The 288,358-nt window shown below is 45.1% G+C and overlaps 2 protein-coding genes across 3 annotated transcripts; one reads left to right on the top strand and one right to left on the bottom strand.

Moving 5' to 3' along the window:
• Positions 1–16,461: 16,461 nt before the first annotated feature.
• GFRA4 (GDNF family receptor alpha 4) lies at positions 16,462–41,032 on the top strand. The gene is made up of 8 exons (XM_009489591.2): positions 16,462–16,750; positions 26,947–27,225; positions 29,911–29,991; positions 33,629–33,974; positions 37,119–37,228; positions 38,174–38,308; positions 38,569–38,726; positions 40,886–41,032. The coding sequence occupies exons 1-8, from the start codon at positions 16,462–16,464 to the stop codon at positions 41,030–41,032; spliced, it is 1,545 nt and encodes a 514-aa protein (XP_009487866.2).
• A 14,881-nt stretch (positions 41,033–55,913) lies between these two features.
• Positions 55,914–212,881, bottom strand: ATRN (attractin). Of its 2 annotated transcripts, XM_075708899.1 has the most exons (30): positions 212,840–212,881; positions 212,508–212,794; positions 177,694–177,777; positions 173,736–173,849; positions 163,954–164,082; positions 161,713–161,918; positions 159,469–159,637; positions 158,013–158,103; positions 154,765–155,008; positions 153,071–153,254; positions 151,015–151,169; positions 145,853–145,937; positions 144,017–144,237; positions 142,741–142,862; positions 142,088–142,226; positions 140,451–140,632; positions 137,908–138,124; positions 136,448–136,633; positions 133,481–133,714; positions 132,627–132,764; positions 127,519–127,612; positions 126,576–126,628; positions 124,829–124,923; positions 124,225–124,303; positions 123,667–123,824; positions 98,057–98,118; positions 86,758–86,836; positions 71,356–71,463; positions 57,165–57,279; positions 55,914–56,124 (listed from the first exon to the last, which is right to left on the bottom strand). In XM_075708899.1, exons 1-30 carry the CDS (start codon positions 212,879–212,881, stop codon positions 56,000–56,002), a joined length of 4,197 nt encoding a protein of 1,398 aa, XP_075565014.1. In that variant the 3' UTR covers positions 55,914–55,999. The 2 variants fall into 2 exon arrangements, with proteins under 2 accessions (XP_075565014.1, XP_075565013.1); XM_075708898.1 differs by having other exon boundaries at positions 212,508–212,881.
• Positions 212,882–288,358: the final 75,477 nt, after the last annotated feature.

Below are 288,358 nucleotides of genomic sequence, written 5' to 3'. Positions count from 1 at the left end.
AGAAATATCCTTCCAACATACCAGGGATTTGATAAACAAATGGCATCTGGATAGAGCCTGTGACCAGCCACTGCAGCCACTGAACGCACCAAGGGCTCTATTGCATCTGCCATATTGCATCTGCTGTATTGCACGTGTTGTGTTGCATATGGGTATTGCACACGTTGTATCGCATATGTTGTGTAATGCATTTGCATTGTTACATATGAACGACCAAAGAGCACTTTGACTGTGGCCCTGTGTGGTTGGTCTGATAAAAGAGCCCTTTGCAGGCTGCATCCAAAGGCCACACAGGCAGCTTACGGCTCACTTCAAAAACAAGGCAAGAGCTTGCTGTGGGGTAGTCCAGACACTGGCCACAGGGCAGCCTCAGCCTTAAAACAAAACCCACTGAGCAGGCGGTTATTCTAACCGAGCAGAGCAGGTTGCAAAACCTTTGGAGTTTGTTTCCCCTCTGTGGGAAATATTGACAAAACCAGAGGCAAGAAAAACAGTCCCAGCAGCCTGCTGAATTTTTGGCAAAAGTGAAAACATCTTTGGCTGAAAAGGAGGTGATTTGGATCCTGACCTGCATCCATAGTGCATGCTGGGAGATGAACTCCAGCTGCAAAACTCGGAGCAGAAGTGAGCCAGATTGCAGGGCTTACCACAGCCACAGTTCAGAGGCCACATTTGTCTTAGCTTGGGGACATTCAGGGTTTTGATTTAAAGGCAAAAATATCTACCATGTTCTGTTTGTCTGTGCATCTCCATTTGCTCTGTGCAAGACCAGAGCTTTGGGTGGGTAAAAAGAAATGTTTGATCCCACAGCACTGCTTGGAAAGATTATTTTTGCACCAGTTTTACTTCTACATGCCTCTCCCCAAAACTGGAAAAAGCAGCAGCTTAAATCAGCCAGACAAAAAGCTGTGTTGCAAACAAGCAGCAACAGCCACTGAGTTTCCCACGTGTCATAGCAAGGCTGATGTGGAGCCTGAGGTTGGTATGTGTCCCACTGCTGCTTTGGCATCCCCCGAGCTCAGGCACTCCCTCTGCCAAAATCCCTGTGCTGCCCTTGGGTTTGAGTTTGTGCAACGAGGCTGGGCTGGCGAAGGGGGACACCTTTGAAGTGACAGGCAGCCCTCGCTCCCCGGTAAACAGCTGGCTGTTTCTCTTGGCATCCCACTGTCTCCAGTTTTCCTTAAATCACCACCTGAATGAGTCTTGTTATGTCCAGAGTACCTCCATTAAAAGGTATTTTTTGACCCTAGACTATCCCAATCCATGCTTAGGAATGAATTCAGTGGTCAGAGCTACTGTTAATACATGAATTAACTTGTTATTAATGATAACAGATTTTCTTTAAAAAATTGCCATTTGGGACAATTTTTTCCCCTCAAAATGGGCCTTGCCCAAAGTAAAATGTAGCGAAGAGGTTGTTTCATTTGGGGGAGGGAAGGGTTGGTTAGATAATTTGAAGAAACCCCCTCCTTTTTGGTCTAAATGAGGTTTCTAGCCAGTTCTGCTTTGTAGAGTGACTCCGCAGCTCTCTCCATGGCACGAGCAACAAGCTTTCTCCTGCTAACAGGGGGTTTCTTATCCTCTCCATGGGTAGCATTGAGACAGTGCCTTTACCCAGCTATCCACATATAATGTCAATACAGTATTTTCCTTAATTTACGAAAAGTGACATTGATTTCCTGCTTGATCTATTGTTCTTCCGGACCTGAGCACCACTGTGTTTTTCACATAATGAGCTCTGTATTCAGAAGCACTTAGGCGATGTGGGAACCTCATTTCCAGAAGTGTTTTACAATTTTAGGAGTGTGTCTCCTGGACTACAGGATCAGGAGAAATCTCTCATTCCTGTGCCCATTGGTGTGCACCCAACACTGCATCAAGAGTTCAGCACACACCAGGCTCTACTTTGACCTCTGCTTTTGTCTCTATAGGAAGAAAATCTAGGTACAGAGCTTGGAAGGACCCAGGGGGTATGCAGGCCAGGACTGGTCATGTCTGTGACTCTTCTCTCTTAGAATCATAGAATCATAGAATGCTTTGGGTTGGAAGGGACCTTTAGAGGTCATCCAGCCCAACCCCTGCAGTGACAGGGACAGCTTTAACCAGAGCAGGGTACTCAGAGCCCCGTCCAACCTGACCTTGAATGTTGCCAGGGATGGGGCCTCCACCACCTCTCTGGGCAACCTGTGCCAGTGCTTCACCACCCTCATTGTAAAAAATTTCTTCCTTATATCCAGTCTAAATCTATTCTTCTTTAGTTTAAATCTGTTATTCCTTGTCCTGTCACAACAGGCCTTGCCAAAAAGATTGTCCCCATCTTTTCTGTAGGCCCCCTTTAAGTATTGGAAGGTTGCAATAAGGTCTCCTCGCAGCCTTCCCTTCTCCAGGCTGAACAATCCCAACTCTCTCAGCCTGGTCTCATAGCAGAGGTGCTGCATCCCTCTGATCATTTTCATGTCCCTCCTCCGGACCCGCTCCAGCAGGTCCATGTCCTTCTTGTGCTGAGGGCCCCAGAGCTGGGCGCAGGGCTCCAGATGAGGTCTCATCAGAGCAGAGTAGAGGGGCAGAATCCCCTCCCTCGACCTGCTGGCCATGCTTCTTTTGATGCAGCCCAGGATACGGTTGGCTTTCTGGGCTGCAAGCGCACATTGCCGGCTCATGTCCAGCTTTTCATCTACCAGTACCCCCAAGTCCTTCTCCGCAGGGCTGCTCTCAATCTCTTCATCCCCCAGCCTGTACTGACACCTGGGGTTGCCCTATCCCAGGTGCAGGACCTTGCACTTGGCCTTGTTGAACCTCATAAGGTTCACAGAGGCCCACCTCTCCAGCTTGTCCAGGTCCCTCTGGATGACATCTCGTCCTCCTGGTGTGTCAACCGCACCGCTCAGCTTGGTGTCATCTGCAAACTTGCTGAGGGTGCACTTCATCCCGCTGTCTATGTCATTGATGAAGATGTTAAATAGCACCGGTCCCAGTACAGACCCCTGAGGGACTCCACTTGTCACTGGTCTCCATGTGGACATCGAGCCATTGACCATGACCCTCTGGATGCGACCATCCAGCCAATTCCTTATCCATCGAACAGTCCACCCATCAAACCCATATCTCCCCAATTTAGAGAGAAGGATGTTGTGGGGGACTGTGTCGAACGCTTTACAGAAATCCAAGTAGATGACATCCATTGCTTTTCCCTTGTCCACTGATGCAGTTCCTCCTTCATAGAAAGCCACTAGGTTGGTTGGGCAGGACTTGCCCTTGGTGAAGCCATGCTGGCTGTCTCAAATCACCTCCTTGTCCTCCATGTGCTTGAGCATAGCTTCTAGGAGGATCTGCTCCATGATCTTCCCAGGCACAGAGGTGAGGCTGACAGGTCAATAGTTCCCAGGGTCCTCCTTTCTTCCCTTTTTAAAGATGGGCACAACATTCCCCTTTTTCCAGTCAGCAGGGACTTCACCGGACTGTAATGACTTTTCAAATATCATGGAGAGTGGCTTGGCAACTACATCAGCCAATTCCCTCAGGACTCTGGGATGCATCTCATCAGGTCCCATAGACTTGATGAAGTATAAATTAGTCAGCAATGTAGAGGTGTATGAGCCTGTCTTCAGCAGGGCAACCTTGAATGGCGGCTGCTGGGATTAGTCATGGGTGTGAGCAACCACGGTACAAAGTCACTCCTGGTGTGTGTGCACATCTGGGTATCATTAGGACTCCAGCAAGAGGCAAAGTGGACGTGGGATGTCCCTACATTATCAGCCAGAGATGAGCAGGGTAGATCAAGTTCAAGCTGCTTCTTCTTCTACTCCCAAGCCATAATGCATGATCCCACACGCAACCCGGTGTCCTTACTGTGGTGACACCAGGGAAGAGTCTGGCCTGCAGCTTGTGGATCCCATGTAACTTGTACATGTGCTTGTCCTGGAAATTGTGCCACAAGACATGGGATGTGACAGAAACATTCCTCACATGATTTTCTCCTGCTGAACATGGCTTGGAGGGCTTCGCTCTGCTCTCAGAGCAGCCAAATACCTGTAGTGCTCAGCAGGAGGTCAGTCCATGGTACTCCATTGGATACAGTCCTACGTAAACAAGTGACAGATGAAAACCAAGTGTCCTGATTTTCATTTTCATACCTTTTACTCCTGATTTGCACCAAAAATAAGACATCACTGAATATTCAGAGCAGATACTCTGCAACAACCTTGCTGACTACTGGCAGTTTAGGTATTTGTGTGTCCGGAAGAGGAAGCAGAGATGACCAGTCACAGCAGCAAATTATCCAACCCATGCAACTTACCTTTAATCTCATACTTTTATACACCACTGACTTCACTGTGGAACTGGCACCATCAAAAATTAGACCTAGGTCTGTTCTTTGTGCACTAGAAGCACCTGTGATATTAGCAAAAATCCAGATTCACCAGACTGAGCTCCGTGGAATTATTGTGACTTTAAAGTTCTGTAACTGTGATTAAAACCTTGTCTTTACATTAATTCATATTTCACAGGCCTTTTTTTTTGGATGTTTCACATTGTGAGTCTGCCAGGGAAATTCCAGCTGCATGTTCTAGATTCATGATCTGTTTTATTTTGTCATCTATTCAGTCTCTTGTCACTGTGGCTACTCAGTCAAAGGAGAGAAAAATCATTGTGGCTTTCCCCCAGGCTGGTGTAAATCAGCATAGCTTCAGTACAGTCATCTGAGTCAGACATGTCTTCACTCGGTCGTGCCAGCTTCTGATTTCGTGAAATTGGGGATTTCTCCATAAAGAATGGCATTGCAATGAGCTGGGAATATGCAGCACAAGTGTAGTACAAAATTCCCAGCTCACAAAAGCAACCTAAAGAGGGACTGTCTGAAGCAGGGGTGGATGGAGAGGAACAGTAGCTGGTTCATGACTTAGAGCCGGTAGACAACTAAGTTTGCAACGTGCATCACTAGCAAGAGGATCGTCCAGTTCAATACCTGGCACCCAACCATCAGCCTGGATGTGTAGGAGATACAGGAGGCTTGAGGGCACAATGCTTGCTGAACCCATCTGAGCTTCACAGGCCAGAAAGTTCAACTCACCTCAAATCTTTTCCCATTAAGTCTGTCCCTGAAAAGTGCCCCACGAGAGCTTCAAGAAAACTGGAATTGGGTAAAGTACAAAACAAGCACTTCAAGGGGGATGGCTGTGGTCACTAGTGACACAGAGGCAACTTGAAAGAAAGTGGATCCAGCTCCAGAAAACAGCCAAAACCAGGCTGAAATGATCAAAACCCTCTCAAGGATTTAGGAGCGTCATCCTTATTTAATCAGACACTTCTGAATTAGCTCCTTCTTCAACACTGGAGGCTCTCTGTGCCCCAGTGAGCATTGGGTGCCATCAGTGGTACTGCCCTTTCTCTGTTCCTGGGCACAGTCAGGACATATGAACAAATCACCTTGGCCAGGTAAACCAGCCATGCATAGACACCTCTGTACTGTGCCTGGACCTAGCTCTGGAGTGCTCCAGGTGCACTCCAAACCCACTAGAAATAAACACCCTATGGCTATCACTTACTGGCAGTAAACCTGGGGTCTCAAAGCTCCCTGTGCAGAAGCCAGCATCTCCAAATCCAGCTCCCAGCTGGGGAAACCAAGGCATGGAAAGGTTGATGGACTTCCAGTGTCATTGCTAGGATCTAGACCAGGAGCCCTCTTCTGAGGCTCGTGTTGCATGCAGGCCACACCATCCCACCTGGCATATGTGCCACGTCTCCAAACAGGCTACGTGTCCTCTCACGAGGCATAAAGCACACAACACAGTGTTCACTACTGATCTTATGTTCGTTCTTCAGAGGATTTGGGGAAGGAGGGGGTTCAGCAGTGCCTGGAGATGAGATGCCAGTGCCCCTCTCTGGGGCAATTTGCAAAGCTGTGAAGTGTTTCTTTTGGAGATACTCAGGACAGTGAGAGGTCAGCACAGGTACATCACACCTGTTAATATCTTGTGGGGCAGGAGAGGGAGAATGGTCTGATCTTATCAGAGAAGGTTAAGGGAGAAAAGCCAAGCAGTCAAAAGGTAGGCAATGACAGATCCAAGGCCATCTGTGCAATTTAATTCCTTTCCCCTGGTACATATCCATTCTGATATGGTCTTTAATTGCATGATTAAAAATATTGATACTGTTCTTGGACAAGATAATAATCTGTAGTGTGGAGATATTGAGTAACAGAAGACAAATGCTCATCATATGTACATAAGCGAGGCAGATGCAACAAGCCTTTTCTTTAGCTGAATGCAGGGTCCAGGCTTCTAGGATGGGAAGAAAACCACAATCTCTTGTCACAGAATGATGATATTTTGGCAGAGAGAGAAGGAGTCAGGGGCTATGGTGGACAGGCAGTCCTCATGATTTGCTGAGAAGATGCTGTATGCAGGACTCAAACCCTTCATGGACACAGAAATGAAAACTCCACGCTGGAGCAGACCGGCACAGCTGGGGTGCATGCCAAAAAAGTGGGGACGGCCCCCCTCCCCATGCCTGGGAGGGCAGATTTTGAACTATTGGATCGGTGGAGTAAAGAGCTGCAGAAATTCTTTGTAATTCTGCAAAGACCTTCCAGGGACAGAGGTTTTAAGGAATGAAGTTGTTGCAGAAGGGAGATGCGTGGTGCAGTGATTATGTTATTAAAGTGGTTTCAGTAGGAGGGGGAAAAAAAATTAAATCTCACAGGGAAAGCAGTAACAAGAGATGGGGGAAGAAGTTGGGACAGATACAACCCAAGGAGCCAAAAGAAGCACATTTTGGCAAGAAGGGTGACAAACCATTGGAACAAACTACCCAGGACGATAACAGATTTCTTTCTCTCTTGAGGTCTTGTAATCAATGGGGGCTCTTCTCTGGAAAATACACTTGAGCCAAAGACAAATTATAGGGGCCATTACCACCGTAAGTGGATGCAATCCTTTGGCCTGTGTAAGGGAGGAGGTCAGCTCTGACCTCCTGGCCTCTGAACTTGTGAATCCTAGTCCTTTTGCTTTCTGAAGGGCCCCTGCCTCGCTCATGCAGGCAGCACTGAAGGATTTAATCAACTACTTGCTGACCGTAGCAGAACGGCGATGCTCACACACCCTGGCTGTAATGCAGATCCTGATAGGGGAGCAGCCAGGCGCATCAGACCTTTCCCCTCTTCCACCCATGGGTTTTTTTTATTCCAAATAACCTTACACTGACCCAATTCTAGACTATGCATATTAGCTCTCTTCTGATCCATGGCCACATCCGCCCTCTGTTCATTCAACACAGACCTTTCATTCCTACAATCCCAATGCCTACCTTAATTTGCTGCCTCTCCTTGGCCCCGTTTGCTCCATAACAGCTGCTGACTCAATATGAGACCACACACGCACGGGAGGTGGCACTCACACCGACATCCTAAACGTGCCCATCTTCTGCACTTCCAGCAGGATCCTCCTCTGAGGTTGTACCAGCTCTTCATGGGTGGGTCTGGTCTGGAGACAGGCTCATGCCCGTTCCCTCCTGGCTGTCATCTCTCCCTTGTGGTTTCTGTGGTTTTAAGTGGATGTAGCAAACTTCCTTCCCCAAGGGCACTCTGGTCACTACCTTGTTTGGTGATTCCCAATCTTCTTCTGCATGGGGACCTTTCTGCTATCAAGCAGGGCACCGTGGGGAAACACTGTAGGAGCTTAATTCTTCCTCGGGCACTGGGAACCTTGAGTTCATCCACAGCTGAAAAAACACTTTGAAGATGAAAAGCAGACACTGCAGCCCTTTGCCTTATTGTTTATCCCCGCACACAGCCAGGAATGCTGGCCCCTGACTGCAACAGCACTTGCCAACAGAAGAATGACTCTATAAGGTGAAAGGCAGCAGAGGAACTGGACCTGACTGGTAGTGCTGTCCCTGGCCAGGTCCCAAACAGCTCTGAACTACTTTTCATCATGTGATGGAGGAAGGGGGTCCTCACAGTCAGATGCTGGCACAATTTTGTGTTGTCTTCAGTAGAGCAGCATGGGGTGAGAGCAGCCTCAATGTGCCATATGGGGGGAAAAAGGGTTATTGAAATAACAAATGCCATTCAAGGAGAGCTATGATTAGCTGGGCTTTATACAGACAGTTAGGAGGAAAGCTGAGCTCTATTGCTTCTGGCTTTTTCAGCTGCCTCTGGTCTATTCAAACTTCATGACACTTAATATCAGATTAAACATTAAACTTCTTTAAACCGGCCAACTGAAGTCAATAGAGAGCAGAGAAAAGAGACCAAAACCACTGCTACCTACATTGATTAGATGATAGAAAATGTGATTTCCCTTTAAAGGTCCTGTCGATTTAAGGGTCTGAAATTCACTGATGTGCAATAGAGTTTTTAATAGTCCACATGTTCCTGGTAAACCTTCACAACCAATTTCCCTTATGCTCTTCTCTTGTATTATCCATCATAATCATCTTCCCCCAGCTCTCCTCAGCAAGCAATTCTGAATTTCAGGCTTGTTTGCAACCTGGTGACCTCCCCCCTCCCCCAGTATGAAACCTATGAATAATCATTGAAAGTGTGCTATAAATAATTGCAGCCAGTAATTAAATTTTAGGATTCTGCTCCTGTTCATGGGTGGACTCTTGCTTTTACAAGGGTAAGAGAAGCCTTCGAGCAAGTTACTAGACCTTTGTATGGATCAAGTTGTTTTGGATTACAAGATCATTTCTTACAGCAAAATTCTTTGGTTATTTGAGCTGAGACTGAAAACAGATTTCCAGGACAGAAATAGGGAGGGCATAAGGAGAAAGTTCATCATGAAGGTTCAAACCTTGCTTAATAACTTCTTATTATTTAATTTCCTTCCATCCCCTGGGATCTCCAGGATGGAAGGAACAAGTAATTGCCATAAATGCAGGTCTAACTCAGGTGAAGACATCATGACTTTAGGATACTGTTCCTTCCTCGGTGTTTCAGAAGTGTTGCTTTCCAGGGGACCCAGTGTTTATAGCAGATGACACTGCTGACACTTTGCTGCTGTGTTACATTATGAAAGCCCATCCCACCGTAAGCAAGCTCTGATTCTATCTGGCTGGCTTCAGATGTTTTATTTAATTTCTGACACAAGCCAGAGGTCTTCTCTTTAATCAGCTTGCTACTTCCCCCAGCAATGAAGTTAATGATCCCTGCTTTGGCCACATTTGACACCTGGGACTTAAATTTTCATTGCCATCTCTCTTTGTTTCAGTGCACCTCCAGCGAACATCCTGTTCCTACGTGACCAGGATTAAGCTCCAAGGGTCGTATCCCTCTAATTTCCTATAAATGTCTACCTACAGCTGAGTTGGTTGCCCTGCCTAATGCTGTGCTTGGTTTCCAGTTCCGGCTCCAGAAATGTGCAGAATTCCCAGGTGTCACATCTGCAGTCCCATTTGTGTCTCAGATACCCTAGAGCATCTCAAATGGCGCTAAGTGCCCACATGTGGGCAATCAGCTCCTCTAGCAATATAGAAACGTAGACGCCTAGCTCAGATGGGAGCTACTAAATGAATGCCAGACAATTCCCATCTTTTTTCCTCTGTACAGCCCCAAAATAATTAAATATTTGCATTTTGTTCTGTATTTTCTATTTTATTTTTTAACACACTGCCCCCACGGTTCATTATCTGCCCATTTCTGCCTGCCTCCTGCCCAGTGCCTCAACCCAGCATCCGTAGGGGAAGCCAATCTGTCATCTCGTTTTTGGAACAACCCCAAGACATGGTCCGTTTTTCTTCTCTCTTTCTCTCTCTCTCTCATATTGTTTCCATTGTGTTTCCTTGTTCTGCGGCCTCTACATTGGTTTTATGCCTTTTATTACTAACAGTTAGCTGGATGAAATATCTCTTTCGCTCTCCTTTTCATGAGATGTATTTGAAAAGACTTGCCAAAGCTGCTTAGGTCTCTGCAATACTGCTTCTTACTGCTCTCTGCAGCACTAAATATTACATGAGGTACAAATATGATGCTTGCACTGCTTCCAAAGGTATATTTTAACCTGAGTTTGACGATTAAAATAGCACCTATCGGTCTAGCTTGCAGTCGGCCCCCGATGTTCTGGGCAATGTAGATATACATAATAAGAAACACTCCTGTGTGTAAAGTTGTATTAGTGCACAGACTGGAGTTACTGTGTGACTGTATTGGTATAGACTATACCATCATGCTGGTTTGGGGTGAGACAGGTGGATTTCAGCTCCTTCTGGATTACTCATGGCATGTCCCAACTTGTGAATTCTTGCATTTACAGCCTCAATGTCCTTTTAATGTGGAGTTTTGTTTATTTCAGTGTAAGTTCTCATGGGTTTGTCTTTTTGCTCTTCCAATACAGCCTGCCTTTTCCCTTCTGTGACGTCCCACCCCATGTTTGTTGTCTGTCTCCCCCATCAACCTTGTTGGCGATGGGGGTGATCACAGCTAAGTGAGGCTCCCTAGTCTCTCCTGTAGTTGAGGAAGGCATGGAAGTGTTTCTAGAGAGTAACTACAAGCACTTAATTTAGGTTCCTCTATGGATTGCCTAACTCTTAATCAGCTCTGTGTTGACTACTTCTCTGTAGCGATGCTGTAATATATATTATCTACCTACATACATACTTACATTTAAATACATACTTATATATATGTAAATACATATACTTAGCTGCATATCTAAATTCCAGCTGTCTTGCATCAGTGCCCATTTCTCATTGCCTTTTCTCTTCCTCTCCTCTTCAGCAAGAACCTTCTCCAGTTTTTCCAACTTGGCTTTCTCCTCTAATCTCAGTTTCTGCCTTATTTGTCCTCGCTTATGCTTTGGGCTTGCAAACTCCAGCCTTCATATTTAATATCGAGTGTCAGAAGCAAAAAAAATGTTGGCATGAGAAGAAGGGATGATAGATAGATGCAATGACCTGGGCTGGTACAGGCATGTACACAGTTTTGTCTTTGAACCCAATGTTGCCTGGAAAAGTGCCACTGGAGAACAAATATTGGAACCCTGTGGTTTTGTAAAGTCAGTAGAAGGATCTCTGTTCTTTGATTTTTACCATCATTCATCTTCATAAAACTTCAGGGGGGGAGGTTAGCTCCTGTTTGAATGAATTTTGTGACTTCCAGAGAAAACAGAGGCGGGGGAGTATAATTGAGAGCTTGTTTAGTGCCAAATTCATCTTAAAGCAGGGAATGCAAATCGCATAGCAAGTGTTGAATTATATGATTAAAACTGCTTCAGCCCTTGCAAAGAAAAATAAAAAAGAGCCTTTTTATTCACCAGTTAATCATGAACAAAAAAAAGTGGATGGAACAAAAATGAACTTAATCACAGAAAAAGGGGTCACAGTTCCTGCTTGACATATGGCTGGGTTCTCTATCATAACAGTGCAGCGCAGAATGCGCTGTCATTTAAATGTTTTAAAGAGGTACATTAAGGAGAGAGTTCATTGATAAATGACCCTTTAAAAATGGGTGAGATTGTCTCCTTACCAATGAATGCTCAAGTTCTGCACAGTTGTCTTGGCCCATCTTGGCTGTTCTTGTGTTTTGCAAGCCAGGCAGAGCCAGAAGGTTTTTCAGTGCTTAGTTATATATAACAATGCATAGAAAAGATAAGAGTGTGTTGAAACCACTGAAGGCACAATCCCAATACTGTCCATTTTTGCTAACAATTGTTAGTCTGGCAATAGTTCAAACTCAACACCTGTGGAATTTCCTGATCCAGAAAGTGCCAGAGATCAAACAAAGAAAATGTAATTTTCTCCTTGCTTCTCTACAGTGAGAATGGTAACCTGAAAATGAGCCCTGGCCCCTGCTGAACCAACAACGCTGACATGCTCTTAGGACTGTTTGATGCAGTGGGCAGCATGGCTCCCTCAGAGAGCTTGCTGAATTTCATGTACCAAGCCCTCTGTCTTTGAAGGCATTGCGCTTATTTTGCTATTGGCAGGAGTGGACAAGGGGATGCTACATGCTCTGCCTTAACATCAAGCCTGCAGAGATGGTGTTGAGTTGAAGGAGGGTAGGGAGTGAACAAATGGGCTCAGCTTGCCCTCGATCAGCAGTTCCCTCAGCTCTCTGTGAAGGACAGCAAAGGAGGACACAGACCTCCAGCAGGTACTGAAATGTGCTTTCAAAAACCAGCTGCCTTTCTGCTGCTTTGGTGGCAGAGTGTCAGCGTTCGGTGGTAGGCAATGGATAGCTGCAGAGCTTCAGTAGCTGTGGTAGAGCCTGGTGAAGCAGGGAAGAGCTACTCTCTTCATTACAAAGATGGGCATCTGATATATAGGGAGTGTTGGCTGGATCTATTTGCTGAACAAGGCAGAGGCACTTATGGATCTGAAAGTTAAATACAAATGGGAAAACATCCTACCATCTCTCCTGGGACCTGGATGTTCTCTGGGACTTGGTCAACTTGCCCAACGCTGGGCTTTCCACTACAGAATCATAGAATGCTTTGGATTGGAAGGGACCTTTGGAAGTCATCCAGCCCAACCCCCCTGCAGTGAGCAGGGACAGCTTTAACCACATCAGGGTGCTCAGAGCCCCGTCCAACCTGACCTTGAATGTTTCTAGGGATAGGGCCTCTACTACTTCTCTGGGCAACCCGTTCCAGTGCTTGACCACCCTCAGTGTAAAAAATTTCTTTCTTATGTGTAGTCTAAATCTATTCTTCTTTAGTTTAAATCCATTATTCCTTGTCCTGTCACAACAGGCCTTGCTAAAAAGATTGCATCCATCCTTCTTATCGGCCCCCTTTAAGTACTGAAAGGTACCATCTCCAGCAGAGCACTGCACTGAGCCAGTAGGCACCTACTTTCTCTATATTTCATTTACAGGATAATCCAAATGGTTAAATTCCCCCATTGCCATCCTCAGCACATGCCCAACCCTGCATTCAGTCTCAAACAGCTTGTCTTTCATGGGTTAGTGTGGTGGTTGCAGCTCTTCCCTGATGAGAGAGCTTCTGAACCCATTTCTTTTGCTTCCCAAGAGAGTCCCTAACCACCAACCTGAATAATTATTCTCAGAGGAGGAAATGCTGCTTTTTTTTTTCACAACAGTCATACCAGGTATCCTTCTTCTCAGCTTTGGTTTTACACACCTTCATCTTCAATACTTCAATGAAGCCACGGCTGATTAACACCAGCTTAACTGTGAAAAGAGGGAGATGCCTTGTTCTGGAAGAGCGAGACTTCACATGGACTTTATTCACCTTTCATTTGGGTCCGACTCTAGCACGGTTTTTTTGATTTTGAGGCAGTTGTTCTCACTTTACAAGTCCACACCAGCTACAAGGTCTTCAATAATTGCAACTGGACAGTGTTGTAGGGACAGAGAGTGGGAAGAGACCACACGTACACAGCCTGCTGCTCCGGAGAAGGGAGGATGCAAGAGCCATTTCTGACAGATGCTTCTGTAAATGATTCCACTGCTGGGGATTAAACAGACCCTCTGTAATCTGTTCCACTTTTTAACTTTCCATATAACATTTTTCTTAATATCTAACTAAATCTCCCTTGCTGCACATTTACTCAAAATTACTTCTCATCTTACATCCCATGACGGTGGAGGGCTATCTATCACTGTCCGCTTCTGAACTGACTTGTTTACATATTCGAGTGCTCTGATATTGTTTCTTCACTGCCTTTGTCCTAAACTAAACAAATCCTGTTCTTTCAGCCTTTCCTCAGCCTGCAAAACCACTTATAATTTGAATAAAATTCTTCTGGGATCTTGTCATCTTCCTTAGCACGTGTCATCCCACCAAAAAGGTGGACCCAAACTCCAGCTAAAGTCTCACTGGAGCTGAGAAGTGCAGGATAATTGCTTCCTGTGATAAATACACACCACTCATGTCCCAGACCTCGTGTTTTCTGGTTTGAATCCTGTTGCTTTTTCTTGTTCAGCCTGTGACAACCTCCCACCCCATGGTCATGTCTCCCATACTGCTGGCAAGCCACTCATTTCGTAGGTTTATTCCTCCCTCCTGTCCTCTTGCACTCACATCACCCAGTGCCACTTTTGCTTCTCTTCAGTGTCATCCTCCTGATTTCAGACACTGCCTTTAACAGTTCAAGATAATTTTGAATTCCAGTCTTGTCCTACACATTGCTTGTGACCCTCTCCTCATCTTCTGCCAGCCACAAATTACATAAATCTATTCTCTATTCCATCATCCGAGTCATTATGAGAATATTGAACAGTACCAGACTCAGGACAGACCCTTGGAGACCTTCTTAGTCTGAAAATGTGCCATTGCTACTCTTCTTGGGGCACAGTATTCATGAGCACCCATTTTACCATGATTGCTCAGAGGCCTTTCTCATGGGCGCAGCATATGGACCTGTGCCAAATAGCTTGCAAAAGTAAAATCATACCATGTCACCCCTTATCCAGGGGGCCAGTCTTATCCACATGATTGGTCTATAATTCATCTGGTTCCTTCTTCTGCTTCTTTAAAAAGGGCATTTCTTTGTCTTTGTCCACTCCTTTGGGATCTCATTCTTGATGAGGATTAGGAAGATAAAGATGTTACTTTTCTGCCATTTCTTGTAGTTGGTATACATAGACTTTCAGACAGGTACCAACAACCCTGGGAGAACATATCTCTGTGTAAGCAGTTGTGCAGCATTGGGGGGATTTTAAAACACTATTTGAAAGGAAAATTTCTTATTGTATGGAGAGTGTGGTGGGACATGACAGGAAGCAGCCTGGATGTCATTCTGAAGGTCTTGCCCAAAAACGTCCTCAAAGTGCTTTATCTCCTTGGAACTGCTGCCCATCTCGTCACTCACTACATGTCCCGGCTTGGGCAACAGCAGAAGTTGAGGGTCTTGCACTTCATTTTCTCAGAGAAGGAGAAAACCATGACATTCACACCAGATACCTTACTGTTCCGAATTTATGAGTATGTACGTGTCCATCAATGGATCACCAGCACAAACATCCCTCTCCACAATCTCAGCCTTGCTCCATCAACTGCTTCCCAGTTAACAGCTCTTCCTTAGGAATTGACTGCAGTCAGAGACCAAGACAGATGGAAAGCTTTTTTACTGTTTTCATTTTTTCCCCCAGTGTAAACCCTTTTTCAGGTTTACATCTTTAAAGAATTTGAAACACCGGATGGTACTAGGAGCAGGAAAGTGATACACTGAAAACAAACATAGACCAGGAAAGAGGAGTGCTGGGATGAAACGGGGTTAGTTAAGCTAAAACGTTAATAAACTGAAAAATGAAATTCATTAGCAGTGGGGGTGGATCACAGTCAAGAGATAGATGAAGTTCTGACTCATGAGTAAGGTCATTAAAAGAAGGAATCTGGTTTAACAAAAGGAGAAAAAGAAAGATAAAACAGTATTAAGATGTCTTTAATGGCATTGGTGAACAAGGCAGAGAAATCTGTGCTGTCAGATCCCAAGCGTTCAGTGCTTCAGCCTCCAGAAATGCTCCTCTGTTCATGAGACAGAAATTAAGGGAAGGATTTGGACTATCTACTAGCACTGAAAATAATTTTTAAAAATAGAAGCCACTGCATTGTGCCTGCCCCCAGGAACAGCAGGAAAGAAGGACAAGTCCCTCGGACTGAGATTAGATCCCAAAGAACTCAATAGGAATATTCAGAGAAAATATTTTCCTTTGCCTGCCAAGGGAGATGTTTTCAAGACAATGGCTAGAGATGTGTTTTCTTTTATGCTGTTAGCTGCCCCTCTTGGGTCCTTGCAAATTGCCCCAACCAAGAAGACTTTATGAGTCTGCATTTTCAATGCCCTGATGGGACATGTTACTTGTACAAATTTCCCTCTGGGTTTTAACTTGCTCCTAAGACTTTTGACAGGAAAGTGCAGGAATTATTTGAAGTAAATGAGGGCATTGCAATACACAGAGATGATATCCTGAAAGATTGGCAGGGGGCGGGGGGGGGGGGGGGGGGCATGCAGCAAAAGGGGAATACAACAAAAGGTTGCAGAAATGGGTCAGGAAATGGGACGTGGCAAGAGAAATCTAATTTAAAATCAGAAACGTGAGATATTTGGGAGAAAGTGCCAGTGAATTGACATACACACAGACTCTGGTCAAAGCCAGACGATTACAGAAATGCTGCTTTGACAGATAAGAAAGATTTGCAGAGTTTGGGTCCTGAAATGAAATGAGGTGACAATTCTTCTTTCTGGGATGTTATGCAGATGGACTCAAAATGAATCAGGACTGCCAACCTGGATAGGGAGTTTTGGAAGTCAAAGAGAGAAGAAAGCAAGCCCCTGAGTTTTGGCAAGCTGTGTCACCCAAGGATGAACCACCTGGCCATTAAATCCCTCTGTAAATGACTCAGGACAGTGTGACAAAACTCTTGTGCACTTTGCAGACTGGTGGCATTGGTTTTCAGAAATACTCTGGAAACAGCATCTTAATGTATAGAGGGATGTCTTTGCTGCAAAAGACATTAAAGAAAAATATCCAGGTAGGGAAGATGGATCCCTAAAGAAATGGACCCCGAACTCGTTGTTCCAAATGCAAAAAGCTTATTCACCTGCCAGAAAGCAGAAGGGTGGTTAGCTTTCATTTTCCAGCTGCATCCATGCAGTTTGTGCAAACCAGAAAAACAAGAGCTGAGAGCAGGCACAGCCCTGAGAGTGTTTGTGGAGTCTGTTCTTGAAGACTATGTAGAGAACAGCGTAAAGCATGCAAATCTGTTGGAAGAGATTTCTGTTGTCTCAAATGCAGTCGGGAATAAACTTCTGGAGGCCATGGCCAAAGACAAGACATTGCAGAAAGGTATTAACACTGCCACTGAAAGAAGGCTTGGGAATTACATATCAATTCAAAACAGAGCTTTCTGTAATTGATAGTGTAGAGTACAGATGCAAAAATTAGTAGTGCCAAAAACACTACAGCCCTGAGGTATTCTATAGAATCTGTGAGATCTTGAAAAATGTATTGCAGTGGTCACAAATGAACAGAGAGATGAAGAAAATGGATAAATGGATATGTGTGAAATGTGCCAATAATTTCTACTTTAGAGAGAAAAAACAATGATGATTGGTCAGTTATGGTAGACATGTTGGATTATCCAGGGTACTCTGAGACTACATTATTAGAGACTCTTCTATTAAGGTATCTTGTAGGAAACAGTAAACCTTTATTTGACAGATACAGACAAGATGACATGAAATGGTCATGTTTTACAACAGTCCTTACTTAATTGACAGGACTTTGCAAGATTTTGAAGAGTTGGTGAATGCCAAAATTCTTGAGACAAATGATTTGAAGTAAAGTGGAGTTAAGGGAGTTAAAAAATTACATATATATATATATTTATATAAGTGTATAAAACCATCTCTGCAAAAGATCTGTATCTCACTCTGCTGGTCTTAAGAAGACTGCCTTTAAGGCACTGATCATTGCTAGCTGAAATTTTGCTCAGAAAGTCTGAGAATCAGACTGCCTTGCTTATTCAAATCTGGGCTGGGAAGCTGAGCAGATAGATAGATAGATAGACAGATGTATAAAAATACATGGACAAAATGAAATTATAATTGAGGAGCTCAGTTACTCCAGGCTCTGTGGCTGATGACCCCTGAATGCTGTTTTAGTGGCAGTTGAGCATAAGCTGCAATGCGAGAAGAATTTCTGTTTGCAGAAGGGGGAGATGTAAAGGGCTTACGCTTAGGTTAATCTAGGAAATAGAGGCCAAGAGAACATATTAAAATCACGTTCTCCAATCTCCAAACTCAATATAGGCCTGTGAAATATTTATTTTAAATATAAATCTTCCTACAGGTCTGGACTGTTGGGGAACCCCAAACACTGCAGTACTAAGCTCTTTGGCGATCTCTCAGCTCAGTGACTGTGGTTAAGGAGTATCACTTATCACTGCTCTGCCTTGAGAAGAGTAAATGTAGCCATTAGAAGCATCAGAGAAATGCCTGTACTAACAGTTGGAGTACGTAGCATGCAGCACGCACTTCCCTCTAAAGACTGGAAAATCAGTCCCATGGCAATTGGTGATAATGAACTTGAGCATGTAATCCAAGTAGGGGAGACTGCTGTAAATGTCTAGCATGTTGCTGATGTCATGAATACTGCTTTGATTAAATTATTCTTCAGTTCTCCCCGTTCCCCCATATATAGACCTCCATTTGTCTTTGCATGTCTCTACATAGGATTGTGCCACCCTTGCCCCATGCTTCCTGCACCTCTTTGCAGAATGTTCTGCTTGTTCCTTACCTTAGACTTTTACGTGGGACAGGGACTTTTTATTTCCTTTCTGTGTGTCAAACCCAGCTGACGACCAAGTTCATTGCCACCTTGATGGTGGCACAAAGCAAGTCATCAACATTGCAATTGTAATTGGTTGCCCAGAGAGGTGGTTGATGCCCCATCCCTGGAAACATTCAAGGTCAGGTTGGACGGGGCTCTGAGCAACCTGATCGAGTTGAAGATATCCCTGCTCTTTGCAGGGTGCTTGGACTAGGTGACCTTTAAAGGTCCCTTCCAACCGAAACCATCCTATGGTTCTATGATTCGATGATTTTTTAAAGTCTCCAGCTTCCCATCTAAAATTGCCCCTTTTTGCCACCTTTCAGGGTGGCCACATGCTTAAATACAAGATCTCACTTATAAAAAGACTGCATCAAGACTGTTGCTTTCACCATTGCAGTGGAGAGCTCTGATGGTCACACACTTTTCTCAAGGACATTGAAGAGGAAGAGAAAATGTCGCAGCGCTGGACAGGGCAAATGGAAGTCACCCGTGTGTGGGAGCATTACCAACGATTGCTATCCTTTTTAGATCCCTCTCAGTTCATCCGAATGCAGCGACAATTGAAGTGATAATGACTCCTCTTTCAGTGGCAGCTTTCATTGGAAGTATTTTGATATGCCAGTAAGAGTTGCTTTAAAATGCCAGCAATAAATACACATTCAAAGCAATACACTTAGTGCCTCGGCTATAAAGTCCGTATATGTTGCCATCAGCTGCATTTTTGACTGAATAAATGCTAGGAATGAACAATACTCACTGCATTTTCCACAACCCTCCCTCCATACACACACTCACACATGCACCTGCACGCACATTTTCTCTCTTCCCTGCTTTCTGGAGAGATCAGACTGAGCTTTTCCAAGAGATATAGGAAACCTGTATGCTTCCCACTTTGTGGCCATGGCCGGTTATGCTGCCTTATTGTGCCACGACTGTCCAAGAAAATGCAAAATGGATTCCTCTCTTAGGGTCAGGATGTCCATAATGTCTTCTTGGGATCAATCTAACAGGAAGAATAAAGATCATTCTGAATGCCAAGAATCCTCAATATTCTTATTGAGTCACCTTCCTTGGGATGTGCTTTCTACAGCATATGAAGGTCAAATACCAGACTTGAAGCCACCAGAAGGCATGCAATCAAAGTTCTTGCTCACCATCATCTTTCAGGTGAATAGGGGTATGCCTAAGCCCTGTCCAGCACCTAGGAGATCTCTGGACAAGGAACATGAGCGGTCAGAAAGGGGACAGAAGACAAGCTGGTATGATCAAGCAGACCCAGCGAGAGTTAGACCTAAAAAGGAGCAGGTTTGGGTCTAAATTTGCTTTGGGATGCAGAGAATCTTTACGTCTCTACCATGTGGCCAGGACGTTTTAAAGCCAAACTTAGGTGGAACTTGTGGTCTTATATGTATTTCCTTTAAGTACTTAGAGATCTCCTTTTGCCCTTGAGACTTCACAGTCTTTAATACAGTTGTCCTTACATCTCTCTGCTAGATGCACTCATCTTCACAGACAAGGACCTGATATCCAGAGACCCTCAGGTATCCCACAGAATGGGATGCTTATTTTTAGGCACCCGTGTTACAGCCCTAGTGATCACAGTCCCCACTAACCGCTGCCTCTGTTGATGGTATAACTGGTTAGCTTTGGGACAGGGGAAGCACCTCTGTAACACCAGAAATCAGGGACTGAAGCCCCCTGATATACCAATATCATGGTGTCCCCAAATTCTGGCAAGCAACAAATGTGACATGGATCATGGTCACTGCCAAAACTTGTATCTTGTTGTATGATACGGGTTTCAGAGTACACATTTCAGAATAGCGTGCACCCAATTCGGGGCTTCATGGATGCCCAAAAGTTTTAAGCCTTCTTTCTGGTCGGATGGATTAATCTTATTCGGAATACGTACACAACTATTTGCAAACAGGTCATGCACTGAGCATGATGGTCTGATTTGCATCTTCCTTTCATAAGAATATTGTTTATAGCTGATTCAGTGGTTAGTCTGGCTCAGTCAGTTCAGCAAGAAGGGGCATTCCAGAGGCATATTTAGAAAACAAAGGCTGAAGCCTTGTCAAAAAGGATGTGTTAGTGTAGGAGAGTAATGATATCTGGGGAGACTTCACCCTGAGTTATCATGAGAGTTTTCATGAAGAATTCTTTTGTCCTTAAGGGTAATGGAGGCATGATGTAACTTCACCAGACCACAGACACCCAGAGGGCTCTGGATTTTCTTCCAACTTGAAAGTTTGCAAACACAATCCAGCATCTGATGCCCCAGCCCATGATTTTTTTTTTTTTTTCCAGACAGGTTCTAGTCATTGACTTGGTGGGGGACAAATAAATTGCTTCATCTTTTCAGGCTTCATCAAAGTCAGAGTGACACTTGCCTCCTTGGCAAATGGCTAAGAGAGCTACAGATGAGAAGGGCTGTCAAAGACGAACTGGGAATTACTGAGTTCATCTCAGAAGATGTCTCAAACCCCAACCCACCAAGCCCTCTTTGGCTTCCATTTAACACTTGCGGCCATCACACTTCACTCTCACTTTGCATTTTAAGTCCTCACAGGGCAGAGAATAGACCACTAAAAATGTTTGTGCATCATCTGACTTGCGCAGATCCAGCATGCCAAAGGACAGGTGGGATGGCTTGCTTAATAATATTCCTGCCACAGCAGGTGTCTTGACCTACAGGACATTTCAAGTTTTCAGGCTTCTCTGAAGGTATCTAGGTGTCATGGATTAGTCTATGATAAGCAGCAAGACAGATCAGAGGAATGTGGTCTCTTCCGGTTTTGATTCCACACAATGAGTAAATTATCTTCTGTGTGGATCAGCTATTAGAGGAGAAGGAAAAAGGAAACACTTAGTGAATGTTATTTTATTTATTTGTATTTCCTCAGTGCCTGTAAAGTCCTGTTTGAAGGCACTGAGAAAATACAGACAAAAGATTGCTTATAACCTGAAAGTAAGGGGAGAAAGGTCAGAGCTGTAGGTACAAAGAGTCAGGCATCATGTTTTTGATGCCTGCTCGAGACATGCAGCATGTTGTTGGCCTGAACTTCCCGGCACTGCTTTGACACCCTCAGACATTACATTCCTGAGCTGTGCTCAGCAAATTCCGCCACCCTAGTGCTGACTGGGAAGACTCACTGGTAAAAGATGACCATTTTGCACTGTGGATTTCATTATGTATGTGTTATGTTTGTAAGCCCATCTAAATCCACAGAGGGCTGATAGCAATGAATGGTGTCATCCACCCCACATGAGCTGCTCTGATCTAATCCAGCAAAACAGTAAGCCAGCCCTCGAAGTGTTCATGGTGTTGGAGCATTGAGCATGCACTAAGCCCAGGGCAGGACAGAAGGAAGGGAAGGAAACTTTCCCTTGCCTGGGGAACAGCATCCTGAGGGGATTGCTGGGCACTAGGAAATCCAGATGATAGCTATGAGTTCTGGACAAGGTGTTTGGGATCTCCTGGGAGGGTTGTTCTCAGGCAGGTTTGAGGAAGGACCATCAGTATGGCAGAGGCGTTTACTGGTGAAGCTCTGTTACGCTTTGTATGCTTCTCCCCAGACCAGGCAGGGTGCAGGGCTTTTGTCCAGTGATATGAACCCATGTGAGTACATGTTAGTGCAATGCAGACAACGAATTCCCAGTGTAGGATTGCCACTCTTGCATGCCTCAAGCACTCCTGAGTGCCTCAATCCCATTGCAAAAGAGAACCCTGAAGAGGAGGACACCTGTGAGCCACAGCTTCTTGCACTCCTGGAAAAAAATCTAAAGTATGCATGCGGAGGCATATCCAAAGTATGCACTTGGAGGAAAGGCAGTCCACTGCACACTCTGCAGCTATTTCAACAGTAAATGGGAAATTAAGTTTGAGCTGTATACAAGGGCTTGTTCCTTAGGTGATCCTGAGCACTTGACTGTAAAATCATGCTGTGAAAACGTAGTCTAAACAAGGTTTAGCAGTGACCCCTGCATTAGCCACCTGGGCCTATTCATGCATCACTATTGGGTTATGCATATTTGGGAAACACTAGGAATATTTCTACCAGACTCCCTTTCCCATCATTTTTCACTCCAGGACAACTGTGTGTAACATATTTTTGACAGTTCTGGGTAAGCTGAAAGTTTGTGGATATCAGGTAGTTGCCCATTAGCAAGCACTAACATCTGTCCCACAGATTAAATTTGACTCAGTCTATTAGGGTTGCCCAGTGATGGTCATTTCTCCCAGCTGAACATAGAGGGATGGTCTGGTGCCCACCTCAGGTTTAGACCCTGGTTCTGCAGGTGTCTGTCATGTTAGAGAGGATGCAAGTACACTTTGCAATATCCTCTCCCAGCCATTTACATGGCCTACGTGCTGGCTGGCAGACTGACTCTGGCATGAGGAGACCCATCCAGCTTCCCAAGCAAACCAAGGCTTGTAGACAGACAGCCTCTCACACACCATGACATGTTGCATGTGATGTGTCTGGTCAGCAGAAGACCTCTGAAGTGCAGGAGGTGCATGAGGTGGCAGAGCAGAAGGGATCCCACAGCATGGAGGATGCATGAGCACAGGAAATCCAGCCTGAGCAGGCGGGGAGTGAGGGGCAGGAGCTTTCTGCATCATACTTGTATTCATTGTGCAAGATTTGGCAGGTCTGATTTAGGAAGAATTATGGAAAAGATGTCCAACCAACCTAAAGGGGTAATAAACCACTCCTGTTGCTTTGTTGGACCTTTTGGATAGTTACTCTCTTCTTAGCAGCAAATATCGTAACAGCAAACACCAAATGTTCTGGAGTCAACAGCTTGTCATAGAAATAACAACAGCGTTCATCACTCCCTAGGACTGTGAGTGAATCATGGGTGCAAAAGGATTCACACCTAATAAATACAAAAACTGGAGGGAAGGGGGACATACCCCAAAGCCCCACGTTGAACAGCACCATGAGAAACAGTGTGGTTCCTCCTAAAACATCTGAAGCCCAAGTGCTGGTTGGATCAGAAAGGCAGAGTGGCAGGGCATAGTGCTGGTGCTCTCCAGGCATTTTGTTTGCCATTTCCCAACAGGCACATGGGGTCACCTTGGCACTCCTCTACCCCAGACACAGCTGCATTTCCTTGGTGAAGGAAATGGTCTCCTGGGAGGAGAGTCAGACCTCCTTGTTCAACAAAATGCACTTTGCGACACCCCTATAAGAAGAACGAAGGATCTGTTAAGGTAACAGGAAGAGCCAGGTTTTTCTCTTACTCCTGCACACTAGGAGGAACTTTATGTAAGTGTCACTGAGGTAAGCAAGAGCAGAAACAGATGTGCAGCACAGCTACAAACAGGATGTGAAAATAAACTCATTACTCCATCTGCCCACCGTAAACAGCGTGAAATTAGCAGCAAGCGAGGAATAAAAATCCAGACAAATGGCCTTTTAAAGAGAGCAGAGGGAGCTGGAAGGGCTGCTGTTAGAAAAGCAGAGGCACGCAAAGCTCAAGGCATGCACAACCCAGTGCATATCCTGAGCCCCTTGGTCAGTCAGGGGCAGAGGTGAAGGAAAATCCCGTGGTGGAGAGTCCGCAAGGTGCTGGTTTTGAAGGCAAAACCGGAAAGGCCGCTTCATCTTGGAGAGAAGACTTGATTTTGCTTTTGTCCCTGCCTGTTAGGAAGCACCATCTATTTTATAGGTCACAGAAATTTTTTTTTCCCTAAGAGGCGCTCTCTTAATGTTGCATAAAATTACTCTCTCAGGGGTAGTGAGAGGAGGAAAACGTGGTGTTATGTTGTCTCAGTTGCAAAGACATCGCTAACAATAAAAGCCCCTGAATGATTTGGTTTTTAAGTGACATGATTATGGAACAGGTCATTCGTGACGCTCCACTTCAAGTTGCTTCAAGCACCTCTGTCATAAAGCCTGAATGGGGTTGTTTTATGCTTTGGGCTTGGGCTGTAAATATTCACCCCTGGCCTTTGTTCTATGAAGCAAGTCTCAGCTTGAGGATATATTTACTTAAAATTTTGCAGGAAAATTTCTCAAATGGTCAATCTGTTTGATTTATTTAAAGTGGGATCCCAAAGTGTTTTACAGCTTTTACAGGCTGGCTGTGTTTATAACCATCCTGGGGAGTATCTTCTGCAATTCATGTAGCGGAGAGGGAGAAAGAGGGTCATAATTTCTATTTTAACCTACTTTTCTAGCAGCTGACATGACACTGACAAAGTCATCTCTTCCAGAATAAAACCTGCCATGCTTTATCCTTGTCCAGAGGAGATCCTTTGGAGAAAGTCAGGGCAAAATAAGTCAAGAACTTCCCTTCCCCCCCCCCACCCCCACCCCCCCAAAGGCTCTGTTCACATATGTGCATGGAAAATTCAGTGGTGTCTGAAAGCAGAGACTACGAGCAGCTCCGTCTCATTTTATAGATCTCAGTGAAATTGCAGACCAAATGGTATTTCAAGGAAACTGGTTCCTTGTGTTCAGAGTTCTTCAAGATATGACAGCCCAAGGCAGAGTTTCCTACATGTTGGAAATAATTTCTCTCTCCGCATTTGGCAGATCCAAACAAGCCCTGAGTGCTAAATAAACCAGGTCTATGAATAAATCAGGGGTAGGAGAACTCAAATTTGAGGTGTTGCGAGATTTGAGATAACTGAAAGCTTGACGTTGGCCATGAGGCACTTCGAAATAGTCTGGAGTTTGATGAAAGGTTTTGCATTTGAGATGCCATTGGGATATTTCAGGAGGAAACCTCCTGGTGGGTTCACCCGAAGTTTGTAATAAACATAATTGAAATATCTGAACTCCAGCTGCTACCTTCTACTCTAATCAACAGCAACAGAAGCAGTTCCTTCTTAGCAAACACCCTGTGACTGCCGAGGGAAGAGAAATGGATATACTGGGCTCAAGTGGTGAACTGGGAGGGCAGCAGAGGCAGATGCAGAAATTCAGGGCAGGAGAGGTAGCAGGTGGAAGGAGGGGCTTTATGGAGAGATCAATAGACTCTTGGAGAGGCGGGAGATCTGATGAAACCCTCAGAGATGGAAATCAGGGCCCCACATTTTTTCCAGGAGAGAGGATTTTCTAATGTTGTCCAAGCTGGGTATTACCAGGAGCAGACCTTGGAGGGGCTCAAAAACCAGAAGGTGCCCGCACCTTATCTACCCCATGAAGGGTAAAGTATCCTTACCCTTCTGGTTCCTACTCAAAGGGAAGACAAGTTCTGTTAGGGACAAGGAGTTCCTCTGGGAAGCATTTGAGAAGTCCTCCTTTAAGGTCATGACAGCAGTTTCTGGTTTTATAGTGCAGCAGAATCCAAAATAACATTATAGGCTCCGGCACTGATTCTCCCCTTCCATAAAGCAGGTTTCCCTCTTCATCACTCCCCCAAGCCATGGTGCAGTCATGCCTGACCTATGTCAACATGCTCCAGAGGATCACACCAACTCGAAAGCATGCAATTTGCCTTGTCCTCGACCCCTGTCTCCTCTCCTCCGCCTGAGTGCCACCATGCCTCGCTGAGCACGGCTGAACCTCTGGCCCTGCCACTGCTGAGGTGCAGCCATGCAGCTGTGAGCCTTGGAGCGAGCGTAGGCCAGGACCCATCCCCAGGAGTCAGTCTGTGTGTGGCCAGCCTGCTTTAGAGAGGGAGAGCATGGCAATGATCTGCTCCAGGCCATGGGCGCACAGCAGCACTGTGCCCTGCTGAGCACGTTTAATTCACTGGTGTACACATAGCAATAATGTCTTCCTCCCATGCTTTCCTCTATCCTTTCAGCATGGGGAATGGAATGCTTTTGGCATTTTTACAAGTAACTGAGGAGAATTTACAGAAGCTTGGAAAAAGCCAAGACAAAACGGTAGGAGTCCTGGGGAGGTGATGACAGTGAACAAGGGCCAACTCCTGGGACAGATGTGGGCTGACTCCATGTCAAAACACCCCACATGGAGCCATTCATAGCTTCAGGAAAGCATAGGCAGAGTTAAAGCGTGTGCAAGGAGGAGAGGCTGGGGTCTCCATAGCATTGGGCTGCTGCTAACTTTGGAGGGCAAAAATGAGATAGAGAACTTGGGGAGAAAAGTGCTTGGAGAGATTTTCGTGCTCCAAGTAGGAAAGAGCAAGCACCATGAACTGGTCAAGTCTCTGCCGCGTATAATCCTGCTTCCAGGCTGACCCCATCTAGGGTCCTCTCTGAAATCAAGAAGAACCTGGTCTCCAGGAGAGAGGTGACCTCTCCTTCTGGCTCCTCAGCTGGAGGCCACATGGATCTCACTGCTGCTGGTGGCCCAGCAATATGGGCGAGAGGCCTGGGTTGAGGTGTTGCATCTCAGGTTGTGTCTTGTCTCCTTAACATCCCTCCAACTTCCTTTCATCCACTTCCTTTCACCCACTCCTGTTCCTCTGCAACACTGCTGAGTAGTGCTGCAGCACACGTGAGCAGCCAGTGTATTTCAGCCCCATCATGGGGGCAAGCCATGAGTAGGAGCGGCAAGCCCAGGCATTTAAACCCTCCAGCTGAACTGTTGGAGAGGGATCTGCCCACTTAAAGACTTCAGAAGCAGGGTTGTTTCTTGTAGAGTGGATGGTGATGTGAGGGATTTCCATCTCTGCATGTGAAGATGGACATCCCAGCCTGGTCCAGCTCATGGGAAATACAATTCATTTCCCACCTGGGTTTGCTCCACCACCCTCACACCTCTTCTCTGGTTTTCTTGCAGAAGGTATGGCGGAAGCTGTCAGCTCGAGCAGGGACTGCCTTCAAGCAGGCGAGTCCTGCACCAATGACCCCATCTGCAGCGCCAAATTCAGAACCCTCCGGCAATGCATCGCAGGCAATGGAGCCAATAAGCTGGGCCCTGACGCCAAAAACCAGTGCCGGAGCACCGTGACGGCCCTGCTCTCCAGCCAGCTGTATGGCTGCAAGTGCAAGCGAGGCATGAAAAAGGAGAAACACTGCTTGAGTGTCTACTGGAGCATCCACCACACGTTGATGGAAGGTCAGTCGAGCAGGGTACTCGTTTCTGATGATCTTAAAAAGGAATTACTGCTGGGGCTTTCTACAGAGCTCCCCAGCACCAAAGTGGTTGCAAAAAGGTCACCCCTGTAGTATCCCATTCCCTCTCAAGACCTTCTGACCCCCAAGGTAATGATATTTTGGGGAAAGCAATCCTGAAAACCTGAGACACCTCCTGGTTTTTAACCTGGCCTCTTTGTTATGACATTCCCACTATATCTTGAGATCTTTTGCTGGGGAAATGCATGGTATGTTTTGCATCTAAGTATGCTAACCAAGACCATGAAAGCTGTGGATTTTAAAGAAACACTATACAACGCTTGGGCATTGAGGAAAAAACAACATGAACTTAAAAATGTCACTCTTGGAGGCTCTCAAATGCACCAGTGTCTTTGGGTTAGTGAAGATTTGGGGCTGGTGACATCAAGTTGGAATTTAAAGTGTTCCCAAGTGTTCCAAGTGTTGGATTTTGACTTTTTTTAAGAGCCGTCATAAAAGTGCACCTCAGTGGCCATAACTCTTCCTTGTCAGGCTGGTGAGTATTTTATGCACCATGAAAATTAAAATGGGGAATAAAACAGAACCTTCCAGCCATGGGCTGTGAAATAGATTAATAAAACACCTCTGGCTGAAAACTGAAAGGAAAGGTGCAGGGGTGATAACACAGGCCAAAAGGCCAAGCAAAACAAAGAGGATGGAGACTATAATGCACAGGCTTGCCAGAAAAGGAACTGATTGATCAAGTTCCCGGAAAGCTTTCAGGTGCCACAGCTTGCAGGGTGCAGAGCATGGTGATATGAACTGACTGGGGAAACAGGAGACCTCAGCACCCTCCAGGATCCAGTCTTTCCCAGAATTACTTGCCAGGTGAGCCTGTTTGCATTGAAGTGAAGCTTGGGGAAGAGGTGGCAATCCAGCCTCTCCATCCATCTTAACAGGCTGCGTCGCAACCCCTTCCCTGCTGACCTTCATGGCCTGAATTTTTGGACACAGTTCATCTTTGATGTGGTTGTGCAGAACAACGGTATCAGGAGAACTTCCAGCTCCAGGACCACTGCTGGAAGAGCAGGGAGAGGATGGCAGGGAGCGTTGGGAGCAGGCAGGGGCCAGGCGTGGGTCTCCAGATGCAGAGTAGGAGATGGGTGCTGGATGGCCAGGCTGGATGGGCTTCCTGCTCAGCGGCTTCGGACCTCCGTCTTGGGGATGACTGCGAGAGGGCTGTTATCGGAGAGTGCCAAGACTCTGCCCTATTTCTCCTCTGCTGTCGTGTCCTGAGTCCTGCATTTTTTCAAGCACCAAGTTCACTTGCAATGCAGATTCACACTCCCAAACCTTTGATTTCCTTGCCTTAATTTCCTTGGGGAAATATATTTCATAATAGTCACATGTTTCAAAGTCCTTACACGTGTTTAATTGACTGAGAAAGGAAGCCAATCCACATGCTCCGTGCAGGCCTTCATCTCTCAGTCATACGTACCCAGGAGGCCGTAAAAAGCTTTCTAGAAGCCCTCTTATAAAATCAATTGTGGAAGTGTGTGCTTAGGGAATTTACAAAGCATACTATTTACTCAGCTTCTCTCGAGCGTGCCTGTGTTTAGCCACCTTCCCATTTGGAGACACAATAACATGATGACAACCCGATAACAATTCTCTGATAAGGTGCTATATCATCAGGACATAAAACTGCTATGCTGGAACATACAAATAGGCCCCTCTCCAGTCAGTAACGATGCAAGATATTTCAATGAAGGTGTAAAGCTGCCTTGTAATGCACCTGTGGTAATTGCAGAGGGCTGTGTACCCTGGGAGCCATTTCTTCCTGACCGCAGCTGGTGATCAGCATATGCCCGGAGCATGAGGTTTGATAGTCCTTTTATCCCAGCCAGTACATCTGCTGCTGCTGTCCATATCCATCTAAATGTCTAATAAAAAAAAAAATGATACTGAGCTGTTTGCTTCAATAATATTCTGTGGTATCCATCAGGATGACGGGGCATTACAGACCATTGAGCGGATGAAAGGGAAGCACCAATTGAATAAAATTAGCTTCCCAGCAACTTAAAAATGAAGAGGGAAAGTTTCTGCGGGAGCTTTGGGTCATTACCTCCATGCCAAGTGAGAAAGGGCTGTTGGCAAGGAGAAAGGGAGAGGTGTTAATAAATACGAAGGTGCGTGTTGCCACACACACAACCCTGTGCACAGACCTGGCCATGTCCTAGAAACAGGTGAGGACCATTGACCCAGACAGGGACATATAGGAAATAGCAAGAATAGTGATGGAAACCCCACTTATGCAGGTAGCTGGTGGTTTAACTCCGCCCATGAGCAAGAGCCTGCGCTACATTCTGGTCTTCTCAGTGGCGATCCCTACAAAGGGGCCCAAGACTTGGGCTATAGATGGTTGCAACTCAACAGTTCCCTGAGAGGCCATCCTACTCCAAAGCTGTGATATATTTTTAAAAGCCAGTTACATCCTATTCCCTTCTCTAAGGATATGGCCACACATCAGTTCCTGTGACTCTGAGTATCCATTTACTTACGGCCTTTAGAGCACACGTCCCCTTGGATCCACTGAGCACACCTGCACTGCAGCTGTTGAACCTTGTACATCTTGGACATCCCTCAGGAGCCTCAGCTGCCTTCTCACCAACTTCTCTTTTCACCGCAGGCATGAATGTACTGGAGAGTTCCCCTTACGAGCCGTTCATCAGGGGCTTTGATTATGTCCGGCTGGCATCCATCACCGCAGGTAGGTGGGTGGGAAGGTGCTCTTACACTTACTGGTTCAAACTGGGGGCAACTGGCTGTGGGATCAAGCGCTATGTTCAGGGCAGTCCTTTGTGCTCTCTTGTGGTCTTCACAAAGCATTGCATGGTTCAGGTCTACCAATCATTTTTCCAAGGAGCGGCTTATGATACCTGTGTTAAACTGTTACACGTCCTAGGAAGAAGCACTTGTGATTTTCATCCTTTGGCTCTTTCATGTCCATACTGTGAAGGGCTGGGGCTGAGGGATGCAGTAGGAAGACCTCTCCCCATGAGCCATCACAGGTGGGCTGATTCTCCATAGCAGGTGGATGACCTGTGCCATAGAATCATCGAATCGTTTAGGTTGGAAAAGACCTTTAAGATCATCCAGTCCAACCATTAACCTACACTACCAAGTCCACACTAAACCAATTGAGGGTAGACTAGACTAAACCATGTCCCCAAGTGCCACATCTACCCATTTTTTGCAGACACCCTGCCAAGCAGGGGCTGCTTGGGTATCATTAGGTATGAGAAGGTGCTTCCACATCAGTCACAGGGTCAAAATCTGCAGACAAAAAGGTCAATAACCTGACCTACCAGTTGATCCCAGCCACAGCCTTTAACCCCATGCCCTGAGGGCAACCTCAAGGCTCAGACCCATGTTCTGTTCTGCAGCATGTAATCCACTTAACCTGAGCAGAGCTGCCTGACACCTTTTAACCCCCTTGAGGGCATGAACCCTTGGCTCAGCAGTTAAAAGGTCAGTCTGGTAGCTATTAAGCCATCCATCACCAACATCACAGCTGCCACCACAACCAGCATTCGACTCTGCTTATGCACCACAGCTATGGGGAAGCTTTACCAATGGTGATTTTTGTTACCAAACTCCCCATCTGGGAGCAGGTAATGTACTCCTCATGTGTCTCTGGCAGACGTACCAAAACAGCAGCCCTGTTGCAACTCTTCTCAATTGTGCACCTGACTCTGGGGTGGCATCCACAGCTGGAGTGCATCCAAGCAAGTAAGGAGCAATGGGTCCTTACAGCCGATGGAGGTCCATGGTCCCCGCAATGGTGAGACACTTGTTAGGCGAAAATGTCCGGGAGCAAATAAACTCATCAGCCCTTGACAGTCTGAGCAGCAAGGGGAAGGGCGGTGCTCCCTGACCTCACATCTTATTGACTCCACTTGACTGATTTGAGCATGGGAAGTGAAGCATGCACAAAGCTGTTTGCCAGGTCATGGCCTTCTTTACTAGAGTCTTTCCCCTTTCACTGAAAGTTCTACAGGGCTCTTCAGAGCACGGCGAAATCTAGGGATGGGGATTTTTATGCATGGTTAACACATTGTCAGGTTTTTAAAGCAGACTGAAATCGGTTGGGCAGCAAAGCGAATGGGCCCAGAGCAGCAGGGATATGTACCAAAGGACTCAGCATCCACTTAGGGACATGACATTTGTTGGTTTAACCATTTTTTCCCTGTTTATACTCATCAACATTTTCTGTAACATAACTATGACCTGCCTCCCTGTGCCTGTCCAGTGCCCAGGATCATATGGTCAGCGTTGCCAAAGGACCTTGTTTCAAACCTACCAAGAAAAAAAAATTCCCAAGAACTTGTTGAAGCATAAGACATCCCCATGACCTTATGCCAAGTCAGAGCAAATGACATTTTTAACCCAATTTTACATAAACAATATATGGCCACTATTAAAACTGTACAAATGGAATTATATCCCTCCACTCTAATTGTAGTGGTGATTTAAAAAAAGCACATCCTCTGTTGTTGCGTGGGAAGAGGAGAAAAGCTAGCATGTTCCCTGCGATTCATTAGCTGAATGGTTAATGAAACACTTCCAAGTAACTGTTTCCTACATGTTTGCTGACAGCTCCCCAGCGTAAACCGATGTTCTAACAATATTCCTCTCCGGGCATTTTAAAAGGGAAGTATCTATGTGGTGGGAAGACACCGGGCAAAAGTTTCACCCGTCATAAAATAACTGCAAAACTTGGAATTTGACTTCCAGCTGACTGTAAGCAGCGGGGACAACAGGAAGGGAAAGAGAAAAGCTGGGAGAAGGAGCATCTGGTAATGTCAGTGAAAATGAAGGAGGGCAGCCAGTTTTGAAGTGCTCAGAGAGACTGACAATGTTTTAACACTTGTCAGCAGTGACTGGCTGGTTTTAACTCGCGGCCAAAGATAGGGCTTGACTCTGCACTGGAAATTTATTATTCTGGGGATTTTTCCTTTGTGAAAAAAATCCTTTTCTGCTGGGGAGAAAGTCCTTCTACTGTGCTTCAGGTCATGGGCTTAATTCAAAGAGGTGAAAAATGGCTTCAAATTCATTTTCTCTCTCACGCTTGGAGGACCCTCATCTTATCTGTCCAATCAGACAGAGCCTAATATCTCGACTGACTCCTACCAGGGACTCGGTAGCATTTCCCCCCCTCTATAAAACAGAGTCCCATCCATGTTTGAAGGAGCCCTAAACCCAGTGTTATATAAATATCTTTCCCTCTTACCTGTTGCCCACATTTACAGTGGAGGTCATTGGCATATAAACCTGTGAGGCCCCTATTTGCCTACCAAAGACACTGAGTTTCTCATCTGTCACCACAGTTTTTGCTTTATTTTACTGATTGTTGCCCCTGCTGCAAGTTTTCCTCCACCTTCCCTGCATCCCCGCAGCACACCCCTGCTCTCCCAGCCAGACTGCTATTCTGGGACCTTCTTTCCCCTCTGGTTTAAGAGGGTGGAAATGCAGAGCAATTTCACTGAAGCCAGTGAAGGGGTGACCTTGCAAAGGGTGTGGGGAGAGACCCTAGACCCTCATGTGCTCACATGCAGGCAGCATCAGGGTCCCAGGGGCATCACATTGGATGGTAGCTCTGATCCCCATCCCACGAAGGCACTTGTCGCTGCTTCAGATGTGGGCATACTGGGCAGGACTGGTCTGGATGGGGGAAGCTAGAGCACTGTTGTAGTGCTTTGAGACCCAGACAGCTCTCACTTAGTCAGGCAGGTCCTGGGATGAACATAGCACAACTGCTGCCAAAGCCAGACTTGACCCTCCGGAGGCCTGAGGAAACTCATTGCAGAGGGTAGAGAGTCTGGCATGCAAGGGTTAGTGCAGAGGACCCGTGTATCAGGAGACCCAGTTTTGCCACTGACTCAGTGTTTGGTCTTGAGCAACGTTTTGGAAAAAGAAGGTCCATTAGAAGAGATCCCATCACACCGGTGGATCCAGTCATGGCCATAAGTAGATGGTCTTTCTAATGACTGCTGTCTTCCTAGGTTAATTCACGTTGGTAAAGTGTTATGAAATGCCCAGGGTAGGGAAAAGATTAATTTTATTAAATGTAGGAGCTTGGTGGAGGAGGCTCTGGGGTGTGAGGTTTGTTGTGTGGCCATGGTACCTCTTGAGAAAGGTGAATAATGAAAGGGGATTTTGTCCTGCCGGGACACAGATGTAAAATGTGGACTTCACCCTGACCACTGCCTTGCTGGAGTGGGTGGTGGTCTCACTGAGGTGGCCATGGATGGGAGCAGGATGGGGATGAAGATCTCGGCATAGGGCGGTGCTGCTGGCGGGGAGGCCAGTGCAAAACCCCATCACCACCTTAACCCACCCCACAGGGTCTGAGAACGAGGTGACCCAGGTGAACCGGTGTCTCGATGCTGCCAAAGCCTGCAACATAGATGAGATGTGCCAGCGGCTGCGGACGGAGTACGTCTCCTTCTGCATCCGGCGCTTGGCCCGGGCTGACACCTGCAACCGCTCCAAGTGCCACAAGGCTCTGCGCAAGTTCTTTGACCGCGTGCCACCCGAGTACACCCACGAGCTGCTCTTCTGCCCCTGCGATGACACAGCCTGTGCCGAACGCCGGCGGCAGACCATCGTTCCTGCCTGCTCCTATGAGTCCAAGGAGAAGCCCAACTGCCTGGCGCCTCTGGACTCCTGCCGGGAAAACTACGTCTGCAGGTAACGTTCGCGAACCAGCGTGGCTGACATGGAGGGCTGGCCCTTGGACAAGCCTGGGGTTCAGCCACCGGTGACAGCCCAGTGACCAGAGCCAATGCACCCACCTGAAGGATCCTGTCTGGAGGCACCCATCCCACCACAAGCCACCAACACAGGCCATTGCCTGAGTGGCTCCTTCCCATCACCCACGTCCTTGTCTCGTACTCTATACAGAAAGTGTTAACAGACAGGAGAAGGTTTGAGAAGTTTGTGCTGGAGCTTTTTTAGACCTTTTCTATGGGTTTTTGGCTTTGGTCCTAAAGAAAGACCTGCTATGGAAATAGCTCCAGGAAGGTGCAAGCTAAGCAGGGCTGTGGTGTGGGGGTGCTTGCGGCCACTTTTACCAATCTGTCTCCTCGCTGTCTATCTCCCCTAGCCCAGAGCATCGTACAGGAGCACCCAAGCTATCCTAACAGTCACAGACACTTGTAGATACCTTAAAACCATGGCTTTCTTTTTTTATATTAGAAAAAATAATCATATATATAAAAAATATACCCTTCTGTGGCAAGGCTGGATGTTCTAGTGATTGCAATAAGATACTCAGTCACAGTTCTCACTCCAGATCCACCACGTAGTAAGTGGCCAGGGTGGTTTGCTCCTCTGTTTCCATTTAAACCCCATGCATGCACACATGCACAGACCCATCCCAATGTGCACACTCACAAGCATACCCCTTAAGTGTTTTTCCCTCGGCTACACTATTTTCACCCCTCTGTTTCTCAAAAAGTCTTTGAAATTCCAGAAGGTCAATCCACATACAGCCCTCAGGAGCAGAGCCCATTAGTCAGTAAGAGATGTAAGACCATAACAGCAGCTGTACTGCACCAAACATGGTGGTTCCAGCTCAGTGTTCTGCGTGCAGCTGTGGCTGGGAGCAGACACCTGCAGAAGACCACAAGAGCAAGTATAGGACACATCTCCCAGTATTGGCCCAGTCTCTAATTACTGTGGGCTTTGGGACTTCCTGAGGTGAACTTCCAGCAACCATCCCCTGCTAGTGCATCATCTTTAAATTGCAATAAAAAAAATCATGTCTTTTCACAAAGCGAGGTGAGAGCAGCAGCATCCTCTTGGGAGGATGGACAGGCACTAATACCCTCACCCCCCTGCACCCCAGAAACATGGATGAAGGAGAACAACTGAGCTAGACATCTGAAGCTGACTCTGAAAGATGCAAAGCCCCTGAGCCGCACCAGCTCTTGCTCAGATTTCCCCCAGCTACCCAGGGAATCCAAAATGGATGGGTACTGTCCTCTGCCTAACAAGACAGGCAGGCCCAGCGGGGAAGAAGAGGTCCAAAGGGGAGAGTGTTTCTTCCCAGGAGGCTGGAAACCATTTCCTGCAAGCAGCACAGCTGTTAATTATCTGGTTCCTTGGTCTCTGAATATATAATATAAAACATCCTCTAGAGACATGGAGGGAGCAAAGGGTTGACATGTGACCTGGTCAAAGCTAGCAGTGCAGAAACCACAAGGAGAGCCAGGAACAAATCATGGCACTTTAAAGAAATAGAATGAAATACTCCAGGGCTAACCCTGCCTGCACTGCTTAGTCCTCCTGCTGCTTCTTCACAGCTGTAACCCCTTGGATTTCCCAGCTTGGAGGGGCGGGCTCTACTAACATGAATAATACAAACTCTGCAATCAGTACCTCCCTCCCCTAAATAATGCAGCAAAAGAGTTGTCCTGGCCATGGCACAGGAGAAAGGCATCGGTATGGGGCAAACATAGGAACAAAGAAGAGGAAAAAAAAGGAGAAGACTGGGGAAGAAGAAAGAAGTGGGCAGGAAAGTGCAAGTTAGAGTGCTGACACTGACCAGGAGCACTGACAAAATGTCTGGAAGAGAGAGGCTATCTGGGAGGAGCAACATACTCAGTTTTTCTGAGAATGTCCAGGCAGAGCAAACATTTGAGGTACCCAGCTCACAGTTCAGACACTGCAGGTTGTCGTCTAAAGCGCCCTACCTTCAAGTGTCGGCAGTGCTAGAGCTTGCTTGAGTTTCTTAAGCAGCTCGAGTTTCCTAAGCAGCTCAAATGTCACGGGAGACGCCTTCTTACCTGGCCACAGGATGCCTGTTTAGATGGATCTGAATCTCCAGTAGATCCTATGTCCTATCCGAAAGCCCTATGTGGATGTCTTAGACATCCTACAATGTCCAAACACCCCTAGGTGCATATTTGCCAACAACTGCCTCATCCCTAAAGAATTAGGTGGCATGTATCTGGTTGGCAGCATGGTTTACAGAGTTTATCCAACCAAGCTAGCAGGGGAGCCACATGCAAAGAGCAATCCGGCAATCTGAATGATGCACCTACTTCCCTGCGCGGCCCAGATAGTCCCAACAAGCCCAGAGCGCGACTCAAAGCTGCTTTGTGCCGAGTGGTTTGGTTTGGTGCTTTGACCTAGACATTGTGAAAATGGAGGCACGGTGGTGGTTGGTCAGAGCTGTAGGTCATACACGTCTCACTCCACAGGCTCCAGAGGGTCCAACCTTCTCCTGAGAATGGGTGCCTGCAGCAGAGATTGTGGCAGCAGCCCTGATGACGGGTAGAGCATTTCATATCTGAGCCTTTGGGCATTTCCCTTAATCTGAGGATGACCTCAGCTACATTTAGAGCACAGTCTTTGAAGAGAGAGAAACTGGACCAGAGTGATTCTCTCTTCAGCAAATCAGCCTAAAAATGAAGGCTTAGGTCTCTAGGGGAAGTTATTACCCAAGAGTCAGATAATGGCAATACAGAATGAATTCCCTCGCTGTCTGCAACAGCTCTTCCCTCAAAAACCAGTTTCACACACCAGAAAACAAACATTTCTTCCAAGACTGGACCTTTCTTGCAGTCCCAGAGGAAGCCTGTAAAATATTAACTATAGCATCTATTCATGTCTCATCTCAAAGGGACAAAACCTACTTCTGGGTTTGCTGGGGGGGTGGGGGGGAGAGTATAAAACGAGATTCATTTGAACCAGTTTAGCAACACCTACAGCAGCAAAGGATTTTGCAAATGTGTTCCCTTCTGTAAACACCACCAGCATGCTATTATGTCCCTTTTTGCCCCGAATATCTGTGCTAATATGTCCCATTTGGTGCTCTTGCTCCATCAGGTCACGCTATGCAGAATTCCAGTTTAATTGCCAGCCGTCCCTGCAGGCTGCGAGCGGCTGCCGGAGGGACAGCTATGCTGCCTGTCTGCTGGCCTATACGGGGATCATAGGTAAGAGGCTCCATCCTTCGGCTGGTCTCTCTCTGGGTGGAAAATATCTCCTCTGGGTGGGAAACATCTCTTACTCCAGACAGGTAAAAGCTACGAGGATGGTCAGGTAGAGAGCTGAGACTGGGATCGCAGGGAGATGCTGGGCTTTCTCTCTGCAGTGATTAGAGAAGGAGCCTGAGCCACGAGCATGGGGTAGCTTCAGGATGGCTGCAGCGGAGGGAGAAAAACCATGCAGCATGGGCTGCTGCAAGATCCCAGCTTCTCTCTCAGGTGGAAATAGATGGGCCATCCCAGGGCATCTGCTCCATCAGGGGCTCCCTGATGCCATCGCCAGTGATGACACTGGAAATCACCATCCACTGCCATCTTGCTGACTTCAGAGGATGTCATATTGGGTTTTCAGATGCTGCAGAGACCCAGCTGGCAGCAGTTAGCACAAGCACAGCCAGAGACCAAAGAGAAGTGCCAATGGCCATTGGACTCAATCCACCCTGACGGATGGGATAGATTGACAGCTTTTTGGGTCAAGATTTCATTCTAGTTTAAACCTTCCTTTGTTGTATCTGGCCATTCTGGAGATTGACTTTGGCTCTTTCAATGACAGCGTGGAAACCGTTACGCACGTTCACATACAGTTTTTGAATGTTATTGGGGAACCTGAGTTCCCAGGAGCTGCCCATTCCTTGGACTGATAGCACATTTTCATTGACTGAAGGCTTTGGTGGTGGTGGGGTGAAAAAAAGAGTTGCAACTGCCACTATTCTCCTCCCTGGGAGCAAACAGACCTGTGACACCAGCACTTGAAGAGTTTTCTTGTGCTGCCATCATGGAGGGGCTCAGCTGAGGCTGTAAGCAGAGCAACCCAAGAGAGCAGCAAGGAGGGAAATCATTGTCCCTTCTTGACGTACCAGCTTTGTGGTAACACTTCTCCATCCTTCCTGGCAGGCAGCCCCATCACACCCAACTACATTGACAACTCAACTTCCAGCATAGCTCCCTGGTGCACATGCAATGCGAGTGGCAACCGGCAGGAAGAGTGTGAGAGCTTTCTGCATCTCTTCACCGACAACATCTGTCTCCGTAAGTATCGCTCAGCACATTGCTGCTCCGGCAGCATGCCCCGCAAGCCGGTGAGGCTTCTTGTGAATGAGGGTATGAAGATGCCCTGGTCCTCAAGAGTTTATAGGTGTCCAGCTCCCTGTGCTTTCAACAAAGGAGCTCTGAAGACCCTCGGGCATGCATTTGGGTGATGCAGTCAAAGGAGGCTGGAGAAGGGATGCGTGTGCTTTCCCTTGGAAACGTTGCCCTGACACTTTTCTCCATCTCTTTCCCACACAAAGAAAACGCCATTCTGGCCTTTGGCAATGGGACCTACCTGAATGCAGCTGTGGCCCCATCCATCCCCCCCACCACACAGATGTACAAGCAGGAGCGAAATGCCAACAGAGCCGTGGCGACCCTCAGAGAGAACATCTTTGAGCACCTCCAGCCCACCAAGGTAGGAGAGGGCTGACCTGGCCCTAAGAGGTGCTTGGCCATGTCTGTACCTCCTCTATGCCCTCCAGCCCTCCTCACCTCAGCTCCCTCTTCCACCTGCGTCATTTTGGCTACGTGCAGACATCCAACCTCCCCTCCACCTCCTGGAGTCCCTGCTTCACCCTCTTCTTCATGCCCTGACATATTCTTCCCCGGCATCAAACACAGGGCTACATGCTCCTATCCCTGCCTCTGCCCTCCTCCCTGTTGGTCACCTTCTCTTTTCTTTTGTGGGTGCTACAGAGAAATATGTTTTTTTTAGAAGTGCTGGGAAATCCATGGGCTTTTCAGGAGTGTAGAAGGGGAGCCAGGACCACTGGCTTGGCTCCTCACCCTTCTGCAGGGCAGCCACACAGCTTCAAACAAGCATTTCAGCTGCTTGGGACACAGGTTCCTCCCTTGTTAGATGAGGATGCTGGAGGTCATAACGTTGAGGCTTAACTGACTGAGGTTTGCTAAGCACTGGAAAATTTCAGATGAAAGGTTCTGCTGATGAAAGGTCATCAGCAAATTGTTAGCATCAAAATAATATTAAATTGAAATTATGCTAAAACAAATAACATTAATTTACTGATGATGGCAGTAGTAGGCATTAAATATTTTATTTTTAAATAAAAAGCAATGACCTTGATTTGCCACCCACCAGAGTAATTTTCAGATTGAATTATTTTACTGTTGAATAATTAACAGTGGCCCTGATTTGCTGAACGTTCAGGTAACAGAAGCTGTCAGTTAACGAGACTCCAAGGACTGAGTGTGGGCTTTGCACCGGGCTAGCCAGTGCCTTCAGAGAGCTTCCACACATGGGTTTTTTCAAGCCTTTTCCCTGTTTCTTTTGCTGGGAAAACACGTGATTCACCTCCCTCCAGTCTTTTTTCACAGAGCAGCAGGTTGGGAGGTGCAGAAATGTGGCCTCAGCTTTTCTCACTGCTTTTCAGGGCACTGATGGCCATGCACAGCACAGGCATACTTTTATCAGGCCATAAACTTTGCACCCAGGAGATGTGGAGGATTTGCTTCTTGCCGGTGCTCCCCAGACCTTAGTGCAATCCCAGCAGTGGCCTGAGGTCCAGACCTTGTACTGAGAACTTGATCCTGGAAGTGATGGAGAAGCCGTGAACCTCCTTCATCACTGTCAGTCCAGCCCAGATAGCCAGCTGCTGTTGCCACCAGCAAGTGGGAAGCTGGAGAAAGCAACTGTGGTAAGGGATGGCCCTACCACATCGCCAGCCTCCGTGTGACAGCAGCCCATCCCTCTGCTGAGGTGTGAGTGCTACGGGAGCATGGTCCCTGATGACACTGCAAGAGAAACCAGGGAGCTGGGTCTTGACTTTGGACTCAACTTCAAACCCAGATCCTGTTCAATGTTTAACGAGGTCAGTGCCCCCAGACCTGAGGAGAAAGGTCTCTCATCTTCATAGCAGTGCAGAGCCTTGGCTCTAAACTATCTGTTATCAACTAATGCAAATAGAGGTCTCTAGTAAAGCAAATTTTTGGCCACACATGTCAATGCACTGTAAAAGGAGAAGGGTGCAGTTTGTCTGCAGGGAGTAGGCACCCAGGGTGGAAGTCAGTTGCTTAAAAACAGGCACTGTGTTTTGGAGTGAGCCACTACCTTGATCTTAAAGGTCTTTTCCAACCTAAACGATTCTATGATTCTCTGATTCTACCCAGCTGCTGCTCAGTGAAATGTCTCCCAGCCCCATGGAGATGTATTCAGCACTCAGGGGACATCACCTGAAGAGGCCACCGGCTCAAGCTGCTGGTCAGCAGCAGCTCCATAAGCTGCATGGATCCCCACTGACCAGAGTGGGCATCCAGGCACCCACCTCACACAAAGACACCTGCAGCCAGTGTCCAAACCTGTGGGATGCACCCCCAGTGCTGTGCCCATGAGGTGACCCTGCTGTGTGCCATGGCGCTACCACCACCTTCACCACCATCTCCAGCAGAGCTGAGCAGACCTCCAGACTAGAGCTGGGGTGTTGAAACTAGCCCTGCTCCCTCTGCAGATGCACACACGTAGGAAGACTGCACCATCCCCAAGCCCTAAACCCTCAGAGGGACCAAGGTGGGGAACAAGCACTCCACTCACCCCACGCTGCCTCCTTTCTCTTGCAGGTGGCCGGAGAGGAGAGGCTCCTGCGGGGCTCCACTCGTCTGTCATCAGGGACCTCCAGCCCAGCAGCTCCCTCCTGCTGGGCAGCCTCTGCACTGCAGATGTGGCTTCTCCCCGCTCTTGCTGTGCTGAGCCTCTTCGTGATGTGAAGCGGGGCAGGCACACGCCAGGCAGAGACTCTCTTTGTGTTGGTTTCTTTACAAAACAACCAGACCAGTAACTTTTTTGGGGGGCGGGGAGGAGGGAGGGGATGGGAAGGAGAGGTGAGCGTGTGGGCATCCCTTCCTCCTCATCATCTGTCTGCCAATTTATTTGATTTTATACAATCAGCATCGTCGACTACCAGCTCATTCTTGGTCCTGGCCACCTCTCCACTCCACAGCTCGGTTGTTGTCTCTCCAGATCTCTGCAGATGGGGTTGGAGCCATGGATGATTCCCTTGGAAAAGGTGAAGGAGAGAGTTGAGCCAAGAAATGGAGCTGCAAAGGAAACGCTTTTGCCTGCCCCAGCCACGAGGGGAAAGACTTTTGATGGATGAGCTGTCAGGAGGTTTCCTGAAGCCCTGACTCACACTGGGGGGCTCTTGACAGGACACATCAAGCGATGTGGAGTTCAGACTGTCTCCAGGGTTGCTCAGGACCTGAGAGGCAGCCCACCTGGTTCAGATTGAAGAAACCAGAGCACCGGTGAGAAGGTGGTTGGTTTTGTTCACTGGAGAGGATCCTGAAGCACCTCTGAGGTGGACCAAGTACCACACTACGAACTGGCTGGCAGGGATTATCCACCCACTTGAAAACATAGCCAGCGTGCAACCAGCATGCATCTCCAAGCTGTCACCTACCCCTCGGGCCCTCCTTTTTAAAGAAACATGTCTCACGTATTGATGGTGTTCAGGAGGAAACACGTGTGTTGCGTTTTCTTCATGGCTGGCTTTCTTCATGTCCCAACCCTAGCATCTCTATTCACTGGTCCTGTAAAGTGTTTGGGGTAGGTACTTTTTTGTCACATCCAAACAACCAGAGGCCAATGTTGTCCCACTCCAAGCTAACCTTTCTCCATGAGGGATGAATGTGTGAGCCCGTGGGCAGGACTCGATGTGAGCCCAACGCAACCCATTCTCACGTGCTACCTGTGCATCCACTGGTCTCGCAGAGAGGCAGAAGGTCTTCAGTCAGGGGATTACATTAGTTTTCCTAGGAAGAGATAGGATAGAAAAGGTTTGCTAGATACCACCCTGGGGACATAAATATCCAGCCAATTTGTGGAAAGGCCAAGTCATGAATCGTGTCATGGGTAGGGAGTGGATTGCTATGGTTCCTCTCCTTGAAGAGGTGGCAGAGGCAATCGCTTGTGTCCAGGTTAGCATATGAAGGACATTGCCTCCTGCCAAGTCTGATTTACTCAGCCGAGAGGTCGTTTAAGCAAAGGCTGGTGAAGTGACCCATTCTACTGAGCTGCAACCAGAGCCCAGCTGGAGGGTGAGGACAAATATCTCTCTGGTCTCTTGGGTTACAGGGAAGCAGATGCGTGGCCTTGGGCTACCTAAGCATTGGTCTTCCCTCGAGGAGGTGAGCTGAGGACTCCCAGTGCCTTTTTTGGGGGCTGAACTCCTTGCTAGATCAAGCCAAGAAAGAATATGGTAAAGAGGGGTGAGAAGGTTTCCCAGGATAAATGCTTACCCAGGTTAACTGCCATGGGAAGCACAGGAATAGCTCCAGATTCTCCCTGAGTATTCAGGCCTGGGCTTTGCAGCAGCCCGTTTATTCCTTGGCTTGTGCTCCTCCAAGGAACATCATTAGCTCCTTAGCGTTCGGATCCATAGAAAGGCTTAGCAAGCAGCTGACGCAGAAAAGTCCAGTGCTTTTTACTCCTATTCCCTGCAGAACACCTTCCATTGTCTATTGCTTCAGAATTTGCTGAGAAACTGTAGCAACTTTCCTGAGTTTTGGTCCAATATGAAACCACTCTTGTTTTCAGTTGGACACCTGTGGATGTGTAAGACATGCACAGAAATCCTCCTGCCTGCATCCTGTCCAAAGTTCTGCTCCTCGAGGTCCTCAGGGCTGTAACATCTGGTTGTCCTAATCCAGGGCTGTGCAAAGAAACATGCCACGATCCAAGTCTTGTGTGCAGGGTGCCAGGTCACACCCTGAACTGAAACTTGCATGTGAGATCTTCAGTGGCAAGAGGCTCACCCGGATCAGAAAAGCAGGCAGGGAGGCAGCGCTACAGGCAAGGAAGTCCCTTACCTCCCTTCAAAGTGCCATAGCTATGCACTGAGTTGCCGTGAACATCTCCCCTTTATCCAGGACATTGGTGTCCTCTGAGAGACCGTGGACCGTCTGTGCACCAAGTGACACAACTACTAGCTGCAACTCTGCAAAACTTGTGTCCTCTGAGCCACAGGTGAGAAAGGGATTAAACCCTGATGCTCAGCCCTTCAAAGGCAAGGAACTACCTCAATATCATGAGGTCATGCTGTGAATTGCCTTCTACTGCCGCTTTCTTTTCAAGTCCTGTAGTCATGCCTTGCTCTTCTACACATCTGGCCCTGGCAAGCCTGTCTCCACCAGCCTTTAATTCTGCATGGGCCGAGTCTCTGCGTAGGATGGGCATGCAAGTGTCAGCTGCTCTCCAGGAGTGCCCACTCCTGCAGTCTCTCATGGCTCCACTCCTGTGTCTCTTGTAACTCACTGCCGGTGGTGTTGAAACGCCACTTTGCCCTTTCCTTCTCTGATTGACAGCCAACAGAGATGGACTTTTTCTAGGTGGTCAGGATGACTGGCACCCCCGCTTCAGCTCTCCCTTAGGACTGCTGTGCGGCGAAAAATAGAATCCTACTCATAGACTAGAGGGTATGGAGGAGACCTCCAGAGGTTACCTCGTCCATTACCATGTTCCACAGCAGGACCAATGGTCTGTTTACACTTTCTGGCAGATTTATCTTAAATGATTTTTAACAATTTCAATGAGAGACATCATCATCTCCCCTGGATTTATATCTTCCTTTAAAGACTCCTTAGAATGTTAGTTTTCTCTAAGCATCGCAGGCCAACGAGACCCTCAACTCCCACTGCAGTGTCTTCTCAAGTCCTCAGTTTTGGAAGGATGGCAGACCAGCAGTTAAAAGTGTCCCGAGGCTGTGGAAGGTGACAGCCAACTACTGTGGCTCATATCACACAGGCATTGCGTGAGAAGCTCAGAAAACATGGCAATGGTCTGCCAGGATCCCTGCAAGAACTGCAGTGAGTGAGTGTAAATGGGTGTCTGCTCGAGGGGTTTCCTCCCCGTGCCCTTGATTGAGGGACCTCAAAAGCTTCTGCGGAGTTGAGGTTGCAGGTCTGAAAATGCGCTCCCTGTCCTCAGCCCTTGTCCTGTGCTGTAAGTTTGGACACAGAGTCCTTCAGGCACTGTCCCAGGCCAGGTCCTGCACTCCCGGGGGTTCCCCGCGTTCCGGGGATGCTTTGAGATGAAGTGAGCAAGGCACAGAGCAATGAGCCTCTCGCCCAGCAGGAAAGAGCCAGGGTGTTGGGATGGGTGGCCGTATTACACAGAAATAAATGAATAATAATACCCAAGCCTGCATGACTTCTTCCTGATCATGTCACCCTTTTTGCCAATATTTAATATAAATTCTCCCTCCAAGCCTGTCCACGAATCAAACTTTGCAAAAAAAAAAAAAGGATGGCTTTTGAGCAGTCCTTTTGGAGGAAGGAAACCCGATTACATTCCTCCCCACCCACCAACACGTGTGTGCACAGGCCATTTCTTTTCCCTTGTGAAAAGTCAGTAATTTTTTTTTTGATGAAATATCATCTCCGTTGAACTCTATGAAGTGAACCACAGATCTTCATTTTTAAGTCTCTTAACTAACCACCAAAGTCACAGCAGCTGCTTGTAAAGGCAAAGGACTGAGCGAGCCAAGAAAGAGGGAACGGGAGACAATTTTTTTTAAGAATTACTCCATACCTGGGGACTTTCATAAGCACAAAGAAGAGTCATGGGAAAAAAAGAAAAAAAAAAAAAAAAGGAAAAAAAAAAGCAAAAAGAACCAGCCAAACTTTCTGTAGCCACTGAACTCTATTTTTTTGGCTGCTCAGCGCTGTTCCCGGCGGTTTGGCAGTCCTGAAAGCCCGTGAAATATTGTGTATGTGCAAATACCGCTTCGTCGTCAAAGCAAGAGCGTGAGCAGGGAGGGAGACACCGCGGTGGGGAGCCGGTGCTGGAGCAATAACCCCGTGGGTAGCAGGGCGATGCTAAAGGCTGTGCGCGTGTGTGCGCGCGTGCACGCCGGGGAGGATGGTTGACGTCTGCCTGTACTACTGGGGTATAACCTGTACTTATCTCTTCTGTACATGTCAATATTCAAACATATCCATAAATAAAGCACACATGCATTTTCCTGACCCCCTTGCTCCTGTCTGCGACGCCGGGCTGTCCGTGCCTGCACGTCCAGGCTGGTGCATCTGGCTGGTGCCACGCCGTAAGGGCAGCTGGAAGGAATGGGGGGGATGTTTTTTGGGGAGGGGGTTTGGCAGAGCTGTGGGGCTCAGAGGCCCCGTGCTTGGCTGGAAACCCAGCTCTGATCTGCCGCCTGCCAGCAAGGAGGGGCAGCAGGTGAAAAACCAGCTCTGCGGAGATGGAGAGGCATCAACGCCAGCCGGGAAGGGGACGCAGACCCACGCGAGTCCCGGGGCTGCTTGTGCTGCACGTGGGGGTGACGCGTGCGGAGCTTTGGCGACAATTTGGGGAAGATTCAGCTCAAAGCCGGTGCCAGCGCAAGGAGGAGGGAGGCACTGTAAGATGTAGCAGGGATGGGAATAATCGCGCCCGCAATCAGCGGCACGTGGAGCCACCAAGGCTGAGGCGTCGCCGCGTAACCCGGGGAGGGCGGGGTGGAAATAACTGGGGGCGGCTGGCGCTGCACCGTGCCCCAGGGCGCAGGAGGAGAGGAGATGGAGGAGGAGGGGGGGTGGCGGTTCATGCCAGCCAGGGAGACTTCTGTTCACGCCACGAACATCTGTGAGTTATTTTTGGCAGCTTCAAAAAAAAAAAGAGAAATCACAGGAAAATTGATTAGAGGCAAATTGAATGTTTTCTTGCCAATTTTGGGTGGAAAAAAATTTCTAGAAAACAAATGCATATAAAATTTATATAAAAATAGCGAGTGAAATTCAAGTTCCTAAACACAAAGTGAGTTCAAGGTCGAACCCAGAAACGTTGCACTTTTTCCTCCCCAAAATCGTGTTTGCCTTCACGCATGCACGAGGCAGCTGAGGATGCAGAAGGGGAGCAAAGCCTGAAGGTTAGGGCCAGACTCGGGACTCTCATCAAAGCCGTTTCCTTCCCCATAACGCGCGGGCTGTTTCGGTGGCTGGGGTTTTGCCGACACAAAGAAAATTTCCTGGGAAAGTTCCAGCCGGTTGAACCTGAAATGTGCTGTGAAAACATTGCAGGTCTGATGTATTTTGCTTGCTTCTTGGCAGGCGGCCGCTCGCCCAAGGTCAGCACCCAAAAAGCTGGTGGGGGATGGTCCAGGGCCAGACAGCGATGGGGGTTCCAGCAGCCACCGGATTTCAAGGGGGACCTGGCCTTGAAGGAGACCTTGGGACCCCCATGGTCTCAGGGTCTGTCCTTGCTCCTACAGGCTACGCACCGGGACAGCGAGTGCTGGTTTGGTTGATACGGGGCGAAGCACGGGGCTGGTTGGGGCATCCCTGCTCTGGGTCATAGCAGCTGGCTTCAAGCAAGCCTGGAAATCACCCTAAATTTGGGGTGAAGAGATTCTGGAGCAGGAGCACCACTGATAGCTAGAGAGGGCTTTGCCTGACCCTCACTTCTGTCGCATCTCCAGGTCTGGGTATGGTTTTTGGGGCACTGGCTGTGCCCACAACAAAACTGAGCCCCGCTCCCTCCTCCAGCTGGGGACACCAGAGAGGGACGAATGCTGAAGCAAGAGCAGCTGAAGTGACTTTCCCCAATTCCCAGAGAAAAGGTCCTACAACCTCTGTAGCCCCCAGGACAGAGATCATAGAATAGAATAGACTCATCGAATCGTTTAGGTTGGAAAAGACCTTTAAGATCACCCAGTCCAACCATTAACCTACACTACCAAGTCCACCGCTAAACCAGTCAAGGGTAGACTAGACTAAACCATGTCCCAAAGTGCCACGTCTGCCCGTTTTTTGAACGCTTCCAGGGATGGGGACTCCACCACCTCTCTGGGCAGCCTGTTCCAATGCTTGACTACCCTTTCTGTGAAGAAATTTTTCCTAATATCCAACCTAAACCTCCCCTGATGATGAGCCGGGGCATCTCTGGAGGTTCAGAGGAGAGACCCGCAGGCAGGACCCAATGGGGACCAACGATCCCCGTCGCGCTGCGACTGCAGACGCAGCACAAGCGAAATCCTGCAGCTGATGTACGACTGCTGCGAGGGGCCGTTTAAAGCAGAAACAACAATTTACCAGCCGTTACCTCCATGCGAACGGTGCTAATGTGCTGATAGGGGTGGATGCATCTCGCTTCGGTTATTAAAGCGTTGTCTTTCTGCGCCGGGTGTGGAAACGGCGGATGTTGGCCAAAGGGAAGCGCTGCAGAATTAGCTCTGACATGAAAAATGTTCAAAGCGCCTTTTTTTTTTTTTTTTTCTTCTCCCCCCCAAGGAGAAGTGGAAATGATTTCTGGTGGGAGCAGGGATCCCAGGGAATGTGTCAATGGAAAAGCTGCCAGACATGCTATCGGAGGCACATCGTGGCTGCAGACTGGAAAGCAGCCCTGATAAAACAGTCAGCGAGCTGCTGGTGGGATGGGTGGGGAAAGGCGGACACCAGAGTCATCCCCATGCTTTCATTCCTCGTCACGATGATGCTTCGTGATCAGCTGTCACAATCCACACCTCCCCGCTAAACCTCCGCTTCCAAACTGAATTCAGGGGCCGGTGAGGGGATCAGGAGAGCTTAAATCCCACCCTCCCGCAGCATCGCTGGTCACTGCCGGTGGGGTGAGATCGGAAACAGCCCCAGTCCTGCAGGCTGTGAGAGATGCACCCCGGGCTTCTCACCAGGACAAAAAAGAGGAGCAGGTTGTTATCCTCCCTGTTCGAGCCAGAGTGGCCAGAAGTGCTTTTGGCAATTTTTTTTTTTTGGCTCAGTTCCCTGCAGATGTGTCTTCTGGGAGATGCACGAGAAGGTCTGAGTGGGGACCCAGGTACACAGAGAAGCAGGAGGGGAAGCAAGGGTCTGATCGTGGATCTCAGCGTCAGATCTTGCTCTTTTGTTTGGGGGCAGATCTTACTTCCCCTAAGATGTCCCGAGCGTGGAGCTCATCAGTGAATCTCTGGAATCACTGAGGAGAAAACAGCCCTCCAAGGGCATCATTAGGACAAGAGGAAATGGGCTCAGGCTGCATCAGGGGAGGTTTAGATTGGATATTAGGAAAAATTTCTTCATGGAAAGAGTGGTCAAACATTGGAACAGGCTGCCCAGAGAGGTGGTGGAGTCCCCATCCCTGGAAGCGTTCAACAAATGGGCAGACGTGGCACTTTGGGACATGGTGTAGTCTAGTCTACCCTTGACTGGTTTAGTGTGGACTTGGTGGTGTTAGGTTAATGGTTGGACTGGATGATCTTAAAGGTCTTTTCCAACCTAAACGATTCTAGGATTCTATGATCATGGACCTGACCCCAGTGTTGACCACAGGGTGATGATTGGTGTCCCAGAATCACGCGACCAAGGGCGTTGGGGCTCTCTGTGTCGCAGACGCAGTGCGGGGAGGTGTCGCTGTTCCTGGCCACCCCTGCAATGGGTGACATCTAACGATGGTGACACCTGGGTCCTGAAGAATGACCACCAGCCCACAAACTCATCAGCAGGTCCCATCGGTCATCTTATTAAAAGATCCCCCCCACCTACTTTACCTTCTGCCCCTGAAAATGTCTCCGAGTTTTCATTTTGTCACTCGATCCCCTGCTTTGTTGCTACTTAATTAGTTCAGAAACCAAAACCCCCAAGGAGAAACACAAAAACTTCTGCAAAATAATTTTTTCCAAAATGGTAAGCTGTGCTAGCTGTGGAGCTCTGGCTCATTTGTACACCTCTCTTTCCTCCCCTCTTCCCATGAATGGGGAAAAAAAAGCCCGTGTTTGAGCTTCCACCATACCAACAGATGATTTCACTGCCAACCAGTGATGTGTAACCCATCCAGGAGTTGCCCCAATCCCCACCTTTCACTTGCGTAAGGGGAAATGACACCCAATCCAACCCAAAGTCCAGGCTTTCTGTAGGGTTGTTGAGTTAAATTGGTTGCTTTGTAGAAAGACTTAAAATTGCTTCCTTACCCAGCTGCGTTCGTTAATGGTAGGTGACACAGCGCAGAGCGTCATCCTGGACATACGCAGAGCCTTGGAGAGCCTCCACGCTCTCTTCCGTTCCTTCCCCGCTCACCTCTTTTCTTTGCTACAACACAAGAAGAAAAATCGGAGCAGGGATGAAATATGGCCCCATACCTCTACGTTTTATCCTGCTGTCCAAAATGAGCTTAAACGAGCTCTAAAACCACGACCCCCCCGCCCATTTTGCTTCAAGTCTGGACGCACCACGCTGTGCTTTCAGCCTGGCATGCTCCGCTCAGCTCGGCAGCAATTTCTGGGAATTGGGCTTCAGCATCCAAGTATAATGCCATGGGAGGAAGTAGCACAACGGTCTTAGGAGACGGTGGTGACTGAAACCTTCATGGCTCATAAATGTCAGGTTCAACTCTGCTTCATCTCGGCAATGCTTAATTTCAAAGCTGAAGAGCGACATAAAAATAAATGGAGAACAACAGATTGCGTCTTGGCAGGAATCCGTTTCTGGATGCCGGGGGTTCTGCACGCGGGCTTCCAAGGGGTGGGAAAGGAGAGGTCACCTCCGACTTTGCTCTCCTAGCTTTTGCGTGCATCTGAAACACCAGCTGGCACCAACATTTGATGAGGTTGTGAAATTATTAGCGAAGCTCTTTGGATGATAGTCTCCAGGGATGCCAGATTTTTCTCTTCTGATTCAAAGGAAGGAGCGGTTTAGTGGACAAACTAGCAGCGAGAGTAAGGAAGGGAAGAAGCTGAGATTTTCTCTTTCTGCTGGGCTTATCTGAACCCTGAATGCAGAAGCCCTGAGCTTTGGGGCAGGAACAGCGACCGAACCAAATACAAACCCGCTGTATCACGACAGCGGGGACTCACGACCCCAGCGTTGAGGAGGTTGGAGCAAATAAATTCCCTCTTCAGCCCTCACCATCCCAGGTGACCCGCATGGAGGACGAGCCCCTTTTTCCCTACAACGAAGACTTTGACGCCTCTTTAGGACGCTCCTCCCTTCCACCGCCCCTCAGAGACAGCCGTGGCGAAGATCAGGGAGCAGGAGCTTCCCGAAGGCACCTTCCCCGCTGCGGGGAGGTGCAGACGAGGGTGACGGTGTTGGGGCTTTGCAAGGCGGGATGCAGACCCAGCAGCCTCCCCCCGCCTCTTCTTTTTCCTCCTCCCAAATTGGGTCCCTGGCACAGCACGGCCCCAGACACGAGCGCCTCGAGGTCCACCCCCACCGTGGTCAAAACTCACCCTCACGCCAGGCAGGAGTCTTTAAAAACACCTCGAGTTATTTCTTCCCCCGATTTTAAGAAAGGGGGGGGGGTGGGAAAAAGGAAGAAGAAAAAGCAGGGGAAAACAATTTTAACCAGATGATCTACTTTTTATTTCAGAGGAAAGATTTGCATTATTTACTTTTATTTATATACAGGTACTTCACATTTGTATTTAAAATGCACAGATCTCCCAATAATTTTCTCATTCCTGCTTTAAATTAGCTGTTATTTTACAATACAAAAAATTATACCAAAAACTGCAGTCCTAAATGTGTGTATGTATAACACCCACAGTCCCCAGCAATGAAATAGTTTACAATACCTGCTCATATTTACATATGAATGCAATAAATGCTAAATTATACATATTAACAAACTAAGCTCAAGTCTCAACACAGATAAGAATCGTAAATAATTACAGAACAAAGAAAAAAAATCCAGAACACAATTAATTCAAGGATCCTAGTGTAAAGAACATTTATTGTGCACAAATTTCAGAGTAATATAAAACTCTATTTTTATTTTCTTTTTGCTTTTTTTTAAAAAAAAAAAAAAATAATGGACTGACGTATGTTACACTCCTCCACAATGGTTTTTTTTTTTTTCTTCTTTCTTCTGGTGAGGTTTGTGGAGTCAATGATAAATGTAGACGAAATGTCTAAAGAACTATAGTACCTGGAAGACGCACAAAACCAGTCCATGTGTAGTGTTAGAACAAAATGCGAAACTGAACAAAACCCGATGCAGAAGCAGAGAAAACCAGCCTGTACACATTACTGTAGCATTCCTAGCATGGGAAGCTAAACTAATTTAAGCAGCTATCAACAGAAAACGCGCGAATTTGACTCAAATTGCCAACACCGCGTCCGAAAATGGGAAACGCGCACCTACCCCTCCCTTCCCTTCGCTCCCGCGTCCCCGCGCATCTTCCAGCGGCGCCTTCCCGTTCCACGCGCGCGCAAATCCCTCGCCCAACCTGCCCCCGCGCCTTCGCTCAGGAGGCTCCGAAAACCCAAACCCGCCTCCCTCCCCTTCCCTGCGGTATTCCCAAATGAAGACAGAGACCGGGAAGAGAAGAGGCGCCCGCGGCTTACTCTAGGTCGGGCGGGCGAGTTCCGAAGTCCCTCCCGGCACGGAGGGTCCGCTCTTTGCTTTCTTGCAAGCTCGGTGCCGGCAAATCCCTGTTCGCAGGGAAAAGGGTTTTAAGAGGCTCGGAGATGCAGCTGATGCTCCGTCCCTGCCTCGGGTCTCGTGGAAAAGAAAAAGCAGCCGCTAACCTCAGGAGCGGGAAAGGCTGGAGAACCGGCCTCATCCTTGCGGCACCGGACTTTCGGCGGCTTAGGGGAAAAGCCTGAAGTTTTATTTCAGCCTCTGGAGTGAGGGCATTTCATCAAAAGCTCATTTCAGCTCATTTAGGGCCAAGCAAGCGGAGCTGCCATTTTAAAACCATCCTATAAACCCAGTGACTACGTATCTCGGTAAATGTTTACCGCAGAGAAAATGCTGTTTCTGAGCAATATTTAGTATACAAACTACCCCTAAGGAAGCGTGTATCTGCCAACAGGGGCTGTCATGCTTTTATGGTACCATACCATCAAATTTTGGTAAATTATACGCTCTGACTTTATGCTAATCACAGGCATTACCCCATCATGTATAGCTTTATTTTGGTAATTTCAATACAGCGCATTTTAAGCCCAGGGAGAGCGGCAAGAACTCAAAAAGTCGTATCCCGTAAATCTTCTTGTATTCAACATATTGACCCGTACCATGGCAGGGTCTCCTGTCACTCATGCTACAAGAGTCCAGAGAAAATGCTGGGCTAAAAAGAATGGAAAACAGTGAACCAAAAAAATGCATGTTATTTGGAGTTCCAATGGCACTGTTGCTTTCTGGAATAAAAGGGCTGCAACATTCCTGATTTTTTATTAATTTTTTTTTTAAAGGCTACTCTCAAAGGATACAAATGTTCTGAGGGTTGAGACCTTGAATGCTGAATTTCAGCCAGTTATAAACACTTGAAAATAGTGATTTTGAATGGAAATCACTGGCACAATCTTAATGGTAGAGGCTTAAACTGCTGACTTGATCCTCCAAGTAATGACTACTGTAGGTACATTTATTACCCTTCTTCAAGTGCTGTTTTTTTTCCCCCCTTTCAAACGGAAGAGCCGTATTTTACTTCGCTTATACATTTAAGTGAAATGCATTTGAATACATAAAAGTCAAGTTATGCCTCCCTGCTTTATACTGCAAGATATCACGAATATAATTGGATGTTCCTTTAAAGCTCTGGAAAGTTATCTAATACTCATCATATGAAGAAGTTATTAAGACAAAACTCATACATCATTTAAAATGCATCAAAAATACATTCAATATTTTTCTGGTTTATATACACTTTAAATCTTTCAATGTTCTGCACGCTACTGTATAGTTTATGTACAAGTGCAAAATCAGTGTGTTATTTTTCATTTATTTACAGATTCTCCCGTGAAATAAGGTTGCTCTTTTCCCCCCCTCACCTCCAAAAGAAATAAACCCACAAATCCTTCATTTTGGATATTGGCCTGGCGATAAACCACCGGCAATTCTTCTTCCCCCCACCCATTCCCACCTTCGCCTCTATTTTACCTTTAAATTGGGATGCAACTGTTTGCAGCAGAGATATGTATGAGAGTTCTCTTTTTCCCTCATCAGTATGGAGAAAAGATGCAGAGCAGAGCTACACCCTAAAGGAGCTGTTTCATTTTTATTTATATAAATATCTCTCATTCCTCTATTTACATTTTTTTGGTTCTGCTAAATCTGAAGTTTGAGCATTTTTGCTCGTCTTTCCAGTATCTGACGCTTTGTGGCTACACTTCTGGGCACGCTCCACCGTAAGCTTTTGACAACGCAGCTCTCCGGGGGGCGGGGGGGGGGGAGAAAAAAAAGCCCCAAACATTTCTTTTTGTTAACGTAAAAATATATCACCCCTCCAGGCCTATTGTTCTGAAAGCTGTTTCTGTTCAGGAAAACCTAAGCAACAACTTGAAGCACCTGCTTAAGCGCTCTCCTGAACACGGAGACTTGAGCACAAGAGCTTTCTCAACCTGGGTGGGCAGTTTTCCTCCCCAAAAAAGCGTCGGAGAAGCAAGGAGACGCCATCTCTGAACATGAGGATGCGCATCACGACTGAGAACGTGTAAAGGAATAACAGGGGAGGGATTTGAGTCCAGTATAATTTCTCTAGTTCAGGTTAGCCCTACACACATAGGAAGTTAGAAAATATTTCCAGGAGATGAATCTGTCTGAGGTAATCTGTGCAGCAGTTAAAACTTAAATCGCCTAAACCCCTTCATTCTGAAAGACATCGCTCACCCCTTTCCCTCCCGTAATTTCTTTTCCCCAGGGGGCATTTAAACTTCTAGTTTAGAAACAGATGCATTATATATATAAATATATCTATAAAAACATATAAATATATAAAATGCATTTTTTCCCCCCACTATTTGTTCTGCGGTTCTGTCGGATTTGTTAAACAACACATTAAATCAGAATTCTAATCCACCGCGGTCTTTAAACCAGCAGGCTGTCCCCCGTCACTGCTGTCCAGACACGCACAGCAATTCACGTCTTTATGGCGATGCTGACGCGCTCCGAAGAGCTTCTTCAAAATAGTTTAACACACACACACACAAAAAAAGAAGGAACAAGCGGCTGATACGTGATCGATTGCTAAAATGTGCATGAAAAAAGATGCAGTTACTTGGGTTTCATTTTGGCAAAGGGTGCTACCTGGCCAGAAGATTCAAGAGCACTTTCCTTCACTCCCCTCGGTTTGTTACCGCTCCCTTTCATAAATTCTAGATGTCCTCATCAGAAACCGTCGACTCAGCAACCCGAACGGAACCGCGCTTCCTGTGATTAAGCAACAATTACACGCCTCGTTTGGCACCTTCACGTAACATCTTCCTACCAGCTTCAACACCACCACTTCGCGTGGCCCCGGCACCGTGCCACGTTCCAGAATCACGGGAGACGCTGGGCACCGGCACGCACAGGCTGATGGGTTAAGTCCAACCTTGAACCTCAAAACCTAATCCCAACCAGGCAGAGTACTTCCGACGGTTTGATGCATCCCCCAAAAGCCAAGCCTTCTCTTTGCTGTTCGCAAGCCCCTTCCTTTCACCAACAAGCCACCTTCTTCAACATCTAAGAGAGTCCAACCCAAATGGGAAATATCAGTAACTGATCGTGTAAAACGCAAACCTGTGGCCAAACGAAGCTGCTCTGCTTGCTTTTTATTTAAAGTTCTATTTTACTTCATCCTCAAATGATCTGGCACCTGGAGTGTTGCTTTTTCCACCCTGTAAGGAGATGGAACAAATCTTACTGCTGAGGAGCGATGCCTCTGAGCCCCGGCACAGCTCAGCTCTCATCCAAAAGAATGACAGGAGGGAAGGGGGAGGGAAAGAGGCCAAATGGGCAGAGAAAAATCAGAAGAAATACAACGTATCTGACCTGGAACACAAACTGCTTCTAGGAAAAGCGCTGGTGAAACCAGGAGTTTTCTTATGAGACACTGAAACTCTACTTTCCCTCCAGATATTTCCATCTGGTCGAGTGGTTTGTTGGTCAGGAAAATGCCATTTTTCCCTGACTGCACGTGATATATTACAAAGAACACAGATTGCCTTGGGTGACTATATATATATATGTGTCTACATATACTTCAAAGCAATATAATTATGTAAAAAGAAATGCATGTAGCAGTCTCCTCACTCCCTAGATCTGTTCAAGTCTAGGCACTTGTGTGTGGTGCACCCCAAGCAGGTTAAGACTATGTAAACACTGAGTCCTTCAAAAGCAACATTCAACTTCTCCAGGTGTTGCATACGGTCTGAGCAACACGTGACATCAACCTTTAAATCCTCCCAGCTTTTGCGTTCCTGACGTTCTGGACCATGATGACTACAAAACTGCTGTACCTGGAAGAGAGTTCCGCTTAAATAATGAGGGAATAAACATATTAAATGAAAACAAAGGATGAAGATGCTTTCAAGATTAATAGTAGTGTTTATGTGTTGAGAGCTGACACCTGTAAACACTGCATCTTTTTCTTTTTGTACAGTTTGATAAATACATGAACTACAAAGCACTTTCCATGTATAAACCTGAGTGTCATTCATATTGGACTACTGTTCTATTTACACTGACCATGAATGGCAGCAACCGGATGTTACTGGACCTGCAATAAAATTATTTTACTTTAAACTCGAAGAAAACAAAGGAGCAATCTGAAGCCACGTGTCAGTAAAACTTAAGTGGAGCAGTTGTCAAATGAAGCCAACTATCACGTAGATGAGAGAAAATGTTGAGTTCAAGGAAGCTGTGTTTCTCCGAGTGCTTCTAGCTTCTTGAGACACAACTTGGAAATCCTTCTCCTCCTCCTCCTCCTAGGTATTACTTTTCCGTTTTGTTTAAAACCCTATAGAGTTTCTGATGTCCATGCATCAAATACAGGTTCCTGGCTGTGCAGGGGGCTGCTGTTTCCGATTTCGTATTGCACCCGATTTCTCTTTGTAGGCAACTGGCATCTGTTGTGAAATGTCCACCAGTGCACTGGCCACTGCAAGACCTGAGGCAACAAAACAAAACAGTCATGGAACAAAATAGTCACAGAAACAAATCCTTCCGCCACAGCCGAGAAAAACCCTCCAAGCCACAAAACGAATATCATTTTTTGAGTTCTTAAAAAAAGAAGCTAGAAAAGCATTTTGGCTTAAGAGATTAAACTCCTGCAACTGTTCTGAAATAAGCTTTTAAATACTGCATGTCTTATTGAGAGCAGCTGCAGTAGAAAAAGCTGGAAATAAGAAGTGTGGGTATTAATGGATGTGAAACCCATAATATTAGAGAGGTGTCTTTCTCTGCACCAGTAGATGTGCTAGAATAAACACTGGAAGGCCATGTGCATGGAGGTTCCACTGCGCTCCCGGACATCTGTCATCTCTGCAATCTCCTCTTGGCAGATCCACAGACAAACCACCCTTGGCCATCTGGGATTTACTTCAGCACAGCTCACAACCAAACCATCCCATCTCAAACCCAGCTAATACTCTTTTAAGATCCTCTGCTTCACCATGCTCACTGCAGAAACCCCAGTTAAACCACAAACTGTCCAGGAGATTACGTCTCGGTGCCCTGCAAGCAGGTTTAAGCGAGAAGGGGCTGGGAACAGGGAAACCTTAAGCTGGATGGAGAAAACTTCTCTGTCCGGAGCTGCTAAGAAGAGGGCATGGATGCTCTGAAAGGACTTGATGTCTCTTTACAAATGGAGCTGGGAACGGAGGGAATAGGCTGGGAGACAAGTTACTTCCGTAAGACTACTGCAAACATGTCTGTACCAGATCCTCCTTCTTCCCCAGCCATAAATTAAAGTGTAATCCCAATATCAAATGTTCGTCCACCAGCTGACCCAAGAAATTGAATCAAATCTCAGGTCGGAAGCTAGCAGGGCCCAAGCTAGCTAGCTTAAAATAACCCGAGCACATCCTCAGCTGCGGTGTGGATACAGCAATAACTGTGGGATCAAGTCTGAAACCGTAAGGTGAATCTGTAAGGTTGGAGAAGGAGCGCAGTTAATACCACGCCAGCGGAGACAACGATATTCCTCACCTGACTGTCCTGGTGGTGGTATACCCCCAAGTCCTCGAGGCAACCTCACGAATACAGAGAGAACGGCTGCTTTGTTCCCAAAGCAGGGCTCCAGCGCTATTGGCTTTGGCACAGTCTACAGCGAGGGAAGGAAGAGGAGAAAACAAATGTTACGCAGCGTGTTACACCCTCCCTCTTACCCCAGCGTCGTCTTTCTCAGATTGTACAAGCTCCGGGGCACGAACCGTGTTTCTGCGCTTGGCAAACTTCCAGCACGTAGCTAGCAAAGCTAAAACCAATATTAGTAACAATCAAAACCCTAGTCATCGCAAAACACACGTTTACTTAATAAAAATCTAGCTATTAAGAAGTCAAGCGCTGTACAAGGCTTGTATTTCTCCCTAAATTCAATAACAAAGGAGCAGCTTATGCTAAACAACAGGATTGAGGTTTTTTTCCCTTCGAACCCATCAGCAGCGTATCACAAATATCGGCACATCTGACAACTGCAATTTGGCGGTTCCACTTCCATTTCCAGAGTTTAACTCCACATGACAACCTTCACAGCACTGTATGCATTAACATGGTAAAGAATATTTACCCCCAAATTCCTCTCTATTTCATTGTTGTTTGCTTTAAGCTGCGTTCCCCCAGTTTTGTCTTTCATTTCTGTTCTTTCCCAAGGGGTCGTATTCATTTTCCAGCAGTCTTCTAGACCATTCTGGACTATGTTCTTAGGTAGCTGGTTGCTCTGGGAGCTGAAAGTGCTTTAGAAAGTCCACTGGGTTGTACTGTCCTTTTTTCAGCTGAAAAGCAGAGGATTCCGTAGAGCAGAGGACCGGTTTGTGATCCTGGCTCTGGACCTGGTTCCCGTGACCTGTCGTATCCTAAGATGGACTACTCTCAACACGCTTTACTGAAGCCTGTTTACTTTGAATACGCGTATTTCACACTTCCGTTACAAACATGGACATGAAATAAAGTTTTCAGATAAAATGTGAATTGATAACTGTGAAGATATAATGGGCAGCCAGCTTTCTCCCACCCTAGAGGAGCAGGGGAATGGATCCCTTGCTGACCCTCAGTCTTTGAACATCACCCTCCCACTGTACTCCTGTCAAGATTTTATTTGAATGATCAACAGCTAAATTCAGTATGTCATTAGAAAGACAAAATGCAACAGCACAGCCTAGAAACTAAACATATGTTCTTACCTGAGCCAGGCCCCGATCCCACACACAATTACACGTGATCAGCGTTATTGTGGGATGGCACAACAGTAGGATGAGGAGGCGAGTCTACGCCTATGAGTACAGGTACAAGAGAGCAGCTCCTCGTTCCATGTAAGCAAAAAAAGCTGAGAAACGCTATTTTCCCTGATACGCTCAGTGCTTTCTGATTTCTTATTTAGTGTGGACAAATTCTACCCTGGTATTAATGAAATTATTATTGCTTTTTCCATTAGGCATAAAATTGTACTACTGTACTTAAATGTTCAACAGAAACTCAATACAATGCAAGACTGAAAAAAAATGAACAGGAGTCAAACAATGCTATTAAATTACTGCTGCTCAATAAAAACAGAAAAAAAGAGATGGCAGCAAGCAAAATGAAACTTAAAACTGTTTTCATATCTCACATTTACTGTAATGATTGCAAGAACAATTTGTTAGTCTGTGCAAGGTAGATAAATATGTATTCTACAGGCTATAACGACCTAAGCTGCCGTCTGCCTGGTTTACGACTGCAGACTTCTTCGTCTTCTCCCCACCCCCAAACAAAGGGATCAAACTCAAAATAATGCTTTTCCCACAAAGCAACCAAGCGTACTCTGGTGCTATATCCCACAGGCGACTCAATTACCAGCGGTAATGGAGAGAGTGCAGAGAAGGCAACTGCAGAAATACAGCCCACGGACTTCTGGCGTATGAGCGGGAGCGTGCACTGAGCACCAGGTTTATTTTCTTTTGGAGAGCGCCAAGTACCTGACTTACTCCACTGTTAATTAAACAGTCCTGCTGAACCCCAGAGGTTGGAGCACGGTGCTTGGGTGTTACAGCGAGCACTCACGCTCATCCTCAGCGTTGAGCAGAGTGAGCAGCGAAGACGGAGCAGAGAAGTAGTGGTGGGGGGAAGAGAAGGATGAAGGAGCAACTGAACAAGGCAAGAAGAGATTATCTTTTCTAATACCTTTTAAAGGTATTTGCTTTTAACTCCTACTGGATTTCATGGCCACAGAAACGACCCAAGGGCTGGAGCACCTCTGCTGTGAGGCCAGGCTGAGAGAGTTGGGGTTCTTCAGCCTGGAGAGGAGAAGGGTTCAGGGACACCTTATTGTGGCCTTTCAGTACTTAAAGGGGGCCTATAAGAAAAATGGGGACAGATGTTTTAGCAGGGCCTGTTGCGATGGGACAAGGGGTAGTAGTTTTAAAGTAGAAGATGGTAGATTCAGGCTAGATGTAAGGAAGAAATTGTTTACCATGAGGGTGGTGAAACCCTGGAGCAGGTTGCCCAGAGAGGTGGTGGATGCCCCATCCCTGGAAACATTCAAGGTCAGGTTGGAGGGGGCTCTGAGCAACCTGATCCAGTAGAAGATGTCCCTGCTCATTGCAGGAGGGTTGGAGTACATGACCTTTAAAGGTCCCTTCCAACCCAAAGTGTTCTATGATTCTAATCAAAACGGTTCTGCAAGACTGTTCCTTCCCCAACGTAAATTGTTCAGTGCAACTCTACTCCAATGTTTTGTAATGTCATGGGGATGCTGAGCAGCACGCTCATCATCCTCCAGCCAATACACAGAAACCAGAGACTGGAAAATACTTCTCACGGTCACCGAATGCAGCCTTTCACTAATGCAGGTTACTGCACATAGAAGTGCAACGCTCTGCTTTAAAAGTAGTTTTTTTCAGCCTGTGCCATCACCTCTGTGAGGCCTTTCCAGAGGCTCCCTGCTCCTGGATCTCACTGCTCTGACACCAGAAAATTTCTTCTAACCTCAATTCTTTCCCACCTATATTTATTCATCCATCCGACATTCTTCTGTGCCTTAACCCGGGGCTTTACCCTATTGTACATCCCAGCCTTCGTTTGGCTCATCTGAACGAGCAACTCTGAATTTCTTCTCTGAGCACAAACACTCCCTTCTCCAGCTGTCCCAACAGTCCCTCCCTGCACCTCGTCTGCTGCTCTGGACCACGGGTGACCCAAGAGGTGTCTCAGGCTTTGACAGGGCCTCCGTAATGGTATTAACACCACCCTGATTCTCCTGCACATCACAAAATGTTAAGGAATAGAAAAAGTTCATTACACAGCTCTCAGTCACAGAGCTGGAGGGACTTTGAGGGTAATTCAGCTCACCTCTCAATCTCTCAGCCCCAAGCAGGACCCTGTCTCCTCCTCTGCCCTTTCCAACTAATGAACCCTGCGTGCGCAGCAGAAACTCTCATTATGAGTCCCTGTTGGCATGATGCTTCCCTTTCCACGGGATTTTTATTTTGTTCTTCAAGGTCACACGTCTTCCTCCTCTCTGCTCTCCTGACCCCACTTTGAACCATGAGGAGCTCCTACGCAGGTGTCACTGGTGCTGAAAGAGCCCCAAACAGGCAGCCAGTGCTGTCCCCCAGCAAGTGACAGCAGACCCCGGCCACGACAATACCTAAAATTCAGTGTTATTTCACGGGGATGAGTCTGACCCTCACGCTGCAGTGAATTTTTAATCTATCTGATGTACCACGGATAGTTGAGGGCAGAGGACATACCTCTGAACCTCCTTCCTTCCCTTGTCAACTCGCTCAGAAAAGCTGAGCGTTAGTAAATAACTGTTAATATATCACTGCATGGGGAACTTTGTTTCTACAAACCATGCAAAGCAAGGAAGTGTACTTTCTATAATGATGCATCCAAAATCTGTCAGGCAGTTGCAAGCTAATTTGGAGGGAATATACTAAGCACAAGATCATCTTGCTGCAGCTAATCTCGATCTTAAATCTAAAAGGGGAAAAAAATGGTCTAGCGTCCATCAAACCCAGCCATTTCCCTGAGACAAGCTGCAGTTAATAACAGCGAAAAACCAGCATAAAGAATCAAGTCCTGCGAATTTATTTTTGACAGCACCAGTTCAGGCACCTGCTTTTTGAACTGTGACTCATCCCGCATCTCATCTCCAAGCGTGCGCTCGCCAGGCCAAGAGACAAAGCGCAGCCTGATGAAATGACTCACACGCCGAGTGACGGGAATGATGAATCTGATGCAAGCAAGAGGTCAGCTGGGAGTGAAGGGCATACCGTGCCCTCTGCGAGATACAGAGCAACCCGGCAGTGGAGCCTGGGGACTGTATTCTGCAGACAGAGGAAAACACGTGGGTAATTCAACCAGCAACTTAATGGCTACCTTGATTGAGGATCTCACCCACAGCTAGCCTTGCCGTGAGCCTGCTCGTGTTTTGACGTGACCTATGTAGGTGCTACCATGGCGCAAAGCGGCTAAGGAGAAGCTGGCTGGCTTCATCAAGTTCCATATTCGTGGGAAGACCCAGGAAGAGCTCACATCTCCTTTCCTTCCCCATCTCTGCAGCACATCTGCCTCCTGCGTAGTTTCTGAATGCTCTCGTTGCAGATCCAAGCTGCTTTTCCGCAAGAAGGCTTGGAGTGGACACAGGAAGCGGAGATCAGGTCATTATAAATGCTTGTGCTTCAGTCTGACAGGTGGCTTTTAAAGGCCCACTTAAAAATAAAATACATAGATCTCCAAACTTTGTAACACATTTCATCAGATGGTTAAAACCAGCCTATGCCAGAGACTTTCATTTAGAGCGTTTTGATAAACCCATTGTTGAATTATAGAAGCAATTCCTTTTTATTGAAGGCTTAATGGCACAATAAAGTAGACATTATTCAAATCTATGCAAATAAGGTGCATCCCTCAGACACTTGGCACATGATGAGCGCTTCGCGCGCTGCCTGAACAGCAGAGTCCCACACTGGGAGGGGGGCACGGAGGGGAGAGTGGAGCCCAGCTGCTGGAGCGCACGGACGAAGACCACAGTTAATGGGATAAAAGGATTTCACCTTTGGTGCTGGGTCAGTCCGTACGAGCCAAATTGCCATCCAACAGCCCATCAGAAGGGAGCCCTTGACTCACGAAACACAGAGCACGCTTGCACCCAGCCAGCAGCCACGGCAGCAGTAAGAATCGTGTAGCCAGAAGACTATTTCCCTTCTGGTGGCAACCAGGATGGAGGCCAGCGAAGGGGATGCCGTGTGGCCCAGGATGTATCTGTGCTATGAACAGTCAACGGCAGCCGGTCTACCCGTCAGGCACCCTTCCCTAAAGCTACTCCTTGTCCTCAGAGAAATACGGTGAGTGCGCTGGAGTGACAAGTTCATGCAGCTGATCATGGAATCATAGAATAGTTTGGGTTGGAACAGACCTTTAAAGGCCATCCAGCCCAACCTTGCAGTGACAGGGACAGCTTTAACCAGAGCAGGGTGCTCAGAGCCCCGTCCATAGAATCATAGAATGCTTTGGGTTGGAAGGGCCCTTTAGAGCCCACCCAGCCCAGCCCCTGCAGTGCCAGGGACAGCTTTAACCAGAGCAGGGTGCTCAGAGCCCCGGCCAACCTGGCCTGGGATGTTCCCAGGGATGGGGCCTCCACCGCCTCTCTGGGCAACCTCTGCCAGTGCTTCACCACCCTCATGGTAAACAATTTCTTCCTTACATCTACTAGCCTGAATCTACCGTCTTTTAGTTTAAAACCACTACCCCTTATCATAGAATCATAGAATTGTTTAGGTTGGAAAAGACCTTTAAGATCATCCAGTCCAACCATTAACCTACACTACCAAGTCTACTCTAAGCCAATCAAGGGTAGACTAGACTAAACCATGTCCCAAAGTGCCACATCTACCCGTTTTTTGAACACACAAAAAAAATTTTGTCCCATTGCAACAGGCCCTACTAAAACATCTGTCCCCATCTTTCTTATAAGCACCCTTTAAGTACTGGAAGGCCGCACTAAGGTCTCCCCGCAGCCTTCTCCTCTCCAGGCTGAACACCCCAACTCCCCCAGCCTGGCCCCGCAGCAGAGGGGCTCCAGCCCTCGGATCATTTTCGTGTCCCTCCTCTGGCCCCGCTCCAGCAGCTCCATGTCCTTGTGCTGAGGCCCCAGAGCTGGACGCAGGGCCCCAGGTGGGGTCTCACCGGAGCGGAGCAGAGGGGCAGAATCCCCTCCCTCGCCCCGCTGGCCAAAACCAGCCTGAACTTTCCTCCCGCAATGGACTTCGCTCCTCCACACTAGCAAAGCTGCGATCAATGGGAACGGTGGGAGAAAACCCAACGACCAGGCATCAGGATAATGCAAATGTCAAACAAAGAGCAAAAAAACCCAACAAAGACGTCTCGGCCCGGTGCGCAGATTTAAACGTGCTTTACTGGGCCATGCACGCCGTCGGGAAGGTGCACCGCAGCATCTGGGGTTTAACCGGGAAGCGCTGTCACGTGTTTCGCGTTAGGCAGCGCTTGGGAACAGCGAGTACCCTTTTTTGGATGAAATATTTAAAGTTAATGGTATTTTACTAAGTGGTGACACAACCCCACTGTTCCTGGAGGCAGCGAAATCTGTTCCCAGCTGTTTTCCACAAACGACTTGACTGGCCAAAACCAGCACTAAAAAGCCGAGCAATTTCAGTTGTTTATGAGTTTTGATACGTACTTAATACGCGTAAAGCTTAAACAATTATAGAAGTTAAAAGCAGTTAGAGACCTATTAGGTCATCTAATTAGTCCGGCTGCTCCAGCAGGATTTTCTCCACAAACAGGGCATTTTCAGGACTTTGGGCTATTTCTAGGTGACCCAGGTGTGGAAGGCACCACCAGTTCCCTTGGGAGACAATTTCACAGCCAAATGCTTTCCGCAATCGAGTTGAATTGCATGATGTTCAACCTAAACATTTCTGGTTTATTTCATCTCATTATTTCTATTTATGCTGCTTATATTCGACAAATTCTAAAGGTTAATAATGTGTCACATAAAACTAATGGCTAGAACAATAAATATTCTGTGTAATTTAAAAAACACAGCATCAATTTTATGTAGGTTCTGTAATACACTGCCAGCATATTGCTTTTCAAAATCTATAAAAAAAAAATACTGTAGAGAATTTTTTTTTTCCTTAACAAGAAAACATATTTCTGTGGTTTGATCAAATAACTTTTACATGGTTTTCAATTTCCAGTAAGGAAATTAAAATAAAGGAAAAATCTTATGGTGGGGGAAGAGAAGAGGAACATTACTGAAACAGTTCAACATTATTATTTGATTCCACTTTTTCAGATGATTTCACTCTGTAGAAAAAGGGTCAAATTCCATTTGCAAGTTTTTAAATTGTGCCATTAAAAGCTGACTGAACATTTGTAAAATAAGTTACAAGCAATTTTCTATAAAAAATAGTGTTAAGTTTTAAAAATCATATTCTCAGGGTAATATGTATATCCTCCAAGATAGAGATGAATGAACTTCCAGCAATAATTTGCAGTAAATGAGTCTACATTAAAAATTTACATTTACCTTGTCCCTGCTATCTACCTTGGAAGTGACACAGGGGCTGAGGAATGAATTGCTCACAACTCGGCCCCGACGCTGGGTTACTGCGTGTGAGGAACTAAATAAAAACCATATTCAAACCCTTAGATGAATGCTAACAGTCTGAAATTGAAAATACAGCTCTGAGCATCCTGAGTTACCAATAACTGGGAGCATATTCGCTCCCATTGCGTTTAACAACCGCTTTCTATTTTAAAGCGCACATTGTCAATCCAGCAAAACACAGACACAAGCTCTCGGTGAAGGAAAGGATTTCGCTAGGCGAGTTTGTATTTCAAAAGCAGTCACCCTGAAATGACAAAATCTCCTGTCACAGCTTTGAGCATCGCCACTCACGTAAGCCAACACTCGCCCTTCTTCAATTCCCTGCTGATGCCCCGGGGAGGGGATGGGATGGACGAGGCCATGGGTATCAAATCTGGGCAAAATATGTATCTGGCCAACAGTGGATATTTATTTTGATTTTATACGGGTGAAGAGGCAGGATTTTTCTGGTTCTTTTTGATCACTTGGCTGGTTTTTGCACATGAAAAAGTGCAAGTAAAAAAACCAACGAAATAGGACAGCTGGATGAAGACCGCAAACACAAGATACACAAAGCTACTAGTTGGCATAAAGGAATGCAAACGTGTCCCTGATGTTTTTGAGAAGCTGCTGGTGTTGTTAGTACTTCAATCAGAAAAGACACTCGTTTGCACTAGAGGGAAAAAAGAGCTTAGAAAAAACCCTCTCCTGTGGGAAGCTTCATGCTCCTTCTTCTCCCTCCGGCAAATTCCTCCTTATCGGCTAAAATCAGGGTCCATCCTGCTGAAAAATTTACAGTCTTCAAGGCTAAAACTGGTTAAATCTCAATTATCAGCCAAATATTCCCTGAATACAAGGCAGGCTTAACAGATGTCTCTGTTGATCTCCTGATAGCTCCCTTCCAAATATTTATATTCCATATTGTATTATGGAATTGGCTAAAGTTTCCCCCCAAGTCGCTAATTTTGCAACAGAAACCAAAACAAGATACCTGGCGCTAGTTAACTGGAAATAATTCATTAGGCGAAGGGTTTATCAGGTATTTTTGTTGTTCTTTTGCAGGACGGATCGCAGCCAGCCCGTATGCAATTCCAGCGCAGCTAATCCGTTTCACACACCTCGGCCGCCCCGATAACGCTCCCTTCTTACCACTGGCAACCCCAACGAGCATGGCGCTCCTTCAAAGGCGATCAGACGCTTCTCCGTGAATTGGAAAGCGGGCCAGCATAAGCAGAATTAACACCAAACACGAAGTATAAGCTGGGGTGTCGCTCCTCGTTGTACGCCCCTCGTCACCCTGATGCGACGGGAGGGCTCCTGCCGTCCGCTCGCGCACGGCGACCGAGTCTAACGAGTGGAAGTGCTTTTGCTAAAGACAAGGGGACAGCTACGCACTGACATACTTTGAACGCCTTAGTTTTAATGCAGGGAAAAGCTCCTAGAACCAGCAAATGCTAGAAACCCCAGAAATAACACATTAGAAATTAAATTGCAGTTCAAAAGGCAAGCTAGCAAGCCCGAGCAGCCTGCCTTAGACAGGTCGGGCGAAATCAAACCAGCCTTTCTGGCCTCGAAGGCTGCGCGTGAACCATCTCCAGCAACTGCCACATCAGACTAAGACTCTTCAGTTTATGCTTTTCCCCCCTCACTTTCATCCCCTTCTTCCAACCACCATCCTTTTGAGGCTAATGAATGACTCCATTTCAGCTCATTTATACCACCCTTGAAAAACCCCAACCTGCTCTGTCCCCCTCCAACGCATCTCGGCAGCCTGGCCGTTTCTACTTGAGACCGCTTTTACGTATCACAGCTCAAGCCGGCCATCCTTCCAGATCTGCCCGCTGGCACGACGACTCCCAGGCTCAGCTCGGTGGCATGGTGAAGTGGGAGACTTTGTGCTTACCGTGCTTACGCGAACATGGCTCATTTTAAGTGAAGTGGGTTGGCAGGGGGGTCACAAAAGCTGGTCCATCAGCAAATTTGAGAGACTAATAACGGGTCAATAACACGTGAACTAAGGGGGAAATGAGTCACCAAGAGCGACAACCAGAACAGCACAACAGCCCGAAAAACGATCAGCTCCTTGGCCCTTAGTTGTTCTTCACTTAACCTCTCTCATCGCCTGAAACAGCCCAACACAGAGCTACACGTAGAAATTAAGATGATGTCACCCTGTAGAAGTGGTGGAGCTGGACGATGCTTCATTTTAAATCATTCCTCACCGCAGCGGTACCCCTGCAGCTTCCCCAAGCCCATCGCCCTCTGGCACAGGACTTCTAACTACTCCCTTCTCTGCTCGTTACTGATGGTTGCAACTTCATGGCAATGTAAAAGGAATTTAACACGGGCACCACTCCGACGCGAAATACAAGTAGACTGAAAATATAAATCTGTGGTATCCCTTGCCCACTCCTAAATCAGCCCACCACTTCATCTCTGTACTTCTTGAACAGATGGGACCTTCTGGCAGTCTTTAAACCACTCAACAGCACTTTCTTCCATAACAAAGCAAACTAATTACTAGAGCAAGATGCTATTTTCCATCAGTTTTTCTGCTATTTTTAAGGAACCAGCCAGCTTGGTGAGCTGATGTCTGATTAAGGATTTGCAGTGAAGCTATTTTGCCCTCAGAAGCCTAACACAGCAGAATTAAACGCACGTCGGCATGAAGGTACAGAACACGCTAAATGAACCTCACAAGGATTTTGCTCACCACGTACTTCTCTCACTCCATTTAGGCAGCTATAGATGCGGACAGCCTGTTGATCATGGAGGCAAACTCACCTCTTAGCACGGGCTTCGCACGCTGGATCCCTAGATGCAGCGCAGCAAAGGCTGCTCTACGGACCAGCTCTACCAGGCAAATGCTCTGTTTTACAAGAGTGTTTATCAAATCCTCCAAACGCTTCCAAGACCCTTTTTTTCCCAACTTAAGGATAAATTTTTCTAATGCAACAATTTTCTTGTTGATCCTGTACGTGTTTTGCTCAAGCTCAGTGTTTCCTTGCTATGCTGTGTATGTGTTTTTCCCAAGAATCTACACGCGTTAACTTCGTGCCTTTACCAGCTTTAAGATACCTGGAAATCAATGTCAAAATTAGAAATTTTCCAAATTCTTTCAGGAAAGCTTCTTTTAAAAATCACTGCAGAGGACTACAAAACTTAGATTAATTAAATAACAAGACCTTAAAAAGCCTGAGTTACAGGAATACCAGTTCAGACACTTGGATGAGTCCCAGATACCCAAGGATGTTAAATACTCTTAGAAAAAAAAATTGCGATAGGCAGCACCTCAGAACGCACAAAAAACTGCAGAGAAAAGCCAATGGATTTTGTAATAACTAAGCAAATTTAGTGGTAGATTTGTGATCCACTGGGTATTTGTTGAGTGGGAAATAAACCACAGCAGCTAGTTACGTGTTGCCTAGCTGCAGACTGTAATATGAATAGTTTCCCTGCAGGTAAATCACTTTCTATTACTTCTAAGTACCCCAGGAAAAATACTAATTGAAAACACGGTTCTAATACTGTCCAGCTGGAAAACATTAGCTTAGGACGGAACTAGCTTGACACTGGCTGCCAATTGGCTATGCACAATGGAAAAGGCAATTAATCTCTTGCAGACAAGCATCCCATTTTCCATTTCTCCTTTGTAACCCTCAAATAAACTCGTTATTAACCAAAGGCTTTGATTCACACAGGGAAAGAAAAACATCAATGCATTTATGATAGTGCAAGTCTGGATTTCTTGCATTAAAACGAAGGCTCTCAAATTTTGACACAGCGAATGGCAGAGTAACTGAAGAATGTAACGTCCAACAACGTAGCAACATTTCTCTTCACTCTTTTCTTGGCTAATAATTTAAGAACAGACAGAACACAAAGAAAAATGCAATTCCACATTTCTGTATCGTCCCAGCCCATCTTCCTGCAGCTCCCTCCTGCTAAGAGCTTTTTTCCCCATGAAGGCGCAAAAGGGATGAGGAAAAAAAACCAAAGTTCACCCCATAGATATTGAGACTGCTTTTGCACTTCTATTTAAAATTCATTTATATGCAGCATCCAACAAGCCAGAATATCTCAGAAGTGTCACTCCCCAAGTTGCTCACAACCCACAAGCTTCCTGAGCCTCCTCTCCTCCCCACGTGATTTCAACTTTGCTGAAACACTCCAGACTTTTATCCATACTTTTATCCCCATCCAAATTCTCCGAGATGATAAAAACCTACATAAAACCCCCCAGAATTTTGCGACTCTCCTTGTCGTGGAAAAGCATCCTCGTTCTGCACCCAGATCTTCCAGCAGATGAAGTTACCTGCTGGTACAACCATCCATGTCCATGTTCCCTACTTGGCTTCAGGTTACTGTACAAGGTTTGTGCTATTTGCCTGAATCAGACCGTCTCATTTATGCTTGAAGTGGATTAAGAAACATTTGTATGAGTTATCAGCACTGACGGCAATTAGCAGTTTTCTGGGTCTGGAAAAGGACATCTGCCCACAGTCTTACGTATTACGCTTAAAACTGGCTTCTCCATCCATTCTTGAGTAAGCCAAGGAGGTCAGACAAGTGAGATATGGAAGATGACAGTTGACATGGGAAAGCAAGGAGGCTTAGCTGCAGGTGACAGAAAGATGAAATCCTGTCTGCGGTGCTGTCTATAGAAGCACTTCAAAAGAGAAGAGTTCAACCTTCCTATAATCAAAGAAGAAACTGAGAAGAAAACAAAAAGCAGGGAGGTACGGAGGAGAAAGCAAACAACAAAGCCCAAATGAAAAGGTAAAAGCACTGCCAGCTGAACAAGAGAAGAAATAACACACGAATCGGAACGTAGGAGATCCAAAGTTTACTATCTTCTCAGTAGTTTATGAGTGTAGACAAACTTGTCAGAGAGATTAAGAAGACTGGGACAGCTTTGTTCTGGCCTGATCCTACAGGAGAGGTGCTTCTACTTAGCTTCCTTCCAGAAAATGGAAAGAGGGGAAGGGAACAGCCCCCAGACAGACAGACTGCAACCCAAAAGCGTCAGCAGTCAGCCTACAGCCTCACAAAGCGCCTCCAGCCCCGTGGGAACATCCATACACATCCCACGGCTTCTTCGACGAAGCAATGAAAAAGTAGGCTCCTTCTAAATCCAATTTTACAAGCATGTATTTCAAAGTCTAGGTGAGCTATTAGCGGCTAATGACTTCCAGTGCCTACCATTCTTGTAACAGAACTAGAGAAATTATAAAAACTCAGAAAAACTGAATAATCTGGAGTCAAATGAAAGTCAATGGGGAGTAGAACCACTCAGAGCCTCCAAGGAGAGGTCCCAGAGGTCTCCAAATTACCCCAAGTTACTAAGTACCTTTGAAAATGTTACTTTATTTTCACTATGCTCCCAGGTTCATCTCTGCAAAACAGGGACAATAATCCCTGACTTCAGAGAAAGGTAACGATTAATTCATGAAGCACTCAGCTATGGGGCAATCACAGGACTCATTCAAGCTTGGGACTAAAGGTTTGCATAGAACACAGTAAATAGCCAGAACGAATAGTGAAACTAAGACAACATATTGAAAAGCTTCTTCTATGTAGTGTCCACCCAGAAGATGCTGCAGGACACCAATCAGGTGAAAAAAGAGCTACAACTTGCCATGAAAGACTATATTCACAGATAAATAAGGCATAGCTAAGGCTATACAGGCAACCTGAATTGTGGCATTTCCTGATACTAAGGCCAAGACTTAAATATTATTACTCACCAAACAGGAATTCTTGGGTCAGCTTGTTTTCACAGGCTTTACAATAATTAAAATACACATATTTTTTAATAGAAAAGGAGAACTTGCTTGCTTGTCACAGTACTAGAAAGTGAGAAACTTTGTGCCTGGACTAGTGAGGAAGAATTCAAAAAAACTGAAGTCTAAATAAAACAAAACAGCTACCTTAGACAGGAAACAAAAACAAAATCTGTGTTCTCAGGTTCTCAGTTTTTTCTTTTTGTAGAAAAGTCTGCTAGTCAAAGGATCACATTAAAAAGATCTTTTAATTCATTAGTCTCCTTTTAAATATGCTTTTCCTAAAAATACAACATGTTGTGTCTAAGAACATGCCAGCCTGGTGTAAGGCAATGATTTCTCCACACTCCTATCTGCGCATCACAAGACGTTCTTGAACATATATTTATAATCAGAAATATGTTAACACAATTACAGTATCTGCACATGATTATATTCCTGTTTGCTTTGAGATACAGCAGAAAAATGGTTTCTATTTGCAGCACCTATAGCTATTTCTAGCCAAATGTTCTACTGTGTGAAGCTGCATTCTTCTCTATTACAAGGCATAAAAACTAACAAGGCAAACACAGAATCTCATACCCTAGAAACAGTGTAACTCTTATCTAAACCAACCCAAAAGTTGTAAATGCATACCTGAAGGGATGAAAGCAAATAAAAACAGTATCTGTTGGCCCTCCCGGACTTACAGTTTCTTGCAGGTAAATAACAAATAGAGGATTTGGGATTATTGCGTTAACCACAGTTTAAAACAAGCACCCGTGATTAATTGTGGTAAGAACCATCCTAAAGCACCAGCTCTCACCTTTATGCTTCCCCCAATGAGATCTGGCGGCTCTTCATCTGTTTCTAAGGCAACGTTGATGGAGGCGAAGGGGCGACTTGCCATCTGTTGCATCTCACGGAGTAGTTGCTAATTTAATAAACAGAAAAATATTATTATCGTATTGTTCCAACACAAAGATGAAAAAAAAAGCATGTATCTGAGAGGTTTTACCCAATACGAAGGGATATCAATGAACATGGAAAAATAACCTCCTGGTGTTTTAACGGGCTTAAGGGTACAGACAGATAATTGTAAATATTCACATTACTACAACTTAACAGGTTATTGCAAGTAAAGCTACACGCACAGTCTCAGCCTGACTCGTTCGTGAGGGAAAATACATCTACTTAAGACTCCATAAAGCAGTTATTTCCTTTTTAAGCTGCGATACCCTAGTTGTTTGTCATCACCTGTCTGGGGCATGACAGGACTCCATCGGATTTGTGGGAACTATTTTAAAATTGAACTAGCAGCAGTATGTAACTACTGTAAGAAAGAATTTGATATTTTATATAATAGCACTAGCAAAATGCTATCAGGCGTCTATTGAACAATCAGCTTTTTTATTGTTTGTTTCCCTTCTAAATGCAGCAAATGTATCAAATGGCAAGCATGTCCTTGTTGCAATATGTTTTATTAAAATAGAAAACCTTTTCCCGGGTAAATCTCTGCAAGCCTTCATGACACAAGACATCTTTTCATTATACTCTTAAGCACTTTTAAGCATTAAGATCCAGGTCCCTTTTTTTTTAACACAAAAAAAGACGCTTCCTATACGGCTGGGCTGGAAACAGGATTTCAATTTTAGCTGAGCTGTGGACACGCTTCTTTGTGGCTTCAGCGGCTAATCTCTAATACTAAAAGCAAGCTAGACAACCCATAAGTGGATGCAGAAGCCATAACCCCAATTCCCAGAAGCAATGGCTCTGATGTGACTCAGTGCCCCTATTTAATAAGGGAAGAGGCATACACTTTGCGGAGCATGTAAAAAACCAGCAGTCTTACCCTTAAGTGCAGCAACTGCCTAAAACCACTTGTTGTACGCAGCTTCACACATCTAGCATTACTACTCAGCTGCAGCAATATTAGTTATACTCTATTCTTAAGCAAGATTAAGCCGCTATCAAACGCCCTCTATACTTCCCACTGTCACCACCCCCATTTCCCCACTAATTCTGGGCAATTTGACACTCCAAACCCTAACTGATCGTCTACAGCACTCAAAAAGTACTAAAGAAAACGCCACAAAATGCATCATGCCCCAATTAACCCAGGAAGATCTATTGCCCACATCCAGCACAGCAGAAGAGGACAAGAGCACACAGGCGAAAGAATTTCTTCACGGAGAGGGTGGTCAAGCATTGGGACAGGCTGCCCAGAGAGGTGGGGGAGTCTCCATCCCTGGAGGGGTTCAAAAAACGGGCACCCGTGGCACTTTGGGACATGGTTTAGTGGGCATGGGGGTGGTGGGTTGATGGTTGGACTGATGATCTTAGAGGTCCTTCCCAACCTTAATGATTCCCAGTTTTTACTTTCATTAAAAAATAATCCAGCCACCAAGCCAGGAAACACAAAATTGCTACTCTACCCTTAATTAGTTTAGCGGTGGACTTGGTAGTGTAGGTTAATGGTTGGACTGGATGATCTTAAAGGGCTTTTCCAACCTAAACGATTCGATGATTCTATGAAAGGAAGATGCCGCTATCCAGCGTGCAACTCATTTGGACAAAGCTAATTACATCACCGTTTTCTTGAACTCATAAACCTTCTACGATCTTTCTTTCCCAAGCCATCTTTTAGTTTTGGGGTTTTTTTGTGTAGAAAACTGGAAGACTTCTCTGTAAGCTTGGGGTTCAGGCAAGGTGGCAGGAAGGCACGATGGGATCGACGCAACTAAGCTTGGGCGGGTATATAAGCCCCTCTGGTTCTCAGTCTAATAAAAAAAAAAAAAAAATTCACTGCCGTAAAAGGCAAGTGGCAAAGTTTTGCTTACTTTCTGAAGGAGGAAAAAAAAAAAAAAAGAAAAAAAGAAAGGAAAAAAAAAGGCATTTCGGAGCAGATTGTAGATACTGTCACAAAGCAAAAAAACCCAACGAATTCACACAAACGGAGCTGTAGTAAGCATTTGCAAGCAAACTTGTGTGTAACTCACACTTGGGTAAAAGAAGGCGAGGAGTTTTCGAATATTTAAAGCACACCGGCAGATTGCAGACTAAAGCAAGTGTGAAACAGATTGCTGGGTTGTTGTTCCTGCAATTGTCCCCTTCAGCTATCATAAAGCGCTTTGTTTAATGGCTATAAAATCAAAGAACAAGCTGTCCTGATGAAGATGTCCAAGAGACTTACGAACTAAGAGCTATTAGCTCTTTGAAGGAAGTTTAGTTTACTACAGAAAATGTGCAATTTGGCAACACGACTCCTATCGAAGTCAACAGTAGCTTCAAGAAATAAAACCCCGAGCAGCGCTGCGAAGGCAGAGACGTGCTACAACACGAGCAGTGAGAGAAGCAATGCTGACATCAACGTTATTGCCTTCGTTTTCCGAACTGGCCAAGGAAAACCATGGCTTTTGGGGTTGTCCCGAAGCCAGCTGACGCTCAGCATAACAGCGGCCAAACCAGGTAAAACCAAAGGTCCAAGCTGCAACCAAAGCAGCAAATGCCTAAAGGAGAACATCCTTTTCCTAGCCCCACTTTCTGGTGTAGCACAAGTCGTGTTAACAAAATTCCTCCCAAAAATTAAGACTACATTTGAGAAATAATTGTTCTGTAACCAGAATGTTACTCTTTCCCCCAAGGCACGCACTGCGCATGTTTAACCTGTGCACGTATATATCCTTTGATATTTGTCTGGTGTGTCAAAATTTTAATTAGAAGATTTTATTATGTTGTAAGGGAGAAATTGCGGCATTTCCCTAGTCAAGATGTTGAGCGTGTCATTGGAAATCAGCAGCAGTTAACATCAAGATACCCCAGAACCTGGCTTACCCTGACTCCTAATGATTGGCTTTCTGAGATTTAAAATAATGAACCTCAATACTCTTTCAAGCAAACCTTTGGTTTCTAGATCACACAATTAATAGGACACACTGGGAATATTTTAAATCTCTTGGGTCTGAAGAGGATCTTGAAGGCCAAACGTTTGACAGGCTTACAATAAGAATACATCAAAAAGCATGCATTGGAACACACCACTGGCCCTTAATATTTATGTAACCGCAAACTCTGAGAACCTGCACAACTCTCATTTGCATTTTCTTTTCCACCCAGTATCAGTAGAAAAACTCCTTCCAAAAAAAATCACAAGTTAAAGCAAATGCAGAATGGGAAGCGTTGAAACAACACTTGAAGTTTTTGGTGCAACCAGACATCAAGAGAACCTGGCAATAAAAAACCCCCCTTCAACAGATGGTCTATGGTGGAGGACAAAAACAGCAGGGAGGATGGGAGCCCACCGAGGTCGCTCATCTCATAGCGCCCAGGACTAGAAGTACAGATCCAGGAGCGAACGGTGCAGAAATGCAGGGTTTCATGCCAGTGACTCTTTAAATTCATACGTGTTGAGTAAGGGATAATCCAAAATGAATAGCGTGTTACTGATGGGAGAAAAACGGCCAGAGGAATTCAGGAAAACCTTTTCATGCAGTAGCACAGGCTCTCACGCAAAAGAAAAACAGCTATTCAGGTTACCAGGTTAATTGACTAATATAACCTATGCTGTGTTTTCTGACAGGGAAAGGCCGAGCGTTTTATTCACGATGATAAAGCAGTCACCGGTCTCTGTAGAACCATCCTGCTACCATCCATCTCGGCGATTGCCCCCTGCAGACTCTCTTTTATGAGCACAGGGCTACGGTACCTTTCGGGATCAGGCTCTGATATTTTCAGCCATGAAAGGATGCTGACTTTTCCAGAAGAAAGCCATAATATTTTGCATTTTATTTGCTCCTTATAAAGAATGGCTTTTAAAAAAGGCTAAGCAAAACAGCTATCTAGAACTTGTAATGCACTCAAGTTTTTACACGACTATTTCATCTCAATTTCCAACAGAGGCGAGAAGGAAAAAAGTAGAAACTCAAGGGGGAAAAAATCCATGGGTGTGCTAAGTGAACAACAGGTACGGATGAGCTTTCATTTTAAGGTAAAGTAAAAGAGAAGCAGGCAGGACCCCAGAGGAAAGGGAGCAAAGTTATTTCCAGCAGACAGGACGTATTCAGGCAGGGTATCAGCAGGAATGTCTGGTACCATTACACCAGTCTATGGTTGAAGGAGGTGAACTTTAAAAAGGGGAGCCAGAAAAGAGCAGTAGTCTTATCAACAGGTTTGTTTTTTTTTTTTTTTTCCCCAGGAAATTTGTAGATCTAATCCTTCAAGGTATTTTTGAAATTCAGATCTTTCTGGACCCATAGCTTGTTGGTTTTAGAAGTATAGCTACTCTGGGCATCCTCCGGAGATAACATTTTGGTCCTAGAGGAACTTTTGCTGAAGATATTTCAACACAGCAACCTACATGGTCCTTTACTTTGATGAGATAAGTACAATTAAAGGCCATCCTTTGAGGATTCATATTACAGCCTTCGAGGCTGCAATGCATTTGGGATGGTGCTACAAAGCTAAGGCTATGATCAACCTCCCGCTGGACTGGGTCTCTACTGCCATATTTCTGTACCACCATGGAAAAATCAAGCTCCTCTCTCTTATGAACAAGCAAAATCACCAGCTGTGTTCTCCATGCTGTCCACAGCCAACTTAAAAAACCAGGACACTCTGAAATCAGCCAATTTTGAACCACTACCCTGTTTGATTTGCAAAGATAAACTGGTCCAACAGGCCAAAACTCCGAGACCTCACAAACAACAGCAAGTCTAACGAAAGTAACAGCTCCAGTGTCATGGTAAGAGAAGAAAGATAAAGAAGATAAGGAAACAAACCCATTTGTACTCTTGTTGTTTAAGTCATTTAGAAAAAAAAAAAGAGATTTGGGGGCAGAAAAGAGTATTTTGGATTTTCCTGTATTAAGCTGAAGCATGGAGCTCAGCCATGCAGAGTGTAAAGATGCTATTTTCCAGCATGGATTCAGCAGCTCTGGTTGCTGTTCATCACCCCCAACCGAAGCTAAACAGAGGGTGATAAGAAAACAGAACAAACTTGTCTCCTTCTTCCTGACCAGTCTTTTAAACAGCATCAATTCTGCAAAGTTATTCAAGTGCGTCAGTCCTCTTACATGTTCCCTCCAAGGCTCTGTACAATGTATAGAACACACAATCCTATCAAATATCTGAAGGTCTTGCTGCATACACTGAGCAAAGGGTAATAAAATTCTCCCAGCAAAGCTTATTAGCTCTGACTTGGCCACTTGCTAACTGAATCACAGCGATTTTTTTGAGGTCAGGGGACGGAGAGCACTCCTGTCCTTCCAAAACGTACTGGGTAGAGTGGTTGCACTGGTAGACAGGCATTTTGAGCTTAGCCCTGCACATCCTGAATTGCTGTTAAGAGCGTCATTTGAATTCCAAAGGTGGCTCATCCCATTTGTGCACAAATACATATTTGCGTATGCACATAAACTATCAACTACCTATTTCCAGGCACCGCTGCATGACTAACTTAGAAACCCTTGCCTTGAGAACTTGTCCCCGAGCTCTCCTGTAATGACATCTGCCAAAACCACAGCTCGCGGACTGCTGACAGCCAGTGTGGGAAGTGGACACCCCGCTCCTGGGGTTCCCAAGGGCCTTTGGAGAAGGTGTCCTTCCCAGTGGCGGTGCCGACAGCAGCTAGATGGAGCTGCACGTCTACGTGGCCAGCACTGACGGGCACTCAGGCATCACTGTGCATTACTTCGAAGTAACACATATATCCTGGTGCGGAAACCTTTGCTTGACATTGTAGTTACTTGGTGACCTTGGGGGAAAGGGGAGAAGTCAATGGAATTACCTACTCCAAAATAAAAAGGGGCATCAGCAAAGAAACAAACATGTAAGATATAAATATTTCACAAAGATGAGCCACACTGTCTCAGAAATAAGTGATTTAAAGCATTTAGCTACAATTACATTAACTACCATGTAAGTCAAACAAACAAACAATTTTCTCTGACACTTCCATCATCACTGAAAATTAAGTTTTTAAGCCCCTAGAGCAGTGCACATATTGATGTTAGCTAATTAGTTTTGTAACTGACTTTGCAGGCTATGTTGAAAGAGAGAGGAGGAGAGAATTAATGTTCAAATGCTTCTCAACAGGCATTTCCACACTTCAAAACTATAACAAACCAGAAAGCAAAGCTGCTGGGAAGTTGCCTCATGCTGAAATGACAGAAGATATTTAATTCATGGCTGATTAAGATAAGTTATTCATCATAATCATGCCCAGTAGGAGGGCACAGAAAACCTGACCTTTAATAAGAAGAATAAGATATCATTTCTTTTTAAAAGACCAGAAGTATATAGTCCATACAGACTAAAATATATACCAATACCAGATAATTACACAATAGCAGAGTGCACCTTTGATTGACTAGAGCTCTTCTAGCATAATTATACAACGCTGCTTCTCTCCCTGATTTTTCCAAATAGCTAAATTAGATACCTGTACCACTGATTCCTATTATCAGAGAGAGACCTAGCAGTCTGAAGTGACAACAGCTTCAATATACATACAGTTGCGGGGTTTTTTTTAAAGAAGGCTGAACTCTCCTGGAGCTAGACTTGATAGTCTAGTTTCATCATCGCAAATACCGGCCAACAGTTCTTTTTTGGCATATACTAAACCCAACTCAATCCTCTAGCGGCAACACCACTAAAGACTACGTGAGAAGAGCTCAGTTGGATGCCAACGTTGTGTACGGGGTTGCCAACCTGATAGGATGGTGTCCTACGCAGACATATTAAAGCCACAAATGGTCAGCTGTAACTGGCCATCTGCAAGTCCGACCAGAGATGAGCTCAATTAGGCACAGAAGTGACAGCAGCATGTTCAAACAAAAATGGACCATCAATTTCCCCCTGAGCTGGAATCTCTTGTCAACATTAATATTTTGGGATGTTTTTCCTCGTCAGGGCATCTTGTATTTCTGCTATAATTTCCTTCAGTTGGTGACCAAAGCCACATAGATCATTGCAGAGAGCACACAGCATTGATATATAGTTGGAAAAAGCCTACAGGCACTATGAGTTGGTTCCCTTTCATAGATTTTAAATTTAGCGGTAGCGGAAAAAGTTACGATTATTTGATCTGAACTCCTGCATAGTACGAGCCACCGAATTGCACCACGTGACTTCCACAAGCACGTGACTTGGATTGACCTAGAAAAGATCTTTCCAAAAATCTGATCTGGGAGACATGTTTCTAAGAAAAAAAATTGTTGGCAATCCTACTCTGGCCATTAAAAAGAGAAGAAAAACAACACAGCTTTTGACTTTTTTACCCCCACTTGCAGACACTGGGTGTTATGCCTTTGGCTGATAGTTTAGAAGACCCTGTGAGAGACTGAAAGAGTTAACGTATGTTGATGCCTCAAACGTTGTGGTGAAACAAGTTAAGATCTGCACGGCGACACCACACCGCAAGTGGGAAGTCGGCTGGCACAGAGCACGGGGAGGCGCGTCGGAGGACGCACAGTTCCGTATTTCTGCTGTGCCTCACAACTCGCCGTATGGCCAGAGGCCGCACAGAGTCCATTTGAGGAAGGGGCTCACGACCACCCGAAGGACCCCTCGCGACCACTCCCCACAATGACGCCTGCGCAGAAGATTGAGAACTTTCTGAAACAAGAACCATGTAAGTCGTCGAGGGGACGGACTTGATGCAATTGAGAGGCTTCTAAAAGACACGACTCTGAGAAAGCCAGGTGCGTGCCCACCACCGGAGGATCACCTCATCTATCATCGTCATCGCGGGATCCAAGGGTGGTGATAACTCTCTCTCCCAGCCCCTCCTTTTCCTCTTTTTCCCTTCTTCTTATAAGTATTTCCATTAGAACCCACGTTGCCTACCACTATGCTTTCCAAGTTCAGGTTGCCTACCGTTACCGCTTGCCAAGCTCAGGTTGTTTCTGCCATCAGTAAAGCGTTTAATCGATCGTTTGGTGGTGTTTCATCTTAATTTAGCGCCAGGGAATCACAGAACTGCCACGAACCTCCCTGGGCAGCCCAGTTTGGATCGTGACAGACCCTCATCCCATCATGAATCTTTTGTGATTCCTTTTCACAGACACTGACTCACATCATCAAATCTCAATATGTTCTTCCTTGGATAAAATTAATAACTTGTGATGCTTTAGTCTCTCGCTTATCTTCCAGATAAACTAATCTTGCAGCGTGGTTCTGTACCATCTGCAACACCCAAGACATCGCTGAGGCCAGAACAGATACAGTACTCCAATAACCAGTTACACACAATACTAACACTATGCTCTTAGTTTATTACTCTACTTACAAATGCAGGAAATGGGAATTTATGTACAGTTATTAATTCACCACGGCCACCATCATTTCAGTCTATTTTCCAGGGAACAAGTATTCTGGGAAGTAAACCCACCCTAACTGTTTAAAAAAATACATACACAGGCTTACGTTTCACCCTGATGAGACAACCGAGTATGCTGACCATGTAATCTAAACCTCTGTAGACATTATCTGCTTGCCATGATTTCTCACTCCTCCAATTCATACTTCCTCTACAAACTACACGAGCAACAAGCTAATATTTTCTTCTCAGCTGACAGACACTGAATATCACTGTCGGTGCTCTCGAACAAGAAGGTCCACATGCCAAACAACTGGTAGGAGCTTGGAGAATAGAGCAACAAAGTTCAGCACCAGCATGTCTCATTTCTTACAAACCCTCCAAAGCACCTGTGACTGCCCAAATTTAGGGACATTTGTAGCCTGACCTTTTAATGTTCTTGCATAAGGCCAATACCAGATCCTTCCAAGACACTACTGGAGACTCTAGACAGCGATGAAGATCCTGATTTACAGTTACAGTTTGAAATTATTCCAATCCTGAGTCCTTTTCTTTGACAAAGGAAACCCTAAATCACAGTCCAAGAGAGAACATATGAGAGATTAATGAAATACTAACAAGTGAGAGCAAGAAGGTGAAGAAAACAAAGGCAGGGCAATAAATAATACACAGCACACAACCCTTGGAGAGTCTTTGCTGTGAAAATGAATACAGAAAACCGCCTGCCTAAAATGTTACAGCAGAGGATGCCAGTGAGAAAAGTAAGTGCTGCTACATTTTGAATACACTTGGGAGGGATAAAGGTTTCAGCAATGAGGTCAGGAAGGAGAAGGAGAATTGTCCTGGTTTTGGCTGGGATAGAGTTAATTTTCTTCCTAGTAGCAGGCATAGTGCTGTGGTTTGGATTTAGGATGAGAAGAATGTTGATAACACACTGATGGTTCAGTTGTTGCTAGGTAGTGCTTACTCTAGTCAAGGACTTTTCAGCTTCCCATGCTCTGCCGGGGGCACAAGAAGCTGGGAGGGGGCACAGCCAGGACACTGCCCCAAACTGCCCCAAGGGCCATTCCATACCATACGGCATCATGGGCAGTATAGAAACTGGAGGGAGTTGGCCGGGGAGCAGCGATCACTGCTCGGGAACTGGCTGGGTATCAGCCGGTGGGTGGTGAGCAATTGCATTGGGCATCACTTGCTTTGTCTATTGTTACTGTTATTATCATCATTATATTGTTATTATTATCATAACTATTTTACTTTATTTCAATTATTAAACTGTTCTTATCTCACCGCAGGAGTGTTTCTCACTCTTCCTCCTCCGATTCTCTCCCCCATCCCACCGGGGCAGCGGCAGTGAGCGAGCGGCTGCGTGGGGCTGAGCTGCTGGCTGGGGCTGAACCACGACACTTGGCAAGAAAGGAGGTGAAATGTAGACAATTTTACATATGTTAAGGGTGCAACTGAGCTCTAGACACCCAAATTTAGTTGTTATCTCCGTATGCGTTTGGTGCTGATGCTTCCGACACATCCCAATGGGCACGGAGAGTGATCCAGCTGACCCTCACGCAGGCAGTTACACTGGGTTGGCCAAATCACTATCCACGCTCCATTTGCCGGAAATGTTAAGAGGAGCTCTTTCTTGCTCAAAGCGGAGGAGAAGCAGCAGACTGAGGGTGAAGAGAATAGCATTTGGATGCTAAAATAAAACAATAGGACAGAAAATTCACGACAGCAGATGGGCATATTAGATTTCTAATGCCACTCTCGTATTTTGTGCATTATTCTCTATTACCACCTTGATACATTTAACGGGTCATTTTCTAGAGACAAGATAGAAAGGTTTCTTATCCCTATTTCCTAATGTCATTCACCTCATCCTGAGCCTCCTATAAAAGCTACCGTTTTATTTCCATTTTCCCTCTTTAAGATGTCTGAAGATACTTAAACTTGGTGCTCACTGGAGAGGGAATAAACACACAATTTACAATCCCATCTCCTCCATGCCTGATATGACACAAATTGTTCCCATTTTTACTTCAGGTCAAGTTTTATACTCTGCAAGGCCTGAACTTTTGCTCAGCGCTCCAAACTCATTTTCCTACAACTATGTATTTGATACGCCGTGTTTGCACACCCAAAAGACCCTTTAGCCTTAAGGTTGAGGAACATCAGCACTGACACGTGCAAGCAGCTGGTCAAAGAGGATTAGCTGCAGAAAGGAAAAAGAAAAAGTCAGGAGAATCTTATATATTTCACAAGATCCTGATGTAGATTCTGGATTTGTAGTACACTGCTTTCTCAGTAAGGGGTAATGCAAATGTAGTTTCAACCAAAAGATGATGCTCTGTTCCATTAACCTGATACACCAAGCACAGCCATACAACTTCTCCCAGCACATTTTCCAAGTCATTCTGTCTCAATATGACTACTCGACCTTTCAACACACTCCCTTTTCTGTCCTATACATATCTCAGATTAAGCTTCAGCTATCTACTTTTCACTCTGCACTGCAATAAGAAGTTAGGCACTTGCAACGCTTATTTTGGAAGCAGAAGTGATTGATAGCTGGGAATTACCTGCAGATTGCATTATATCTTACTTACTCCTGGCTTATTATTAGAGAACACGTGCAGAATTACTACGGCACAACCCACGGGAGACAGGCGACTGTAACTTGACTACTTTTAAAAATATAGCTTGAACCAGAGAAGTATCTTCCTCCAAGGCTGCAGCATATATTAACTTAAAGTTTACAATATGCTGCCTGAATTGGGTGTCCTGCCACTGCTGCTTAATCACCTTCCCTCTCACCCTGCCTCTAAATTGCAATGTGCTGGGAGGAGGTGGACTCCATCAACTGTGTCAGCAGTTTATAGAGGGGGAAAAAAAAGTGATAAAACAAAATCTGTTTCTCCCAGCCCAACCTGCAAACTCTGTGTCCCAAGACTCCTGTAAGGGTAGTGGAGAAAACCAAAGAGAGCAGCCACCTCCACAGGAAGGAAGAATGGCAAATCTAAAAATCACATGCTTCAGAAACATCCTCAGAACAGAGAGGTAAACTCGTGTACACATAAAACTTGCAGCGTAGCAAAGTGCTATTAATCATTATTTTAACTCGTGTTTAGAGAGCCTCGCTAGGATTTATTGAGAGTCCATATTAAAAAAAAAAAACCCTGCAAGCTATAAAATCATCTTAGATAATACCAAAAAGTCAAAGAATTTTGGGGAAGAATTTTGTTTCTGGAGACAGTCTTTATTACTATATCTGATAATGGCATGGCAAAGCTTTAAAACACTTTCCTCAAGTTTTACAAGTATTTCCAACAACAGAGGAACGAAAGAGCGGAGATCTATGAACTACAAGATAGTCACTAGATGTAAAGAAGGAGCAAGAGACAGGAATCTGCCAGGAAAAGAACACACTGATGAAGTGCCTGTCAACTAGCCACACACGTAGACTGAATTTAAGACTAAAACACACCAGTATCTTGCTCGTACTTCACCTTTTTTCCTTAAAACATGCACCAGTTTGAAAGTAACTTAATTTATAGAGACATTTTTCATGTAGGCCACTGGTAAAATATTTTAACTGAGCTCCAAAGCACAGTGTTTACTTCCCAGTCTGTATTCCTTATACATTCCTAGATAACATTTAACCTCAGGAGCCAACAGGGAATGCTATGCTGACTCCAGCTTACTTTCTTGCCAAGAAAGTGAGAAGGTAAAAACCAGCCGCCCTAGTCGAAATTTATCTACCTTCAGAGGATACCGCAAACCTCAAAGACAAATTACTTCAAAGATTACGGGTTATCTGTTTGAAAACCACTGATTATATTATGCATTTGAGTTCACTAGTAAGAGCAAAGACATCTGAAGCAGAAAGAAGGAAAGAGGAAAAGAGTTATCAGACATCATCCTGCTTTATTACAAGACGGGAGATCCTCTGATTGAATAAATTATACTTTTCCCCCTGCTGCACTGGAAAGTACAACCAGATACAGATTTTTGAAGATATGCAAGAAATGGGCACTTGCACAGCATTTCAGCACTGTAAAAATTAATCCCCAGAATACTCTTGATCAACTACTAAGTATGAATAAAACACCCTCGGACAGAACAGTTACACGGCTGGGTGCCTGCAGCTGCCAAGAGCTTCATCCCAGCAGGACAGCTGGGAGCAAAATCTATGGGAATGGGCACCTGGAATGCTGTGTCCAGTTTTGGGCCCCTCACTACAGGAAGGACATTGGGGTGCTGGAGCATGTCCAGAGAAGGGCAACGGAGCTGGGGAAGGGTCTGGAGCACAGGGCTGGTGGGGAGCGGCTGAGGGAGCTGGGGGTGTTCAGCCTGGAGAAGAGGAGGCTGAGGGGAGACCTGATCGCTCTGCAGCTCCTGGCAGGAGGGGGCAGGGAGGGGAGGTCGGGCTCTTCTTGCAAGTAACAAGTGATGGGATGAGAGGAAATGGGCTCAAGCTGCACCAGGGGAGGTTTAGATTGGATATTGGGAGAAATTTCCTCATGGAAAGGGTAGTCAAGCATTGGACCAGGCTGCCCAGAGAGGTGGGGGAGTCACCATCCCTGGAGGGGTTCAAAAAATGGGCACACGTGGCACTTTGGGACACGGTTTAGTGGGCATGGGGGTGTTGGGTTGATGGTTGGACAAATGATCTTAGAGATCCTTTCCAACCTGAATGATTCCTAGTTTTGACTTTCATTAAAAAATAATCCAGCCACCAAGCCAGGAAACATGAAATTGCTACTCTATCCTTAACTGGTTTAGTGGTGGAGTTGGCAGTGCTAGGTTAATGGCTGGACTGGATGATCTTAAAGGTCTTTTCCAACCTAAACGATTCGATGATTTTATGAAACACACCACACTCCTTATAGAAAGATACCTGCTCTTGGGTGACGACGTATAGACACTTACATATAGAAAGAGCACATGGACTCACTTGAATAGTGTCTGGCTTCTCTCATTTTGCATACAAGGAAACAGATTGCACAAGACAAAGTTCCTAAAAATAATCCCAGGCACAGCCCAGCCTAACCTCTGCTATATTTGTACATGATCCAGGGCTCTGCCTTCCATGGGTTTAGTGCTTACCAGAGCAAGAAAACCCCAGGAACACGCGGTCGTCTGCCTTGCAGCACACAGGACTTGCTTCTCTACACAACTCTACTACACATTTCTGCATTTATGCTTGAAAATTAGAAATAAGGACACATTCTTTATGCTACTGAGTGACAACATATTGGCCATTCTATCTCAGTCACCCTGCGTGCTTAGGGTGTAACATGAAATTAGCTTTGATTGAGAAGGAGGGAAAAAAGCGTGGTGAAAAAAAAAAATCACCAAATGCATCAGGGATAAACAAGGAGGAACCATATTTTGGGGGGTATAAAGCACACAAATTTTTTTACATGCTGCAAACAAGAAAAAGTTGGGAAGCTGTAAGGTCCATGGCTAGGTGAGAAGGAGAAAGCTCTGGCACTAAAAGTTGCCTTTTTAAGTAGTACGCTACAGCTTCCCAAATCATGGGTGTCTTCTCCTACTTTTCTCTTATGCTACTATGTTCCAGGGAATTAAAAAAACCAAAACAAAACATTCAGATAAGCTTTTAATTTGAAAATGGGGATTAGTCTTTTTTTTAACAGATTAAAGCGGGAGCTAATGTGGTTCAGAGCTTCAGCGCAGAAACTTCCTCTTTTGAAACAGATGTAAAGAATCTCCTAATTTGCGGCGGTTTTGTATTTATGCTGCCTAGAACCCAACTTCTGGGAACGTAGGACACTCACCCCTGTTTTTTTGTGTTTCACAGAAATTGCAACATCAGGGTACTAAAATAGAGTCATTTGTCACCAAAACTGTAATCGAAAGAGCACTACTATAAATCCCCAAACAGAAGCATTTATAGATTAGTGGAGCTTATCCTTAACTGAAGGTTAATGCTATGCATATGTGAATAAATGCAAGAGAGAACAACTATAAAAAAGTCATTTAAGAGATAGCATTCAATTTTGCAGGGTAGGATGGCCCTGCAGAGGGACCTGGACAGGCTGGATCGATGGGCCGTGGCCAACTGTATGAGCTTCAACAAGGCCAAGTGCCGGGTCCTGCACTTGGGTCACAACAACCCCATGCAACGCTACAGGCTTGGGGAGGAGTGGCTGGAAAGCTGCCTGGCCGAAAAGGACCTGGGGGTGTTAGTAGACAGCCGGCTGAACATGAGCCAGCAGTGTGCCCAGGTGGCCAAGAAGGCCAACAGCATCCTGGCTTGTATCAGGAATAGTGTGGCCAGCAGGAGCAGGGAGGTGATTGTCCCCCTGTACTCGGCGCTGGTGAGGCCGCACCTGGAATACTGTGTCCAGTTTTGGGCCCCTCACTACAAGAAAGACATTGAGGTGCTGGAGCGTGTTCAGAGGCGGGCAACGAAGCTGGTGAAGGGTCTGGAGAACAAGTCTTATGAGGAGCGGCTGAGGGAACTGGGGTTGTTTAGCCTGGAAAAGAGGAGGCTGAGGGGAGACCTTATCGCTCTCTACAACTACCTGAAAGGAGGTTGTAGTGAGGTGGGTGTTGGTCTCTTCTCCCAAGTAGCTAGCGATAGGACAAGAGGAAATGGGCTTAAGCTGCGCCAGGGGAGGTTTAGACTGGAAATTAGGAAAAATTTCTTTACGGAAAGGGTGGTCAAGCATTGGAACAGGCTGCCCAGAGAGGTGGTGGAGTCACCATCCCTGGAGGCGTTTAAAAAACGGGTAGATGTGGCACTTCGGGATATGGTTTAGTCTGGTCTACCCTTGATTAGTCTAGAGTGGGCTTGGTAGTGTAGGTTAATGGTTGGACTGGATGATCTTAAAGGTCTTTTCCAACCTAGATGATTCTATGATTCTATGATTCTATGATTTGTCATTTCAACCTCTCTCCGTCGCGATGCCCAGCAACTTTGTTTAATCTTCCAAACCACAGCTGCCACCAGGAGCAAAGACAGGAAACAACTGTAAAGGGAGAAGAAAAAAAAAAAATCTTATTGTCCTTGTTCATAACATAACGGCAGCTGAAAAACTCTAGCAAATCAAAAAAACCTAGACTCAAATTTCATATAATACTCAGAGGTACTTTGATGAAAGATAATACAGCAGTGCAAAATGTTTTGTACAGTTCAGTGCTCATAACACCTGGCGAGGAACAACGTACACCTATATTCAGAGAAAACTGTTGTTCTGAAGTTACCTATCTGACCTCCTTACAGGCCACCCACCATTTTTTACCAGCAAACCAGAACAGTAAGGGCGAAAGATTTAATCACATCAAAAAGCCAGTATTGACTATCTTTGGCGATATTTAAAGTGAGAGGATGACCCAAAAAAGAAAAGCCTTGAAAGAAGGAGAGAAAATTATTTTTTCTTTTCCAAATTACAAATACAAGATAAAGCGTATAGTAGTTGGATTCTTTTTAACCAGCTGTTGCAGAACTACAGGCATTTTTTCATTTCCCCAAATCTATATTGCTTTTCTTAAATCTAAAGAGGAGAAAAGGATGAATAGATTGATCAACTTCTAGGGAAAATGCAAAGCAGCAGATATAACAAAAATCAGTTATAATAATAATAAAAATAATAAAAGCTGACTTTATTGGCAGTTATGATCTTATCACACCGAATACTTAATCAGCAACTTCAAGGCACACAAGCTCTCTAAGATTAAAATTTTTCCTTTTGTACATCTGAACCCCAGTGAACGCCCCTCTTCTCAAGTACCGCACCGATGGGTAAGAGAAAATGTCTCCAAACCTCCTTCCCCACGCTCTAGCGTATATTTAAAGAGAGTGCTTAAAGGAAGATTAACCAGAATAGATGCCTTATTTCCTAAAGCGCACTATTTACGCCGACCGCTGTGCTCTGTATGTTTGACCGGGGAGCTGGCGTGCCCCTCTCCCTGCCTCTGGGCACGGCTCGCTTCTCGTCGTTCCGGGGCTCCCAATGGAGACCCACAGCCACGCATGGTGGGAGAAAGACCACGACTGCTCAGTACTCCCTGTCTTCGAAAACAAACTCAGCTCCGCTTCCAAAAATCGATCCTTTTTGCAGATCCCCAAACCTCCCCCTTCCAAACAACGCTGTGGTTTCCGCTGTGCTCTCCCACCCTACTCATCCAAATGTCCAGGACCACAATGACTTCTTCTACTTGGACGTGAAGCCACTGTTGCGCTGCTGACTGGAAAACCAGCTCATGATGATGGATGGCACCTCATCCCACCAGTTCCCTGCTGTCCCCTCTCTTCGTAAGTGCCGTGCTCTTTGCCTCGTACGAGCTGCCAGGGACTGCGCATTTTGTCCTTCAAGCGCTACTGCAGCAACTGGGAGTCCTACTCTACACCAGCAAATTCTTTAGCAGGGAGTAGTGTCAAGACTTGGAAATATTTATCGTTAAAAAAAAGGACAGACAGCATTCCCTGAGATGCAGGAGGAGGAGGGCCTGTTCCCGATTACATACCGCTTTCCAAAGCCTATGTATTAGGAAAATTGCGTGCGATCGGGCACTGAACACTCAAGGGGCAGCCAGTAGGCAATGTGATTATATTTTTCAGGCCTAGATATGCACAGAACTATGTTTTACTATCATATAGTATATACAATATTAAAAAATTGGCACTTGTGTGACTTCAGCATTAAAACGTCTGCATGGCTTTTAAAGACTCCTACTGTGCTTATTTCTTTATAAATTTAAGCAGGATCACGGAGAGATTTGTTTGGCCTTTTTCATTTTAAGAGGCATGTATTCCAATCACTTCCCCCACATTTTCTCTAAATATTAAAATCTGACATTATTTCACTGTAAAAGCCTGGCCATTTTTCTGCAAACACAAACAGTTTAGACAGGCACTTTTAATGGCTATCTTATTTTCTTTTTCGAGAGGTACTGGATTACTACTGACTTTTGCAGTAAAAAACAACGTGCCCCCGTTAACTAGTAAAGCGTATATATTAAATCTTTAATTGCTATTTTAGTAAAGAAGCTAACATGCGTTATTGATGACTGAAGAGTTCATACCTTCAGCTTTTCCCTTCTTTCCCAAAGCTCCCTGCCACTGTATTAAGCACAAGAGCAGACTATCCGTATCACCTGGAAACAGTATTTTTCTTCTGGACAAGGTCACGTTTGGATTAGACGGATTTTCACTTTTGCCACACTTGAACAGGAACAAGTGAATGATGGACTAGCAAAATTTTTGAGTGCCCACATTTGTCTTAGGACTCCCGTTAGCTCCCCACAGCATGAATGCCATCATACTTACTCAATGGCTTTCGTAAGGCTTTTTTCTTCTTTTAAGCTCCCTTTTCCTCAGAGAAACCTACGGTCTTTCTAATGTGCAATGTTTGCTTTGTCTCTGAGGCCCAAAGAGGGCAATGCTCCCTGAAGACCAAAAATCCGAAACGTATCCAAGCAAACCAGCACAGCCAAGACCATGAGCTACATTTTTGGTCTGCTTTATTTTCAGTAACATTTTAACATCAATGTACAAATGCGGGGTGGATATAAACCAAAATCTTCAAGGCAGCGGGGAAAACTGTTCCTGGCTCCACATTTAATTTGACCATGAAAACAACAATACTCAAAACATCTTGAGGAGTCCCCAGGACAGGCTGTCAAAGCACAATCCCTGCAGGCGAGCGCGATCACGTCGTGACTCCAGCGAGAAGTTTCATCTCGGTATAAAGCATTTTCGATGCAGCTTATGGGCAACAGCTACTGCCACGGCTGATCTGAGTCTACCTCCTCGATATCCCTTTATCTGAGGAAAGGAGATGGAAGTCCAACGGGCAGAGGAAAAGGCCGGATGCTTCATGGACCTCCAGCACCTCTGTGTTATAAAGACACATTTCAGAGAGATTTACCTTCAGGAGGAGTTTCTTGAGAGGTTAAGCATACAGATGAAGCTGCTTTGTGCCGTGCACAACCGAAGTGAATGAGATCTCCACCATTCTGTAGGTGGCCCTTACAAGACGTATGCGCTCCATTCACATGATCTACCAGACAGCACCAGGAACATACACACCAAGCTGAAGATACATGTCAAAACATGCTGAACTCCTATGAGGATGGCTCCTTTTTAGGAAAAATGTGACCTCAGCAAGTTGCAAACGTCGGATACGGACTTGTTATTTTTGGTTGATTTGAACACGGCGTCTCCCTACATATTCATTTACTCCCTTGGAGAAGAAAGCTAGAGTGGAGAACTAAGAGGATCACCTCTATCCTTATATTAAATCCCCTTTCTGAAATGCGACATTGCACAAGATTGTACGTGCCAGAGTCTTTCACGGCTTCATCTTTCCTGCCTCACTTCTGGCACCACAGCCAAGACTTTCTGAAGAAAGCACAGAGAGGAATTAACAATTAAAGACTAATAAAAACTCCTTCTAAAACGCTCACCACACTACCCTGTATTTCAAAGGAACAGCACCATACATCTTTGTACCGTCACAAGGAGGCAGCAAATACCCACAAAAGCTATAAAGCCACTAAGGAAATATATTTTCCCCTTGCACTACCTCCCCTTGGCAGCACTTGGGGAGGAATAAAAGGCAGCACCTGCTTGCTGGGCTGCAGTCCATCACTTGCTGGAAGAGCCCTGGAGGTAGAGCGAAGTCAAGATTTATCTGCTGGGTTTACTCAGCCTAAACCATCCTGAAATAAGTTAAAAAGACCTGTCTTCACGTCAGTAGCTTTAAAGAAGCTTTTTCCCCCCGCCCCATACCTTCTCTTGCAAAGCAACTGTGTAAATACGGAAGCAGAGGAAAGAAACAGCTGCGTGAATGAGAGCTGTGCTGGAAAATGATTCGGAGTGAAAGTCCACGGTTGGCAGAGTCAAACGCCGTGCTCTGTCCTGCTTTCTCCTGAACAGCCTCAGCGCTTGCTCTGCCAGCTACAAATATCCACCCATTTCCAAATGGCTTTAAAAATAAACCTTCGCTGCAGTACTTGCTTTACCTTCTTCTGTTTCTTTCTCCTCCAAAAATAATAGCCTACCAAGAGCCTCCTTCGTCCCTGAAATCCACGGTTCATTCAAGTCTTCTCTCTACACCTGCTCCCGTCTCAAACAATGCTTTTGTGTAATTCCTCCTCATCTGTCTCTCTGAAAAGAAGGTAAAGGGGACAGGAACATTCCTGGGCTCGTAACATCCCAGCATGGTCCGTACACAGTCCTGCAAATGGCACGCACAGGTGAAGCAGCACATCCAGCTGCTGTACCTGAACTATCAGCTGTTGGGTTTCTGTTTTCCCAAGGCCAGTAATGGGTCCAGTTTCAGAACAATTAATTTTTTTCCACAGAAAAAGAGGAAACCAGAAAACTCAGATGTGAAACCAGACTGGAAGGAAAAAGAGCCATCTAGAGACATCTGAACACCCCTGGAGAGTTTTTCATCCCATGGAAATTTGAACATGGCTCCTTAGATTTGGAGCAGGTTCTACCAAATGCACCTTCCATTGGCCTATACAAGCTATAAAAGTTTACGCTTATGCAGCATAAATATTGCAAGGAGAAGTTACATTTACATTTTATGGACAATACTCTTTGATAAATAGCTCAAGTAGTTCTTAATTATTTATTAGATTATTTAAGCACAGTAAATGAGCAACATGGTTATAAGTAATCTCCCCTCAGTTGGCCTCAACACATGCATTAATCGTTTGTTGATAAGCCTTTAGCGCTCTTTACACCACAGGGTATTCCCACCCTGACACAAAAATCTGAACTTAACCACCCTGCCTGGTTTTATTCTGTACTCTAAGCTCCTTTTCATAGCAGAGAGGATATTCTCTCCACTCTGGGTATCCTTAAAGCTTTTCAAACAAGTACACTTTCATTTTTAAATGGCTGGAAAACTTCATCAGCATTTTGATACGATGCATTCTCATGAGGAGAGAAGAAAATCCATCTGGCATATTAGGCGCCAATTATTAAACCCTCCTACAATGTTCATCAACATCAGAATTGCTAGTAAAAAATGGCAGTTTTAAATGCCAAAATATACAGCAGCTTCAGTATTAACATGCTTTAACATATATAGGTCACTTAATAATTTCAGAAAGCACTGCAATGATTACTAGAAACACATCCCAAATTATTTTGATGAATTGGAAGCTATTTAAGTGCTATTTAAAAGTAAATTTTAATATGCTGGAGAGTTATACAACACATTTTTAAGTACTCAATGCATTAAAATGTTGAAATAATTGGAACAAGTACATAATGCAGAAGGAGTGCACATGGCTTGCACAGTTGGCTTTTGCCAAACAGCTATCTGCAGCCAACAGCAAACCAACGGATCTGATCTACAAATTAATGACCTCATCTTTCTGCTGAAGATGGCACCAAGGTTTAACAAGCCACAACCCACCTTATCTGCAGCAGGTGATATTATTTTTCTTTTGTGTCTGTTTTAAAAATCTACTTATTTGCTAGCACAACCAATCTGATGCCCTGTAAAATCGTGGCAGCTTCCATAAACACAAGATCAGTCTAACTAGAGGTTTGAGGTATTTTGGGAAAGCAGGTATTAATATATTTGTCTGTTTGTTTGTTTTGGATTTTTGTTGGGGTTTTGAGGGTTTTTTTTTTTTGCTTTTTAGGGTTCAGATCTGCAAGTCCTTCTATGCTATCACAAAGAGCATACCATTAAATAAAGAGAAAAAAGTCATCTTGCAGGTCTAGAAGATGGAGCTTTAAGTAAACACACCAAAAATCACGGGACACATAATGAAACTGGAATGGAAATCAGTGTTATTTTGACCTGTGTTTTGAAGGTTTTCCCCTCATACTGTTTTCAGGCATGAGAACAAGCTAGTCTGAAGGCAGGGACGTAGCTATGAGTAGGACTGGGGACCAAGCATGGTGTTGGCCCTGTAGACTCCTTCCATTCTCCTCTTCTGTAGTCTCTGCACTAACCTGGTCATCTTGTCAACTCAACACATGAGAAATACCCAAACGAATTACAGTCAGCGGTCCGTGGAGACCTATGTGGCTCACCCTAAAGTGTACACCTGTCTGGTAACTGAACTGCTCTTTGGTGTCCATCACCTGCACTGACTAGAAGAAGAGCTTTGACACAACACACACAGAAACCTAAATTAAGGTGTCAAAGCTATAAACTAAATCCCACTCAATAAAGGTTTAAACACCCAAAGTGCTTATATCGCACCCCAAACCACTACGTCGTCACAGGAGACTTTAGAGGCCAAAAGCATAAATGGGCACAGACAACGACGGGACTAATTAGTGGAGGAGAATCTAAATGGCCTCACTACTCTGGTCCGCATGTGACCATTGTGGAGGACAAAATAAAGAGTGATGAGGACAACATGAAAAGAAGGAAGTCATGGATGCTGAACTGTTTATTTATAACAAAATGAAGAAGTTTATGTAAAAATATTCCCAAGCTCTTCCTCTTCCTCAAAAAAAGTGATCAGACTGCATTTTAGGCACATATTTAGTAATGCCATTTCTGCCGCAGTAAGAAATTATTTAGTAAGCAAAAAGAGTAAATAAAATATCTGCAAGCACAACTCCAGATTTGAATTATTGCAACAGGCCATTCTCACTTATTGAAAACACTGGGCAATTGTTTATAGCCAGGAAAAACAATATACAGCACATTAAACCATCTGCCTGGCTGTTGTACAAATACCACTCCCTCTGAAGTTTTTCTGAGGAACAAGTCCAATTATTTGCACCAAAATAAAATTACACTATTTGATATTCAGACCTTAGTAGAAGCAAGTGAGGTTTCATGTGCCGCCGTGAAAACACAAAACTTGCAACTTCTGCTCCATTTGTGAAATACATCCATTTCTCTAATAATCATTGTAAGACTATGATGGGACTAGAGAGAGTCAGCATTGAACAGCCCTAGAAGGACATTTCAAGGGCAGATATGAAAGACGAGACATACAGCAGCCAAGAAATGGGGTGAAGCGTGCACACGAGGACACAGAAGTGCAGTAGAAGACATCAGAGGTCTATGGTAAATCAAGGTAACAAAAAGCTCAGGATGAGATCATAGAATAGAATCACAGAATGGTTTGGGTTGGAAGGGACCTTCAAAGGTCATCTGGTCCAACCCTCCTGCAGTGAGCAGGGACATCTTCAACTCAATCAGGGTGCTCAGAGTCCCATCCAACTTGACCTTGAACATTTCAGGGATGGGGCATCGACCACCTCTCTGGGCAACCTGTGCCCATGTTTCACCACCCTCGTCGTAAAAAATTTCTTCCTTATATCTAGTCTGAATCTCCCCTATTTTCCTTTGAAACCATTACTCCTTGTCCCACTGCAACAGGCCCTGCTAAGAAGTCTGTCCCCATCTTTCTTACAAGCCCCCTTTAACTGAAAGGCTGCAATAAGGTCTCCCCAGAGCCTTCTCTTCTCCAGCCTGAAGGTGATTATATTTAACAAAACCTCAGAGAAAAATCCGATTATACCCATTCACACTCTCACAACCCACAAATACCAAATGTACCGGCCATCTGGTCTGGCCAACATCACTTGTGTCCCACCGAGAGGACAAGGGATGCTGGCTGTCAGGTCCTCGCCACATCTCCTGGCTTCTTTCCTGGAGACAGCAAACCTGGTTTATAGGTCTTTCATAGCCCGTAGGGCTCAACAGCTTCTTTGGCAGGACCTGTTGGCTTCAGTTTTGTTCACTTCACACTTCTGATCTTTTAGGCTTGTCTGTTGGTCATTACCTCCAGTTCCTCTTTTTGAGTTTCTAAGGGCTGCTACACCAGGAAAAGGAATGGTGTCACCTTGCTGGCACCCTCCTAGTTTTGGAGCAAGAGGTCTCCTCCTGACAAGTTGCAGGGATACCAGCATGATGCTTGACTGCTTTTCAGCCAACTATGTCACCAGTTAGAACACAAGCCATGCTTTCAACTCTTGTTCTGCTGTTTCTTCTGGTGCTTAGACATCCTTATTTCATTCAAACCGTTCTTAATGCTTCTCTTACAAATCTCTACAGAACTGGCCAACAAAACAGAGAAGCACAGAAGAAATATAGATGCACTTTTTTTTTAAATAAAAGGAAGAAAAAGGATCACTGGTGAGCAATATGAGTTTAGAAGGCCAAATATTCAAAAAAATAAATATTTTCACATCTTCTGTATGCAAAAGTACACTGGTGAGAAATACATTTTATAGATAGGTGTGGTGGCATACATAGATTTTTTGGAAGACAAGGAAGAGCAGATACTAATAAAAATGTTTACTGGAGACTGTCAAAATAGCTCAAACTATCTGCTGAAAGACAACAGCAAGATTTGTAAGTTGAAGAGCTGTGTTATGAAAAGCAGAAGAGGAAACAGAAAAAACACAGTTTGCTTGCAATTCATTTAGTTTTGCAAAGGTTAACAATGGTTAGAATATCATTTCTGCTGCGGCTCCAATTATAATGCAATATTAAAGACCCTGTAACTTCACGGTTCTACCCAACCTTTATCCACTGACATTTTCTTAGCTTAAAATAAAATGTTAACATGTTGCAAAATAAAATAATGGTAACACACAGCCACACACCTGACTTTGTGCTGAACACCGACTCCAGAAAGAACTCCAAGAGCCTAAGAGCACCTCCAGATGTGAGGCACACCCCCTCTCACCCAAAGCAGCCCAGTTCTTAAATGAAATGGAAATCAAATCCAGCAGTCGTATTTTGTCCTGCTCCACAGTGCCTGATGTTGTTTAAATGCATGGCCAGGTTCCTGGCTTCTCTGTAATTTTGTGTGCCTCAGAGAATCAGTCCAGCCAGCGCCTGTGGTGCTCCATAATTTAAGCAGCACTGGAGTTTGGCAATCCACCTTGCACTCCAGGGCCCGTTGGAAGGACTTACTTGACCTAAATCATCACAAATGTCAGCAATGAAACTGAGAACCTAAACCCCCGTGTTCCTGTACTTCCCCATGCAACTCAAGGCACAGCTGTTTCTCCCAGTAGCACGGCAGAAGAGCGTGTTTAGGATGAGGTTACAAGGAAGTGGAAAGAACTTCTAGAAGATGAAAATGTGCTACATCATCACCAGCACAGAAAATTTTCCAAAACTTCCCACAGAATGGCAAAATCAAGCAAGACCCTTGAATGTGATACGAGAAAGTCATTCTAAACATCCATTTTCCAGAACAAAGTCTCTTGTTGTGTCCATTACACTCAACGAATTGAGACATACCTCAGTTTTCGACTTAGAGGTGGCCTGTATCTCAAAGGTGGTTTTACCAACTGTCTTTAGGCTTTGCAGAAAGCATTTTCATTGCCTCTACTCACTGTGCGGATTTTCAGCCAACTCTCATTAACATCACAGGGGGCTATCAGGTATTACTTATTTATGGTCTAACTTGGATTCAATTGTAATTATGAAATGCACCCTAAGGCATTAAAAATGCAAGTGTTTCAACAGTTTCCCCTACAAACAGCAAAGATGAATCACACTGTTCCAATACACGGATATTTAGGGGGTTATAGTGACTATAAAATAAGATACTGGGAGAGGAACTTAGCAGTAGTTACAGTTAAAGAATTGAAGAATTTTTAATGCGTTATAAACGCTTGGTTGGAAAACACCAATAAAATGTCTTCTCCCAAATACACACGTTCATATTCCACTGGCATGTTAGGATGTTAAATAATATTGCAACACTACTTCTCAAGGAGATCCATGTGATAGCAGCGAGGGAGGGAAGGACAATCATTGCTGACTATCTTCAATCTCCCTAACTTTTGGATGTGTACTTTCAGCTGCATGTGCTCATTGAGATATATAATGCACAGATCTTCTGCTTCAAACTGTGATTCTCTTCCAGTAATGGAACTGGAGGAATCACTCATATTGAAGAGTTTCAAACTCTCACAAGCAGGTGGATCTGGGTCTGTAAAGAACTAATGGATAGCTTTTAAAGTGCGGACTGATCTTATGCCATTAGAAAGGAACGAAGAAACCAACTGCTTCCCTATTCATTCTCCTTATAAGTAATTACCCTGCCACAAAGATTTTTACGGAAGATGTTGACTGTGATGGATTCAGCAGAACAAATGTTTAAGTCTGATCCAGGAGTAAACACTTCCTCCATGTCAATGGAAGCAAGGTGATGGTTCAAGCCTGCTGTTTACCTGGGATTGTATTAAAGCACACTCCAGACTAAAAAAAAAAGCTACATAGTTAAAAAAAAAAAAAAATTGATAGAAACCACTTGTGTGAAGGACCCATCTGGAGCTCCTTGCTTTAATTAAATTTAGCATGGAATCTAAAGCAAGATATTATTCCCATCGCTCATTTTAAAATGGGCATAATGTTGCCTACTTCAAAACAGGTTGTAAGATCCAGAGTACTGTTTACTCCATGTATATCCCTCCTGAGGGAGTTCTTATTGATCAAGTATTGGTTTATATTTGTGGAGTATTAACAGTTCCTAAAATAGAGACTAACACATTAGATTTTGAAACCTTAAAGAGATGGTCTGCTATGTTTTGGGAGACATTTAACCTCTTTGTTAGGGCTATACTTTTTTGGAGGATGGAAAAGGAAACAAGTATTGAAATTGCTTCTGTTGGTTCCAACTCCTAGGGAATCATCAGTTTGCTTCACACTAAGAAATGAACTTTACCAAGCAGTTCTCATGAACTGAAGGACAGGAGGGTATTTGGCTTAAATTGAAGAAGTTGAAACGTATGTTTCCATTTAACTTGACATATTTTCAGAGTTCAGTTTAAAATCAAAAGGTGCTACCTAAAGAGTCTGAAATTAGTCCACGCTTAACTCTTTGCAAAATCACTTCACAATTTATGATTTGTGTCTGATGATGTGTGAATACCTGCAATTTCCCTCAGTCATACACTATTTGTATGATGTGGTAACTCAAAAGGTGTCTTCTATACCACTTTAAAAGCAACTTCTCCATTTCAAAAAGTCTCCACCCCCTCCACTAACTTCCCCTTCCCTGCATGCACAGGACAAGATGCATCTGCAAAGATGGGCAGACAACTTTCTTAACATATTTCCTAATTAAATATTTAAACATGGTAGGGATTTCCATTTTCTAGGCTATGATGTCAGCAGGATGTTTAATTAAAAAAAACCAACAACAAAACCCCAAACACTATACTGAAAAACAAAACCCAAATATCTTTCCTGAAGAAGAAACATTTAGCTGTCTTAAATGAAAAGTACCTGAAAAATGTCACAAAGAACTGTACCAGGTCCATAAAGTTGCTGTGTTGTGAGAATGCAATCTGCAAAAGAAAAGGAAATGCTTTCTATTACTTACTGAAAATTCATATTTAAAATGCATTGTTGCTGGGATCAAAAAATTACAATGAAATACATCTTTACTTAAGTCAGTTAACATTTTTGAACAGTTTTGGAAACGCACTGAAATATTCTGAGGGAAAAGAAAACAAACTGTAACTTCACATTCTTTTGAAATCATATATCCAAAAAATGAACCTAAACAAGTAACATCTCTCTCTCCCAGCAATGTTCAAGGAACAGTCTTCAGCACATGTTAACTACCTCGGAGAAAACACTAGCTCAAAAAATTAGACCGCAGAAGTTTTAAAGAGCTAAAGTAGAGCATTTTTTAATTATTGTATACACAGCAACCCAAAGTACAACATTAAAAAGTTCAAAAATGCATGCTCCTGTTCAAACAATATTCTTACATCAAAGCATCTCCTTGAATAAGTAACTTACACCAATAGCCGCAAAAAGGCATGAAACGCAGAAGATAATGGACACTGTAAAAACAGCTATGGCATTCATCTTAACTCATTTCCCTGCAATCCACTCACACTGCAAAGCAAAGTGAAAAACAAGCGAATATTTTGGACCAAAAACAAGAGGGAAGAAGCGAAGAGGAAATCGGGAGCTGGTTAGAGGCAAAAGGAAAGATTAGGGAGCCTGGCTCAAAATAACAAAGCAGAGGGGAGGCAAGCCAACAGAAAGGCAACTTCTGCAATATTAGGAATGAGAAGTTCTTTCCAGGTACCTCCTATTTCCTCTGACTATCAATCTCAGCACCACAACAGGATATTAACTCTTTCATGAAGTAACTGAATTTATTTCAAAACTCAACTGAAATCTGCACTTTTGTTACAAAAGCTTTCCACAGGTATTAAATTCACTTAAGGCGTCATTTGTTGGTTTTTTTTTTTCCTTAATAAACTACATGTTATGGTACCATTAGCATAAATACAAATCTCCTCCCAGCAATAGTCGCATTCCAAAAATCGTGAATATATGCAACGTGAGTTATTGCTTGCATTTCTGTTACTGAGGAACAGCTTCTATTATCATATTTGCTTTCAATACCCATCGTAACTTGGTAGAGAAGCTGACCAAAATAATTTTCTCATGAATATAATGAAATGCTCTTAAGTTGAAAGCTGCTTTACAGCGCATAACTTCTGTTTTGCTGGAAAGCTAGCTCGAAACCTGCAGACCAGATGCTCGTGACCTCAATATTACTGCCTAGAAAAGACAAGAAAGCACATAGTTTCTTGCTGATTTTTAACTTATAAAGTGCTTCCCAATAGCTTTTGATGAGAAAAAAGAAAGTGAGCATGATTTCACTTTTTATTTTAAAACTCAGTGCATGGTCACTGAGATGGTTTTATATTCGCCTAACTATTCTGGCAGTTCTTTAAGGCAAAGAATTTTCTTACTGAAGTATCACATCCCAAAATACACCCACGTAATACATCCAGTATATAGAAATATGGTCTGAGAATAACTACGATGCTGGCTGACTGTAAAAGATGCATTTCAAAATAAAGATGTTATTACGTATCAACAGCTGATATTTAAAAATCCTTTTGTAGAAAAAGAGAATTAAAAGCACAAAGAAATCATCAACGGGTCAGTCCTCCCCACACCATCATTAGGACCAGTTTCTGCGATGGAAACCCAAGCTTGCTCCAATTAGAATGTGAAGAAGAAACAAGTATCTGCTCATTTTAAATAAGGACGGATTCTATGAAAGATTAACGAGACTGCAGACTCATCTCTCAACTGTTACAGGAGAAGGGCTTCTCATTTTTTGGTAATAGAAGTGTAGGAAATAAAACGGAGAAGGAAAATCCGGGTTTGTTTCACACAGAAGCACTATAAACGCTTTACCAGCGGTGGTTCTTTCGCCGACCTGTTGGAGCTCTTCTCTTGCAAAGACCAACCGAGGAACTGTACCTCATACACGGATTAAAAAAAAAAAAAAAGCCTAGGTTGGTTTCTGCAATTTGCTTCTCACATGCTGAAAACACTTTATGCTATTAAACCTGACCAATCTGTGTCACAGGCAATTTAGTATCATAATTGTTAATGGTTTGCTTACTTAGAGCTTAATTTCCCCTAATATAATCCATTCCTAGGACTTAATTAATTCAGTTACACAGAAAGTTTGGTTAGAAATAGCTGTTAAAAGTCGACTGTTCATTCTGAATATAGTGACAACACGGTACAGATTCCTTAGCGGTATGGATTTTTAATTAAGTTTAAATGACAGTAGAAGATTCATTTATCCATTCGCAAAAAACTAATTTTGTACCGAAGGAATAAGCAGTGTAGCTGCAGGAAAACACCGTGTATCTCACCCCGGGGATCGGGAGAGACTCCTCCAGGTACTGAGCAGAACTTCAGCTCAGCTGCAAAACCAAATCGCCACCTTCATAACATCCGTGGCCTTCAAAGATGTTTTACACTATGTTCTTAGGAATGATGCAGTATCCTTAAGTAGTTAAGATCAAAACAGATCAGAAAATTAATTACGTTAATTCCAGAGAACATTATAAAGCTCGTGTTTATCTGCTCTGAAAAGGTACCTGAAAAAGCACACCAGCCTATCGCGCTTTTTCTGCTGCCACCTCATTTGAAGTATCAAAAGAAATGTGGCTGCTTTCCAGATGAATAAAACCAGATGGCTATATGGACTGATAAAAATGTATAATTAAGAGCTTTACTTTCTTTATCATTTGATTAGCATAAAATACTAAGCCAAGAAGAAAATTTGGCTACCTCTAACCACCCAACATCATCTAAAAAGCGCACTAGGTTTGAAATCAGTACACACACATTTCAAGGGAGTTAATGGCAAAGCACTTGGCCACAAAATATTTTGTGTCAAGGAAAAGAAATCTGAACCCAACTGACATCTCAGTAACAGCTGGTATTTCAAACTCAGAATACTGCTGGAGTTAAGCTACAGCCTGTGACCAATATAAATTTGGACAAACAAACTGGGACGATTACATACCGGGAACTGGTTTGCATTACTACCCAGGTTTGTGCTCCAAGAGAAAAGAAACTTGAGAATAATTTCAAAAGAATAATTTTGTGCAAAAATGGCTCCAACTGACTCTTAGTCAACTCTGTGTTTTGAAACAAGTTCACCTTAAGCCTGTAAGCACAACCGTATCTAAAATTGTAAATCAAACGAATGGAGGCTTAAACAAGTGCTTTGAACTCATTAAAAAGTACCTGAATTTCACCTGCCACTAAGAAAAATTAGTATCACCAAACCAATGAGAAATTCTGTAAGAATATATATTTTTTTAAATATACCAAGAAACAAATTTGAATAACTCCTCTCACTTACCTGTAATAAACAGAATTACAGATAAACCATCACAACTTAACTCCTTCCACTTGTGCTGGACATTACTATTATTTTAGAGAAATAGAAGCCACACTATTAGCCACAATGGGGATGGGGCAAATCTCTCTCCAAACCCAAATAATTTCTAATATTATACATGATATTAGTACTCCTGATCTAAACTTGTTAACTAAAGAACTGCTAATGTACTGAAGAACATTTCAAGTATGGCACTTTCGTAACAGAATTTGGAGCATTTTTGGTATCTAAATGCTTGAGACAACATGAACAAACACAGAAAACATTGTTTCTACAACTTTTCTTTCCCTACTAACAATTCCAGATTATTTACATGCTATATTTTTGCCTTTCTCCACTGTGACTCAATTCACATCAGTGCTGCCTTCCTTTTCAACCCTATTTCATATTGGGGATGAGAAAAAGTGAAATTGGAAATGATATTTTGAACAGGACACACACCTAGAATAGAACTGCGAAGGAGAAAAAATAAAAGTCTAATTAACTTATGAAACCGGAGAAGTACAACAGAGAAGGCACAACGTGAAGCAGGCTACTGGAGTTCGGTGCTTGCTGTGAATTCGGAAGGTATCAAAAGGGTCCCCACTGATACATCCATTAACCTCACCTAGCAGGTGGGAGAACGCTACAGCGCTCGTGTTTTGAAGGTCTACGGGACCACACAGCACTGAAAACCACGGAAATTCAGAGATTTCAGGCTGCTTTGCTTTTTATTTAAATATAGTCCCAGTGCCAAAGTTAACGAGCAAAAAAGCAGCACGTAAGACTGAAAGGCTGGGAGCTCCAAGGGCTTCCAAAGAGATAAAGCCAACAGCCAAACAAGCTGCAGATGATATTTATGTACAGCTTCCTCTATTTCTTCCTCAGCACCTCTACTTTCTCTTTTTTTTTTTTTTTTTATGGTTAGAGGCAAGGTTTCAATCTGACCTTGGAGAATACAGACAACAGTAACAGGATGCCGTGGCCTGAATGCTGAGTGTCTTCGCTTCTGTCAAAGGGCCTGCTGAAAAACAAATGGTTTTTAAGTATTCTTGAGCGATGCCAAAGTCATCAAAACATTCATTTTGCCCTCTGTGATAGCGATGGGGGGGAAAGAATGCTCTTCTGCTCAAGAGAAACATCGTTCCCGGTTGCAGTTCTCCTTTAAACACAGATACAACGTGCCCTAAGCGAAGCCCTTGGCAGAAAACGCATATTGTTCTTGGTGCTCTCCACTCCACAGGAGCAGCAAGCCAACTCCAACAGCCTTGGCGCTGAGGTTTCAGGAAAAAACGAGCCAATTTAACAATCCAGCTCCACCACCTGAAAGGTGGTCCGGGCTCTGCCACATGTGAACATTTTCAGTGTGCCAAGGCAAGTTGTTAAGCCAAGCAGAGCGCTAACCGTAGGAACTCAGGGCTTTTTGCCGGGGTTTTTGAGCTGACCCAGCTCACTGAGGGATGAGGCAACTCAGCAGGAACCCAAGGGAGGAGCAGGGCAAGATGACCCTTTTTGGGCAGGTGGCTCTCCAATTGTCTCGGCAATGACAGCTTCCAGGACAACTTTTCAGAAGGAAGCATCTGCTCACCTCTGCAGATAAGATTTATGGGATTCAGATGCAGATTAAGACATCTAAATACAGGAATACAGAGGTATGCGCCAACAGTCCCTTTACACTCAAAGGAAACATCATCTGTGATTCAGCTGGCCAATATAGTTGTCCATTACAGGATTACCTGAACAGTTCCAGATCTAAGTCTCCATCTATAATGGGACCTTAAACACCTAAGGCACATGAAGACATCTATTTGTAGACCCCTACATTTAGATGGTTTAAACTTCCACAGTGCTTCCTTGCCCTCGGTTTCATTGATGTACTAGAAGCTCCATTCATTGCTAAGGTAGGGGCAACCTATTGGCATTCATCCAGCCCTAAGACATCTCAACTGGCCTCCAGCTTCTGCTCTGGAAGGGCATGGGCCTCTGACAGGTCCTATGAACCATGGTCTTGGCACTATGTGCCCATGTTTAGGCATCACACTGCGGGACTGCGTGCAGCTGTTTGTGGCAAGGCACACACGACACCGGACCAGATGCTGAGCAACAAAAAGGAAGTGGCCACTGATTTGTTAAATCTGCTTTCAGTGCCAGGAAGCACAGAGAGACTGGAAACTGGGTCAGCAGGCCCCAGTGTTAAAAGCGTAGATGATTCAATGAAAATGATGGAAGAATACTTCACTGAACGGAAGAAGAAACTCAAAGCCAAGATTTGAGCTTACAAGAACCACTTTGCCTCTCTTGCAGAACACTTTGATGTGGTGGTAAGCTTAAAAGTAGACCTTAATTTTTGTAAGTCTGATCCAGAGTGGCAAAACATAGAGAAAGCTCGTGTTATAAGCCTGATAAGCAGGTTCAACAGCCTGCATCCCTGTTCTCCCCACCCCAAAATACAAATCCACAAGCTTGACTAAGATGAATCAGATAAATTCAGGCTGTAGGAGCCTTGAAAGGCAACTAAATCCAGTCAGAGACCTGACCAACATGTCCCAGCATTATGCTATAGGTACAGATGGAATGCTTCACTATTATAATTACTTCTGCCTTTCAGATCAGGCCACGGAGTAAACCACAAAGTACAGAAGAACAGGCTAAGTCAAGACTACCCGTCCTCTGTGTTAACTTTGCGTATCACACTTGGAAAGAATAAACTCATTAACACCTGCTCTTTCTTTACTTCTTTGCATTATGGTAGATCTTGGGGACAACAAACATGGGCTAACACCTCACAAAATGTTAGAGAACAAAAACATTAAATGTACATGGATTATACTTGTAATCCAGGTATGAGAGGTAATAGGCAAATGCAGCAGGATGACCGATTGCTTAGAGAAACCGCGATCATCTTAAAACACCCTAACAAACCCTGTTCTAATTGTTGGTGCTCAAGAAGGAGAATACACACCAGCTTTGTTTCGGAAGCCTTGTGTCACAGTATCCTAAAAACAGTTTCTTTTTGGATGCAAGGCGATCAGTTGCCCTCGGTCCATCTTCACCTGGAAAAGGGTTGATTAGCATTATGCCCTGTCTCAGTCAAGACCCAAACTCAGTGCTTTCAGATGTACTAAGTACAGTTTGGCAATTTAACAAATGGCTAATGGAATACAAATTTCAGTGAATGAAGATACTTGACAGTGAACTGTGGATGTTGAATCTGCAAAAGGGAAGAGAAGCATTACAACTCCTTGCCTCTGTGCAGGGTTAGTGTTAAGTGCAGAACAAGACACCTGCACTGAAAGAACAAGAGAGACTTGCATCTCTAAGGCAACGAAGCAAAGCTTGTTATAGACCATGATTACACCAACATTTTATCCCTTCCGTAAGCGCCGCTGGTGCCCAAGTGTCCCTTTAAGCACTTGTTCCCATACTTCCCATTACCCAGCAAGGGTGTGCAGTGTATTTGGAGCTGTACAGTAAACCAGATCGCACAACCCACTGCAGCCAAAAAACGATCTTTGCTGAGCCAGCTTTCAGGTGGATTCAGACCCCGGTTGCAGTCACCGCACCAATGGGAAATGTAGTGCCACAGCACGGAGGCAGCAGGACATTCCCATTTTAGAGGCACCATGGATCTATTTTAAATGAACAGCAAAACTATATCCCAAATTTTCAGGTTAGGAAGAAAATTTAAGCTGACTTGACCCCTGTAAGTCTTCAAAGCTGCCAGAACTCGCTCCACAGGGAAAGATTCTCTAGACAGAGAAGTTAAACGGTAAGTCTGAGAGAAGGAAGGGTCTTACAGCAATTAATTGTAACTTGAAAACCTCTGACACACAGCAAGTTAAAGTCGAACATGATTTGGAGGTGGGAGATCCCAGAGTTTGTAATACACCTGATGGTGTAGGTGTGGACATCAGAAGGAGGAGCTGTGATGCTCAACTGAAAGCTGACAAATTTCAGTAGGGGATAACCATCCACCGCTGCAACACCAGCTGATCTGACAGCTAAAGGTCCAGGAGAGGTGGATCACAGAAAGCAGAGAAGTCCCAGACATAAGTCCAGATTGATCTGTTCCTGCTTGCATTAAAAGAATTACTCACTGCTGATCAGAAGGTCAAAACCCAATCTGCATCCAAGCACACTCAACAGACCACTGCTTCATGTTTTGTCGAAGAAAAACTTCTGGCCAACTTTGTGCCGCTGAAGAGGTTCACATGCTCAGATTTACATTCTACAACAAGTAAAAATAAAACCTCCACTAAAATTTGATTTTCACACCTACAAGCCACATTGCTCCTGTGTGGAGGACCAATGAAAGATAAATGACTTACTCCTCACTTGCCGCAATCCTAACTAAGCCATTGAGCTTTATGGCACAAACACTTGATACCGTGCAAATATAAAAACTAGTTCACTTCTGAACTTATACCGAGATGGAAATCGATTTATATTCCAATACTGTGCTGCCTTACTGCAGTAGTCACAAATTGTCCCTTTTCAGCTAATTGGCTGCAGTCAGCAGTTGGCTCAGAAATGCCAATTATATATGCTTTGTCACCCCATGCGAGCTCTCAGATTGCTGCGCAGAGCAAACACGGGCATAGCTGCCTCTAAATTAAAAATAGTGCTTAAGATTTAGTCCCCCATTTCTCTGCATCAGAAAAATTACCACACAAATCTGACAAATGGGAAGTATTTGTTCAATAAACAGCCAGGTGTTGAATAGCGATGCTCATCTAAATTTAAAGTGCACTAGCAAACAATGTTCTGAAAAGTCCCGTAATTGGAACAGCAATCTCAGCTCAGACCCCGCACACTTACTCATTACAGTAATGCACTACCAAATACCACAAGAAATGTGAGGCAGGGCCAGAAAAAACTCAGCTCTTCTGAATGTCAGGCGAATACCTTAAAACTAAAGATCATCTGTTCCCATCTGCTGCATCCACTCTCCCACCCTGTCCGCACACTGAAGGCGGCAATGGTCATGCAAGAGAAGAGTGGTGAGTCGAGGCTATTGTAGCAATTTTGTAGGAGAGAAAAAAAAAACCCAAAAAATAAAATAATAAAAATAAGCAAAATCATAGAATCATAGAATCGTTTAGGTTGGAAAAGACCTTGAAGATCATCAAGTCCAACCATTAACCTAGCATTACCAAGTCCACGCTAAACCAATCAAGGGTAGACTAGACTAAACCATGTCCCCAAGTGCCACATCTGCCCGTTTTTTGAACACTTCCAGGGATGGGGACTCCACCACCTCTCTGGGCAGCCTGTTCCAATTCTTGACCACCCTTTCCGTAAAGAAATTTTTCCTAATTTCCAACCTAAACCTCCCCTGGCGCAGCTTAAGCCCATTTCCTCTTGTCCTATCGCTAACTAAAATAAAATGTCCCCAGCTCTTGCTCTCAGAGCTACGGCAGTAAGAGGGAGTAGTTGAAGCAACAGCAAAGGTAGGGCTGTTGTGCAAGCACTGGTGGTGGCGTCAGGCTGTAGGAAAATACGGGCAAGAATTCACAGCCTTGTAAACTCTTTTGACACTGGAGTTTGGGGTCAGTTGCTGGATGCTCCTTCCTGAGAGCTCCTGCTCTGGGCCTGCTGTGAACAACAGCGGCACGCTTGTGGTTGGCATTAAAGGATTGCGAAAGGTGGTTTTTGATCAACCTTGCTGCAATGGGTTAAGAGGTAGTGTCCCAACTCTTCTCAACCAGGAGTTAAGCAGCCTCCAAGGAGGGTTAGAGAAGGAATTCACACCCGTAATTCTGCCCCAGAAACGCGAAGTGCAGCTGAGGCCGTCCTTGCTGGTGACTGCCGGCACAGCAGCTGAGGTGGAACCGCAAATTCGGGTAAGCAACTTCTAAAAGAACTTCAGCTAAAATCCCCGTTGGCTTCGTGAAGTTTGAGAGAACATTCAGTGAAGAGGCAGCATTCAGGAGGAGGAGGACTAGATCCAACAAGCCAAGATGGCCAAGTTATAATTAAAAACTCAGTGAGGTGGATTTCCATGGGAAGACGACCTCTACAGTGCATTTCAATTCCCCCAAGCTTCGGGTATGAACTCTCCCCAAAGCAGAGAGCACAGCACACAAATAATTCTGCCCCATTTGGGTTCTTGCAAACAACCAAACTGGTTGTTGAGTTGTTTCAACTTCTTGTTGTTGAATTCTGGTGAATTTTTACATAACAGCTCACTCTTAAGACTAAAGTCAAAAACAGTGTATTTCATGATAACGGCAATTAAGTTCAGGCAAATTACTATCATCAACTGGAGACAAAGACTAACAACATTAATCACTTCTAGCAGTAAACAGCACCACGGACTTCAGTTATAGAAAAGAAACTCCTTTAAACTATTCTAAGGGTTTGGAAACAGAACCGAATGGTCAAGACTCCCAACCTCGCGTCCTGCTCGCAGACAAAAATCTTTACTTACCACTGGCCTCTCAAAATCTAGGTAGCAGTAAGGTGTCCAGCTGAATACTTTTGAATGCAACTTTTATGCTTGGAATTCAAAAGGAAAAGGGTGAAAAAAAAAAAATGTATAGAAAAGAGATGTTGTCACATTGCTTCTGCCCCCAGACAAATCACTTCCAAAGTGCTTCTTTTTGTCCAGAAAGGGACTTCTTGTTGCTTACAAACTCTTGTCCACACCTAACCTTGAAGGCTGATCTACAGGTTTGGTAGAATTCACCTGAAAAGGGATTCTTGGAGCAATCCTATATGTTGCCTGTTTTAATTTTACAACCTCTAAGCAACAGTACCTTCTCCAGCACAGCACCAAAACTCCATGCCATTTCTACTTTAAATGTAGAGGGGAAAAAAAAAAAAACCCTCTTTGCTAAAAGGTCTTCCTTATTAAATGAAATATAGGTAAGGAATTCACTCCTTTAAGAGGAATTCAGCTGAGAAAAACAATGCAATAAAATCCCTCATTAAAAAAAAAAAAAAAAGGCACATTTTCCACTGCTCGGTTTAAAAGCAACAAGTTCAAAAATAGGCGACTTCTTGAAAACCTCTATAAAGTATCAACCCTTGTACTGGACCTCAGATGTGTTTATGCCGCGAAGCTGTTTCAAGTTCTCTTGAATTTGGCAGCAGGAATACCGCACTCGTGTCAGCCTGAACGCCTGACAGCTGGCGGGCGGCGTGCAGGGGAAGCAGGGACCACGAGCCGAGCCCAGCGCCCCGAGAAGTCCCAGCAGCAAAGCTCGGCTCGCTCACAAAGCGCTAAGAAGTCTGCTCACGCCACAGAAAGAAGAGAAGAGGTTCTAATCTGCAGCTGAGAATAACGTTTCGGTTACAGAGCGAGCTTTCTTGCCACCACATGAGTCTTTTAGGGGAAAAACGCGGACGAATTCCGTATTTTAAATGGATTTGGATTTATACGTGACTGCAGCAATTATTCTGGAGACAAGGCAGTTCTGAGCTACTTTGAAAAAAGCTGTTAAAAATAAAAATGCCAAAACTAGACACAGAAAGCGAGCCGCTAACATTCAAACACTCCACTCTTCCCAGTTGCAAATCCTCAAGCACCTCCCTCCAGTATCAGACGCTGCTGCGTGGATGCATTTGTGAAGCATCCCGTTGCTTGGCTTCGCGCCGAGCAGAGCTCTGACACCATCTGCGTGCAGGATAAGTTACGTTCGCCAGCACACCAACTATTTATGGAGAGTTTCAACATGGAAAAAATTAAAACTTTAGCGCACAACAGCTCAAACACTCTCTCAGACCCTGGAAGTCCAGCAAAAAGATGAGTTTTAAGTCTACAAGCGCTTGCGCGTTCCTTAAAAGGAATAAAAGTTGTTTTCCTAAAGAGCTTGCAATGTAAGCACACAAGAGGGAACCAAGAATAGAAAGAAGAGTCAAGCAGCTAAATATGTATTAGCAATTTTTTTTTTTTTTTTAAGGCTGCAAAATAGCTGACAGATGGAAATAGGCAAAACCTTATGTCTTGCATCATTTCTGACCAGACAAAACACTGGAAATACATGCAAGGCAGAGCTCGGTGTTGCAGTGGTGTTAGTAGAGAAAAATCCCTGTCTCCCTGTCCGAGGAAGTTGTGATTTCTAAGGATCATACGGGATCGAAGATTTAAAACGTTTATCAATCTGTATCACAAAAGGTTTGCAACACGCTCAGAAGTCTCTACAGAAATTGTAAGGATTTTACATCCTTAATAAAATAAAATAGTAAAGTAAGTATATATATTTATATATTACATCTATATAAATTTTATATATACGTAGTTCAAAGTAAAGTATATATTTATATTATTTATATAAATAAAAATACCTTTAAGTCACAACATTTCTCACACTATTACACAATAGCGAAGCCACACGCTGTTTCAAAACTGGGGCCACGTTACTACCTGAAGTGGCAGTAATAAAAAACAAACAAACAAACAAACTTACTTTCAAGAAACTACCTATTTGCAGGGAAGGAAAAAAAGAAGATAGAACCACCAAAGGTTCACACAATAATTGAAAGTTCAACCCATTTTAGGATTTTTTAAATGATGCACTCGCATAGCTATGAAATAAAATGCTGGGAGCTTTAACAAATGTATTTTTCTCCACTGCATGCCCAGGAGTTGGAGAACTGGCAGCCTGATCTGCGTTTCCAACCTAAAAACAGAAGAAAAACACCAAGTACTTTGGAAAGAAACTTTGCGCTGCGGAGCACAGCGTATGCGAGCTCAGCAAAGGGCTGATCAAAGGGCTGCCTCGTCATGCGGCATCAGTAACAGCTTTGAAAGCTGTGAAGTCAAAAATCATAGGCTGGGCTGTTTTACTCATCAAGGTTTTATTTGTTGAGAGCCTGGGCTATGATTTTGTGTTAAAGAAATCTTAACATGAAAAAATAACGCTGCTGTGGGGGGGAAAGCGAGCAACCTGTACATAAGCTCATGTACTAGCATTAAAAAAAGGACAGGTAGTCACTATCTATTGCTAAAAGCTTTCTAGAACATGTATTTCACCATTTTGTCATGAAGAACTTCCCAGTAAAAAAAACTGAACTGACAAATCAAGCTATCAGGATTTATTTCAACCCCCGTGGTCAAAATATTCATGTAATTTAAAGATACTTTGGGTCCAGGTGTAGGAACCAGGACAGTGCTAGTCTTGCATGCAAAACAGACTGTTTTAAGAAATAACTATACATGACACTCATAATTAAGGAAAAAAAGAAAAGAAAAAAGGAAAAAGAAAAAAGAAAGTGATTTAGGGGGAAAAAGGAACACCCCACCATCGTCCCAGAAACTCATTACTACACAGGGCTGGGACAGTACTACACCGCCCGGACCCCAACTCTCCACGCCGCTTGCCAACGCTGCTGTGAGAAAGACTTGCCAAGATGGCAGGAAAAAAAAAACAAACCAAAAACCACCTTAATAATATGAAGTCAGGAAACTAAGTGAGAGCAAAAGAAGTTTTAGCGACATTCCCGGAATGGTTTGTTTTTAACAAAAGCAGACCCGCAGAGCCATCTGAGAGCTATTACTTGAGTGCTGGTGGCTCTGTCTTCATGTCTGTTAGCTAAACAAGCCAGAGGCTTTTTGCTTTTGTCACCCCGTGTTACTACAGGATATATTTTTCCCCCGTGGTTTAGCCAGGCTCTATCTATTGTTGCGTTTGAGTATGCCAGCTTCTTACATTTTATTGGCAGTGCACTTTTCTCCTCTTCATTAACTCTGCTTACTATTCTTTGACTCTTTCAATAAGCTTGCGTGTAAGGAAATATATCTAGCTCTTTTGGTAGCCGTAAAAGCTTCCCAGCAATGGCCCACGTTGCTCGTTTTCTGAAATATATTTGAACTTGAGGTTTACATTTACATTCAGTGGTGGCATACTGTATTTTCAAGAGCTATTCGGCACAGAAGTACAGCAACTGCAAGCAACCAGCACATCATCACCCTGGGCCTCACCCAGGAGAAATTAATTGCCTAATGCGGACTTTGCTTCCATAGAAAATTAATTCTGCATTTTTTTGATATTATGCTTTCCAGCCCTGCATCTTAAAAGGCCAAAAAACCCCACCACCAGCTTCCTTAAAAGTCAGACAACCCATACATATCTTACTCTCATATCCAAAAAACCCCTCATCCTAAGAAATCCTCCTGGTATTATTAAATCTGAATCTCAATCTTTGTCTCTCCATCCTCCTGTAACTTTTCTTATTTATGCAGCTGAAGTTTTGCAACAGCCACACGAGCGGACTTCCAACACTATACGAAGATAGTACAATAAACCTCGCAAAGATACCTGAGTTACTACAGTTCATCCCAAGTATAGAATCATAGAATCATTGAATCGTTTAGGTTGGAAAAGACCTTGAAGATCATCAAGTCCAACCATTAACCTAACATTGCCAAGTCCACACTAAACCAATCAAGGGTAGACCAGACTAAACCATGTCCCAAAGTGCCACCTCTGCCCGTTTTTTGAATGCTTCCAGGGATGGTGACTCCACCACCTCTCTGGGCAGCCTGGTCCAATGCTTGACTACCCTTTCCGTGAAGAAATTTTTCCTAATATCCAACCTAAACCTCCGCTGGCGCAGCTTGAGCCCATTTCCTCTCGTCCTATCGCTAGCTACTTGGGAGAAGAGGCCAACACCCACCTCACTACACCCTCCTGTCAGGTAGTTGTAGAGAGCGGTAAGTACAGCTCAAGTTGTAGATATAAACCCCCAAGACTGCAATGGTTGGTGAAAAGGATAAAAATCCCATGGAACAACATAGCACCTGGGGAAAATTTAGCGCAAGCAATTTTCAAGGTTGCTGAAGCCACCACCTCCAGTAAAAAGGTACTGAAGTTGCAACACATCCCAGCAAGGGTTAACTGCCTTTGAGAGAAACCCCAGGTTTTAAGGATTTAAGAAGCTGCTAACAAAAACACTACTAAATATGAAAAGGAACAACTTCTAAAAGGAGAAAAATGTCATCGGTTTATGCCAAAAATAAGAAGGCAGGAGCAGATAAAAAGGAAGCAGCTGTTTTGTGCTTTAAAGTATCATTTAACTGTTCTGTTTCAAATCTTTCCCTCCCCAGCAGAAGATGTCAGTTTGCCTGCTCTGAAAAATCAGCATGTAATTGCATGTCTCCAAAAGTAATTACATTCAACGGCAAATTTCATCAGATTAACAAATTGATTTACGTTTCATTGTTCGGTTTAAAGCAAGCCTCTTACCACAGCGAGAAAGATGCAGCGAAAGAGGCTCAAAAGCACCTGCAGTTATATCTAAATAAAGGCAAGGGACATCATTAACAAACAACTTTGGCACTCCAGTGCTTTCCGAAGCAAAAGAAAAGGAACATTTTTTTGGAACAGAAGGGTCCCAGAGAGCCAGGGATGATTCTGTCTCCACGCCTACATCTATTCCTAATGAAAGGTGCATGAGGCACACCAAGGACCTGGCAGGAAAGCGATCAAGATCACCATCCTCGGGACGGTGTCAAGGCTACGTAATTATTTTATCAAAGCAATCACTATCTATCTATATGTATTTTATTCTCTTCAGCCAACAACAAAGACCTTTTTTCCTTCCCTTTCCCCTTCCTGAGAGCTTCCATTCGATTAGCTTGTGGCTTTTGATTACAGAACGACATTAATTTAGAGAAAGGCTGGAAACCTCCACGGGCCACGTCCAGCCCTCAAGGATATTTATGCCCTGTATCAAGTGCCTGATGTTTCCTCCAGAGACAAATCGGGGCACGAGAGTCAGTCACAGACCCTGCTTTTTAACCGCGGTACGGTTTCTTCGCTCTATCTTATTACGGTCATTATCAAAGCCTTTTAGTTAGGCTGTAAACCTCAAAGAAGCAACCCTAGAGAGCATCGCTGCTGGTAATACTCATGTCACCTTAACGAGGCTGAAAGCCTGAAATAAAGGGGAGGTGGAAGCGGGGGATCCAACACCCCTCCAGCTCCGTTTTTAGGCGGAGGGGCCCCGTCTTGCTCACCTGGCAGGAGCTAAGGGTACCCCAAAGCTTTCCTTGGCCGCAGTGGAGCGTCATCCATCACTTAGCTCTGCAAGAAAACAAATGCCGCCCGAACCGCGTTAAACGCCAAATGGCAAGTACAATGAAAGCTTAATTGAAAAAGGTATTAAGATTCCTGCTAATGGAGACCACCTGTTTCGCGGGTAACATTGCCAATAAAAATAGCAGGACGGGGAAAGAGTATCAGAAGAAGAAATTCAATCCAAAACTGCTTTAATGAAGGAGATTTCCTTTGAAAAATGAGAACTGGGGAAGATTTCAGTATTTGCATACTGCTGGACACAAGAACCATGAAGCATTAAAATAATGATGATAAAGATCAGAGTAAGAGCTTTGTCTGAGGATTGTGAAGACTTTTTTGGAATGTAATGCCTGGCACTTTATAAAATATTGGCTACTATTTCCCCCTTAAATAGCCACGTTCAGCATAAGGGAAAATGAGCCTGCTGCAATCAGCCAGAGAGCCATTCCTTAGAAGAATCTCGGTCGAGTTTATAATGCATCTCTCCTCTGAAATTCAGCTGACACCAGCAGCATATGGCTCCACGTGAACTTTGCCTGCATACTACCACAGGAAATATCTACTGGCTTAAGAAAAAGACACATCCACAACGTTCTTGCCAGCTCTGCAAAGCCAAAGAGACGTGAAGAGAATCCGCTCTCTTACATTCTTTCCAGCATATCATTGTAAACCAGTGGGAACTGTTTTACAGGTCAAAGGAGGCCATTAGTGAAAATAATACAATCCCAGAGCAAACCCTTCGGTTGCAAGGAGAGACAGAGCAGAAATCTTTTGACGCATGGGAATAAACAGAGCTTAGGCTGTTCCCTTGGACTAGCAACGAAGGAAAGAAGAAAAGGTCATAAAAATGTATCAAAATTAGCAGTCCCGGGTCTCATATACAAAGCACTCAAATCCAAGAAAGTGTCATTTCTGAAAGCTTTATTCGGAGCGGAATTTACTCCCCACATGTATTTGAAATCTGTGCAACCGCAGCGGCGCAGCTCTCCCCGGAGCACCACAGCGTGCCTTTTGCTTCCCACTTGGGTGCCGCCATCCTGGCAGCGCCCGTGCCAACGGCAAGTTACCAAAAGCACCCTAAGGCAGGGACGGGAGGGCCCCGAAGGCCGGTAGTTCATTAAAGACTCCATCATCCAAGAGGTTTGCACCTGACAGCTTACGTTCCGCTCCCTGGGCCAGCGCGGGCCGCGGTTTCGGCAGGCAGAGCAGCAGGCACGCCGCGGAACCCACGGATGCGCGAGCTACGCGCTGCAAACAAAAGGCTGATTTAATTACAGCGCATTTGAGGCTGTCCTCAATTTTCGGGGCTCCCGTTCGTTACGGTTTCTGCACTTGAACTTTTGGCAGCTCCTCGGAAAGCAGCGATCAATTTAAGGGAGATGAATCGTTTCCACCTTTCGGTTCACCGTACGCAATCTCAGCAGACGAACTAGACAGCAATTCAACGTTTTGAGTGGGTTCACAAATATTTTCCTATCAGGGTAAACAACGTCTTTTGAGATATCTAGAATAATTATGACAACACATTATGTGACTGAATTAAGCTATCCACCGCACATTAACTTTCCCTGTAGACAGGAATAAAGCTTTAGAAGAGACTACACAGACCCACACACAGTCCTGCAATAAATCAGCTGGGGGAACCCAGAAAAAAGCTTCAACAGCCCATGCAGAACTTTGAGAAAGGCACCTTTTTGAAGCCCAACATGATGATGAGTTGCCGAGCAAACAATATATAACGAATACCTAAGTGAGATTTTGCAAATGTTTTTGGTTTGGTTTTTTTTTTCCTTGTATGCAAAAGGCTGCAAAATCCATTCGCCTCTTTTTGTTCCTTGAAGCATTTGGCTCATAATTAACATTTAAGCGCATTCAAATTAAAACACTTCAACCAACACAAGGGAAAGAAAGGAGGCAATTGCCAGTTAATGATACAATTAAAAACTGTGTTTTTTCCTTAATCAGCTCCTAGGCGTCTCACATATACTCAGAAAGTAGAGATCAATGCAAAAGGCTTTGTAGCAAGGGCTCTGAATCTGGGAGGAAAAAAAAAAAAAAATCTACAATCAAATGGGACGGAATGTTAATGAAAACAATAGCTTGGGTATGAAACAAGACAAGAACCCAAATTTGTATTTAGTGAGTGGTAGAAAACACTGCCAACAGTAAGCTGTAACGGAGCAGAAAGCTTACAGGCGTTAAAAAGGGGTTGAAGTCAGCTCTATTAGCAACCCTGATTTTCACCCCCTGTGCATTCTGGAGAGGGACTCCCTTACTGGAAGCCGCTCCAGGTAAATACACGCTGGTTTTTTTAAACGCTGTTAAAAACTGCCGACTAAATTTACACCAGTATCGAAGAGAGTTTCAAATTCTCACCGTTAACTACTTGTCAGCTCCAGAACTGAAGTTACACCGCTGAGCGAGCTGACTTTTGTCTGGATTGAAACCTCTGAAGGTTTCTGCACTGCATTTCCTTGCTTCTTAGTGTAATATTGTATAGCTGATCATTTGTATTCTCTAGCTCTTTTCCAATCCGAGATATATTTGGAAAGAATAACAGAGCAAACGTACAACAAAGATTACGAAAATACAAAAACTGGGGGGAGGGGGAAGCTCATACTACATTTACGTGACTACAGAAAAACGTCAACCCCAGTAACATGCACCAGAGCCCTTTGCTAAGGGCGCACCCTCCGTTCCGTGAACACAAGGAGTTAGGGCAGTGCTTCCCAAGGGAAAGGCGAGCAGCTGGGCTGTGCACAACGCTTACGAAGCCACCGTGGCCATGCCAGACGACGTCTGTTAGCGGAGAGGAGCCGCGAAGCAGGGAGAATGGAAAGATCCAGATGTTTTTGACAAGATCTTACCTGGATTTTCAAGAAAGCTGGGCGAGCTAAGGTTTTAAGTGAACTCCACAACGTAGCTTTCATACTCGGAAACCACTCGGACAGGAGGTATTAGGAAGCAGATTGCTGCATTTTGAAGGCTTTCTGCATTTTGCAGCTTTAGTTCTTTTACAAAACAATCGTTTCAAGCCATTAAAGCAGGCAGGGAAAGACATCCTAAACCAATATACTTAAAAAAAAAAAAAACCTCAAAAAGCCCCACACCACCAAACCCAAACTGAAGTGGTTTTGAAGAGAGGTGGAGCAAGAAGGAAAAAAATAAAAGCCAGAATTCAGCATTGGCAGGGACACAGCTCTCTCTAACACAAAAAGAACACTGATATTCTCCAAGTGCAGATTTTAACAGGCAAGGAGAGGGAGAGAGAGACAGATTTCAATCAAGGACTTCAGAATAAAGTTTCTAGTATTTAAAAAAAAATAATAATGTGGATTGTAGGTTAATTGCTCTGCAGTAAAGAGTGCACATTTCCAAAGTTCTCTGCTGCAAGATTTTGTACACACATAAACACTTCTGTTTAGATACGTCTACTGTATCTAAACTAAAAATAAGCCAGGATAAGAGAGTGTACATACAATGCCTGTTTATTATGATATTCAAACAAACAAAAAAAACCCCCAAAACAGCAGTTGGACACGCTGCACTGCACAGGAACAGACCAAAGACATGCATAACCTGCAAGGGGACGCACACACACGGGGAGAGAATATTTTCCAGCAGTTTGGCAGTAGCAGAGTTTCGCTAACTTCATCACCATGCTTCTTATATTAAAAGCATTCTAATTTCAAAAGGGAAATGGAAACATGTTCTGTAGCTGCAAAAAGTTTAATAGTGTAACTGCAACGAGCAGAACTCTAGGAGGCAGTCTCTGAGATAAGAAAAACAGTTTGCATCCTGGCCATACTGCAACATGTAGTTTTAATTAACGAGTCAGCTTGCCCTGAAGGACTAAACCACACTGCATAGGAACTTTTATGCAGTGAAATAAGGGAAGACCACTTAGAAAAAGAAATAAGAGAGGGATTATGGGAAAGGTCTGAGTAAAAACTATTCCTGAGAAGCAATGAGCATGGGATGAGTGCTGAAGGAGCAGTCAGGAGAGCAGAGAGGTTAAGAAGTGAGAAGTCACCCCATGGCTCTATTTTAAATCTTGTCGTGAACCCCAGTCAAGGATCGACTGCTAGGAAGTCTTTGTCCAAAAAATCCATACCTTGAGTTATCTTCTATTTTATCTTATTGAAGATAAACTTCTACAGAGAGCCAAGACTTTACAAAAAAGGGAAAAATAGGGAAAGCAAATAGGAAAGAGGTACCGAAAGGACAGGTTAGGAACACAGAATGCAATTAAGGGCAATTGAGGGCAGCTCAATCCACCACGGAAAATTGCACAAGACCTGAAAGGACACAGTGAGTCCTAGAGACAAATCATACTTTTTTACTGACTTTTCTCTAGTTTTTCCTCTATGGAACCATTACTTTTCATGATATCATCTCCTACTCATCAACTGCTCTGAAAAAAAATTATCAGGCTGGTGAGGAGGGAAAAGAAATGTTAGAGTAAAGCAGCACCCCTGGGTGGTGTGAGAAGCGTAGTGTCAAACTGGATAGCATCTTAGCTATAGTCAGTGTGGAAAAGCTTGCATGTGGCACCAAATCTGACAGCACAGTTACTCCAGATGGAGAACGGACTGGAAGTAAAGGAGAAGCAGATTTATATGGCTACAGGCTCTTTGTGAAGGAGGCATGACAACCCTCATGATCTAGCAAATATGGGCTAGGATGAGGAGGTAGTGAGGTGGATTGAAAACTGGCCGAATGGTTGGGCCCAGGGGGTGGTGACCAGTGGCACAGAATCATGGAATCATTTAGGTTGGAAAAGACCTTTAAGATCATCAAGTCCAGCTGTAAACCTAACACTGCCAAGTCCACCACTAAACCACGTCCCTAAGTGCCACATCGACATGTCTTTTAAATATCTCCAGAGATGGGGCCAAAGGACAATTTCTAGGAAAGTATTAGAAGGGTAGTAGTGAAATGGCTTTGCAGATGATTTCAAAGAGCTTTTTAGCACTATGAATGGCAACATCAGCAAAGCCTGAAGGTGATTTCTGGCAAATCTAACAAGTTGGAGGCTAGCACCTTCTCTTCCAAATTAGGCACAGCAAGGGAACATAACTCTACCGAATACAGTAGTTTAAAAATGCTGGATTATGAAGCCTAGTTGGAGGTCAGTAATTAGCGGTGTACCCCCGGGGTCAATATCGGGTCTGATCCTATTTAACATCTTCGTTAATGGTCTGGATGATGCAGCAGAGTGTACCCCCAGCAAGCTTGCAGGCAACAACAAACTGGGAGGAGTGGCTGATACACCAGAGGGTCGTGCTGCCATTCAGAGGGTCTCTGACAGGCTCCAGAAATGGGCCAGCAGGGACCTCATGAAGTTCAACAAGGACAAGTGCAAAGTCCTACCCCTGGGGAGGAACAACCCCAGGCACCAGTATGTGCTGGGGAGCACCCAGCTGGAAAACAGCTTGGCAGGAAAGGACCTGGGGGGTCCTGGTGGACATCAAATCGACCATGACCCAGCAATGTGCCCTTGCCGCAAAGGCGGCCAACGGTATTTGCTTACCATGCAATGGCTGCATTAGACAAAGTACTAGCAGCAGGTTGAGGGAGGTGATCCTTTTCCATCTACTCAGCACTGGCAAGGCCACACCTGGAGTACTGGGTCCAGTTCTGGGCTCCCCAGTACAAGAGAGACATGGACATACAGGCCAGTGTCCAACAAATGGTCACAAAGACGGTGAAGGGGCTGGAGCATCTCTCCAGTGATGAAAGGCTGAGAGAGCTGGGACTGTTCAGCCTGGAGAAGAGAAGGCTCAGGGTGGATCTCAATGCATATAAACACCTGAAGGGAGTTTATGCGAAGTTTATGCAAAAAGGACAGAGTCAGGCTCTTTCCAATGGTGCCCAGTGACAGGACAAAGGGCAACGGGCATAAACTGAAACACAGGAGGGTCTGTCTGAACATCAGGAAACAGTTTTTTACTGTGAGGGTGACTGAGCACTGGCACAGGCTGCCCACAGAGGTTGTGGAATCTTCATCCTTGGAGATATTCAAAAGCTGCCTACTTGCTCTAGGTGGCCCTGTTTGAGGAGGAGGTTCAGATGACCAGATGACCTCCAGAGGCCCCTTCCAACCTCAACCACCCTGGGATTCTGTGAAGACCATCATGCTGTTTGTCAGTTTTAGGAACGCAAAATGCAGACTTGAGTCTCCAACGGTTGTTAAAGGATGCAGAAGAAAACTGGTTTTATCTTGCACTCAAACGAGCAATACTGCTGGGCTGCTGCAAGAAAGGAGGGAGGAATGCTATGTTGACCACTATCTCCAGCAAAAGGAGGTGCAGGTGGGCTTCCTACAGAAGGACAACAAAGCCATAGCAAAGTAACAAAGAACTGCTATTGCAAACATGAGAAAGGACTGAGATATTCAACACCAATAGGTATTGAGAGAAAGATGACAGAAAAATGTCAATTTTGGGAAAAAAGTTTCTCAGCTATGAACTGAAGAGCAAGCCAATAGAAATTGTAAGGACCACATATTCCTGGATGCGATATTGCTGCCAGACTTCTTCACAAAACGCGTCTCTAACAATAAGAGCTGATGCTATTTTAGACTTTGTTTTGGCAAGTAACAAGGACATTAAGAAGAGCTGGTGACATAAAATTACCTTAGACTGAGTGCACACAAGCAAATTCATATTAAATTAAGGATAAAACGAGGTAAGTGTTGTAAGAGAATCAAAGTTCACTCTTTTTAACTATGAGTAATTAAGACAGACAGTAAAATCAAGTGGACTAAGGAGATAAGGAATGGGAAAGCAGCCATCTAAGTATATCTCCCAGGTCAAAGATGCAGAACTATTTGAAAGCTGTATCCTCAGAACTAACCTCAAAAAGGACATTAGGAACAATTAAAGAGTCTACATATTATGGAGAGGAAAGGATTCGTTAGCAAGAAGCCAGCAAGTAGTACAGAGATAAAATAAGAACTGCCAAATGTCAAGCTGTGCTAGACCTCAGCAAACGATAAACAAAATAGCAAACGATGTTTCAGACACACAAATAAAGGAGACCAGAAAGGGAAAGGGAAGAGGGTATGCTGTAAGGATAGGCAAGAGATTAAAACCAATCAGCTACATCCCTAAAGCTAAGTTAGAGTTTTCATTAAGGACAAGGACAATGAACATAGGTGCAAGGCAAAGAGTCTAACAGGAACGAGGTTATAAAAAGATACGCAACCAAGGTGGAGACAAAACTCAAATGTTTTGATGTGTTCAAAGGCAGTGAAAGCAGACAGCACGCATCCCAGCACTCCACAAGAAATGGCACATGAAATAGCAGCTCTGGTAGCAAGGCTGTTAAAGCAATCTCCCAGCCAAGCGTGGCAATATGGAAAATTTAAAACTTGTACTTAGAGAAGGAGGGAGAATCTAGATATTCACGCTCCCAAGACCTCGACAGTATGCAAAGGTTCAGGACAAGTTTTGAATAAAAGAACTGTAGTAGTAAATGAAGAACTGAATTCAACAAGCAATAGAGCTGACAGCGGTAAATGGTGCTATGCCAGCCCACTATTTTCTGCCTGTAAAAATAATTAATTGTAAAGACCTAGGAAATACAGCTGAGCTAATACAAGTATCAGTATGCCTTTAGATACATTGGAAATTCCTGGGCTAGATAAAGATGGTGAAGATTATTTCAAGAATCATAGTGGTTAAGGGGGACAGAAGTTAGTTCAAGGATGGCATTTGGACAGACTTTGACTGATACCTTCATTAATGACGCAGACCCAAAAGAAAGTGTCCTAATTGCACAATCTGCTGACAAAGTTGAAGGGGATCATCAATAAAAATATGGAAAAGAACATGACAGCAGAACAACTCAATGATCTTCAGGACTGGCAATATTGCCCAGTAACAGCAGCGGGATAACATTTTACGATGTTATTAGGGACTGAGAAGAATGTTCGCCACCAAGACTGGGAGCTCATCAGTTGGAAACCACGGATGTAAGAGAACAGGGAACATTAGTCCATATTAAAATGAATAAGGACCATTAATTTCTGCAGTTATGAGAATGAACAAAGCAAAATACTGCCATAAAAGGACCTGGAAAGGTACAAAAAGAACCTAGAGATGCTGCTGTACAAACCAATGGTGAGACCTGATCTCCACAACCTTATACACGGCTGACCAAAACTGTACAAGCGAACTTAATCCAAGCAAGCGCAGAAGAAAAACAAATGAGGCGACTGAACCTGAACAACCTGTTTCATAGGACAAGATGATGAGGGTTTGTCTTGCTTAAGCCAACAAACACTAAAGGCTGAGAGAGGATATGACCTGTCCAAATTCATCCAGGGGGAATGCGGAAGACCCAGCTGCCAAAGAAGAAGATGGAGGGGACATTTAAGCTCAATGACAACACTGGCATAGGAAAAGCTCACAGAAATTCACCATAAGTACAGGCAGGGTGGAGACTGGAGTAAACACAGGAGAGCTTAAGGGACAGGAGACAGCACTGTTCTTAAACATCTACGAAGTCCTAACACACAATTCTGCATCAAGAAATAGCAAATAAATCAATCGGGGTAAGGTACAGCCCAGCGCTTATTATGGAAGGTAAACTATCAGTTAACATATAACCTGTAAGTTAAAAAATAAAATACGCATTTTTTCCGACTCCTGTGATTACCAATTTGATAAAAGAGAAGCCTGAATATTTAAATAAATCATTACGAAAGTGCCCACCTTTGTACACAGGATGTTACTTTCCCTACTGAAAGCAGTACTTAAATGAAAACAGTGAGGCTTAGTACTTGCTGCTTGAGTATCCAATGACATCAAGGTTTTACCTTGCAGCTCTTGCAAACTCCTCCATATCTAAAAATTAGAACTTGACAATGAACTGTGACTTTACCAATTTGCGAAGTAAAAACTCTCTAGATGGAAAATTATTACCAATATTGTGAGTGGTACTAAAAAGAACCGAAATGCAGTCTGAAGTCAGCCTATCAAATCTACCACTCTTCAACCAACAAGGCAGAGTTTCCCAAGTACTTAAACCCCACCGTCTTTACCACAAGGTGCTGCAGACCTTTCACAAGCATTCCAAATATTTTTCAAAAAGTTCAGGAAATGCCTTGAAAAATATCACTATAGCTTAAGGACCTTTTTTCCAGGTGGACCTCATTTTCTTGCTCAGTTATTATCATTTGCATTACCTTTGGTGGAAGTGCCCCCTGTGGTGAGTTTGTGTAACTGGTATGTCTGAAATATCAAGTAAATTAATGTGAAGCTCTCAGGTTTCACATACTAATTGGCTGAATAAGGGTGAAGATGGAAGAATTCGGGTTCCCACATTTGACCAAGCTTCTTAAAAAAGGCAGAATTCAAATATACAGAGCCTCATTTGAGGTCTCTGTTCCAGACCTAGAAGTCCTTTTGTCCTTCAAAGGGTGCCTGTACCACTCTGAGTACACTGCAGGTTGATACTTGACTTAGCCCAGAGCAAGAAGGTGGCCAAGGTTTCTCTGAATTATTAACTGCCGCAGCAGTTGCAGTCTCTGTGATTGCAGTCTGTGATCTATGAGTGTTTTCATGATCCACGAAGCTTCATCCACCGCTTCTTCAGCACTAGCCTTATCATCACAGTCAGTCTGACACCCGAGGCGACGTGTGTGTTAACTGACTGCACTGAATTAAGGTAAAGAATGAGCTTCATCTTATTCTGCAGGCACCACCAGTCTTGGGCAGCACAAGGAGAAAGGGGGATGGCCCTTGAGCTATGCCTTTTGAGAACAAGACATTAAAAAGAGACACTAAGAACATCTCCTCTCTGTTTTCTCATTCCGGGCTTGCTTTTTGGCTATACGAGTCTTTGTTTTCTTCAACATCAGTATCTACACATTTAAAATCGGAGACCTCGTTAGAAGATAGCCCTGTTAATAAGCAAGCATCCCTCTGTATTTCACAGCACGTTTTTAGATCCACTGGGCTGAGGCTACGTCAGATGACGCGCCTTTTTGCTCTTTATCAGGAACATCAAACCCTTCGTCTGCTGCAGGATTATACTGAGAGCTGGTTCAGCATGTGCAATACAAAGCACACCAAACTGCCACAGCGCTTGAGAGAAACAGAAAAGTCCTTTGAAATGATTACACACACATTAACAGCTCCTACCTGTATTTTTATCGGCCAGGTGAAATTGCTGACGTAAACGAAGAAAGTGATGTTTGGATTGTTGCGGAAATCAAATTTCTCATTGGAGAAACTGTCCTTGTATTCTTTTATATTGCTCCTTGAAACAACTGGAATTTCTTCCCCAGCCTGCGTGCCAGCTGTTTTCAAATGTTAAAAAGTAGAAAGAAAAGATGTTTCAATGCACATTTTAAGTGGCAAACAAAAAGTGCAAAGCATCCTGAATTTTAATGTTACAAAATTAACTATTCATCTGAACCCTACTATTTTAAGTTGGATTGCATTATCCAAATCATTGTATGCCAAAATATTGCATTACTAAAAACCAAATTTGCACCTTCGATGTTTCCAAAATACACTATTAAGATAGGTAAACATAGTTCTTTTTAATATTTTACTTCTGCCCCCAGGCCTAACATTTAAAACCACTACAGAACAAGTTCATAGGTTAAAAAAAAAGTTTCCCCAGTTAAATATGCATTTGTTGAAAACTGGTAACTGAAACAAGCTACCAAGAAACTTAGGTCATGCTCATTTTACCTGCAAAGCTTGTGGACCAAGTAATGTTGAGGTTGAAGTTTTTAGATGCATTGATAAACATGTCCAGGTCTCTGTTTTGCTTGGGGGGGGGAAAAAAAAAAAAAGAAAACCCATTTTTAGGATAACAATTTTACTGTACTGTTTCCTAACAAATCTTCCCTGAAAAAGAAATCTTGGCATTTGTATTTGCTTCATGTAAATAACATCAAGCAAAAAACTATTTATGTGTTCTGAAAGCAGTGTTCTCCTCCCCAAGGAAAGAACAATAAAGAACAAAACAAGTCACATGCACAGAATAAAACAGGAAGAACAGAGACACAGCGTATTGGGTGAACAATGAGCAAAACTAGAGTTGCTCAGCAGTTGTTCAAACAACCATAGAGAATCAACTGTGGTTCCTTATGAAATTTTACCATGAAGATTTGAAACTGCATGGCCAAGCCAAGCTCAAAAAGTTCTGGTTGCTTTGTGGAGCTGGACGTACATGCCATGTTAAGAGACTGCCTGCAGACACTCACAGAACTGTAACAGTTCATTGCCGCCATGGCCAAGAGATGACAAACGTATACCTAAAGGATGAAGTTGAAAGGGAAAGTAGATTTACCTCTTCGGGTGTTGCTACAAAGTTGATTGCTGTGTAATAGCGATCATCCTCTTGAGAAAGGCTGAAGGTGAACTGATAGTCGATGAGAAGAGTATCTGTAAGGAAGGCATGGAGAAAGTTATCCCATGTCTTGGAATAAAACAAACTTCTGCAAAGCAAGGCATGACATCGCTGAAGAGTTTCTTGCACTGAGAGCACAACTAGGAGTCACCGTGCTGTTACAAATGACTCCGACCTACGCATGATCCCACGCAAAAGGGACAAAACCCCCTCTTTTAAGTTGAGCCTAGAGGGGAAAAAGATTCTGCTTACATTTTCCAGGCAATAGCCTTCAGCCTTAATCTAAATGACTGTTCATACCTATACATTGTAAAAAACGTGCCAAGATATTTACTTTTTCCGTTCTTCAATACCTCCATGTGCTAAGGGAATACTAGCAAAATAAAATAGACTGTATAAACCCCACTTGGGAGAGGACTAAGTTCCACGCATGATAAGTTTCTGTACATCAGTGGGCTGTACAGGGAGGATTTCTATGGAGCAGCTACTCGTTAATGGACCCAGCTGCCATCCTGCTCTGGCTCACATCATGTCCAGGCACGCCAGGACCAGTTTTTGGCCTACCTGTATGCCCTCCTAACGCTCATGTCTGCCTAGGGCTGGGGTATCACCTCTCTGTTAATCGACATTGCACAGCCAAACTGGGGGGGATACATCCACCAGTCTCCGTATCCTTTTATTAAAACGCAGTATTATGACTTGTACATATTCCTGAACCCATGCAGAGACACTCCAAGCCATAATAAATACGAAGCTATACACCAGGTGTTATTTTTCTCTCATTGCCTCCTGGAGACTCCTTCTTGGATAGGCACCAGCTAGACAACCTCCTGACATCTATCCACAACTCCTATGAAGCACTAAGACAGAAATTTTCAAGGAAGAAAACCAAGTGAGACTGAATCTGTATAGCACAAGGTTGTTCCTGTAAGAGTTGTGAAGTTCTGCCTTTTTCTCCTTTTTACCACCCCTGCCACCGGCAGCAATGAATTAGGTCATCGTTGCGAAGAGCCTGTCATGAAAAGCCATCAGTGCCCTTGTTTGGCTAGGCAAGCAGAATTCAAATTTGCTAAATACAGCATGTTGATAATTTCTGTGTTGCACAAAAATCCTATTTGAGACTTGCATCTTTATGTAATTTAAGACTACATCTATCCACGTGTGCTCATTGCTAATATTTGCAAATAGAAGCTGCAGAGTTTCCATTAAGTAATCTGAATTCTTGGCAAAGTATCTTCTCGAATTGCACGGCAATCCAACTGCTCATTTCAGAGAAAATGTGGCAATTTTGAAACCTTACCCATACTAACATGGAACAGAATTTAAAAAAAAATAGTATTTTGCACTTACAAAAATTCTAAAGACATGCTTCGGTTTTGACTTATTAGGTATATATTTTAGAGTGTTCTCCAGAAGACCAGATTTCATTTCAAAGTCACATGAAAAACATTCAAAAGTTTGCTCTGAGAGATCCAATCATCACACAGACCTTATCAAGAAGAGTATTTTCATCCTCTTTAAACAATACTTTTGTGAAAACTGAAGGTTTTTAAAACTGTTTTTTAGTCCTTCCCTTAATCCCCTGTATTTTAAACAGATGCTGAAGCAACTATAACTAGTTTTAAATACGGTATTTTGAACTTCAAACACATTTTTTATCAACGAACAAAATCCCAACAGTACTCACAGTAACACGTTCCTTTAAGTGGATTTCCCTGATATCTATTTTCGACTTCACACCTAAAAAGAATACATATTTTTTTAAAAAATGGATTTTTTTTTTTCCATTCTATTTATTCCCAGCCACTAGAAAACACCACCTGTGCCGATAACGGTACACAATTAAAAGATGCATGTCTGAGCTATACTGGGCTGCTGAAGAAATTCCACAATCCCTGCAAGTCAAACTAGTATGCAGTAAAAATGAAATATAAAATTCTGGATATTAACCTTTGCATCCACTTGGAATGTATTTATTAGCTCTTCACAATGCATGGAACTGGATTACTACAGTCAAAAATTAAAGTTTCCATTTACATTTATGGCTGTTCCAGGATCTAGTCCTGTAAATGTTTACTCATGTGAGCAACGTTTTAAAAATAAACCTGGCAATGAAATTATTTGGAATGAAATTATTTCCACTAACATTACACTAAAAGCATTTCTGTTATGTTACAGAGAAACCTCCAGCAAATTTGTTGCTCTGAAACTGCTCCATTAAAATGCTTGAATGTCAAAGTCTTATTTCAGATACATTTATGCTCCCCTACAACAGCATCAGAGTGCATGGACAGTAAAAATCTACCAATTAAAAAGAAATTATCGAGGGATAAAGCAAAGTGGTATGTATAGTTTGGGGGGGGTGGGGGCATTATTTTTTCACCCCATTCCTTCTGCTTGACATTCCCAGTTGAAATGTTCTTAAAAATGGAAATTTTCAGGAAATCATTTTGTTCATGTTGTCCCCGCAGGGGAAGCACGGCTGACTGCACCGTCAATGAAGTTAGTCAACTGTCAGCGGGAAGAGATGAGCAGAGACATCATAAATACAATCGTTAAAAAACGTAGGGGTTCCATGCCGGTATGTGCGTGGCCTTTTGATTTCAAATAACAAAGTGAAACAAACTCACAGTTGACACTCGTCTCCCTTTATTCCCTTGGTGGTGCAGAAACATTTCCCTGTATTTGTGTTGCAGACAGACGCGTGGCCATTGCACTTGCAAGCTGTTGAGCAGAGGGGGGAAAGATGCAGTGTTGAATGAAGCAAGAGAAACAGATTCGATAGCAATTAAGTCCTTTAGTTGCCAAACTGAGATACATCAACAATTAAAGCGCATATGAAAACCCATTTGGTACTCTTTGGTTTCTTTGTGATACAGAAGGCAGATAAAAATAGAACCATGCGTCAAAACAGAGCGACTGCGGGCTCCAGGACTGATGTTTTGTATGAAGTCATGATCAGACTGTGCTTTTTAGCCTCAAAAATTTATTTAACTTCATGTCTTGTTGTTACGATAGCGCTAGGGATATCGTAACTCTTAAGAAAAAGACAATATTTGGAATAGTTCTGGGCTTGCCAACACTTTTCAGTCAAACTCGAAACTCTTGAGAGAAGACTATTTTAGCAAATAAAGCCAAGCTCGTGGTTCTTTTAGGGCTTTTTCTAGAAATAAATAGGCGTTTGAGAAAATAATGTCATTATCAACAACGTCAGTGTATCTGCAGTGTAAAACAGCCGGTGCTAAGAATACGAAGTCCATGCCGTTGAGTGGTTTGGGGCGCATGCTCCAATGTATTTTAGAATAAGCTTAGCCTGGTCTCGCGAGCTGAATGCCATTGAGTTATGGTTGAAGCAAATCAGCACACCCCTAGACTACAGCAGGTTTGTGGCATGCCCAAAACAGACCAGCTCATATACCCTGAGCCTGCTCGAGATGCAAACCAAGGTACAACAGTGGGGACATACGGGAGGTTTGCTTCAAAAGAACGCTCCTGATTCAAATTAAAACGCTAACGTTGACACGCTTTGAGACCTTTATTCATAAAGAACTACAGGAGGTACATGCAAAAAAACCCCAAAACCAACAAGCAACAACAAAACCAACACAAGCAGTTGTCTTTGATATAATGTTCACTCCACTAGAAGAATGGATATAACTTTTCTCAGAAGGTAGGTGACTTTTAGAAGCTGTTCTAGCAATGAAGTGGAAGATGCATTCATCTGGAGCCGTGCATGGGTGAGTGAACAATATAAGAAGGGAAAAAGTACACAAAAGAGAAGATCCCTCATCTGCGGTCCCTGAGCTTGCTGGAAATAGTACGCTTTAAAAGCTGGCGTCTCCTCATTAAGAAGACATGCGCCACTCAATGTACCAGCAGATTCTTAAGACATGAAGTCCCCATCCTGAATATCCTTGCCAACCCTGGCCCTTATTTTATGAATCCTTTTGATGTCTTCTTTATATTGGCATGTAATAGAAGCTATAGTGTATCAGGGACACTTAATTGTGCTTCTCAGATCTGGATGAGTGGTTTCCTAGCAGCAACACGGAACAAAATATGAAGAAGCATAAAGACCTATTGTGGGAACAAGTAAACTGCATGAAGATTTGACAAAATAATTGTATTCCGTGAAGCAAACACACTTCTCATTAGTGGCACTTTAAAAAAAAAAAAATTCTCAATACTACTGAGAAAGCCTTGTACTGCCTTCCTTGTGCTTTGCAAAAGGTAAGTGAAATTCGTTCAATATTCAACACTAACGTACATAAAAAGTAGGAGAAATTGCAAATTTCACGTTGTTTAGATGCAGATCACAGCACCTTGAGCGCTAACATTAATGCTTCCTCACCCGGCTCTTGAGCGACATGCTTATCAAGAAGACTGAACACTCAGATATCTCTATTTAAAGCAACAGAGTCTATTTATTTATCCATTTTCCTATGAGCCCCGTAACTGGAGATTCTTCATTAAAGGGCTGGAATATGCACAAAGAGAAATTTCCTCACGGCTTTTCAAACAGCTGTGAAGTTTGGAAACAAACTATTGACAAAATGCACTGGACAACCTGGCTGGAGTCTGAAAATGAACATTCCCCTCCAGAGTCATAGGCTCGAGCAGAAAGCCAGCACCACGGGAAATGGCTTCGTGACCGTGAAGCGTGGCAGCAGCCTCTTGAGGAACCACCTCGCAGCAAGTCTCCTCCCACCTTCTTCACAAGCCACGGGTCACAGATTCATTCAGAGACGGTCACGGGGGTCTCGGCTCCGCTTGCTACGTTTGCGGTGGCCCAGCTTCCCAGCGGCGCTGCCTCACCCACCTGCCCGACGCCATTTCTCCATGCCAAGCGCTTCAGCCCTCCTCCACGGCCCCCGTGCAGCCCTGGGAGGGGGGAGCAGGCAGGACCGCGGCACCAGCAGCTCGGCGTGGGCCACCAGCCAGCGCTCCGCGGAGGCGTTCAGAAACGCTGCCGCAGCAGCAATCTGATTTCAGGCATAATAGCGCCTTCCGTTCTCTTGCAAATAACTTTCTTATCTACCGCTAGCATATTTTCATGTGAAACTTTAATCAGAAAATTCAAAAAATCCTGAACGCAGAGAAAGCACCTTGCAGCTATTTTTACATTTGATGTGCTGCATTTCCTGCCCTTCCTGCTTAACACTTCTCTACATTGGACACTTCCTAAAAGCAAGTGCTGAGGAGCGATTTTACCTACCATCAAGTTATTACCTGCCCAGCTCCGCAAACACCAATGCCTATGATGATATGCAAACAAGTCTTTCAGAGAAAATAACTGCAGTTTGTTAAAAATTTTTCAACACAAGCGATATAGCAACGTTCGCCCGTCCTGGTGGCTCAGAGCAGCAGGAAGAGGCATCTTATTCCATCCGCTGTTTTTATTCCTCCCTGGCTTTTGAACCCCATCGCTACCACTTCCAGCTCTGCGTAGCCTTACCTGTTGGAAAGGCTACGGCTATCCCGACAGCGTCGCTCAAGCTCCTGATGGCTCAGCAGAATGGAAAATACCAAACACTTTTTCCATCACTGACTCTTTGCCATTTTGAGGATATTTATGGTCCCCATGCTGCTGGGGCCGCTGGGCTAACGCTACAAACCTGCACATCGAAGCACCAGGACTCACACTAGGCACTAAGTGTGCAAACGCAGGGATGCTTGTGCATCAGGACGGCGTTGTACCAACCACCATCTCCAGCACGGATGTGACCGTGAGCTCTGAAAACAGAGCGGCACACAACGTCGCACACAAATGCACAAAAAAAGTGGAACGAGCACATCATTAACAGGAAAGGAAGGTGGGACCGTGGCTCAGAGGAGGGAAAACGCAGGAGTTGGCTCATCAGCCAATCCTCATCTGAAGAATTCCCTCCGGAAACCTTTTCACCGAGCAAAAATTACTAATGGCCAGCAGCCACTCTGGCTGCTTTCCCTCTTCTGATCCACCTCGGTCTTTCGGCTCAGCTTGCTGCTTCCCTCATTCTTTCGCCTTCACAGCAAATAGCGATAAATCACAGCAAATTAAAAACCCGGGCCCAAAGCACTTGAGAGCAAAGCACTTTTGACATGAGCTACTAGTTTCATCAGATAACAAATGAATGCTGTTCCACAATCTCTCAATACATTTTCTAATTTCTTTTTCAGGCATCTGGATGACTTTAATCTATCATTCATTATCTCAACAACAACCTATTTTTGGACAATCCTCATGCAAAAGAGTCCAAAGTAACTTACTCTCAATTTCCACGTACACAGAAAAGCAACAAATATCAAAAGGCACGTTGTGATCCAATGATTAAACCTGAATGCTCAGAGTAGAATTATATATTTTCTCAGGCCAACTCTGTCTCAATTTATTCATTCCTGCACTTCAAATTATCTTCACATGAAATGAGTTTAAGAGTATCAGCAGTATTTAATCTCGCAGATAATGCTCTGAAATAAAGTGTCAGAGATGCACCTTTTCCTTTGTACCCGTGCTGTTGCGCTATCTGTCGTAGTTTCAGATCCCAGCTACTGCAACACCCTTTTCCCTAAATAAGGCAGCCTTGTCCCTGTCTGTGATCTTTTCACTCCCTTCCTTGAATCTGTCGCCAGGAGGTGGTTCTTCCTAGCCTCAGCCATCATCTACTTGCTCTTGCTTTAGGAAACAGGACATTCATTCTCCAGCTACTGACTCTCATCTTCATCCGAAAGGTTGATGCTACTTCCAGTAAATGTCCTAAATTAATTTCTAAGTATTTTCTACTGGAATGTCTCCATACGTGGAAGGAGCAACTCAAAGCCTTCAATGTCCCCTCATTAATCACCTTCACTGATTTATTCCGGGACGCCTACAAACCACCCACACCCATTTCATGAAGGTACCGATACTACTCTGACACCAAACAATGTTATTTCTGTTCTACCTTCTTCATCACTGTACCTAATGATATCACTCCACCTAAATATACGCCATCAAAGCTCTTCAGAGCAAGAAGCACCTTTCCCTTATGTCTGCATATCATCTCTCACAGCTGGATTCTGGTTTACAACTGGTCTCCCCATGCTATACTACAAAATTGGCAGTAATTCAGAAGAGTGTTGCAAGGTTCAAGGTCAAAACTTCAAATCTTACGTGTTCATTTCTCAGTATTACATGTATTGGTCCTTCAAGATAGATTTTTTTCCCCGGTTTCTTAACTGGATCTTGCACAACCGAAAAATGTTCTCTGTGCCAAAGAGTCCCAAAGCACTTTACAAACTTAAAACGCAATTTTAACAGGGATCACCTAATCCTCAACTGAAATCCAGCCAACTCCTCAGTGAAATATGGCAAGCCTTTTACGAAGCAGACAGTTACAACAATAAACGCACAACACATTAACCAAATGTAATGGAAGTTGGAATTTAGATAAGCAGAAATTTGTTCAAGACATTGGGATTAACGCTGTTTCTTTTCAAATCAGGATCGTCAAACACTAGAATGTATGCATTTTTCACTGTGGTCATTTAAAGTTTACAAAGGAGGGTACAAAATCATCTTTATCTTGTGCAATAAAAGTCAAAGAATTTCATCAAGCAGTTTCTGTATCTTTATTTGAAGAAACAAGGATTGTGCCTTGCTTGCAGGAAAGAAAAAATGTATTATCAGGATATAATTTCAGCTAAGATAGCAGAGGAATGGGTAAAGAGCAAAAAACATCAGAGACTTCAGCACAGGAAGATTTAAGGCATCACTTACGCTGACATGTTCCTCCATTAGTAGGATCGCCGTAGTAGCCTGAGATACAAGTTTCACAGTGTTTGCCAGTTGTCAGATTTTCACACTTCTCACAGATGCTTTCATTTACACACTTGCTGTGCCCATTACACTGGCAGGCTGAAGAAAACAGAAAAGGATGAATATTTGTGCCCAAATATAGCACCTCACATAGCACCTCAGAAGTCCGTGTCCTACAGAGGCTGAATGAAACCATTTCATGCACCTTCCAAAGAGGTTCTTGCAGTCTCGTTAGCGATACATTAAGTCAAAGAGAAGCGTATCGAAAACGAGAAATTTAACGCAACACACAGAAAACTGAACTCCAAAACATTGCGTGCATATTGGACAGATGGGACTGGAAGCAGCTGGGGGGACAGATTTACAAGGAGGAATGGGGAAGAAAGGGTTTAGCAGCAGTCCAAGCAATTTTATTCTATAGGTTCGGTGTCAAAAACATTATTTCAGAATCATCCTGAGAATTACCAGCAGTTAAATCAACCTTCAAAGAAAGAAATGCCTTTCAAACAACCCTAAAACGAATAAATAAACAAAAGTTTAAAAGTCAGTAAAGGTTTGTAGGGAAAGGAAAAATTTCTCTAGAGTAATGCATAGATAAGTCTTCATGCAGCAAATCTCTGCAGCTCACTTACAGATACCTGCAGAACTCCTTCCATCTCAAAATGTGTTATTGCTTGCTTGTCTCCCAAGCTCTTTTCCCCCCTCCATTAACAGGAGGGAACACAGACACCACTACAGTCTTAAAAAGCCTCTCCCCTTGCATTTAACTGTTGTTGCAGCTGAATTGTTTGAACAATTAAACATCGCTCGTTTACCTGGACACTGAATAAAGGACCAGTTGTAGTTGTTCTCCACAGGACACATGCTGACATTAAGGACGGGCTCCAAGCTGTGTTTCCCTGTTGCAGACGGGGTTGGCATCTTGACTGGACCTCGATAGGAGCCTTCGATGCACTTCCCCTTGCCCGTGTTGCTCGGATCGGTGCACCAGCCGCAGCCGGGCTGCTCCAGACAGTGAGCACACGTGCAGTAGCCGGAACAGTTTTCGGCTATAAAAAAAAAAAAAACAAACATCAAATTGTGGAATAAATCACTGGCCCAAAACACAGGTGACAACGAACGCAGAAACCCTTGTATATCTTTTGTGACCTTACGTACTTATCTCACCAAATCTGTAAATATTTATTCTGATATTCACAGTAACACATAACATATATTCATTCCTGTCAGCATATTTATTCTAGAATCTAAGATAACTGTTAACAAAGGTTGCATTAATCAGCGAGCGAGTTTTGAAACAACGCAATACACACGCAAGGTTTTTCTAACCATTAAACACCACCCACTAAAACCAGAGGTTAATGTTCCCAACTTCAGAAGATCTCCAATTGATTTACAATGGGTCAGATAATAAAATGAGCCATCCGGAAGCAAAGGTTAAAATAAAAAACAGTTTGTTTATTCACTTCGAGTCTCTTCTTGCCACACATTTTAATATCACACACTACTAGTAGTGTGGGTGTTGGTCTCTTCTCCCACGTAGTTAGCGATAGGACGAGAGGAAATGGGCTCAAGCTGCGCCAGGGGAGGTTTAGGTTGGAAATTAGGAAAAATTTCTTTACGGAAAGGGTGGTCAAGAATTGGAACAGGCTGCCCAGAGAGGTGGGGGAGTCCCCATCCCTGGAAGCGTTCAAAAAGTGGGTAGATGTGGCACTTGGGGACATGGTTTAGTCTAGTCTACCCTTGATTGGCTTAGAGTAGACTTGGTAGTGTAGGTTAATGGTTGGACTGGATGATCTTAAAAGGTCTTTTCCAACCTAAACGATTCGGTGATTCTACTATTGCAAGTATTTATAGGAGCCAAAAAGCATAGAATACAAACACAGAATAGAATTTGTCTTCTTAGGATGCTCAGAGTGCCACATGCAGATCCCCTGGGCCTGGCAATCAACTAAATCAGGGAAAAACCATCGCCACCCTTTAACCGTTTCTTTCTCAAATGGGATTGTATTTCAGGGGTAACAAACTCTTTACATATAGAAAAGGTTTTCTATTCCTTTCCCCATTATCATCTTAAAAAATATTTTGTAGATTTTTGGTGTTCCAAGATGAGCAGACTTTCTATCGTGATGTTTAAATTGACAATATTTGCCTTAACAAAAAAAAAAAACAACCAACCAAACAAAAAAACCCCAAAACATCGTTTTCCATTATTTCAGCCTGCTCATCTCCTGCCTGATGCTTCCTCCAACTTTTGACCTCTGGCAATACGGGAAGTTCACACTCTCATGTCTGACTGTTATCTGAAACTCATTTTCTCCATCTCTTATTTTGCAACACTTTGAACTACTCAGGCTTAATCTCATCAGCTTGCAAAAGTTCCTGGAGCAACTGCAGCAAACTCAAACTGCCCAGCTTCCCTCCCGGGGAACATACGCGCTCCTCTCCCTCTGCTACCCCGAGAGCCCTGGCTTTCCTGACTCTCCTGACTGCAGTCAGCTCCTAAAGAATTCAACCTAAATAAAAATAATTTCTAAAACTGTTCGACCACTTCTAAAATTTCTAGACTATTTTACCCTAGTTTGAAAACAAAAAGCAATATTCCAAAGCACCATAAATCTTTAGCAGTTTGCTCACATCTACCTAAAAGGGGGGAAAAAAATAAATAATTTATTTAAAAGTAGTTAGAAATTCCTACTGTGGGTTATATGTAGACAATACTTCAGAATAAAACACTCATGTAAACCGTAATTTGGATTTGATAATCTAATATTAAATTACATGGTTCCGTATGTGAATAAGAGAGAACAGAAGAGATACAAAAGGAAGTTAATCATATGAAATTACTTAACAATTAATTTGAAGGGTAGGAATTTGTCGTGGTTTAACCCCGGTGCAACTAAGCTCCACACAGCCGCTCGCTCACCCTCCTCCCCCATGGTGGGATGGGGGAGAGAATTGGGGGGGAAAAAAAAGTAAAACCCGTGGGTTGAGATAAGAACAGTTTAATAATTTAAATAAAGTAAAATAGTAATGATAATAATAACAATATAATAGTATTATAATATAATAAATATATAATAATAATAATAATAATAATAATAATAATAATAATAATAATAATAATATACAAGGCAAGTGATGCCCAATGCAATTGCTCACCACCCGCCGACCGATGCCCAGCCAGTTCCCGAGCAGCGATCGCAGCCCCCCAGCCAACCCCCCCAGTTTCTATACTGCCCATGACGCCGTATGGTATGGAATAGTCCTTGGGCCAGTTTGGATCAGCTATTCTGGCTGTGCCCCCTTCCAGCTTCTTGTGCCCCTGGCAGAGCATGGGAAGCTGAAAAGTCCTTGACTGGCATAAGCAGCACTGAGCAACAACTGAACCATCAGTGTGTTATCAACATTTTCTCCTACTAAATCCAAACCACAGCACTGTGCCAGCTACTAGGAAGAAAATTAACTCTATCCCAGCCGAAACCACAACAGAATTCGAATAATGAAACACGTACTTCTCTATCTGAAAAAGAAGTGGAGATTTCACCATCTCACTTGAAAGCCCTGACTATCTGCCATTTAGCTTAACTGATGGTTCCCATAACCAGGACTTAATTCCGTTTAATGCTTTACATGATGCAGAGTATAGGTCTGGTGCTTCTTATTTTTGAAAATCCCCTGGCCAGTACGACCAATGTGCAGAGTTTGATGACTTTTGCTAGCAAATGTCAGCAAACGCAAGACTCCAGCCCACCGGTCAAGATGCAGAAGCAATTACTCACGCGGGCAACTGCTCATGGTGTACCACTCCATGCACTGCCCGTAGGGGAAAGAGGCCACGTAAGCGTTCGAGTCCACGCACTGCTTCATGTTGCTGCACCACATGCACTCGGAGCTGCCGCTCGTGCACTCCCCGCACATCGTCCGCAGGGCGCAGGGCGTGCGGCACTGCTTGGCGCTGTGGTTCGCTGCGGGCAGGAGGACAACACTCAGCTTTCTTCCAGAAAGAAACAGGTAACGAGCTCCGAGGTAGGAAGACAGAAGATAAAAAGCCCTGCCTATCGTTCAGGCTGAAAAATAGTTCAGTATCACAGACCCGAAACATTTCGGCTGTGGTGTGGTGCTGCTGGATGGAGCCAGAGGTACCTAATACCACGGTGAATATGAGAAAAGCAGTAAGTACTGTAAAATAATTTCTCTTATTATGTATCCTTCAGGAGTGTTAATGCTTTTTAAAGTATCCGCCTTAAAAACAATTGAAATAGTGTTACAAACGTGGTCTTTATCTCCCTGCAGGTCTGCTGGTGTGATCCTTAGACATTCTCCCAAGCGAAGTGTTGGGAAGAAACCCCACATTTTATGTGAGCACACTGGGACATGTTTTAAGTTATTTGATCAGTTCCACACATAAAATGAGTACTGAAAGCAGAACTAACTCAGGAGTTTCTGGTGTGAGCCAGCACTTTATCATCTGTTTCAAGTGACTGTTCTCAGACCATAAAAAACAAGTTAAAGCTTAAACCAATTCAAAGTGCTGCAAGTTAAAATATACAAAATTTTGAGTTCAGGTTCCACATTCATGATCTGTATCCTGCACTTCCACAAAGAATGATTTAAAGTGGTGTAGCTTACTTCGAAATTTCATGTAATCAACCAACTTTATTCAAACTTGAAGAGGCACTAATCAGTGTTCAGAAATAATCAGCTACAATGGAGAGTTAACAAACCAAGCCATTTTAAAAGATGCGGTTCCAAGAAGCTAGAAGAGTTTTCCCAAAAGCAAACAGCTTCTTTTTCAAAGTTCTCAAATCTGCAAAGTGTCTTACCCAATTAATTTCGAACTTTGAAAAAATCCTCCTCTGGCTACAGAGTAGGGGAGGGAAGAGAAAGGGCACTTCAACTAGAAAGTAGCTTTTATTTTTTATATTTTTTTTAAATTGCTCCATACCATAATTAACCTAAATGTCACATTCGGGTACGCAATTCAGAGAAAAATAATTGAAGTATAACATACTTCAAGCATTTTACAGTTAGCAGTGTAAATGTAGAGCTATTTTTAAAATCTCCAATTCCCGTATGAAATACCTACAGATGACACTTTTTCAGACCCGTTTTGCTTTGGCAAAGTCATGATGCAGCCGGTTTTAAATGTAACGAATGGCATCCTCTTTACTCGCTAGGCAATATAAATACTTATCAGTCAACCTACTCCCCATGAGACACCCAAGTTAGAGATTGTCACCTGGCCTTTCGCAGACGCTGCCGTTGACTTCATTGATACACGTTGCTGCCTTCAGTCCCTGCTGGAAAGGCTCGGCCAAATAACCACAAAATCCAGCATCGCTTGGTTCATCGGGGAGCCACTGGAGCAGGGTGTTGGTGAAGGGAGACATGTCTTCCCAGCACCAATAGGACACGTTGATTTTCCTCAGCCCAACCCACGGAGTCAAAGTTTTGGGCTAGAAATAAAGGAGAATGGTAGACTTAATACCCAGTTTTATTACCTTAGGTATTAAAAGAAAATACACATAGAATCATCAAATCATAGAATTGTTTAGGTTGGAAAAGACCTTTAAGATCATCAAGTCCAACCATAAATCCAGCACTGCCAAGTCACCATATAATGCTCATAACAACTTTGCCAGGTTAGGTGTTGCAAAAATATAATACAGGAAATATTTGTTTCTCAGTGCTATCAGAATTAAATGCCACAGAGATAGAGAGATTCATCAGAAAACACCTTTTTTTTTTTTTTTTCCCGAATTGCATTTTTAGTTATCTAAATCAGGAGAACAAGTCAAACATTCACACTGGCTGACTATGACATTAACGGTGAGTTGTTCTTTGTATGTTTGTGACTCCTAGAAATGGCTAGACGCAGGAAAAAAGATTTCTGGAGCTACAATTTGACATGAGGAAGAAAACGAGCAGTCCCCTATACAATTTAAATGATACAATCTACCTACTCCACAGTCTGGCTAGAAGACCTTTGCTGTTTAAGAGCACGTATATATGGTGGGGTGGAGAGACAGAGCAGGTCAAATCTAAATTACTGTTGCTGGCGATAAAATTCTGAATGTGAAGAACCCCTAACACAACTATTTCTACTAGCAATTTATTTTTGTGGCACACACTTATTTTGGGGAGAGGCACTTTACCTGTATTGGTACAATATGTTATTTTACTGTTAAACTCTTTTCTCCATCAAAGCGCTTTGGTGGCACAGCTGTCCTAGGAAAGCGTCCTCCCTTACTGCTATACATAACCATCACCTACTTCAAACCGATTTTACGCACTCTTCAACCTTAGAGCTGCAACTTCTAACAGCAACAGGGTTACACAGCAGTATGCGCCAACACCAACGCGTTTTCTTATTGTTACAAAACATCTATACACAGGTTACTTCAAAAAGGAGTAACGGCAAAGCACAGCCTCCTGCAGCACAGCAGCAGCGTGCCGCTGAATGGCAAAAAATTCAAGTATCAGATACAGGCTGGCTTTTCAGCAAAGATGTTTTCCCACATTACAAGCACCCGATACTAGTGTCAACTAAAAAGGGCTAACAGTCTCTTTAGATTTCTAAGCCTCAGTTTTTGATACTGTACATGAAAAAAAAAAAACAAACCATATATTAACAATTTTTTTCTCCCCAGTGTAAGGGTTCAAACACTATTAGGGAAGGGTTGCCATATGTCTTTAGGAATTTACACTACACTTAACCACTGGGATATCCAGAAACACCTGGAGCTGTTCGAACTACATACTTTTACAATATCCCAGGCTTGGCTTCCTCTCTTTACAGAAGATTTAACAAACAATCTCATCTGAATTGCACCGTACCTTTTCTTGGCTAAAGTGAATCCCCTCTAAAACCCCGTAATTGCTGAAATGCCACTTTAAAATTATAAAGGCAATTAAAGCAGGGAATGTTCTTGTTTCAACAGGGGAATATTTCTCTTTAGTACTGAAGTACGTTCTCCTCTGAAAAGCAGCAATCCTACTGCCTCCAGACTCATTTTTCCTACATAAAACTCCTCCCGATTGCCGGCCCTGCCCACAGTGGCCTCTGGGACCCAAGAGGAGTTACTCTCACGTGCCATCAAGCCACAGCAGCTCTGCAGCCTGAACCAGGATTTCAGCAAAGCTGCACAGCATCGGTCTTTGTTAGGGCTTTAGCACCACCTACACAACCTGCCCTGAATACCTCCACGCTTCTGCCAGGGACTGGGGGGGAAAAAAAAAAAAAAAATTATTTTATTGATGCATGAACGGGGACAGATTCCAATTCACTTCTCACCGTCTCTGACAGAAAAGCACCTGCCACTAAATTGAACATAAATAACTCCAAATAAGCCAAGCAGCTCTACGGAGTAAGAAGCCGACATTTTAAACAGCCGCTTTTCTGAGCGGAATAACTAACTTTAAATGCTTTACATTAAACACCTCCGGCACCCCAAAGGGACCTTTATGTATAAAATATCGTGTACAAGTCAGGAGAGGACTCCTGCTGCAGTCATGTATCCCACAAGAGAAATGCGTGTGCGATTTCATTATAGAAAGCGATACCTTTGAGGCACCGTGTATGTTTATATTTATCTTTCCCATTTACATTCTCTACAAATTCAGTTCAAAAGCACCCATAGGGTATGTTGAATTTCAAAAGAAAAATCAGTCCTTTTCAGTTAAGAGGCATGTCTATTCTGCACAGAGCATACAATACCACAGCAAGGACTTTTCCACAGTCAGAGCTTAATTACTCAGGGGACATAAAAGGGAAGCACTCACCGAAGACTGCATCTTCTGCAGCTCCTTTAGAACAAATTCGACTTTTTTCTGGGTGGTGAGAGAAGCCAGCAAAGCACCATTGGTTCTGCAGGACAGTTTGGCATGATCATAGTTCTCCTTCGCGTTTGTAATTTTCAAGCAGGAGTTGCCAACCAAATGCCAGTTTGTTCCACAAATATTTTCTGGGCAGCGGGGGGAGAAAAAGGTAAAACCAGAGATGCAAGTGACCTTCAGAATGTTCAAAGTAGCGAAAGAGCCCTTCCACCAAAATAAAACCTACAGCCCCATCCCAAACCAGCATGACTTAGCATGCTCAGAAGTATCTATGTACAATAATCCCGGAGGAAAAGGAAAGCTGTTTGGGGGAGCTGAAGTGCGATGTTGCCATTTACTTATCTGCAGTAGGTAGTCAAAGAACTCATTACAACGTCGAATAGTAAAATCATTGCAGAAGATAGAGTAAAGGAAAGCAAATGAGTATCTTGCTGATGGCTTAAAGCCACTTACTCAACCACAGTTGTTAGGATACCTTTCAACAGAAGAGGGTTGGTGTGCTAATCCTGCCCACAGCACCGAATTTCCAGGATTAATCCCCATTTCGTTTTGAGCACAGCCATGCCTACTACTCAAGAATTCCTTGTACTTTGTGGTTAATTATTTCTCTCACTCATAACCACCCTTACAAAAAAAAAAAACACCCCACCGATGGACATTTTCAGTGTGAATTGTAGAGCTAACGTCTAGCTCCAAAGTCTTGGTTTAGATTTATCTAACAGATTGAAAAGCTCTCAAGTGTCAGTTTTTCAGATGGGCTTTTTACACATATGATCAAGTCACCCCCTTTTCTACTACAAATTAAACAGACCAAGCTCTTTATCTATCTCATCAAAAGATGTTTTTTCTCACTCTCCTGGCTCTTCTCCGAAGTCTTTTCATTTTTCCACTCCTCCACACTCGCAAACACCAGACCTGGACACGTCCAGACCTATCAGAGTTACTAGGGGAAGGCTTTCCATGCCCATTAAAAGGTCCTGTCTGTGCTGTTTCATTCCCTTTCTCTATACATTAACTGCAAATGTCAGTCACTGAAGATGCTATATTTGTCTCCCAGTCACTGGGAAAAGAAACCCACGTTACTACAGTGGGACTAATAATCAACTCCTATGAGCTCCCACTGGAAACACTCTAATAAGAGAATTTTCCTTCTACACTTTAGGTGTTATTTGCCTAATTCGTCCAGTATGTGCCATTACGCTTTTGCACAATTCTAGTTTCTAAAATTAAATAGCATGCATTATTAAATCTAATACCTTGCAGAAGCCTATTATATCAACAGTACTGCTTTTATCAAATGAAAAGAGAGAGATGAAATACAGCCTAATAATTATACAAATGATCATATTCCTCTTCAGACAACTGGGACTGAAAAATACTCCACCAGACTTTCTGAATTTACTAGAAGTTTCATACCAAAGCTGGTATGATTAAACAACTTTCTTTACTCCAGCTTAGCACTACATGATTACAGATTTGAGGGTAAAAAAAACCCCAAAACAAACAGACAAACAAAACCCCACACAATTTTGGACTGGGTGAATTTGGGTCTTTTTTCTTACACAAATCCAACCAATACCTACCTGGTAAAGCGATACACTCCTGATTCCTCGGTTCCCACTGACAGTTTTGATCCATGGAACAGCTTTTACAACTTGTCTTTTTGCTACAGTAATAGGCAGGGTTATCCTTAGGACAACTGTCATATAGAGTAATAGGAACCTAAAATAAATAGCACAGATGAGGTTTTTTCCCATCCAACCAGTGTTGGTTTGTAACAGCCATGACAACCACACCGAACTTCACAGCTCAGACCTACAAAGCAACCTATATATTCAAAAGCTGTGACGCTGGGCATAGCCTGTACTGCGTATTCAAGATATTCCCCCAGGCCACCATCTGACACATTTTCCTTACTAGAGCTTTTACAAAAAGGGTTAGTTTTTTTTTCTAGGGAAGGCTCTATTGATAGCAAACCCAAATGGGTACGTGGCCTACTGAATAACCACGCCACCTCTTCCCCTGCCCCTAGCCAACCTCCTAACTTAAGTGGAGAGTCCCATGAAAAGCCCTTGGACCAACTTGAAAAAATTCAAGCATGTTAGCAGCTCAGAGCTACACAAGCAGCGGAAATAAAGAAACAAACAGGGGTCATAACACTGACAGATGAAGGCATCTGGACATTCGATATTTCAAAGGCTAAATTTAAACTACAGAAGTATTAGAGAGACTTTACCTGTTCCTCTGTGCAGTTGTTATGCATTGAGATACACTGGTCAGTGCACCATTGACAGTTGTTTGTATTTGCTGTACAGCTATAGCAGTCTGTAATCTGATCACATTTTTCATTGTCTACAACTATTAAAGAAAAAAACCTGCATGACCAAAACCAGGCATTTCCTGACAGAGCTCTAAGAACTTGATTATATACAGCAAAAGATACAACCAAACAGTAGCGCCTGTAGGTTTTCCCGTTATCAACTACTTAGTATATCAGATACTTTCATGCGATTGAACTGATAGAAAATTGCATTCATTTGCACCATCAATCATTTTTAGTGCCCAAAGATAGGTAAAACACAAGACCAGAAAATGCACCAAGACATGGAAGCGCATGAACTAAGACCGGGCGTGCATGTTCAGTTGGTGCCCGTGCAAATGATGCCAGAGGACATTTCACAAGGACGGTGAAAATCTCCCACTGCAGGCCCATTCTGCTGCAAGCCTGGCCTTCAATTACGTGAAGCATTTTCATGCAAAGCTTGAACTTTCTACTTCATCTTTCCAATTGCTTATCGCCTGTGTTTTGTGAAAATTTATTGTACATGGAGAGCCCATCAAAGCAATGTCCCTTTACATCAATTTCTTTTAAATAATTAAAGGCTGCCATCTATTACAGAATCAAGGTTCATATAATTCAATTCAGAGCAATGAATGCATCAGGATAAAGCATTGAAAAGTTGTTTAAAAATTATCGTAAGGGAGAACACAGGAATCAGACCTTAAAACAAACTTCCTTTTTGTATGCCCCTATCCATATAATACTGCAGAAGGAGAAATAAAGGAACTTTTCTTAAAACACTCTTCCTGCTGCGTCTCTTGAAGAGCACAGGATAACACTGCAGGACCCGGATCCCCCTTCCCATGCCCCATGGCGCTCAACAGCTAATTCCTGGCTGGTTCTTGGAGCAAACATCTACAGAGCAATGGTCCAAGACTGATTCCTGACTGGTGATGTCTGTTTGGGATAGGAAAGTAAGTACAAGCAGTATGGTAGGAAAGAAAAAAAAGAAAAAAATGTAATGAGCAAGCAGCTTCAGGGGGAAGGAGAGGTGGAACCATCTCCAAGCCACTGCAGCCACTTGGTCAGAGGAAGGTCTCCCAGGACACTTACGGAAGCAGAACTACAGCCCCCCCCCCACCCCCCCCAATATTAAACTTGATCTGATAATGGCATACAACAAACACAAGACAGAATTTGGAAAGGGAAATGGAAAGAACATGACACATACCTGGCTTGGGAGGACAGTCTTCAAAGACCTTTTGCTGCTGCTCTACCGTCGCCATTTCCCAGGGGACGCAGCCAGAAGTGGTGCCAGCCCACACGCATCTGACGCCGGGACCTGCTCGCAAGCAGGCCGTTTCGTTGTCAAAAGCTTCACATCTCTCGGGCGTGTACTTCAGTATGTCACTCAGGAGGAGGCTGTTGAAGCCTCCAAATACATACATGGTGCTAGACAAAATGTAAGTAAAGAGATAAATATTTGTGCCTGTGTTTATCGACCATGCACTGCTGCAAGTCAATGGGATTCAAGGTGCGAGCGAGGTGTTTTATTACATTCCAGCATGTATAAATGCAAATAAATAGCTCTTGGTTAAGGAAGGCACTAAAGAAAAGGTCAGTCAAGTTCCACTGTTTCAGAGAAGCCAGCGAATCTCAACACGTGGGTGTTGAGACAGTCAAACCATTCCGAGGTCATGGACCGACCCTCCCCTTCAGCCAAACTCTGGGTGACAGCTGATCATGAAATGCTGCAGAAATGCAGGATCCTCCTGTAAAGAACAGCGTCAAGAGAGGGAGGAAGGCTAAAAATTGGGGACACGGATTCACACCATTAAACCAGAGTTCAGAAACTGTGACAAAACAATTCAGTGTTGTCATATCTTGCTACACCGCTGTGACAAAACCACAGTTATTTTCATGGCTGTTAGCAACTGAGCAAAGAGTCATTGAGTCAACTGAAAGAAAAAAAACCAAAAAACCCCCAAACCCCAAACAAAATAATATTAGGGGGGTGGAAAGGAAGGTGTTTTTTTAAACCTTCTTTAGTATCACAACTGCTTCAGGAAAAACATCACACGTCATTAGTTACACAAAAATGTCACCCAGAAAACCCTGTGCATCCATGTTTGTAAATGGACATTTGAAGAGACAGTGAAGAAGAGTTAATGCAACTGAATAAAAGTTTTGCTTGAGTAATAAGTATTTTTAATATGATTTGCATCCTATTTCAGGGAAGAACTAAAGCATAGGCTTAACTGCCCTTCATGGGAGCAAACACACAGCTGGTATTGAGTATACGCTGAAACAAAGAGATAGTGAGTGAGATTTGAGAGACAAAAAAAATGTATCTAGAAGCACACCTTCCTTTTAAAGGCAGTGACAGTGATCTGCCTGGCTTAAACTGAGCTTTAAATAATGTTACTGATTTACAGAAAGTATCCACCAAGGATAAAGGAACGAAAGACTCCTAAGAAATATCATTTCTCAAACTTGGTTCTGCAGACTCAAATACAGTAACAGATGTTCACCTGAAAGCACGGGTGTTATTACTGTGGTGTAATGCTTAACAGCAGAAATCTCACCTATGATTTCACCTAAATACTGTACATCACGCGAATGGTAAAGAGCAGCCACACAGGCTAAGCTATGTAAACTGAAACATGGACAAATTTAGAAACCACGAGGGAGAGTACGATTTGGAGATGAAAGCTGTCAGTGCAGCTAAATAAGAAATAGAAATATGAAAAAAATGAAATTACAAAACTATGAAATAAATAAGAAATAGAAATATATATAAAGATAAGAAAAAGGAACAGAAATATGAAAAAAAAAAAAAAAAGAAATTTTTCAAAGAACTAAGTGAGCTGAGACAGTTTAGTCCAGTGAAGAAGAAGGGCTGATAAGGACAGGCGGATACTGAAGCATTACAAGAGTGAAGATCTGAGAACTTTGAGAGGTTCGCAATGGATCCTCAGCCCTCTGGTCTCAGTGTTACTGATTTACATGCATACATTTATTGAGGTATGGAAAACGCCAACTCCCCCCAGCTTGTCTGTAACCTTACCTGTTGTACAGCACGGCAGAATGTCCAAACCTGTTCACATCGTGATGGAGACCCGGGCGAGGAAGAACAGACCACCGATCACAAGCTAGGATTAAGGAAAGCTCATTTCAGAAGAGTTCCTCAGTATCATTAATGATTCAACTTAAGTAGCCCACTTCTTCCAGAAGATCCCGACATACTTTAAAAACTATAGAGACCATTCTGCCCACCACCAAAACGCAAATCTGAAATGAAAGAGGGCAGTTCACGAAAGCGCTGCGTTATCTTCTTCTGCAAGATTTCAAGACTTAGTCTTCACCCCAGCTGCCATGGTACCACAAAAAGGGAAAGGAAGGAGGTAATGGCTCTGCTCCATCGTCTAAACAGTTCATGAAAAAGGAAAGTTTCAGGGCATCATGTTGAAGGGGTTATTAGCTTTTTGGCAATCACGTGTAATTAAATGGCGCTGCCTTGAGTTGCTTTTCCTCCTTTACCAGTGGAATTTTTCACTGCATAACAAGCTCAGTTTTTATCTGTTTATACGCGAATTATTTGCTGTTTTGCCCCAAACCAGTATCACTGAGAACAGAGCTTATCTTCCCCCTGCCCCATTGCAATTATGTTCCTAGAGGGTAGATATCCATGTTTTTAAAAATATTTTTCACTCATCATAGCTTAAGGATTTGTGGTTGTTTTTCTCTTTTAATATAACGTGAGTTTATTCCATCTTTTTCTATTAGCATAACATTTATAAGTTCTGCTTCATTTTTTACTCGGTTTCTCAGGTAATTTCTTCCTTTAAGCAGCATGAAAAAAACAACCTAAAAAACATATAACCCACTGAACAGTCAAAGGAACAAAAGCAGGAAAAGTCACTCCAATTCATATCACTTGAACTTCGCAAAGTGAACGGGATCACCTTGGGGGCTAACGTCCCAGAGGCACCTACATGCAATTTATGCAATTAAGACAGAAAAGTCAATCTGCTGGGAAGATCTACAGAGCCCTCAAATACTCGCAGATTCTTTAATACAAGACAGAACTGTTGTGCCACAGACTGAGTCTCTGGGGGGGAGGAAAGGAAAAAAAAAAAGGTCCACAAACCCAAACTAGTACGTAGATAAACTGAGAGGGCAAAGAAAACAACCTTACTAGATTTTTACCAAATTTAATTGGCGAATTGTTGGGTAAAACAACTGATCCTAACCTCTGCTCCCACAGAAACTTTTGTTCAAGAGTGCCGATAAATAAAAAACCACAGGACCCAGTTGGTTGGATTTAATACTTCCATAAATCATTATTTTGAAGTTTATGTTTAGATGTAATTTGCTCGATTTTCAAAGAATTTAACCTAGCCCAGCATCACTCCTGAGACAAGCATGCATGGTTCCAATTTTTAACAGGAGACTTCAGCAAAATTGGACAGCAATTTGCAATTTTTTATCCAGCAAGCTGTGAGTTATGTGAGGCCAAGAAACATATTTTTCTAGATTAATAGAAGGCCTGCAATGTTTTGCTTTCTAAGCTTCTTTCCCATCTTTAACTGAAGATCAAGTATTGGAAAAAATGAATGATTCTGAAAATACAAACAATCCTCTCCTTCCTGACTTATGAGTTAAGCCAAGCCTAAAACTTACAATGCACAGGATTTATTAAATATACTGTTCAACTAGAACATGTATTCTATGAAAACATCCAGCCTCTTTCTATGTTTGTCATCAGAACTGAATTTTTGATGGGGTAAATAGAAGAGTTTTAAATTCTCTCCTGTGGGGAGAAAACATAGAATCCTAGAATCATTTAGGTTGGAAAAGACCTTTAAGATCATCCAGTCCAACCATTAACCTAACATTACCAAGTCCACACTAAACCAATCAAGGGTAGACTAAACCACGTCCCCAAGTGCCACATCTGCCCGTTCTTTGAACGCTTGCAGGGATGGGGACTCCACCACCTCTCTGGGAAGCCTGGTCCAATGCTTGACCACTCTGTCCATGAAGAAATTTTTCCTAATATCCAACCTAAACCTCCCGTGGCACAACTTGAGCCCATTTCCTCTTGTCCTATCCCTAACTACTTGGGAGAAGAGACCAACACCCACCTCACTACAACCTCCTGTCGGAGTTGTAGAGAGCGATCAGGTCTCCCCTCAGCCTCCTCTTCTCCAGGCTGAACACCCCCAGCTCCCTCAGCCGCTCCCCACCAGCCCCGTGCTCCAGACCCTGCCCCAGCTCCGTTGCCCTTCTCTGGACACGCTCCAGCACCCCAATGTCCTTCTTGTACTGAGGGGCCCAAAACTGGACACAGTATTCACGGTGTGGCCTCATATCATTATATGAGTACAGCCTTTACATTAATATTTCATGCTGACTTTTAAAAAAAAAAAACCCATAAAGTTGAAACTTATTTAAAAATGAAAAAGAATGGTTACTTAACCCACAGTAACTGCACTTTGAGACAATCTGCCTGTGAAGTTTCTATTCTTTTTAGACACATCCCATACGTGAGGGACACGACCCTTCGGAAAGCTCCACCCTCGCCTTCTCACTGCTGGAGATGAGCATGGCTCCTTTGCTGCTATGAACTGTTGAGAGGAGGAGGTAGAGGATTCAGGTGAGGCATTTGTCCACCCAGAGACTAAACTGCTGCAGAGCAGGAAACGCTTCTACAGAGGCCAGAGAGACCAACTGTGGGGATAGGAAGTGCTAACTAGTCATTGCAGTGTGCAGACATAGGAAAATACTGTCAGACTGCTCTACCCAAGTGCTCACCCAACCTGAACACCAACACAGTCCAAAAGCTTGTCCTAAGAAGCAACAAGAAATGCACGTGCACATGGACAGCTGGATTGCTATGCTGAAACCTTCCAAAACTGAGTATTATCTGGACAATTCAGATCGAGTAAGTCCCAACCTGGTCAAGTGGAGGGTAAAATGTGAAGCATTAATGCATTCTGAGATCTACCTAATCTGCTAAACCTCCAGAGAATCTCAGCACACATCTCAGTGACATGTTTGCATCCTACAGACATAAAAAAGAAGACAGTAGGTCCTCACAAGACTCAATGCATGTGGTCTGATTACTTAGAAATTTGAGGAGAGAAAAACCAGAAAAATTTGATGAGGTAAATAAAATGAATTACTGCAGAAATAAGTTTTAATGGCAAAGGTCAAAGAGAAGACCTGTTTTTTGAAGCCTTTATTTTAGACTGCATTTTAATTTCAGTTTTCTCCAGTCTTCCAACCGTCACTATGATCACTAAGATATTACCTTCATCAACAAGATGTTAAAAATGAGCAAATTAGCCAGATAGCATACTATAAAATTAGGCAGTAACACAGCCAATTACTAAGCCTCTCCTCTGAAGGCACTCAGTATCAATTGACCTTGCTACTTGGTTTTCTCCTGGGTAGCTTGAGCCTTGGGAGCATCAAGGGATAGATAACAAACGCATAAGCGTGTTAATATTAAAGCTGCGATAGCCATATCCATCTGTGGTGGCACGGCCACAGCGGTCTTTGATATTTACAGTGCTTCCCCACAGAATATGGGCTTATTCCCATGGAGACCAACATGAACCTGATCAATATAATTCCTGCAGAGATCATGCATGAAGAACCACCAAGTAGGTGTTTCTGCTGTGACACTAACGATCAGCCAGCACCCTAACGTATTCCTGGAGTGCTCCTGGTCCAATGAGATAAGTCGAATCATGCCAAGAAAGGTGCCCTGCCACAAAAAGAAAGGCAAAAATGGTCTATTTTTTCTCTGAAAAAAAAAAAGCTGTTCTTTCCAGCCTGAAGGTCTCTGCCCTACAGAATGAGGGTACCCAAGAGCACCAGAACACCTCTCGTCCCTGTCGTGTGAAGCGCAATCAATGCAAGCTCTAATTCTCAGTGTAAAAATGGTAAGGACTGGGCAAGTTGACTACAACACTTATTCCATGTGACAGGAACCTACCTGTTTTCTAAACCGAATCAAAATGAACATCATTATTGGCATATTTTGTCAAATTAATGCAATTTGTGTTTTACACCTAACAGACAGTTCAATGGGTCAGGGAAAATAGCAAAATGTAGCAAGAAAAATCTATCACTATTGCTGTCAAAGTTTAAAAAAAAAAAAAAATTAGTCTGTCCATGACTGTCAAAATACTTCAATTCTTCAAGAAAAAAATCAAAATAAAGCTAGTTAGGAGCACACACTAAATTCCACAGGGCTATGACTTGAAATCACAGGAAGCAGAAGGGAATGATCCCTGTAACAGACAGCCAAAATGGCACGAGGATGCCAAACCCTGCTGCTGAAAGTAATCCATTTGCTTGTATATTCCTTCCACAAACCTGGAGTGACAGCTCAGTGGACAGTCACTCCAAGAATTCACATTTACGTTATTATGTCAGGGAAGCAATCATGAGAGCCCACATTTAAGGAATTCTGAGAGCAGCAGGTAGAATGCGATATGAGTACAGAACGGTGTTTTTCTTCAGCATGAGTTATCGGGGTGTGCATGCACCTTCTTTTATATAATCTCTTCTTCTTTTCTTAAACGCATCGGCTCCGGACTTCAAATTCCCAAATAAATGCTGCCCTCTTCTGGCTGTTCCACCTCATGAAAACCCAATCCTTCCCAATAAAATCTAATCATTTGGCTTTACTGTTAAATAGTGCTTACGGGGATATTTATGCTTATCAAGCGTACGTATAAACAAACTGACATTACAAACGGCACAGCCAAACAAGTCAGCCAGCCTGCAGTTAGAACAAGAGCGTACAACGTACAAGTTGAGCTTCAGCAGTGTCCAGTGCTCGTAACTGTCCTAACAGCCTGCATTTTTGATAAATCATAGATTAAAACACACTCAATATATCAGGATAGCTTCATGGCTGAGATGGTAGAACAATATGCTTTCCGTTTAAGAAATACTTTTTAATGCCCAAGTTTGTGTATAAACTGTTGACCAAATAACTGCTGCTGTATTTGCCCAGAAATCACTGCACCAGCTCATTTGCTTGATAACGTGTAGCAAGCTAAATGAGCCTCTCCTGATTACACATTCTTCTGCAGTATGCTTAGTAGCATTTGGTGTAATATACCCGGCATGTAAATTAGTCTTCTGGAAGACAGCTCTTTTTGAATATCCAAGAATTTTTTTTTAATGATTATTTCTGCAAGAACTTACCAATATCATACGCCATAAAATCTGACGAAAAGCACTTCGCGCCGTGGCTCATGGAAGTGTCATTGTGCGTGTTTCCTCCAAAGACCAGCATGGTTCCACTCATTATCACAGCCGTGTGCAAATAGCGGAAAAATCTGCTGTCTTTAAGAATTGTCCTTCAGAAATAAAAAGATATGTATTAATGAAACTGATTAGTACCTGGCAAAGACAAAACAACTCATAAATCCAAGCTGAAGAAGATTTCAGGGGTGCAGGGAGGAGGGGAGGGGGGATATTATTTAACTACTTTTTCTAATTAGGTATTTAACAGCCTTCTTTCCACACTGTTCAGTTCCTCCTGTAATTTCATTCTCTCATCTTCCCATCTGCTTGACAATTTGTGGGAGAAATATATCTACGAAAGCCTCTTTCCAAAGCTATGGATCTTCAAATCATCAGTTCCTTCCCTAGGGATTATCCAGTTTTCACACTAACCACGCTTTTGAGCACAGTCAGCTAAACCTGCTGATATGGACACTGCTTGGGAGGGCTCCTGTGTTTTGTAGTAACTCTGATTTTATAGTAACCTAAACAATTCTTTCAAACTGGGCGTCATCTCTTGCTCAAACCTAACAAACCTATTTCAAGGAAACCTATGCAGCTGCTGCTAACGGAGCCCCACAGCTCAATACCTGCAAAACTCAGTGCCTCTCCATGACTAAATCACGGGAAGCATTAATTATCCTTACCACTGACCTCACCTTTAATCAGCATGATTAACAGCACTGCACACACAGGGTCACCCTTTGCAGACTTTCCCTACTATTTTGAGAGGGTGGGATTGCAGGAAAACCCCGACACGGCCACATCTTAGTGTTGCAGGCAGCGGGGTCGCAGTTTGCAGGCTGTCGCCCCAGTTCTGCGGAACAGCAGCATCCCAAACGCAGCTTGCGCTGAAGCCCAGACTTTCACAACGCAATATTCAGCAAACGGTGAATAAATAATAAATAAAGACCAGGGGACTGCTTTTTACCCTTCCATGAAATCACAAGAGGGAGAGAGGACCAAAGAACAACAACAACAACAACAAAAAAAAAGAGTCAGTGGCACCAAAAAAAAAAGTATAGATGAAGATGAGCAGACACTCCTACATGCCTCACTGCAAGGCAACTGCTCGCCTGCTCCGAAAGTTCTCTCAAGAAAATAAATGAGACAAGAGGAAGTTGGTGCTGCAGAAGTTCAGAAGAATATTGTCACATTTGTGACAGTTTCTGCCTATTCAGCCAGATTTGCCTGCTCCACTGCTGAAGTGGAGCATCAAATGAACCAAGAGAGGAAGCATGGTTATTACCGCATGTACAACGGAGCAGGAAGGAAGGTTTTTGGCAATTAGTCACTGGTTACTTTACTCATCAGTATAGACTGACAAACAGTTGTTGCAGAAATACAAGCTATTTTAAACTGAAAAAAGGGGATATGGTGACTCCAAATGGATGTGTTAATTCAAGAGAGAGTCTCCTTTTTGTCAGGAGCCGTTAAAAACAACTTTAAGAAAAACACAAAATTGAGGAATATTTATTTCACCTCTATAGCTCGAAGTTGTGAAGTTTTGCTATAGCTTTTAAATAAAACTCACCTTTGGGCAGAAACAAATCACACATTTCAGCTTAAGAAATTAACGTTTCAAGCAGTTACAGAGCCAGAAGAAAATGGGGTTATAATAGAAATTCTTTTGCGGTCTTAACTGCAGAATGAATTATCACTCACTTGACTGCAGTAACTGCACTGATATGCACAGTCTGTACTGCTGGCAAGAAAATCCCATCAAATATTTTTCTTTTCAGCTTTAATGCAACAATAGATTAAAATGGATTTCTTGGCTCATTCACAGCCTTGATTATATGTGATTATACGATTCTCTATTCATAAAGGGACATAAAAATAACAGATACAAGAGCACAGTATCTATCCTGAATGCAGGTAACTACGTACCACTGTACCCTTGTCAAATACCCCATCCTTTTGTCCTCTACAAACAAAAATGATGGCGCGGTATACAAGAGCAAGAACTACTTACCACATACGGGAATCAACTTCATATTTGTACAAGTCGTCTGCTAGCCTGTATTTGTTGGCACTGAATGCTTTGTAACCTCCATGGATATAAATTGATCTTGTATTTGGATCATAAACACTACTGTGACCATACCCTCCTTGCACCAAAGCTCCGCTCGTCTGTAAAATGTTCCATGTATTTGTGGCTGGGAAATTAAAAACGTGAGTGACAGAACATGGTTAATTTATCTCCATTAGTAACTTATCAACAAATCTGGCGGTGAAACAAATTGGATTTCCCTTGACTCAGATCTAGACACTGCCTCTATCACTTCATATCCAAACTACTCTCCTTCAAGGAGTTTGTTGTCAAGAAGTATTGTCAAGTATTTTTAATTAGACCAGGAACATCTCTTCTACAGTCATTCATTACATTTTGCAGACAAGCTAAGTAAATGAGAGATAAAAAGTACAAAAATAATATACTGCATTTCAATGACATGAAAATGCCAGCACCATGCCTTGATTTGGAATGGCACCCAAGAGCACTTTTATTTTATATGTATATAAAGTCAGACAGCACTGAAGCCAAGTTAAGTATGACTGTGAAGAACACTGCAGTTAAAAACTAATCTGTGATTAATGGTCCTGTATCTTACTCACTAAAATAACATTGGTTTGAAGCACTCTAGACATAATATAATGGCGACTGAAACAAAAATGCTAAATTACACACCAAATCTCTTTAGCAAGTGCAGAATGAAACCCTACACAGGCTTCCTAACTTCACGGCAGATCAGAGACACAAAAGGCAAAGGAATTGAATAGTCTGCAAGATCCCATGTGAAAAAAACAGCAGAAAAACAAATCATGCCCCACACATCCTGCTTTTCTCTAGCTTTCTCCTAGAGGAAGAAAGCTCGCTCATGTGGACACCAGCAAACCAGAGTAAATTCCAGCAGATCTTCTGGATCAGGATGACTGAAGGCCAAGGATAACAGGTCAAAAAGTGCAGACAAGGCCACTATTTCTGACAATAACCAGCACACTCATGTTGTGAACTTCCTGTTCTTACCCATGTTCTCCACCTGGTCAGTGGAGCAAGGGACATGCCATGCCTCCAGAGAACCATTTCAGAGCAGCTAAGTTAGGTACAAGTTCAGCTCATCTGGAGAGCTTCCTACACTTCTCCACTGGTGATACTGGAAATCTCTAGATCATAAAGTCAGAGTTTGGACTATTCCCAGAGATATGGGGTAAATGGAAGTCCAGAAAGTCATTCCCTGTTCCCCTAAGCATTTGATAATCACCACTACTGGAGGCATATGTATCAGGTTAAGTGGATACTTGGTCTGAATTGCTACAGCCATTCCTGTATTCACAGGATACAAAAAAATAATTTCAAAAGTGTTTGGTTTGCCAGAGGGAGAGAGGAAAATTAATTTAAATTGTCCCACAGTTATCCTGCTTTGTCCCACAATTACAGCTTTTTTGTCTTTGGGACCTAATAAGCTGTATGAAGCTGGAGGCACATGTTTGTGCCTGCTCACTGTTTGTGTCCCACAAACACGGGAAGTTAGACTGAACTTCTCATAAATACAAAAAGAAGGAGAATAATGTATCTGTGTTTATTTTGCCATGTGAATATGGATCATTTAAATAATTTTCAAACCAAATGTTAAAATTGAAGCGAACAGTAGGTAGGGTCCCACTCACCTAGGTTGTATTCCTGGACATTGCTGATATACCCGTAAAGAGGGCAGTGCCCAAAGATGACAAGCATGACCGCACTGCCGTCTTGCAGGGTGACGATGTGTGCCGAGTGGCCAACAACAGCATACTGCTCCTTGGCTTTCGGTGTTGCTTGAGCCCAGGTCTGGGTGGGAATGTGGAACACCCACAGCTGGCTGGTCACGTTCCCCGTCGCATCTATTTTTCCACCATACATGTATATATAATCCTGGAAGAATTTAGATTTAAAATGAGGCCAACGAGTTTGGCATTTAGGAAACAGCTAATATGTAAGTAATGAAGTTGTTACATCTTCTCTCAGCCTAAATTCTTCTCCTCTCTCAAGAAGAAACATACCTCCTTCACCAGTCACATCTGATATGAAAGCAAGGGTTTGTACCTAAGTCTGTAACGTCAGAATACAATCATAGAACAGAATCATAGAATCATCGAATCATTTAGGTTGGAAAAGACTTTGAAGATATATCCAGTCCAACCATTAACCTAACAGGGTAGATGTGGCACTTTGGGACATGGTTTAGTCTAGTCTACCCTTGATTGGTTTAGTGTGGACTTGGTAGTGTAGGTTAATGGTTGGGCTGGATGATCTTAAAGGTCTTTTCCAACCTAAACGATTCTATGATTCTATGATTCTAACACTACCAACTCCACCACTAAACCAGTTAAGGGGAGAGTAGCAATTTCGTGTTTCCTGGCTTGGTAGCTGGATTATTTTTTAACGAAAGTAAAAACTAGGAATTGTTAAGGTTGGAAAGGATCTCTAAAATCATCAGTCCAACCATCAACCCAACACCACCATGCCCACTAAACCATGTCCCAAAGTGCCACGTCTGCCCGTTTTTTGAACGCTTCCAGGGATGGTGACTCCACCACGTCCCTGGGCAGCCTGGTCCAATGCTTGACCACTCTGTCCATGAAGAAAGTTTTCCTAATATCCAATCTAAACCTCCCCTGGCGCAGCTTGAGCCCATTTCCTCTTGTCCTATCCCTAACTACTTGGGAGAAGAGACCAACACCCACCTCACTACAACCTCTTTTCAGGTAGTTGTAGAGAGTGATAAGGTCTCCCCTCAGCCTCCTCTTCTCCGGGCTGAACACTCCCAGCTCCCTCAGCCGCTCCCCACCAGCCCTGTGCTCCAGACCCTGCCCCAGCTTTGTTACCCTTCTCTGGACACGCTCCAGCACCTCAATGTCCTTCTTGTACTGAGGGGCCCAAAACTGAACACAGTATTCCAGGTGCGGCCTCACCAGTGCCCAGTGCAGGGGCACAATCACCTCCCTGCTCCTGCTGGCCACACACACGTATCTTCAACACACACAATTCACCCTACATCAGAGTACGGAGGGGAACGGGTGTGTGGGGCAGGACTGACCTTCAGATGACAGACACTGAAATTTAGGTGAAGCCCAGAGAATAATTCAACTGATCAAAAGAAGGGAAGGTGCGCCTACTTTTGGGTGAGCTGACTTGCTCTCCAGATTTCACTACCTGTACTGACTGGGTCTGTTTTCACCATAAACAGAGCTCAGAGGCTACCAAAGGCACGCAAAGTTAGGCATCTGAAGTCAGGTGATTTAATAAGCAAGCTGAATCCTTCCCATAGCTTGCAAATGCAAACAGCAGAAGAGTTGGAAGACAGTCAGTTATGGTGGAAACTCCTCTGCGTCTGTACACTAAAAGCTCTGTCTTCCAAGTTAATGCACTTACAAAAAATGAAGACCCTTTGGAAAGAAGGGAGCCAGGATAACTAGACAGGGTTTTATTAATCATCCTGTAAGAGCTAAGTTCCAAAACTCTATCCAGTTTCCTTTGTGGGTTTCTCCAGGTACCTCAGTCAGCCATGAATCCACCAAAGTGTGTAGTGGAGCCCTGGTTCCCTACTGACAAGGTGGTAACCTTGGAAAGGGAAATTCTCTACTATAGGTGGTGCTTCTTGGGAAATTCCTGAAAACCACTGCCTGTCACTGATGGTAAAGCCACTTATCATGGAATCATAGAACCGTTTAGGTGGGAAAAGACTTTAAGATCATCAAGTTCAACCATTAACCTAAACCATGTCCTTAAGCACCACATCTACACATCTTTTAAATACCTCCAGGGATGGGGACTCCACCACTTCCCTGGGCAGCCTGTTCCAATGCTTAACCACCCTTTTGGGGAAGAAATTTTTCCTAACCTCCAATCTAAACCTCCCCTGATGCAACTTGAGGCTGTTTCCTCTCGTCCTATCGCTGACTACTTGGGAGAAGAGACCAACACCCACCTCGCTACACTCTCAGGTAGCTGTAGAGAGCGATAAGGTCTCCCCTCAGCCTCCTCTTCTCCAGGCTAAACAACCCCAGCTCCCTCAGCCGCTCCTCGTAAGACCGGTGCTCCAGACCCTTCCCCAGCTTCATTGCCCCCCTTTAGATGTGATCCTTCTTTTGGATCATACCCTACTTTTGAACAGTTATTTGCAGAATGTGCATCGAGCCTTCACAGGCAGGAATTTCCACCCTTCTCAGGTTCTTCAGGTGTTCTGTTTGTGAACGGTGCTGTGTGGAGTTTTTCAAGTGTTTATAATTATGCTTTATATAGGCTTGCACTGTGATGAGCTAATTAACATTCCCAAACCAAAGGTCAGTAAAGGATTAGCTCACTTCCCTTTCAAAGACTTCGGCATTCTGCTCTCACGTGGCCTGCACACACAGCAAGGCACGCAGGTGAGAAATGAGGAAAGAAACAGTCAAATCCCCTTGCCGTTTCAGCTGTTTGAGAAACAGATTCACGGGTCTACTGCAGAAGCAGAACAAGCTCCAAAACCCCCTAATTCACCAGCTCTGCTTTGGTGCCTTGGACAACGGAGCTCATAAAAATATTTATGTGGCGTACACAAAAGGCAGCTGGGGAACCAGCTGAACTCCAGCAAACTCTAGCTTTTAAGCGCATCTCGCAAGCACAGACAGTAAGGAGGAAATAATGGACTCACTGACCTCAGTCAGCCTTAAAATCTCTGAGAAAAGGGCAAAGAAGGAACACACAAGCAAAGGAACTAAAGACTACCAGTCCAAGGACTCCCTGGAGTATAATTACACAGGCTGGGATATCCACGGACAACCTTTTGAAGGAGAAATGCTTCTCCCAAAGCAAGACTGATCTGTGGAAAGGCGTGGGCATAGGGGAAGAAGAGGGAGAAATCAGCCAGGAGGTGAGTCTGCAGCACTGAACGTACCTCATGTAACGCCAGCGAATGACCATATCTCATCTCTACTGAGTTCACAGTGTTGTCCAGTGGAAGCCACTCTTCAGAAATAAGATCATAGCTGTATAATAAAAATTGAATTAATTTCCCAAGTAGTAGGTATTAAAGTTGAGAAAATTACTGCTCGTCCTTTCCAGGATTTGTGGGAAATTATTTAACAGAAGTCCTAGATACCAAGATTTCATCATGTACAAAGCACGCACAGACTACTTATGGATTAAAAAAAAATCCAGTCAAGCCTGCTCTGTTACTTAACATCCACATATTGATTTGCTTTACCCTGAGTTTTCTTTCCCATGCAAAACCAAGAGCTAACGCAGTGTCTGTTAAGCTACGACAACTTACACCACATGATCCACCTGAAAGAGCAGAACAACTTTATGCTAAGCTCAGTTAAGTTCCAAATCCTTTATAAAAAAAAAAAAACCTGCGGTGTTTAAAAGGCATTTTTTAATTACATCTGTCATTCAAGCGTATTTTTCCTGTGAACTTGAAACAAGATAAACCCTTTGCCCTGAAAATGGCCTATGGCTTTTTAGATAAAAGAATGAACTATACTCGCCAGGCTTACAGCTTTATAAGATAAAATCACCTCTGAGAAAGTGTTCAAAGAAGCTACAGGATATCTGTTGAAAAATCAGGCATGACTTTGAAAGAGTAAATTGTGGAAGTAATCAGCAACTATTCTACAACTAAGAGTGCATTTTCAGCTCTTCTTTAACTTCCCCTACACGAACTATTACCTCTGGACATGAGCGCAGAACACCCAGCTCTCACTTAGGTCCGTGAAAGCGAGGTATGCAGGTATTCCTGGGAAAAAAATCCAGCTTTTACCTAGATCTGCCCAAATACTATCAAGCTTAAGAGGAAGCCTGAAACGTTTTCTGTGGGAGATTTCTGTGAGGTACACAATTGCCAGTAACTAAGATGTCAAATAATAAATCTCCTCAACTAATTGCACAAATGTCATCATCCTAAATGCCACTCCCTGTTGGTAGCCCATCCACTACGCATAAACATGCACAGTAATCAGTATGTATTAATTAAGGAGCCAGACACTCTGAGGTCACACAGATATAAGGAAGGGCTAATAACACTGAAGCAAAACTACCCTCTTTGACTACGAGGCCAGATATAATTTAGAAGCTAGCCTAGAAATACACAGTGAATAGTTAAATGCTGTCAGAAGCAGGTGAATCAAAAATTCCCTAAACATCAGGAACATTATGCTTTTTCTTGTCCAAAATTAGCACCCCTTAGCAGCGTTTTCCCACATCTCAAACATGAGTCTAAGTTTTTATTGCTGCTGTTTTCCCCTGGAGATGGAGCGTAGGCCAAAGCACAGCATGTTGGATGGCATTTTCTAAAAATAATTCTCAAATCTAAGTTCCTCTACTTAGACTTTATTATCTAGGTTTATACTCACGCTAAAACCTTCTGAGAGTCAGAATGATTGAAGACATAGCCTCCCACAATCCACATTTTATTGTCATGGATTACAGTTTTGTGAGATGCTCTAGGAAGTTCTGGAAGAGAGTATTCCTCCCGGGTCCAAAACGACTGGTTTGCAGGAACAGGAATTGAACAGCCAGGACCTGGGAAAATAAGGTTTAAAAATGAAGTTGTTTTTTTTTTTTTTTTCCAAAGCCTGTATTTGGTGCAGATATATATATACACACACACACACATATATATATTCCAAAGCCCCAACACAACCTGCGAAAGTTTCAGGAGCCCCGCTCAGCAGCATGCTATAAAAACCCAATGGTCTATGGCTATCTTTCCCTCTTCTCATTCCTCTCCTTCTCAGCAATACATTTTTGTGAATTGTTCACCTCTTATTTTTTTCTATATTTCTGCTGCTCTTAAACCAACTTCTCCACTGCCAGGCTTCCCTTCTCAGTTCCCCATGGCGTGGCAGAAGAGCAGCAGCAAGCGGCAAGGTCTCAGCAAAGTAAGAAGCCACATGGATGCTCTCCCTTCTTCTCAGTGACAGCCATCCACATGCACAGGGTTACTACAGACAACAGGGAGCACGGAACCTGCTGAAGAGGCTCAAGCCTTGAAAAGGGAATAGGTTTATCAGGACAGCCTTTAGGCAGTCATAAAAGTGAATCACTGTGTAACAGAGTTATGGTGTTGACTTTCCTGAGCACAAGAAGGACATGGACCTGCTGGAGCGGGTCCAGAAGAGGGCCACCAAAATGATCCGAGGGCTGGAACACCTCTCCTATGAGGCCAGGCTGAGAGAGTTGGGATTGTTCAGCCTAGAGAAGAGAAGGCTGCGGGGAGACCTTATTGCGGCCTTCCAGTACTTAAAGGGGGCCTACAGGAAAGATGGGGAGAATCCTTTTAATAAGGCCTGTTGTGACAGGACAAGGAATAATGGATTTAAACTAAACAAGAATAGATTTAGACTGGCTATAAGGAAGAAATGTTTTACAGTGAGGGTGGTGAGGCACTGGCACAGGTTGCCCAGAGAGGCGGTGGAGGCCCCATCCCTGGGAACATCCCAGGCCAGGTTGGACGGGGCTCTGAGCACCCTGGGCTGGTTAAAGCTGTCCCTGGCACTGCAGGGGCTGGGCTGGGTGGGCTCTAAAGGGCCCTTCCAACCCAAAGCATTCTATGATTCTATAAGAGACAGCATCTGCTTATTCTTGCCGAGTTTCTACCAGTAATAATCTCCAGTTCAGGAAAGCAGACTGGACTCTGGTTTATCACCCTTGAAAAACTCCTGGTTTCTGAGGTAGAGGGACCATTTTCAGATTTAAAAAAGCTTCAGAATAAGAAAGGGAAGAGCAGCTTGCATCTCATTCCGCAATGGTTTGTTCTGGGGCTTTGGGGGGTTTTTTTTGGAGGGTTGTTTTGGTCTGGGTGTTTTTTTTTTCCCCTTACACTGACCTGCTACAGAAATGAAAGACAGGGAAAAAAGGGGGGTAGGCTAAAAATTGAGGAAACATAAGCCAACCTTTGCTGTCAGTGCACAACTAGACTCCAGAAAAGCATCAGGAAGCACTGCACTGTGTAAGGGGATGTGGTCTTCCAGCCCTAAAGTCTATTACCTGTGGCTGGTTTTATATCTGAGAGGCAGACGTGCTAACCTCGCTACTGGGTGCATTCTCCTTAGGCTGCTCATTTTGCCAACCTGGATTCTTTCCACAACGCCTAACACACCGTCTGGTTTTGCAGCACAGCTGAGCGGTGGTAGCAAGCGCTGCCAGTGCTGTAGCTGGTTGCACTTCACGTAAGGCTAACTCTTCCACATCAGAGTATCTTTGCAAAAGAAACACATATGTATGGCCCAAACCGTTGCTAAGACTGACATGGCTGATGAGCATAACTGGACACAAGAACAAGGCATTTTGTGTGCTCAAACACATTAACTACTGCCAGCAGGCTCAAATTTGCTTTAGGTGCACAGGAATGAGGTTTAAAGTTTTTATCTGAAGTCTGCACACAAGAGGTTGGTACTGCTTTGTACAGTAGCATAGCTGCTTTGAAAAGCATTTGTGACAAATGAAGTATGATCTTCTGATACGGAAAGCTAGATACTCTGTTCCCAGTCTGAACGCAATACTTGTCAAGCAGAACATTCTCAAACACTCCCAATTAAAGAGCCATACCTAGAAAAAGCATCCAAGAGCTTCTCCGTATTAATCAGAAGACTCACCTTGCCAGCCCGCAGAGCACAAGCATGCCTTAGTATCATTAAAGTTGCAATGTCCTCTCTCGGGTGCCCCACAATCATCTGTGCAGTAGGGAATATCGCAAGCTTCTCCCTTCCAGTATTTGGCACATTCACACTCAAGAGCATCGCTGCTGTTATTGAGCTTGCATTCTCCTCGGCCGGAGCAATTATTGGGACACATATTGAAACTGCAAACAGCAGGGAAAGAAGGTTTGTCAGTAATGAACAGATTGCCAAGCCGTACCTCTTATTAATGAATAGAAGAGCGATGTTGAACAAAAGTTAATAGAGCTGTTTGCTAACATACAAACCAACAAGAGCCGCTCATACAGAACTTGATGGGATGGACCTGTAGAGATTTGTTCTCTATCGTCTACAGAGCTGCCTCACTTAATGAGTTAAACTTACAACTCCTCCGAAAAATTATCAATATGATTTTTAGCCATTTGTAATGCAAATGAATTGCCTTAAAACGCCTCACAGTCAGTGAAGAATTTAATCAGCGCTTAAGGCTTTTGTGGTGTCTGTGCAATTTATACTTAAGTTACTCACAATTAAGTGCTATTCTGGGATCTGCTTACCAAGGGAACACGCTTGAGATGAATCCCAAGCCAAAGCTGTGCCTGCTTTGAATCATTTCTGATTTTATAATATCTGCAATGTAGCTGAGGCAAAACCAGATACATCCTTGGTGAAGATCCAAATTCAGAGACCCTATTCATTTCCAAATTCCAGTTTTTGCCAGTGTATCAACCAGTATAACTCACAGATGGGGACTACTACCCAATATTCTCACTGTCATGCTCTAATGACATGGAGTCACCAGCTCCAAGACCATAATTTCACAAGTGTTTGTTGAGTGCATATGCCCAGTAGTAACCATAAAGACTGTGAAACTGAAAAGAAATAAATGCACCCTTTTATCTACTCTCTGCAAAAAGGTTACGAGGAAACCTAACAAGCAGAACACATAGAAGAAACAAAACACAAAACAGTACTTGAAAATTGAAACAACCAAGAAAGTGAAGAGTTAAAGAATTATGAACATATCTTAAAGGAACTTCAAAAAGGCAGGTTATTCTTTAAGAGAACGCCTCCGTCGTATTGCAATAGCACAATACCAACAGCTGGCAGTAGATGGTGTCATGGTTTATGGAATCAACCAGACTTTGAAAATGCTACTGCTTCAGCTGCTGTGTTTCAAGTAACTTTGCAAAGGCTTCTCATTTTCTTCTGGAGCTTTCAAGGGGTGTTGGATGCCCCACATTTTTCAAAGAATCCACTGGATATTTATGTGCTTAATAAGGATGAAAGCACCAAGACTAGTAGTGAAAAACTAAGCACATTATTTTAAGGAAAACTTGCAGTTTAGCAAAAAGTCAGTTATGACCAAGGATTTTACAGCTGATTTTTTTCAGAGAGGTAAGAACTTCTGCAAATTACACCCAAATTAATCTCCCAGTGCAGCACAAACATAATTTGTACCTGTAGGAGCAAAAAATTCAAAGCCCGTGATCCCCACCAGAAGCAAGAAATTCGATCTCTGCTAGTATGTCCACAGAGATCATTTACTTCCAAACAAAACCTTTCTAAAAGCAGTAGATGAATTAGGGAGTACCCTAGAATTATTTTTAAAAAGCTTACCAATGAGGACTAAATATATGTTAGCGAAGAGAAAGCACCCACCTACAATATTTAAAATATGAACCAAAGAACATAACAAAACAATTCCAGACTAAAAAGGAGCCAGATTAAGCAATTTGATCCCAGGACTGAGTAAGAAAGAGCATCCCAAAGAAAACTGCCTGAGGATTCTGAACAGCAGGTACAGTCCAGTGTCCCAAGTGAAACATGTCTGCTTATGCAAAAGCATGTTCGCGCAGAAGCATCTCTGTGGAATGCCTAAGAGCACATGCATGCACAAAATGCATCAATTCTGGTTGACTGAATATGATCAAATAAGTCTAATAACATAAAACAAATAATATGATGTCTTTTTGAGCAAACATTTGCCCACGCTTCCAATTGACAACTGAAGTTAATGCTGAGCACATTACAGTTATTAGCCGTTGCAAGGGTATAATAAAGATAAAAATCTAAATTCAAGTATCTACTCATAATTACATGTTTCAATCGCAATTGCTTATTTCAAGACAAAACAGAGAAAAGAGGAAACCTCCTTTTGCTCAACCTGCAACATCACTTTGGAGTGGTACTACTTACTTATATGTGATGTTAAACCCTGTTAAATTATAGGCAGCATCACTGAAGAAATGCAGAAGAGCATATCCAGAAGTAGCTACCACTTCTGGTACTGTTTCATTGCTTTCTTTCTCAGGAACAATAAGACCACTGGAAAAGAAAAAAAAAAAAAAAGCCAAAACCAATGTTAGACATGAAATAAAAGGGAGCAAAGCAACAATAGTAAATGCATCAGTATTAATAAAACAATTGAAACTCAAGGTACTTATTTGCATCTCTCTGAAGTATAATGAATTTGTGTAAAGTAACAATCATTCTCATAGGACAGTGTTATCAGATAGGTTTTTTTTCAACAGAACTCCTTAAATATTCAAAAGGAAATGTCTCGACATTGCGAGCATGCATACCCAACCAACCCTCAAAACAACCCCATTCTCAAAGGCATAAGAACCCTCAAGACCCTCTCAGAAAGATAAAACCACATTCTTCAGGGACCAGTTTATGAAGCCCTCTTGCTTGGCTTAATTATCTGCAATACAGTGACGACATTACTGACCAAGGAGTGCAGACAAATTCAGATATAGAGGCTATCGAGAGTAGCATTACTGCTGCCCTCAACATGCATGACTTTGGTCTACAAGAAGGAATGGCTGCAGAAAGGAATGCAAATAGAAAACCCTGAAGTAATCAACTTGGCTCTTCTGAAATATAAATGTGTATTAAAAGTGTTTAACTGAGTAAACCTGAAGCTGTCTAGAATTCCAGTTATTCTTACCAAAAACCTACTTTCCCTCCCTTATTATTCTGCCATGATTTAAACGGGATCCATTCCTAAAACAAGGTGGCACATTTGAAAACAGAAATTAGTTGTGTTCCAAAAGCATAAAACCTGCTGTACCAAGCCAAACTAAAGGTCTGCGGAGCCCAGTATTACCTCCTTACTCTGGGCTACAGCAAGCCCACGTAGTTAGCGATAGGACGAGAGGAAATGGCCTCAAGCTGCACCAGGGGAGGTTTAGGTTGGATATTAGGAAAAATTTCTTCACGGAAAGGGTAGTCAAACATTGGACCAGGCTGCCCAGAGAGGTGGTGGAGTCCTCATCCCTGGAAGTGTTCAAAAAACAGGCAGATGTGGCACTTTGGGACATGGTTTAGTCTAGTCTACCCTTGATTGGTTTAGCGTTGACTTGGTAATGTTAGGTTAATGGTTGGACTTGATGATCTTCAAGGTCTTTTCCAACCTAAACAATTCGATGATTCTAAGTGCTTGGGAAAGACTGTGACAAATAAAGCAAGTACGGAGCATTTTGGCGATGTGTTATCCAGCTTCCAGAAACCCGCAGTTCAGGTGCTTTGACCTGGAGAATGCACCCAAGTCTGCACATTTAAATAAAGCATTCATCCATGCTTCTATCCAATTCCTTTCTCAACCTTTTATACCCTTTTCACCTGGAAAATCTGCAGCAGGGAAGTCAACTAACTCTGCAATGGCAGAGAAAGGACTTCCTACGCTCGCTTTACATCTGCTGCCTGATCACCCACCGATGCCTCTTGGGTTTTTCCTCTATGAGAAATAAGTACAAATCACCCTTACTCACCACCTTCCTGCTATCCACTCTTTCATAAAGTTCCATCCAACTCATCACATTCACATTTGTTGTCTTTTCCATCCTAAAAGGCTGTCATGCTCCCTATTCCCACCTCATTCATTGCTTCACACTTCTGGTCACCTCTGGCTGTTTCTCTACACCCTTCCAGGTTCTGTTTTAGTTTTCCAGGGGTGGTGGAGAGGAGGGAGGATGGTGGGCAAGACTATTTACAGTAGTTGAGACTGGACACAGCACAGATTTATATAATGATCTGCCAAAATACCTGGAGTAAGCTGGAAGAGACTAAATGTCTCTTGAAAAGAGTAACTACTACCTATTTACCTATTGCACAAAGTAGCTCATATCTGAAAGAGAACGTTTAGTCTTCTTTTAACAGAAGCCTAACAACAACAAAACAAAGAAGTCAATTCCTCCCTCATACAAAAAGACATCAGAGGAAGCATAAATTTAAAGTCTATTGAATTTATTTTTTTAAAAGCCTTTATCTAAGCAAAGCACATTGTCTACCCCCCCCATTCATAGTCAGCTGTTACTTTCTTGTAGAGAACCGTCTTTCCCCCAGCCTCCGTCTTATTTTCAAAGGCTAAGTCGAAGCTTTTTGACAAGCAGAGACTCCAAAGCCCAGAGCAGAGCGTGTCGGGCAGGGATCCGAAAGCAGCCGAGCCTGGTTTCGTGCCCTGAGACTTCTGAATATCCGAGGGCACCACTGACTAAAAAGCAACTACAAAAAGAATCTTTCCCCCTGAAAAGAACTTTACTTTTCCTCTTTTCAGATCAGAAAGCAAATGCATTTGAAGACAGCTCCCTAGGACAGGGTAAAATGAGTTTCTACACCCGAGGGAAACACTCACAGCTATCCACAGCAACCCATTCACGTCGCCTGTAACGCGCTTTTTGGTGACCTGAATTTTTCTGTCCCCGCGATACAATACCATGGCATGCTCGAAGAAGAACGCAGACACCCAGTGATCCCTTCCAAAAGCTTTTGCTATAGATGTTGGGGGTGCTTGCACCAAGAGTAACAGATGAACGTGTTACCTACGGCGGGGTAAATCTGCAAACTGTACAACAGCCCTTCCCGCACAAGAAGTCTTACTGTGGACAAAAAGATATCCTTCATTTTAGCAACACACCATAAAAACACAGTAACCTGATCCCATGTTTTGGCTAAACAACTCCAGCACATTTGCAGATATATGTAGCTCAATAAATATTTCCTTGTGAGAAAGCCAATTATCTTTTCTTCTTTCAGATCTCAAGGATACAGTATTAAAAGGCAAAATTCACTGCCTTTTTCTCTGTAAGAAGTGCCTGTTTCATTCTAGAATTGGAGACTTCTGATCTGAAGATGATCTCTCCCAAAAGACCGTCTCCCGAAACATCGAAGAACAAAAAGTCTAATAAACTTCTCCTTGCTATTTGCTTCATAGTTTTCCTTCGTAAGGCAAACTGTAGGACGGTATGTCTCCACCACAGGAAAACAGACATCTGAATACAGGGTAGGGCAAACTACAGCTCAGGGACAAGAGAAAATTCCTTTGTTCTGATTTATTCTTCTTGGGTCTTATTCTTGCAACACTTATCACTGATATTACAGGGCAATCTAACTGGAAAGCCCTGGAGCAGGGAGAACAACGGCAGCAAAGAATAAAAAGTACAGAGTGAACAGCGATTGTGAGAGAAGATAAAATCCGCCCCCGATAACCTTTCCTAATAAAAGGACTAGCACAGGACAATTATTTGTTTTCTCCTAGAAATCTCAATTTGGGGATTTATTTGGGAAGACCACAGGTACCTCCGTAGCCGATGCTCTCACCACATCTCCCGCTTGCTCCTTTCCTTCCATCTTTTTCTGATGATTCATATGTAAAGATACTAAAGAGGACGTTGTTCCACCTACACAAGTCTAAAACAGCCTCATGAAACCTAACACAGATTGCAATTTCGTTCAGAGAAAGCCCTGAAGAGAACACAAAACAACAGTAAGGCCCTTGAAAGGTCAAACCTCGAGAACCGAAAACCGTGAATAAATTAGTGTGTGCACAGTATCATTTTGAATAAACCAGCACAAACAGAATTTACATTATTTGCCATGGGAAAAAACCCCAACAGGCAGAATCAGAATGATAAAGGATTATGCAAAACTTCCTTTAAACTACAATCCAGAATCTCCCAGAGACTCGACTCTGGCCAAGATTAACCTATTTCACAACGTACCACTTCTGTTTCTTTTTACCAGGTTTCAAAACATTTTGCAATCATCACTACTCCAAAGCAAATAAATACTCCTACTCAGCTAAGCTGTCCAATGACACTATTTCTTAGGCGTTGAAAGGTAAACCTCTGGTTTGCCCTGCAACAACTTCTATTTTCCACGCGCTGGATTTGTAGAGTCAGTGGCAGAGTGAGAAACAGCATCCAGGAGACCCGACTTCTCTATCGCCCTGCACACACCGCCTGCCTTGCTCCCTCCGCTACGCCAGAGAAAAAAGGGAATTATTTAAAAAGGAGGGCATCTGCTCTATTACTTTTCCTTGATTTGCTATGCAAGCGTCACGGTGATGGCGTATTCATCACTTTCTCCTGAGACACAACCTGCCAGCGTGGCAGAGATCAAAAGCGTAAGATGCTACTGAGCAGAAAATAGTCAAAAAAGGAAGAAGATGGGAGCCATGAAAGGGAAGGGAGAAAATACAGAGTACAGATCAGAGAAGTGAAATGATAAAGGTGATACCAAAACACTGGTAGTATATTGGATTCTCAATCTATCGAAATGTAATGAGAAACCATTCTCTTCTCCTAATTTTTAAATACTTTGACCCATCCGGACACACACGTATATAAAATGACACCATTTCTCCCTTATTAAAAACCAGTCTGTGCACATCACCGTACTCACAAGAGTAAGACTAAAAAAAACCAAACCAACCAACCAAAAATAGAAATGACAAGAGACTAAAAATAAATCAATGCCAAAAAAACACAAGAGGAGGGGTGAAAATGAGGAGACATCTCAAATTGATTTTCTTAAAGGAAAAGCTAAGATTCTTGTGTAGCAAGATGACTCCCAAACACGGACTTTTAAGGAAACAAAGCCTTTTCAATGACACTTATAAAAATAAATTAAAAAAAAAATTATTTTTTGAGAGCTGGCAACACCCCAGTGTACAATTTTTCTTGAAACCATCTTCCCTCGTTGCACCACCAGCACAGGGTAAGCCTGCTGGCCCGCAGAGCCCTCTGGACCACGGGGGCTTGCCCCAAAAACCTCTTCAGTTCTTACACGATGCTTTTCCTTCCAGAGCCAGTAGAACAAGGAGAAACCATAAACGTATTAAAATGTGTCTCATGAGCCATTCAGTAATTTTTAATGATTAAGTCACATGGCGAGCGTGACTGTAAAAGCCGTATTTCAAGAGAACAGGGACTGAAAAGCCTCAAAAGAAATAACACCTTTTTTGCCTTTACAGTGAAGAACAACTTTAAAAATTAAATTGTTTTAGTATCTAGTTCAGGAGAGACAGCCCATGCTATCAGCCATGGTGCAAATGCCTTTTCATTTTTTAAAAAACTAAAGTGTGTTGCCTGTTTAATACCTGTGAAGCTCAGTATATTTGAATAAGGGGCGGGGGGGAATCAAAATCTTATCCTTCAGTCCATCAGAAACAGTTTAAGACAAAAGAACCGAGAAAGTGAAGAGCTGAAGAAACTTTCTGCTCTAAACTTCTTTTACAGGCGTTGATTTAACTCAGAGGATTTATCCTTTCAAAGTTCTTTTCTCTAAAACAGAAACTCTCTTTGTCCATCTTGTCAAATTGATTTGATGTTTTTAGAGGGGATTACAGGTTTAGTGAACAAAAGCAATTTTGATACAATGCATTTACATTTCTCTATGAAATCTGACTTTCTACCACAAAGACATTGTGATTAATCACTTCACGCATCCAAAGGATCAGTCGGCTCACTGACAGGCTCACGAGTAAATGTAAACAAGGCAACATCATCCAGCAGGTACGTTTCTAGCAAAATCCCAAATACACTTGCTCCTCACCTTATACTGATTTATTTTTAATCAATACTCTAAAAGTTATCGTGGATCCAAAGAAAACAAATAGAGCAAAATAATAAATACTTGGACAACTGGCTGCTAGAACAAAAAGTCAACTGGACGGCTCCGTGAACTGAGTACGTGCATGACGACCATACTGCAACACAGTCCAGTGCATATATCCCCTATATATATAATATATCCCCTATCTGGATGCAGAATAAAAACTGATTTGGGAGGTGCTGGCTGATAATGTGCTGAGTGCCAGCTCCATCAGAGAAGGGTGAGAACATCAAGAGGCAAAAAAACCTGGTTGCGCTCGCGAGCGAAGGTCACCCAACGCATGCTTTGAAGCAAACAGAGCAATCAAACTTACGCGTTAAACAGTCCCTTCGCCTTCTCTCATAGAACCATAGCATGGGTTGGGTGGGAAGGGACCTTTAAAGGTCATCTAGTCCAACCCCCCTGCAATGAGCAGGGACATCTTCAACTCGATCACATTGCCCAAAGCCCCATCCAACATGACCTTGAACGTTTCCAGGGATGGGGCACCTACCACCTCTCCGGGCAACCTTTACGCAGAGCACGTACACCCACAGTTCGTCCTCTGCCTGTATGCGCCGGAGGCAAGGACCGCTTCTTCCTACAAGTCTGTATCACATCAGCTCTAAGCTGATTAGCTCCTCTGGACACTCTTGTAACACAAATAGTACTGACTCAAGATGGTTTGTGCCTTTCCCAGTGTAATTAATCCTTGTTAGCAAACCCCCTGCTGTTATCAGCTGATCGTTTGCTCTAAGCAATGTAAGACAAGTCGATGGTGAGGGGTAGCAAGGTTTGCAGGTTAGTTCAGGAAGGGCACTGAGGATAAAGCAGAAGAAAGAGCGAGCCTTTGCGTGTGCCCATGGCAGCAATGTGCATTACGATTTCTGGCAAATAATTGAGGGACTAGAAGGAAAAAAATAGAACGGGGACAACCATACGATGTACGAGGAGAGGCGGAAGGAGCGAGGTTTGTTTAGCCTGGAGGAGAGATGACTGAAGATGGGGAGAAATCTAATTGCTGCCTTTGACAACCTAAGGAGAGATTACAGAGGAGACAGCACCAGGCACATGCACAGAAAAAGGACATGAAGCAACAGACACAAGCTGCAGCAAAGGTAGTTTGATTAGATATTAGTGTAAGATTTTTCTTTTTTTTAAAAAACCATGAGGGCGGTCAAGTGCTGGACCACTGGCCCAGAGGATCAGCGAGAACTCCATCCTTAAGAGAAATTCACAACTTGACTGGGCAAGGTCTTGAGCAAGGGCCTGATCCCACTCGGAAGCTGGCCTTGCTTTGAGTGACGGATCAGACCGGGATCCGTTCCAACCAAACTCGCCCCACATTCTGTGCCTAGGCTCAAGTTTGGGTGTACAAGTGCCACATTCACCTGCAAGTACCGAAAGGAAGGGGAGCTGCTCCTGTTTTCTGAGGGTGGGAGAGCTCACGTGGAGGCACCGCCGAGCAGCCAGCTCAGCAAGTGACCGTGGGGCAGCCGCTGCCACCGCGACCGTCCATCGGGCACCTGATGGCAACCGCAAGGCGCTTCTGAGTGGTCTCACCCCCAGCACCAAGCGCAGAGCCATGGCCAAAGGTCTTGCAAAGGAATGATTGTTTTTGAAGAGGAAAACACCGCCCGCCGACCAGCGCAAAATGAAAATAAAGGTGCAAAAGCAGTTCCAGTAAATGTTTAACATGGAGTAAAGTTAAAAACACAACCAACAAAGTTCACGGATGAGGAGTGTAGTTTATCTGCTTCAGATTTCTCCGTTCTGTGCAGATGAACACACCGGATTTCTGTTTACTCCACATCCTTTTATTGCATTTTTGAAGCAGCACATTTATACAGTCTCATGTTGCCTATGATCACAAATATAAACCAGCAAAGATATTTTTAACCCTGCTTAACTGAAAAAAAACTTAATGTACAGGACCCAATGGCCCTGGGGACACTCAGACTACCAGAAGTTTAGTAAACAGTTTATGCAGACACTTGCCCTGTGTAAAAAAAAAAAAGTTTGCAAGCATTATGCAAACATTTATCATAGTTAAAAACTGATTAATCAATTTAAAGTTTCTCTGTAGTGCAGTGTTGAGGATTTCCAAGATGTTCAGGGTAAATACCGTATTGCGAACAAACACAAGCAAGCATCAGAAGGTCAAGAAAACAAGATCAGAGCAGTGAAGGAAGTGCAGGCTCAGGTAACTGCCGTAAAAAGCCAGGGAGGTAACAAAAACTGAGCTTTAAAGAGGAAGGAATTTACAGTGTTTATCAACAAACTCCGAAAGTTTACAGCATCCAACTGTCCAAAGCTCAATCTTGCAAATCTCTTTAGCAGGGTGCAAAAATAGTTAAGAGTGAAATATAGCTATGGTTAATATTAAAATTTAACATAAGCCAAGAAAAGAGATAAAATCTGAACACTGCTTTTGAAAAATTCTAGTGCATTTATTTTTGTATCAGAGAAAGGTATTTTTCAACACATGCTTTTTTGCACTTCATCAAAATGAGAAGCATCTGCTATTTCCTGAACTTGGTTTACCAAACAACACAGCTCACTACTAATGAAGATGAAATTCAAATGTCATCTAAAGAAGCAATTAAGAAAAATAATTGAATTTTTTTCCTACCTCAAAAATGTTATTGTATTAGGCTCACGCTTGCTTGCCCTCAGGCACAGGCTTCCTAGTGATTTACAGATCATTTTAAAGTCTGAACCGTAATTGTTAATGCTGTGAACTACTTATAGCCTCAATTTAAAAAGCTATTAATTTTTGGAAAACACACAAGAAACTGCAGGCACAAATCATGATCATTTCACCTTTTCAACAGCGTATTAAGAATTGGTTCGATTAGAGCAAAATGACTATGAGTCAAGATGACATTTCTTCCTCTTCCTGCATATCAATTCAGTGCGTGATACCAGGAGAGTGCTTCCAGGTTGCACTTCCAGGTTTTTGGAGGTTCTCAGAAGAGAGAAGGTTTCTTCTTCTTCAGATGCAGTGAGAATAACATAATAATTCATTTGTGTGTCCTGTTTTGACCTCAGGTTAGTCTGAAGGTTTACAGAAAGCATTCTTTCACTACAAAACAACTCTGCGCTTTCAGTTGAATTCCAAAAAAAACCCCATGTGTTTTTCATTTTTTATAATCAACTTTTTGTTCCTGTGCTGATCTTCTCTCATAGAGATTACAAGGATTTTTAGAACAAACATGAAGTATTTTTAGAACTTCATTTCACAAACGAAAGGAACCACAGCAGAAGGTTAATTCTGGAAATAGTTAATCAGCCACTTGGAACAAGCAGAGTCCAAAGGGAACCATTAGTTTTTCCATACGCAACTTGGGATTATTTTTCTAATTTCAGCTAAAAGAATAGAAAACATAAGGTGGTGCTTGTCACTGCAAGACTAAAGTACATAAATGCACAAGTTATATTTAGGTCTCTTCGTGAAATGTCGACTGTTAACCAGCATCCACAAATTGGTCTCTCACCACAGACAGATGAGCCAAATACCAGTCATCCATCAGAAGAACAGATATTTTTACACGTGTTTTTACAAGGTTGTCTGACCCATCAGTGTTGTTTCTGAACATGTTCCAAAGAGTTTAAAAATTTAAGTTTAAGGTACATAAGGATATACATAGCTCTACGAGACCTGTATGTCTGCAATAATTGGCAATTGATTAATTGACTTTTCCCTTCTGCCAGCATTGACTTACTATGAGTTAAACTTAAGTCATGTTCAAACCTGATAAACGGGGCAGTTTTCTACTTTAATACCAAATCATCTCAAGCTCAACCAGATGACAATAATTTTTTTGTCTCTCAAATAATCAGGATTTGGAAATGAAAACATAATACTTACATGCTACAGTGTAATAACATGATTTGTTCATTGTAAAAGCAAAAACAACCCCTTAATTGTTTATGCTGACGATGACTGCACAAAAGGGCACTCGCTATATGTGCCGTATTTGCAGTATTATATATTTAGATTACTGGAACATATTTATACCGCTAGAAGCCACAGTTGATTCAGGCTCCAAGTTAAAGAAATACCACTGCGTACAGTTAGATTCTTACCAAGGGGAACTTACCTAAAAGCTGCCAGTAAGGGAGCGTAAATTGAATCTCCATCATAGACATACAAGTGGTCCCAACTGCACTCTGTGGCAAAGTGACTGAATCGAAGCCGGAGGATTGTGTTTGGCCTGTAAAAATAAATAAACAGAAGACTTGTAATTAGCCACTCGACACACAAGGCAAAGTCCCTCCAACAAACTCCTCCAGTGTGAAGCTCCTCTCCTAAACAAGACTAAAACTGAGTGACCTAGTGTAACTGTAGATGCATCAAACATGCTGTGGCTTTCGTTTTTGGTGTGAATGCTCCCCTGGTGTTAAGCAACAGATTCTTTATGGTCAGAAAAACTGTGTCCTTAAACTTTTCCCCACCACCAACAGCAGAAATTGAAGAGCAGGCACTGCCAACCCTCTGCTCTTTACCAGTACTGACTCCCCTAATGACAGGGCTTTGCAGGGGTAAGCATGGAAAATCTACATGGACAATACACTCACATCTAGATGTGGCACTTAGGGACATGGTTTAGTGGTGGACTTGGCAGTATTAGGTTTACGGTTGAACTCAATGATCTTAAAGGTCTTTTCCAACCTAAATGATTCCATGATTCTATGAAGAATCACAGCCACCATCAGGGAGCTAACCAGAGCTATTTTTCTTGTTCAAGGGATTTTCTGCAGATTGATTTGATTACCATGGCCCAGAAGCTGGCAGAAAATCTTCTTTCATCATTTTATTATTTGTGCCCTTCTGAGGGAAGCCTCTCCAAACTGGAAACTGGAAATATGCCTCAATGGATGATCATTAAAGAACTTCTCAGTCTTGCTCACCACCTTCTGGGAGCTGGAGAAAACAGGTTAAGAGAATGCAGAGGAGACCCGTCTTCTACAGAACGGCAGGCCCTGGGGCTTTACCTTTTACCAAAAGGAAGGTCTTTGGTTATTACTTGGACTGTCAAGATGCAGTAACCACTCACTGCCCCTCATTCCTTACAAATGCTAACCAGGTTGCTTGACCTTCTTCTGGAGATGTGTTACAAAAAATACTGGGACCAGCTGAGAATGAACCAGCTGGAAATCCTGGGAAGAAACTTGCTACCTTTCACCTGAATGCAGCTGGCCCAGCACACCCCGAGGTTAACACCACCAGTCAAGAAGAGTCTACAATGCTGACCTACTAAATCAAGACAAGACCAATCAAGGAGCCTGATCTTCTGAGGTGTATCAGCAGGAAAAAGGTTTTATTTAGTTGATGTGTGGATGGAAACAGCAGTTCAGACACCAAAACGCATGAGCGTTTCTTTCACTCCCTACACAAAAGATGCCCACTAAGCCATAACCAAGTAATATACATTTAGATGCCATTAGTTTCATGGCTAATATGCAAAGACACATCGAAGAGAATCACACAGAAGCCACAGCAGATATCTCATTTAGGGCTCAGCTCGAGGAGGGTGAAAACACCACTAGCATTGTGCTTGGACCCTGACATAAAAAGAGTGAATCTATAGCAGCACAGCTTTTTCCTACCCACAGCTGTAGCTTTTGAAAGGACAGATGCAAGTGATTAGGATCTCTTCAACAGCACTGCCCTTGGGTTCAGCTGAAATCCTTGTTCATCCTAATCAAATAAATTAATAAAATGTCAGCTTGCCATAGAGCCCTTCCTTCCCACAGAAGGGGAATTCTTTAGGGAGTTATTCTGCAAAAAAATATTTTTTGATAGGCACAATGATCTACTCCAGGCCTTTGGAAAAAGACCAGCAGGTGTAACTCAAGGATAATGTCTTGCTTAACGAAAAGGTACAAAGAGTGCTCATCGTTTCAAAACTGAGCAGCCTATGAAATTGTAGGGGGTTTGCTTCTATTTTAACGGTCTGACAGCTGTAGAGCAGAAAGAAATACTTAATCAATAAAAGCTTTAGACCAAGAACAAAAAGAAAGAGATTATCTTTGCTACAGCTAACGACTCATTACCAGACAGCATTCATTTGCAGAACCGCAAGCCACATGGCTACAGGTTCTGCCTCAGATGGGATCCTCAGGCTGGCTGGATCTCATCTGCCTTGCCTTGTGCTCCTGGGGAAAAATGAAGAGGAGACCCCCAGGATGAGGATGCAGCACAGACACCAGCCAAGAAGAGTCAGGAAGAGTGAAAAAAAGGAAATGAGTACAGTAAGATACAGATGGCTTATTTTTACATCTGAATTTATCTAGCGTCTTCAATTGCACATTTGGATTGTACCTTTACTTGCTAACCTCAAAAGCCCTCCGCATACCGGCATGCTAGCAACGAGGTGAGGGCATTCAGCAGAATGTGCCTTGCAGATGCTCTTTTCCAAGTCCAGATCTCTCTGGGAATTTCACATTTGGCAGAGAGCTTGGGCTATTTTCACAAGGGTGCATATTTCAGCTGTTTTAATCAGCGTGATTATCTCCCTTCTGTTTACCACCATCCTCTGACAGCAGGGTACAAACAATCAGAAGCGGGAAAAGGAAATACGGAAGCAGGAGGAACATTTTTGTACACCTCTTTACAGCAAGTAAGATCTCACTTCAAACCCCATGAAGTGATAGTCCTCTAGGAAGCCCCTCAACACAAGCAAAAGAAGGCTGAAGGAACAGTTATGGTGACATTATCAGGGACCCATGAGCAGCACTTCTGATACAAACGCGAGTCACGCTGTCCTTTAGAAAAAGAAGTTATGAGGGTTAAGCTGGCTGTACTGGAATTGCTGAGGCTGGTTTGTCTGTAATAACATTCTTGCAAAACATTTTTAAATTATTTGTAATTCCAAACTGTCTGCAGTTGTATTTTTATTACCTACAAAAATTAAGAGGTGTTGCCACTTACAGCATCTAACTTTTGATCTTAACCACATCAAAGTACTGGGCTCCTTATATAATTAATAATGAGTGGTAGGTTCCCAATTTCAGTGTTCTGGATGGCTCTCTGGAACAGCTTAGCCCTTACCTTTGAAATACCTAAGCTCCCAGGATATTAAGTTACTCACCCAAAGTAAGTGTCTGAAGTAGTTGAAGTGAACACCAATTGCTCCCCACCCATCAGACCTCCCAAACAGAGAGAGAAGACTAAAGAAAAGAAGCGTACCCTGGGCTTTTAGTAAGTTCTGATCCTCCAAGGTGCCAAAAGACTTGAGCTTACGGGCATTCAATGCAAGTTACATCATCCACGCTCTCACGTGACTTGTTCCTACTCACAAACCTCTCTACTTACAAATTCAGGGAACAGTGTGGAACATGACTTAACGCATAGCTGTTACCACACAGCATCATAACTGACCATGCAAAGTCTTAGAGACTATACAAATTGATTTTATAGTCCTGCTGTCAGCCTGGTACTATGAAAAACATATTTCAACAAGTCAGATGCTCTGAACTGCTTGTACCATCAATCAGATGACAGTCAGAGGATATGAACTGAATAGGCTACTCCTAAAATCTCTGCAAGAAATCACTACAAGCAACATAACAATCAAATACAGGAAGAGTAGAGAAATGAGGGGAAGAGCTCTAAGGGACTACTTGTACTTCAGAAGACCTTTGCAAAAGAGGTCAACGGTTCCTCTGAAGTCCTCATGGTCTAGTGAGTAAATAAGCATCTGAAGTGCACCATTGCAGAAACCGAGTCTTCATGAAGAAGAGCTTTAGCAGAGTTTGCTCTATTTTTTTTCATACTGACAAAAAGTCCCATACATAGTGAATCCCAAGCACCTGAATGGCCCGCTAAGGTAAAAGTTAAATAATTTTTAGTTCTTTATTTATTTACACAGATGCATTTATTCTCATTTTTAACACGTGGTTTCAGTGCAAAGGGTATTTTACACAGCAAACCTCAAATTCAGAAGTCAGTTTGGAGGGCCCAGTTGCATAAAAAAACCCTCATTACCAAGAACACCTAAATGTTGCCTTACCTAGTTTTAAGAATAGCAAAAAAGGAATCATTACTACACTCACCTTCCTTCAATGAGCCAGGTGCATTTTGTTTTGTATTTGTAATTTCCAGGCCCATCCGTGACATACCCTGAAGGTCCAGTGAGTCTGTAAATAAAAAACAAAGACAAGCATTAGTCTCCAATGGTATTAAACATTCATAAAGAATTTCCTAAATTTAGAAGATCCATCATTGGACTTTTATTTACTTGAGAGCCACTACAAACAAACCAACAACAACACAACACAAAACAAGCAGTCAATTGGGATTCTCCTGTTAAACTCTCTGTACATGCTTTCTGTCGATTGTCCCTAAAGAACAACAGAGCTTGCTCTACCAGATTGATGGTATTGCTGCAAATCAGCACCCTGGGGGAAAAAAAAAAAACACAAAAAAAAGACCTTCCTCCACAAACAAAGACTAATACACAGACTAATACCACACAGCCACAGCCAGCAAAAGGAATTCCCTAACACAAAAGCTAAAATTACTCCTAAACTATTTATTTATACAAACTACACAATTCTTGCAAGAAGTTCAGATGAAGTCCATGGTGCAACCTCTTACCCATTCTGTATGTGACCCTTCACAAAGTCCTTGAAGACCTCCTGAACAGAAGACAGATCCCCATAACGCTCTAGTGTAAAACAAGACCTTAATTCCTCATGCATCAAGGGCTGCATAGCTCAGGACAACTCCAGAGCATGGCAGTCCCAGGCATCCCCCACCTTTGGTAGCACGTTCCCATCCCCATGTCATCCCATAGTAAGTAATCAAAGTCAAAGAGCTGAGTGGTCCCCACTGCTGGGATGGTGCCAGGACCACCCTACGAACACCCCTACCCCTCTGTGCCTATAAATAGGTGGTGACAACTTGACAGTAGCAAAAGACTCAGGAGAAGGATGTAAAAGCAGAAAGTACCGTTGGAATCATTCATCCCGGGACACTCAATGAACGCCAGCACTTAAAACCATTAAAAATTCAAGATGCCACTGAAAGAGAGAAGGGAACAAAGCCAAAGGACTCATTTCTGTCAACATCTGCAAACCATTGTACAGCGCAAATTCTAGACAACTGCATTTGTCTAGACACTGCTTGCAGGGATGTCCAAACAAGCAGCAGCAACCCCAGTCTCAGAAGGGTGTTTTGATGAAAAGTTCACAACAGGTTTCAGAGCTATGCTAAACTCTTTGTTGTGGTACGAAGGAAATTGATATTCGTGCTCATTACTTGTAATGCTCATTACTTGTAATGAGCATCAATACAAGTACTGCAAAGAGTGAGCAAAGCCATGCAAAACCTGCTTTCACATTTCCATTAGTCCTACTCAAAATGTGACAACCAAACACATCCACGCTGTAAGACAAAATGAAGGTAGCAATCTACTGGCTGCAGCTGTAACTTCTCCTTTCCATAGATTTTAACAGGGTATGTCTTTCTTCAAAGACCATGGACAGCATAGAAGACAATCACGCTTCATCAAGGCTGAGGGAGATGGATCTAGCAAGAGTTTGGGGCAGCAGATCTGAAACACCACTGAGGCTCCCAAAAACCAGGCACTGAGATTCTGCACCTTCTGCCTTAGCACGGGGAGCGGTAGGAGCACGCATGGGCAGAAGACAAAACCAAGAGCCAGACTGTTCAGATACACACTCCCATCTCATATGCATTAATCAAAATATTACAGATTGGTTTTAACAAACAGCTGAAAATAAATTACCAGGGAAGGATGACATCAAATGGAAGCAGTATCTGAAGATGCCCAAACACCACGTTCTGGCAGAGCACTTACTGGCACCTGGAACAGGATTCCTACCCAGGGAGGTTATAAACTCCATCGTCAGCACATGGCTGGAGCAAATCACAGTCTTCTGGCAAAATTAAATCACCCTACTTAAAACACAGTTTCAGTGAAACAAAAACACTCTGCAAAATCAAATTTGGCAGAAAAGAGAAGGAAGCAAAATCAGAAGTTCCCAAAAACAGTATCTTGGAACTTTTTGCTGTGTCTTTTCCTAGTGATCTGTTAATGTTATCATCTAATCTTATTTTAAAATATTTTGACTGACTCAAAGTGGTTTTCCAGAATCTCTTCCATAGAGCACTTTTAAGGGTCACCTCTGATCCAAATTAAAAAGGCAAAAAGCAAAGACTTTGAAAACCACCTTCCTCTTCCTCCATATTAATTTATTATGCTACTTTTCAACCTCAGAAATTTAGCTTAAGATTTTTAAAAGCCAGTTACTAAAGTGCTGCAGGAGATCTACATTTACACACGTGAAGAAACAGCTCCCAATTTTCAGGAGCACAAGAAGCACCTGTACCTTCTATGCAGACACAGGTAGATGTAGATAAATAAACACACACACACACACATATATATATATTTTAAGGCTTCAACATCTTTGAAAATTCAAATTACTTATCTACTGACCAGGAATTTGCAAAAATAGATGCAAATTCCAAGTTGCAGGCAATAACATCTAGACTTTTTTGTCTCAAAATGCCTCCTTTTGAAAATAAGATCTGTGGAAAAGCTAGGACTCAGACTATATCGACGCTTCAACACTGACAGCACTTTGCACGCAACCAAGAGTAAACAGACTTTGGAAACCTGAGCAAGTCTCGCAAGCTAAAAACAACCTTATGCAATCTGCCAAGCTCTCAAAAAGCCTCTGCTCAGAAAACTCTTTGAACAATTTTCTCTGGAAATAATTACTAAATTATTCACCACAGAAACACTATCAAGAGTGATGGGGGAAAAAAAAAACCAAACGCCTGTTAGTACTGTAGCCCCAGCCATGTCACATGTCGGGGCGGGGGGGGGGGGGGAGCATTTCAATATCAACATAATTTAATCATATTTCAGCAATGTAAAAACAAAACACGGGACTTAGTTATAAAAAAAGTAACCAAAGTCAAATTCCTTTGATAAGCTACTAGTTAAATACTTATCTGTAAGTCACTCAGATTCCTTACTAAGCTTTAAAAGCTGCTGCCATTACGAACAAATACAGGATATTAAAGATATCAGAGTTGACATCTCTGAAAGCAAAAGAAATAGGAACTATGTTCTTATCCCACGTACTGCCTGGCACGGGCAGGGCATTAGCTGATGCGCGTTACTCTATAAACACTCTCACAGAGACGTGCTCCAAGACAGACAGAAATAAATACTAAGCACTAAAAGCAAACTGAAGCTGGAATTTTATCTTTACATTCAATAGAGAAAGCTAAACTGATCTCCCAGCTCTAGTTAAAAAAAGCAAACAAAACCCCTCGTCCTCTCCGAGTCGGCCCTGTCCGCACTGTACGTGACGGCGTCTCCTTCGGTCCTGGCGGGCACTGATAACTGGGGCACATCCTACACGATGTTTTGGCTTTTTCTGTGAGCAAAGGCTCCGGAAGGGAATACATGAGTAACTCGAGGAGAAAAAACACTCCAGGAACAAAGTAACTCCCCTGCGGGGCCAGGCTGGGGGGGCTGGGGGTGCTCAGCCTGGAGAGGAGGGGGCTGCGGGGAGGCCTGAGTGCGGCCTGGCAGCGCTGACAGGGGCTGCAGGAAGGGGGGGGGCAAGCTTTTTAGCAAGGCCTGTTGTGACAGGACAAGGAGTAATGGCTTTAAACTAAAGAAGAATAGATTTAGACTGGCTATAAGGAAGAAATGTTTTACAGTGAGGGTGGTGAGGCACTGGCAGAGGTTGCCCAGAGAGGCGGTGGAGGCCCCATCCCTGGGAACATCCCAGGCCAGGTTGGCCGGGGCTCTGAGCACCCTGCTCTGGTTAAAGCTGTCCCTGGCACTGCAGGGCTGGGCTGGGTGATCCCTAAAGGTCCCTTCCAACCCAAAATATTCTCTGATTCTACTTCAACGTGGGACATTTTCATGACATACGCTGGGCTGTGCACTAGAACTACTCTCACAGCGCACACTGGAGACTCCTACCCCTGGGTAACCTGCTACCAACGCCACCAGGCTCTGAGGCCTTTTGCCCTACTAAATGCTTTGTGCACATTTACAATTTTATCACTCAGATGCAAAAATCAGTTCCCATAGAGCATGGAAAGGTACTGATTCGCATTTGTCTTTGCTAACTTGGTAGTACCTGATGCTACTCTACAAGAAGCACTTCTGTACTACATCCACTACTCTGCAAGGAGCAGGTGCTACACCCTAAGAAAACAAAAGAGCAAGGTCCCTTGAGTATTCTCCATGATGCATAAACACACGTACATGCAGGTGGAAAAACATACACAAAGCATAGGCAAGGCATTTAGCACCTACAAAGTTACAATATTGACTTTAAAACCTCCAGGGTGGAAAAACAACTGCAAGGATCTGTTTACAAAACTGAGATCTGAAAATATATACGTATGCTCACGTGCATATACATGCTACTTAAGGCTTGTTTCAAACACTACCAGGTAGCAACAGTGTTAGGTGCAGCTTGTGTAAATTTTTCACTGATTTTCAAGTGGACTGCAATATTTAAGAATCAAAGGGAAAAAAGGGAGTTAGGGAACTAAATCTACAGCACAGGTATTCAAAGGGCTTCAGTCTTGCGTGCTGCCTATTTCAGCTTTTTGTAAGACAAAGACAAAAGGGAAGCAATGAAAAGGATGAAGATCTCACAAAAGAGAGCCTGCTTCAAAGAGAAACATTTTACATAAAAGAGTTCTGTGTATTTAGCTACTCCCCTCTAGTTCTGGGAGCCTCCGAAAAGCACAACGCCAACACAAGAAAATCAGACAGCGAGCAATGGCATCTCCTGGGGAAAAAGCCAAATCTGAGTATTGGAACATACCAGATAAATCCATGTGTTTTTAATAATAACACAAGTAATACTAGCAGCGTATATTTTCCAAATACAAATTAGTATACACTGACAAAGTTCCTACAGAGACGTGAACTGCGCAACTAGGCGAAGACTCAAAGCTGTTATCTAATTACCATCTCATAAATCTGAAGCAATCCTCTTGCTAATAGCTGAGTACAAAAAGCCACAAACTCAAGAGTAGCTTACAACTTCGGACTAAATCATTTTGTGGCACTTATTTCCAAAGCATCGCAACATTAAAGGCACACTATATTCTGGCGATGAGGTGTTGAATATTTTTATTTTCATCAGGACAACAAAAGAGAAAATGCAGATTGCCTTTTCTTCATTACTCACCAGAAAAGGTAAGCAGGCTGGTCCGGTTTCCAAAATATATTAAATCTTAACCTCTAAGAGGTCATCACCGGATCTCCAAATGGTTTGTATTGCTTTCAGTAAGACTGCAGCGACACTTGTAACACCAGAGAAGACCTAGGAGCATATTGTCTGGAGAGTTTTAGCACAGCCTTTCCACTAAAACAAACCCAAACAAACCCCAACCCCAGTCGCTCATTCTAATTTTGAAGTTGCTAAATCTAGAGACTGGGGCAGACAATGAGTTTTCCTCCTCTCTCCCCTTTCCTTCCCAAGTGTTGCTGGCTGCCTCAAGCACGCCACAATTAAAAGCCATTGTTTCGGGTAAATTTGAAGTTGAAGCCAATAAAGAAAGGGCTGTTACAGCCTATTACCAGAACAATGGCATTCTAGCGTAAATTGATTAACAATTTAGCTTTGTTCCTTTTCTCAATAAAGGCACTGAGGTGAAAGGATATATCCTTCGAGGGTTTGCTATAAACAGATGCCCTAATTTATAGGCATGGAATAGTGATACAGAGGATGAGAGAAGCAGATAAACAAAATCTATTTCATGAATTACTAATGCAGAACAGCTAAATCCCTTCTGCCAGCTCGGTGCCACACCACAGGTACAGCTGGGAAGATGTAATTAATTACGTGCCAGGTCTCACACAGATGAAGGTAATGACATTACTGCAATATCAAGTTTGATAAGGATTTAAGCTATGCAGCAATAGGTACCTAACCAAAGACTATGAACTACTCTGGGTGTATAGAGACGCTCCCTCCCGTGTCCAAAGCCTCCAGTGCAACCGAGGTAAGAGAATCCTCAAGATGAGTAAACTCATGCAAAAGTCACTGCTGCCACCATAACCCCAGAAGTGTCGTATCTGATCACCTTAACTCTACAACTAAGGGTGCAAAGTCACTGCTTGTTCATCCTAATGCTTTTTCAGTTACTCCTCCACGGTGCTATCATGCTAATTTCTGCATCAGCTTGAAGACAGCTCTACCCTGTAATTTCCAAAACTCTGGGGTAAGAGCTTCTGGATGGTGCTACCTCCCTCTTCAAGAAGAAACCCAGCTCACGTCCTCCTCCCCTGGGCGGTGGCAGGTTGACACATGATCTGAAGAAATGTCCCAACCTCAACGGGGACACTCCTCAACAGTTCCAGCAAAGAGCACTCAAGCAATTCCCATCAAGCCACGAGCTGCACAAAGTGGAAGTGAAGGTGCCTCCCAGTAGTTTGCTACAACCCCGGGTGATCTGAACACTCGATTTGGAAAGCGAGAGCTCAAAATTCCCAGAGTAATGCCATTTACTGCCATACTGTGCAACAGAGAGGTGCACAGCCATGAAATCCCTAAAAAATCTGATGGCTTTGCAAGCAAAGAGCATCTTCAGCCATTCTCACGGCAACATGCCACTGTTCCAGCGCTCGCAAAACCATCTTCTGCATTGCCTGCATCAGGGTTTTCCTCCCAGAGAGGATCAGGTATCTCAAAGGTCACTCTGGACCGCTCTGCCAATCACCATGGCAAAGAGGTCAGAGAAGAGTGACAATCACCCTCTACGCTTAATATCTTCTGCTTTCATCCCACTTTCCACGGTACAGTTGAATTGATGCTAAGGAGCTGTCTTGCCTCAGAAAAAAATGACTGACACAGTGAATTTGAGATGGGAAACACTGTTTCTTCAAAGGAGCAGATTAGCTTTGCCCTTCTGTGTGAGATATGTAAAAATATGGAAAGTGATTTCCTGGCTGCTGATCAGATAAGGGCAGAATCTGAAAAGCCCAGCGAGGTCTGAGAAATGGTACTCGGAGAAATTGCAGCAGGTAAAACATATCACCGCAGCCTCTCCTGTTCCAGTCACAACCTGCAGCTCTGATGCTCGCAAACCTGCTAATTCCCTCTTTGCTCCTGAAAGATACGCCTTGATTTGACAAGCTGCCGCGTTCCAAAGACTGAATGACAGTCGACAGCCTGAGAGAGATCAGGAGGCACAAATGCCGCTAGGGTCTTAAAAATCATTAAGTCAACAAGCTAGAAACCAAGTATTTTCAAACATTGCCCCTCTCCAGTTGGCCACCAGTATCTCCCTCGGGCTCCCAACCTTGACACACTGTCCCAGCTCCTGTCCTTCTGCTGTCACCAAAAATGAATGCCACCAAAGTCGTCTCTTTCAGGGCTGGCTGGTGCCTCTGCCATTATCCCGCTGGAGCTGCCAGCTGCTTGCAGCAGCAGCGATGATCTTGAAATGCATCCCCTCCTCGGCTTAAAGAAGCTGAGCCACACCTGGAGCTCCTCCCGGTTGTCTAGTTATTCCTGTAAAGTTTCACTTGCCCAACCAGCTCTCCTGCTGGGAAGGAGAGGAATTTCAAAGACATTTAATCTAAAAACACACTTCAGTTCATCTTTATGGAAAAAGCTTGCTTTCTCTCTTACCCTACAAACCCCAAAGTTATAACAGTAAGTAAGCGAATTATATCCAGGGAGAAATCATTTGACAAGACACCAAATGACCCGACCTCAACACTGAGGCAACAGAAACAATGAAGGAAAAGCTGATTTCCCTCCTCCAACCCCACTTCCTCATGCCCGAAGCACTGGGGGGGGGGGGGGGGGGGGGAGGGAAGCACCAAACCACAAAACCTGTGCTGGCTCCCAAAAGACACCAGCATTTCACCAGTTTCACAACCACCATTTAGAGACACTGCCTTTTAATAACATCCGCGTTTGGACGCACCAGAAACGCGCTGTAGCTCCACCTGACGTTCTTGCCTCTGGGTTTCTCCAGCTATTAAATCAAACTGAAAATACAGCAAATCTAGATCCCTGTCAATCCTCCTATTCCTTTATTTCCAGCCCCATCTCAGAGACCACAAAACAGCGCTGCTCACTGCGTAACCTCAGCTTTATCTCTGCCGAACCAAACATCCAAGCTGCAGTGTAAATGTAAACACTGTTGTGTACCTCGACTACTGCAAATTCTTCCCCTCATTCAAATTTACTGGGGAAAACAAAGAATAAAAGAGATTACTATTATCATTACACCGCAGGAGTGTCGTCTTCACATAAGCAGTATTTTGTAAGTGCAGGTTTCTGTGGCTTTGCTCTACTATCCCTATATTATCACTGATCTCTGCCTCCATACCGCAACAACTCCGATCTTGATTATCAGTCCTTTTTTTAGTTCAAAACACTTTCCCCAGTGCCTGTATTACACGCAGAAACGTTACCATGACAAAAGGCCACTTCGTGACGCCCCCTTGAAGCCCACCTTTATCCAACGCCCATACCTGAGACAACGGCCACGCAGATGGTGTACGCTACGACAGTTGTCTATTAAGCTGATCTAACAGTTGCACTATGCTTTTCCCATCTGTTCACAAATCCATTTATTGGATCTTGGCCTAGTCCTTTGAAATGAAGATAATTTAGCTGCAAGTGTTTGTAATGCCTAGAAAAACTCAACTCTCATCCTTCAGCGGTGGTCCTGAAATGCTCCCAGAGTTTATAGCAGTAAGCTGTCTGCTTCACGTCAGGCAGGAGGAGACAACAGTGCAGAGCAGAAGCAAATAAAGCTCACACATCATAAACCATCTACTTTTGCAGCAGAAAAAGGAATGTATCAACCCCTCTCCTTCCCTTGCACACAGTGAATCCTTACAACCTTTGGCCAAGAGCCCTTGCAAACAGTTTCACCCCACACGAGTTGCCTCAGCATCACCCAAAACTCAACAGCCTGCAAGACGAAAGTAAGGAGAAAGGACATTATTGCGACCATCAAAGAGAATCAAAGGCTAATGATGAAATATCTCCAGAGCCAGACAGGTCCCATCAAGGTCTACCACTGGAAGATCAAAAAAATCATACATTGCATTAGCTGATCCAGCCTGACTTGAGGTAATATAAAAGACATACACTATAATCTATGCTTAAATAAAGTATATCTTCTAAGAAAGAAATAATGGTTCTGAATATACTCAGAAGCATTTAAAAAAATTTCATTTATCTATTTTTTCTTAATCTGTGTCCAAGTTCCAGCTTGCATTTACCAAACTTCAGCTTTATCATTTAACTTTAACTTTATCATTAAGTTCTTGTTAACTTTTCTAGAGGGGGTGAGGGCAGAATCCTTTATTATTGAAATTCATCATCCCATTCTGGAGGGTCACAGAATCCCTTTTTAAAAAAAATAAAGTGTTGCACTACTTAAATTCTGGTTAGCGACTAAAAATATAACAAATTCTACACAACATTCTAGTTTACTAATTTCTGCTTTTATCATCTGTATTCATATGAGCAAGATTTCCAACTCATATCAGGGTAAAATACAATCAGTGTAACTTTACCAGAAGAGAGTCTACACACATGTGCAGAACCAACTTAACGCATATCTAGCCAATTTTTGCAAGATCTTGCTAGCTCAAAGGCTTAATAAGCAACAAAAAAAATCTTTTTTACAAATGTGCTATTTTAGACCATTGCAAGATGCACTTCTGATTCTACCAATTTGAATCCATTTTTCTAGCAGTCAACATCTCTTCACTCATTACTCTGCCCTCCCTTCTGCTTCAAAAGTTAATTGTGATTCACACTCAGTTGCAAATAGCACACAAGGTTTGTCGGATGATTTTTTTGGCACTTTCCCAAAATTAGAAATGTTCAATTAGTCAATAAAAAAAAAAAAGGTATCTTAAGTACATGTACAAGCATTTAAATTGCAGTACACCATACCTGTGTAGCTTGTAAATAAGGCATCATAATTAAAATTTTTAAAGCACATGTTCAGAATTGACAGACACGTCAATATTCTCCTCCAGTTGAAGGGCACTTTACTTTGAAAAGCTTTGAAGTTACCAGTCCTACACTTAAACCCAGGCAAAAGCATTCACTGGTGGGATGGGTGCTGTATTGCAAATGAAATGGGGTTGAGCTGCCAACTTAACCTTCCAGCCAGCAGGAATCGGAAATAAATGGAGTTTAAGGCCATCCCTACGGAGCAGAGGACCATCATCCTGCTGCACTTTGCTAAGACATACGCAAAAACCCGAGTCTCGACAACAAAAGCAAGATCAGCAGCAGCAATCCGTTCCCCTTTCCAAAGCTATGCATGAAACCGCTGCCCAGTTCTTCCCAACCAATGCACTCCAAAATACTCCATTCGACCCCTCAAGAAGCATGTTTAGAGTCTGGTTTAGCTGCAAACCTGGCCCCTTCCACCACCACTGATTCCCAGAGCAAATGCGGAGCGCAGTACATGGTAGCAGCATTTAAAGAAAAGCTTGAGCCAAAGGTCAGTCAGTTTTGCAACAAAAAAATGGAAAATGAAAATATTAAGACATCCTATAAATAAATATCACAGCCTGACCCACTTTCCTAACAGGGATAGAAATAATTCCTTTTATTTCCTGCCTGACATTCAAAAATTTCTAAGCTACTACGTATCAGTGTTACCTGCTGGGAAAATTGTTCCCTGAAAAAAAAGAAGTTAGAAAACAGCTTGGTGTGAAGGTTAACTTCCACTCAGTCCCGACCTGAAAAAAGGATTTTGACACACATCCTCAGGTGTAGATCATTAAAATAATAAAGTATGTCCCAGGATCCAGGTAGGTTTTTGTGAACCTACAGAATGACAATCTCTAACATTTAAAGCAGGTTTCTGGCTGAAGTGACACAGAGAAGGTCACGCAAAGAGCAGGGAGTCAATATTCAAAGAGGAATCCATGCCAGAACGTGTGTTTGGGGCAGCCTTGGTTTGTTGACATTGATTTGTTGCTGCAACAGTTGTTACTGAATATTCACAAGAGTTCCTACGCCCAGTAAAATGCAACAAGTGGCACAGTTTTTTATTCTGCTTCTTGACACCAGTGACATAGCAATGTAGCATTTGACAGCTAAGCATCCAAAAAGAAATGTGGAAGAAAATATTCTATTTATTAATGAAACAGATTTTCAGATAAGATAGTCATCTAATTATACCTTGATAAACATGCTAATGAGGAAATGTTCTCAAGGATGCCACTAGCACGAAGAATGCAACATCCATAGGAGCCTTTGTAAGTATTGAGCATTAAATTTAAACTTGAGAGAACAAGCCAAGTGTGGTCCCCTAGAAATGAAGTGTACATGTTCACATCATACAAGGATATACTGTCTGCCTCCAAAAATGTCCTTCTCACGTGTATTACCTTAAAGACTGAAAGGCATGTAAATATTATTTGGCTTTAAGGAGGCAACAGAGAAGAAATTAATTGAGGGGAGATGGAGAAGTCCACAGAGCACCAATAGTAAAAGTAACCCAACCTTTCTGATCAATACAATCTTCTAAAATCTGATTAAAATATTCCATTTTGTACCTCACTTCAGTGAATTCTGCTCCCAGACATATTCTCTCTGGCCACATGAGCTCTCTTTCCCAAGAGCCCCTCCAGCACACAGACCTGAAAGATTATGAACGGTCATTCAACCATGGCCCATGACTGCTGGCTCACGGAGGTGAACCCAGCTCACCGCTGAGTCTTGACTGCAGAGTCTAGTTTTGTTTCCAGCTCTGTTCCCCTCCCACTGAACATCTTTCAGCACCTGCAGAAGCAACTGGAAACGAGCACCTAGCTTCATAACATAAAGACGCAACATTTAACTTAAGATCGCCAATATCCAGCAGAAAGAACATAAAGGGCTCTCTTCTAATTTCTGGTTTGACAGGGACTTCTCATTTCCACATACGTACCGTACAGAACTGTAATCACCTTCCAAGAACACTTAGTCCTTTTCCCCTTCCCTTCCATTTTCCAGTTCAAGCCAGCTGGTCCTCTATCCCATGGACTGTCACGCTAAATTCTTAATCACAGCGAGAAAAAGAATGATTTGTAACCCCTTGCAGGAAAGCACGAGTGGTATTTTCCCCAAATGACTCGTTTTTAATGAAAGCAATTTCACACCAAGGAGGAAAAAAAAGGAGCTAAATATTGAATACCTCAAGTATTTAATCAAGGCAGATGTACACAGTTGATGTACTTGAGAAGTTCCCCTTTGTTAAGTAGAAGAAAACTCAAGAATAAAGAAAAATCCAGATGACTCGAATTTAGGCAGGACTACATCTACATACTGAACACAAGCACCGAGCGCTCATACAGCTACATGTTCTCACTCCTCCTGTGCTTCTGCTGCAGCAGTATGCTGGGCTCATCTATACGATACGCCCCCAAACGCGGTCACGCTGCTGCCGAAATAGGTTATATACCAACATGAGAAAATCTGGCGTTAAGATGGTAAACAACAGGAGGGGAAAAATAAATAAAAGGAGGAAAGGAAGGAGGAAAGGAAGGAGGAAAGGAAGGAGGAAAGGAAGGAGGAAAGGAAGGAGGAAAGGGAGAATCTTGAACTCCTCAAGAATTGATTTGCTATCAAAAGGCAACTCTAGCACATCTATATATTAACACCAACCTGTTATGTTCGACTCGGCACCAGAAATGCTAACGCTTAAGAAGGTCAGCGCAATACAGCCATACATTCGGCGAGCGTAAAAATCCACCTATGCAAACCCTCCGGCGTGCAGACTTTTATTAGGGGAAGTTAAACGGCTGGTAAAATTCATCTGAAAGAGTCAAAATTGATCAACTCTACGAATGCTCCACGAAGCCCTCAGTTGCCGCCGTAAGGAAATACAGGAAGGAAATACAGGTTTTGATACGATGCCATTCACACCTGTGAGATGGGGAGACACCTGCTCCGGTTCACACCCAAATACGGAGCCAGTATCCTGGCTTAGCGAATGGAAAAAAGGCCAGACTTTACGTAGGTTTGGTTAAATCATCTTCATCCTGTAAATGAAAACTTCCTACTGCTGGCACAGATCGGTTTAACCACACTCAGCTTACTCCACTAGCTAGCCAAGCTTTTCCACCAGCTTCTTGCAAGAATGAAGTAAACCCACACCATTCAAACCACCACAGTGTTTAAGAGCCTGAGAAAACACACCAAACGTGAAAGACATCCAGTAACTCAACAGCTCTGAACTCAAGGAGGTGAAGAGTTGGAGTGATTTTCAAATACTGGAGCATGTTTGTCAGCCTTGCTGTGACCAGCAAGTACAAATGCCTTAGGAAAAGGGGTGGTTTTAGCCACTATAAACTCCTACGCTTTATTAAATGCGTCTGCACAATATATTTTACAGTCCGTATCAGATATTCCCTAACCCATCAAGACAGATTCTTGGCTATTAGAACACCAAGCTTTGATTTCTTATCAGGATGAAAGAAACAGCAAGAAAACTCACTTTCAAAAAAAAAAAAAAATCCTTCCAAAGAATAGACTTTTTAAGTGCATTTTAATCAAGCAATGACTCTGAGAAACCATTTTATTTTTGGAATAAATGTTGAAAATTTGGAAACAACACACTCATTGGCACATAATGCAGAATTTATGGTTTGTGTCAATGCAGCCTTAGCAACAGACTCACTACAATATCTTTATAATCCAAGATCTGTTAGCGTTCCTTTATACGGTAAGTAGCTCTTGAGTGCTTGTCTATGAAATAGCTCAGCGGTGCAGCGAAGGTCACAACCACCAGCCTACTGATTTCTCAGTTGCGGAGGCGGAGATGCATACATGCTTTTTTTTCTTTTCCTCTTTTTTTGTAGTAAGGCAGCATCTAACATACAGCTCTCTTGATAATCACTACAGAAATAACAAACGTTCCCTTAAAAAAACCAAACAAACCCAACCCACAAAACAACAAATCCAACAAACTGCTTAACGAACACTGGGGTCAATCCAGAAAACACCACAATTATGGGCGTCCTTCGAACGCAGCAGTCGGGCGGGCGCTCCGGAGGGGCAGGTCTGCAGAGCTTGCAGCCATCCAGCAAAGAGCCCAACTCCCCGAGGAGAGGCGTAGCTGCAAAAATCATTGCTTCCATCTCCAAATCTGCCATATGCACCTTTCCCACCGCCTCTGAAATGACTTAGAAAGGAGTTATTCTTGGACAGTAGCGGGAAAAAATGAAATTCCATCTGCTCCCAACAGATATGTAACAACAAAAACAAAGACGGTGGCTCAACACTACTTATGCAAAGTTTTGAAATAACCCCCGCTTCACTACCAAGCTGAGCATGATTTACAGGTCACCTCTCAACTAAATGTCTCTAAAAAAATAAAAAACCAACCCACCTCCCTGTTTAGGATTCAGTCATCACAAATTCTTTCCTCTCCCCGATAACATCCATAGGAAAAGCATGTTTGCACCCAGAAGGAATTCTGCACAAAATTTTGCTCTGTTCATTTTTTTTTTTAATTAAGAAAAACAAGAAAGGAAAAGATTTTGCCCGGTTCCGGTTTCCCAGTTAGCTTCTGGCCAGTTTCATTTAGTTACCTCTATTTGTAACCAAGATGTCTTAAAACATTATTTATAAGAGTAACACTGACCACCTACGGTAAGCTCCCTTAAACCCTGTAAGAAAAAGCTCATTCCTGCCGTAAAATTGCTGAAACTAAGACATGATACTTCCATGTACCCTAGCAGGAAGGATTAGGAGAATCACTTATGCGCAGTCCTCCGGAGCAGAAAGCAATAACCCACTTCACGTCGAGTGCTTCCCTCTGGCACGCTCGAACACTGCGGCATTGTCCGCCCGGCCGCGCTCTGCTTTCGTGGGAAGGATTTCAAGGTGTTGATGTGACTTGTGCGTCTACAAGGCTCTTTTCCTCTTGACTGTACTTTCATTCCCGGCCCAAAGCAGCTCTCTGCCCTGCTGCTGGGCTGATGAATGCTCACGGGCAGAGCACTGAGGGCAATCTTTGTGTCTTAGTACTCATTTCTGCTATTTAACATAATAAATACCAAACTTCAGGTTATTAAAAGGAGGAAATTTCAACCTGAATGCTTTCCAGACCTAACCACAGACATATGAATGCATCATAAGGTCAGTAACTTCCTCTCGTCTCCTGTGCTTTAAATTAATCTGTCAGAGATAATTTATAGAAGAAGGAATAAGAAGTGAAGCCACCACGTAATAAATTCCTCTTTGACACATGAAAAATACAAAGATACCAGTCACTGGACATAACAGTTTTCAGGAACCATTTTGTTCTTATGCTAAAATTATCTATGCAAAGGTATAAATAAAAACTCACGCAGCTGGTGTCTTTTTAAGCGTAAAGGCAGCCAGACGTTTTTGATAGACTTGATTTGATTTACTTGGTACTTGCAATGACTGCTGATACAGTGGAGAAGTTTCATAGCGGACTCTACAGCTTTAACTATGAGCTTCAGAAGATTCGCATGCAGCGGTTTCAAAGACAAAAAACATAAAAATGACTGTGCACAGTGTTACCTCAGAAATCTTAAAATCACACGGCCAATTTCAGAGCCCCTCTGAGCACCCCGAGCATCAGGACCGCTCGACTGGGCAGGGTTCCTATAGCACTGGTCACACCAGAGCCCTTTTGTACTTGAATACACAGAGCTGCAATCTCAAAAAGCAAACACGATTCACAGGAAAGCAAAGAAAAAAAAAAAAAAGTGGTGCCCAGCTCTCAGGAGCATCACCGGCCGGGATGAGCTCTGGGAGGGAGGAGAGCTGTCACGGCAGACCGCCGCAAGGCCAAGCACGACGACGATGGAGACCCAACTTGTTTTTCCCCTTCATCCCACCTGCAGAAACAGATGCTTTCTTGCCTGCCAAGAGCTCCGCGGTACTATTTTGAGCTTTTTGCATCCCGTTATTTAATTTATTTATTAAAGCCTGATTTGGGAAAAGGGAGACAAAACTTGCTTAAAGCATTTGGGTTTTATTTAGATGAAGCCAGGCTGTTCAAACTGGCTGGTAGTCAAATTGTTCCACTCATCACAATCCCTATTTTAGAGAAAGTGGAAGCATTCGGTTAGATTCTCCAGCTGTGTAACTCTTTACTTAGGGGGTAAGTTTCTCATCTCGGCAAGTTTAACAAGGGGGGTTTGAAGCACCCGACAATTCTTGACCCATGACATGCCATTCCCCAGGAAATAAGGCGATTTAAATTTTAGCTGTAAAATTAAAGCACGTTAACTGCTCACCATTAGCTAAATATTACAGGTGAGAAAGCAGCAGCTGCCCTAGATACCTTTCGAATGAAGTTAATGGGCAATAACACCACAGAAGGAGGAAGGATCACCAGCTTTTAAACCCTTGCCATCAACTACCTAGCAAACTACATAACGATTTTCTTTCTTTCCCCTCTCTCCTAAATGCTTGTCTGAAAGGGCAGGTATTTTAAAGACATAAAAAGCAAGAACAGATAAATATTGAATGCTCAGCATTTTTAAAGAGCTGGGCCATTAATTTAAAAGCTTAACGTGAGCCACCATTTTCTCCTGCATGTGGTCAACAGTTTTAACGCAGAATGCAAAAGTGTTTCGTGAACAGCAAACATACAAAATCCTTGAAAGCAGAGAGGGCTCCGGCCAAAGACAATTATTAAACTGGCCCATCCGACGCAGGACGGGACCTTTCACAAGAGCCCCTTTTAACACCAGAAAGCAAACAGGACGTTTTTTACAGAGTTTGTACAAAATTTGCGAGTTAAATGTAGCAGAGTTTGCTGTTGCTTCCGAACCCAAATGAATTTAGTTACTATTTGCACGGCAGGTTTACTACTTCAGCGAGACAGAGGATTTCATACCGTTAATCCTGGTTGGCATAACAAGCAATAAGTAACTCACGCACGGAGAGCGGGTACTGAAAGTCACAGCCGATTCATTTATTACGGGTTTGGTTCAGAGCTGTCTTTTGCCTGTGATCCTCACCACTCTGTATCGAACTGCAAAGCAGATGTTTTCCCCTGGCTCTTCCTCCTCTCTGGAGACAGAATTATTTCTACATGAGCTGTGCTGTGACTTGTCAACAAGCATATACTGCTCTGCCAAACGAGCCTTGATACTCCAAAACCTCGTCCAGCCACTAATTTGCCGAAGAGCATTTAGTATCCTGCCTAACCTACTCAACATTTCCACGTTTACCAAACACGGGTGCATTGGCAAGAGGAGTATTTTATGAAAGTCGCAGTGTAGTGAAGCGTTACATAAAAATTACGTGTTAGTGCAAAACCATTGCAAGGTTACTAACGGTATCATTTCAGAATTGTATTAAAAATAATCACTTTTTGACCCCAAGAGGAAGGTTGCAACAAATGAAAAATCATTTATGTAAATAAATGGGGGGGGAGAGCAATTTTCAGATATGCCTTACTGAAATTTTACATAAAAACTATAACGTATATAAACACTGTTGCGTAGGTTCCACCATTCCTCACCAACAATATAACTTCCCATGTGTGATTTGGAAAATTTGAATAAAATCTCCAAAAGCTAAAATGGTTGAAATTAATGTTTCAATCCTATGAGCACTTAAGCACCTAAAGTTTATCACATGAACAGTGACTACATGTACCGTTGGGTCCGCCACACAAGCATCCAAAACCAGGAGAACAAAATTTCCAACAGAAAGCTGGAAACGTAAAACCTTGCACTTCAAAAAAAAGAAAAAAAAAAAAAACCCACATCAAAAATAATCCCAAACATTACAACATTGCAAGCAATGAAAAAATTGGAAATTGGAATTCCTGCAAATTAATTTTATAAACAAAATCATAGAATCATAGAATTGTTTAGGTTGGAAAAGACCTTTAAGATCATCCAGTCCAACCATTAACCTAACATGACCCAGTCCACCACTAAACCAATTAAGGGGAGAGTAGCAATTTCATGTTTCCTGGCTTGGTGGCTGGATTATTTTTTAATGAAAGTAAAAACTAGGAATCGTTAAGGTTGGAAAGGATCTCTAAGATCGTCAGTCCGACCACCAACCCAACACCCCCATGCCCACTAAACCATGTCCCAAAGTGCCACCTCTGCCCGGTTTTTGAACGCTTCCAGGGATGGTGACTCCCCCACCTCTCTGGGCAGCCTGTTCCAATGCTTGACCACTCTTCCAGTAATGAAATTTCTCCCACTATCCAATCTAAACCTCCCCTGGCGCATCTTGAGCCCATTTCCTCTCATCCTATTGCTTGTTCCTTGGGAGAAGAGCCCGACCCCCCTCCCTGCCCCCTCCTGCCAGGAGCTGCAGAGCGATCAGGTCTCCCCTCAGCCTCCTCTTCTCCAGGCTGAACACCCCCAGCTCCCTCAGCCGCTCCCCACCAGCCCTGTGCTCCAGACCCTGCCCCAGCTCCATTGCCCTTCTCTGGACATGCTCCAGCACCTCAATGTCTTTCTTGAGCACCTGAGACCTCTTGTGAGGCCCCCGAAAGGTCAGGCTTCCTCAGACAGTGGTTTGGGGGTTAACTTCAGCTCCAGATGGAAAGCACAGGGTGAGAAAACCCAGCCTGCTCTGCTGTCAGAAGCTCACCGTGCCAAACAACGCTGAGCGATAACATAAACACATTATTTTGCTTTAATTGTTTCCATTTGAAGCTGCTGTTCTATATTAAGACGGTTACAGGCCTTTATATAACTTTCCACATACTTAAATTTTAATATAAAAATATTTTTTTCCATTTGGGAAAATACTGACATAGTAACAATTAGGAAACAAAATATCTGTATCTGCTCCCAGACTAAGCTGTGCGCTGGAGAGCAACGTGTAAAAGTGTTAAAAAAATAAAAAACAAAACCACTTCTAATACAATTTAATAGGTGTTAAAAGGGAAGACCACATGACAAAAGGTTCTGCAATTACTGGCTTCCAGTTTGTAATGCATCCGAGTAGCTGGCAGCGTCGCTGGGTTGTACAGCGAGCGATGCACAGGATCATCGAATGACTGGTGCCGAAGTGAATCATCAAACTCTCTGGATTAAATGGCGGGACTTATTTCATTTAAAAAAACCCCAAAAAACCAAACCATTATTTGTTCCATTTTTCCAAATCACAAGACGAGTTACATGCTTGGCAAAGTGCACCTTCAGTAATGTAAATAATAGTTTATGTTTAGCACCCATGAAGCATTGTTGAATGAATACTACCTGTTTCTTATGCTGGTAAGAAATAGCTGCATGCAAGAGCATTTGCTAATCAATAGACATAAAGAACTTCAGCATAAACGACAATCAGACCCCCTAAAAATAAGAGCAGAAGAATCCTCTTGCTAACAGGTGATTAAAAGAAAAAACATCTGATCAGAACGTGAAGATGCTACCCAGGAGATGCTCTTACCAGTGCTTTGAACCTTAATATCATTTGCCCTCCCTCTCCTCGCTGCCTTTTTACTTTGTCTTCTGAAATGCATCGCACTGACAAATAACACCCATTCAACGACCAATTACTGTTTCTGGGTCTTTTTTGTATAACTTCACCTTAACAGGCTTTTCCTGTAAATCACCGCGAGCGTAACGCCACATCGCACAATGCCGTTTCATCCCCGTTCCGTCATTTTATTCACCCTGCTTTTCCAGGATGACGGCGTGATCTCTGTACCCAGGCTCCCCAATGACATCGTAAGTGATGCAATCAGTGCACATCTGCGCATTCTACCCAGGTCATGAATGAAAATATTAAGTCAGGTTCCAGCTCCAACACCTTACTAAACATATACTCAACACCTCATCAACTGCTGCCCTTCGATACCTATCGTTTGAGAAGGAGCCTGATTAATTTTACGTCAATAGAAACGACAGAGCGGAAGATAAACTTGGTTGTCAGCTCATTCCAGTTTTCCTGGGCTACCACACCAAAGGTGAAAAGTTCTTCGTACATCACGTAGTGCAGTCCAGCTCCTCCATTTCAGTAATACTCCAGGTGACATTGAATCAAACAGGCTTCCAAAGTCCAGATAGCATTTATCTGTTACAGATGCCTTCATCCTAAATGATGCTTAAAAAACATTCCCCCCCCTACACACACATATATCATTAGAACTCTTGCCAAAAATATATTTTGTTTAAAATAGCATCACTTACAAAATGGCAAACCTATCCGGCAATTTCTGTCTGTCTCCAATCATTCTTTCCTTTAACGTGGCTCTAAAGCCCCGTTTGCTCTCAAGGTCAGATTGATGGGTCTGTAGATATAGAGATCATCTTTCCCACAACTTTTTTTTTTTTTTTTTTTTTTTAAATAGCCACTGCACTTCACTATTCCACAGCCCAAAGACTCAACTAATGTTACTTTCTATGACCAGCTCTTCACCCTCACTATTTTTAAAACTGCTCTTAAAAGATTATGAGTACACCCACCCGAGGGCAAAATTCAATGATAATTACATGGAGAAAAGATTTTAAAAGTGAATTAAGGATACAGAGGAAATAACACAGCTTCTGAAAATCTAACCAAAGCATTGAGATAAAAAACGTAGCAATGAAAAAGGCAGAAAATTTGATTTGAGCCAGTGAACGTGAATCCCATCGGTATAAATAATCAAGACAACGTACAACATGGACTATTTTAGGGGGAACACAATCCAAATGTTATGACTAGGACTCCTACGTACTCCCTCAGTACAAATAAGTAATACGATATGTATCCATATGCACCATGTTCTCATTTCCAGCGCTCAGGACGAGCTCTGCAGTTGAACAGTCAGCTCGGGAAAGGACTCCGCATTCTCCAAAACACCGCTGTGGAAAACAGCTCCCTAAGACCAGTTTTAGATTGACAGCTAAGACGCTGATTTGCATCAGAAGTCTGACAGCACCCCAGCCTCAGTCTACAAGAGCCGCAAAGTACCTACTTGTACGGAATCTATCAGGCATCAAAGCAGTCAACCAGTTCATAAATCAACCCCGCAATGCTATCCTGCATTAATTCACTTGGAGAGGGAAGTGCGCTACACCCTTCTGAACTGAAACCGCATTGAAAGCGCAGGGAGGAAGTCAAGGTACAAAGCACGACTACGTAAAAAAAAAAAAAAAACCAACCCCAAAAAAACCACACAGACCACATGACGGACAGAGATTTCCTTTCCCCGTTTTCAATCCTGTTGCAATTTGCTGCCATGAGTTTTCTATCAATACCACCGGGAAGCAAAGACAGCAGAGAAGCACGCCGTACTCTCCTTGGCTTCGCCTGCACATGCCAAGCTCCTGCAGAAATATTTCTGAAGATGACCTGGAAGAAGGCTGAGGGTGGCATATCGACATCAGCTAGCTTCAGTCACCTGAAGTACTCAGTGCCGACGTTAGCGTGGTCATCTCCCATACGGTTCATGGACAGCGTTCCTCAAAAGGCAACTCATAACAACATTTTACTTACAATTTTAGATCCCAAGCACGGTTTAATTTCACAATACCACACATAAAAAGTTTGGGTTTGATTTCCAGTACATGCAAGTGAATGTCTGAAACAATATCGGCACCAGCAAATGTGTCTTTCAGGTATTTTATTATATAATCCCTAAGACCTTTGCTAACAAGATTAGGATGAGATGGTATATACAGTGTGAAGTGTATTATACATCAAAACTAGTTTGGACAAACTATTTCACATCGCTGACCTGGTCTCCTTTTCTCCTTAGCTCCATCACTTAAACAGGATGTTATATATTAAGGAACATCAAGTGACCTGCACAATAATTATTTTAATTCCACGCCTAGGTAATTGTACAGCTTTACCTACAAGCATTTTACACCTAAGAGGCACAGAGGTAACTGCCAAAAGAAGAACATCCCACAAGAAAATTTAGAAACTTACCACTCTTACCGTTTGCACTCCAGACAGAAGTTACAGCAACACAAGACTAATTAGGGCCAAATTCTTCTAGAGTTTGTTTTTAAAGACTTTGTCTATATATTCAAGAGCTAATAATGAACATGTATAACCAAGGGAAAAAGCTTATAAAGAGACTCTTAGCTACAGAGTGATTTACACTCTAAGTCATTAGCAGAAAGGAGAACCTCTGTCAAAATGCCAGACAGTCACTGCAGAGAGATATATATATATATGTGTGTGCGTGTATATATATTTACCCCCCCATTAAAATTATAGCTATCAGGTTTTTTTATTTAGTTGGAGATTAAAGAGAAAGCCACTTGTGCCAAGTCACGGTCCTGACCTGCTGTAAATCTTTAGCCCATCAGCAGCCCAGGCTCCCAAAGGGTTTCCAACACTCAGTCTGTTCATTAGGCACAGCACCTTGTATTACTCATATCACGTGTAAATTAGGAGAACTTAAGTCTCCACAGTACTTTCTGGCCTCAAAATGAGTGGCTTTTTTTCTTCAGCTATGTCAAAGATACCACAGAAATCATTCATAGTGGTTTATCTCCTCCACTATTGATGGATAGGGGCCTTCATCCTGCTACTCTTAATTTTTCAGTATGAATTTGTTGCTTCTGGCCACACCATTAAAAAAAACGATACGCTACAAGACACTACAGAAACCAGCAATTCCAGTTGTGTCTACAGCATCCTATAAGTCCTCCTAAACCTGAACAGTAAGATTTCCTTCAGTGGATGACAGGAGTTCACTTATTTACTGACCTTGCTACAGAAAAGCAAGACAGCCTTGATTCCCAAAAAGGGCCCTGTGAAGCCTAGCCGTGCTCAGGCTTTTGCAAATTTGCTGATATCCATGACACCACCGTAACTTCAAATCAATAGGAAATGTATAAAAAAATTAAAGTGTAAACAGAAATCAACAGACACATACACAGTCGTCTCCTACAGAATTCCTTCTTCAAATACACAGGTAAAAGCAAGGAATCCCTTTCTGAGAGCTGCCTTCTCCTGTTCTCCAGCCTCAACAGAGGAAAAAATAAATCTCTTTTACAGGTAATTCTACAGAATCAGGGTCTACAGAGGAGAGGGGGAAGCCCACTCCATACAACCATTTCCAAACTGCAGTGGGTCTGCAAAGCAAAAGGGCAGAAACATCTTTCCTTCCTCCTCATGCGTGGTGTAAAGAGCAGCTCTCAAATCCTTCTTCAGGAGACCACAGAAACACGGCTGCTTCCTAGAAGGCTACATAAAGCCTACACATAGAGAAAGATCTAGGAACTGAGGAGGAACACAAAGGTTAGAAGAAGATGGGAATGGCAGAAATATTTGGATCAGGGCAGTTGTGCGTGGCCCTGAGTCCCACGGCACAGCCTATGTTTTTAGCCCAGTAGCTATGTTCTTACCCCAGAAGAAGATGCATGAAGTTACCTCAACCTACAAAAAAGGGAACACCTTCCTCCACCTTCCCAGAGAGCCTCCAGCCCAGCCATAGTGACTTGCTCTGAAGGATGCTCCTTCTCCACCGCAGCAGGTCTGCGGGCCAGCATCACCAGCGGTCTGCCTCCTGCAAGATCTCACCAGCTTTGGTGAACCTCGTGGTAAAATACGGCTCACCATGGCTCACTGCTTGAGGAGGCCTGGTATACAATTTTATAGGGTAAGCCGCTATACCTTCATGTCTGCGCTCACATTTCACCATGTTCCTGTCCCAGCTGCCTTGAGATGCTGAAAGATCAGTGGGTTTTAGGAGGCTGGGAGTGCAACAAAGGATGTCTTCTTCAGCACGATGTCTCATCTCATGCATACTCTCATACATCTTGTACCGAAAACAAGCAAGCCTCCAGCACAAAAGATACTCTGATGCCTTGACCAGCTTTGATCAGATAACATGATTTTCACTTAGTGATTTTTTTTTCTTTTAATTCCACATGACAAATTCCTGTCAGCTCTGAATAGAGAAATTAAGATCACATTTAAACTTCATCACTTTTAACGCACAATATCCTTTTTCATAAGCCTCAGTGAAGATGATTTAGGCATATTTATAGTAACATTAACCACATTTCTTCTGTAGGACAGTATTATTCTCAGAATAGAGAAGTTGGATACCAGTTGCCATGCAAAACTGCCATTAAAGCATGGCTTCTAAAGCCCCAAATTCCTATGTAAATAGCGTCATCATCAGAACATCTTTAAAACATATAAATAAGTTGTCCCTGTTTCATAGATAGGGAAACTGAACCAAGACAATTAGGTGATGAACCGTACTTCTGTTTGATTCCTAAAGTTGTGTGGCCATTTATTCTCCAGGGAATCATGCCCGATGAATGCTAAGGCTAAACCCCAAACTTTTCCAAAGTAAAACACAGATAAACTGATATGGTTTTGGCAGAACTGAAGAGGGGCAGGGGCCAACTTATAGCAATATAAAACCTGAGTATCTTTGCTTAAAAAGACGTTACGAGGAAATGTGGACAAAGAAGAAAAGCTGCTCTCTGCCTCCAAGCTACCAGAACACACTGCACCTCCTTTCCAGCCAGCATTAAGCAAGGGGAACCCACGTTTTCTTATCCATAAGCTTATCCGTAAGTTTGCTCATCCATAAGCCTCGTTACAGCTCACAGCAACCAAAACCCTGCAGAGATTTCAGTCTGTGCAGCCATCCACCCTTCCTCAACGCCCGGGCTGGCACAAGCCCACCATTACTGCTCCCCCCCCATTCAGCGCTGGCTCAACCCCCGAGCCCCGCCAGCGCCGCGTCCGCCAGCCGAGCACGCGCGCAGCCGCCCAGCGACGGGGCTCAAAAGCAGAACTGCGAGAACAGAAACCAACCCGCTTCGGTCTCAATTTCAGGCACGTTTCAGAAGAAATGACTTGCGCTTTTTATAAAACCGACTAGCGTGCCAGCCTTGGGCAGTTCTTCATTTATTTATTCCCTTCGCCTTTTCAGGACTGAAGTTCCCTTACCCCTTTTCTATTCTTCCTTAGGTGCCATTAGAAAAGTTACAGGCTATAAAGCCACTACAGCTTTTCCTGCTGGATCACACATTCCTGTTTTCCACCAGAAACCCGAATCCCCATCCATTTACATTCAAACACCAAACCTGCATAGAAATTATTATTATGCCACTCACATTAGGGAATTATGCGCATATTGAGACAACATTTGCCTGCTGTCCCAGAAATCTTCAGCAGTTCAGGTTACTGAGAAGAGCTGCAAAAGATCCACAAATTACTATTTTAACACTATTATGTTTTACGTAGCTCCGAGTTTTCTTTGGGCTCACCACACAAAGTCAAATAAAACAAGTTAATAGAATATCAGTGATATGCACGAGGGTTAAAAAACCCAGTATTTCCAGCAACATTAGAATGGATGGTTTAGAAAAAAAGTGCATAGGCGGGAAGTCAAGTTCTGTTTTTGACTTTGAACCATTTCAACACCTCCTCAAAATGATTCATACTCCGAAAGTTGAACGAGGGCATATTTAAACATTCATTACCATTCCTGAAATGAAAAACACTGACTTTAAAGAATCGCTGCAACCTGTGCTTGTGAGAAACAGACACCAACTGACCCAAATTTAAAGATCTGCCTGTTATGTGATTGAATGCAATAAATCAATCAGTTAACAAAAGTGCACTAACATACTGTCAAGCAATCAAGCAGCAACTATAAATAAATGCATCTGGAAACAGAGTGTATGTTGTACAACAATATAATTTAGTTCCAAATTTTTCAACAAAAATAAAAGCAACTGACCTTACAATTATGCCTGTTCCTAATCTCCATTTGAAAAAAATAAAAAAATCACAGAACCGCCAGTGACCTCAAAGGTAATTATTTCCCAACATATTACTTGGAATTCAATACTTTTCTTCCAGCGAACCAGCAACTTCGATGCCTGCTCACAATTCGGATACAGCAGAATACTCTTTTTCTAGCAGCACAGAGGTCCTTGATGCGAAATGACGCAGGAGTTCCACCCGAGCATTTTCTTGTAATACCAACCTGCAGAGTCAGCGTTTCAGCCCCATACTGCTTTGCATCTCAGGTCTTACAATGGCTAGAAATCTTTTTCTTGGCATTGCCTTTGCTGATTCCACACAAGATCAAATTATGTAATAAAGGCAGACATTGGAGATATTAAGCTCTGAAATAGCTATAAAATTCATGTGACACTCTCCCCTCTGCATTAATAGGGTATCAGTCGTGTAAATTAATCATTAAACAGGCAGGTGCACAACTTTGGCAGGAAACATTCTGCACATTGCTACAAAAAACCTTCACAAAGCCATCTTGAAAAGTTTATCTTAGAAGAGCTCAGACATGTTCTCGATCGTCACAAGCAATGAAATCCAGAAACTGTGCACAGGGTGAACCTCAATCATAGATTTTTCTCCAGACAAGGCAACTAGATTCAAAATATCTGGCAACAGTGCCACAATACCAACACTTAGAGCATTACAAAACTGTGAAAGGAAGGATATAACGACACATGCAGAAGGACATTGTTGGGGGGGGGAACCCAAAAACCACTCAATACACAGCTATGCATCATACCAGCAGCAACTCACCAAAGCTAAATGCACTGGAGGTGGTTTGTTTGGTTTTTTTTTTTCATGGCAATACTAATGACTGAAAAACAGCAGGGATGAAAACCACCACAGCTCTAAAAGCAGAGTAACTGAAGACATAGCTATTCTTTCACTTCACAATGAAGTAACATTAAATCCAACCTAAATTTTCTGATTGAAAAAATAGCTCTCACCTTCTGTGTTTGAGTTCATAAAAGGAGTTTACCAAAAATGCTAATTCATCTGCGCCAAGCTTCTTATACTTTTGAGTACACAAGCACTGCCTTGGAGACAGGTATTAAATTTTCATGCAGTATAAACACTGACTAATAACAAAGTCTTCAAAAGGGTGTTTTCCTAATGTAGCCTTCCTTATTTTGTGTCCTTTCAGATTACAGAAACTAGGAAAGAAAAAAACAAGGTTTCTGAAATACAGGAAATAGAAAGAGAAGACAAATAACAGAAAAACTGGGATTTTCACAGCTGCGTTTGTACATCCTGCATTAGTCTCTACAGAAAGCTGAGTGGCGCTGGCTAATGGTAGAAGACATTACAGATAATTTTCTCCCATAACAGAACATGTACCGCTCTGTACCTACACGAAGCAACAACCCCTATTTGAATTTTTGTGACAAGCAACAAGCACATCTGAGATGAGCGTTGTGTTCAGCAAAACTGTTTCTTCTGCAGCTACGAGCTCAGCAGGCACGGCGGGGGGTGGAAAAAAAGAAAAGAAAAGAAAAGAAAAAAAAATAGTTTACATATTGGAAAACTCTTGGTTCAAATGGCCTCCGCTACCATGATGTCCCTTACACCAGCTTAATTCTGCTTCTGCATTTTCAAAGAACCGAAAATTCCGAGTCTGATAATACTGCAGGAAAAGTGTTTTACCAAATGAAGCCATGAGTACCAGGAACGTTAACTAGATCACGGGGCATCCTGGAAGTATTTCATACAATCTGATTTAGACATCAGCTGCCCTTCTTTAGCAGGAATATTGCTCAGCCAATCAGTAAAACATTTAAATTCTTCTGTGTTATGCGAGATGCGCTAAGGCTATTATCAGCCCAAACCAGTGAGTCCATTTTCTTTAAAACATTATTCTAAAAATCCCCCACTATTCCGATCTACCAAATTTAGCTTGTCAGATTTTCACATGAAGACTGTTCCGTGTGCAATCAAGGTCTCTTACCAACCCTAACGACTTCACGACTCCGCAATCAGGACAGAGCCCTTCCGTTTCGAGAATCCCAAGGATTTCAGGTTCTACAAGCCAAAACCATGCCCTGAATCGTATGCATGCCGCACATCCACAGAAACCCTCACAGCAACCTGTAACTCTATCAAATAAATATTTGTTTCAAGCAAAGGGAGGGAAGGGCATTAGTGACAGTCTCAAGTAGACTCTAAAAGAACTCCATGAGCGAGCCACAAACAAAGCAAGGGAACAAAAGCAGGAAACAAAAAGCAAACATCCTTACTGGTTCAGTGTTTCAGTGACTAAATGAGCATTTGATTCAAAGCCGTGCACAAAAGCAAATTATCATCTCTGTTCCGTGCTGTAAAATTGATTACCAAATTTTCCAGCCCTGCTTTCAAGACGCTGCCGTGGTTGCACGGGCCGATGTTAGCACATGGCCATCCAAGAACACGGTACTGTAATAAAATTGTGGCGGTCCTTCTTAGGGTGAATTCCAGTTTGTAGCAGCTTACTCTCCCTCCACCAAAACCACTCTACCTACAAAATCACACAATGCTCAGTCCCATCTTCTGCATTTTTTACTGTATCTTTTCACTATGCTTTAGAAGATGCGATTTAAGAGCTCCTGAAGAACTACTGCCTGAGAACATTTTGCGTGCAGGGAAAAAAAGCAAAGCTCTACCAGATCAAGAAGCTAATTCCAAGTGCTGTGCTTGGAACTTCAAATTGGAAAAAAATTCTTCAAGGAAACCGGCTGTTAAGAAAAGAGCACCCAAGGGTATCATAAATTAATGCAATAATACAACAGTTTGGTCAGCAGCAGTATTATCTCAATATAGAGAGAATTTTCAGCATGTATCTTCATAGACACTTATGTTAGGTGCAGTAAGCTCACGGTTTTAAATTCGATTGCTCACGAAAAGCTTCAGAGGAACAAGCCAGGAAAGTGAAATCCATCACATGCATTCCAAATGTTATTTAACTATCAGGACACACGATAAAAGCATTGCTGGTCCTGGTTCTTTTGAAAGCTTAACACACACAAAAAAAAAAAAAAAAAAAAACCCAGGGCTAACCTCAGTCATTTGTTGGTATTTCAATAGAAGTCATTGATGTTAAATGTAAATTGACCAAGATGGTAACGAACACCCGGTTGGACATGAGCTTATTTTGGATCCATAACGAAAGAAGCAACTGAGATTGTGAAATAATGGAAAAACCCAGAGCAGCGTCAGACAACTGCTGAAGTGACTCCGGCAGCTATTCGCTGATACTCCAACAGACACAGAGAAACGAGACAGAAATGTCTTTCGTGTTGACCACTGCAGAAAAGGAAGCACTTCCAATCTTTCTGAGGCAGTGATATGCTCCTGGAATTGGCAGGTGGAGGAACATGATCCTCTACCTGCACCATTCCCGGAGGTCTCAACGCTCGGACGTGCTCAGCAGGAAGAGAGCAGCTGGACGCTACTTACTCCTCTCTCTCTCGGGTTGAGACCATGAGCTGTTCAATAATTCCAGTAACTAATGCTCCAACGGTGAAGATGTTTGATGTGCATGAAGCAGAGATGACAGAAAGGATCTAGCGTGCACTGCATTGTCTTACTGTTCCAAATTTTCCACTACTGACTCCTTGCTATAAAGCAGACTGAAAAGTAATGATAGGAAGTGAGCTTATTACAAATATTAACAAAACCTCACGCAAGTCAAATATTTCTGCTGGCCATTCAGCGCAAGGCAAAAAGTGTAGAACATCTCAGGTATTTCAAAAATACTGAATTATTTCACAGAGGAATTTTTGTTCTTAAAACAGCCCTAGTAAAATATCACACTGTCCAATAAAACAGCAAAAGGAACAATAAAACGGTGAGAATTAGGGGGAAATGGCTAACGTTTCATCCTAATTCTCACCGTTTTATTGTTCTCTCTCAATGAACAGGCCATTTAAATACACGTATAGATAGACAGAAATGTAGATATGCACATGTAGACAGACATACACACACATCTCCTAGCAAAATTATAAATCCAGAGTTGGAAATAATGCCTCCAAGAACTAAATAAAAGCATATAAAGGTTCTTTTTTCCCCCAGTGTATTCTTTAAAATTGATAATGGTGAAGCATTTCCTACTTGAATAGCATATTCTTTTATTACCAGTGCACAACATTTCAGCGGGCCATTCACACAGCACCATGGAAGAGAAAATCACTTTAAAGCACAATAATGTACTAATGAAAAGAGAGAAACAGAACGGGGATCGGGCAGAAATGCAGCACCCAAATCTAATTTGAGCACTTAAACTGATTTGTTTCAAATTGCCAACATCCTTCGATATATTAAGTAGTTTCCTGACTTTCCTAAAGCTTTAGACTGCATCAGGTAGCTTTTTAAAGACAATGGTTTTGTACACCAGCTTTTGACCAAAAGTTCCCATTTATTTAAGAATGGGAACTGCGATAGTTCTTTGCCAGCTAGCAACTCTCTCCGGTTATGATTTACCCAAATCTTCTAGAGATAAAATTCCTCTTCGCTGTAATATTCTTTGGCCAAGGACACTGTATTACCACCGACTCCTTAATAATGTTCAATCAGCAGCCCATAACTGCCTCCATTAAATTAATAAAAAGGTAGTTTGAAAGATACACTCTAATCTTCTTTTTTTTTTTTTCCCTCTCCAACTGTCATGTTGTATTGCTAAGCACTGCTTAGCATTTTCCATCTCCCACCTCAAGAAAAAAAAGAGAAAAAAAGTATTACCATGAAAGGAGAACCAGTGCCTTTACACACAAAAACAAGTTTTCTGGAATCATTTGGTATTTCATTATACAGTCAAAAATATAGTCTGTTCGTATTTTCAGCTACAATCACACATCAAATTGCCCATCAGTGTGCCTATACGCGCAATCCGCATACAATTACTGTTCCAGAAGCCAAGCAGTATCCTAAACTTGTTAATCCAATCCTCTACGATCTCTGGCCAATAAATCTATGTAAAATAGCGGTCATTTCTTAACCTGTGCTTTACCTCCCTCAGCAGCCCTTGTCTGTCTGCTACTCAAGCGGCCGGCTGAAAGAATTCAGTTCAAGCAGGACAAGAGGTTGTGTCGCTGAGCTACGGCAAGCGCTTTGAAGAGCCTGTGGTCTCAAAGCTTGCAGCATCCTTTTGGCTGTACAACACCCAAGGCTGGCAAGTTCACTCTCGAGTTCGGTGCTCCTGAGCTCCCGCTGCTCGAACGCGTTACCTCCAGCGCGCCGCTGCAGCTCCACGACTGGGAGATTTCGCATCCCTCCCAGCAGCCGGCCTCGCAGCAGCACTTCTCTCCTGCCCGGATTAGGGCAGCTGAGAGGCGCTGGCCTGCAGCAGCCTCCAGCCAGCACAGAAGCTCGCTGCGGCTTTGTACGGAAATAGAAAACACAAGCGCATCAGGCACGTCCTAAATTTTCTGTTTCGGCTTCCTTTAAAACCACGATCTTGCTCTTTAAAGAACTCAAGTGGCTGGTTCCACATCTCAAAAAAAAGAAAGTCACCTGAAGTTCTTCAAAACTCAATCTTCTACCCCCGCCAAGAGCAACACTGATCTGTGCAGAGGCCAGCGTTTTCTCAGAAGCCAGTTCCACAACCAAGAACAACCAATAACGAAACCACATGCAGGTATGTTTCTGCCATGCCATGCCATGCGACTTTTAACAAGTCACAGCACACCACACATGCTTAAAAAACCCCACACATCCGCATTAGGACAGTAACACGCTGCATATTGTCTCCGCTTTTGCGGTTTGGGTGAAACAAGAAAGAAAATGGTCCACCCCAGGTTTGTCGCCTGTATTTCTACCTGCAGTCTAAATAAACAGACTTTCCCAGTGAAGAAGGCAAGCAGAACATTAGCGGACTGCAACACGAAGCTACGATGTTCGTTCTTCGCTGCTAACAGGGGAAGACGTGAGGGATTAGTCGGTCCACGAAGCACAAGTTATATCATGACAATCCCAGTGCTCAGCGTAAACGAAAAAGTCAAGGCCACAAAAACAGTCATCATACGCATCTAGATAAGGACAGGAAGATTACGATGCCAAATTTAATTACATCTCTCAGTCAAGCAGATAAGCATGTGGAACATACCACACTTACAAACTCATTTTCACCTGCCCTTCTACTTCCCATTTGTACCTACAGCATCTAATAACACGTCAACTCTTTTAAAGCCAAGCTCTTGACAACCACGCACAAAAAAAAAAAGAAAAACCAAACGCTGGCAGCGCCATTTCTGACAGGAGACAGAGTAAACTTGAGGCATGTGAAAGTTGTGACTGCAAAGCTCTAAACGTTGCTAAAAACACTTGTTCGCACTTCTCACAGCTCGAAGTTTAAAAACATTAGCAGAAACTTCAATTCACTAATAAATAAACAGCTAAATAAAATACCTAGGGAGAATAACAGGCATTATATTTTTAGTCAAAATTTTAGACCAGAATTGTATGTGAAAAGGAAACAAGAAGCTTTATCGAAACAGACAAGAGGCTAAAAAACAAACAAAAAAGCCCTTGGCAGTGGATTTATACCAATTCGTTTGTTACTCGGCAGCACCAGTTTTGCCATTCAGAAAAGCCACCTCTGCCTTTAATCAAATCTAGTCCCCTTAATATGACCACTATCCTAAACCGCTCGAGTAACAGGTAGGTGCCTATTTCACAACGTTCTCTCTCAACTAGAAGAAAATTCTTATCATGCCAGTGGCAAAAACCATTAAAAAGGAAGTTTTCGACTGCCAGGGCTTGCCTAGCCTAGCATGGTTTCCACACAGAACCCCTTTCAAATTAGCTGCATCACACACCCATCTACAGACTGTCAAAAAATACAAGTAAGAAAATAGAAACCTCGACTCCTAAAGCACACAAAGTGTCATCCCTCCATGAGTTCGGCTTATACAGACAGCTCCCCTTCCCCCACACCTACAGGGAGCATCGTCGAAGGGCGGTTGGTACTTTCCATAAGGAGCTGTCTGAGAAAGCAATCGCTGCCTGCAATAATCATCCTTTTTTCATTTCCTTCTTTTCCAAGCCCTGCCCAGGGAACTCACCTAACGCATGCAGACACACACGCTGGCTCTCTTGCTGCCACAGCTGATAAAACCAAAGCAGGTAACCATCTTAGAGCAACCCCTTCCACCGAAGACTTAAGTTTATGGAGAGAAGCCAGAGCGCATTTCCAGCCTATTCCCATGAAGATTTCCCATTTCTCATCCTACGGGATAGACTTTAGACACACAACCCAACCGAGTATCCCGTCACCACCAGAACCAGCCTCGGCACTGCAGGCAACGCGCTTTCCAGTATCACTGAGTATCCCGTCACCACCAGAACCAGCCTCGGCACTGCAGGCAACGCGCTTTCCAGTATCGCGCAGCCCGAAGATCACCGAAGATACCTCTCCTCCTGCACAGACACCCCTCACTCCTGCACAAGCACGTACGCACGTGGCCCGCACCAGCGCAGAACCATGGGGTCTCTGTCCCCTGGCCCAGAACCACTCAAAAAAACCCCAAAAAATACCCTACTGAGAGACAGCACCCTCATACCACCCCCTGTCCTGTTCGATCCCCTCCAGCTGCCCAGCTCCAGCCTTGTCCCCCAGCAAACCCAGGAGCTTGCTTCCCACCGTGCCTCCCCAAGAGCCAGCACCGCTCCTGCACGCGCTCCTCTGCCCCAAGAGCTGAGCCTCCCCACGTGCCAGCTACCCCCCGAAGACGCCGCTTCTCTCCCCCAAAATTCACCCTTAACCAAAACCACCACCTGCTTATGCTATCTGCCAAGACGAGCTTGCTTACACCCCCCCGAACACCCCTGCTGCCTCCACCCAGCCCTAACACCCGCTTGCACGGCCTTCCTCTCCCACTCCAACCTGCTCCCAGCCAGGTCCCGTCTCCCATCTTCACGCTGGTCTTTCTCCCCGACAGCCACGCTGTCCTCCAGCCCGGGCACCCGCTCCCCACCGCTCCCGTCTGCCTCCAACACAGCCACCTCCACGCACAAAACCAGCCCTCGTTCACCCTTCAGACTTAGGATCATCGAATCGTTTAGGTTGGAAAAGACCTTTAAGATCATCCAGTCCAACCATTAACCTAACACTGCCAACTCCACCAATTAAGGGTCGAGTGATAATTAATGTCATGTTCCTGGCTTGGTGGCTGGATTATTTATTAATTAAAATAATAACTTCTACTTACACAGGCCCCAACCCCACCCACACGTCCCCCTAACCCAATCCCCCCAGCTTCACTTTCTCCCCAGACCTACTGCAAGCTAAACCCAGTCACTCGCATTCACACCCCATCACCTCCCAGGCGCAGCCCGCTGCGCCCCGACCCGCACCCAGCACCCAACACAGCGTCCCCTCAGAGGCCGCTCTGCAGTGCAAACGCTCTGTACTCACCAAACGCTGCCTCCACGCCAGCGCTGCTCGGTGGGGCGCCCGGCGCTCCCAGACCCCCTCCACGCAGCCCCAACCCCTCCCGCCCCCCGAGCTGCCCTCTCGCCCCCGCGCTCCTGGCACCCCGCCACCCCCCGAACCTGCTCCCCCACCGCCACATGCCCGTTGCCCCCGGGCCTCCCCCTCCGCGCCCCGCTGGCCCCCGCCTGGCTCCTGCGGGCCCTCTGCACCCACACGCCGCCCCGGATGGGTCCCTCACGCCCGCCCCCCTGCTGCCCTCAGCCTTGTCCCCGCGCAAACTCCACCGGGGACCCCCAGAGCCCTCCTGTCCCTCGACACGCTCCTACCCAGCCCTCACACCTGCACCCTTGCCGTCCCCTGGGTCCGCCCCCCGCAGCCGCGGCCACCCCGCCACCCTCAGCCCGGGAGGCTCCCACCCCCTTTTGGAGCCCCAGACCCAGCCTGAACCCCAAACCTTCTCACACCCACCTCCCTCCTGCCGTCCCCCCCCCCCCGCCCCGGCTGTCCCCTTGGGCAGCTGGAACCGGGGACACCCGGTGCGGGCCCCGCTCCGGCCCGGCCCCTCACACCCGCACCCCCGCGCCCTCCCGGTACCCGCCGCCCCCCGGCCTGCTCCTGCCCGCTGCCCTCCCGCGCCCCGGGCCGGCCCCTGGGCCCCGCACCTGCCCCCTCACCCCCACCGCCATATTGTCCCCAGCCGGGGGCACCCCCAGCCCCCCCGCCGCCTTCAGGGACTCACCTGAAGCGTCCCCCGCAGTGCTGGCACTGGTCGCCCACCCAGCCGGGCTGGCACTCGCACTGCCCGCTGGCCGGCTGGCACCGCCCGCCGTTGGCGCACGGTTTGTCGCATTCCTTCGCCGCCGCCGCCGCCGCCTCCTCCTCGGCGGCAGCGGCGGCGGCGGCGGCGGGCCCCAAGCCCGGCAGCGCCGGCATCAACAACAGCAGCAGCGCCAGCAGCAGCCGCCGCGGCGGCCTCCCGCCCTGCCAGCCCGCCGGGCCCCGCCGCGCCGCGCGCTCCCGCGCCATCTGCCGCCGACGACGACGCCGCCGCCGACTGCGGGAGGGGCGGACCGGGGGGGACGGGGAGGGAGGCGGCGGGGCAACGCGGACCATCCGCCGCGGCCGCCTACCCGGGACGGTGGCCGGCGAGGGGCTCTTCCGCCGCTACGGTGGCCGCGAGGTGGCGGCGGGGGACGGGGAGGCGGCGGCGAGAAGCGGGGGGGGGGGGGGGGGGGGGAGGGAGGGAGGGGGGGCGGGGGGCGGCCGCGGGCCGGGGACGCGCCGGGCCGAGCGCGCGCAGCAGCAGGCAGGCGGCGCCGGCGGGCCGCGGGCGATGACGTCACGCGGAGGCTGGCCAGTGGCGGAGTCGGGATTCCCCGCCCTCCCGGCAGCGCGAGGGGTGGCGGGGGGATGGGGGGGGCCCCCGGCGGTGTTCCCCGCGCCCCCGCGCCGGGAGAAGGCCCCTCAGAGGCGGGCAGGGCCCCTCAGAGGCGGGCTGAGCCCCTCAGAGGCGGGCAGGGTCCCTCAGAGGCGGGCAGGGTCCCTCAGAGGCGGGCTGGGCCCCTCAGAGGCCGGCTGGGCTCCTCAGAGGCGGGCAGGGTCCCTCAGAGGCGGGCTGAGCCCCTCAGAGGCGGGCTGAGCCCCTCAGAGGCGGGCAGGGCCCCTCAGAGGCGGGCTGGGCCCCTCAGAGGCGGGCAGGGTCCCTCAGAGGCGGGCAGGGCCCCTCAGAGGCGGGCAGGGTCCCTCAGAGGCGGGCTGAGCCCCTCAGAGGCGGGCTGAGCCCCTCAGAGGCGGGCAGGGCCCCTCAGAGGCGGGCTGAGCCCCTCAGAGGCGGGCAGGGTCCCTCAGAGGCGGGCTGGGCCCCTCAGAGGCGGGCAGGGCCCCTCAGAGGCGGGCTGAGCCCCGCCCAGCGCCCGCCGCCCCACGCAGCGGCCCCAAAAGCGGCCGTGGGGAGCGGGGGGGCCCCGCTGAGGGCGGCGCTGAGCCGTGTGGGAGGCCCCGAGGCTGAAGGGGAGGGCCAAGAAAGAAAGGAACAAAAAAAGCTGAGTTTTGCTGTTTGGTTTGGGTTTTTTTTTTAATAAATTCTTGCTCTTGCTTCATTTGCTGCAGGGTCTTCCACTCGTGGCCATGGTTCTGCGCAGACTGCTGGCTCCTCGCGCTGGGGGATTCAGTGGGGAGAGGTGGGCATCGTCCATAGGCAAGAAAGAACAAAAGAAGTGGAGTTTTGCTGGGGTTTTTATATGTATATATAAATTCTCGCTCTTGCTTCGTTTGCTGCAGGGTTTCCCACCCATGGCCATGGCTCTGCGCACACCGCTGGCTCCTCACACTGAGGGGTTCAGCGAGGGGAGGTGGGCATCGTCCACGGGCAAGAAAGGAACAAAAAAAAGCCAAGTTTTGTTGGGGTATTTTTTGTAAATTCTTGCTCCTGCTTCGTTTGCTGCAGGGTCTTCCACCCATGGCCATGCCTCTGCGTGCACCGCCAGCTCCTCACGCTGGGGGACTCGGTGAGGAGAGGTGGGCATCGTCCACAGGCAAGAAAGAAAGAAAGGAACAAAAAAAAGCCAAGTTTTGTTGGGATATTTTTTGTAAATTCTCGCTCTTGCTTCGTTTGCTGCAGGGTCTTCCACCCATGGTCATGGCTCTGCGCACACCACCGGCTCCTCACGCTGGGGGACTCGGCGAGGAGAGGTGGGCACCGGCCACGGGCATCTCCACGCAGGACTGAGGCAGGTGGAGAGGGGAGACTGCCAGATTTACAAGACGGCGAGGCTTGGTTTGCCGCAGAGATTCAGGCAGTGGCAAGGGACGCCACGGTACGCGGCTGGAAACAGCAACAGCTAAAGCTGAAGTTGGTCGTGCTCTGGTTGTGCTTTGGGGTTTTCCAAGTGACACTTTGGTTAGTGCGGAGATACGCCGTCATCGGGCCTGGCTGAAGCAAAGCAAGCGGTGTGCTGTTCATGCAAGAATTAACTGAGGCACAAAAAACCAAGCTCGGCAATGTGGGACATTTGTCATCGCTTGATAGTAAAGGGTTTCCTGTTTAAAACTGGGAAGATGCATCCGTCTTATTACTTAATCGTGTGCGCAAGAAAATGGGCCTCTGGAAAAAGGGATACCTTCCTACACTGGAAAACAAGTTAAGCTAATAGTCTCCAAGGATTTTTAGGCCTTAATTCGTAATGGCAAAGGACTGAGGGAGGAGGAAGTAAAGCAGTTAAATCTCTGTCCCTCTCCTGAGTTCGTCGGCAAAGCAGCAGGCTCTTTTCTGTATGCACTAGTGAGGTTGCCATTTGCGGCAGGAAGGGCGGAGCAGAAACACAGATGCAGAAACACCTTTCATTTTCAGCGGGGTGAAGAAGGAGTGAGAAAGTTGGCAATGTTGGAGTTCTTGGGTAAATGTTGCCTTTGGTCTGTCTCCATTAATCTGATTGTATCTGGAGTTACTCAAGTAGTTAATTCAATACCTTGTTTCAAATGTGGAAAGATGTCAACAGCTGAGAATTTTTTTTTTTTAAATGCAAAAAAAAAAGATACTAGTCACATTTTTCCCTACAAAAAAGGGTGACCAGGATTTAGGTACAGAAATGCAAAGGCAGACAACAGGCTGGATGGAAATAGCCAACTCACCGTGTTTAAATTGTTCGTTTGTATTTAGAAATCAAAATATTAGTTACCTGTCTGAGCTGAAGGAGGTTCTTCAGTGGGAGCCTCAGTGATTTCTAGGTGAGTTACCAGGGATAATGAAGAGTGTTGAGCAAATAGGAAAGAAAACAGTCTGAAGACAAGTTTGTGTCATATTGTCAGCCAAGCATCTGTCTAACACAACCATTGTTTTGTTATTTCACCTTTTCTGCTTGAGGCCCCAAGAAGGACAATGAAATCTCGGGTTCGGTTTAAAAATGCTGCTCTGGGCTGACCTGGTATCCAAAGGAGACATAAAACCAAAAAGATGTGAGAGATGAGAAATAGGTTACGAATACCTTCTAGGGAAGTGGAGGCACAGAGAGGATATTTCTATATACATATACGTCCCTGGGACACAAACGACTGCCAGCATGCCCTGAATCTGCGGGTGCAGACACCATACGCTGCCATTATCCAAGGTCCTGCCAGGAAAAGCCAGTCTGGCTCCGAGACTCGCCCAGCTCGGGGTATAGCCGGCGCGTGACGCTGCTCTCTGGATTGTCCTCTGCGTGTCACACGGGTACTGCCAGCACAACTTGCTCCCGCCAGCTCAAGCCAAAGGGCTCTCACCAGTGGAAATTTCTCTGGCATGGCTCCTGTACCGCATGCGTGCGTTAGATATTACCAGCTCAGGCCCGGGGTTGGCATCTGCTGTCAAATAATCTCTTCCATCCTCTGCTTTGTCTCTCCCCACATCTGTTTGTATTCGCTTGCAATTATCAGAGATGACAATACTTACGTTTTCACACCACCTGCTCCCCTCCTTTCTTGCCAAACGTAGGGAGTTGTTGCACAAGAGATTGAAAGTAAAAACATTCATAGAATCATAGAATCATAGAATCATCTAGGTAGGAAAGGACCTTTAAGATCATCCAGTCCAACCATTAACCTACACTACCAAGCCCACTCTAGACTAATCAAGGGTAGACCAGACTAAACCATATCCCGAAGTGCCACATCTACCCGTTTTTTAAACGCCTCCAGGGATGGTGACTCCACCACCTCTCTGGGCAGCCTGTTCCAATGCCTGACCACCCTTTCCGTAAAGAAATTTTTCCTAATTTCCAGTCTAAACCTCCCCTGGCGCAGCTTAAGCCCATTTCCTCTTGTCCTATCGCTAGCTACTTGGGAGAAGAGACCAACACCCACCTCACTACAACCTCCTTTCAGGTAGTTGTAGAGAGCGATAAGGTCTCCCCTCAGCCTCCTCTTTTCCAGGCTAAACAACCCCAGTTCCCTCAGCCGCTCCTCATAAGACTTGTTCTCCAGACCCTTCACCAGCTCCGTTGCCCGCCTCTGAACACGCTCCAGCACCTCAATGTCTTTCTTGTAGTGAGGGGCCCAAAACTGGACACAGCATTCCAGGTGCGGCCTCACCAGCGCCGAGTACAGGGGGACAATCACCTCCCTGCTCCTGCTGGCCACACCATTCCTGATACAAGCCAGGATGCTGTTGGCTTTCTTGGCCACCTGGGCACACTGCTGGCTCATGTTCAGCCGGCTATCTACTAACACCCCCAGGTCCTTTTCGGCCAGGCAGCTTTCCAGCCACTCCTCCCCAAGCCTGTAGCGTTGCATGGGGTTGTTGTGACCGAAGTGCAGGACCCGGCACTTGGCCTTGTTGAAGCTCATACAGTTGGCCACGGCCCATCGATCCAGTCTGTCCAGGTCCCTCTGCAGGGCCATCCTACCCTCGAGCAGATCGACACTCCCACCCAATTTGGTGTCATCTGCAAACTTACTGAGGGTGCACTCGATCCCCTCATCCAGATCATTGATAAAGATATTGAACAAGACTGGCCCTAAAACAGAGCCCTGGGGAACACCGCTCGTGACCGGCCGCCAACTGGACTTAACACCATTTATCACTACTCTCTGGGCTCGGCCACCCAACCAGTTCTTTACCCAGCGAAGAGTATGCCTGTCTAAGCCGTGAGCTGCCAGCTTCCCGAGGAGGATATTATGTGAGACGGTGTCAAAAGCTTTGCTAAAGTCGAGGTAGATGACATCCACAGCCTTTCCATCATCTACCAGGCGGGTCACCAGGTCATAGAAGGAGATCAGGTTGGTCAAGCAGGACCTGCCTTTTGTGAACCCATGCTGGCTGGGCCTGATCCCCTGGTTGACCTGTACTTGCCTGTGGAGTTCGCTCAAGATGAACCTCTCCATAATGTTCCCCGGCACCGAGGTCAGGCTGACAGGCCTGTAGTTCCCCGGGTCCTCCTTCCGGCCCTTCTTGTAGATGGGCGTCACATTGGCAAGCCTCCAGTCATCAGGGACCTCCCCTGTTAACCAGGACTGTTGATAGATGATGGAAAGTGGCTTGGCAAGCTCCTCTGCCAGCTCCCTCAGTACTCTTGGGTGGATCCCATCCGGCCCCATAGACTTGTGAGCGTCCAGGTGGCATAGCAGGTCATTAACTGCTTCCTCCTGGACTATGAGGGCTCCATTCTGGTCCCTATCCCTATCCTCTTGCTCAAGGGCCTGAGTACCCTGGGGATGACTGGTCTGGCTGTTGAACACAGAGGCAAAGAAGGCGTTAAGTACTTCAGCCTTTTCCTTGTCCTCGGTGACAATGTTCCCCCCCACATCCAGCAAAGAATGGAGATCCTCCTTGGCTCTCCTTTTATTGCTGATGTACTTATAAAAGCATTTTTTATTGTCTTTTACAGCACTGGCCAGATTGAGTTCTAGCTGGGCTTTTGCCTTTCTAATTTCCTCCCTGCAGGACCTAACAAGATCCCTGTACTCCTCCTGAGCTGCCCGCCCCTTCTGCCAAAGGCGGTAGACTCTCCTTTTTTCCCTGAGTCCCCGCAAAAGCTCCCTATTCAGCCAGGCCGGTCGATTTCCCCTCCGGTTGGTCTTACGACATTGGTTAACATGGTGAGAATAAACATGGAGAAATTGCTCCCATCCTGGGCTTTAGTTGAACTTCTCTGCATCAGTGTCAGACCTGAAGAACTGCTTGTGTGCTCAACAGTTTGCGTGGGTTTTTTTCCAGCTATGTGGAAAAACACAAGATACCACGTCTCCTTATCTTTCTTCCCCACCCTTTTTCTGATAGTCTTTCCATAAAATTGGTAAATCAAAAAGTTTTCGACCAAATAACTAAAATAATCAGATCTCTGCAGTGGTTGGTTGGTTGGTTGTTTTTTATCAAGCAAACTTTAACTCTCTTAAATGAAGAGTTAAGAAAGATCATCCAGCAAATGAGAGTAGTGAGAGAGAGTTCTCACATCGTGACAAGCCAACAGTCCAGCTAATAGACCATTCATCAGCTGCCAGTGGCCAATCTCGAATGCTTCAGAGAAGACTTAACATCCGTGAATGTTGCACAATAGAAATCCTTTCCTGACCTTGTTAGTGATCACACTGTGCCGTGTTGCTGTGTGCATGAAACGTTAACTGTGGGAGATCATTATTGTTAAATTAAGTTTAATCTGTTCAGTTTTAACATGCAAAGAATGTTCAAAAATGCTTCTTTTTTTTTTTTTTTATTAGCAGGCAGCTTTCCGACATGAAAATACGGTTTGGAAGGGGAGGAGTTAGGTTAGCCCAGAGTGCAGGCTAGGTTATTTTTATTTTGGAAAACAGAAATATTTTATAATAGATGTGCTAGAATGATTAAAACACGCTTTCCTGGCAACAGGCGCAGCAGGACAATGGTGTTTTTGCAAACCACGCATAGTGAGGGGTGGAAGAGGCCCGGGTATCACAGCTAAAAAAAGATAATGTTATCAGAGCGGCACTTAAATCACTCTTGCACAACTTCATGCAGCACATGAAATCAACAACTAATTAAGCAAGCATTTCCTTGGACATTGATTTTAGACAAGACTCTGCAATGAGCAAGCACCACCAGCACCGAATTGCATTTGGAGCGAGGAGCTACAGTCGCCTCTTTTCACTCTTGCTGCCAAACTTTCGTGACCCTGTGTGTTGTCATTATACATGCAATTGAATGCATATTTACTCAGCGCATATTTGCTCAGTATATAAGTCAAGTAAGTACCCTCTTCATGTGCCCAATGACAGGATAGCCGGAGATGCTAATTAATGAATTGGCCTCTGGGGTGAAATTATGTCCTCGTTAAGAAGTCTCCCATTGATATTAATAAGGTCAGAACATCATTGCTGATGGCTGAGTCACGGCTGAGCTGGGTATCACGGATGTGTAAACAATGGCGCTGCCCTGAGAAGCCGGTTGCTTGGTCTGTTTATCTACACGACTCAAAATGGATCAAGTCATGGTGATACCTGGGGTCAAAAATCACGTGAAGCCATAACCGTAACGCTGCATTGTACACGCTTTTTTCCTTCCATTGAGATGAGCTGTTTCACAGGAGCCCTAAACTCCAGAAAGAACTCAAGAACTCCATTCCCAAGGACTTGGAACCAGCTATTTCCAATTAGCTTATCACGCCATGTTGCCAGTTTCTCTGTTCCTCGCCCGAGTTGCTGTTTCCACCCATTGCAACCTCTGCCCACATTCCCAAATCCTCAGCATCTCCCAGCCCTGTCCCTTCTGTTGAAGGTCCCTCCAGCTGCCCTGCTTGTATCCAGATGACACGGGGCAGTCTGGCTCTAGCAGTGTGTCCTTGCTCCCTATATCCAAAGCATCCTCCTTGCTCTACAAACAGTGGGAGAAAGGAAAAGGATAGCCCGCCTTCCAGCACTGAGATCATCCCTCGCGCCCCACCAGAAATTCCTCACCTTCCCAGGCTGAAGAAAAGAGCAAGAAAGAAATTCCTGCTGTTGCAAAAAGCAGCTCACACGTAGCACTAAAGCCTTTTTCATGAAATGCAACTTCAGGCCAAGCAACTGAGATGACTCAAAACAAAAACCCATTTTCACCAAAGCTCAGTGCTTTGCCTCTGCAGCAGTGGTGAAGTCTGAGTCTGAACAGGATCAGGCCCAGACCAAAATGTGTTCACTTGAGATGCTCGGTCGCTGTCTGGGGAGGTGTGTGAGCTAGCCCTACACTTAACAACTGCCACGTGATCTTCCTTCAAAACACTCTGGGTCGTTTGAAGGGCTTGCTTCTTTTTTTTTTTTCCCCTCTCCAGAATTCAGACTTCTGCAAACAACTCATTCTTGTTTTATTTTCATTTCTGTGATCATGTCCCAGACCTCACGCTGGCACAAGTCCCCCTTCTCTCATGCAAATAAGGACCAAAGGTCTCCAGCTGATAAAAGTGGCACAACAGCAGGGGTAAGCACAGAAACCCTCTATTTTCTACCCACCCACCTGGAAATCCTGCCATGAGCATGTTTGACAACACACATCCAATTATTAAGCACATTTAGGCATAAACTCGGAGTTTGCTAGAAGTCTAGTTTGACCTCTTTTTCCTCCACTCATATGTGGATGTAAGGACCAAAGGTCCTTCAAAAATGTGCTTAATAGGGAATGAAATACGGTAACCCAAGTGCTGCTGGGAACAAAGGTCTGATAGATTTGCAGGCACGGTAATGATGAATAGCTGAAAAATACCTGCATCTGCACAGTTGCTTCAGATTTTTCATTTTTAGGGTAGAGGAAAACTAGTAATAAAATTTTATTGGAACTGCAGTGTCGTGGTTTAGCCCCAGAAATTAGGGAAAAAAAGTGAAGAACATTGCACCCTTCCAGAGCTGTCGTGGAAATTGTGGTTAGTGAGACGGTAACAACCCCACGTGGAGCTGGGTTCTAACACCGGTCTCTGTGCAGAGCCCTGTAAGAGCTCTAGTGATTACAAGTGTTAGGGCCTTGGGTTTATATCTAATTCAAAAGAAACAGTATTTCGTATTGTACAATTCTGTAGCACCACAAAGGCTGCCAGGTCGATCCAGGTTCAGCAAAAAGCATCGCAGTGGCCGAGTTACTCGCAGTGTATCTGCTCTGCTTCTGGTTTTCTTGTAGATTTTCTATTTTCAGGTCGTGTCTTGAAAGAGCTTTATGGAAATATTGGGCCCATATATCTCCATCTGATTTTAGTGGGAAGATGCGCAGGCTCTGAAGACCAGCATCTAATTGCCTCAAGTTGGGTAGCTATGAAAACAGTGTCTGTCTGGGGAAAATGTTGGTTTGTATAGACCAGGGATTAAAGCTAGGTCCAAACCTGTAAAGTGTGCCTCTGAGCCCAGAGCCATAATCTCTGTAAACCCATTCCTCTGCTCCTGGCGTATTTTGAGATAACATCCAGCTTCATAACGAAAATCAGGGTATTGTATAAAGAGTTAAGAGGAAAAAGGAAAAAAAAAAGTCAAAAGGAGGTAACTTGCGCTTCTTGGGAACAGAAAAATCACTGCAGCACGCCATCTCTGACAGATATTTTTTGAAAACTACCACAGAATGGTAAATTTGTTGCAGAAAAAAAAGCCAGCTGCACTTTCAGACTCTGATATTTATAAAAAGAAAGGCTTTGTCTGCGAGCAACTCTTCTGCATAGCCTAATCGTCCCAATTCCAGCCTGCTCTTTGGAAAGAGCGTGTTGAATACATCAGTCCTTTTTTGCAAGAACAGAGCAAAGTCCTGAGTGTAGCAAGTAATTGAAAGATCATTGACCAACAATAGCAAGTTAGATGCAGTCTGGGGAGAGCCTAGATGCTCCGTCTTCCCTCCTTCCTTCCGAAACGGAGCCGAGCCGATAACGAAAGGCATTCAGAGCCGCCGATGAAGCCGGATACAATGTGGCCCTCCGCATGTTCAGCTGGAGGGCAGGAGCCGAAAAGAGAGGAGCTGCCGTGATTATGCGGGGTATTCTTGGGAGGAATAAAGGGAGGCAAGGCCGTTTTGTATGTTCAAAACAAAAACCCGAACAAAACGGCGAAGACAGGCTGCATATTGTTAGGGGCTGCGCCAGACGCTCCGTGTTTCTCGCGGAGAAGCGTCTCTGCTATGTCTGACCTCGGCGACTCTCTCCTCCGACGTCGGGGCTGGGGGAGCAGCTGGTGCCCGTGGTGTCTGGATAAACTGAGAGCCTCGGCAGCCCCGTGATGGGTGCCAGACTCTTACCCCGCTAGCAACACCGTCCCCAGGGTACATCGGCAGACAGGGAGGCAGACGGTGCTGGCTGTGTTTGAGGAGGTCTCGCCTCCTGCAGAGAGATCAGATTGGCAAGGAAGAGGAGGGAGCAAGGGGAGGGAGGGAGACGCTCTTGCACTCGTGCTTCCCCATCATCTCCTCTTCCCCAGCAAATCTGCAGAGGCTCTCGCAAGCGCACCGCTTCCTTGCCTTTGCCCTTTCTGGAGGGAGTCGAGCCATGCTGCCCAACCCTCGTCAGCGCTGCTAGAAGGAAACGCAATTGCTGCCCTTGACGTTGCAGCCTGGCTCTGGCTGACTCATGTACCCGGGATGGAAACACCTTCCCTAATTAGCCCCTGGCACTGCCACCCCCGTGGTGGCTTTCACCGCCCAGGAAACGGAGTCACCCCATCAGAGGGATTACAGGGAAGTCAGGCACCGCTCCAGGGACGCAGATGCGTTTCTGGCTGCTGCACAGACAGACCCTGTGCGGTACCCAACCTCTGCTGGGTAATTGGCTGAGGGACTGAGGCGTAAACATACCCCTAGACACCAGTTAGCTTTATTTCTGTCTCTTAGCTCTGCTACCAGTTCTCCTTTCTCCCTCAGCTCACACATCGAGCTGACTCCTTCTAGCTCTTGGGAAAGTCTCACCATCTGGGAGAAGACGCTAATCTCCATTTTCTCAGCTGCTTGAAGCCTTGACCACCTTCCCTGACTATGACCCGGAAAGCAGCAGTGGCAGGAGACACCAGCCTTGGGTTTCAGGGCTGTTTTGGTGACACCCTGCCAAAAATCACAGCTGGATTGTACGCCTCTTGCATGCTCACTTCTCCCTGCTGGGGCTCTGCGGGGGACGGAGCAGGGCTGGCTGCGGTTGTTGAGGCACCTGCCCCTTGGCTGAGGCTAATCATCTGGCATGTTCATTAGTAGCTCCCAGGAGAGCCTCTCCCACTGAAGACCTGATGTGGCTGTACACGAAAACACCCTGCTAAAAAGCCAGCCGGTCCAAAGTCCTTTCCACAGCTGACTCCTCCTGACAAAAATAGCCCCGGGGCTCCACATCTCTGGCTTTGCCACACTCAGCCCGGTGACCTTTCTGTGCTGTGCCGGGCTGCTGGTCCACAAGCTCTCCGTTAGCTCTCATGCAGGGCTGATAGTAGCGATTAGGAACTTGGCTTCATGCTGGAGAGAAGAGAGACCATCAAAAAAATAAAGTCTCTGAAAGCACAGATGCCCTCATCCTGCCTTTTACGAGAAGAGAAACACATGAGTCTAGCATTTGAGCTCTTCTCCATCAGTAACACCTTTCTTCTCAAAGCCTTATTATCTTTTTCTAATATTACCCCTTTGGTGGTGATGCCCCTGAAGTTTCTTGCACCTTGCTTACTCTCAGCTAGATTTACACTGGAGGCTGTTGCAGCAGAAGTGCAGTGAATCTATGTGTTCATGGCTGAGGAACGGAGTTGAATTATGTGTGCAATTAGCTTGTCTTGGGTTTCATAGGTCTCATCCTTGAGATGTCTTGCAAACTGCACAGCACACCGGCACTGGCGAGGCTCCGGGCTTCGGAGCATTGCCTGCCTGGCTTTGGAAGAGCCTGCCTGAAGGTAGCTCCTGTTTCACACCAGTCTAACACCATCAGCTACAGGAGAGCTGCTCCTTTTTCATAGCATAAACAAAAAGAGAACTGGGGCTGTGGCATTCAGTGCTAAGTATGACATGGGCTGGGCTGCTGGCTTCCCTGGGTGAAATTGTGCTGGTTTAAATCAACTTAATAATTGGCTGGGGACTGTGTTTGCAGAACCCCGTTGTTCAGCCACCTCAGGCTACTTTGGTTTCAGCAAACATAGGTCCGCTGGGATCCGGAGCCTAGCATTTATACAAAGTTTATTAAACTACACTTTATCCAAACTTTTACACTTGGACTTGTAATTAAGAGGGTGAATGGTCCGGCTGACTTCCGTGGGAGTGGCTGGACGTGTAGTTAAACTTGTGCCTGCAGCTTAATGAGAGTGAAACTTCCCCCTGGGCTTGCCCATGCCCTCTTGAAACAGCACATAAGGAACTTGGTTTCTAGATTACATCAACACGTTTTGCTTCCTCCTATCGTGACAGGCCAAACCAGTAAGGACTTACTGATTTTAAATTGAAACGAGTTCTCCAAATGCCTCTTGCACCCCGGTGCAAAATAGTTGTGCAAAGTATAATTGGGATAATGAAGCCCGGGATAATAACAGCATTGGAGCAGGTATTTTGGTAGAGGTTGCATGAACAGCACTAGAGAGCAGGAAACGCCTAGAAGGGGAGGATGCACGATTACATACAGAGCACACACAAAATACAAGGATGTGTTGTCTTATGGATGGACCAACCAGAAATGTGGAATCACAGGAAAATTTAGGTTGGAAGAAATCACCTGGTCCAACCCTCCCCCCTTCCTCCAAGCAGCTCGAACCACCTCTGAGCAATATTTGGGGCTTGAAAATAAATGACTAGTCAACACCTCTGACCACTAAAGCAAGATTAATAGTTTCATGGTACTTAACTCCAGTACAGCTGCAGATACCTACATATTATAGGGCTTAACAAAGGATTAAACCAGTTTTAGGAGTAAAAGAAACTTGGAAGAATGCTCGCTCCTCACTTGTTTAAATCGGTATAATTCCATCAAGAGGAGTAACGCCAGGGCATGGTTTTGGGAGGCACGGGGATGAAGAATAAAATTCTGGGAGCAAACCTGCAACAGCCTTTGCTCAGTGGGGTCATTGTAAAATCTGGGGTGCGAGGGTAGAGGGGTTGTGCGGGAGGGGAGAGGGAAGACGAAAAGAAAAGGAAAGAGATGGGACTGCAGGGCTGTGTTTTGTGTGGGATTTATGGGATACAGTTCACGGAGTCGGAGGCAAGGAGGGACCGTTAGATCACCAAGGCTGGCTTCCTGCATCCACAGCTATTTGGCTCCATCCTGCCGCCCCTGCCCGGGGTGCAAATTGTACTCCCACCCCATGGGCAGCCCCAGAGGGTCTCCCATCTCTGGGTTCCCAGGTGCTGCTGTGAAAGCTCAGCTCTGTGGCACAATTCCGGGTGATTGCCACTGCAAATTGAGCCCTGTGCAGCTGTTCAAGGAAGCGTAACATTTGGCTCGAGAAGAATATTGCTATGTAATCCTTTGGGCTTCTTGGGAGGAAACAGTGTGTCATTATAATCCAAAAAGGTCTCGGGGTTTGGGTTTGGTTTTATCTTTTTTTTTCCAATTTAAATTAATATTGCTAAAATGTAAAATGTGATTTATAAAAGAAATATAAAAAGGCTTTTCGGTTTTTCTTCCACTGCTTTGAGCTCTCCTCGGCATCGTTATTGTGCGAGTGTCCAGTCTGAGCAAAGGCAGAAGAGGAGGAAAGGTGGGGGGCAGAGGAATGGGGAAAAACCAACCCTCATTCACCACGTTACTTGTTGCCCATCCCTGCACAGGGATGCTGCAGGGACACTGCGCCGGCAAAGGCAGCAGGCTCGGAGGTGGCTTATGGGCACCATGTTCCCCCTGCCATGCAAGTGCAGGTTCAAGACTGTCGGGAGGTGAAGAGACACCTGCCAAAACAAGAAATGTTGGTTTGGAAAGAGGGGAACTGTCTTGTGCAGCAACTGTTTGCTGAAAGGTTCTACTCCGCGCACACAAAGGTGGCTGCTGCTGCGGTTGTGTTTGAGAATGCAGATGGAAAACAGAGCGGGCTCTTCAGCAAGACACTCCCAAGAGGTCTCTTTATATCAGTATCGTGTGTTTTAGAAACAACACGCGATAGAGGCATTATCTGGGGATCTGTGAGTCAGCTTGTGTTTGGTACTGGGAGATAAATATGTTATTTAAGCACATAGAATAATACCCATCCTGAAGGAACAGCTTCGAGACTCAGGCAATCAATATGACCAGCACGTTTGCTAATGGCATGCAGAGATCAGTGTTAAAGAGTTGTTGTCGTTAAGCCCTGGCCAGTTGGGGAGAGCCAAGAAAATGCATTCCTTGGCTGAACTGTATTCCAGCGATGAGTAGGCGGTGATGGCCTTTGCAAAGCCATGAACGCAGCCCTTGGTCCAGCCCAGAAGTGCTGCATCAGCGCCAGGTTATTTGATATTTTTTCAATAGCACTGCCTCTGTCTCAAAGGGTGGGAGTCATCTCGGCTGGCCTGAGACATTGACAGCACAGATGTCTCCATCTGAGCTAGTCCCAGAGGTTTTCTCTGTGTAGAGAACATTTTGGCATGGGATTTTCTTGAACTGCTTTACACAGATGTCTACGTTGCAGCCCTGCGGCACGTACTCTCTCTCCTGGCACCGTAAAGGCTGTCTAAACACGGCAGATACCTGGATCCCACTCACACTCATCTACAGACCGAAGCATGGCAGAGTTTTGCTTTCACACGGGGACTCTCGTTCCTACGTGAGGGCAACCTGCTACATCTGACCCATGGCACAGCCCGAGCTGCAGAGCTCCTGATTCAGGTCTCAGCACTGCAATGCCTCGGGCCGCTGGTAACGAGTCCTCTTCGCTGGAGGACCGTGCTCTCTGCAGTCCTCAAATCAGTTGCTGCTAACTCCGGTGGGTTTGGGCTCAGATTATGTTGCTCGCATGCTTTAGCAGTTCCCACTGCGGCAGTGGGAACTTCTGCCTGTGCAACAGGGGACTCTGAGGAACACTGTCTTGAGCATGCTGTCTCCAGTACAGGTTTCTACCTATAAAGCACAATCACTGCTCTAGATCTGCATATGCTCCTAAGCAATTCCAGGATGCAATCTTAAAATTATATGGCCGTAAGGGGCCTTAGGAGGTCTCTAGCCCATCCTCTGTCCCATGGCAAGGCTGTTGCACTGTTGCAAACCTGGAGTGCTGCTCAGTTACTGGTCGCTGAAAGCAAATGTTGCCCGCTCTGTGAGCTGGGGGTGAGCCCATACTGGTGATACAGAAGCCAGAGGTGGCTCGTGAGAGCTTGCACGTGCCTGTGTGGAGCTAGGGAAGGGGGCTCAACTGCTGCTCCTGAGAAGGTCATAGAATAGAATCATAGAATCATAGAACTGTTTAGGTTGGAAAAGACCTTTAAGATCATCCAGTCCAACCATTAACCTAACACTGCCAACTCCACCACTAAACCAATTAAGGGGAGAGTAACAATGAATTTCATGTTTCCTGGCTTGGTGGCTGGCTTATTTTTTAATGAAAGTAAAACTAGGAATCGTTAAGGTTGGAAAGGACCTCTAAGATCATCAGTCCGACCACCAACCCAACACCCCCATGCCCACTAAACCATGTCCCAGAGTGCCACGTCTGCCCGTTTTTTTAAATGCTCAAGACACTTTGTGTGCATATGCAGCAAAGCAGCACACATGCACATACGTACCCATTCCCTTCTCCATGCTGCCGGTGCGAGTTGCGAACATTGCCCTGCTACCCCCCAGCAACGCCTAAGCTCTGATGCATCCCCAGATGTTGTGCCGCAGCCATGCTCTGTCCCTCCGGGGACACAGGAGGCCCACGAGGACGAAGCAGAGGGGGTCCTGTGCAGCTTTGCACTGGAGCTGGAGTTGCCTCTCCTTGCAGGACCCACACCAACAGGTACGCTGCGTTTACTCTAACACATGGCGTCTGCCAGACGAGTGCCTGTAGTTAGGTCTGGCACATATCCCTACCTGTATTCATGCCCGCTACATTACCCTGACACACTGCATGCCAAAACATTTTCACAAAAACCTGGTGATTCACAGTGTTGTGTGCACCAGTATTTAGGAAAACCAAGAGAGGAGCATGTGTGGTTTCCTGGGCTGTGCTCAATAATTTTATAAGGTGTGGATATAACAGTATTAAAGAACAATAACATATAAATACGGGTTACAGCTGAAAGGTGAATCAATAGCCAGTTATTCTGACATTAAAAGACACTGGGATGGAACTCTGACCAAACTTAAGACAAAAACGTAATAGTAAAGAGTATGTATGAAGACTCCTAAAATTACTGTTAATTCTCATTAGAAAAAAAACCCACATGGCTGTTTCATAGAACCATAGAATCAAGGTCTGGGAGACCCTAGAGCTGCCATGCCAGCATGCAGTGGTGGTGGTCTCTCAGGGTTGGAGCCTACCATTGCACTTCAGCATGTTCCAGACTTACATACATGAATATTATAATCTACCACATGCTCCATATGCTTACAACCAGTCCTGCAACTGGCCTGAAGCCCCCACCGAGAAAAATGCCCTGCCAGGATCTGCCAGCCCAACATATCTTCAGATGGTCCTGTGTAACTTTCCCTGACTAATGATCACGTGTTTTCCTTAAAATAGTATTGAATCACATCTCGTAATGAGAATATGTACATTGCATTAGTTTTAAAAGAGATCAACATGTTTCTAGTGGGAACGTATTGGTAAACAGCGTATTCAATTTTTCCATTCTCAAGCATGATTTATGCATATAGCTGGTGGCCAAAATGCTCCTGTGCTCCAGCGTGCCCTGCACCAAAGATGCAAAATGTGTTGAATTTCTAGTGGTTTTTCCATATTTCCATACAGGTATTTCACAATTGTCTCGCTGCTTCTTCTTCACTTCCATTTTGATGATAAATGTCAATTATTTTCCTGTGTCAATTAAATAATGTATGTGTCATCAGGACCTCGGGTGAGGATTAGAGGTTTGGTGCATGGGTTGTTGAACAAAGCAAAACATCTCTTCTGCAGAAAGCTCATAGTCATGTGGCAAGCAGGACTCAGCAAATGGAGGAGCCAAGCAAAGGAGGTGAGCAGGATGATGAGCATAGAATTGAAAAGCTGTGACTTCCAACCTGTGTTTTGCAGACTTCAGCAAGACGTGGCCTTCCAGGTGTTGGAGGGGAGTTCCACAGGCAAGCCTGGGAGAGAGTTAAGGAAAAAGCAGACAAAAATGTCAAACTCTGGGGGCTGCAAAAGGGTGTAGCTACACAAAGAAAGGAATTAAAGTTGAAAAGAAGAAGCTGTTGTTTGGTGCAGCCTCAGACTGTGAGGCAGTGGAAGGATGGAGTCACAAGGGCAATGTGTTTGAGGGATGAGCTGGGAAGATGATCCCAGCAGCGATGCTTTGTGGAGGAGTCCCAACATGCTCGTGGAGAGGTGCCATAAATAACCCTACCCCTCAGGCTAGCTTTCATCCCTTTGGCTTGCACAGAAACCTCATGACCATGTAAAGTGGCTCTTTTTCATAATGAGGCCCATGAATTATTTTTATTTTTATTATCTTTTTCACTCTCCCTTTCCTCAGAAATGAATGGATTACCTTTGGGGCAAAAATAGGAAAAAAATAGATGATTCACCTGTACACAGATCTCAAGCTAAGGAGTGAGGAGTACGAGGGGGCAATAACTCAGCTGGCGACATGGAGAGTTATGAGTGGGAACGGGGGTTAAGAATAGGGATTTTTACGGCGGAGTAATTTTAATGACACACAACAAGCACCCTGCTATAATTAAGTGCTGAAAAATAACAACCTACCATTAAGTGATCGCATTATAGCCTCAACAGCGATCATATAGCAGTCTCAATAATGGTGTCAAACCAGGATATTCACTAGGGGATTAATGAGCAGTTAAAACACGAAAGCTCCTCGCCAGAAGGTTATCTCCAGGAACTGCCTGCAAGCTCAATTGTTATTACTTAAATGAACAACAAATGGCATTGCTGAATATAAACATTTTTACATTGTCTTATAAAAATGTCGGAATAGAGGTGAAGGGGAATCATTTTCCAGCAAATATCCAGGTGCAAACCTCTTGTCCACATCTTTTGCCATAGCTTTAACACCCCAAACTCCTTAATTTGCCCACTTGTACCATGCCATGATCAATGAGTGTCTGACATCAATTTAGGGAGTCCTCTGCCCTGGAGAGTGGATATTTCTGCAAGAGCTGTTCTGTGAGGGATGTTAATACACTCTTCCCATTTCTATGTTATTCTTCTCCTGGTGTGAAAATGCCACCTTCTTCTGCACAAGCCCACAGTGCATGAGGAACTCCTGGCTGATGGTTAGAAAAGTTTCAGAAGCTGCCAGGGGACACCTAATCCAAGAACTGAGACAGCGATTAAGTGCTCTGCTGACTGGATTTAGAGGATTTGCCTTGTGTGAGATGACGCTGTAAAAGTCACCTGTCTACCCGGAAAGTGCTGATGGCTGATAAAGGGGCAAGGCAGGAGGTTGGATGAAGGTGACTCAGGAGGCCAGGTGCTCTCAGGGAAATGAACTCTCTTTGTTGACACTGAGATAATAAACTTATTTTAACCTCTGTCATCCAGGGCTTAGTTCTGTTACGTAAGCCCAAACTCCACTTAGGAGACAGTGGCGGACAAGGTTCCTGGGGTGAGAAGCCATGGGATTTCATGGATCAGTGGCCACCCCTTGTCCCCAGAGAGAAGCTGTCCTCCATGCCCCAGTCAACAGGACAAACACAGACCTAAATTGAAACGAATGAGATTCGAGTTAGTCAGGCAAGGAGTATTTCTTAGGGCATGGTCAGGATAATGAAGCTCTGATATCAGATGGGTGGAGAAGCCACCAAAGCAATGTCACTGGAGATGACCGGGCGTAGGGTTGACAGCCACTTGTTGGGAAGGCTCAAAGTATGGACTGGAAAAGCTCTCCACAGTGCCCTTGGTCTTACTAGGTCTGCAAATCAGTGCTGGAGCAAAGGACCTGTTTCTAATACCTGAGTCTTGGGATCTTCAGCCTGGGATACCCTGACTTGTGTGTTTGCTGCCTTAAGCCATTGTACACAGGCCACTGAGTTGGGATAGTTCAGCCCAGACACAGTTCAGGTCACCATCACTTTGGCCTGTCCCCACTACAGGGTGACAGAATCGGCACCAAGAACATGCAAATGGCCAGAAGTCGGCCTGTGAAGTTCGCCTTCTAGCTTCTCACTGCTGAGTCAAACCAAGCTACATCTGAGCAGATACACAGAGAGCATCGCAGTGGCTCGGCCAGCACCCGGCATTCACAAATGGCACCTTCTGTGTCCCTCACATCTTCTGTAATCACTCAGAGGACTTGTCCATCCCACCAGCACTGCTCTGTTTCTGTACCGAGTGCCTGGATCAATCCCCCAGGTAGCTTTTCCAGGAATGCCGCAGCTCACCTGCCCTTGGCACAGCGCATCGTGTGTCGCACTCCCATCCATGGCTTTTCTTATAAATCTACTTCTGTTGTCTGACTCTAAGATGAAAGAGACAGGATAAAGCCCTGTGCTTTCCTGTCTCCTCCTGATTACTCTTAATGCATCCCAGCTCCTCGATGCCAGAGGGAGCACACTGAAGTCCATGCCAGCTTGCACCGGCTGCCTACAGCCCCAGCGACTGCCTCTCCTTTCCAGCTTGCTAAAGCAAGGGTACAGCATCTCAAGTAGCCAGAAATCCCCCATTTTGCGCGCAGGAGACTGTCCCTCTGTGCCTTGCACTTAACTTTCCCCAGCTGACCCCAGCCACAGGCAAGCAGTTTCTCTTCGCATCGGCCAGAGAAGGGGTTTTTTGTGCAGCATTTAAATCAAGTGCATGAGTAACTGGGAAGAAAGCCTTTTGCAGCAGGAAACACCCTCGAGAAGGCATCGGCTCCCACCGCCTTTGCAGCCTCCCAGCGTCTGACAGAGCCCTTCAGTTCAGCTGCTTCTGAATGGCAGGTGCTACGGGGAGGCCAGGTGGAAATTTGCCATATGGGATTTGGTTCCTTTCTGGCATAGCTAGAAAGAGCAGGAAAAGAAGGGAATGAAAAGGAAAAGCTTATTGAAATCATAGTTTGCTTTCCAGAGCGCAGCATCTTAGTACCTCACTTCTCTGCCTCACTCATAGCATTCTCCTGGCTCTGGTCTCAGCTTTAGCTGAACGTAGACATCTAACATGCAACCACGGCCAGGACAACAAGCAAGAAACTTCAAGGCTTCAAATCTGGCTTTGAAGCTTTATTACGTTCTTCAGTCCCCAGTGCAGTATTTCTGGTGCAGTGGCTCCTGCTCCATGCATCGCACTGAGCACCGCTGATTGCCTGCTCCGGCAAACTGGGCTGGCTATTGCAAGGCAGGAGCACAATATGTCTCCCCATAACAGCTGAATTGGCCTGAGCTTTACAAAGCTAATCAGCATGAAAATGCCCCTCCTTGCCATCCTGGAAGAATTGACTTTAATGATGAGAAACATTCTCTTTTTGAGCCTGATCAAAAGGGTAGGAGGCCTTTCGGGGACATTTCAGCTCTTCCTTCAGAGCATCCCATGTAGTCAGAGAGTGCAGGCCTGGCTCAGAGCTTTCTCTTAACCCTCTCCTACCCTGGAGTCAGGAATTTCCAAAGTTTAACTGCAGGATTAATACAAGACTTGTGCATTTGTTTTTTTAATTCCTTGTCTTGGAGATATTCTTCATGTTTTTGTCCCAACCCTGAGTGTCTCCAAGTGCTGGTGACTCCATCCTCCTCCCCATCTCTGGCACCCACACCACCCTTGGTGTCCTTGACCATCAGGGTTGAGTGTATTTCACATGCATTTGGCCAAAGATAACTGGTGGGAATGTTGTGGGTTTCTGGGATATTTGTCCCAATGACAGCACAGGCAGAGTCTTCTCCACAGAGAAGCAGGGGTTCCTGTGGGGTGTCCCACAACTGTTGTGGAGGTCTTGCAGTGGGCAGTGTCAAGGTGTCCCTGGTGGGGTCCACCACTGATGGCCGGGGCCTGAAATGCCTGAAGGTCATTCTGTGTAGCGACCTGTGATGGAGACCCATGTAGCGATGATGGCACCTACGGCTCGCTGAGCTGCGCAGAAGAAAGCATCCTTCCTGGTGTCTGGAACAAATATTGGTAGACCTTTCTAGCACAAAACCCACGCTTTCGGCTTGAAAGCAGATGGTGGTAGATGATACCAGGGATTGTCCTGATGAGGGACCTCCTACAACCTCTCACTGGAAGTGTTCTTGCACATTGGGTTTAGCCCAATGTCCTGGCACGGCAGAAAGGATACAGTTCCTGGCTTCTGCCCTTACACCCATGTCCTACATCCAGTCTCACATCCACACAGCGCACAGATGGGGATTCATCTCCAGCGTGCACAGGGCTGTTGTCGGTGCCTACGTTTAGATTGACAATGCCAGCAGGACCCTGTGTTGCAGACACCTCAGCCATATTGCTGTTTTCCCTCATTACTCTCTGTATCTCCCTGAGGCAGCAATTTTTCCTCTTGCTTCCCATCTCCAAACGTTGTCTCCTAATAGCCCAGTCTCAGCCCTGGGGGCTCTGAAATGTGATAGAAATGATGGCGTATTTATCCTGCCTCCCAGCTGAGCTGCACAGACCGTCGGGGCTCTAGCTGACGAGCCCAGATTTAGGACATGGCTGCAAAGAATAATGCAGGATTCAGGGGCTGAGATTTTCAGGGGGTTTGTAACCCCCCGCTGCTTGCAAGGTGGCCAGAGGGGACAGTCAGCGTGAAAACAAATGGTTGTAATTTACCGTGGAGGAGGATGCATACCCTGGAAGAAGATATTTCTCTGGGAGGGCAGCTTGATCTCTCTTACTAGCTATTAGTAATATCAATAATAATATTAACTGGCTTTGCAGCAGCATCCGAGGCTACGACCACAGAGGACAGGCTGGCTGTGCCGCTCTGAAGAGGGTAGTCCATCCCGTGGGGCTGTCGCTCGGGGGCTGCTAAGGCAACCTGCACATTTTGGGTCACTGTGGTCAGCCATGAGATCCCAGCCTGGGTCAGAGATGGCTCAAGGTTTAGGACCAGCAGTCACATCATCCCGGTCTCTCTCCTGCTGGCTATTGATCAAAGGCATATCGTGAACCCTGCACAAATTATTCATACCTCAAGTAACTATGGAGAGCAGGGAGGAAAGGACTGGCATGTCTGCAAGCACCGCTGGAGTATAAATCCTTACGCTGCTGCTCCTTTTTCCTCCATAATCTTCAGGTACAGCAATTAACAAAGTAGTGGGAGTAAAATGATGGATTCGGCACGATCTGAAGACAAATCTTTCCAATTCCTCTGCAAGTTCTCCATGCCAGACCGGCTTGAGGTAAAGGGTTATGAATTTATGGCAACCTGAGCTCCCAGGGTTTGCTCAGGAGTGCCACGGGCTGCTGTGGCTCAGTGCTCTTCTCCATGCCAAAAACCAGTCAACCCTTGCTGTGGGTCTGGAGGGAATATTCCCGATATAACTGAGTTTATATTACATATAGATGAGTCCCTGTAGGACTCGCCAGCAGAACAAGTCCCTGTCTGAGCAGTTCATCCCATACCTGGCCTTTCTAATACGGCTCTGCACTGTATGGGGAAGGAGGGGTTCAGTCTCTATCACCAAATCCTCCCAATATTACCAGAAAAGGAGACAAGTACTCATGACAGCTTTGCTGAAGCAGCCTGTCCAGTCTAGGGAGGCCGCTAAACTCATCACACAAAGCTAATGGTCACCCGGTGGGAATGATGCTCGGTCGCTGCCCAGCCATTATGGATTCTGGTCCGTTCTCAGCCCTGATGGTTTCTTGCAGTGATTTATTTAAGCCCATATCAGGGCTGCTCAAGAGCTAGGTCTGCAAGCCAAGTCCATCACTCCTGGGCCTGATTTTTTATCGTAGGACAATCCATCCTGCCGTGATGGTATCTCTTTATCATGGAACGATGTTGCTCAGAGCATGTCACCACCTTATTTTTCATTCACGGGTCATCTGGTTTTGTTTATTGTTCACTAAGAGGAAAGCATGTGTTCAGCCATTTAGGTTAATTAATAGATGATGTTGCTCTTCAGGGAGCGAGACAGGGAAAACACAAACAGGGTTAAGAAGTATCAGTCAGACGAGTGTGCAGCAACATGTGCTCATAAATTTTACATCCCTGGATCTCTCTGCCTGCAGAGTGGTGTTCTCAACTCTCCCGGGCTTTAGTAGTTCAACCAAGGAAACCAAAGGCTGAGTTTATCTCAAATCCACCGCATGAGTCCATGTGCTGGCAGGAAGTCGATGCTGCAGAGTAGCAGATAGCTGCATGTGTTCCTGCGCCAAGCAGTACCTTTTCCATGCCTGAGCAGCCCCGATACCCTTCCCTCAAAGCCCAAGGGTGAAACTCTTTCCTCTTCCCAGGAAACCCATCCCTGCTGCAGAGCTGGGATTTCGATAGCATGATTCATCTGTCGGGGTCGAGGGACTATCTGCTGTCTCCACGCTTCCCCACGCACTGGAGGTTGTGGTGCTGTCCTCTGAAATGGCCTCTGATGGACCACAGGGCAATGGCAACACAGAGAAGAGACCCTGATGGGAAGGTCCTCTGCAACCAGGCAGGAAATTACAGCCTTATCTAGAGACATTGTGGGGAACCATTTAGCAAATTAACAAAAAGTGCTGCACTAGCTGTAGGTGGCTCCAAGGAGGCTGCAAAGAGACTGGTCAAGCTTTTATCTACTGGTTTGATGATCAGACAGGTTGTAACATGGTCAGATTCAGGCCACCTATGCAGCGCAAATAACAAGTAAAGACAAGCTATCCATTAGGGTGGTTCAAGCCTTCGATGCACCTACCTTGAAACCACTGATCAGTGGTTTCACCTTGTTACGCAGAATCATAAAATAACTGAGGCTGAAGGTACCTCTGATGTCTCCAGTCCAACCCCTACCCAAAGCAGAGCCAGATTTCAAGTCAGATCAGGTTGCTCAGGGTTAGGGTTTTGAGCATGAAGATGGTGATTGCACCTTGCTGTGTGCTTCTGTTCCTGTGTTTAGTCACCCTCATGGTGCATCTTTTCTTCCTTATATCCAGTTGGATTTCTTTTTCCTGCAACTTGCACCTTGTCCCTTTGCTGTGCATCTCTAGGAAGTCTGTCTCTCAGCCTCTCTGTCTTCTCTGTCGTTCTCCCACCGCCAAGATAGTAGAAGGCTTTACAGGATCCCTTTAAAATTTATTTGTATATGGCCAGTTCCAGACATCTCTTAATTATCACTGTTATCCTAAGCCCATCTTTAATCTGGAGATCTGAAAATAAGGAATTGATGCACTGGCCTTGTAGGAATGACTGGGGAAAGAGCAGAGCTTAGCTGGCTCCAGGTAAGTAGCACAGAAGAGGGGCAACTTTGTCCTGAGGAGCTCTCCTTCTATATAGCCTTTGATGGGATTGTTTTATTCTCTAGCAACCATCTGGCAATTGGTTTTATTTAAATTCATTTTATGTATTGAGGCCCATTGCTCTGCTCTGTCACCTTCAGGCTGTGGGGTTTATTTGGGATCCTGGAAGTCTGGGAAGCCAGAGCATGCTTGGTGTGAATGAGCTGCCCACGATCTGCCTGGACCACTCTGTGCCCTTCTCCCTCCAGCCTGAGGATGCACGAGGTGGGTTATACTCACCAGGCATCAGCATAGCCTTGACACCAGGTTGGGGTACACAAACTGTCCCCATGTCCTTCAGCTCCTCAATGGACCCATATATCCCTCATACTGCCGCCTGCGGCTGCCCCGAACCCCTCCAGCAAATTCTTCTCTACCACCTCCTTGGTGGACACCTGTAGACCTTCACTTTGAAAGCACACATGCCTGTGTGCTTAGAGCTTTGGAAAGAGCTATTGGTTCAGCTACCTGCTTTTGTAAAGGTGCTTAATAGATGCTAACAACTACCTTCAAAGCAGGGCAGTGATTAGGTACAGAAGTCTCCATGCAGGCTGTGGTTAGAGAGGAATCTGTGTCTGTGCAGGCTTCACCCTGGCTCTCTGTGCTCTTAAGGTGGCCTGCCTGTGATGGTGAGGGCTTTTAAGTCTAGTTCAACACCAAGTGTCCTCCTGCCCCACCCCAAAAGTGTCTTCGGGCTTTTTAAGATAAAAAAATAAATAATGGTGAATTTTCAGAATTTGCTCCACACATAACCACTTGAGTTGGATGGAGAAATGTAGTTTTCATAAGACCCTTTTTCTGCTGGCCTCTGGGAGACAGAGCTCATGAAATCATGAAATCATAGCATGGTTTGGGTTGGAAGGGACCTTCAAAGGTCACCTAGTCCAGCCCCCCTGCCGTGGGCAGGGACATCTTCCACTAGATCAGGTCGCTCAGAGCCCCGTCCAACCTGGCCTTGAACACTTCCAGGGATGGGGCATCCAGAACTTCTCTGGGCAACCTGTTCCAGTGCCTCACCACCCTCATAGTGAAGAATTTCATAGTAAATCTTTCATTTCTTGAATATAATTAAAATTCATTTGCATAGTAAATCCTCTTCTTGCAAGGCCCTTCTGACACCTCCCAGCACTGCCAGAAGCTTGGAAACCCAGTATCCTTTTGGTGGCATCGCTTTGCTGCAGCTCAGTGCCTTAATGACTTTCGGAACCGCACCCAGCCGAAATGCAGTGTGCCACGTGCCTGTGCAACAGTGGCCTCAGCTGGGAGATTTATTCGAGCACCCTCTGAGAGCCTTTAACTGGGACCTCCCCTGGCACACAAACAGCCTGGCCTGGTGGCATGCTCGGGGAGGACCCACATCACAAGGAGTCCAGCAGGATTTCCATCTAGCTTGCTGAATCACTTGACAGAATTACGTTGCGAAGAGCATTGCCAGGTGATGCCAACTGTGCCTTGAGGCTCTTGGACTCCACAAGCAATAAAAAAGCTTGCAACAAGGACTCAGCTGGCAAGGATGTTAGCAAAGGGAGAGAGCTCGCTTCCCCCGAGCAGCATCGTTGCTGCCACGCTGCTAGCAGAAAGGCCCTTGTGTGCTTCAGCAATCAGATGTGACTTGAAGACACAGAAGAAGGAGATCTGCTGGGAAAGAAGAAGCTATTTTCGTTTGGAGGTCACAAAAAAAGCATTTGTGACTGCAGCCGCCTTACAAACAGAGGCCCCTTATTGTTTGCAGAGACACCCTTGGCAACCTTTCTTAGCAGCCTGGATATGAACCAAGAAGGGCTTTGTGAAGCCTTATAAAAGGGCATTATGAGCGGGGGGCCCCATGGGCGGGCAGGATGTGCCGGAGCGGTCCTCCCTAGAGGGAACTGAGGGAAGCAGGAATCTCCAGGAGGTGTTTTATACTGGAGCCGGTCTGGACCCAGGCTCCCATGTGCTGGGGATGGGACCATTGCTCCCACCTCCCTGCTCAGAACATCCTCCCGGTCAGTAGAGAAGCTGTTTGTGAAGCTGAACAACCGATGGGGGCAATCCGACTTGAAAAGCTTCACAGAAACCCACCAGAGTATATCTGTGTAATGCCTGAAATAGGAGTGTTAGAGGTCCTGGGCTGCTCTGCTGCAGAACATCTGAGCAGCACTGGTCAGATGTCCCAGACTGAGAAAATCCTGCTTTCCTGTGAAAATGGTAAAAGACCACCTAGTGAAATCCAGTCCTTGTTGCTTAATGGGATATTAGTGATCGTACCCCAACCCAAATCAGGACCTTGGGTTCTGGAAAGGGTTTTCCTTGTCTTTGGTCACTTGGCAGCATGAGTAAAGTCTAATAGCCAAGAAGCACTACTCTCTGGAGGGAAGCATGAGTGCGTTATAGACAGTAAAATAAAGACGGCTTCATCCCAGACTTACACACGTGGTCTCCCACTGCAGTGGGGACCAGCTGCCTTGAGATGCTAACACAGGGCAGCTGCATAACCAGCCATGGCAAAAGGCACATACAGGTTTCCTCAGGAGGGATGGTCTAAAAGATAGGGCTGTTTTTCTGTCTCCATATCTCAGGGTTTCTCGCTGAGCCAGGAGGTAATGACATAGAAGCTCCCAAATCCTGTCCGTGTGCTTGTCACAGCAGAAGGACGCATCGCCTCGCCAGTGGTGCGAGCAAACACCTTTCGGGAGGAGGAGGTCGGTTTACGTGGCAACCATGGCCAGGACTGCTCCTTCTGCAGACAGACTCAGAGCACAGGCAGAGACACTCCTTCTGCTTAGCTACCAGGAACTAAAATCAGGCTAATGTCAACCCTGGGTATATTTGCTCGAGATGACAGCAGTGGGAAACCTCCCATGCTGTACTGGACCACAAACCCTTCAGGGTGAGGCCACAAACCCCATAGGGACTCCGGGGAATGGTGCTCTTCTTCCTCCTTCTTCCCTTGGTTTTGTGATAAGGTCTGCCCCAGGGCCAGCTCTTGTCTCAAGATGAGTGGGATGTGGCCACACATGTTTTGACATGGGAGCTGCACATGTGTCCTTTTACTCGGACATGCCCATCATGACCTGGCATGTCCTATTGTGACAGAACAAGGAGTAATGGTTTTAAACTAAAGGAGGGTACATTTAGACTGGATATAAGGAAGAAATGTTTTACAGTGAGGGTGGTGAGGCACTGGCAGAGGTTGCCCAGAGAGGCGGTGGAGGCCCCATCCCTGGGAACGTCCCAGGCCAGGTTGGACGGGGCTCTGAGCACCCTGCTCTGGTTAAAGCTGTCCCTGGCACTGCAGGGGCTGGGCTGGGTGGGCTCTGAAGGGCCCTTCCAACCCAAAGCATTCTCTGATTCTATGATTCTATGTGCCTGTGACACCATGCCAGGGGGCTACATTTGGGTCATTTGATGCATGTGACAGTCAGGTGAGACCATCAACGAGAAGAGGCCATCGGTGGCTCTTTGCTTGTACCCGGGGGACCTTTGAGAAGGTGGGGAGGTGGTATGAGCCGTTCTGCAAGCCCTCTTATGTGAGGAGGCCCAGGGCCGCCTCTCCCCCGAGCAACCCCACACCAGGCTGCTGGTCTCCATTCACCCTGGTCTGGCAGGGGTGAGATCAGGCTCCATCCCTGGTGCCTTGTATGTGGGCTCCATCTCCTGGCTGCTCTGCAAACCCCACTGCCCCCAGCCCTGCTCCTGTGCACAGGCCGGCTCCCAGCAAGGACAGCACCAGCCGGGCAGGCACTGCCACCACCGCCTTCTCTGATCCCTCCCAGACACGTTTCCATGCAGCGTGCTTTGCAGCCTGTCCTTCTCCTAAAGACCTGCCGAATCACATCCCAGTTGCCAGAGTTTTCCCCAGGATGTGTTCCTGTTACGAACCGAGCTCCATCTCATCCTCTTCTGACTTTCCTTTTGGAGCTGGATATAATCACCCCATACTTCACCCATCAGGTTGGATCTGCAGCACCTTCCAGCTGAGCCGATCTTCAGCTCTCCGGGGGATTTGGCTGACGGCTCCAACCTCCCCGTGGTGAGAAGCCCTTCCCGAGCCACGGGCTCTCCTCCCATGCCGCTGGGAGGAGGCTTTGCAACCCACCGCGCTCCCACAGGCTGTACTGCTGCCAGGAGAAGCATTCTCAGCAAGGATAAATTTGCCAAAATTAAGATCTCAGACTATTTACAAATTCAAGCCAAATTGGTTTTGGCAGGCAAACACCCTGCAGAATCTGGGCAGAGAGGTTGCTGGAGCGAGTGGTGAAGCCCTGTTTTACTGGTAAAGTCAGCGTTGGCTGCACCAACCTGCCCCTGGGACTGACCTTGCAGGTCTATAGGATGCCTTCAACCCCACGTTGCAGTCTAAAGGGGCAGTATCAGGGACCCTACAATCCATGCAGCAGTGCTTAAATTATAACCACTTCTCCCTTGCCCTAACAACAAGGCTGGCTGGTATCTTGACATGGATCAGGGCTCTCTCGTGGTCTGTCCTGATCGAGCCGTTCCACCGAGTGTGAAGCACTTAAGTATTTGCCAAGGTGATGCTGGGAACAGCTCTAGCTGATAGTGCAGGACATTCTCCCAGAAAAATGTGAAGCATCCTTCTCTTTTCTCTTTCATTACTCACACAAAATTGCCCAAGGTCAGCAGAGAGATGGAGAAGAGCATCCCTCAGCTGAGACCTCTGTCTGGGAGCCTGGGATCAGCCTGGACAGGGCCCTAGCCCTGGCCCCAGCACCCTGGTCCATGTCTCCCACCGGGAGATACTGCATAACCAGGGAGGCTACGAAGAACTGAGATCTTTGCTTGCTATATAGGGGCCCATGTGGTTTCATGTCAAGTGAAACATTCCTGACAAGCGTAGAAATGAATGAAGATTTTGATTTTTTGGGTTATGACAAGAAATAAAAAAGCAGCACAATTTTCTGTTTGGCACCTGGCAAGTATTCAAGGACTGCCAACAAGAAACAAGTTATTCAGGGGTCTCACAGATGAGAGAGCTGGGAGTATCGTGATTAATAAGAAGGAGGAACAGGCTGGCAAGGAAGATGCATTTTCTAACAGCCAGGAGCAGCTTTCCAAGAAAGGGATGAGAGTCCCAGCATGGGGAACTTGCAATTTCCGATAGGCACAACCCCAGAAAACATCCCGCTGAGGATGGTCCCATCCTGCAAACCCACACTGGTGGGCAGGGCGGCCGCCTGAGCTCATCCGCCGCTTGCTGTCTGCACTTTCTCTGATTTTCACACATTCTCCAGACTTGTAAGACTGGCTCTGAAAGTGATGAGCAGTTGCAAGATTAATTGTTTTGAAAGCACAAAAGGAACAGAAAAAGCCTGAAGGCACTGGGACAGATAATATGTTGTATTCATAAAGGTTTTAATAATTTATTGCCAGCAGCTGTATAACGTTATTCTGTCCCCTTCCACTGCTCCTCTTCAAGGACGACTCGAGGCAGCTCGATTCCTGCTCAAGGAGTGCAAATCAAAGGATGCCTTGAATCCTTCTAGGTGGAGTCATATTTTATTAACCAAAGAAACTTGTTTGCTGGTAAGAAATTAAAAGCACTTTTACCAAGTCCAAGGCTCATGAAAAATTCCAGATTAATACCCTGGAAATCAAAGACGGTGTTTGCCTCAGCTCTCGCTGGGGAAAGAAAACTTGCTCAGGGGAAGGAGTTAAGCATGTCTTTAAAATTAAGCAGGTACCTAAGTGATTTCCTGAAATAGAGCCCAGGATGCTGCACAGTGCAGCGCTGCAGGACTCTGCTTTGCTACAGAACCCCACGTCCTTTGGCACGGAGGAGGATGGATGTCTGTCTGGGGCTAGCCCTTTGGATGTCAGTGCCTTACAAGCAATTCCTGCAACAGGGCATTTGGTTTCTTCCACATCCCGTTCACTTACAGCCATAAACCTGGAGATCAGCCATAAAAGACAAGAAAAGCTGTCCTAGAAGGATGGAGGAGTGGAAGGGGAAGATACTGGGGGATGAAGGGATTGAGAGCAGCCCTGCGGAGAAGGACTTGGGGGTGCTGGGGGATGAAAAGCTGGACATGAGCCGGCAATGTGCGCTGGCAGCCCAGAAAGCCAACCCCATCCTGGGCTGCATCCCCAGCAGCGTGGGCAGCGGGGCGAGGGAGGGGATTCTGCCCCTCTGCTCCGCTCTGGTGAGACCTCACCTGAGGCCCTGCATCCAGCTCTGGGGGCCTCAGCACAAGGACATGGAGCTGCTGGAGCGGGGCCAGAGGAGGGACACAAAAATGATCGGAGGGCTGGAGCCCCTCTGCTGCGGGGCCAGGCTGGGGGAGCTGGGGGTGCTCAGCCTGGAGAGGAGGGGGCTGCGGGGAGGCCTGAGTGCGGCCTGGCAGTGCTGACAGGGGCTGCAGGAAGGGGGGGGGCAAGCTTTTAGCAAGGCCTGTTGTGACAGGACAAGGAGTAATGGATTTAAACTAAACAAGAATAGATTTAGACTGGATATAAGGAAGAAATGTTTTATGCTGAGGGTGGTGAGGCACTGGCAGAGGTTGCCCAGAGAGGCGGTGGAGGCCCCATCCCTGGGAACATCCCAGGCCAGGTTGGCCGGGGCTCTGAGCACCCTGCTCTGGTTAAAGCTGTCCCTGGCACTGCAGGGTTGGGCTGGGTGGGCTCTGAAGGGCCCTTCCCACCCAAAGCATTCCATGATTCTATGATACTGGGTTGAAAAAGTGGGGAGAAAAAAAGAAGTGTCCTACGAGCAAGCCTAGAGCACCTTCCATTTGGATTTTGGGGTTATTATGTTTGGAGACATTTCCTTCAAAAAATATTATCCTGGTTGTAAAGTGGAAAGCTGGATATTGCTGTGAAGAAATGAACTTGGCCCGAATGTGCCTGGGATAAGCGGTCGTCCTGGCTTAGCTGGTGATGCTGCAACAGCACTCGTCGTACAGGGGATCTGCAGACGGGGTTTTGCTTGGGCACCGGTGGTTTGCTGAAGTCCTGGTCAATGTCTATGATTGCTCTCGGGAGAAGCAGGCGCAGAGCGAGGCTGGCCAGGGAAATGGGATCTTTTGTCCTTTTCTTTTTAGGAGAAAATTAATGAAATTAAAAGTAATGAGAAGCAGGAAGGGGTGTGAAGGCCAAGGGCTTGGTGAATGCACTGGGGGAAGACCAAGCTGAGCACCTCTCCTGGAGATGGGAGCCATTTCCATGCTGACTCTCAGGTCCCACCACCACATTTTGTCCCGTTTGATCAAAGTTGAGGGGTGAAGAGGTCCCCTGGCCTAGAGGGGCTGTGGAAGGGACATTTTGGAGGCAGTGGAGAGGGGGATGGCAGCTGGCATGCACAAGGTGCACCAGGGACCCCTCTCACCACCAATGGGGTATAAATTGGGAAGCCCATGGACGTGCTGGTGACTACTCAGGGAGGCAGCAGAGCAAGACTGGCCACAGGGTGAGGAGGAGACTACATCAGGCCTTGGGCAGGATGGACCCCTCTGCTCCAGGGCTGAGGCTGCAGGTGGGTTCATGAATAGGTCCAGGTTTGCAGTTGAGAGGAAGAACCTATCTCCTCTGACCGCCAGCTGTATCTTAATGTACGTATGATGACTTCTCCAAGATCAAAGTCAAAACCGGCATTTTTTTCCTAAAGGCTGTGCTCCTGAGAAGAGGCACACGGAGGAGGTGAATGGCCATCCACGCCATTGTGGTGCAACAGTTTGAGGGCATCAAGTGAGGTTATAGGTTGGCTGGTACAAAACCAGCACGGAGGAGGGTTAACCAGTGCGACTGGTTTCTGTAGGTTGATGTAGAAGCCAACGCTTTCCATGAGTTCAGAAAGCAATCAACCAACTCTGTTAGACCATCCAGTTTGTCCCTGGCGTCCACTGAGCCATGGAGAGCTGCAGGCTGGGGTGGGTGTCCAGGGAAGGACCGCTCTGCGCTTGCTGTAATACTCTGCTCTTAGCCAGGGGCAGCCAGGATCTGGGGCTAAGGGAAGCTTTAGGTTGATCCTGTATGGCCATTTGTAGGATCTTCCGTTCTGAAACCTCCACGTTTGAAATGCAAATTAATTCAGCCAAATCCCGTGGCTTGAATTGTTCTGAGGGTCCAATTACACAAACACAATGATTCCTTTCAGCCTCAAAATCTGAATAAAGCCAACAAGAAGCATTCTTTCATCTGTTGAAGATCTGGCCCACAGAGAATAATAACTACTTTAAATTGAGCCTGCTTCAGCTCAGAGAAGCCAGAAATTATATGAGGAATTTATTAAATTAGACAGGACACAGAGGGAAAAAAAAATTATTTTTTTCCCCAATCCCGCTTGACAGTGGAAGAGGCAAAGAGCAAGGCTTCTCTTAATGAAGGGAGGTTGAAGTCTCTGGGAGGAGGGTTGCATCAGGTTCATTTTGAAGCTGAGCTTGGGTTGGCATGACTTGCCATGACCCTTTGCTGAGTTACAAGTGACTCATGAGCTCAGCTGACTGAGGGGAAAACCAGATGGAGTAGATCAACGGAAAAAAAAAAAAAAAAGCATTCCTTCCGTGGGGAGAAACCTATAGGAAAAACAATCCTTAGACTTTGCACCTACATATCAACCCATTTAAGCGTAGCCTTGTCCAAGCTGATGCTCTAAGTGCTGGGGGGGCAGAGCAAGACCAAGAGGTCATCCCTTCCTTGGCTGCGCTACCTTCAGAGCCAGGAAAAACTGCCTTGGAGCCTCACACTGCCACGTAGAGGGATGTTGGGGAAAAAAAAAGTGGCCAAATTGCCATCAAGCATCAACTGGCACCATTGAGCTGATTATTGGGGTGTCTCCCCCACGTCCCCAGGGACGGATGGTCTCCCCAGGTCTCAGCACATCCCCCCTCCCCGGTAAGGCGAGTGCTTGCCAGTACAGCCGGGCTATGAAACTGCTCACTGTTCCAGTGGGCTGCCTCATTTCTGTGGAAATAACGTGTTCATCACAAATGTTTTGCTATTGCTGCTCCTGGGCTCCTCCTGAGACATTTCCCTGACCTCTCCAGGCCTTTTCTTTCTTCTGCTGCAATTAATATCCTCATTCACATCCTCCTCGTGGTCTTGGCAAGTCGGAGGGTGGCATAAAGACCTTGGTATTAACTATTTCATTACCGGGCATGCAAGATATTAACAGGGACAGCTAATAGTAAATGTCGTCTTTGTGAAGGAAAATGAACTAATTACGACACACTGCCTTGCTTATTTCCACAAGGGAAGGGAAAAGTCAGGGTGAGATCTCTCCAGCCTGCATTCAAACACCCATTAAAAAGAAAGCTTAAATCCTAAAAAAGGGTTTGCCCAAAGAGTTTGTGTTTTATAGAAATTCCTGGGTAGATAAAGATAGGCTGCTGTGTCTATATGACAACACGGATTTATGATCAGGTCTGAGCAGGTTGCATTTAAAACCTGCCCGGCTAAATCAAGGCATGGGAAACTAAATTCATCATCTTTCTAGAAAGAGGGCACAGTTTCCAGTCTCTCTTCTCTTCCCCTTCCTTTTATTGAGCCATGCTACTAGTCTATCTTGCAGTCATTTAATTAATTTGATTAATTAGTCTGATTCTGCAGCATCTCTGAAGCCTTTTCATTAAAACAGAGGTTGTTCCTGCTCTGTCTTTCTTTAAACCACCCTCTTTTTGTCCAGATCTGCAAACTTCCTTTAGCGTTAACTATGCTGGTATAGGAAGGGTAGAAATACTATTGCTTGCTTATTTTCATGGTTTTCCTGATTTTCCTTTCTTGAAAACCCCTAGTGCAGGCTACAAGCTGAATCCCCCATCCAGCAAGGATGTGAGGAGGATGCTGGAGCATCTTGGAGCCACTGGCCATGGAAGAAGCCCTCCTGGCTCAAGGAGGGGAAGAGATGGAGCAGGGACAGGGGGACAGGACGAGGATCCCATGGCCTCCCTGCTCCTCTGACCCCGACCCCGGCAGCAGGGATGCACCATCAGCTGTGGCTCTGGATGCGGCTGAAGAGCCACGTAGCACCAAGAGTGCGTGGGGTGGCTTTCCCTCCCTGTAGCAGCTTTATTGGCTTTTAAGTATTATAAACAATGAGTCAGTGACAGATACTGCTGTTAGCATCCCACCCGGGCTGCCAAATTCCCCCAAAGAGGGGAAGGGAGGGAGCTTCATCTCTGCTGCCTTTATACTGCCGGGCTGGTGCCTGTGTTAGGGATGAGCATCTCGGACGGACCAGAGACCCTGGGGTAAGCCTTGCCCCCACGCTAAAGCAACCATGCAGCCTGCAGACGTCAAGGGCTACAAGAAGACAGTGGTTTTTTCTCGCCCGGTACAACTCCCCGTATTCATTCGAAACAAACAAAAAAAAAAAAGCAGAAAATGCACAGGGATCTTGCAAAAAGACCTATTCCACCCGGTAATGTCCTTGTTCAATGTCCAGGCAGGATGCACAAGGGGATGATGCCAAAGATGGTTCCGTTCCTGTCCACTTGACTTTGCAGCCCAAGTCCATTCCCTTGCATATGAGATCACTGGATCTTCATTAAATCTGCTTCATGGGCTACTGGCTCCAACCTTGGGCCCAGCTGCTGGAGCAGTGCCCAAATAGTCACAGCATCGATACCTCTTAGTGTAGCATCTGTGATACTCATGTAACCATGGTCCTACCACGACAGTCCGCTGGGGAAAGGAGCAAGCTACCACGGCTACGAGACATCTTTGTATAAAATGCAACCAAACCTGAGATGTTCTTGTTTAACTACCTGGGTAAAAAAATACCACAGTCCCAAGCATCAAAGAGGAACAAAAACCAGCTGGACAACAAGTGTGTGTCTTGAATTTCTCACTTCTGATCCACTCACTCTCCGCTTCGGATCTGCTCACTCTCTGCATTGAAGAGGTGTGAAGGATAAAGCTGAAATCGCAAGAAACCTTTATCCTGTGTTAATTGAGAGCCATCACCGAGTTAAATCGAAGACATGAATCTCTTTTTTTCCTTCTCCTTCTTTTATGTCCCAGACCAATTTTGCTGTCTCCAAGATTGATAAAGTGATAATTGCTCCAGCTGCACCATGAAGCCTACTCCGGAGAAAGCTCCTTGTCTTTAAATCAGGGAGTGATCAGGTGCATCTATATGTTAATCTATTCACAGCCCTTCCTTGCACAGGAGACGAAATAGCTAGTAGAGGACTGAAGGAGAAAGAGGAATTTAATTTTCATTGATTTGGGAAGGCAAAATATTTAGGACAGTAAGCCAAAGGAGGTGGTTGTTGCTTTTTGGTGCTTTTTATTTTCTTTTTGAACTAACAAGTCTGAAAACAGGAGATAAAATATGCAATTACTTGGTTCAAATTCCATTTCAATCCCTTTTTTCTCACCTAGAGAGTGTCTGATGCCTGACATACGGACAGGGATTGTTGCTGTGGTTTTCACCCAGCTCCTCAGCTTTTTGCTTCTTTGTTTATCACTTTTGCTATTTCTTCCTCATCTTTCAGGACTCAATCTTTCAGGACTCCTTCTTTGCTGCTTGTTACTCCTCAGATAATTATTCCTCCAGTCTCGGTGGATGTAAATAGTGTTTGTGATGTGCAAGGGCTCTCCTCCACGTTAAACCTAATCCAAACAGAGTCATGTCCGTGGCTGAAAGCCTCCTGGTAGCACTGATGAAGAGGAAACGAGGCTCAAAAACTCTTGTGTCTTTTCGCTGTCTCTGCTGAACGACGCGCCAAGCAGCAGATGAGCAGCACCAACAATGGAAAGCAATTGCATTTTAATTCGTATTGGCTGTGATCATCTCCGCAGGCATGGCAAATTCGACAGGCAGATTTCAACCCAGCCGTTCTCTCTTGGATGATCAAGATGAGGCGGTTGCAAAAATGCTCACTTACTCTCCTTTAGCCTGGAAATTAGACCTCTTGCTTTTTCCTTCCCTTCCCTCCTTGAATTTCACAACCCCTGGGTCTGTGGCCCCTTTGTGGCACCCCATGTTTTGGAAAGATCGTGTCCCTGGTGAGCAGGAGACACAAAGCTGAAGCACAAGTGATGAAGGTGCCTGCTCACATCCATAGGTATAGGTTCCTGCAAGTGTGAACTGTAATCCTTTGCTATCAAGGATGCCGACGAGGTCCTCTTTTGTCTGAAGGCCCTTTGACATCCCTGTTTTCTTCCCCCACTTCTGCTTTCTCTGCTTCTCCTCTTTCCTGTTAACCACACAGAGATGCCGACACCTTTTACAGCTGCTTTTCTTCCCATGACCTTTGTGTACTTTTACATTCACTGATCAAATATTTGAGGAGGGAGGGAGGGAGAGAGGTAAAGGTGTTTTGTGGGTTGATTTATATCTTATTGATGGGATTCTCTCCAGTGCCTTTGACACACCGACTCAAGCATATCGATCTCTCTGGCTCTATTTTTCCCACCTCGAGCCTCCCTTCCTACCAGCAGTGACTCAGGCCGTCTGCACAGTGGGTTTGTTTTCATGTGCAGGCTGTACCGATACTGACTCTGTGTGTGTGTGAGCATCCACAAGATTAATTTGCAGAACTGCAATGCAGGTAGCACTGAGATTGTTAAAAAAAAATGTTGAGGCTGTAGAATTGGGTTTATTTCCAGCTCAGTCTTATAGGAAGAGAATACATAGGGACCATCTTGTAGCTGCCAACAGCCCTAGGAGCATGTCTGTGGAGAGAAGAGGGGAGGAAACTGGTTGCTCCAAGTGTGTCCCCATTAACCCAGTCCCCGATACCAGATTTTTTGCACTGTGTGCCCTGAGCCTGTGCAGGACCATCACTTTGGCGTCGTGTTAGGGGACATGGTGGGATGCATTGCTTCTGGATGAAGCTGAGGACTCAACAGCTCGACAGCGCTGACAGATCTCCGCATTGTTTCCAAAAGCTGGAGTTGAGAAGCCCAATTTTCCAGCCCACTTCCCAGCCCATCATTGTCTCAATTAGGTAAAATATTCTTTGTTTCCTGCTCTAAATGACTGGGTGGTGTTCCTCCACTGTGTTTCACTCAAGCCCAGTATGTAAATCATCTCTAATCACTGGTGGGTTACAGGGAGGGCACAATTTCAGCATGAAAAAAATGCCACACTTCCAAATCAGGTTCTTGCTCTGAGTCAGAGGAAACATTGCAACCTCTCCTGGAGAGTACCACTGAAAATCCCCCAAACCTTCTGGTCAATCAAAATGTTCTGTTTCTATTTTGACTCTTTTCTTTTTCAGTATGTAAGATGCTGAAATAAAAAGCCCTTCTGAAATGAAAAATGAAAAGGCTTCACTCTTGAATGTTAAAATGTTCTAGTTTGATACCTTTAAAACACTTGTAAGCTGAGGGGGGTTTTTTTTTGGTTTTTTTTTTCAGCCTGGGTTTTAATTAAATCTCCAGTCTCAGGGAGACTTACCTCTTTGATTTGCATCAGCAAATATTTCAACATGGTCCAATAAGAACAGCCACGGAGGAAGAACAGCTCTCGATATTAGTTGACTGGCACTTGAAGCGTGTGGTCCACTGGGCTATTCAACAAGTCTGCTCATGGGAGATGCCAGAGTTGTGAAATCTGGGCCACAGCCACTCTTTGGGTTCATCCTCTCTTGGTGCAAACCCATCATGGAGGAGAAGCATGGCCGGCTCTCTAGCTAAATTGCATGTTTGCTTGCGAGTTATTTCAAAGTGCCCAGTTTGCCCTTTCAGAGTGAAATATCTCCTGGGTGATTTAAATATAAGGTAAATGGCTCAGAGGCTCTGTGAAACAGTTTTTTGGGCAGGGAAGGATTTCATACCATTCTGGTAGATGCTAAAGGTCACTTTCTGATAATATTTACACAGACTAAATGAAGCAATTAAAATATCCAATCTGCTTCTGTTATCTCTCACAGGAGACTGTCCCAGCAGTGGAAATAACTTATTCAGTGGGAAAAACTCCTTGGAAGTGTCTGTCTAATTGACCAGCTAAGGGTCTGCCTAACTGGAGCCTCTGTTTGCCCTGACATTTGTGATGCAGTGGGAGCAAAATGCTCTTTCGAACCCCGGCTCTTCAGGATTGCTCCATTGCCTGTGCAGGCTCAGAGGGTTTGGGCATTCCCATACAGCGCTAGAGGCAAGAAGCTGCCCGCAGACTTCATTTCGTAGCAGATTGTCAAGAAATGGAAAACCCCTCCCTGTCCCAAGCTGTTTCTAACCCTTATTCCCACCACTGACACGTCACAGCTGCAGCGTGGTGGTCTATGAGCCAGGAAAATTGACCATCAGCTGATGCCACCGTCGTAGACATCAGTACTCAGGCTGGATGGTTGAAGGGGGGAAAACACGATTGCAAAGGCACTCCCAGCCCATTCACATGGGAGATGAGACACAAGGGTGTATCTCGGAGGGGCTGTAAATCAACAGTGAGACCCCACTGACTGCAAGGGGGTTAAATCTCGCTTCTCGGAGGAGCTGAGCAATTGCACAGAGAGCACTCCTTTTAGCTGGATCAGAAATCTGCAGGAAGAAAACAGATTGGAAGTTGGCTGCCACAGTGAATTTGCCTTATGTTGCACTTATCACACTGTTGACACTATATAAATAATAACATTTTATGATTTATTTATGAACAAGCCTGGAGGTGACCTCCAGCTGTAGACTCGTGAAGCTGCAATAATCACACAGACATTTGGATGTTGATCTCTCGGAGAAAACGAAATCTGTGGAGCTGGCACCAAAGGAAATGAAAAAGACGGCTTGATTCTTCTGGAGGCATGACTGCGTGGGGAAGAAGGCCAGAGATCTTTCATCATGATGGTCATGGGAAAATCAGTTGTGGGGAGACACCTCAGGAATGGAGCTGGGGAGGTGGACGGGGATCTCTGGTATCTAAAGGTCAAAGAAAGGAATTGAAGAAGACGTTGCTCCATGTGGACAAAAAACCCCAATGCAGTAAGGAATGAATACATTGGAGACAACACAATAAAGACTGGAACTTTTCAGCTGAGTGGTGCCTAAGGGCTAATATCTACAGTTGTTGCAGAAGAAGTCGTCCTTGTGTCTCGTGTGCACTTTTCTGCCTCCTCTCCTCGGATCTCCTTGGAGGGCCCAGCTAAGGGCTCACCACTAAGATCTGCTGGGACCAGTCCTCATGCTCCTGTCTTCCAGCACCCTTGGGGAAGCAAAAGGCAAATGTGGTAGAACTCCGCCATAGAAAGAAATCAGACACTCAGCCAAAACCTAGAGACCTGAAGAAAATCCCTCCCCATTTCACTTGAATTAACTGAAGATCCCAGACACTGACTTGGAAGTCCAGACACTCCTGATTTGTTTCATGTTTCCTGTGGTTCCCCATCAACGTGGTTGCAAGTCACACTATGTTGGGAAGTTGTCAACACTTGTTTTCCATAACAGCCACCAAACTGTCCACATGGGACACCCCATGATTTAGTCACGATGGGGAAGAGGAGCCATGGGGGCTGTAGACCTCACCCCCGTACCTCCTGTCCATGCCTTACTTGCCCAAATCTGCCTTGCCTCCAAATCTGCCCCCGGACAGTGGCCAGGGCTGGCATCCCCTGGACCACGAGCCAATGTCTCCACCAGCCAGACCAGCCTCCCTGGATCTTTGGTTTGATTAATGCTGACAGCGCAGATCTCCTCTCTACAGCTCGCGTAGACATGGGGAAGCAGGGCTTCCTGCAGATTATTTATGGGGCACATCATTATTTATGTTTCGCTTATCCTGCTACTGTCATCAACCGAACTGCATTTCAACATCACAAGTTAATGATGGTGGCTCTGTGATGGATCTTTGCTTACATGTTCTTAACCAGACACAATTTTTTTTTGGCATGTGCAAATATAAATTAAAAAAAAAAAAGAAAACTGACTTTCATTTTACTGTTCCTTCACTGGTTTCCTGTGCTGTTTTCTTTTTATAATTGCAACCAGCATTTATTCTCTGTAATTTGGAAGGGGGCTTGCTGTTGAAGGCACCAGCACTCCTGGATCTAACTGGCTTGGGGAGAAACCAGGCAGCGTGTGCTCAGAAGGTGATATGAGCCCCCCTCGTTTCTCCAAAGCTGGTGGGACAACCCCAGAAAGCGTCCGAGCAAAGTGAGCAGAATAGCCCTTGGCTTTCACATGTAGAGGGAGGAGTATGGGGAGTGTGACATCCCCAGTTCTCCCTGCTTTCAGTGAATTATTATCAAGCCAATTAATCTGTCACTTGAAAATCTCAGCATACGTAAATCGACCCAGATTCCACACTGGCATCAGTCCCTCTGTACCCAGCTGGAACTGGATTTATTTTTCCTTTATGTTTTATGCTCTGTTATTAATGGGAGAATGAAAAAAAATGCACTTCTGCTTTTGCAGATGCCATCTAGTGAAGAGGCATAAAAAACAGAAGATGAAAGATTAAGTATGTTTATTTATGTAACATTATTTTGTATCTGTGGGTTATTTACCAAAACAGTAACTCTCTAAAACTATCACCCTAAAAGGTACACAGCAGTTTATTTAATCACTAACTTAAACTTCCAGATGTTTTGCTGATGCATGCTTAAAACATCCACAAGCAAACCATGTATTATTGTACTTCTAACTAAAGACGACAGGATTTCTAGTCATTAGTAGTATCAGCAGGGCTATTATTGAAGGCAATTCATTATTTAATGCTTCTTTAAGATTGCTCTTGTTCCTGCAAAAATACCCAGAATGACACATTCCAAAATGCAACATAAAAGGCCACAAATAAACCTGACTGGAGGGTGGATTTGTCTGCGTTTCGTAAGAGCCAGGAGAATGATAAATAGCTGGTCCTTACTAAATCTGCCCAGGAACTGCACACTCATTCAAACCTCCTTGGACCGCAGTAAACAAGATGCTGCAAATCCAGCAAAATTGCACAGGGGTTTTGAGGGATGAGAAGGAGCAAAGGGGGAAAAAAGGTGATGGGGAGGAGTTTTTCTTTTAAATTGATAAGAAATAACCCTGCAGGAGAGTAGGTGTTGCACACAAGACCGTTTCAAGCATCCTTTGGGAAAGCAGTGTGCTGCCTACCTCCATTTGCTTTCTGTGCCTGGAAAAGCCATTTTTCCTTTTCATTTCCCTCTCTCATCCTCTGTTAAGACTGTGCCTGTTCCGGATTATTTTTTGCTCTGAAGCATAGGTGCAGGCTGCTCAGCTGCTGTCCCAGTTTACCGGTGTTTTTAGCCTCACGGGAACAACCTGTCTCCAAAGTTACTGGAGCATCTCGCAAAGCCGTAGGCACCGGCGATGCAAAGTGCGTGGTGGTTCAGGGCGATGTGCTCAGATCCCAGATGGTCCTAGCATGAGTCAAACCAAACAATATATGTTTTTCCCCTCTCCAAACAATAAGTTTTAAAACCTTCTCCAGCCTTGCAGGGAGATTTGATTCATTGCATTTCTTCTGTGGTCCTGTGGTGCTTTTGGCAAAGAGGCAGGTCCTCCAAAAATCCCTCCCTCATCTGTTCTTCTCCTCCATCCCCTGTTAGGTCAGACCGAACAACTGTGCCCACTGGCACTGATGAAGTGCAGCTCATCACAGTTTGCTCCCTTTCTGCCTGAAGTAGCTGTAGGATGCCAAAACCTGGGCTGTGAGTAATATCAGAGGGATCTGAAGGCATCCCATCACCTGAAACCTTGGGGACTACTGTTATTTTTAATAGCTGACCACCTCTGAGGGTTCTGGACCACACACTGTCCTTTCTCTGCTTGGGACATATAGATTGTGCGTGCACCCACTCCTGCGTCATCCACAAACCCTGCTAAAAGCCACCGTCTTAAAAGTTGCTCATTTATGCTGGTTTTTTTCCTGTTGTGCAATTCTTGTCTTATAAAACCACCCATCCACTTGACTGTGCTATCGACATTTGGAGTGAGGTATTTGCAATGAGTAACGCATCGTCCTCCTGGGAAGCAGTTTGTGTACCACCGTCCTTCCTCCTCCTCTCACCCCCTGCAACACAGCCCTCGCGATCAGCCCTCTCCGCGTTGGAATAACCTGAGTCTGGCTGAGGTTGGTCAGAAATATCAGATCTCAGCCTGGAAAACCACAGGGACTCCAATTTACTGATTTAAGATGTTAAATTTAGACTTCAGGTCCTGAAAACCTTTGATATAAATTGCATCTGTGGCTTCATTAGGACAAAGTACTCTTCATCATGATCATGAGTGACTGTGTAACAGTTTTTTGGCTGGTTATCAAATTCTGCCTTTCCCAGGAGGAGGTTGCATTTTCATGATTTAGGGAGGCAGTTTTGAAAACACTGGTGATGGAGCAGATTCCTCCATAGCGGTCATTTCTACCGTGCTTTGGGATTCCCTTCTGGTGAAATGCCATGAGGAACATGGCTAAAGACAAGAAGGGCTTTCAATAGTGAGCTTTCCTTAGGCTCAGCTTGTCATCACCACTGATCCGTCCTTCCAGGGTTTGGTCTCCCTCCCAGTGATGGCCAATGATTAGATGCTCCACAAAGCCGAGCAAGAAGGAAGATGATGTAAAAACTCCTGGCTTACCATCAAACAAGCCTTCTGGCAGAAGCACCGTGTCCCTTTTTGTGAAGCATCTGAGAGAGGTACTGACAGCCATGGACCTGGGCTGGTGCAGCAGCTTCTCTGCCCCTTGTTTTTTTCTGGTCATAGGCAGATGTCCTGTTGCAGCTGGGAACGTCTGAGCTCATCGTGATTGTATATGGGGAGCCTTCATTGCCCTCTAAGAACTGGCACCCAGATCAAGAGTTTCTTGAAATTGGAAGTAGAAAATTAAAAGCATGGTGATTTTAACTCCCCTATACAGGATGTTTGAATCGAGCATGTCCTGGTTTCGGCTGGGATAGAGTTAATTTTCTTCCTAGTAGCAGGCATAGTGCTGTGGTTTGGATTTAATAGGAGAGTAACTTTGATAACACGCTGATGGTTTAGTTGTTGCTCAGTGCTGCTTATGCCAGTCAAGGACTTTTCAGCTTCCCGTGCTCTGCCAGGGGCACAAGAAGCTGGGAGGGGGCACAGCCAGGACACTGCCCCAAACTGCCCCAAGGGCTATTCCATACCATATGGCATCATGGGCAGTATAGAAACTGGGGGGGTTGGCCGGGGAGGAGCGATCGCTGCTCGGGAACTGGCTGGGTATCGGTCAGCGGGTGGTGAGCAATTGCATTGGGCATCACTTGCTTTGTCTATTATTATTATTATCATTATTCTAGTGTTATTATTATCATTACTATTTTACTTTATTTCAATTATTAAACTGTTCTTATCTCACCGCAGGAGTGTTTCTCACTCTTCCTCCTCCGATTCTCTCCCCCCTCCCATCGGGGCAGGGGGAGCGAGCAGCTGCGTGGGGCTGAGCTGCTGGCGGGGGCTGAACCATGACAGTTCTCCAGGACTTTGCAGGGTTCCGCAGCCTCCCCCAACACACAGAGCCTGGGCTTCACTACGGGACAACCTCTGTGCCCATCCCCAGAGGGAGCAGCCCAGTCTTCCCCAGCCCAGCCCCGTGGATGGGGAGCGGTGTAAGATGCCTCCTGGCTTTGCAAAGCGTTTCTGAAGCGAAACATCTGCTCAGGTCATTGCCCGCACTATTCATGCACTGCTGCACCGAGCCACGCCGCTGGGGCTGCAGACTGTGTTTTACAAGGGTTGGGCATGAGAAGGCTGAAAGCTGGACCTGCGGGATTGACCCACACAGATGTGGGGGATTTCAACTTTCATTTTAGAGATGACATGTAAATATATTGTCATATATGTCTATATAAAAGCTGGCAGTGGTTAGAGGGTATGGGGCAGAGCTGTCTCCACCAGCTAACGGCTTACACTGCTGCCAGATGGGCATGGCTCGGAGAGACCGGTTGAGAGGACATACAGATGGCAAGACGGGATCAACTAGGTCACAGCTCAGATGCGCAGGGATACGGCGCTGGCTCACGAGGCTGCAAATCCTAATCTATAAGCAGAAAATATGAAAGCCTGAGGAGGGAGGGTAGCATGCAAAGCCAGGCAGGTCCTGATACTCTGGATGAAGTTCCTGCTGCTCTCAGGTCCTCTGCAAATCTCTGGCTTGGTCTCACATGCTCAATAAAGATCAGGCCATCAGTGACTGCTCCTAGGAAGCACTGGGAGGTGTTAAACTCCATCTGAGGCCCCTATGGATCTTCCTTCCTCCAAAATTATTAGCTCCCTAAAGAGCAGATCTGTAGGATACCCAGTGTTTTTGACTGGTGGCCCTGGGTAGACCTCCCCAAAGAGGACTTGTGTATATGTCTCTGTGCGTACATGCGCATGCTTCCATGACAAAGTGATTTCATTATCTTTCTGGCTAATTAAGAGGCTGTTTGTGTCAGTTTGCATTCAGCCACAGCAAATTCACTGCTACCTTTATGGATCGATTCTTCCTTCCTTGTTTATGTGGTTGGCAAACACAGTACAGCTTCGAACTGATCAAATTCATGCCCTACGTACCCAGAGAAGCTAATGAAATTGCACTGCAGGATGTAACCTGCCCAACATTAAATGTAGGAAATTTCAGCTCTTCCTGGTAGAGTGTGGAACAAACAAGAAAGCAAAGATATTAAACAGACAGCACGTTTCTGGTTCCCATATAGCCTGTGAAGCCTGGCCCAAGGATAACCCCACAGATGAGCATAACCAGAAACACACCGGTGCCAGCTGTGCCTGAATCATAGAATCATTGAATTGTTTAGGTTGGAAAAGACCTTTAAGATCATCCAGTCCAACCGTTAACCTACACTACCAAGTCCACACTAAACCAATCAAGGGTAGACTAGACTAAACCATGTCCCCAAGTGCCACCTCTGCCCATTTTTTGAACACTTCCAGGGATGGGGACTCCACCACCTCTCTGGGCAGCCTGTTCCAATGCTTGACTACCCTTTCCATGAAGAAATTTTTCCTAATATCCAACCTAAACCTCCCCTGGTGCAGCTTGAGCTCATTTCCTCTTGTCCTATCGCTAACTACGTGGGAGGAGAGACCAACACCCCCCTCCCTGCCCCCTCCTGTCAGGAGCTGCAGAGCGATCAGGTCTCCCCTCAGCCTCCTCTTCTCCAGGCTGAACACCCCCAGCTCCCTCAGCCGCTCCCCACCAGCCCTGTGCTCCAGACCCTTCCCCAGCTTCGTTAAAGTCCCTCTGCATATTCCCTTCTCCACTGGAATATCAGCATCTCTGGTTGTCTGTGTCCTCCTGGGTTGTGTCGGGCTCCCATCCTGTGCCTTCAGATGGGCGACATTCACAGATGTGTTTGGTGCCTTACGAAGAAACAGTGCCATGAAAACGATGCCATGTTTATTTGTGGAACAGATGAGAGCATGACTGAAGTTGGCTTAATCTTGTAGTATTCCTATTTCCTTGGCTTCAAATGAACCAAGTGATTTTCATCTGACAGATAAGGGGCCACGTGTCGGTGACTTGCTGCGTGTCAAGTGTGCTGAGACTCTTGGGTGGCTGATACTAGCATGGAAGTTATTGTAGTTTATAGCTCTGTGTAGTTACTGGGCCTCAGAAATGTGGATAAACTACTTTTCTTTTGCATGGCTGACCCCCTTCACCTGCACTCTGACTGCTAATCTGTCTCCACAAAGATTGCTTGTTACATTGCAAAACTCCAAGCAGCTTCCAAGTGGGGCCATTATAAGATATTAAATCTGGCAACACAACTCTTTTCCTTCCTCCTTTAGAGACAGGCATCTAGATCAGGTGAGAGATCATCTAGATCATCTAGATCAGAGAGAGAATCCCTACAAGACCAGGATTTATTTTGTTCGGTGCTGGACTCCTCTGAGCCAAGGACTTTGCAGAGCCCAGTAATTTGCAATTTGCTGTGGAGAGAAATGCTGGCTTTCTTCCCACGGGAGTCCAGCGCTCCGAGCAGTCCTGGGCATTACTTTGTGTAGCACGTGCAGCCTCTGACCCTAATCGGGGTTGTGATTTATAGGATCCTGCAAGTCCCCTGATTTACAGAGCAGCTGTCTGGGAGCTTGTTACAGACCTTGCAGTTGAGGGCTGGCTTTCCTCCCATTGCCTTTACACAGGATTTACTAGGCAGGGGTGAGCTGTCTCTAATAGAGAGACAGGGTCTTGAAATCACGTTCAAACATAATTTATATCTGGGTAGGTGGATGGATGGACGGATGGACAAAGAGCATTAAACACATGTGCATGTGGAATAAATAGGTGTGATCAGGCCTTGCTGGAGTAAAGCGTGTAATTCACTCGCTGCCTCCCTTGGATTTTGTGGCTCCCCCAAACTCATGGCTTTAAGAAAAGTGCTCATAAAATGTCAAATAGTGTCTGCATGTGGATATAATTAAAATCCAAGCATGAACACACAATTATTTGAAACTTGTTTCTCCAGCTTCCTGGCCCTACGAGGCCAGGCTGCAGAGAGCCTAGTGAGATCTGAGTTGAAATGCTGATTCACTGTATCATGAGTTCCTGGCAGGTTATTATTAATTTTAATGACTTTTGTTTTCCTAGAGGAAGCCTACTTTGGTTTTGGCAGTTACGAACACTGCTTACAGCAGCCTGAGTGTAATTGGTGTATAGATGCTGGCAGCAGAGGAGAAGGGAAATGCATGGACAGATGTCAAAAGCCAAGCAGAAAAAGCTGTCTGAGCCTGCAGGAGGAAAATGTTACGGTGAATCTCTTCTCTGCAGGTCCAGTGGAGACCAAACCTTTCTTCAGGATCCAGGTATCGCCAGCAGAAGCTGAAGATACAGCTGAGATTTCTGCACAAGCCTACCATCAAACTTCAAAGCGCACAGAGGGATTTGTCAAGCACCCAGGTGGTGAGATAGGAATCAGAGATGCCTGAGGAGCATACAAGAGGCAACCTAGCCAAGATGGTTGTCTTCATTAACACCATGACGAGGCTAAAAAGAATTGCAGGTTGGGACACGGACCCGGCTCACGATGCTGAGAGATTGGATTAGCAGACATCGTGTTGTGCTGAGGGTGTTTTTGGTTTCTACCTTCAGGTATCTGCAATCAAACTGAAGATCCCAGCCGAGCATTTTGCCATGCAGTGGTGGATCGTTTGCTGCTTGGGTGCTCATGCTTCCTGACAAAGTCTGGGTTACTGCAGTTAGCAGAGACAGGAGCAGATCCAACCCTCAAGAGCTGAGGTCTGAACTTGGCTGCTCAAGGCAGAGCCTCTCCATGTTATCCCAACCTTTGCAATCAGCCCAGGGACCATTGTTGTAGGGTAGTTTAGGGCTGAGAGCCAGCAAATCTCTGCAGAAAGATGGTCCCGAAGGGAGCTGAACTCAAGGGGGAAGAATAAACCTCACACTACAAGCTCTTGGGGTGTCCTTAGTACCAGGTGATTTGAACCCGTAACCAACATACCCTTTTGCACAGCCAGGCAGTGCAAAGGGCTAGAGCGGAAACGAAAATGTCTGTGAGAAATGTTTAGACGCGACAACCAGCCAACACAGCAGGACTCTGAATTATCCATGCTAATGCCACTAACTCCAGTGCAAATGAGGCAAGAATCCAATGTCCTGTTAAAAGCAGAGCTTCAGAACCAAATCCTGAATTAGTTAACCTGTACGTAAAAGGAATTTCCCCCATCTTTCCAGGCTGTACAAGGTCTTTACATGTCTTGGTGGGGATGAAAGGGTTCATCGTGGTCTGTGGGATGCTGTGGGACAAGGCACAGCCAGGTTGTCCCTCCCGGCTGGGTAGCTGAGGGCATGGACCAGGTGCCTGCATGCTGTTTGGCAGGAAGAGCTATAACAGATTGTCTTCAAACTATATGAATGAACCAAGGTGGAGGACAACGAGAGCAGGGTGCTCAGAGCCCCGTCCAACCTGACCTGGGATGTTTCCAGGGATGGGGCATCTACCACCCCTCTGGGCGACCTGTGCCAGTGCCTCACCACCCTCACTGTAAAAAATTTCTTCCTTATGTCTAGTCTAAATCTATTCTTCTTTAGTTTAAGACCATTACTCCTTGGTTACCATTACTCCCTTTCAGTGCAAGAAGGTCCATGCAGAGCCACAATCCAGGCTGACATTGTTTAGTTGGGCTGGCTGCAATGTGGATGGTTTTTGGGAAGGGGAGAACTTTTTTTTTTCGGAGTTTTCATTCCAAATCAGAACCTGCTTCCCCCTTTCTTTCCTTTGAAAGCTAGAAGCCCCTAGACTTGGCAGCTGCTCATGAACTCTCCCAAAAACCCTGGTCTTGCTGTGCAGAAACGTGGTTCTTAGCTTTGAGGTAGACTCACTAGGGGTGTCAGATGCGAAGCTGAACAAAACATTCAGGTGAACCAGCATTTTTCAAAAGCAAGCCCATGATATTTCCAACCAGCCCAACCACGTACTGGCTGAATAGCCCAAACTGACTCCCCTGGGTCGTGTCTCTTCTGGCCCAGCCCACAGTGTTCGCAGTGGCTGTCGAGCACGATGGGTAATTACTGCTCTGCTTTGCTCCTGCAGCTGAAAATCTACCTCTCAAAACTGAAATCCGTGTCCAATCTTACAGCATGGGCTATTCTATCCTGGAGAAAAACGCATTCCCACCTCCTCTGCACCCTGCAAGCGTGTCTATGCCACAGCTTGTGATTCAAGATGGGGAAAAGCTTCTCTAATCCTGAGGGAATTGTAGGAGATCAATGCCAAAAGTGAGTTTCTGAGTCTTTTTGACATGCTGGGCCCAGTGGCCCATCAGATGCATACCTGATTATTTTACCTTGTTAGATTTGTTTATCCTGTCACGCTGGTAGAGAAGCTGCTGGTGTGTTGTTCTTGTTTCTTTTCCTTCCTTTTTTTTTTTTTTTACTTTGAATTTTGCAAGCATTAAAGGCTTCACGCTGGTTGAATAACTTGAAATTGAATTTTCAATCCCTGCAAAGCTTCTGCAGAGGTATGGCTCCAGCACAGACAATTTTAGCCTCCAACTAGTCTAGCAATAAAAGCTCAGTTCCCACCCAACTGCAGCAGGTCACTCAGCGCTAATCCTTTAAAGCATTTAGGTACAAAATTTTGAAGGGAATCCATGAGAAACTGAAGCTTAAATAAATTTGGTATTTGTTTCAAACACCTTTGAGCCAACTCTGTAAGGTGGGGTTGACAGTATCTCTACCACATCTGTGTTGGGAAGACAAATCCAGAGCATTGCAAGGACATCAGCAATATTAGAAAGAGTCATAGATACGAGTTGCTCTTCACCGCACCTTTGGTTTTCAGTTCTGCCTTCCTGCGGTGATTTATTCCAGCGGAGTGTTGTGCTTTGGAAATAAGGCTGAAATACTCAAAAAAAAAAAAAAAAGCAATGGGCCTAGAAGCTTAGGTGCATATTAACTTTTTTTTTTCTAGATGCAATATCCAGTACCAATATTAGGGCAGTCCTCTTCAAGCAGCGTGTTACGGTGTCTCCACTTTCCTCCTCCCTAGCTGCACTGAGGATGTCATTCGGCACACTAAAATGAGTAAGTTATAGGTGTATTTATTCAGCACAGCATCTGTTTAGTCTGCAGATGATCTAAGACATTCATCAAGTTAGTGAAACTCGTATTATCCTGTGCCGACGAGCTGAATTACACGGCAGGAGGATTTGGGCAGAATCCTAAAGAGTTTGCGCATTTCCATCCTGCTTAACTCTGGCCACGGACTCAGCCATCCTGATGGGATCCCTAGAGCTGTGCTCAGCTCTTGGCTGGCAGGATAATAATTTTCATGGGGAGGAGGAAATATAATTTTTTCCTAATATAAATCAGAAAAAAAATGGGATTGGGTCTTCAAGGTCTCTTGCACATGCTGCAGGGAGCTTAGGGGCGCAAGCGAACGTTATTTCAGTCCTGCTGTTTGCAGTTGACATCACTCAAGGTCCACAGTGAGACCAAACAGTAAATAGAGGAATAACCAATATGTCACAGCACTGCCGTTCAGTCCATTTTGTGCTTTACCAAGTCGATAGCTGTGAACGTACCTCCCTAGAGAGAGAGATGGAGAAAGAGCTTGATCCTCTGCTCAGAGCAAACCTCCCAGTGCGATGAACTGCAAATACCAGAGATCTCAGGTGTGTGTTTGCTGTACACGTTTCAGAGAGGAGCTCCAGGACCTGAGCTAGGGCCTCCTGCAGGAAAAAAAACCCACCAGGTCGAAGCCATTTGGGTCACCAGTGATTTTTTTAGACCTGTTGGTACTGAGAGCCATGTGAAGGAGCAGTCCCATGGGCCACGATGGTTTCTTCTCACTAGAAAGTGCACTTGCAGCTTCTCCTCCAGGCTCCTGACTCCCCATCTTGGCTGGAAATGCCTTTTCTCCATGCAGCTGGAGACACCCGTCACAAATGTCGTGATCACTCCCCAGGGATCCCAGCCCAAGGATCCCAGCACCTGGACCTGGAGCACGAGAGCTCGTGTTGCAGGCAACACGTGGCACAAGGCATCCCCATTTGGCTTCTGCTGCACGGTCAGCCCTTCCAGAAGAGAAAGACTCCTTGAATATGCACCTCAAAATAAATACAAGAACCAAACTCAGTGTAGCCACCTCCTTTTGTAAATCCCAGATTTCAGCAGTAGTTCAGAAACAACCTTGAAAGTCAAGCTGAACTTACAGTGATGTCTGCCTACAAATTTAGGCGGGTCAGCCACTTGGCTTTCACATTTGTTTCTTTGCCTTACCTATGACAAGCTGTTTCCTACTCAGAAATATGGCAAGCATCAGATCGTGTCCATCCAGTATCATGTTTCTAGACATCTGGCTGAAATGCCTATGTCTGCATTCCTCTAGATTGTCTGCTCACTGATTATCGAGCCACTGTGACCATTTCTGGAGAGGATGGTCGCCACGTCATGATGCTGAATTTTGCTGTGCAAGTGGAATGGCTTAGTTATATCTATACCAGTACCAATTTGTAGGACTTAATCTAACTGTGTGCCGGAGGAGTGCCCTAGAGAATCTGTCTCAACCTTGTCAGCCCTGACACCTCCGAGGTCTGTCCAAAAGGGTGTGACACAATACAGGGACCCTGGAGAAGCAAGAAAAACATAGAGAAGCTGATCTATTGTGAAGTTTCAGGGGGTATAGCTGCTTTGCTGCACTGCTTTCAAAACCAGCCAAGCTGCAAGATACCCACAGCGGGTTTTCTTGGACAACAGAAGAGGCTGCAAGGCTGTACCTAGGAGTAAATCACAGACCCCACGTTACTAAATTTTAAGGCACCGAGTGGCAACAGCCACTGTATTTTCTACCCCCAGAAGCAAGCTCTGTGCCCATGCAGAAACCGGGAGGGCAATTACTTTCCTGCAGAGTTTCCAGCCCTGGCACCGTGGCATAGGGCTCCTTTCAGGATCCGAGTGCATCTCGTGCTGCGGGTAAAAGCAAATGTCAGGTTTTGCCTGGAGGTAAAGGAAAGGGGCGGCGTGAGCCAGCTAAACTCTGCAGAAACAGAAGGAAGAAGCTGCTGCAATTAAAACCAGGAACATGCTGGTACATTTTGCTACTTCCCCAGCTAAGCAACAGCGATAGGAGGCAAAGCAACAGTCAGGATCTATTTTCTCTTTGGCTTTGCACTTTTATTGTGTATTTGCTGCCTCCTGGTGCCTGTGAAGCAAGGATGTCTCTGTGCACTTCTCTGTGCAGGCAGTTCTGGCACGACCGCAGGAAAGGGGAGAGGCACGAAGCCGCTGGAGATATGGAAACATCGGCTCACGACCCAACGTGCATCCAGCCTCAAATATTTTATGCTATTTGATAGCAAATTTGGGCCGGCCTCCATTGTTGATGCTCTTAGAAACTGGGAGCTTACCCACCCATGCACATATCACTGCACCCACAGAGAAAGGATTTTTTTTATGAATTCAGATAGCAGGAGGTAAAAACCTTCCCGGTACAGAGAATTTCCTATATGAGCAAGGTTTTCTCAGGTGTGTAAATATTTCTGAGGTGTTATTTCAGTTAATAACAATGTGATATATTTAAGTTAATAAGAGTGTTAATACCAGAAGCCTTTTGTAGCCCATCTAGTGAGAAAATATGCCCAGCTCAAGTGAGAGTTTTGCACATGCGATGGGCGCTCGAGTCTCATCCTGCTGACTCATCATCTGCCCTTTCCTATGCTTCGGCTGAATCTTCTTCACCTCATAAACATGGTCAAGAAATGACCGCTCACCAGCTTCACAACTCGTGATATTTAAAAGGCGCATCCCTCAGCGGTGTGGTTTTTATGCTTGACATTTATGCCTGCGCTCGAGCGGAGCAGTGCGTGGCTCTGCGGACGGGTGCTGACTCGTCGGGTCGTGTTGCAGCAGCGCTAACAGGGAACCTTAATGCACTGCAGAAGGGGAAATATCAGTTTAGAGAGAAGAGAAATCCTGCCTCCTACTAAGTGGAGGAGCAGACAGCCAGGTCTAATCTGCTCCTGAAAGCCTCCCCGCATCCTCTGCGTCCGCTCTTGAATGCCCCATCGTGACACCGGGTTGAACTCACCTCTCACTGCCGTAATCTCCTCTCTGTGGCCAGGAGATGGTTCATGGTTGTCTCTTGGGACTTCTTCCTAAGAAAATCCTTATGTGTGTTACATATTTTTTCCTCCTTTTTCTTAAAGGAGAATTTTCTAACTGCTTTTGAAAACCAGGAGGAACTCGGGGATGCTGTTTGTGGCTGATTGCAGGAAGATTTACGATGCAATTGCAACGCTAGCAATGTGCCCTTGGATTGCTTTAACTTATCTGCATCAAGAGCTTTACAAAGGCTGACCTGTCTTCTTTGCATTTTATGATGGGATAAGTGATGATGGGATAATCCCATCCTCTCGGCCCTGCTCTTCTGCCTAAGCTTAGCAATAGAAGTGAGATCTTCCAATATGAAACGAGAAAGACTAGATATAAGGAAGAATTTTTTTACAATGAGGGTGGTGAAGCACTGGCACAGGTTGCCCAGAGAGGTGGTGGATGCCCCATCCCTGGAAACATTCAAGGTCAGGTCAGACGGGGCTCTGAGCAACCTGATTGAGTTGGGGATGTCCCTGCTCATGGCAGGGGGGTTGGACTGGATGACCTTTCAAGGTTCCTCCCAACCCAAACTATTCTATGATTCCATGACTCTATGATTCTATCATTCTATGATACCATTCATCTTATATTTCTGGTTCATCTCTTAAACCCATGACAGCAAAGTTATCTTGACCACCTCTGGTAAAGACTTTTTGCAGGATAGCACAGCAAAGGCAAAGCTCCAGGCTTGAAAAAACTCTTAAGGGTTTTCTAAGTCAGTGGATGCTTTTACACCAAGTGACCTGGCTGGCTATAACTAGCTCATCCTAAAGCTGTCATGGAGACATGGACGCTGTGCCTTCTCCTTCATGGAGAAAGTCAGTTACAATGACATGGTTGAAGTAAAGCCTGCTTGGCTCTAGTTGTCACAAGGAGACTTGGGATGACACATAGATCGCTCCAGCTGCCCGTGGAGGTGCTGCAGGGGTAAGTGGAAGGTCTATGTTAAAAACGAAATGACTTTCACCACAAACGTCCTCTTTCCCAAGCTCTTATCTGAAGGTATATTTTGCAGGCTTTCAGTCTCATAGCAAGGTTTGAGCTGTTGGGGTTTTGTACCGAGTTAGAATTTCAACACAGATTTCCAAGATGTTGTCATAGTTTTAACAGAAGGGAAGATAATGCTGTGATTTGCACCAAAAGTAGACATAAAGTCCCAATGGAGAGAGGGCAGAGGCAGGTACCTCTGCATGCAATATCAGCGTGACGTGAACATTGCCCTTCCTCACCCACGGGGGGTATAGACAGCTCCGTGCTGATAAAAGCTATCTCCAATGAGCCGGCTGATTGTAAAAACACCCCTTTTGACAAAAAATAAGCTATTTGGCCTTTCAAAGATTTTGTATGGTTTGCCTTCAGAGCAGCCCAGGGCCGGCGGCAGCCAAAGGGCCGTGCTTTGCAAGCGCGTTTGCTAATGAGATCAGCGCTAGGTTTTCATTTAATGGGCTGCAAGAGAGCACTTTGCTGAAGGGCTGTGCTTGAAATTAGTGTTGCCAGGAGGCCGTCCTGTAAAACCCCAACTCCTTTGTTTCTGATGTGGGCGACAGCTATAAATTGCCATTTAACTTGACAGCTCGGTTCCTATTGTTCCCTTTTTAAAGATCAAGCAAGGTAAAGGGCTAGATGAACAGCTCAGGATAACACAAGACAGAAGGCAGACAAGGTCAAAGTCAAGGTCAAAGACGGGAGATTCCTCACGCCCTTCTCTTGACAATAGGACAATCCTACTTCTGTGCTCTCGGTGGAGGACACTGTTTCATATCCTAATTTTAGCTTCCTGTTAGCTAGGAAAAAGTGAATATTATTGTGCTGGCTAAATAGGAATTATACTCACACAAACCCCACTTGCATTTTGCAGATACTTCCTATCCAATACACAATCCTATTTCCTCATATTATTATTTTACAGTTTGGAGCAGCAATGAAATCTCATTTTGTATCGCAGGACCTCAGACCTTTTTTTATTATATTGCCAGCGCAGCACAGGAAGCATCGTGCTGTTTGCTCCCGAGCATGGAAAAAAGCACAGAGCATCAACATGAAGGGCTTTGCGGACATTTCCACAGATGCTATCACAGTGATTATCCTGGACAGCTTCCTCCTTCCTCCCTTTTAGCTCTCATCTCGCTTTTATGCAGCCCCCTCCTCTGCATAAAGTGCTCCTCGACTCGAAATCTCTCCCAGCTGGTCGGGGAATAGTTTCTCATCATTGTCCCCAGATCTGTCACGCAAACGCAGCATCTCTGCTGCGCCAGGCGAGCGGCATGCTCCTCCTTCCCCTCGCTCAGTGCTCTCTAGAAAACAAAGACTATTCTGAAGGTATCCTGAAGACAGTATTTTGGTCATTTTCCTGACCCTGGGGCAAGAATGCATCATTTCTAATTATCTGTGACTGCATCCTAAGTGTCCTGTTTTGCACAGGAAGACATCAGATTTCCTTAATTTTTTCTATTTGGGAAAAAAGCTTTTCCTTTGTCTCCCCTAGAACAAAGAAATGCGAACACGCTATTTAAACAGCGAGGGCTAAGCCCATCCCCAGGGTAAAGGCGCTGCCTTAATGGGGTTACATGCAGAAGCGATTTGGCTGGGAGTGTGTAATCACTGCCTGAATTAATGAAAAAAGGGTTTCTTTGGAATAGGCTGAATAGCCCAGCTGCAGTGATTATCTCGTCACTCATCAGAACGACGGCAAAATTAGTTCCAGATATAAAACTGGACAACGGAGGCGAGACACCTAGCGTGTATTTATTTTGCCAGTTAATGACACTTGAGGTTGCCTTTCTGTCCCCACGTTTCGTGGAGCCTGTGCTGCACGCTCGCGGCTCACAGCAAAGCGCTGGGGCTTCACGTAAGGCGAGGTGGGGACCTGGATGTCGGTTTGTGCAAAAATTGGCTCCTTTTGCAGGAATCTGCTGCAGCTCCACCTCAGCCCTCCTAGCTGGCCCCCAGCTCATGACCTCTACAGGCAGCTCCTGCCTTTAAAATGGAGATCCCGGGCCTGGCTGAGGGGCTTGTTGTGGGGCTCGTTGCTGGGGACACGGGGAGCAGCATCGTCACACCGCCACGTGCACAGATATTCATCCATCCCTCGGGGACCCACACCTTTCTTGCGGCTTCTAGGTGCCACCGTGGTGCCAGTAACAGCCAAGATGGGCAATTGGTTTCTTGGTGAAGCCAAACACAGAATTTTTCCCCTGTTGCTGCTTGTGGACCGGGGAGGGGGCTGAGCCTGCTGCTTTGGTTCTGGTCTCTTCCTAAAACACTGGGACTCAGCCGGGTCGCACGGCTGTGACTCGCGTCTCGTGGTGAGTGTCGAAGCAAAGAACTCCAGCGTAGGGTGAAGAGGGAGTGGGGACATCGTTTGCTAACAGCTCTGTGCGTTGGCTTACGCCTGCTGCCCAACCTCCCCTCCGAGCCCACAGACATTCGCAAAGGGCTCATGCTCCACCCCTTGTGAGTGAAAAAGGAGAAAAACTACTGTACAGTACGACTAAGAAATTTCCTTACATATTTAACGTGATTACGGACTAACCCCCCTGTCCTGGTTTCAGCTGGGATGGAGTTAATTTTCTTCCTAGTAGCAGGCACAGTGCTGTGGTTTGGATTTAGGATGAGAAGAATGTTGATAACACACTGATGGTTTAGTTGTTGCTCAGTGCTGCTTATGCCAGTCAAGGACTTTTCAGCTTCCCATGCTCTGCCAGGGGCACAAGAAGCTGGGAGGGGGCACAGCCAGGACACTGCCCCAAACTGGCCCAAGGGCTATTCCATACCATATGGCGTCATGCTCAGTATAGAAACTGGGGGGGTTGGCCGGGGAGGAGCGATCGCTGCTTGGGGACAGGCTGGGTATCGGTCAGCGGGTGGTGAGCAATTGCATTGGGCATCACTTGCTTTGTATATTATTGTTACTATTATTGTTATATTGTTACTATTATCATTACTATTTTACTTTATTTCAATTATTAAACTGTTCTTATCTCACCGCAGGAGTGTTTCTCACTCTTCCTCCTCCGATTCTCTCCCACCCCACCGGGGCAGGGGCAGAGAGCGAGTGGCTGCGTGGGGCTGAGCTGCTGGTGGGGGCTGAACCACGGCACACCCCTTCTGCGCTGCCTGCTGAGGGTTATCGGCAGGAAGCTTTATCGCCGGGGGAACTGGCAGCAGAACTACCCCTGGTAAGCTGGGAGCTGCAAAAAGCTGATTTTGATTCATGGGAGCAAACCATGGAGGGGTAACATAGCATATGGGGAGCTGTTTTCCACCTAAACTCTGTTACCAGCCCCTCTGCTTGAACATCCAGAGCCTTTTGCACAAGAGCATTGGGACTCTCACATCCCTGCTGTGCTCTCATGATGATGGATTTTGCTTCCTGAGCTACCTGGAGGTATATCTGTGATCTGGCACACAGGCACCATCCTCCTTTCTCTCCTCCCAGCCCAACTTTAATGTGTCCATGTAATGTTAGCCGGGTTTTGCCCCGGGATCGGTGCAGGGTGACTTGACACCACAAATCTCCCCTACCAGACTAAATAACATAAATACATAAATAATAATACAGAGTATTCAGTACTCGCGTAGGCAGCCCCAAGCCAGAAATGGCTGATAAAGGCTGTATTCTGTGTTTTGGGGGACTTTTAGCTGGTGGACACATGCTGGCATGTTGCATCTCAGATGCAGCTGCTTTGGATGGCAGGGGAAAAAGATGGGTAGATTAATTTTGTGTTTTCATTCAAAATATCTGCAGGAATGGAAGCTTCTGCATGAGGAAAGGCTATAACAGCCTCAGTTGACTCACTGCACTCTCCCGTTGAAGGAGGCTCATAAGAAGCTGAGAAGAAAAGCATGTATTTTTTTAAAGAGGGTTTTTTTTTTCTCTCCTGGTATTTGGAGGCAGGCAGAGCCTTTGCTTAAATGAGAGCTGTGACTTCAGTTTTGCTTGTGTGCCCTGCATCCCTGTGCGAGTAGCTACTAGAGACCATTTTGTGTATTGTATTTCCAGCCGACAAGCAGAGCTACATAAATAACCCAGCTGCTGCTACTGGGTGTCACGCATGACTTCCAGGAAAGGGCTGACAATGCCCCTTCCCAAAGGAAAGCTGGCAAGTGTGAACCGAAGCGGTGGGAAAACCCCTTGGGAAGAGCCTGCCCAGCTGGCTCGGCGCTGCGTTTCTTGGGGAACGGGAAAACCAGCCGCCTCCTTTCCACGCCGCCCGTCAAGCCGAGTGACCTTAGGTGACGGAGACAAGCGTATGGGCTCCGTGGGATTTAACCGCCCCTCCCAGATCACATGTGGGCGATGAGATGGATGCCATCTTTGGGGTGAAATACAGCCTTTTGTGGTTAAAGAACTGGTGGCACCACTTCCCAGCAAGCCCATTAGCCATTTGCCAGCTGATCGAGCTCTAGGAAGGTTTCTATGCCCGTGCACCGGGTATTTTAATCTCTCTGCTGCTGTATTAGTATTATTACTGCTAAAGTTAATCAATAAATTAAGGCCTATGGGATTCCCCACTGAGATAGCGCTCCGTTGCATCTAGCGCTTTGCAAACACCCGCTGAGAAAGCCGTTCCTGCTCAATTCGCTGTCGTGCCGGCTGGGCCAGCCCTCGGGGTAGATAGAAAGTTGTAAATCATGGCCTTGTAGAGGCTGGTGCGGGCTTAGTGCAAGGGATAAAGAGCCCACAAAGGCTTTTGTGCTCCAGGTTGGAGTGACACAATTCCTGCCCCCCTGCCCAGGGATGAGAAATCAGGGCTGCTGTCCCTATCAAATCAGGACTCTTTTCCTGTGAAAGACGTGGGTTAGATCTTTGATCTCCTCCCTTGGCCCATGGTGCATGCGACAACATGCTGATGTTGTCCAAGGTGAAATAATCTGAAATAATCTTCCACCCAAGTGCTTCATGCTTGTCCTGCAGTGTGGACCAGCAACTCTCCCTGCAGTAAATTGGGAAGAAAACCGATGGGAGCTGCTGAACGAGGCTGGGGTGATGCAAGACCTGAAGTTTCTTGAGTCATGAAGAAGTCAGCTCCAGCAAAGCCCAACCTTCCCAGCGCTCAGCATTCAGTCCTGCAGCAGAGACCAGCCAAAAAGCAGATTTCAGGCCATTATTTCTTAAGACATGGGGCCAAAGCACAGCTTACAGGGAACCTCACCGACTGGCCGTGCGTAACATCAATGCTGTGTCTTCCCCATAAGCTCTTCACGGCTGGGTCTTACTTCTAGATGCTTTCCCTTAAGTCTCTTAAGACTCTTTAGCTCATGAAACACAATAAAGGTTGCTCACTGGCATTGGAATAGAGTTTCTCTGAAACCTGCCTGCCAGCTCTGATTTTCGGTGGAGATTTCCCCAGCTGTTAAGCAACAAGCTGTAGCATTTCGCTTTCCAGACGTAACTGTCCTAGAGGTAGGGAGAGAAGAGTTTATTAGTAAACCAAGATTTATGGCTGGTTACGCCTGTGTGCTTTCCCAAGCTGCCTATTTCACAAGAATAATTGGGAATGGGGAAGCTCTCAGCAGTTTTCCTTCCCAAGGCTGGGTTTTAGGCTCTGTTTGTTGTTTCATAAATGAGCGGTTTTGTTTTTCTCGCTTGCAGATGCAAAAATGCCACACACCGAAGGGCAGTGAATTGACCAAATACAACATTTTTCCCCACACGTCCCCTTCCAGATCTCTGTAATCATGTGTTTGATTTGCAAAGGATCCTTTTGCTAGTGGCTTCAAAGCTGGCCAGTTAGAGCAAGCCATAAAATGAAAACCGTATTCCTCTAATTTGTCTTAGTAATAGAGGGACGCGGCGGCTCACGAGCCCTGAATGCTGCCACGCAGAGATGATTGCTGAGCGCATCCCAGCCTGCCTACGGCACACGCCCGGTAGATCACCAGGATCCGTGCCGAACATCAAATCCATGAATAAACAGCTCAGGGGGAACAATGCTTTCGTCCCCATCCATCACTGAACAAAACCTGGGAGCTGAGCCCGGAGCCGTGCTTCGGCTGCTGGCTTTGTCCCACTCACGGGTCCCCGCCGGTTCCCACAGCCCCTCCGCCAAACCAGGCTGCACCTACGAGCTCAGCCTTCCTCCCTCTGGACCGAGGCAGGATGAGGAGGAGGATGGAGTGCTGATGGTTTTAATTATCACCTCTGTTTTCATGGATGAGTGAAAATGAGTTTAATTTATCACAGAGGGTGAAGGTGATCGCCGTTCGGTGTTTGCTGATCAGACTCCTGGTTTTCCGCTGGGCAAGCCAAATGAGAAAAAAATAGCTTTCCAAATGATCTCATTGCTGTTTCCTTCCCCTGGATCCAAGAAGCAGAGCGCACGGCAAAGTGGTCAGCAAGGTACCGATTCACCAGGGAGCCGGGAAAGTCTGCAGGAGGTCCTGGCCAAGAGCTGCATTTTGCCAGGAAAGAGGTTCAAAAGGGGATGGAAAGGCAGCAGTGACTCTGTGGGATGGAAATTAGTGATGGAGTCTGAGGACGTAAATGTCCTTCTTTGGAGAAAAAGGAGAGAAAGGGGTTCAGAGGAGTTAGGTCCCAGTTCGCACTGCACCGTTGGTGGCTCCCTCCTCTTGCAAAGGAGGTGGACAGCACTGGACTGAAGGGGGAGGTGGGTGGGAAGCCGTTGAAGATGTTGACATCAGCAGCATGAATATCTCACTTAAATGAAATGTTGGCAAAAGGAGATGAAAAGCTTAGGTGGATTTTCCCTACCTGACATCTCTGGCCTTGTCAGCTCACAACCTTTCTGAGCCAGAAACCATTGCAAGCTGGAAACAGGGAGTCCAAGAGTGAGAAACTCCAGAGAAGGAGAAATTCTGGCTGTTTTCTGGGAGAAGTGGTGGGGGGAAAAAAAGATGGAAGGAAATGGTCTCAGAAAGAGAGAAACAGCTTCTGGGAGTCTGTTTAGGAGAGGAAAACTGAGAGAAGCGGTGCACCAGTGCAGCATGGCTCATTCATATCTTCATGGAGCCTCTAAAAATTTTCCCATATGATGCAATGGAGTTAAAGTGAATATACACATGCTGGCAGATTTGCTTTCTTAGTCACCTTCTGTGGGCCTCTTAGGAGGAGCCCAGAGCTCTCCAGGACCACCGGCTGAGGAGCTCTGCTGAACGTGGAGAGGCTCAGAGATGCTTTTCGCTTACACATCCAGCCTTTGAAGACGTTGCATTGCCTGAAGTTGCAGCCCCTCCCCAGCCTGATGGTTGAGGCCAACAGGTAGAGACTTGAGAGCGAGCTGGAGAGTTGTAAAATCAGATGCTGTTGGCTTAAATCACGTTTTAAGAAGTGTATCCCCAGGCAGCATTGAGAGGAGGCTCCTGGAAGGGTGAAGCACAGTGAGGGGAGGGATTTGAGCCCCGGAGGAAGCGGGATGGGAGAGGTGGGAAGCTGTTCCTGGAGATAACGAGATGCAGCGGAGGCCACACAGCAAGCGCTGTAGGTCCTGGCTTCCTCTGTTCATCTGAGGCTGAAATGACTATATTAAAGGCAGGGGAAAAAAGATGGGTGCAGGGCTGGTTGCCTCCAAGAACTGGTGGCCACGCAACAGGAGGACAGCTGTAGTGCTGAGGGTGGGTGGGTGGTGGCTGTGGGCAAACATTTGAAGAGAAGCAGGTCTCAGGGAAATGTTTGAGGTTTGGGCTACGGGGCCAAGGGAGGTTGCACTGTCTCCATCCTTGGAGGTCTTCAAGAGCAGACTGAATACAGCGCTGAGCAACCTGGTCTGCCTCATGGCTGACCCTGCTTTGAGCAGGACATTGGAGTAGAGACCTCCTGAGGTCCCTTCCAACCTGAATTTCCCTATGATCCTATGATCCTAAGACATATCCAGACTGTTCCCCCTTTGCAGACCCTTTCCAGAGCATCCAGGGTGTTAGGGGAGAGAAGCCAGTGCATCGCTCCAGCCAATTCTTTCCTGTCTTTTGCCAGACAAAATCCCACACTGGTACATCTGACATTGCCAAACAGCTTTAGAAAATGCTGCCTTTAACCTCCAGGGTCACACGGTGAGTGGGTAGATGAGATCTGAGTTTTATTTCATGGAGCCAGACAGAGCAACACCATGGAAATTATGCTGGGCAGAAATTTAGAAAATAATAATATTTCTTTTTTCATCAAGGAATGTCATACTGTAGTACCTGGAGATGTCCCAGACTGTGTTGAGGTTAAGAATGCATGACACTAAATTTTTCTCTGGGGCAGGGGTTCCCCCATCTGGCAGCACACAGGGAGATTTAGATTGGATATTAGGAAAAATTTCTTCATGGAAAGGGTAGTCAAGCATTGGAAGAGGCTGCCCAGAGAGGTGGTGGAGTCACCATCCCTGGAAGTGTTCAAAAAATGGGTAGATGTGGCATTTGGGGACATGGTTTAATGGGCATGTTGGTGTTGGGTTGACGGTTGGACTGATGATCTTAGAGGTCCTTTCCAACCTTAATGATTCCTAGTTTTTACTTTCATTAAAAAATAATCCAGCCACCAAGCCAGGAAACATGAAATTCTTACTCTCCCCTTAATTGGTTTAGTGGTGGACTTGGTATTGTTAGGTTAATGGTTGGACTGGATGACCTTAAAGGTCTTTTCCAACCTAAACGATTCGATGATTCTATGGTTCTATGAAGAAGTCAAAGGCAACTTCAGCAATGACCACCAGCAGAACCAAATTCCCTACTCACATGGAGTTAGCTATTGCAAACAGAACATCTAATAAACCCCTTCCAGTTCACAGTCGCCCTCAGCCTCATCTCTCTCTTAGCTAAACTCTTCGTTTACAAAGAGCAGTGGCTATAAGAAAAAAAGTCCGGGTAACTCTGGGTCAGCAGTGCTATTTTTGCAGTATGTTTCCTGTGCTTGCAGGATCTCGGTGTGTCGTGTCTCCATTATCTCCTGCACCTCCACCCTGTGTTTCATGGGTGCACGGTGCCAGATTCAGGGTGGTATAAATATGCAGACCTCAGCTTGCTGGAGAACAAACTCACCTTTTTATTTTCTTTGTCTTGGGGGGCTGCCTTTTGCAATGAGAATAAACCAATAATTTAAGGGTAGAGGAAATCTTCATATCTCTCCTCCCAAAATAGCACTTGAGAAGAACTAAGATCTTTTAGCCTAAAGAACTTGGATAAACGGAGTAGGAGGTTTTTACCATCATCTAGTTTATTATTCAGTTTTCCCTCCCAAGGTAAAAAGTGGGAAACTTTTGTTACAGTCTTATTTTATCCCTGTCTGGTGCTATTCATAAATTTTTCATGAAAAGCTCTGTAGGCAGCAAGTTTGTTCTTGGTACGAACATCTGCTGCTCTCAGGACACTGCCTGGAGGGTGGACTCCACTGAAACATTTATACGATCCCTTAAATGCGATGGGATCCTATAAATCTGAACAAAAGGGAGGAAAAACAATTCTTATGAAACACGGGAGGGGACTACCTTGTTTGTTTGTCACACAAGCACGGCATGCTTCGTTTTTTTCTCTCTGAGAAGTCTGAATTATTTCCTTAAAAGTGCTGTTCCAGTGGGAAAATGGCTCACTGTATTCTTGATGCTATATAGGGATAAGAAAAAAAAAATTTTTTGAAAGCCCCAAAAGATGGATCCTTGGCTCATAGGAAGCTGGAAGCTGACAATGAGATTTCTGTAAGCCATAAAGCTTTTCTGTTTGTTTTTATTTGTAGCCGTTGTGCTGTCACTTCTACCAGTTACCAGCTGCATCTCAGCTGTGCCTGGCACCATCACGAGAGCCAGAGCTGGAGCTGTGACCTCTGGTTTTATTTCTGGGGTTGCCTCTGCCCGGTCGCACACAAGGGATGGAGACAGGTCTTCCTGCTGGTAAACTGAGGTTCAACCATCCTGGAAAGTCCTCCAGGATGGCTCATGGGTGGCTCCTTGGCATGGACCAGGCCATCAAAGCCTTCCCGCAGCTGACAAACCCAGCAGCCCATGCCTTTCGTGGGGAAGTGTCGTGCACGTGCCAGTAGCATGGGATGTATGAGTTAATTTTTAAATAAAATGCAGCCTCCAGCCTCCCGAGCAGTTGCTAGCCCAGGGTGACAAGTTTAGGTGTCCCTCGTGCATAGGGGAACAGAAGACCTCTCCAGGTGTATGTCTGAGGGCGCACAATGGCTATTTTTGGCATCTGTGGATCCAACATTGTTTTCTCCATGAGTGCAGCAGGGATTTACTAAAAATAAAAAGGTATTCACGGGAGAGGGTGCAAAGGCAGCTGTTTCCATAGGCAGATGCCAACGTTGAGGTACCCAAGCTGAAAGCACAGCGAGAGAGAGCCCTGCCAGGTCAAGCGAACAGAGACTTAACCCAGATTTGGTGGTTTACTGTTGGACAAGATCTAGGTCAGGAGGACCCACCAAGGAACATCAGCAGCAGCTTTCCCCCTTTTCCAAAGCACTCTGCTTTCCTCTCTCTTTCTTTGGCAATTGTTATAGATTTCATTTGGCTTTTGCAGCCTTCGAAACATGGAACAATAGTGGGACAGCAAAGCTCAGGAAGTGGGGGAGCAAGAAAAACTGTTGATGTTGTGTCCTTTCCCAGCTGTGCTGCCGGACACCCTTTCCCCTTCCCCTTCCCTCCTTCTCCAGGAAGTCTGACCTCTCTCTTGGGTGTCTTCCAGGCTGTTGATCTGCTCTTGCATCTCCCTGCACCCAAGGGTGCAGATAACAGCCAGGTGCAATGCACCAGTGGCGCAAAATGTCTTCCCTTGTTGGGTGAAAGAAGAGCCTCAGGAGCAAAATTGCACTAACCCCTGAACTGGGAAAATCCTGGTCCCCTCTCCTCTCTCACCATGGTCTTACTGTGTTTCTGCGGCTGTGGAGCTCTGCATGCCCTGTGCTGGCACATGAACTCCCCTATGGTGATGGATCATGGCCATCATGGTCTTGGTTGCATATCAAGGAGAAGATGGAAGGAGCCAACACAGCACCCAAATGTTAAGAACGGGGGCTCTTTGCAGGGAAAGGACAGCAGGGACACACTGTTAGGACAAGTCCCCTTCCCTACATGAGTGCTGGATGCAGAGGAAGCCTGGGAAAACCTTCTGGAGGCTGGAGGTCCATGGGCTAGGACAGAGGCAACCGGCAGGAGCTCTGCAGGAGACTGTCCCATTCAGCATACAACAAGAGAGGCAGGAGGGACGTGTTTTAGGGGCTTTTTGGAGGGAAGCCAAGGGTTTTTAGCAATGCTGACAAACACCGAAGGTGTCTGCTTTTCCTTTTGGTGCCTCAGTTCCCGCTGCTGATGTTGCCTGAGCAAGGTCATTTCAACGCATGCCCAGGGGTTCAAAAAAATAGGGAGAGCTCAGGATTGAGATGGTGCCAACTCCCTGTCAGCACATGAGATGTGGTGGAGTCACCATCCCTGGAAGCGTTCAAAAAACGGGCAGATGTGGCACTTGGGGACATGGTTTAGTCTAGTCTACCCTTGATTGGTTTAGTGTGGACTTGGTAGTGTAGGTTAATGGTTGGACTGGATGATCTTAAAGGTCTTTTCCAACCTAAACGATTGTATTGTATTGTATTGTATTGTATTGTATTGTATTGTATTGTATTCTATTCTATTCTATTCTATTCTATTCTATTCTATTCTATTCTATTCTATTCTATTCTAAGCCATGGCTTACGGACATCTGTATGTCAAACCCATCTGAGCTTTATCGGTGAGGCCAGCTAAAACGCTTCCCAGTTGCCCCTGGGCAGCTGGGTCATGGCCCAGCATATTTATCTTGTCTTCTCTGCTCCGTGGCAGTGAGCGAAGTCCAACCTGGTTTTGGGGGAAAAAAGGAAATAACACTTTGGAACGTGTCCTCACGTGCACTGAGTTGAGAGAGAAGTGTGCGTGGGGCGCAGAGCCCTCGATAGCTCCCCGTGTGCCCCCCGTTTGCTTCGGGGTCCATTGCAGAGCAAAGAGGAGTTTGCTTTTAGCAGCCCACGTCTCCATCACAACCAAAGGTTGCAGATTTAGGGCTTTGTGCTGCTCTGGGCAAACACCAGCGTAATTAAAATCAGATGCGGCCAAGTGGTCTTATCTCGCTCTCCCCCCGGGGATGAGGAGCCGGGGTGATTAACAGCGGCAGCAACGCGCGCGGCCGTCACAGATTAACGGCGGGTGTGCTGGCGGGGAGAGCACCACATGGGGCGATGAGAGCGGCCACAGCAAATTCCATTTTCCTTAATGCTTGCTCAACCGCCTGTCATGCCGTGGGGCAGCCTTCCTCTCCCCCGGGCTGTGATGACGAGGCAGGAGGATGCCGGAGGAGAAGGATGCGTTCCCTGACGCCGGGGGACGCGTGATTAATAGGTTTCAAACTTTGTGCCCCTCCACGCTTCATTAAACCCTGGCTCCAGATCTTTCCCCGCATCGTGTTGACCTCAGGCCTTTAATTACGGCTACTTGGGGGTGTTTGCGTGCAGGACCTAAAATCTAAAATCCCTGCTCGTGCATCGCGGTGCTGGAAGCTGGGTGTGCTGGCTTTTTCTTTTTTTTCCTTCTTTTTTTTTTTTTTTTTTTTTTTGCAATGATGCAACACACAGGCCCGAGGGGATGACGGAAAGACGCAAGGACAGTAAAATGGGAAAGAGTGAGGAAGGGGGGGTCGAAGTCCAGAGCCTGTGGCGAGGCTGGAACCTCCGAGCAGGACAGGGACAAGATGGAGGAGGCGAAATGTGGCTGGGGGCTCTGCTCTGCCCGCACCCCAAATTTTTGGGGTACAGGGAATAAAAAGTGTCCGTGAGGCTGTTTGTGCTGGTGGCAGGACACGGCCAGCGCAGCCCTGCGATGTGCAGATGGGTGCTGGTGGGAAAGGGGGGTATTTTGGGGGGGGGGGGGGGGGTGACAAGAGAGGGACCATGGGAGGTGGCGGGGTGCTGGTGACTCAGGGGTGCCCGGGCGGGGCTGCCACCGTTTTGGGGCACGGCGGGGAATGGTGATTCGGGACGGGTTTATGTGGGGGGTACGTGGGGTCCGCGACACATCATTGCACCGGGCTCCGGGGCGGGGGGTGTCCGTGGGCTCCTGTCACACCGCCCCGGGGGGTCCGGGTTGGGGGGGGGGGGGGTCCGGGGGGTCCTGTCACACCGCCCCGGGGGGTCCGGGTTGGGGGGGGGGGGGTTGTGGGGTCCTGTCACACCGCCCCGGGGGGTCCGGGTTGGGGGGGGGGGTCCGTGGGGTCCTGTCACACCGCCCCGGGGGGCTCGGTTTGGGGGGGGGGGGGTCCGTGGGGTCCTGTCACACGGCCCCGGGGGGCTCGGTTTGGGGGGGGGGGTCCGTGGGGTCCTGTCACACGGCCCCGGGGGGCTCGGTTTGGGGGGGGGGGGGGGTCCGTGGGGTCCTGTCACACTGCCCCGGGGGGTCCGGGTTGGGGGGGGGGGGGTCCGTGGGGTCCTGTCACACGGCCCCGGGGGGCTCGGTTTGGGGGGGGGGGGGGGGTCCGTGGGGTCCTGTCACACCGCCCCGCGGGGCTCGGGGGGGTCGGACGAGCCCACGCCACGGCGGGGGGGTTCGTGGTGGGGTTGGACGCGCCCATGAGCGCGGGGGGGGGGGGGGGGAGGTGGAACGAGGGCTGCGCCGGGGGCGTGTGTGGCAGCAGTTGGACGAGCCCATGCCTCGCGGCGGGGGGAGCCATTCCTATCCGCCCGCTGTGTTTGCGCCCAGCTGTCGTCAGCGGCAAGAAGCCTTTCCAGCCCCGCTTCGTCGAGCCGAGGAATCAATCGGGCCGGGCTCAATCCTGCGCCTCCGGGAAAGCGGCGAAGCGCGGGCGGCGGCGCGGCCCTGCCCGCCCCCCCCTGCGGCGGGGAGCGCGGTGGTGCGGGGCGGGGCGGGGCGGGGCGCGGCGGCCGCGGTGCCGCTGGCTGCCTCCTCCCGCCGCCGCTTCGCCGTCGCCATGGCGCTGTGCGGCCGCGCCGCGCTCCTCCTGCCGCCCCCGCGCCCCTCGCCCCGCCGCCCCCGGGCCGCCGAGGCCTTCGTCAGGTAACGGGGTGCGGCGGGGGGAGCCGTCGGGGCGGGGCGTCGAGGGTGCGGCTGTGGGGGGGGAGTGAGGGGCTGACAGGGAGGGGCCGGGCCGGGCTGCACTGAGGGGGCCGGGCGGGTGTTGGGGGGCCCTGAGGGCCCGAAGGCATGAAGGAGGCTGGGGGCGTTGAAGGGGCTGCTTGGAGCAGGGTTTGGGGCATTGGGGGTGCTGGGGGCGTTGAAGGGGCTCCATGGAGCAGGGTTTGGGGCATTAGGGGTGCTGGGGGTGTTGAAGGGGCTGCATGGAGCAGGGTTTGGGGCATTAGGGGTGCTGGGGGCATTCAAGGATCTCCATGGAGCGGGGTTTGGGGCCTTAGGGGTGCTGGGGGTGTTGAAGGGGCTGCATGGAGCGGGGTTTGGGGCATTAGGGGTGCTGGGGGCATTCAAGGATCTCCATGGAGCGGGGTTTGGGGCATTAGGGGTGCTGGGGGTGTTGAAGGGGCTGCATGGAGCGGGGTTTGGGGCATTGGGGGTGCTGGGGGTGTTGAAGGGGCTGCATGGAGCGGGGTTTGGGGCATTAGGGGTGCTGGGGGCATTCAAGGGTCTCCATGGAGCGGGGTTTGGGGCATTAGGGGTGCTGGGGGCGTTGAAGGGTCTCCATGGAGCGGGGTTTGGGGCATTAGGGGTGCTGGGGGCGTTGAAGGGGCTCCATGGAGCAGGGTTTGGGGCATTAGGGGTGCTGGGGACAGCAACGGGGGTGATGTAGAGGTTTTGGGGGAGCTGATTCACTGAAAGGGTTGTCAAGCACTGGCACAGGATGTCCAGGGAAGCGGCAGAGTCCCCATCCCTGGAGGTGTTTAGATGCCGGGTAGATGTGGTGCTTGGGGACATGGTTTAGCGGTGGAATCGGCAGTGTTAACGGTTGGACTCAACGATCTCAAAGGTCTTTTCCAACCTAAATTATGATTCTATGATGGGGAGGGGTTGGGGGTGTTGAGGGGTTTGGTGGCGGAGGAGGTGAGGTGTTTGGAGAGCTGTGGGTGCTGAAGATGGTGATGGGGAAGAAAATGGGATGTTAAAGGCGCTGGGGTGGGCTGGTGGGAAGGGTGGGCGCTGTTAAGGGCTTTGGAGGAGCTGAGGTAGGCTGGAATAGAGGGGTTGGGGGTGTGAAGGAGAGGTTTTGTGGCGTGCAGGGGGTATTAATGAGTTTTGGGGGGTATTGCAGGGGGGGTTGGGGCCATTAAGGAGGTTGGGGTGGTTGGGGGGGCTGGAGCATTAGGAGCAGCATTTGAGGGGCTGGAGCTATGGGCTGAAGGGCCATGGCATCGTGGTGGGTGGCTGATTTTGCTGGGGACTGCTGGGAGAGAAGCGGTGATGGCCGAGACAGGATGGCAGGCGAGGGCCTGACTTGACCTTGTGGGTGCAGGGATCAGGAAATTCTGAATCCTGCCGGAGGAGGGTGTGTGGGAGGTCATAATGGTCTGGGGGATGACAAGAGAGGTTTGGGGACCTTGGAGAGGGGCTGGCTGGAGAGAGTGGGCTTGGGGTAGTGTTACTGCTGGGAGCTAAGCCTGGGTCTGGTTTGGGAGGGGATGGGTGTGGGACTACCCTGAAGTAGGGAAAAAGGGCTTGGGAAAGGTAGGAAAGCTGAATTAGGGTGGGAATAGCAGAGATTTGGGAGGGGTTGAGGGATTATGGAGAGAAAGGAGATTGTATATTTGTGTGGGCACCTGCTGGGTGGCTTGCAGAGAACTTGCTTGAGGATATGAAGGCAATAACGTTCTCCAAGCTTCGGAATTACAGAGGATAGAGCCTGACAAGAGACAGGGCGTGGGGACGTGTTAGATGATAGCATTGGCTCTACGGGAGCTCAAGTGTCGGCTCAGGTGCCATTAGGTTGCTAGAGATCTATTTGCTTTTAAAGACTTCAGGTGCACCCGTGTGTGTGTATTGGGCTACGGCGTATCAGCTGAAGTGTCTGAATATCACAAAGAACAACCCAGAAACTGAAGTGCTTGGTGCTTTCAATAGTTATAGCACAATAGATGGAAGTATTCACCGGTGTGGTCAGATAGTAGAGTAACTGGGGCATTGCACATAAACTGCAGAATTGCATGTAAATCACAAACGAACAATTGGCCAAGCTACCTGGGTATTCAAGTGGTTATACGTTTGCCATAGCTTTTACATTTTCAAAATGTAAAATGGTGTTGATACTCTGTTCAAGGTGGGAGGAAAAGCATTTTTGCTTTTCAGGCGGTATGCCTGTGAAATGAGAAATTCTCCACCGTGGGAGAGAAATGGAGGTCGTTCTGTTTGCTTGAAATACATGAACATGGCTGTGCTGTGATGGTTATGTTCCCTCTCCGCCTGCAGTTAGAAATTGAAGTGATCATATAAGGGAAGGAAAAGTGACCTTTTCAAGTACTTTTTTACTGAATAAATTAATCTTATTTGTTTAGAAAGAGCTTAGTATTTGTTCATAGCTGGAAAGTATCTAAAAATTCACAATCGGTAACAAAATACTAAGATGGTAAAAAAAAAAAAAAAAGCTGAAAGAGAAAATGGTTGCCACTCCAGCCCCTCTCTTTATGAGTGATTTTGTAATCTGAGATCCTGTTTTAGAGTTGTCATGAGAACATTCAGACTCTCTGTGAACATCTGCAAGCTTTTGAGCTCCACTGGGATATCCAGACAGCATCTATAATTTGGCATGTTTGTAGGAGGCATCTATCCGTTAATTTTTTTTTTTTCCCCCCCTCTTCAACATTCGTTCTTGTACAGTTGGGTTTTTTTCAGGCCAGATGGAGGCTGGGAAGCGAGTGTTTGCAATAAATTTCCCAAGCAGTTGGCAGATACCAGGCAGTTAATAAAAATAACTTAAAACAAAGCAATCCGTTACCCTCCTCCCCCCAAATCCCAAACAGGAATGGAAAAATTCTTAAGACTATATAAAGAATAGAGAAACAGCCAGAGATAATTCTTGGAGTTCTTCCACGTACTTCAGAGTTTTGGTCTGCCGTATGGTGTGTTGGGAGCCGGCGTTTACCACAGGCGACCCTAGGCATTGTAACAACAAAAGGAGGTAAAGAATGGTTTTGTAAACAAAAAGAAAAAAATCCCTTAACTAAGAGATGAGTGTTGCCCAGAAAAGGGTATGCCTTTTTAGGAGATCATGTCATGTTTCATGTGTCTGTGTTTAGTGGGGAACGAGTGTTTCCCTTAAGAGTACACGCATTTCTGAACAAAATTGCTACTAAATGCTTTGGTTAAATAGCAACAGCTAAAATCAATGTAAAACTGTTCTGTTTGGTAGGGCTTTGGACACACCCAATTTTGCATTACCTTTATGTAAAATAGAGTAGGCAAATCCTCCTTGTTAAATGCCCATGTTTGTAACATAATACAGATTAGTTCTCGCTGTGTGTCTATGTGGAGGAATGCAAAATGAGTGCTTGGGTTCATTTTTACATTGTCTCTGCCTATGTGCCTACTGTTATCATCCTCTAAACCCTTCTGTTTTTAATCACGTAGCGGTTAAGTATGTGGCGTTTTTCCTACGGCTTCAGAGGAGCAGCCACTGGGGTGCTGGGGAGCATGGTGGTGCAGGGACGAACGAGTTGTGGTTTCCCAACCAGTTCTAGCAGGGGACACATCTGTGTTGCAAGATTAACAATTTGTATCCATGTGTTCCTTATGTAATTGTGCCAAGGTTCAGGATTTTGTGATAGCACGGTTTCACAGAAATTTTTTTTTAAGGAATGCGTTGTATTTTAGCTATGCAAAGAGCTAATTTAACTTGCTGAAGTACTGGAAGGGGGCGGGGGGGGGGGGGGTGGGAAGAGAAACAAACCTGTTCCTTGAATGTGGATGGCTTTCTACCATGTTAGGGAAGTAAGATGGCTTAGGGTCTGTTGAGTGCTAGGCTGCAGCCAAAGTTAAGAGGGATGTGGGACTGTGTGGTTGACAGGAATAGGAAGGTAGCAAAAGTGCTTGGGAAGGAGAAGTTGCCAAGGAGAGGAGCAGAGCTATCGTGTTAACTCAGCTGCCTGCGGAGCTTCAGCTGAAGTTACCCCGTTGCGATGGTTCAGCTTGAACTGATGGCAAAGCGCCTGGCTTCGTGCTTTGTGGTTGTGGGCCAGGACTGGGCCCTGAAAGTAAATTTAGGCTTAAGGCGCTGTAACTTAACTTTTGATTTCTGCTGAAGGCCTAGGCACTTGCCTTGTCTTTCTGATCAGAGATTGACCGGTGGCAGAATAATTACACTGCAGCTGCTAGTCTTTTGCACTTCTTCAAATATTGTCATTTTCTCAGGTGTTAACTAAACTAAAGGATGATAGATTTTAAACTAGAGGAGGTTAGACTTAGACTGGCTATAAGGAAGAAATGTTTTACAGTGAGGGTGGTGAGGCACTGGCAGAGGTTGCCCAGAGAGGCGGTGGAGGCCCCATCCCTGGGAACATCCCAGGCCAGGTTGGCCGGGGCTCTGAGCACCCTGCTCTGGTTAAAGCTGTCCCTGGCACTGCAGGGTTGGGCTGGGTGGGCTCTAAAGGGCCCTTCCAACCCAAAGCATTCTCTGATTCTATGATAATGTTTTTTGGGGGGAATGGTTGACATCCTCAGTGACGTGGTGCAACTCAAGAAAGTGGCTGCTGTTTGTACATCAGCCTGTTAAACAGCGAGCGCGGCAAGGCTGCAGGTCTAACTTGCACGCACGTGTGCGTAGGTGACGGGCAACTTCTCATTTGATTGCACCCCTGAAATAACTTCGTTTCCAGCCCATCAGCTGATGCTGAGGTCCTGTCTGTGAGTTACTCACAGTAAACTGTGCTGAAGTGCTGCACCATCCAGCGTGGTTATAGAAAATTATATAGAAAACATATAGGAAAAAAAGTATGAATACTGATGTGCACTCTTAATAAGTAGTGCTGTTGTTCAGATGTGTTGAAGTGCCAAAGATCCTGAACAAGCTTGTAGTTTGCAGATGGCGTCGGGTAGTCCCAAATGTTTAGCAAGGAGAGATTCGTGCTGTTCCTATGTGCTTTGAGGTCTCTGAATCACAGAATTGAATATTACTGTCCATTTAAAGTCAAGAAACAAGGAATTTCGTCCTGTAAAATGCGCACAGAGTTTAAATTTCTTCCTTTATGTCCAGTTTTAATATTTGCTATACTGTTGCTAAACTGCTAAGTGCTTTTAAAGTTGTTAGATCTCCTATTTACAGTGAAGCTCTCTATGTTCATCATAGAGAAATTTTGAAAATAGCTGGAAAATTGTCATGTATTTTAAGGTGGGTGAATGCTGTTGTCTTTTGTGAGTGGCAAGCAGTAAAACAGTTATTTTGCTGAGCTAAGAAAGAAAAGAGAAAAAAAAAAGAGAAAGCATGTTATTGTTCAAGTTAGTAAATTTATAAACTGCTTTTGAAATTAATGAAATTGTGTGAGTCTAACTCAGTCTGACTTCTGGTTTCTGTTTTCACAAATATGTTAAGATGGTGGCAATGTCAGACTGTGGGAAATCCAGGGAAATCCTGTACTCGAATATAAGCAGACAATGATAATGTTTCTGGTAGGAATTGTGAGGTCAACAAAAAGCCCATGAAAAATAAACTTGATTTTTTGGGGGTAGAGTGGAAACAGATGGTGGTAGCAGCAAGTTAACAAGAAGTGGGATTTGGAAAAAAATTAACTGTTGTATCTTTCCCTTTTTAAAAAAAAAAAAAAATCAAGTACTTAACATTAAAACCAGTGTCTGTCTTAGGTAGACAGCATGAATCTATTCAAGCCATTCCCTGAAGATGAACCTTGTTAATGTGAAGATTTGCACAAGCTTGCCAGGGGTGTCTCCGATTATTTCTGCCCCCCCCTTGTTCGCTGCAATCTATCAAAGCTTTACCACGCGTGGGTTTTTAAGACAGCCTAGCCTTTGTGGGGGAGGAGCGTAACATCTGCCAATATGAAGCAAAACATACTCAACGCGGTGAAATCACATCCTTTGTCAGCTGAATTGCACATTAACCACAGCTGCGGTCATCCCAGACATATGGGGAGCCAGCCTGTGGGAATCGATCGGGAATCAATCGGGGATCAATGCGAATATCGTCGCTGCGTTAGTACCACTGGATTGCAACGTCAAGAAAAGGAAGCTTGCGTGCGGCATAAATTCAGCTAGCAGCGAGGGACGCAGTAAAAAGTAACACACGGAAACATAAAGAAAATGAAAATTAAAATACTGTGTGGCGTTATTTTAAAAAAAAAAAGTATTTGTTCCTTCTGATTGCGAAGGGCACAGTTGTTAATATTCTCTTTATTTGCCAACATACATGGCTTGCAGCGCCGTGTCTGTTACTAAGTTGTGACAGGCTAGACTGTTGTAAAGCAAGGGACTTTGCATAATGAGTATGAAGACATGCGAACAGATGAGCGCTCGTTCTTAGAAGTTAATGATCGCCAGTTATCGTCCCCTGGTTTTGGATCTAGTCCAAGATTAGCAGAATATCAAGTACCTCGACGTACAGTGTCTTAATTGGCCCAAGCGCACTTTATTGCCAGATGCCACCCCAGAATGCGGCTTTGCTGTCTGACCTGCCTTCATCAGCAGTCAGATCAGCTTGCCGGTGTTTGAAAGTGTTGTGTTTTTTTTTTTTTTTTTTTTAATTCCTGGGCTAGAGTTTGTTTGGATGCATAAGCTGATCTGACTTGACACGTGGCTTCAGGATGTTAGTGCAGGTACAAAGGCAGTGAGAAGGGCGAGACCGTCCCTTGCAGCACCGGGGGCTCTTGCGCTGGCTGGAGACGATGCACAGATCGCATCTTCTGTTCCAAAGTACATCCTGGAAAAATCCTCCCTTCACCTACTCCAATTTACCCGCTTCTAAAGCAGCCTGGTTGTCTCGTTGGATATGGTTGAAGAAGTAGCTTGCAGCTCATGTCTTGTCCAAGTCTCATTGAAGTCCAGGAATTTGGGGCTTCCTTAGAAAGGCTTCATGTAACTGTGTTTTCGAGCACACCTAATGCTGATTTTTTTTCAGCAGCTAGCTACTGTAAAATTTAGTTATGGTGATGTATGTGGGTGGATCCAGAGCCACATCCTCCAGGAAAGCGCCCTGAAGCCCAGAGGGTGACGCCATTGTGTGGAGGTTGTCCTTCGTTGTTTCTGTTTGAAATTGTGTTACCGTGGTAAAATGAAAAGGAGTAAAAAGTCAGTACCTTTGCTAGGGCGCTTGCTTTGGAGGCAGGAAAAGTAATGGATTTTTGTTCCCAGGACAGTTTCTTTGTTTTTGCCAGATGACTGTTTAATGTGAAATGCCAGAAAATGCCTTTTTTTCCCCCTCTGACTTTATACACAGTTTAGCCTGTATTGTTTAAAAGCGTGTAGTAAGAATTCTAATTATTCTCTTCACTATTTCTGAATAACGTCTTTCTTCAGACACAGAACTCTTCTGTTTTTAATGTCAGCCTTTGAATGTAATGATTTATACACACTTGAAATGACGTTGAAAATATTTCTGTGAAGAAGCTTTTTTCAAAGATTTCTTTCATAGAAACCACTTCTTTAAATGAGGCAAGGAAAAATATTCTGCTGAAGGCTGTTTAATATTAAGATTGAAATAAACATCTTTATGGTCATACATCTCATTGCGAAATAATGAACATACAATTTGCGCTACACTTTTTCCTTTTATGTCAGGACTGTCTCCTGAAGAAAATGTAGCACTGACATTCGGCTTTACTTGGCAGAAATTTCTTAGCAGCTTAATCTGAGAACTCGATATATTTTTAAGGGGTACACTGAAGTTATAATTCTGTGAAAGATACTCAAGGTAATTCTAGGAGAGTAAAATTCCTAACCATAAATCAAGACTTACGGCGGGGAAGAAATAGCCAACCCAGAACAAACATGCAAGTATTTTGCTCCCCCAGTTCCTCTTCCCCTTTTCCCCCCACTGCAGTTGACTTGAACAGATCAGAAAATACTTTCACAGAAGACAAAAACATTGTGTTTTTTGCTTTGCTCTGCTCTGGTCTCGTGGCACAGGCTCGAAACACTACTTTTAAATGATAAACACAGTTGATCAGGTCTTCCTTTTGTTGAAGCTGTTAGTGTGAAATTAAAATTTAAAGATCTTAGGAATAACTTAACTTATATCGTATAATAATGTTTTTTAATAAATGCAAGTATCTTTCTCCACGAGTTTCTTACAAGGCATTTCTGTACTTGTTCTTTGTCAAATTGAGTTCTAACCATTCTTTTCTTTTAAAAAGTGATCAGTATAGGAGGAAAAAAGATAGCAAAATCAAGGTATGTACTTGTGCGGTGCTTATAATGCATAAGAGGTTTTAAAACTAT

This window comes from Pelecanus crispus, chromosome 4 (genome assembly GCF_030463565.1).
Source record: "Pelecanus crispus isolate bPelCri1 chromosome 4, bPelCri1.pri, whole genome shotgun sequence".
Taxonomy (NCBI): Eukaryota; Metazoa; Chordata; class Aves; order Pelecaniformes; family Pelecanidae; genus Pelecanus; species Pelecanus crispus.
This window is presented reverse-complemented; position numbering and strand designations above follow the sequence as displayed.

Coding starts and splice junctions, on each gene's coding strand:
- GFRA4 (XM_009489591.2), top strand. CDS start 16,462: ATGGACCCCGAACTCGTTGTTCCAAATGCAAAAAGCTTATTCACCTGC. Junction 27,226..29,910: donor CCACCACACGTTGATGGAAG/GTCAGTCGAGCA, acceptor TTTTCACCGCAG/GCATGAATGTACTGGAGAGT. Junction 29,992..33,628: donor GCTGGCATCCATCACCGCAG/GTAGGTGGGTGG, acceptor CCCACCCCACAG/GGTCTGAGAACGAGGTGACC.
- ATRN (XM_075708898.1), bottom strand. CDS start 212,881: ATGGTCCGCGTTGCCCCGCCGCCTCCCTCCCCGTCCCCCCCGGTCCGC. Junction 173,850..177,693: donor ACCTGGCTCATTGAAGGAAG/GTGAGTGTAGTA, acceptor TTATTTTTACAG/GCCAAACACAATCCTCCGGC. Junction 144,238..145,852: donor TCTGCCGTGCTGTACAACAG/GTAAGGTTACAG, acceptor CATTTTGTCTAG/CACCATGTATGTATTTGGAG.